Here is a 288358-nt window from a genome sequence, read left to right on the forward strand (position 1 = left end):
CTTCTTGTTTTGCAGCAGAGGAAGTTGAAGCTGCGCCACTCTTGAAGTTTCGAAAGGAACGAAAATTGGTCTGTTAGGTCCTTGATTTGTTGGACCTATCCTGGGGAAGGGCGTGGCCTTTTCCTCCAGTAATATCAGAAATGATCTCCTTCAATCAAGGCCCGAATAGGGTCTGCCCTTTGAAGGGGATGTTAAGAAGCTTTTGAAGTAACGTCAGCTGACCAGGATTTAAGCCATAGCGCCCTACACGCCTGAATGGCAAAACCTGAATTCTTATCCGTTAGCTTTGTTAAATGAAAAACGACATCAGAAATAAATGAATTGGCTAACTTAAGAGTTTTAAGCCTGTCTAGGATATCATCCAACGGGGTCTCCACCTGTAGAGCCTCTTCAAGAGACTTGAACCAGAAAGCCGCTGCAGCAGTGACTGGGGCAATGCATGCAAGAGGCTGGAGAATAAAACCTTGATGTATAAAGATTTTCTTAAGGAAACCCTCTAGTTTTTTATCCATTGGATCTAGGAAAGCACAACTGTCCTCGACGGGAATAATTGTACGTTTAGCTAGGGTAGAGACTGCTCCCTCCACCTTAGGGACCGTCTGCCACAAGTCCCGTGTAGCGGCATCTATGGGAAACATATTTTTAAAGGCAGGAGGGGGAGAGAACGGTACACCTGGTCTATCCCATTCCTTCATAATAATTTCTGAAAACCTCTTAGGGATTGGAAAAACATCAGTGTAAACAGGCACAGCAAAGTATTTGTCCATTTTACACAACTTCTCTGGGACTACAATGGTGTCACAGTCATCCAGAGTCGCTAAAACCTCCCTGAGCAACACGCGGATGTGTTCAAGTTTAAATTTAAATGCTGTCATTTCAGAGTCAGACTGAAGTAACGCCTTCCCTGAATCAGAACTGTCACCCACAGATAGAAGCTCTCCTGCTTCTGCTTCTGTACATTGTGAGGGTATATCAGACATAGCTACTAAAGCGTCAGAAAGCGCTGTATTTATTCTAGCCCCAGAGCTGTCTCGCTTTCCTTGTAACCCTGGCAGTTTGGACAATAACTCTGTGAGAGTATGATTCATAACTGCCGCCATGTCCTGTAAAGTAAACGCATTTGACTCTCCAGATGTACTTGGCGTACTTGGCGTCACCTGAGCGGGAGTTATAGGTTCTGACACATGGGGAGAGTTAGATGGCATAATCTCCCTTTTGTCAGTCTGAGAAACCTCTGGTGATAAATCTTTAAAAGCCATAATATGGTCTTTATAACTTATAGAAAGGTCAATGCATTTGGTACACATTCTAATAGGGGGTTCCACAATGGCTTCTAAACATAATGAACAAGGAGTTTCTTCTATGTCAGACATGTTTAACAGACTAGTAATGAGACCAGCAAGCTTGGAAAACACTTTAATAAATGTGAAAAGCAATTAAACAAAAACGGTACTGTACCTTTAAGAGAAAAAAAACTATCATATAAACTGCAAATCAGTGTTAAAAAGCAGTAAACTCTACAAAATGTTTACAGTGTGTACAAGAGACTAAAGCAGCATTGCACCCACTTGCAAATGGATGGATTAACCCCTTAGGCCCCAAAACGGATTAGAAAAATGGTAGCACCGTTAAAAAACAGTCAAACACACTGCCACAGCTCAACTGTGGCTCCTACCTCCCTTAAACTACGATTTTTGCAGGAAAGAACCCCTCTATAGTGGTCCTAGATGCCAGAGGACTCCTTTAGGGAAGCTGGTTGTCTCAGTCTGTATAACAACTGCGCATAAAGTGCGCGAAAATAGGCCCCTCCCACCATGCACTCACAGTCAGAGGGCCATAAAAAACTACTCCTAGGAGTAAAATAACAGCCATGTGGAAAACTAGGCCCCAAATAAAGATTTATCACCCTCAGAGAAAAAACGTTTTTTCTGTTAAGTAATGCAAACGTTTTAACACTAAGTACTATGAGGGTTAACATAAAAATTACCCTTATCTTGTAAGAATGATCCCAGTCGCTGTTAAATCACTGTATCAGGCTTACCTCAAATATATCAGGCACTGTCAGCATTTTCTAGACCTTATCATCTCTCTAGAAAAAAATATACTGAACATACCTCAAATCAGGTGATTTGCCAACTGTCCCCCCAACTGAGGTTTTCTTTCCATACTCTTCAGTTATGTGTGAGAACAGGAATGGACCTTAGTTACAAACCGCTAAGATCATAAACCTCCAGGCAGATTCTTCTTCCAATTTCTGCCTGAGAGTGAAAACAGTACAACGCCGGTACTGTTTAAAAATAACAAACTTTTGATTGAAGATAAAATTACACTAAGTCACCACATATCTCTTGATATTTCCTTTCTTGTCGAGAGCTTGCAAGAGAATGACTGGGGGTGGCAGTTAGGGGAGGAGCTATATAGACAGCTCTGCTGTGGGTGTCCTCTTGCAACTTCCTGTTGGGAAGAAAAATATCCTACAAGTAATGGATGAACCCATGGACTGGATACACCTTTACAAGATAAATATTACTTTTTAAAGTGCAAAAGCTGTAGACTTTGATTTTCTTCAATAAAATTTTTTAAAATAAAAAAAACATGTTGGATACATGTTAGATATATTTCACATACCATCAGACTCCAAGGGAGCCTCTTCCTCCTCCGTCCCACATGTTACATCAATCTCTGTAAAACATAACATGTTGTGTACACGTTAAGATCAGAAATTATAAGATATGTTACTGTTGCTCAAAGACACACATCAATGTTGCATTAAAGATATACACAGCCAAAGTTATGATTTACATCTTTTTGATGGAGCATACAAATAACATTAGATTTGTTCTTCTCAATGATTCATATTTTCAATTTATTGTCTGTATTATTTTAGAAATCACAAAAGCAGAGTACATGGAACATTTAAGAGTTCTCATGTGTGTATCACTTGATGATTGTTGTCAAAATTGAAAATCAAAACAAACATATGCTATCCATCTTCTGAAGAACAAAGGTGTAGACTAAGAAGCTTTGAGATCTTAATCTTTCAATATTAAAATAAAATTGATATATAATCAGAGGATTAAATTATATGTTTGATTCAAATGTAATGTACGGCATTGCAATTTGAAATACATGTTCTCAATAAATGTAAATCTTTGTATTGTTGTGTTTCATGTCACTTTAACTGCTTTACGATGCTAGGAGATGCATTCGGAAAATAGGGATGTGTTATATATTATATGTTACCTATAGCTATGGTGTCCATCTTTACCATTTCAAAGGTACACATGAGAAATACATATGTCATTGATGTTTTCAGATATGTTTATATTTTTAAAAAATAACAATAATGACATGTATTGATCAAACGTGTCACTTATTCAAGTTTAGATATGGTCAGCCTATCTATGACCATATCTCGCTGCATAATTAAATATAAACATTAATAAGAGAAACATTCATCATCTCAAATATGCGCATTACACGCAGTGATAGATTTGGTTACACTACTACAATCGGATATAAGTGAAATTGTAATCCATGTGCTGTCAACATTCAAATATTCTTTTTTAACAAATATTCGATGTCCATGTCCATGTAAGAATGAAATAAACGCATTCAAAATGCATATACATTACTTAAAGGGACACTGAACCCGAATTTGTTCATTTGTAATTCGGAAAGAGCATGCAATTTTAATCCACTTTCTAATTTACTCCTATTATCAATTTATCTTCGTTCTCTTGCTATCTTTTTTCAAAAATTAAGGCTTCTAACCATTATTTTGGTTTCAGTACTCTAGACATCACTTTTTTATTGGTGGATGAATTTATCCACCAATCAGCAAGGACAACCCAGGTTGGTCAAGAAAAATGGGACGGCATATAAACGTATATTTTTGCATTGCAAATAAATATACCAAGAGAATGAAGAAAATTTGATCATAGGAGTACATTTTACATTTGATTGCAATTTCATGCTCAATATGAATCACAGAATAAAGTTTTTGGGTACAGTGTCCCTTTAACAATTGTGCTCAGCATCACTTAAAGGGACATTAAATTAAACATATATATATATATATATATATATATATATATATATATATGTATATTTTTTTTTTTTTTAAATTGATTCCTATGCTAAGCATAATCTTGAAAAGATAAACCTTGATGAAAAGTATATCAAGAAAATGATTCACATACAATTGGAGATGTAAATATTAAAGTATTTTACAATTATATAATATTTATGAATCAGGAAAGACCATTATTTGGTTTCAGGTCCCTTTAAGGATTACTGAGAAAAAAGAGAAATAATGGATAAACCAGAGCACTCTTTCATATCAATAAATCAGTATATTGAACAGTGAGGTAATATGCAGTGGGTATAAAATAAAACTTAACATTTAATTATATTGATTAAAAGGTAGTAATAACTACCAGTGTACCACCAAGAGTGCTCTAGTTTATCCATTATTTCTCTTTTTTCTCAGATTACTTACACGGATAATGAGCACCCCCCACATAATTTATAGTGATCAAGCAAATTTATGAGTATATGGGTAAGATTACCTAATTATATATCATGTATTAGATGTGAATTACTTTGGGGTCAGACATATACTATATGCAATTCCCTCCCTACCTTATTACCCTTTAAGGATTAACCACATAAACTAGAGATTTCAAGCAATGACATGAATAAAGAGGACAAAGAATAGTGGAATGACATGTATTTTATTATTATGTCATAATAAGATAACGTTGACCAAAAACATGTTGTAACATTGGAAACATTGGAGCCATTTGACAAGGTAAAAGAGTGCATCACAGTCCTTGGAGGGAGTTGACAAGGGCCAACAAAGGCCAGCATAGCCCCATTGGAGCCATTTGACAAGGTAAAAGAGTGCATCACAGTCCTTGGAGGAAGTTGACAAGGGCCAACACAGCCCCATTGGAGCCATTTGACAAGGTAAAAGAGTGCATCACAGTCCTTGAAGGGAGTTGACAAGGGCTAACAAAGGCCAGCATAGCCCCATTGGAGCCATTTGACAAGGTAAAAGAGTGCATCACAGTCCTTGGAGGAAGTTGACAAGGGCCAACACAGCCCCATTGGAGCCATTTGACAAGGTAAAAGAGTGCATCACAGTCCTTGAAGGGAGTTGACAAGGGCTAACAAAGGCCAGCATAGCCCCATTGGAGCCATTTGACAAGGTAAAACAGTGCATCACAGTCCTTGGAGGGAGTTGACAAGGGCCAACACAGCCCCATTGGAGCCATTTGACAAGGTAAAAGAGTGCATCACAGTCCTTGGAGGGAGTTGACAAGGGCTAACAAAGGCCAGCATAGCCCCATTGGAGCCATTTGACAAGGTAAAAGAGTGCATCACAGTCCTTAGAGGGAGTAGACAAGGGCCAACACAATCCCATTGGAGCCATTTGACAAGGTAAAAGAGTGCATCACAGTCCTTGGAGGGAGTTGACAAGGGTCAACAAAGGCCAGCATAGCCCCATTGGAGCCATTTGACAAGGTAAAAGAGTGAATCACAGTCCTTGGAGGGAGTTGACAAGGGCCAACACAGCCCCATTGGAGCCATTTGACAAGGTAAGAGTGCATCACAGTCCTTGGAGGGAGTTGACAAGGGCCAACACAGCCCCATTGGAGCCATTTGACAAGGTAAAAGAGTGCATCACAGTCCTTAGAGGGAGTTGACAAGGGCCAACAAAGGCCAGCATAGCCCCATTGGAGCCATTTGACAAGGTAAAAGAGTGCATCACAGTCCTTGGAGGGAGTTGACAAGGGTCAACAAAGGCCAGCATAGCCCCATTGGAGCCATTTGACAAGGTAAAAGAGTGCATCACAGTCCTTGGAGGGAGTTGACAAGGGCCAACACAGCCCCATTGGAGCCATTTGACAAGGTAAAAGAGTGCATCACAATCCTTAGAAGGAGTTGACAAGGGTCAACAAAGGCCAGCATAGCCCCATTGGAGCCATTTGACAAGGTACAAGAGTGCATCACAGTCCTTAGAGGGAGTTGACAAGGGTCAACAAAGGCCAGCATAGCCCCATTGGAGCCATTTGACAAGGTAAAAGAGTGCATCACAGTCCTTGGAGGGAGTTGACAAGGGCCAACACAGCCCCATTGGAGCCATTTGACAAGGTAAAAGAGTGCATTGCAGTCCTTGGAGGGAGTTGACAAGGGCCAACAAAGGCCAGCATAGCCCCATTGGAGCCATTTGACAAGGTAAAAGAGTGCATCACAGTCCTTGGAGGGAGTTGAAAAGGGCCAACACAGCCCCATTGGAGCCATTTGACAAGGTAAAAGAGTGCATCACAGTCCTTGGAGGGAGTTGACAAGGGCCAACAAAGGCCAGCATAGCCCCATTGGAGCCATTTGACAAGGTAAAACAGTGCATCACAGTCCTTGGAGGGAGTTGACAAGGGCAAACAAAGGCCAGCATAGCCCCATTGGAGCCATTTGACAAGGTAAAAGAGTGCATCACAGTCCTTGGAGGGAGTTGACATAGGCCAACACAGCCCGATTGGAGCCATTTGACAAGGTAAAAGAGTGCATCACAGTCCTTTGAGGGAGATGACAAGGGCCAACAAAGGCCAGCATAGCCCCATTTGAGCCATTTGACAAGGTAAAAGAGTGCATCACAGTCCTTAGAGGGAGTTGACAAGGGCCAACACAGCCCCATTGGAGCCATTTGACAAGGTAAAAGATTGCATCACAGTCCTTGGAGGGAGTTGACAAGGGCCAACACAGCCCCATTGGAGCCATTTGACAAGGTAAAAGAGTGCATTACAGTCCTTGGAGGGAGTTGACAAGGGCCAACAAAGGCCAGCATAGCCCCATTGAAGCCATTTGACAAGGTAAAAGAGTGCATCACATTCCTTGGAGGGAGTTGACAAGGGCCAACACAGCCCCATTGGAGCCATTTGAAAAGGTAAAAGAGTGCATCACAGTCCTTGGAGGGAGTTGACAAGGGCCAACACAGCCCCATTGGAGCCATTTGAAAAGGTAAAAGAGTGCATCACAGTCCTTAGAGGGAGTTGACAAGGGTCAACAAAGGCCAGCATAGCCCCATTGGAGCCATTTGACAAGGTAAAAGAGTGCATCACAGTCCTTGGAGGGAGTTGACAAGGGCCAACACAGCCCCATTGGAGCCATTTGACAAGGTAAAAGAGTGCATCACAGTCCTTGGAGGGAGTTGACAAGGGCTAACAAAGGCCAGCATAGCCCCATTGGAGCCATTTGACAAGGTAAAAGAGTGCATCACAGTCCTTAGAGGGAGTTGACAAGGGTCAACAAAGGCCAGCATAGCCCCATTGGAGCCATTTGACAAGGTAAAACAGTGCATCACAGTCCTTGGAGGGAGTTGACAAGGGCCAACACAGCCCCATTGGAGCCATTTGACAAGGTAAAAGAGTGCATCACAGTCCTTGGAGGGAGTTGACAAGGGCTAACAAAGGCCAGCATAGCCCCATTGGAGCCATTTGACAAGGTAAAAGAGTGCATCACAGTCCTTAGAGGGAGTAGACAAGGGCCAACACAATCCCATTGGAGCCATTTGACAAGGTAAAACAGTGCATCACAGTCCTTGGAGGGAGTTGACAAGGGTCAACAAAGGCCAGCATAGCCCCATTGGAGCCATTTGACAAGGTAAAAGAGTGAATCACAGTCCTTGGAGGGAGTTGACAAGGGCCAACACAGCCCCATTGGAGCCATTTGACAAGGTAAGAGTGCATCACAGTCCTTGGAGGGAGTTGAGAAGGGCCAACAGAGCCCCATTGGAGCCATTTGACAAGGTAAAAGAGTGCATCACAGTCCTTAGAGGGAGTTGACAAGGGCCAACAAAGGCCAGCATAGCCCCATTGGAGCCATTTGACAAGGTAAAAGAGTGCATCACAGTCCTTGGAGGGAGTTGACAAGGGTCAACAAAGGCCAGCATAGCCCCATTGGAGCCATTTGACAAGGTAAAAGAGTGCATCACAGTCCTTGGAGGGAGTTGCCAAGGGCCAACACAGCCCCATTGGAGCCATTTGACAAGGTAAAAGAGTGCATCACAATCCTTAGAAGGAGTTGACAAGGGTCAACAAAGGCCAGCATAGCCCCATTGGAGCCATTTGACAAGGTACAAGAGTGCATCACAGTCCTTAGAGGGAGTTGACAAGGGTCAACAAAGGCCAGCATAGCCCCATTGGAGCCATTTGACAAGGTAAAAGAGTGCATCACAGTCCTTGGAGGGAGTTGACAAGGGCCAACACAGCCCCATTGGAGCCATTTGACAAGGTAAAAGAGTGCATTGCAGTCCTTGGAGGGAGTTGACAAGGGCCAACAAAGGCCAGCATAGCCCCATTGGAGCCATTTGACAAGGTAAAAGAGTGCATCACAGTCCTTGGAGGGAGTTGAAAAGGGCCAACACAGCCCCATTGGAGCCATTTGACAAGGTAAAAGAGTGCATCACAGTCCTTGGAGGGAGTTGACAAGGGCCAACAAAGGCCAGCATAGCCCCATTGGAGCCATTTGACAAGGTAAAACAGTGCATCACAGTCCTTGGAGGGAGTTGACAAGGGCAAACAAAGGCCAGCATAGCCCCATTGGAGCCATTTGACAAGGTAAAAGAGTGCATCACAGTCCTTGGAGGGAGTTGACATAGGCCAACACAGCCCGATTGGAGCCATTTGACAAGGTAAAAGAGTGCATCACAGTCCTTTGAGGGAGATGACAAGGGCCAACAAAGGCCAGCATAGCCCCATTTGAGCCATTTGACAAGGTAAAAGAGTGCATCACAGTCCTTAGAGGGAGTTGACAAGGGCCAACACAGCCCCATTGGAGCCATTTGACAAGGTAAAAGATTGCATCACAGTCCTTGGAGGGAGTTGACAAGGGCCAACACAGCCCCATTGGAGCCATTTGACAAGGTAAAAGAGTGCATTACAGTCCTTGGAGGGAGTTGACAAGGGCCAACAAAGGCCAGCATAGCCCCATTGAAGCCATTTGACAAGGTAAAAGAGTGCATCACATTCCTTGGAGGGAGTTGACAAGGGCCAACACAGCCCCATTGGAGCCATTTGAAAAGGTAAAAGAGTGCATCACAGTCCTTGGAGGGAGTTGACAAGGGCCAACACAGCCCCATTGGAGCCATTTGACAAGGTAAAAGAGTGCATCACAGTCCTTGGAGGGAGTTGACAAGGGCCAACAAAGGCCAGCATAGCCCCATTGGAGCCATTTGACAAGGTAAAAGAGTGCATCACAGTCCTTGGAGGGAGTTGACAAGGGCCAACACAGCCCCATTGGAGCCATTTGACAAGGTAAAAGAGTGCATCACAGTCCTTGGAGGAAGTTGACAAGGGCCAACACTGCCCCATTGGAGCCATTTGACAAGGTAAAAGAGTACATCACATTCCTTGGAGGGAGATGACAAGGGCCAACAAAGGCCAGCATAGCCCCATTGGAGCCATTTGACAAGGTAAAAGAGTGCATCACAGTCCTTGGAGGGAGTTGACAAGGGCCAACACAGCCCGATTGGAGCCATTTGACAAGGTAAAAGAGTGCATCACAGTCCTTGGAGGGAGTTGCCAAGGGCCAACAAAGGCCAGCATAGCCCCATTTGACAAGGTAAAAGAGTGCATCACAGTCCTTGGAGGGAGTTGACAAGGGCTAACAAAGGCCAGCATAGCCCCATTGGAGCCATTTGACAAGGTAAAAGAGTGCATCACAGTCCTTGGAGGGAGTTGACAAGGGCCAACACAGCCCGATTGGAGCCATTTGACAAGGTAAAAGAGTGCATCACAGTCCTTAGAGGGAGTTGACAAGGGTCAACAAAGGCCAGCATAGCCCCATTGGAGCCATTTGACAAGGTAAAAGAGTGCATCACAGTCCTTGGAGGGAGTTGACAAGGGCCAACACAGCCCCATTGGAGCCATTTGACAAGGTAAAAGAGTGCATTACAGTCCTTGGAGGGAGTTGACAAGGGCTAACAAAGGCCAGCATAGCCCCATTGGAGCCATTTGACAAGGTAAAAGAGTGCATCACAGTCCTTGGAGGGAGTTGACAAGGGTCAACAAAGGCCAGCATAGCCCCATTGGAGCCATTTGACAAGGTAAAAGAGTGCATCACAGTCCTTAGAGGGAGTTGACAAGGGTCAACAAAGGCCAGCATAGCCCCATTGGAGCCATTTGACAAGGTAAAAGAGTGCATCACAGTCCTTGGAGGGAGTTGACAAGGGCCAACACAGCCCCATTGGAGCCATTTGACAAGGTAAAAGAGTGCATCACAGTCCTTGGAGGGAGTTGACAAGGGCTAACAAAGGCCAGCATAGCCCCATTGGAGCCATTTGACAAGGTAAAAGAGTGCATCACAGTCCTTGGAGGGAGTAGACAAGGGCCAACACAGTCCCATTGGAGCCATTTGACAAGGTAAAACAGTGCATCACAGTCCTTGGAGGGAGTTGACAAGGGTCAACAAAGGCCAGCATAGCCCCATTGGAGCCATTTGACAAGGTAAAAGAGTGAATCACAGTCCTTGGAGGGAGTTGACAAGGGCCAACACAGCCCCATTGGAGCCATTTGACAAGGTAAAAGAGTGCATCACAGTCCTTGGAGGGAGTTGACAAGGGCCAACACAGCCCCATTGGAGCCATTTGACAAGGTAAAAGAGTGCATCACAGTCCTTAGAGGGAGTTGACAAGGGCCAACAAAGGCCAGCATAGCCCCATTGGAGCCATTTGACAAGGTAAAAGAGTGCATCACAGTCCTTGGAGGGAGTTGACAAGGGTCAACAAAGGCCAGCATAGCCCCATTGGAGCCATTTGACAAGGTAAAAGAGTGCATCACAGTCCTTGGAGGGAGTTGACAAGGGCCAACACAGCCCCATTGGAGCCATTTGACAAGGTAAAAGAGTGCATCACAATCCTTAGAAGGAGTTGACAAGGGTCAACAAAGGCCAGCATAGCCCCATTGGAGCCATTTGACAAGGTAAAAGAGTGCATCACAGTCCTTAGAGGGAGTTGACAAGGGTCAACAAAGGCCAGCATAGCCCCATTGGAGCCATTTGACAAGGTAAAAGAGTGCATCACAGTCCTTGGAGGGAGTTGACAAGGGCCAACACAGCCCCATTGGAGCCATTTGACAAGGTAAAAGAGTGCATTGCAGTCCTTGGAGGGAGTTGACAAGGGCCAACAAAGGCCAGCATAGCCCCATTGGAGCCATTTGACAAGGTAAAAGAGTGCATCACAGTCCTTGGAGGGAGTTGACAAGGGCCAACACAGCCCCATTGGAGCCATTTGACAAGGTAAAAGAGTGCATCACAGTCCTTGGAGGGAGTTGACAAGGGCCAACAAAGGCCAGCATAGCCCCATTGCAGCCATTTGACAAGGTAAAACAGTGCATCACAGTCCTTGGAGGGAGTTGACAAGGGCAAACAAAGGCCAGCATAGCCCCATTGGAGCCATTTGACAAGGTAAAAGAGTGCATCACAGTCCTTGGAGGGAGTTGACAAGGGCCAACAAAGGCCAGCATAGCCCCATTTGACAAGGTAAAAGAGTGCATCACAGTCCTTGGAGGGAGTTGACAAGGGCCAACACAGCCCGATTGGAGCCATTTGACAAGGTAAAAGAGTGCATCACAGTCCTTTGAGGGAGATGACAAGGGCCAACAAAGGCCAGCATAGCCCCATTTGAGCCATTTGACAAGGTAAAAGAGTGCATCACAGTCCTTAGAGGGAGTTGACAAGGGCCAACACAGCCCCATTGGAGCCATTTGACAAGGTAAAAGATTGCATCACAGTCCTTGGAGGGAGTTGACAAGGGTCAACAAAGGCCAGCATAGCCCCATTGGAGCCATTTGACAAGGTAAAAGAGTGAATCACAGTCCTTGGAGGGAGTTGACAAGGGCCAACACAGCCCCATTGGAGCCATTTGACAAGGTAAAAGAGTGCATCACAGTCCTTGGAGGGAGTTGACAAGGGCCAACACAGCCCCATTGGAGCCATTTGACAAGGTAAAAGAGTGCATCACAGTCCTTAGAGGGAGTTGACAAGGGCCAACAAAGGCCAGCATAGCCCCATTGGAGCCATTTGACAAGGTAAAAGAGTGCATCACAGTCCTTGGAGGGAGTTGACAAGGGTCAACAAAGGCCAGCATAGCCCCATTGGAGCCATTTGACAAGGTAAAAGAGTGCATCACAGTCCTTGGAGGGAGTTGACAAGGGCCAACACAGCCCCATTGGAGCCATTTGACAAGGTAAAAGAGTGCATCACAATCCTTAGAAGGAGTTGACAAGGGTCAACAAAGGCCAGCATAGCCCCATTGGAGCCATTTGACAAGGTAAAAGAGTGCATCACAGTCCTTAGAGGGAGTTGACAAGGGTCAACAAAGGCCAGCATAGCCCCATTGGAGCCATTTGACAAGGTAAAAGAGTGCATCACAGTCCTTGGAGGGAGTTGACAAGGGCCAACACAGCCCCAATGGAGCCATTTGACAAGGTAAAAGAGTGCATTGCAGTCCTTGGAGGGAGTTGACAAGGGCCAACAAAGGCCAGCATAGCCCCATTGGAGCCATTTGACAAGGTAAAAGAGTGCATCACAGTCCTTGGAGGGAGTTGACAAGGGCCAACACAGCCCCATTGGAGCCATTTGACAAGGTAAAAGAGTGCATCACAGTCCTTGGAGGGAGTTGACAAGGGCCAACAAAGGCCAGCATAGCCCCATTGCAGCCATTTGACAAGGTAAAACAGTGCATCACAGTCCTTGGAGGGAGTTGACAAGGGCAAAAAAAGGCCAGCATAGCCCCATTGGAGCCATTTGACAAGGTAAAAGAGTGCATCACAGTCCTTGGAGGGAGTTGACAAGGGCCAACAAAGGCCAGCATAGCCCCATTTGACAAGGTAAAAGAGTGCATCACAGTCCTTGGAGGGAGTTGACAAGGGCCAACACAGCCCGATTGGAGCCATTTGACAAGGTAAAAGAGTGCATCACAGTCCTTTGAGGGAGATGACAAGGGCCAACAAAGGCCAGCATAGCCCCATTTGAGCCATTTGACAAGGTAAAAGAGTGCATCACAGTCCTTAGAGGGAGTTGACAAGGGCCAACACAGCCCCATTGGAGCCATTTGACAAGGTAAAAGATTGCATCACAGTCCTTGGAGGGAGTTGACAAGGGCCAACACAGCCCCATTGGAGCCATTTGACAAGGTAAAAGAGTGCATTACAGTCCTTGGAGGGAGTTGACAAGGGCCAACAAAGGCCAGCATAGCCCCATTGAAGCCATTTGACAAGGTAAAAGAGTGCATCACATTCCTTGGAGGGAGTTGACAAGGGCCAACACAGCCCCATTGGAGCCATTTGAAAAGGTAAAAGAGTGCATCACAGTCCTTGGAGGGAGTTGACAAGGGCCAACACAGCCCAATTGGAGCCATTTGACAAGGTAAAAGAGTGCATCACAGTCCTTGGAGGGAGTTGACAAGGGCCAACAAAGGCCAGCATAGCCCCATTGGAGCCATTTGACAAGGTAAAAGAGTGCATCACAGTCCTTGGAGGGAGTTGACAAGGGCCAACAAAGGCCAGCATAGCCCCATTTGAGCCATTTGACAAGGTAAAAGAGTGCATCACAGTCCTTGGAGGGAGTTGACAAGGGCCAACACAGCCCCATTGGAGCCATTTGACAAGGTAAAAGAGTGCATCACAGTCCTTGGAGGAAGTTGACAAGGGCCAACACTGCCCCATTGGAGCCATTTGACAAGGTAAAAGAGTACATCACATTCCTTGGAGGGAGTTGACAAGGGCCAACAAAGGCCAGCATAGCCCCATTGGAGCCATTTGACAAGGTAAAAGAGTGCATCACAGTCCTTGGAGGGAGTTGACAAGGGCCAACACAGCCCGATTGGAGCCATTTGACAAGGTAAAAGAGTGCATCACAGTCCTTGGAGGGAGTTGACAAGGGCCAACAAAGGCCAGCATAGCCCCATTTGACAAGGTAAAAGAGTGCATCACAGTCCTTGGAGGGAGTTGACAAGGGCCAACACAGCCCCATTGGAGCCATTTGACAAGGTAAAAGAGTGCATCACAGTCCTTGGAGGGAGTTGACAAGGGCAAACACAGCCCCATTGGAGCCATTTGACAAGGTAAAAGAGTGCATCACAGTCCTTGGAGGGAGTTGACAAGGGCCAACAAAGGCCAGCATAGCCCCATTGGAGCCATTTGACAAGGTACAAGAGTGCATCACAGTCCTTGGAGAGAGTTGGTAAGGGCCAACACAGTCCCATTGGAGCCATTTGACAAGGTAAAAGAGTGCATCACAGTCCTTGGAGGGAGTTGACAAGGGCAAACACAGCCCCATTGGAGCCATTTGACAAGGTAAAAGAGTGCATCACAGTCCTTGGAGGGAGTTGACAAGGGCCAACAAAGGCCAGCATAGCCCCATTGGAGCCATTTGACAAAGTAAAAGAGTGTATCACAGTCCTTGAAGGGAGTTCACAAGGGCCAACAAAGGCCAGCATAGCCCCATTGGAGCCATTTGACAAGGTAAAAGAGTGCAACAGGCACAACAATAAACAAAAAAGGCCAAATGGCAACAGTAAAAACAAAACAGCAACATGTGGACGGAAGATTCTTATCTGCGCCCTTGGAGCATCTCCAGATCCTCCACTTATTGGGCATCCCCTTCATCGTCCTGTGCATGTCCAGCTCCAGATTCAAGCGTTGACTCTACACGCATTATAGGTTGTAGAGTCAAACGCTGAACCTGTAGCTGGGTATGCATGGTGTCGTTCATCCTTCCCAGGACCATTGCGTTCCTCAACACGGCCTGCTCTATGCGTGCTAGAGCTTCTAGCATGAGCCATGTTGAGTCACAGCCTAAAATAAAGAAAATTAAAAATATTAATGATAATTACACAACATAATAAAAATTGAGCAAAGATACATTGTTATCATAAAGACAAATCATTCTTTAAATTAATTTGTCGAAATTGATTATTTACACATTAAATATGTTATTCAGACATAAACCATTAAAGGGACAGTTTACTCAAACATGTTCTCCCCTTTAATTGGTTTTCAATGATCCACTTTTACAGCTTGAGTGTATAAAATCTTGTAAAAGGATTTCCATTGTACTTACATTGGCAATTTAAATAGTTTAGTTATACTGTGGTGTCCACACCTATCCTTAAACATTTTGGCCTTGAGGCCAAGCTGTGTAAACATAGCAACCAGAAGAAATTACATTCCCACTGGGTTATACAAGAGATAATGTATGAAAAATGTTAAAGAAATTGTTGGATCCAAGTAGTGGTGATTGGTATATGTAGCGATATCAAATTAAAGGGACACTGAACCAAAAATATTTTCTTTTGTGATTCAGACAGAGCATGACATTTAAATCAACTTTTTAATTTACTCCTATTCTTAAAATGTTATCATTCTCTTGCTATCTTTATTTTAAATGCAAGAATGTAAGTTTATATGGCAGGCCATTTTTGGTGATCAACCTTGGTTGTCCCTGCTGATTGATGGATAAATTCATCCAACAATAAAAAAATTATGTCCAGAGTTCAGAATATTTTTACAAATTATATGCATTTCTTTTTTTAAATAAAGATAGCAAGAGAACGAAGAAGAATTGATAAGAGGAGTAAATTATAAATTTGCTTAACATTGCATGCTCTATTTGAATCACAATAGAAACAATTTGCCTTCAGTGTACCTTTAAATATCTTATAATTTTGATTTTGAATGATACTTACAGCTGTGCCTGGGAAGGACAATCCGACACCCAGGACAATGAAGGCTGAGACAGGGGGAAGGGATGGGATTGGGCTGGGGAGGGATGGGCTGCCGCTCTGGGGTAGCCCGTACAGCTGGGGAGTGGTGAGTTGGGGGCTGGGCAGGTGGGGTAGCTGTACTGGCCAAAAGACGGGGAGAGCGGTCGAAGGGGGGGTAAGGGGCGTTTTTTGGGAGGGACAGGACAGGCAAAATGGGAAGGGCCGGGGGCGTCTTGGGCCTGTGGAGGGGCTTGGGCAGGGGCCTGGGAAGGGGCAGGGGCCTGGTAAGAGGCAGGGGCCTGGTAAGAGGCAGGGACCTGTGAAGGGGCAGGAGACTGGGCAGGGGCTGGAAAATGATGCTCAGAAGTGGAGGGTCCATCTGAAATATATAATAAAAATATATTAACATCTCATACATCATGAAATCAAATCAAGGCATTTTAACTTGATTATGTTTTCAATATACTTAGAAGTGTGTTTGAATTTCTAAACAATGATGACATAAGGATATGGTATGCATATAGGCACTCAGATGAATAGCAATGACTGTCTGTAAAATTTGAAAATGATTATTGTGGTTTGGCCTGGAATATGCATGTGACATCATGATGGCATGAATTACAAATCAGACAAAAATGAAAGAATAATCAAAGCATATGTTCATGCTGCATGATATAGAAAGGGGGCAGTAGTGTATTCTAAAAGAAAAAGAATATTACTTTTTAAAGTGCAAAAGCTGTAGACTTTGATTTTCTTCAATAAAATGTTTTAAAATAAAAAAACATGTTGGATACATGTTAGATATATTTCACATACCATCAGGCTCCAAGGGAGCCTCTTCCTCCTCCGTCCCACATGTTACATCAATCTCTGTAAAACATAACATGTTGTGTACACGTTAAGATCAGAAATTATAAGATATGTTACTGTTGCTCAAAGACACACATCAATGTTGCATTAAAGATATACACAGCCAAAGTTATGATTTACATCTTTTTGATGGAGCATACAAATGACATTAGATTTGTTCTTCTCAATGATTCATATTTTCAATTTATTGTCTGTATTATTTTTGAAATCACAAAAGCAGAGTACATGGAACATTTAAGAGTTCTCATGTGTGTATCACTTGATGATTGTTGTCAAAATTGAAAATCAAAACAAACATATGCTATCCATCTTCTGAAGAACAAAGGTGTAGACTAAGAAGCTTTGAGGTCTTAATCTTTCAATATTAAAATAAAATTGATATATAATCAGAGGAGTAAATTATATGTTTGATTCAAATGTAATGCTTCATCAGAATCATGATCATAATATTGATTACCAATACACCTTCAATGACATATAAATGAGTCAATGGACTTACCAGAAGACTGCAAAGGCAGCTCAGTGTCGGTGCTGGATCCCTCTGGGCTCCCCACAACAAATATCTCTATGAATGATATAGATATATATTAGTGAACACAGTTTGGACATCACTAAATCACATCTGTATCGATTTATAAGAATAATCAACTTAGAAATGTAAAGAATAGAGCAGTAATCTGAAGAATAAATGCATGAGTGAATCAAGGGGATTATGAATAAAAAGATGTATTTAACATATCTTTAATTTCTGACTATATTAGACATCAAATTCATCTCATATGATTCTATTGCATATCTAAATATACCCATTGATCAATGTTCTTCAAAGAATACACACAAACAACATTTGGAATAACAACTGTCGACAAATCTAAACAAAGCCATGTGGCACATCTATCCATTTGTGCAATGTACAGTAATCTTGTTTAGGACACAAGACATATTTATCACAATACCAAACAGAAGTTATTTTTCAAAATATGTAATCATGGTGCTGTTAGAGTATGCTTATATCTATAAAGTAAGTCCAACAGTGAATATGTGAATTATATATCAATATTGTTTCATCCAAAGAATGTAAGGATGAATTAATCTATTGTTTATTAAAGGGACACTGACATAAATTTTTACAATCAGTGATTTCACTTTTCAAATTGTTAAAAATAATTTTACATTGATTCCTATTATAATATTTATTTGGCAACATTTTAATCTTAACCTTTTAACGCCGTTATGCCGTTCCATTCCGTCATAATTACACTGGGCTTTAGAGCCGTTATGACGGAATAGAACGGCATAACGGTTTTCAGCTCCTGTGCCCCCTCCGTTATTTTCTTTGTTGTGGATCCGGTTGGGGGATGTGCCTAGCACCTCTGGCACTCCCCCAGGATCCAATCAGCATGGAGGGGGTGTATCGATTGTCCCCTGTAACACTGTAGCAGCCAATGAGTGGAATCATTGGCTGTTACAAGTGTATCCGCTTCCTCTCTGCTCTCAGTGCGATCTGAGAGAGAGAGGAAGACAGTTTAGTGTTGGTGTGTGCTGCAGAAAGCGGAGAGGGAGAAAAAATATAGTTACAAACAATATATATATTTTTTTTGCTGCTGATCACAGAGCTGCTACTGTGATCAGCCTAATATAACTTGCTTAGCCTGTTAGGGCTTTGATCAGTGTTGATCAAAAGCGTTGGGGGTTTATTTGTGGGGGTTACAAATATATATATATATTGTTTTTGCTGCTGATCACTGAGCTGCTACTGTGATCAGCCTAATATCACAGTGATCAGCCTGTCAGGGCTTTGATCAGTGCCCAAAAGTTTATTTGTGGGGATCTTTAGTTATTATTAACCCCTTCCCTGCTGTTCCCAATCACTACCCTTCCCAGTTCCTTTTTTTTTTTAGTTTATAAAAAAAAATAAAAAAAAAAATATATATATAAAGAAAAAAATCATAATTTAAAAAAAAAAAAAAAATAGGGAATAGGGTGGGTGGGAATAGGTGGGTGGTAATTGGGAGGTGGTAATTGGGGTGGTTTAGTGGGATTTGGGGGAAGGTGAAGTGGTAATTGGTGGTGGTGAAGTGGTAATTTGTACTGAAAAAAATCCCTTATGGTACGCTATTCAGCAGAAGAGGCTTATGCCATTCTTGCCGCAGATTCAGGGAGTGAAACCCTCTCTGCTCTGTCTGACAGCGCAACCCTTACGGCATCAGATATAGAGCCCCTGAGTGATACATCTGATGCTGGTGCTCCCTGCCCCCCACCTAAAAGGAGGCGTCGCACAAATGACCAAAATTGGATACCCCCAAATTTCACTGCCCCAGAAATGCCAGAATTTACTGAGACTCCTGGCATAACAAGTGATGTTCCAGTATGTGAGCCAATAAACTATATGTCACTGATTCTGACAGATGCTATGTTTGAGCATATAGTTGCTCAAACAAATTTATATGCCAGCCAGTATCTGTCCAAAAATCCCCAATCTCTGTATGTCAGAAAAAATACCTGGCATCCCACTGACATACCAGAGATTAAAAAGTTTTGGGCCCTGACATTAATAATGGGGATTGTGAAGAAACCCAGCATTCGTTCATACTGGAGCCAGAACCCCATCCTGGCTACCCCTCTTTTTCCAGGGGTTATGAAGAGGGACAGATATGAACAATTGCTGCGGTTTCTCCATTTTAATGATAATACCAAGTGCCCCCCCAAAAATGACCCCCTGCATGACAGGTTATATAAACTAAGGCCCCTGATAAGCCACCTGTCCCAAAAATTTAAAGAAGTTTACATACCTGAGCAGGACATTTGCATTGATGAGTCCCTCATGAAATTTAAGGGGAGATTGCTTTTCAAGCAATATATACCATCCAAGAGGTCCCGCTATGGGGTAAAATTTTATAAGCTCTGTGAATGCAGTACTGGGTATACCTGGGCATTTCGCATCTACCAGGGAAAGGATAGCCACTTGGATCCACCTGGCTGCCCAGATTCAGTTGGCACAAGTGGGAAAATTGTGTGGGATCTCCTACTACCCCTGCTAAATAAAGGGTACCATTTGTGGCTCGATAATTTTTACACCAGCACAGAGCTATTAAAATTTTTGTTTTATTTTGAAACCGTGGCCTGTGGCACAACAAGAAAAAATCGCAAAGGTTTCCCCCAGAAGCTGACATATGGAAAAAAAAGTAGGGGCACAACGTCAGCTTTACGCCACAATGAGCTACTGGCCCTTCGGTACACTGATAAAAAAGATGTGTACATGCTCTCCACAATGCACAATGAAGCTACAGTGCCAGTGTCTGTGAAGGGAAGATCTGCACAGATCCGAAAGCCAAAGTGCATTGTGGAGTACAACAAAAACATGGGGGGGGGGGTAGATTTAGCTGACCGGTGCCTGCAGCCATATCTAATTCAAAGAAAAACTAGAACTTGGTACAAAAAAGTAGCATTTTATATTATGCAGATCGCAGTATATAATGCATATGTGCTGTACAAAAAAACAGGCACAGGGAAAACTTATACTTTTTGGAATTTGTGTTAAATGTAACATCTGATATTTTGTTTAACCAGACCCCTAATCCTCCCACTGTTCAATCTGAAAATGTTGAGCGACTCTGTGGCAGGCATTTTCCCACTAGGATCCCCCCCACTGCCTGCAAATTAACACCCCAGAAAAGATGCAGAGTCTGCTATAAAAAAGGAGGGAGGAGGGATTCTAGTTACCATTGCCCTGACTGCCCCTCTCAACCTGGCCTCTGTATCACTGATTGCTTTCGAATATATCACACAGAGTTAAACTTTTAATTTGAAAGCAATCTGTATGTGTTCCTAATTTATTTTATTATTCTGTATTCCTAACTTCATAAATCCCCTGACCTTGTCCTGTCCCTTTATATGTTAAGCCCATCCACTCTAAGGCCATTATAAGTTATACAAAACAACTAAAATACTCCTTTTAGAATATCCTGAGTTATCTACTTTTGCAAATGGTATGTCATGAGGGGGGTAATTTTCATTCCTGGGCTGCCATACTGTCTCAAAGGCAACATAGGGCCAGAAAATCAATGTGCCAAATTTCTATGCAGACCCTATATTGGGCCCTGTAACTTCCTAAAACCACATAAAACCTGTGCATAGGGGGTATTGTTGCACTCATGGGAGATCACTGAACACAGATATGGGTGTATTATAGCAGTAAAAAATATAATGATGTTGATCTAAATAGAAAACATGCAAAGTCTGTGTGAAAAAAACAAATAAAAAAATATGACCACTAAATTTGACCAGGTTTTGTGACTAAGTGGCTACAAAAAAAGGCTAAACATAGTCCTTTTTTAATACCCTGGGTTGTCTACTTTTGCAAATGGTATGCCATGGTGGGGTAATTTTCATTCCTGCGCTGCCATACTGTCTCAAAGGCAACAAAGGTCCATAAAATCAATGTGCCCAATTTCCATGCAAATTGGCAGACCCTATATTGGGCGCTGTAACTTCCTAAAACCACATAAAACCTGTACATAGGGGGTATTGTTGTACTCATGGGACATCGCTGAACACAAAGATGGGTGTATTATAGCAGTAAAACATAAAAGGATGATATAAACAGCAAAAAGGCAGTGTTTTTGTGATAAACTAAAACTGAAATATGAACATTACCTTTGGCCAGATGTTGTGACTAAGTGGCTACAAACAAAGACTAAACATAGTCCTTTTTCAATACCCTGGGTTGTCTACTTTTATAAATGGTATGCCACGATGGGGTAATTTTCATTCCTGGGCTGCTATAATGTCTCAAAGAGGACAAAGGCCCATAAAATGAATGTGCCAATTTTCTATGTAAATGGGCAGATCCCATATTTGGCCCTGTAACATCTGTAAACCCCATAAAACCTGTACATGGGGGGTACTGTTTTACTTTTAGGACATTGACAAACACAAATATGTGTGTTTTATAGCAGCAAAACATAAAAGGTTGATGACAGAAACAGCCAAAGGGCAGTGTTTGTGCAAAAACGCATACAAAAAAAAGGAGCACTACATTTGGCCAGGTGTTGTGACTTAGGGTCTTCACAAAAAGATGTGACATGGGCCTTTTGGAATACCCTAGGGTGTCTTCTTTTGAAAATGGTATGCCATGATGGGGTAATTTTCATTCCTGGGCTGCTATAATGTCTCAAAGAGGACATGGCACAGAAAATTAAGGTGCCAAATTTCCATGCATAAAAACTGAAATGGGCAGACCCCATATTTGGCCCTGTAACTTCTGTAAACCCCATAAAACCTGTACATGGGGGGTACTGTTTTACTCGTAGGACCTTGACAAACACTAATATGTGTGTTTTATAGCAGCAAAACATAAAAGGTTGATGACAGAGACAGCCAAAGTGCAGTGTTTGTGCAAAAAACGCATGCAAAAAAAATGACCATTACATTTGGCCAGGTGTTGTGACTAAGGGGCTTCACAAAAATATGTGACATGGGCCTTTTGGAATACCCTAGGGTGTCTTCTTTTGAAAATGGTATGCCATGATGGGGTAATTTTCATTCCTGGGCTGCTATAATGTCTCAAAGAGGACATAGGCACAGAAAATTAAGGTGCCAAATTTCCATGCATAAAAACTGAAATGGGCAGACCCCATATTTGGCCCTGTAACTTCTGTAAACCCCATAAAACCTGTACATGGGGGGTACTGTTTTACTCGTAGGACCTTGACAAACACTAATATGTGTGTTTTATAGCAGCAAAACATAAAAGGTTGATGACAGAGACAGCCAAAGTGCAGTGTTTGTGCAAAAAAAATCACCATTGCATTTGGCCAGGTGTTGTGACTAAGGGGCTTCACAAAAATATGTGACATGGGCCTTTTGAAATACCCTAGGGTGTCTTCTTTTGAAAATGGTATGCCATGATGGGGTAATTTTCATTCCTGGGCTGCTATAATGTCTCAAAGAGGACATAGGCACAGAAAATTAAGGTGCCAAATTTCCATGCATAAAAACTGAAATGGGCAGACCCCATATTTGGCCCTGTAACTTCTGTAAACCCCATAAAACCTGTACATGGGGGGTACTGTTTTACTCGTAGGACCTTGACAAACACTAATATGTGTGTTTTATAGCAGCAAAACATAAAAGGTTGATGACAGAGACAGCCAAAGTGCAGTGTTTGTGCAAAAAACGCATGCAAAAAAAATCACCATTACATTTGGCCAGGTGTTGTGACTAAGGGGCTTCACAAAAAGATGTGACATGGGCCTTTTGGAATACCCTAGGGTGTCTTCTTTTGAAAATGGTATGCCATGATGGGGTAATTTTCATTCCTGGGCTGCTAGAAAATTAAGGTGCCAAATTTCCATGCATAAAAACTGAAATGGGCAGACCCCATATTTGGCCCTGTAACTTCTGTAAACCCCATAAAACCTGTACATGGGGGGTACTGTTTTACTCGTAGGACCTTGACAAACACTAATATGTGTGTTTTATAGCAGCAAAACATAAAAGGTTGATGACAGAGACAGCCAAAGTGCAGTGTTTGTGCAAAAAACGCATGCAAAAAAAATCACCATTACATTTGGCCAGGTGTTGTGACTAAGGGGCTTCACAAAAAGATGTGACATGGGCCTTTTGGAATACCCTAGGGTGTCTTCTTTTGAAAATGGTATGCCATGATGGGGTAATTTTCATTCCTGGGCTGCTATAATGTCTCAAAGTGGACATAGGCACAGAAAATTAAGGTGCCAAATTTCCATGCATAAAAACTGAAACGGGCAGACCCCATATTTGGCCCTGTAACTTCTGTAAACCCCATAAAACCTGTACATGGGGGGTACTGTTTTACTCGTAGGACCTTGACAAACACTAATATGTGTGTTTTATAGCAGTAAAACATAAAAGCTTGATGACAGAAACAGCCAAAGTGCAGTGTTTGTGAAAAAAACGCATTAAAAATAAATGAGCACTACATTTGGCCAGATGTTATGCCTAAGGGGCTTCACAAAAAGATGTGAAATGGCCCTTTTGGAATACCCTAGGGTGTCTTCTTTTGAAAATGGTATGCCATGATGGGGTAATTTTCATTCCTGGGCTGCTATAATGTCTCAAAGAGGACATAGGCACAGAAAATTAAGGTGCCAAATTTCCATGCATAAAGACTGAAATGGGCAGACCCCATATTTGGCCCAGTAACTCCTGTAAACCCCGTGAAACCTGTACATGGGGGGTACTGTTGTACTCGTAGGACATTGACAAACACAAATATGTGTGTTTTATAGCAGTAAAACATAAAAGCTTGATGACAGAAACAGCCAAAGTGCAGTGTTTGTGTAAAAAACGCATACAACAAAAATGACCACTACATTTGGCCAGGTGTTGTGACTAAGGGGCTTCACAAAAAGACGTGACATGGCCCTTTTGGAATACCCTAGGGTGTCTACTTTTGTAAATGGTATGCCATGATGGGGTCATTTTCATTCCTGGGCTGCTATAATGTATGAAAGGCAACTTAAGCCCAGAAAATGAATATGCCAGATTTCTATGTAAATGGGTAGGCCGTATGTTGGGCCTTGTAAATTCCAGAAAACTCAGAAAACCTGTACATGGGGGGTATCGTTATACTCATGGGACATCGCTTAACACAAGTATGGGTGTTTTATTGCAGTAACATATATCAGGATGATTATATTCACAATAAAATCATTTGGAAAGCTTCAAATTTCTTAATTTCTCACACTTACTTTGATTTTTTTTATATAAAATTATAGTTGAGAAATAAATCTTTTATGCCAAAAGAAAGCCCTATCTGTCCTCTAAAAAACAATATATAATTAGTGTGGGTGCACTTAATGTGAAAGGGGTAAATTATGGCTGAAAAGACATATAGCTGAAATTCAAGGTTTTGTTTACGTTCAGAACTTGAACAATTGCCTATGTCATGAAAGGGTTAAAGGCAGCTAAGCAATTATTGTTATCAATAAATATTGGTCGTTGAAGGTATCCACCAATCAGCAAGAACAACCCAGGTTGGTCAACAAAAATGGACCTGCAGATAAATTTACATTCTTGCTTTTCAAATACATTTATCAAGATAATATTGAAAATATGATTCTAGGAGTCAATTAAAAAGTTGATTAATATTGCATGCTCTATCTGAATGACAACAGTAATAATTTTTGCTCAGTGTCCCTTTAATATAAAAAGATATTGATTTGACAATGTCGCTGTTTATGAATTCTCGAGTCCATATGTTGATGTAATGAATGGGATGGAGCATGCAATTACAATCTAATATGTTATTTAAGGATATCCTCAAGATTATTTAATTATACTCTCCTAAAGGGACTTGAAGCTCCAAATGTGTAATTGGATAATTTTTGCATTAAAATCAAGCATGTGATTTGTTAATAATTGATAATAGACTTATTTTGGACTTGTTTGCTTCATTGTGTTATCATCTTTTTGGAAGGGAGCAACTATGTACTACTGTTATCTGGACACATGATTTGAACATCTGAAAATAGGCCAATTTCATCATAAAAAAACAGCCGGTTAGGGACTTCCGGTAGGCGGCTCAACAAGATGGCCACAGCTTCACAACTCTCCGTGTTTGAAATCTGCTTATGAATGCAGAGTGGCAAAATCTTCAGCCATCCACTCCTCCCTTGGCAATCATTGTGCCCGGGAAACCTACAGGATCAGGGTATTTCAACTCCTGGCCTCCGAGAAGGCACTAAAAAGTTAAACTTCGCCTTTAAGCCAGCAGACGTACCTGCCTCGCTTAACAAGATGGCGCATATCACTGAAGCCCTAACTGATATCTTTGCACCTCTACTGGACTCCCTGACGGCAAATATAGGGGCACTTCTCTATGAAATGAGAGGGCTTTGTATACAGGATCATGGTAAAGTAATATCACCCATCTGTTCAATGGAACCGCGCCAGATCTCACTTACTGACCGGGAGGCGGACACCCTGGAGACGGGCACTATAACACTGGTGCAGGAACCGCACATCTCTAATCTTTTACTCCGGAGGCAGTGCCTGACTATGTTGGAGCCCAGAGGAATACATAACATGTCCACTTACCAGTCACTGACTTGCCCAAAGTTTACTCCTAACAGGAAACAACAGATCACAGGATTTCCGGCACTCAGTGGACATACGGGCGGTAACGGCTGTATAATCAGTGCTCCAAATCAGCCCCGGGACTGCTCTCATGCAGTACACTTACCACTGAGCCCAGTTGACAGGGCCGAACAATGTCTTGGTCAGGGGGAACGGAACAGTGTAGCAACCACCGAGACTATAGACACAGATGGCGACATAGAGACCTCTGCTGCACAGCGTAATGGACAAGCTACAATTCTATGTGACTTACCGCAGGATACCTCCTTCATGCTGGTCCAGAAGTTAGACTCAAGATGGGACGGTTGCCCTTTGGGAGCATTGATATATGATTCACTACGGGACGCTGCCGCACTGCAAACCTTGCAACCAGTTTCAAGATGGGGCAGCTGCTCTCTGGGAGTGCTGCTGTCCTTGGGCCTCGTTGTGCAGCAGTTTCCCCCTACACCGCAAAAAAGCTGCTATCTTCCAGGTCAGCGATATCAGGCAACATCACGGGCTGGAGTCGGGTAGTCTGTTTGCTATTTGTGTCCCACCTAACCGTGTACCAGACCATCCCTAATGAGCTGACTCCCTCGCTCAGTCCCCCATGCCACTAATCTCGAGGGAAGCCTGTCGGGCAATACAATCCATTAGTAGCAGCGTGTATCCATGCTAACTAGCTTAGATTTACTTATGAACTAACTGACATGTATGGATCATTCCACCTTGTAAATATTTCTGTTGGGCTGCAGATGTCACAACGTGTGTTATACTATAGAAAGGCAAATCTGGGTTGTTGTTGTATGTGTGAATTGTTGTAGAATTGTTGTTTTACTTCTGCTCCCTAATTGACAATATATGAAATGCTGTACTCATTGCGGGTTGAATTAGCCAACCTAAATATATCCCTGTAGCTTAGGGACTCTCCCATATTTAGTTGAAATAATTTTTATTGAGAGCATTACAACATAAGATAAAGAAAAACAGACATTACAACTGTACAAGCCACTACCGGCTCACCCGTCAGTGGGTGTTACAAATCAGTAAATCTTGTTGGCATATACAAAAATCCCCTCTTTCAGGCAGACCAACAGTGGCCAGACCTAATGCACCCTTTCTTTATTTTTGAAGAAAAAAACCCCCCAAAAAGAAATATATAAAACAAAAAAGGAAACAGTAGTGGATAACAACAATAACAAATCAGATCACTGTGTACTCAACTCCCCCCTCCTCTCCTGTGACTCCTAAACCATGTCATAAGCTTAAATATGTAATTATCTCCAAATCCATCCCCTTCCTGAAGTTCAATGAGGATCACCACTAGATCCCCTCATAATCCAGTAGAACCAAAGCTTACTGAAAGTTTCTATCTTGTTTTGTAGGTGGGCTGCTGTCTCGTGCATGGCATACACATTTGAGATTTTATTAATGATCTCTGACCAATCTGGGACCCCCACCTTCCAGTGTTTGGCGATTGAGGTCCTAACTATTGTGAAGATAATTCTAAAAAAGGTATTGATGTGAGAGTTATAGTTCTTGTTTCTAATATTTAGTAGTGCCTGCGGGGCAGTGACTTCAATGTGGTCCCCTAGCAAGTTGGATAAGAGATTTGAAGTCTGCCTCCAGATAACTTGAACTTTGTGGCACTCCCACCACATATGTATGTAGGTTCCCTTAATTTTACACCCTCTAAAACAGAAGTTGGAGCCCCCCTTGGTAGAGTGCGCTAGTCTCTCAGGTGTCAGGTACCATCGGAACACCGACTTAAGGCTATTCTCCCTAAGGTCTGCACTCAACAAACCTTTACTTACTTCATATGTTATACTATACCAATCTTCTCCTGTAAGCTCAATACCCAAGTCTCTTTCCCATCTGCTAACTATGGGTGGCATACTCTTAATGTTAGCTGATTGAATAGCTTGATACATATGTGAGATGGCTTGTTTGGGCCTAGTAATTGCGCTACATTGCCTCCCAAGTGTAGTTGGCTGGTTCTCCCTTCCCTTAAGGGTATACGAACGGATAACAGCAGAGATCTGCAAGTATATGAACCAGTGTAGGGGGTAGGGATTAATCTTTTCCTGTAGTTGTATGAATGTGAGTATAGAGCCTCTCTGCAAAAAATCTGCTACCCTGTATAGGCCTTTGTTCTCCCATTTGTCTATGTGAATGTGGCAATCTCCTGAAAGTAAATATTTTAGTGGTCTTATGAGAGTATGTTCTGGAATTAACTTATGTGTATACATTGATTTGTTCCACTGTTTATGAGAGATCAAAAGTGCTTGTGGTTTAAAGGGACAGTCTACACCAGAATTTTTATTGTTTTAAAATATAGATAATCCCTTTATTACCCATTTCCCAGTTTTGCATAACTAACACAGTTATAATAATATACTTTTAACCTCTGTGATTATCTTGTATCTATGCCTCTGCAAACTGCCCCTTTTTCAGTTCTTTTGACAGACTTGCAGTCTAGCCAATCAGTGCCTGCTCCCAGATAACTTCTCGTGAACGAGCACAGTGTTATCTATATGAAATACGTGAACTAACACCCTCTAGTGGTGAAAAACTGTTAAAATGCAATCTGAAAGAGGTGGGCTTCAAGGTCTAAGAAATTAGCATATGAACCTCCTAGGTTAAGCTTTCAACTAAGAATACCAATAGAACAAAGCAAAATTGGTGATAAAAGTAAATTGGAAAATTGTTTAAAATGACATGCCCTATCTGAATTATGAAAGTTTATTTTGGCCTAGACTGTCCCTTTAAAGCCCCCTGGGGCCTTCCATATCTCCCTCTTCCAAAGTGCATCATCTGGGGAGCTCAGTCCCCCCATGGATGTTTCCAAAGTTGGCCAAACAATATCGCAACCTCGTCTCCCTAATGTAGAGGTCTGAGTTAACCTAGCCGCCTGATAGTAATCCCATAGGTTTGGCAAGCCTATTCCCCCCAGTTGCCTATGTCTTGTGAGTAGAAGACCAGATATTCTCGCATGTTTTCCTCCCCTCAGATAAGTAATTAGTTTAGACTGAATAGTATCTAAGTCAGCTTTGGGGACCTCGATCGGTAGTGTTCTAAAAAGATATAGGAGTCTAGGTAGAATATTCATTTTAACCGAGGAAAGTCTCCCATACCATGAGAAGCCATATTGTTGCCATTTCGCAATGTCATGTTTTATGATTTTGTATAACTGAAGATAGTTAGCCTGGTAAAGCTTACTAAAGTCTGGTGTCAATTTAACTCCTAAATACTTCACGTGGTCATATACCCACGCAAAGTCGAAGTTGACCACAATTAGTTTGATAGTGGGCTTAGGTAGTTCAATGGGAAGGGCTTCGCATTTTTCAATGTTAATTTTATAACCTGAGATGGTTGAAAATTTGTCCAGGATGTTGTAGACAATGGGCAGGTAAGTCAGTGGCCTAGTCAATGTCAAAAGGACATCGTCCGCAAATAATGTTATTTTATAGGACTTACCCCCTATCTCTAGACCTTTAATCTCTTCCTCTCCTCGAATATACTCCGCTAGGGGTTCTATGCAAATTGCAAAGAGCAGGGAGGATAATGGACACCCTTGCCGAGTGCCGTTAAGGATATTAAAAGTGCAAGATTGATGACCAATCGCTCTAACAAATGCAGTGGGGGTGGAATATAATGTGGTGATTGCCGAAAGAAAAGGTCCCCTAAAACCCATCTCCTCCATAACCTCTAACATATACCTCCAGTCCACCCTGTCGAATGCCTTCTCTGCGTCCAGGGAAAGAAGCAGAGAAGGCACCCCATGACTTTTAAGGTAGTCTATCACCGACACCATCCTTCTTATGTTGTCCGGGGCTTCCCTGTCTTTAATAAAGCCGACCTAATCTGGGTGGATTATACTGGGGAGAATGTGTTTTAGTCTGTTAGCCATGATTTTGGTAACTATTTTGATATCCTGGTTTATGAGGGAAATTGGTCTATAGCTGGCGCATTGCTTTGGTTCTTTTCCTGGCTTTGGGATGACCACTATTTTGGCTTGAAGTAGGTCTTTAGATAGTACCTCGCCTTCTAGAACATGATTTGCAAATTGTGTAAGATGTGGGGTTAGCATGCCTGCAAACATCTTGTAATATTCGCCCGGAAGACCGTCAGGTCCAGGAGCCTTTCCTGACTTAAGGTCCTTAATGGCCTGTGCCACCTCTATCGTGGTAATTTTGGAGTTTAGCAAGTCTCTATCCGAGTCTGTAATTTTCCTCAGATTTGCCTTAGAGAGAAAATCCCCAAGTAAACCTTTGGTGGAGGCGTTGTGAGACACTTTGTTCCCATCATATAGTTCTTGATAAAAGGAAGCAAAGGCATCTACAATTTCTTGAGGATGACTTGTCTCGTCACCATCTCTTTTACATATCGAGGGGATTGAAATGGCCGAATAATTGTCTCTAATCTTTTTGGCTAAATATTTTTCTGGCTTGTTGGCATATAAGAAGTACTGAGTTTTCATTCTATGGGCATATTTTATCGATTGACTATTGAGAATCTCATTAAGCTGCTGTCTTTTTTGGTCTAATTGTCTTAAGATGGGGGTGCTCAGGGTTTGTTTATGTTTCTTCTCCAACATCTCAATATCTCTAGTCAATCCCTCCGCTACCTTCTGTGTTCTCTTTTTGAGCATCGCTTTCTCTTTTATTAACAAGCCCCTAACTACTGTTTTGTGAGCAGCCCATACAGAGACCGGACTATCTGTGGTGCCCTGATTGAAAGTCCAATATTCTTCCATAGCCCGCGTCAGTTTATTCTTTGTCTGTGTATTTTGAAGGCAAGATGGGTCAAATGTCCAGGTCTGTATTCTGCTAGAGTTATGTATACCTTGGAGCGTCATCTGTGTGATAGAGTGATCTGACCATGTACACGGGTGTATTTTGGCTGATAGTAAAAGTGGATATAGAATTTGACTTATCATAATATAATCTAGTTTAGAGTAGCTAGTGTGTGCAGCGGAGAAATATGTCGTATCTGCTGTAACCCCGTATAGAGATTTCCACGTGTCAACCAGAGTATGTGGGGACAATGAGTTTGAGACAGCTTTAGCCACTGCTCGCATGCGGGCCAGTTTTTTGGAGGGGCGTGGTTGTTGCGTGTAGATGAGTGCCTGAAGGTCAACGTTAAAGTCCCCCGCTAAAATTATCCTAATTTGTGACCAGCATGTTAGTAAACGCGTGATCTCCTTGAAGAACACGTCCTGCTTTTCGTTTGGGGCATAGATATTGCAGAACAGGATCTCTACTCCCTGTAATTGGCCCAGTACTAATAAATATCTACCATCTTTGTCTGCTATCGTGTTAGTATGTGTAAAGTGTAGTGAGGAGTGCAGCAGTATTGATACTCCTCTTTTTTTCTCCCCAGCAGTGGAGTGAAAGCTTTGTTGGAAACCTCTAGACCAGTATTTGGGGATTTGTGGTTTGGTGAGGTGGGTTTCCTGTAAAAAAATGAAATTTGCCTGGAGGTTCCTATAGTGGTTAAAAGCTGTGCGCCTTTTAATATCCGTGTTTAGCCCTCTCACATTGTGCGAGACTAAATTAATTGTCGGGAGAGCCATAAATATGTGTGTGGGATTTTCGTGCAATGATCCCTAAGAAACCCCATAAACTATATATAGCTAGGGAGGATTGTTGGTGAGACATGGAGAGGAGCCCGCAGGCAGCCCAGGATCTGGATGTACTTTGGTATAGAAATGTCACAGTAGAGATATCATTTCCACAGCATCTATTATTTACAAAAAAACAATTTGGCAGCAAACATAATAAAAACCTGTATTGAACAATAAGAACAGTTCGATTACCTGAGTGTCCTGGCACATTCATATGTCTAACATAAAAAAAAGGGGGAATGTGCAGTATTTCTAAAATTAGCATGTTTAGAACAATTAGTAAATGAGCTAAAATAGTATAAGCATTTCTGAAATGGTCATATAATCAAATCCCATCCCACGCTAGGTGAACATACAGCAACTCAAAACATTACCAGTATTACCTAGTGGATCAGTTCATGTTTTAACTTTTTTCTTTTTTGATACTTTGGTCCACCTGGCTTTTCTCACCGGATTCTGCTGCTCTTTACTCGTAGAGTGCTGTGGAATTACAGAGTCCTCCGGTAAAACTGGTAAATCAATGTTGAGATATTGGCATAGCTCCGGGATGTCTTGCGCAGATCTAATAGTGAACAGCTTGTGGTTGTGGGAAATATGTAGGGCAAAAGGATATCCCCATCTATATGGGATATTTTGCTTCCTCAGCATGGATGTAAGAGGGCGTAAAGCAAACCTTCTCTGAAGAGTGCGGATACATAGGTCCTGAAAAAACTGAATAACCTGTCCCTGGTATTTAAAAGGTTGATGTCTTCTAGACGCTGACATGATAGTTTCTCTGTCCGGGAAACGGAGCATTTTAACAATGACATCTCGGGGTGGAAGGCCCTCTTTTGGTTTTGGTTTCAGGGCCCTGTGTGCTCTTTCCATAGCAAAGTCTGAATCTCCTTCTTCACCTGTAATAGCTTTAAACAGGCGTGTCAGATATGAGTGTAAATCTGAGGTTTCCACACTCTCCGGTATCCCCTTGAGTCTAATGTTGTTCCTCCTATTTCTGTTTTCTAGATCCTCCATCTTATCCTGGAGGTCTAGAATTTGTTGCTGGTGAGATGCAATAAACTCAGAGTTAGTTGCCATGCCTTCAGCTATAGACTCTTGATCATTCTCTACCGCCTCCACTCTATCCCCTAGCTCAGACAGATCTTGTTTTATCTCAGCTAGACTGCCTGTAACAGAGGAGTGCAGATTGTCAATTTTATTCATTAGTTTTTCTAGGCCTGAGGCCATATCTTCTTTAGAGACCAATGTGTGAAATTCAGCTTTTGTTAAACTTGTAGTCCTTCCAGAGGGGTCTGATGTATTTAAAGCGTTAGCCTGGCTCCCTTCCTCCTCCTCCTCAGCTGGTTCTGTTACTGTTAGTCCCTTTGCTGGCTTGAGGTATTGGTCTAATGCCGTTGATTTCTGATTTCTATCTGGTTTATTGGGTTTCCTGGCGGCCATGTTAGATAAGCACCAGTCCAAGACTCAGCAGATTTGCAAGAACTTTCACAAAGAAACCCAAAATGAGGTCTTGTCAGCAAATGATTCCAAAGTGTCCCAGAGGAAATGTGAGGCTTTTAAAAGTCCCGCGCACTGGATGTAAAGGTGCTCAGTGACCCTATTGTCTTGCTTGTTCTATTCCTTTCCCACCTCTCAGATGTCAGTGGGTATCACACCAATGTTATAGACCTATTAGGGCATCACTGTTCATTTATTATGCCATAAAATAAAGCAAATATGCCAGTTAAAATCTCTCCTGACTTCGCCCAGTATTTCCCTCTGTTACTATGCAGTGTGTATGCTGCGCAGCCTGTATTGCTTTTGTCTGTTAGGCAAGTTTTCATGGGACACTACTACTCCTGATGGTGGAGCCTATTTAACCGGGTAGGTCTAAGAATTTAATGAGAGCGTATGACCTCTGTATACCTCCTCCGGTTGAGCTGGCCGTAATGTGGAAGCCGCGGCAAGCGCGGTAATTGCGTTGCTATATTCCCGTTGCCGGGTTATGCCGCGTCACTCACCCCGTATCTTCTGGTCTCTTTTTGGGGATACCTCCCTCTTGTCTTCTATCCTCCTGCTTCTGCACTGCTCGGGTAAGTCTGTAGCTGATGTGATAGCGGGCCGGTCACAAGAGCAGTCTCTGACAGTGTTAGCTCCGGTGCGTGGCAGGCTGTAGACTGTGTTAGGCCTCAGAAGCAAAACCACTGTTGCTTTTAGCTTTACCGTAGCAAATGTTCTCCGGTGGGATAGCTTCACCTTAGATGCCGCTCGACATAAGCTTATGCAGGAGTGTAGAGCTGAATAAACATGCTATTATAGTGACAGTCTTTAATTACTGCACGGAGCTACCAAGTTAAGCTGCCATCTTAGAGCTTGGCTAGACTCCCGACTCTCCCATATTTAGAGGTAATGCAGTAGAAAATGGCGGTTTAGTCTCAAGAAGGCATATTGCCCTGTGAAGTGCCTAATATGAATAACCCATACATGCTCTGGTTACCCCCAGAAATCTGTTCTCATACATGACGCGACAGGTGCAATCCACCTTTAGTGTAATTTTAGCCTTGCACTTATCTTCTAGCAAAAGCACATTTGGGATAACAATGTGAATATAGCCAATATTACCTCCCTCAGACACAGCCGGAAAACTAAAGCACCCCTGAAAAATAAGTAAAAATTAAAAAACCCATTCAAATACTCAGTTATATAAACTATACATCTCTAAGTGGGTGGGGGCTCACATGTGTCATATCATACAGTTATATCTTCTCCTTTACAGGTTGGCACACCGTCTATTGAGGATAACAATTTGCATGTAACAGTTAAAGATCACTCTTAATGTAAATTAGTCTTGCCTTATCCTCTGGCTAAACTGTATTTGAGCTGACAATGTGAATACCACCATTCAAATCTGGGTATGATATGTGTTGTTGTCATATGTGTGATTTGTTGTAGAATTGTTGTTTTAGTTATGCTCCCTAATTGACAATACATGAAATGCCGTACCCATTGTGGGCTGAATTAGCCAACCTAAATATATCCCTGTGGTTTAGGGACTCTCCCATATTTATATGTAATGCAGTAGAAATGGCTGTTTAGTCTCAAGAAGGCACATTGCCCTGTGAAGTGCCTAATATGAATAACCCATATATGCTCTGGTTATCCCCAGAAGTGTGTTCTCATACATGACGTGACAGGCGCAATCCACCTCTAGTGTAATACTAGCCTTGCACTTATCTTCTAGCAAAAGCACATTTGAGACGACAATGTGAGTATAGCCAATGTTACCTCCCTTAGACATAGCCAGGAACCTAAAGCATCCCTGAAAAATCAGTAAAAATTTAAAAACCCGTTCAAATACTCAGTTATATAAATTATTTATCTCTAAGTGGGTGGCGGCCCACATATGTCATACCATACAGTTATATCTTCTCATTTAAATGTTGGCCCACTGTCTATTGTGGATAACAACTTACATGTGTCAGTTGCGGATCACTCCCAATGCAAATTAGTCTTGCTTTGTCCTCTAGCTAAACTGTATTTGAGCTGACAATGTGAATATCACCAATATTGCTTTCCTCAGACAGATCGAGGAACCTAAAACACTCCTGGGAAAACTCACTCGGACATTAAAGTATATGAATAATATCATTCTAAACGGGATGCAGCCTTTGCATATCATGTCCTACAGTTATATTTTCTTATTTAAATGCTGGCACATGGTTTCTTAAGGGTGAGCTATTAGATAAATAACCGAGCTCTTATTATAGCTATCCCATATAAATGCCTGGGCTGCCTCCAGTAGTGTGATACATATTGTAAACCACTTGCAGCACAATATATTTGCGATGACCGCAATTCACCCTTATTGTAATATAATCTTGCCCTTATCCTCTAGCAAAATCATACTTAAGATGACTATTAGACAGGAAAACTTACTTATGGAATCTGGCATGCCTCTTTAGGAGGTCTATCATTACGTGGGTTTTGGCGGATCCTGTGCTAAATCAAATGCATAAGCTTGTTTGTTTTACTTTGTTTAGCTTACACTACGGAGTAACTTATTCATAATCAACTCACCTATATACATACAAAGGAGATGGCTCACCTGTCAAGTCATAAGGTCAATTGGGGTTATGTTTAGAATATGTATTTAGTTTAGTTAAGTTGTTTTGATTGTTTTTTTTTTAATGTTTAGAGGGTTGGGGGGGGGGGTTCGGGGTTTAGTTGGGGATGAAAATGTAAAATGAGGGAGCTGAACATATGTACATAACAAGCCTGTAAATTGTTGTAGGTATCCTGGATATCTGTCATGTACCGATCTCTTGTATTTCTGCTATGTCCTGCACAATGTTACCTCTAAGTAGATTATATGTCATGATAATGTCTGGAACTGTTGATTGATGTATCCATGTGTTGGCTCTCAATAAAAAGAATTAAAAAAAAAAAACAAAAAAAAAAACCAGCCGGTTAATCCCAGTAATGCATTGCTTAACCTAAACCGACCTAGATATGATTTTAGAATAACGATAACAATAGACTGAAGCAATTTAGCTAATCAAATGTTTATAAAAATCTGGAAAATCACGTGTCTAAATCCTTAAATGTACAATTTAGTTGTCATGTCCCTTAAATGACTCGAAAATATAAAAAACTAAATTTATGCTTACCTGATAAATTTATTTCTCTTGTGGTGTATCCAGTCCACGGGTTCATCCATTACTTGTGGGATATTCTCCTTCCCAACAGGAATCTGCAAGAGGACACCCACAGCAGAGCTGTCTATATAGCTCCTCCCCTAACTGCCACCCCCAGTCATTCGACCGAAGACAAGCAAGAAAAAAAGGAGAAACTATAGGGTGCAGTGGTGACTGTAGTTTAAAAATAAAAAACACCTGCCTTAAAATGACAGGGCGGGCCGTGGACTGGATACACCACAAGAGAAATAAATTTATCAGGTAAGCATATATTTTGTTTTCTCTTGTAAAGGTGTATCCAGTCCACGGGTTCATCCATTACTTGTGGGATACCAATACCAAAGCTTTAGGACACGGATGAAGGGAGGGACAAGGCAGGAATTTAAATGGAAGGCACCACTGCCTGTAAGAACTTTCTCCCAAAAATAGCCTCCGAAGAAGCAAAAGTATCACATTTATAGAATTTAGAAAAGGTATGAAGCAAAGACCAAGTCGCCGCCTTACAAATCTGTTCAACAGAGGCCTCATGTTTAAAAGCCCATGTGGAAGCTACTGCTCTAGTAGAATGAGCTGTAATTCTTTCAGGAGGCTGCTGGCCAGCAGCCTCATAAGCTAAGCGAATTATGCTTCTTAGCCAAAAGGAAAGAGAAGCTGGCGAAGCCTTTTGGCCTCTCCTCTGTCCAGAGTAGACAACAAACAAAGCAGATGTTTGATGAAAATCTTTCGTAGCTTGTAAATAAAACTTTAAAGCACGAACCACATCAAGATTGTGTAATAGACGTTCCTTCTTTGAAAAAGGATTAAGACATAGGGAAGGAACAACAATCTCCTGATTGAAATTCTTATTAGATACCACCTTAGGCAGAAACCCAGGTTTGGTACGTAACACTACCTTATCTGTATGGAAAATCAGATAAGGGGAATCACACTGTAAAGCAGATAACTCCGAAACTCTTCGAGCCGAGGAGATGGCTACTAAAAATAGAACTTTCCAAGATAAAAGTTTAATATCTATGGAATGCAAAGGTTCAAACTGAACCCCTTGAAGAACTCTAAGAACTAAATTTAAACTCCATGGCGGAGCAACAGGTTTAAACACAGGCTTGATTCTAACTAAAGCCTGACAAAACGCCTGAACGTCTGGAACCTCAGCCAGACGTTTGTGCAAAAGAATAGACAGAGCAGAAATCTGTCCCTTTAAGGAACTAGCTGACAATCCCTTCTCCAATCCTTCTTGGAGAAAAGATAATATCCTAGGAATCCTGACCTTACTCCATGAGTAACCCTTGGATTCACACCAATGAAGATATTTACACCATATCTTATGATAGATTTTCCTGGTGACAGGCTTTCGAGCCTGAATTAAGGTATCAATGACTGATTCGGAAAAACCACACTTTGATAGAATCAAGCGTTCAATCTCCAAGCAGTCAGACGCAGAGAAATTAGATTTGGATGTTTGAAGGAACCTTGAAGTAGAAGGTCCTGCTTTAGCGGCAGAGTCCATGGTGGAAAGGATGACATGTCCACCAGATCTGCATACTAAGTCCTGCGTGGCCACGCAGGGGCTATCAAGATCACCGAAGCTCTCTCCTGCTTGATCTTGGCAATCAGACGAGGGAGCAGAGGAAACGGTGGAAACACATAAGCCAGGCTGAAGGACCAGGGCGCTGCTAGAGCATCTATCAGCGCTGCCTTGGGATCCCTGGACCTGGACCCGTAACAAGGAAGCTTGGCGTTCTGAGGAGACGCCATGAGATCCAGTTCTGGTTTGCCCCAAAGTTGGATCAACTGGGCAAATACCTCCGGATGGAGCTCCCACTCCCCCGGATGAAAAGTCTGCCGACTTAGAAAATCCGCCTCCCAGTTCTCTACTCCTGGGATATGGATAGCTGAGAGATGGCAAGAGTGAACCTCTGCCCATAGAATTATCTTTGAAACCTCCAACATTGCCAGGGGGCTCCTTGTTCCCCCCTGATGGTTGATATAGGCTACAGTCGTGATGTTGTCCGACTGAAATCTGATGAACCTGACCGCAGCTAGCTGAGGCCAAGCCTGAAGAGCATTGAATATCGCTCTTAGTTCCAGAATGTTTATCGGAAGGAGGGCCTCCTCCTGAGTCCACAAACCCTGAGCCTTCAGGGAGTTCCAGACTGCACCCCAGCCCAGAAGGCTGGCATCTGTCATTACTATAGTCCAATCTGGCCTGCGGAAGGTCATACATTTGGACAGATGGACCCGAGATAGCCACCAGAGAAGAGAATCCCTGGTCTCTTGATCCAGATTTAGTAGAGGGGACAAATCTGTGAAATCCCCATTCCACTGATTGAGCATGCAAAGTTGGAGTGGTCTGAGATGTAGGCGGGCAAACGGAACTATGTCCATTGCTGCTGCCATTAATCCGATTACCTCCATAAACTGAGCCACTGACGGACGAGAAATGGAATAAAGAGCACGGCAGGAATTTAGAAGTTTTGACAACCTGACCTCTGTCAGATAAATCTTCATTTCTACTGAATCTATCAGAGTTCCTAGGAAGGAAACTCTTGTGAGAGGTGAGAGAGAACTCTTTCCTTCGTTCACCTTCCACCCGTGAGACCTTAGAAATGCCAGAACAATGTCCGTATGGGACCTGGCGATATGAAAAGTTGATGCCTGTATCAGGATGTCGTCTAGGTAAGGGGCTACTGCTATACCCCGCGGTCTTAGAACTGCCAGAAGGGACCCTAGAACCTTCATAAAGATCCTTGGTGCCGTGGCTAACCCGAAGGGAAGAGCCACAAACTGGTAATGCCTGTCTAGGAAGGCGAACCTGAGAAACTGATGATGATCCCTGTGTATCGGAATATGTAGATAAGCATCCTTTAAATCCACGGTACTCATATATTGACCCTCCTGGATCATAGGTAGGATGGTTCGAATAGTCTCCATCCTGAAGGATGGGACCCTAAGAAATTTGTTTAGGATCTTGAGATCCAAGATTGGTCTGAAAGTTCCCTCTTTCTTGGGAACTATAAACAGATTTGAATAGAAGCCCTGCCCCTGTTCCTCCTTTGGAACTGGTTGGATCACTCCCATAACTAGTAGGTCTTGAACGCAATGTAAGAATGCCTCTCTCTTTATCTGGTTTGCAGATAATTGTGAGAGATGAAATCTCCCCTTTGGAGATGAAGCTTTGAAATCCAGAAGATATCCCTGGGAAACAATCTCCAGAGCCCAGGGATCCTGGACGTCTCTTGCCCAAGCCTGGGCGAAGAGAGAAAGTCTGCCCCCCACTAGATCCGGTCCCGGATCGGGGGCTACTCCTTCATGCTGTCTTAGAGGCAGCAGCAGGCTTTTTGGCCTGTTTCCCCTTGTTCCAAGCCTGGTTAGGTCTCCAGACCGGCTTGGACTGGGCAAAATTTCCATCTTGTTTTGTAGAAGAGAAAGATGAAGCTGGCCACTCTTGAAGTTTCGAAAGGAACGAAAATTTGTCTGTTTGGTCCTTAACTTGTTGGACCTATCTTGGGGAAGGGCGTGGCCTTTTCCTCCAGTAATATCAGAAATGATCTCCTTCAGTCCAGGCCCAAATAGGGTCTGCCCTTTGAAGGGGATCTTGAGAAGTTTAGACTTTGAAGTGACATCAGCTGACCAGGATTTAAGCCATAGCGCCCTACGTGCCTGAATGGCAAAACCTGAATTTTTAGCCGTTAGCTTGGTTAAATGAAAAACGGCGTCAGAAATAAATGAATTGGCTAACTTAAGAACTTTAAGCCTGTCAAGGATATCATCCAACGGGGTCTCTACCTGTAAAGCCTCCTCCAGAGACTCGAACCAGAAAGCCGCTGCAGCAGTGACTGGGGCAACGCATGCAAGAGGCTGGAGAATAAAACCTTGTTGTATAAAGATTTTCTTAAGGAAACCCTCTAATGTCTTATCCATAGGATCTAGGAAAGCACAACTGTCCTCGACAGGAATAGTTGTACGCTTAGCTAGGGTAGAGACTGCTCCCTCCACCTTAGGAACCGTCTGCCACAAGTCCCGTGTAGCGGCATCTATAGGAAACATTTTCTTAAAAGCAGGAGGGGGAGAGAACGGCACACCTGGTCTATCCCATTCCTTAGTAATAATTTCTGAAAACCTCTTAGGGATTGGAAAAACATCAGTGTAAACAGGCACTGCAAAGTATTTGTCCATTTTACACAATTTCTCTGGGACTACAATGGTGTCACAGTCATCCAGAGTCGCTAAAACCTCCCTGAGCAACACGCGGAGGTGTTCAAGCTAAAATTTAAATACTGTCATTTCAGAATCAGACTGAAGTAACGCCTTCCATGAATAAGAGAAGTCACCCACAGATAGAAGCTCTCCTGCTTCAACTTCTGCACATTGTGAGGGTATATCAGACATAGCTACTAAAGCGTCAGAGAGCTCTGTATTTGTTCTAGCCCCAGAGCTGTCCCGCTTTCCTTGTAACCCTGGCAGTTTGGACAATACCTCTGTGAGGGTATGATTCATAACTGCCGCCATGTCTTGTAAAGTAAACGCATTAGACGCGCTAGATGTACTTGGCGTCCCTTGAGCGGGAGTTATAGGTTCTGACACGTGGGGAGAGCTAGATGGCATAACCTCCCTTTTGTCAGTCTCAGAAACCTCAGGTGATAAATCTTTAAAAGCCATAATATGGTCTTTATAACTTATAGAAAGGTCAGTGCATTTGGTACACATTCTAAGAGGGGGTTCCACAATGGCTTCTAAACATAATGAACAAGGAGTTTCCTCTATGTCAGACATGTTTAACAGACTAGTAATGAGACCAGCAAGCTTGGAAAACACTTTAATAAATGTGAAAAAAGCAATAATAAAAAACGGTACTGTGCCTTTAAGAGAAAGAAACTACCACATAAACTGCAAAACAGTGAAAAAAAGTAGTAAACTCTACGAAATTTTTACAGTGTGTATAAGGGACTAAAGCAGCATTGCACCCACTTGCAAATGGATGATTAACCCCTCAGGCCCAAAAACGAATTAGAAAAACATTAAACCTGTTAACAAACAGTCAAACACACTGCCACAGCTCTGCTGTGGCTCCTACCTGCCCTTAAAAACGATTTTTGCAGGAACAAAACCCTCTATAGAGGTCCTATAAGCCAGAGGACTCCTTCAGGGAAGCTGGATGTCTCAGACTGAAAATGAAAATAGGCCCCTCCCACCATGCACTCAAAGTCAGAGGGCCTTAAAAAAGTACTCCTAGGAGTAATCTAACAAGTCATGTGGAAACTAGGCCCCAAATAAACATTTATCACCCTCAGAGAAAAAATGTTTTTATTTATAAATCATGCAAACGTTTTTACACTAAGTAATATAGGTATTAACATGAATATTATCCCTTTTTGCAAGCATGGTCCCAGTTGTTGTTAAATCACTGTATCAGGCTTACCTTAAATATACCAGGCACTGTCAGCATTTTCTAGACCTTATCATCTCTCTAGAAAAAAATATACTGAACATACCTCAAAGCAGGCAATCTGCAGACCGTCCCCCCAACTGAAGTTTTCTTTCCATACTCTTGAGTTATGTGTGAGAACAGCAATGGACCTTAGTTACAAACCGCTAAGATCATCAAACCTCCAGGCAGAAGTCTTCTTCCAATTTCTGCCTGAGAGTAAAAACAGTACAACGCCGGTACCGTTTAAAAATAACAAACTTTTGATTGAAGGTAAAAACTAGACAAAGTCACCACATCTCTCTTGATACTTCCTTTCTTGTCGAGAGCTGCAAGAGAATGACGGGGGTGGCAGTTAGGGGAGGAGTTATATAGACAGCTCTGCTGTGGGTGTCCTCTTGCAGCTTCCTGTTGGGAAGGAGAATATCCCACAAGTAATGGATGAACCCGTGGACTGGATACACCTTTACAAGAGAAATATGTAATGTATATTTTAAAAATCGAAACATATGCAAAAATGTGTGAATGTGGTCAAAATGTATCCCAATAATATCAAGCAATACACAGGGGAAGAATATAAATTGGCCATTAAAATAATCTTACAGTAAAATTAAAATATCAAGAATAGAAGGGATATCTTCAAATAGTCCAAATTTTAGATTTGTATTACAATGTAATCCAAAATTTGTTTTTTGATTCTTAATTTAAAATATTAAAAAAATAGAATTTGAGGATCCATATAAATATCGATCAATGTGGATGTATTATGTAATGTTCTGTCCATGTTTCTAAGACAAATGTCAATTAAAATGAGACATACCATACTGTGACAAGTCCTGGCTTGAGGTTTCAGCACCAACATCCAGATCTGTAAAATATTAAATGAGGATTGGATATCATTAATACAAATCAGGCCATGTTGAAAACCTTTTCTTTTTTTAAAAATCAGTGACAAACTAATAATCGTTTTTTATTCACATGAGTTCATTGTTTCCTCAATTAATGTCATCAAAAATATATCCTGTACTCTTATTTTCAATCTGTTATGTTGTTGACTGTAGCTTTAATTCATTTGTTGTGTTCTTTCATTCTCATCAATTGATGGACATAGTTCATTGTTTATTTTGATTTTGCTAGTATATTTTTTTGAATGTAGAAGATTGAAAATAAGGATACTGTATTCTTCACATATATAATAATTAACATATACATTTGACCAACATGTGTAAAGCGATGCCAGTTACAGCAAACACATGTTCACGTGTGTGCGCAATTCTATTTTTCGTGATCATTGTGCAATGATTCCAAGCAGAATTACGCATCCGTGATTTGACCAACATGTGTAAAGCGATGCCAGTTACAGCAAACACATGTTCACGTGTGTGCGCAATTCTATTTTTCGTGATCATTGCGCAATGATTCCAAGCGGAATTACGCATCCGTGATTTGACCAACATGTGTAAAGCGATGCCAGTTACAGCAAACACATGTTCACGTGTGTGCGCAATTCTATTTTTCGTGATCATTGCGCAATGATTCCAAGAGGAATTACTCAACCGTGATTTGACCAACATGTGTAAAGCGATGCCAGTTACAGCAAACACATGTTCACGTGTGTGCGCAATTCTATTTTTCGTGATCATTGCGCAATGATTCCAAGCGGAAATACGCATCCGTAAATCTAAATTAATTTTGATAGAGTAGTGTGATGAGTATCATTTCATAAAGACTTCAAATATATTTGCAATTGGGTGTACGGTCTTAGGATTCGATAGTTAATGTATGAAATGGCGGATGATAGTGATTTCACGAATGCGCAATTCCCTATTCGCTCTGTGACGCATATTCTGTAGAGCGCAAGAAACATCATTCCTATTTCAAGTGTGACTAATCTAAATTCAGATATCTAAACATCATATGTAGCGTATGTTGTGAGATCTATATAGGTTGAATATCTGACTATATACACATTTCTTAAAAGTCTAATCAAATATTAATATATTATATGAAGTTGGATAGTTACCTGGTTCAGATTCTCTCTCCGCTCCTCCCAGGCCACCGGACGGAGAAGCAGCTGCACTGGCCCCCGGGTCAGGACTTTCAGATCCAGCAGCTGGGAGGGAAGAAGAGGCCGAGGATGGAGAGGATCGAAATCTGCTGGGGACCTGGAGACTGAGGAGCTCGCATAAAGTCACCTCATAAGGGAGTAGGTAGAGTTTCCACGGGGGCTTATTTTTTTTTCCACCTCTTTTACGGGCTTGTACCCACTCCCTTATGAGGTCGACTTTTTTGTGCAATCGCAACCTCATATCTCCGAATCTCCGCATGATCTGATCCTGGCTCCTCTGGACGCCCAACACCAATTGAACCGCATTGGTGATAGCCGCCCAGAGGGCCTTCTTAACATGCGCATCTGTCGACCTCCTCTTGTTCCCAAACAGTTGTAGATAAAAGTCCTGGACGGCGTGGACCAGTGCAGCACTCTCCTGCTTGGTGAACCTGGGAGGTGTCATGCCTGCTGGGTTGTCGGATAATAATATAATAATAATAATATATATATTGTACGCCTGCAGGCATTAGAGAACTGACAAAGATGGCAACGTGTAATGAACTTTTATATGGTGAAGTAAACATGAGATGCACCATGGGACATGGTATCTGTACATCTGATTGGATAAAACTTTGAAATATTGTTATAATGTCTGTGAGACCATCCTGACTCAAGTTGTGTTTGTGTGATGAACTCTGATTGGCAGTTCCTTAATGTTTCATATCTTAGTTACTTCCATACACATACCTCCTGGGGGTGCTGTTACTAAATTTTTTCATGTAGACTTATTTGTAACTCATGTCATGGGGCTGTTATGCGAATGTGTGACGCAGATTTAATATACGTGATCCATTGAATATTAATGTTTAAATTTTTAAAAATAAAATACTGTCACATTATTAAATGTTGTAGACATTTCTATGTTTAATATCGTTCTGTTTCTTTAACCCCTTAATGACCACAATGTACCCTGTATGTCACTGGTCGTTAAGGATTTTTTCAGGACATAATAGCATTAGTATAGCAAGAACACGCTATTAATGCACTCCCTCCAGCAGGCTTTGTGGAATAGAGCAGTCTCAACGCTGGTGGCAAGACTGCGCTATAAAACAATCAAGTCCCAAAAAAAGGCCAGTGACATACAGGGTACGTCGCTGGTCCTTAAGGGGTTAATACAAATACGTTTTAGTAATACCAATTTTACATTGTATGTATTTATTGTTCATTAAATCAATTTTGTGACTTATTGGGAAGTATTGACATTGCTCTATTAAATGTATTTATAATGCACATCGATTGTGTGCTATTGCGTGACATTAGACTAGAATATTTAAAGATGTGAATCTCGTGTTGCCAGATACGTTTCCCACGCGACATTTCTGAAATGCGTAATTTCTGGTTCTAATGTCCGTAACTTGGATAATCCGTTTTTTAAATGTTAAAATACACGTTTGTTTCTTATTAGTAAATAAACCTCGAGCTTGTATTTGTCTGAACTGCTCACATATGTTATTGTGCAATGGCGTCTTTATTTGTAAAGAGACATTACACAAAAATATTTTTAAAAAATGATCCTGATAAAAAATACATTTTTAGACTTTTAAATGTAACTCCATTTATCTTTTTATTTATATATCCTTAACAGAAGAAATTGCAATGCACATGTTTGAGCAAATCACACAAGGCATCTCTGTGCATCCACCAATCTTCATCTACTGAGCATATCTAGATATGTTTTGAAAGCAAATAACCATAATTTTTTTTTTAAATAGATGATAGGATTAAATGTTAATGTTTTAAATTAGATTTCTTAACATATTCCAGAACTAAAAGCTTTTTAATTTTCCGTCCCCTTCATGAGCTGATATGCAATCTTGATCAAAAACAATTCTCTGTAAACCTTGAAAATATGTATTGTTGGCCAGCAACAATTAAAGGGACATTAAACACAAATATTTTCTTTAATGATTAAAGTAGAGAAGACAATTTTAAACTAGATTAAAATTGACTTCTATTATCTATTTTGCATCATTCTTTAGATATCCTTTATTGAATAAATAGCAATCCACATGGGGGAGCCAGTCACACAAGGCATATATGTGCAACAATCAATCAGCAACTATTGAGCCTATCTAGCTATGCTTTTCACGAAAAGTATGTCAAGAGAATTAAGATAATGACATAATCGAAGTAATTGGAGATTTAAAATAAAAGGCATACTCTTTAAATCACAAAATAAGAAATTAGTGTTTCATGTCCCTTTAAGTAGATATTTAAAAATAATGCTTTGATGATCATAAACCGAGGCACCTCCCTTTCTCAAACTTCTGGATTGTTTGACCCACTGTGAATGAAAGATGTTCTAATGGGTGTATTTAGCCAGCTTAACCTTAAAGGGACATTAAGCTATATGTTTGTCATAATTTCGAGGGATAATAGAATATTCAAACAACATTATAATTTATTTTTGTCTACCATTATCTTTTTAATTTTTCAAATCTTGGCTTAAAAACATAGCTATATGGGCACTTTTTATGATGATTGTTGTTTGCACATAGATGCCTTATATCATTATCTAAGCCATGTGCACTGATATTTCTAAAACAAAGGATATTTAAAATTAATCAAATTAAATACTAATAATCCATTTAAATGATGTTTCAATAACATTTGTTATGTCTATAATTCACTAAATGATATTTTTAAAAATGTCCCTTTAAGTACAAAAACATTTGGAATATGTTGATTTAAAGGGACACTGAGCCCAAATTTGATAATTTTGGAATCAGATAGAGCATGACATTTTAATCAACTCTCAAATTTTCTAAGATTATGAAATTTTGTTAATTATCTTTATAGATATTTTAGAAATGCAAGATTGTAAGTTTAGATTCCGGCCCATTTTTGGTGAGCAACCTAGGTTGTCCTTGCTGATTGTTTGCTAAATTCATCTACCTATCAAAAAATTATCTCAAGATTTATGAAAGACCAAAATATTAAATGCCTTATCTTTCTCATAAAGATAGCAAGAGAAAGAAGAAATATTGATAATATGAGTCAATTCCAAAGTTGATTAAAATTTCCTGCTCTATGGAAATCACGAAAGAAAATAAAATGGGTTCAGTGTCCCTTTAACATTGTATAAAGAAACTAAAGGGGAATGAAAATACATATAGATATGTGATATCTATACAATAGGTAACATGAATTCTTTAAAAATATATATATTACGAGCTAGCTATAGTTAAATGAGCCTTCAAAATGACTCCCCTAGAACAGAAAAGTCATCGATATGGCATACAATAACTAGCTTGGTCTAAATATGAAATAATATTTTACATTTCATAACAATTTTAAACATTAAAAAATAAGCCCCCCCCCAAAATTGGGATACCTAAGGAAGATACATGAGATTATCCAATAAAAAAAAAAAGAATTTTTAAAAAATATGGTCACTTTGATGTAAGTTAACCACTTTCCTTTCTTAAAAATTAAAGAATGAAGTTGTTCTGTCTAATTTAGACTACATATCCTCGTCAGAAACATTTTTACATTTTCACATCTATAAATTACACAATAAAATCAATGGATTTAAATCCAAAATTATTTTAAAAAGATACTTGACTTTAGCATTATCTGAATAAGCCGTTTTTATATTATTAATTCAATACATGAAAGTTTTTAGATCAGGCATGTGCTTGTCAAATAGACTAACAGTCATGGTAGTATTTCTTTTTTTTAATTGTCAGATTAGATGGATAGCTTTCTAATAATATTTTTTTATAAAATAAACTAAAAAATAAACAAAAATAAAAGATAGCTTCTAAAAATTTTTTTTTATTGACAATAAAATAAATTCAAAAATAAAATAGGGTAATTCATCACAGATAAAACTCTGAAAAAAATAAAAAAATATAAACATCAGTTATTTCATTAACACATGTCTTTAAAAATTCACTCCAAGAAATAACATTTCATCTTGTGTCTATGCTCCAACATTTCTATTTGTTAAACAATAGATATTTTTTTTTTTGGAACCCCAAAAAAATATCCATTATTTAAAATTGCATTATATTGTCTCATCAATATTACATTTAAATATCAGCATTTTAAAATATAATATTAAAAAATGCATATACCATCTTCAAAATAAATTTATATAGTATGCTGAACATAAATGTAATATTTGATGTCCCTTCTAATAATATACCTCTATATCAACTCTAAAATGTATTCCTTTGTCTGATTGGTCAGAATGTGATTCCTCTGTAGCACAAAGTAGGGGTAATGTATGTAAACTTAAAATATTGTAATCGAGGACATGTAACTATTCCTAATTCAAAACATTCTTCCTCCTGTGATTCTTAACTAGCATGCATTGTGCAAACCAACCTGGATTATGCATGGTCTTTGAAAGTCAATTATCTTGAAAATAACAGTTTATCTTCATTAGGTGTCTTATTCATCATTTTCAAATGAGAGGATTGTGAAATACCATCTAAAATAAAAAAAAAACATCTAAGTGTCTCCAATAGGATGCATCCACAGCCTTAGTCCATCAAATTGTTTCCACTTACCATGTGAACGTGTCTTTGTATTGTTTTCAAGGTCAGCACATTTGAAAGACAATGCCAAACATCATCACATTGGTATTCTTCACTTTCAATCTTGGAATCTTCACTTTCAATCTTGGATTCTTCACTTTCAATCTTGGATTCTTCACTTTCAATCTTGGATTCTTCACTTTCAATCTTGGATTCTTCACTTTCAGTCTGGGATTCTTAACTTTCAGTCTTGAATTCTTCACTTTCAGTCTTTAGATGAAGTCATCTCCCTAATGGCAGAGAAAGTAAAAAACAAACAATTAATACAAGTGTGTTAATTATTTCTTCACACCTCTCCCACCCCCCATTTCAGAAACAATTTCTGTCACTAGCTTACTAAGTGTGTGTAGCATCTTGTGTTATGTTCTATCAATCAAGTGTGAAGATGAGTCATATTGAGCAGACCTAACCTCTGTGTGACTTTGAACCACAGTCTTGCTAGAGGATCCCTTTCTGAGTATCCCAAATTCAAGTTATGTGTAAACTGAATACTAGTTTGGATAATGTATGCCATATGATGTCTGTTTGTGCCAAATTCCTGCCAGCCACAGTCCATACATTATTTATACTTACCAGCTGATGTTGTCTTTAAAAACCAGGTGGCAAAGTCGTTACAGGACCCAATGACCAGAGCATCACCTATAGTAATAAATTCAAAAACTTTATAATCATTTGATGAACAATCCTAACATATTTGCACAATTCTCTACTTGTCATTTCCCTATAATTCAGATATTGGCAATACTTCTATCTAACTTCTATTATTTACCGTCTGAAGTGGCGGTTGATGATGTCTGCTCTGACATTAAGTCCCTCGTCCCGGAATGGCCCCTGTAGAACAGGGTCGTCCTCCTCATCTTCGAGGAGGCGTCGGGGCGCCTGGACGGCCTGCAGCATCCCAGCCCGCTGTGCAATATTATGCAGGATGCTGCAGGCTGTAACGATCTTAGCCACCTTACTAGGGCTGTATTGGAGGGCTCCTCCCGACCTGTCAAGGAATCGGAGTCTCATTTTGAGGAGCCCAAACATCCTCTCGACTACAGCCCTAGTCCGCTTGTGCGCCCTATTGTAGCGCTCCTGGGCCTCATCAGTGGGGTTACGCAACGGCGTAATGAGCCAAGGCCGGCTCATGTAACCAGAATCACCTATAAATTATGAACATAACAAAATGACAAATATTAATATTTTATTTATAATTATTATATTAAAATACTTTTCAGTTGTGTACACGAAAATCCCCTAAACTAAACATTTTCATAACCAAAAATAATATGTTTAAATCGCATTCTCTATCTGCCCATTTAAGGTAAAACATGCCACATATGCGTATTTCGCATAAACCAGACCTTTGCTAAACTAAAAACAAAATGGTTAAATTGCATTTTCTATCTGTCCATTTAAGCTAAGACATGCTCCATATCTGTTTGGAGCTAAAACTAGACATTTGCAGAAAGAGACAATTACATGGTTAAAGCGCATTCTCTATCTGTCCATTCAAGCTAAGACATGCTACATATCCGTTTAAAAGTAAAACTAGACATTTGTGGAAAGAGACAATTAAATGGTTACATTGCATTCTCTATCTGTCCATTCAAGCTAAGACATGCTCCATATCTGTTTTGAGCTAAAACTAGACATTTGCAGAAAGAGACAATTACATGGTTAAAGCGCATTCTCTATCTGCCCATAAGACATGCTCCATATCTGTTTGGAGCTAAAACTAGACATTTGCGGAAAGAGACAATTACATGGTTAAATTGCATTCTCTATCTGACCATTTAAGCTAGGACATGCTCCATATCTGTTTGGAGCTAAAACTAGACATTTGCGGAAAGAGACAATTACATGGTTAAATTGCATTCTCTATCTGCCCATTTAAGCTAGGACATGCTACATATGCATATTTTGCATAAACCAGACATTTGCTAAAAGAGAAAGAAATGGTTGAATTGCATCCTAGAGCTGCCCATTTAAGCTAAGACATGCTCCATATCTGTTTTGAGCTAAAACTAGACATTTTGGAAAATTCAATTAAATGGTTAAATTGCATCCTATAGCTGCACATTACACTAACAACAGTTTAAGACTACAGTGGATATTATGTAACTAATTAACCATGTCGTGCACAAGTACTCACCAACGAGATACCCAGGGGGAAACTCTCTTTCCTCAAACGGCCGAAACAGGGACGACTGTCTAAGGATGCGGGCATCATGACAAGCCCCGCAAAAATTAGCACACACATGCATAATCCGCATCCATGCGTCACAAACATACTGCACGTTGAGGCTATGGAAATGTTTGCGATTTCGGAAGGGCAAGTCATCGGCTGGAGCACGCAGCGCAATGTGGGTGCAATCTATTGCTCCCAAGACATTGGGCAATTCAGCGATAGCAAAGAATTCCCTCTTCAGGCGCCTCCAATCACCATCATTCTGAGGGAATCCTATGTAACGCTTACTTACACGTACCATGGCGTCCAGAAAGTGATTAAACACCACCGAGAATGTACCTTGAGACAGGACATGCATGTACATCTCTCCAGATTGAAAACTCCCGGAGGCCAGGACGTATATACAACTTAGCATCTTAGTGATGCCAGGGACAGCAGTCCTTATTCGTATACGTGGTTCCAGATGAGGTCTAAGAACATCGTAAAGGCCAATGAGCTGTTCGCGATTGAGCCTATACTTGTCAAAAACCTCAAAGTCACTCATGTTTTCCAAGGTGGGTCTCACCCTGTATACACGAGGACCTCTAACCAAACGAGCCCTTTGTCTCACTTGGAGCCGCCGAGCACGCCTGATTCTCTGAATCTCTACTTGTGCAGCAGCACCAGCAGCAGCATCTATCAAATTGTTATCCATATTTGCCAAGCTTAGCAGCACAAAGACAAACAGCAGAGCAAACAACACAAGGAGTAACAAGGTATGCAAAAACACAGAAGCGAATTGATACAATGTCGATCACAAGGGACGCTTTGGCCATGTTGTTTGGGGGATTTATAGTGCAATTAGTCCAATGGTAGTGAGTTCGTAATGATTGCTGATTGTATACACTTGTTTGTATGTGAGCGGCGCGAATGCTTTCAAAGTGAGCGTTTTTTTAGGTGTTTGCTGAAATTTTATTTTCCCCCAATGAATCGCAATGTGAAAGTGTAAAATATCACACATACAGTGCATCTTCGTAATGTTTGTTCATATGCGTAATAAATACTTAATAAACGCGATCTTATAGTAAAAAGCACACGTCCAGGCTAACATGAATGAAAGTGCATACTTGTGTATAATGGCATAGAATGTGATCGATCAATGTTGCTGCAATATTGTTTGTAAACGATAAATTAACAGCTGCCATCTGTAGTATTGTATATATAAGTGATTGGCGAGATGTCAATATTGTACGCGTCCCTTTAAAAATCGCAATAATAATTTTGAACTTCCGGATGTCATCTGTAGTATTGTATATATAAGTGATTGGCAAGATGTCAATATTGTACGCGTCCCATTAAAATCGCACTAATAATTCCGAACTTCCGGCTGTCATCTGTAGTATTGTATATATAAGTGATTAGCGAGATATCAATATTGTACGCGTCCCATTAAAATCGCAATAATACTGAAGATCTTCCGGCTGACATCTATAATATTGTATATATAAGTGATTTGCGAGCTGACAATATTTAGTACGCATCCCTTTAAAATCGCCATAATAATGATGTTCAAACTGTCGTTTACGTATATGTTGTATTGTAGTATTGAGTGCTAAAGTTCTGAAAGGGGCGGTACAGTAATGTGTATGGTTGAAGCTTCTAATGACGTCATCATATTATCAACCTGCCTGTGTAGTTATGAAATCCTCATTGTGTTGTTGTATTTTACTACATTGTTATTGTGTGCTGATTAAAATATAGATGTGTGCTTTGTGGTTGCGTGATGCATGTTATGTACATTTACGTATATATTGTGATTGTCTCCCACATATGCTGACTTCTATAAAGCAGTCTAGCATTGTTGTTCCTTCCCAAAAAGTGACAGCTGTAATCTGTTCTAATGATGTTCTTATTGTACGTAATTCCTAATGGTATATTGTGAGTGAATCGTGATGTTAAAGGGACAGTAAAATCCCTATTTTATGATTCGTGATTCATAGAGAGAATGTAATGTGTTTTTCCCCCATCATATGAATGCACATGTATGAGTGAATGCTAAAAGTAATGTATGTGCATCCATTAATGATCATATGTTAATCCGATGTAGATATGTGTTGATGCAAGCATATGAGTTGAATAAATGAAATGCTATAATCGAGGTAAATGAGAGGTGTTTCCAAAAGTCTACTGTTTGTGAATCTTGAAATGTTCCAATTATTTTTCTGTCCGTTTAAATGTGTTGTAATTATTCAAAAAGTTTGTTATTAGTGATGGTAATTTGTAGTTTATGTAATGTGAATGTCTCAAACTATTTGATGTTGTTGTGAATTTCACATAAGTAAAAGCCATAAGTCCATAGGGAAATAGCCATTTCTTGATGTATTTCTCATAGCTGGACTAACGCAGGAAAACATGAGTTAATTTAAGAATTGTAACGCTGGTATTTAGAGTTGTCTACGCTTTTTGCGTGCGTTAGGTAAATCAGTCTGTCGCGTGCACGAGCACGTCTTCCCCATAGAAGTCAATGGAGGCTAAAAATGTGTGTGTAAATAAAATCCAAGACTGGTTTTGATCGTAAAGTGAGTGATGTCATGGTCTTGTGGGAAAAAGTAGCTAAATTGTATTTATTTCATAATCAAAATGTTATTTGTGTATTTAATGTGGTGTATATTGTTTGTATGTATCAATTAGTGTATGTATGTGATAATATTATTATTTAGATGTAGCTATATGAGTGTCTATTCCCGTCTGTCAATGTAAGTCAATGGAAAATGGTTTTCTGTTGCTTTTTTTTCAAACACCCGAGATCTCGTAACTTTGATCCTTTCTATTTTGCCATGAAAAGATTAAAAATGAAAAATAAATATAGTGTAGTGTTTGTATGAGTGTAATTGTACTTTGTGTAATATTTTTTTTAGATTCATGGATGTTTATTTTGTCGTTAGATGTTAACTACTGGGTCTGAGCTGTCGGTAATGATTTCAGCGTTAAACAATTTTGTAGTCGCGTTAAGGAAACTAAATACCAGCGGACGAGAAAAAGCAGCGTTAGGAGCCCTTAACGCTGGTTTTTAACCCTAACGCAAAACTCTAAATCTAGGCATTAGTTATTTATTTTGGACAGACTTGCATTTAGCCAATCAGTGCCCTCTCTCTTGTAAATCCACGGGCGTGGTCACAATGTTATCTGAATGGCACACATGAACTTATGCCCTCTAGCTGTTAAAAAGTGCAAAATGCATTGAAATAATCTTAGCACTTCAAGGATTTTGATAACAGCATATGAGCAAAAATCGGTTTAGCTTTAAACAAAGAATACCAAGAGAACAAACACAATTTTATGTTACAAGTGAACTTGAAATTTGTTAATTATCAATTGCATTCCCTATCTAATTCATGAAGGTTTAATTCTGAATAAACTGTCTCTTTAACATAAGAGGCACACTTCAAAGTATAAGAAAATAACATGTGAGCCTACCTAGGATTATAATAATATTAATGATAGCAACATAAAGACAAAGATATTTTAAATTAAATTCTTTTTGAAGTAAAATATAGAAATAAAACTAAGGATTTGAATAAAACATAAATTATGCTTACCTGATAATTTATTTTTCTTCCGTTGGAAAGAGTCCACAGCTGCATTCATTACTTTTGGGAAAATAAGAACCTGGCCACCAGGACCCCAGCCAAAGTCTTAAATACTCCTCCCACTTCCCTTATCCCCCCAGTCATTCTGCTGAGGAACAAGGAACAGTAGAAGAAATATCAGGGTGAAAAAACAAAAAAGGTGCCAGAAGAATAAAAAGACACCCCTCATTTAAGAAAAAACGGGTGGGGAGTTGTTGGCTCTTTCCAACGGAAGAAAAGGAAATTATCAGGTAAGCATAATTTATGTTTTTCTTCCTAACTGGAAAGAGTCCATAGCTGCATTCATTACTTTTGGGAAAACAATACCCAAGCTAAAGAGGACACTGAATGTGAAAACGGGAGGGTACATTAGGTGACCAATTCTGAGGGCACCAGGCCTGAAACCACTACCCAACAACAACCCCACTTCGTCCAAAGCCGGGAAAACAGGAAGTAAAAAGGCCCCAAGGACACTGACCAGCAGATAGCCCAGAAGCCTAGCTAGAGACCGCAAACAGACTCAGCCGAGCAAACAGTTCTCCAAGAGACACCATCGCCCAACAGACAGTACCCAACCACACAACCCCTACTAGCAAGGGGAACCCTGGCCGACAACTCCAAAAGGGACAAGGCAAGGAAGAACAGAAGGAAACCGTAAGGTTATCCAAAATCCATAAAGGAATACTTCCGAAACAAACAGAGCCCCAAGGTCTAGGACCGGACAGGAGAACAGAGAAGAATATCTCTAAACATTGTGTGACGGTACAGTTAGCTAGCTAGCTAGCACGCCACAAAGCACAAACAGTTGCAGCTGACAGAAAGGAACAACCTCACTTACCCGGCAGCAAGCCAACCGTCGAACCAGCTGAGAACGAGGACAAAGCATCCAAACTCAGAACACTGAAGGTTCAGGTAAACTCACATATAACAGACCCAGAGGATAACACCAGGGTCAAGAACACGCAGTCATCCAAGATGACACCTAGAAAAATACTCGCTAGAAGCGAAGAGAGGCTAATAAGCCCTTGGTTGATAAACCTCCACGACAGAGGGTACACTCTTAGGCAACAAAACCGCCTGACCCCCACAGAGGTCTCAATGAGAGAAACCTCAACGAGGAACCACATGCACCCCTTAGGAAGCTATAGAGCTCAGCCCTAAGGCTGAAACAAGCGAAGCTACCTGTTCGGGCAACCCCAGAACCTCAACAGGGCCCGCTGCGCTCAATGTAAAAACAGCTCACCAAACCTACTAAAAGCCGGGCCAGCCCAAGCATGGGCAGGTCTGAAACCGGGATAGAAAAACCCCGCACCAGCTCAACCCAATGAGCGGAATAAAATGGCATAGCCAAGATAATGGTACCCGGAAAGCTGAACACCACATAAAAACAGTCGACAGACCGTAGACCTGGAGGACCCAGTCAATCAGAACAGATTCCAGGTGGAACAGACCAACCCAGAGAGAGAGCTCTCTGTATAGGTTACCCCACTGTCCCAACCTCCTGAGAAAGTAGAACCCTAAACAGGAACTATACTCCCGCAAGAGGAGACAAGCCTCCCATAGAAAAGGGGACCATAAGGAGAGAGCACCTTCCCACTGTATACCAGTCCACAGACGGAACCGAGAACCAAATCCAAACTTGTGCTTTGGAAGACTAGCAGACACCAGAAGCACACATCAGATCAGAAAGCAGGAGCTTTGACTGGGTTCAAACCCACCACCCACTGCTTCAGAAGTGGGGAAACTATCATATCCCTTAATGCAAGTTGAAGAAATCCCCAAAAACAATAGCTTGCTGGCACCCATACAAGTGCCATAGCAGCAGAAACTACCGGTAACAGGCAAGAGCCAATAGGGAAAGGCAGCAAGCCAAAGGGAAACCCAACCTTAAGCAGATGAGCATGGGCTAAAAGTTAACAACCATCACCTGAAGGTGGATTTTAACTCTGGATCTTCTGCTTGCAAACCCAGTGAGCTAGCCACTATGTTAGAACATAGCATCCCAAGTTTCCTGTAACTGGGGAATCCCAGACCCGTCCTAGATCCCAAAAGGACAAGAAGCCCAAAGCCCAAAGGACGAGAAGACCCCCTTGTAAGAACCAAACGCTCCAAAGAGCTAATGGAACAAGCCGAGCAAGGACACGAGAGCCCCTAGGCGATCAGTAACAAGGGGATAACTCGAGGACAAGACACTAGCAAAAGGCAAGTCTCCACCTCACCTCCAGAACCGGAGGAACAAAATAAGAAGGACGAGGAGCCTAAGGAGACCACAATGTCCAATGTCCCAACAAAGAAGCAACTCCCAACGGGGACCAGGTTCCCTAAGGAACCAGAGGGACGAATTATCCTGAAAAGTCTCAGAAGAGAACCTCATCAGGAACCAGTCCTAGGACAGTACCTGAGCATTAGAAGGCCGAAATCGCCCAAAACTGCAGTAAGGAGACACTAGGCCCCCAAACCTCAAATGAGTGGAAAGAAAACTCTAGCCCCCAAGAAACGGAAAGAAGAGAGTGACGCAGTGGAACTCCGCCGACCCGTTCACCAGGTTTAAGGCTGAATAAGCACTGACATAATCCTTCCTGCCATATGGACCCAACATCCTCATTATAAAATGCTTAGCTGAGTTTGTAAAAACAAACAAAAATAATTCAAATAATAAGAGAACACTCAGCACCCCATCAGACCAGCCAGGCAGAACAGGCGCCACATGTTAGAGAAGCCTCAAGACAGACGATCTGAATCCCAGCAGGACCAGCCGCAGCCGGGGTCATAACTGTCAAGTTGCCTAAAACCTCCCTCAGAGGGGATGGCAGAACAGACAAACAAAGGACTAACGTGTCCCTAAACAGACTTCCATAGAAGTAACCAGATAGAATCGATCCCAGAAGTTCCCGAAGGAAAACACATAATCGAAAATAAAATATATCCTAACCAGATAAAAAGAAAATATAAGGCAACCCATAGGTTAATGCCCAGGAAGAATCAGGCATACCCGCAGGACCAACCAAACGGAACCCCGATCTCCCAACAAAAACTGGGAAAGATCTCAATAATTAGACAATCAGGAGATTACTTCATCCCCTCAAGTCTAGTGAAGTGAGCCATTCGAAGTAGAAGATAGCGGATTCCTGTATCCATTCAGGATAGGATCATCCAATAACTGGAAAACATGTCTAAGCAAAACGCATAGGCGCGCAATTCTGTATCGAAAGGCACAACACTCAGGGACAGCCACACCTGCAGGGAACTGTATAGACCTCCAGAGGCGGATGGCTCAGGAGACCCTTGGTTCCCCGAGCCCGAGGAACCAGGCGCTCTAAGATGGCATAATGGACATAACTGAGAGACCTGAGCCAACGGGGCCAAGATGCATTCTTCACAGGATGAAGAATCCGAATCTGAATTTAGAACAGTTTCAGCATCAGAATCCTCCATAACTGGATAGATATATCAGAAAAAATGACTATATAATAAAATCGAATGGCACCTGACACCCACAATAGCTGGGGCACTCACCACCTCCTATGACCAAAATTTCTTCGTCGCCACGCAGTCAGGAATGCGGGAATGGAAAACCGAATGTAAGCGAGCCCGGTCACAAGGTGAATCGTATAGTTTAAAAAGCGCACCCAACCATAAGGTCACGTCACTTCCAGGGCCCCTATGTTCCAACCATAAGCCCAAACTCTACACATCAGCAGGTTGAATCACATAACAAACATGATTAAACCCCCCCGTTCACTAATCCCCCTCAGGAGATACTAACCCTCGATTCCAAGATCTTAAAAAGGTGTCTCACTGAGACCAATATCTTAATAGTAAATTCCGCCAGAGAGCTCCCCAGGAAACACAATGATTACACTACATTGAAGAAGCAAAATGAAACAATCTTACCGGAATCTATGCCGTGGAACAGGAACACGGCCCTTCAAGTGTGACGGATAGTAGCATCACCTCCGACATGGACTTGAGATAAGAAAGCAGGCAGCGAAGCAAAGTTCGTCAATGCTGATTGCTGATGGAGCTGTTAACATGAGTTGGGATGGTTTCGCAGAAAGACTCTTCCTGCATCTCCAGACTCTAACATTGCAGTTGTATTTGTTTGTAATCCCCCATGGTTCTTGCACCCACTCCTGTCTGTGGTTAATTGCCTATGACTCTGGTGATGGCACATCTTTTTGTGAGTGCTATTTAGCATCCAGGGCTGGCATGTTGCTGGGTCATGGGATGTGTACCTGGTCCGGTTTTGGAGTGCAGTCCCCTTTCCGTGTTTTGTATGTTGCTGGGTGATTACAAATACCTGTGCACCCCTCCCTTGTTCCCAGTTTGTCTGGCTTTGAGAGCCTGCATTGTGTGGCTGTGTTAGGGACTCAGGTGTTGGAAAGGACCTCAAAGTGGTGCCTGAGCTTATCCCATTTGGCCAGATGCGGTGACTATCCTTTCCATTTTAAATCTTAGCTGTGAGCTAGCTGATGAGTGCTGGGTTTCCTTTATGTCTAACTTTCATCCAGGCTCTCACTGAGAGACTGACAGGACTACTGAAAACTCCCGTCCCATTCTATTGGCTTTTCCGATCAGCCAATAGAATGCGAGCTCAATCTGATTGGCTGATTGGATCAGCCAATCGGATTGAACTTGAATCTGATTGGCTGATTGAATCAGCCAATCAGATTTTTCCTACATTAATTCCGATTGGCTGATAGAATCCTATCAGCCAATCGGAATTCGAGGGACGCCATCTTGGATGACGTCACTTAAAGGAATATTCATTCGGCGAGTAGGCGTCCGTAAAGAAGGATGGATCCGCGTCGGCTGCTTTGAAGATGGCTCCGCTCCGCTTCGGATGGATGAAGATTGAAGACGCCGCCTGGATGGAGACTTCGGCCCGGCTGGGTGAACACGACTCAAGGTAGGGAGATCTTCAGGGGGGTAGTATTAGGCTTATTTAAGGGGGGTTTGGGTGAGTTTTAATGTTGGGGGGGGGTTGTATTTTTTTTTTACAGGCAAAAGAGCCGATTACTTTGGGGCATGCCCCGCAAAAAGCCCTTTTAAGGGCTGGTAAAAGAGCTGGTTACTTTGTAATGTAGTATAGGGAAGGGACTTATTTTTTATTTTTATTTATTTTATTAGGGGGCTTAGATTAGGTGTAATTAGTTTAAAATTCTTGTAATCTTTTTTTATTTTCTGTAATTTAGTGTTTCTATTTTTATGTAATTTAGTTAGTTTATTTAATTGTAGCTACTTGTAGTTAATTAATTTAATTTATTTAATGATAGTGTAGTGTTAGGTTTAATAAATATATTATAGATGGTGACGGTGTAGGGGGGGCAGATTAGGGGTTAATAAGTTTAATATAGGTGGCGGAGGGGTCCGGGAGCGGCAGTTTAGGGGTTAAACAATTTATTTAGTTGCGGCGGGGTACGGGATCGGCAGGATAGGAGTTAATAAATTTATTATAGGTGGCGGCGGTATAGGAGGGCAGGATAGGGGTTAATAGGTATTATGTAGGTGGCGGCGAGGTCCGGGAGCGGCAGTTTAGGGGTTAACATATTTAATATAGGTGGTGGTGGTGTAGGGGGGGCAGATTAGGGGTGTTTAGACTCGGGGTACATGTTAGGTGTAGACAACTCCCATAGGAATCAATGGGATGTCGGGCAGCAGCGAACATGAACTTTCGCTATGGTCAGACTCCCATTGATTCCTATGGGATCCGCCGCCTCCAGGGTACGCTGGGCCGGAAAAGTGCCGAGCGTACCTGCTAGTCATTTGATAACTTCCAAAAGTAGTCAGATTGTGCCGAACTTGCGTTCGGAACATCTGGAGTGACGTAAGAATCGATCTGTGTTGGACTGAGTCCGGCACTATATTCTACTTTTGCCAGGCAGTAGGGCTTGATAACTTAGTCGAATCAGCCTCGCCACAAATACGCTGCGGAATTCCAGCGTATTTGAGGTTGACGGCTTGATAACTAGAGGCCATAGAATTCCATTGTAAGCAAATACTGAATTTACTCATATTCTTCATTATCTTGCACCTTGCATTTATTTTGGATTCAGCACCTGGGTAGCGCTTGACAATTTTTGGCTACATTTAGACAACAATCAGAAATTGGTACACAGGTGCTTAAAAAAAAAAATGTGCCAGCTCCTATGGCTAAATTATTTTTATCATTAAGATTGGAAGAAAATCAATAAATAATGATGATAGGAGTAAGTTATATATTAGATGATAGTGTAGTGTTAGTAAATTTGGAATAGACTTTATTTAGAGGGACACTCTCAAATATTGATATTGTATTTTTATAAAGATACCAAATATCTTTATTACCCATTACACTGTTTTGCAGAAAAAATACTGTGATTTAAATAAAGGTTTTCCCTCTAGGATTATCTTATATGGAAGCATATTCTAACAGCACCACAATAACAATGTTTTAAATATATCTTATGTCTTGCATTGTGATCAATATGTGCTGTGTCAGCAACAACATAACTGTACATTGCACAAAGTTATATAGATGTACCACACATATTATCATCCTATAGTTGTCACCATTTGTTATTCAAAGTGTTAATCGGCTGTCTGTATTGATTTTGAAACAGGGAGAAATGTATATTTAGAAAATTTCGATTGATGAATATGATAAAAATCTGATGTATAATATTTTTTAATTGTTACAATTGTGAAAGACATATTTCTTTTTCCACTCACCTTAATGAACTCATAAATTTAATTTTCATATCAGTGGTATAGTTTTTACATTTATATATATTTTATTTAGACTTGTTTAATATAAATTGTTATTTTCATGCAAACTATATATTTTTAAAGCATATGTACAAATTGTGTTACATAATTTATATTTATATCATTAATAGTTGAAGTTACTTTGACAATAGTCAATCCAGCACCATTCCAACCATGCGTCAGCAGGATGATGGTAAGTCCATTTTCTCGTTCATACATCATAAAAGGGATTATTACCAAAATATTTGAGGATCATGATTATGATCAAGCATTCAATTTGAATAAACTTTATAATGTACTCCTCTAATTATATATATTGTTTTAGTAGTTTAATAGTAAAATATTAAAGCTTATGAGTGTACATTTTTGTGCTTCAGAATATCGATAGCACATAATGATTGCAGGCTTGTTGGAAGTTTGCCAGTATAAAAATAAAAAGTTTTTTTTCTTTTAAATTGTGTATTTTCTGCAGTGTAGGATTCCCCCTTACCACCCAACCTCCCTGAACCCTCCCCCAACTAACTATTTGCCAACATTTTGGGTACTGGCAGCTGTCTGCCAGTACCCACTTTGCAATAAAATGTGGCTTAATTAAAATTTATTCTCACTTTTACTGTAGTGTAGCTGCCCCACTCAATACCCTACCCCCTCCCAGATCCCTTTCCTCACATTATTTCCCCCTCCCTCTCCCCCCCTCCTCTCCAGCCTCCCTCTCGCACCACTTCATATGTGCTTATATGGCCAGATCGTGGGTGCGCAAGTGATTCCACACTGCTATCCGGAACTTCGCCAGCGATGGGCAACCCACCCTCCTCCCTGCAATAGCTCCCACCCACCAACAATCGGCACCATCGCTGGCCGATGCAGAGAGGGCCACAGAGTGGCTCTCTCTGCATCAGTGTGCAAAAAAAAGGTATTGCAGTGATGCCTCAATATCGAGGCATCACGGCAATACCTTGAAAGCGGCTGGAAGCAATCAGGATTGCTTCCACCGCTTGAAACCCCTGAAGACGTACATGGTACGTCATTGGTCTTTAACGTCCGTTTTTTTGTACGACATACACTGTACGTCGTTGGACGTTAAGGGGTCAACAAATTTTTAAATATATTAGGTAACCTTTCTACAATAAACAGAAATGGACAATAATATTTCAATGTTTTAATATAAAAAAAATAATAATAATAATATATATACATTTATATTTATTATTATAATTCAGTACAATGCATTTTATGCAGCTAGGGGGACTATCCTAAACCAGACAAGGACTTTTGGTAGGCTCTTGCACTTTTGATGTTAAAGGGACAGTCTAGGCCAAAAACTTTCATGATTCAGATACAGCATGTAATTTTAAACAATTTTCCAATTTACTTTTATCACCAATTTTGCTTTGTTCTCTTGGTATTCTTAGTTGAAAGCTTAACCTAGGAGGTTCATATGCTAATTTCTTAGACCTTGAAGCCCACCTCTTTTCAGATTGCATTTTAACAGTTTTTCACCACTAGAGGGTGTTAGTTCACGTATTTCTTATAGATAACACTGTGCTCGTGCACGTGAAGTTATCTGGGAGCAGGCACTGATTGGCTAGACTGCAAGTCTGTCAAAAGAACTGAAAAAAGGGGCAGTTTGCAGAGGCTTAGATACAAGATAATCACAGAGGTTAAAAGTATATTATAACTGTGTTGGTTATGCAAAACTGGGAAATGGGTAATAAAGGGATTATCTATCTTTTAAAACAATAAAAATTCTGGTGTAGAGTGTCCCTTTAATATAGGGGTTTACCCTGTGCAAAGCATGAGAATGCTTTCTCTCCCATATGAATTCTCTGATGCGCTATACGTTGTAACTTCCAAGCAAAACTTTTCCCATATTCAAAACACAGAAATCCTCTCTCCTGTATGACTATTTTGATGAGAAACAAAATTTCCTTTGTTGGTAAAACATTTTCCACATTCAGAACACGAAAATGCTTTGTCTCCTGTATGAATTTTTTTATGTCTAATAAGAGTTGATTTTTCAGTAACTTGCCACATTCAGAACATGAAAATGCTTTCTCTCCTGTGTGAATTTTCTGATGGCCAATATGATTTGATTTCTCAGTAAAACACTTCCCATATTCAAAACATGAAAAACAAATTATGCTTACCAGATAATTTAATTTCCTTCTGTATAAGGAGAATCCACAGCTTCATTCCTTACTGTTGGGAAATACTGAACCTGGTAAATACCTCCCCCACTTCCCCTATCCCCCAGTCATTCTGCAAAGGGAATAAGGAACAGTAGGAGAAATATCAGGGTATAAAAGGTGTCAGAAGAAAAAAGACATAATTTAGGGAGCCGTCCATCGGAGAAACACAGGTGGGAGCCGTGGACTCTCCTTATACAGAAGGACATGAAATTATCTGGTAAGCATAATTTATGTTTTCCTTCTTAATATAAGGAGAGTCCACAGCTTCATTCCTTACTGTTGGGAAACTTATACCCAAGCTCTAGAGGACACTGAATGATAGCGAGAGGGATAAAAGAGAGGCGGACCCTAATCGGAGGGCACCACATCCTGCAAAACCCTTTTCCCCGAAGGCTGCTTCAGCAGAAGCAAAAACATCAAACTTGTAAAATTGAGAAAAAGTATGTAAGGAGGACCAAGTAGCTGCCTTACAAATCTGATCAATAGAGGCCTCGTTCTTAAAGGCCCAAGAGAAAGCCATTGCTCTAGTAGAATGAGATGTAATTCTCTGAGGAGGTCTATGTCCCGCTGTTTCATAAACTAGGCGGATAAGACTCCTCAATCAAAAAGATAAGGAAGTCGAAGAGACCTATTGACCCTTACGCTTCCCAGAATATGCCACAAACAAGGTAGAAGTTTGTCTAAAATCTTTAGTAGCTTGAGGATAAACCTTCACGGAACGAACCACGCCCAAATTATGAAGTAGACGTTCCTTCGAAGAAGGATTAGGACACAAAGAAAGGACCACAATCTCTTGATTGATGTTGCAGTCCGACATGACTTTAGGGCAAAATCCTAACTTGGTACGTAGGACAGCCTTATCTGAATGGAACACCAGATAAGGAGGCTCCAATTGCAAGGCGGCATTCTCAGATACTCTGCGCACTGAAGCAATAGCCAATAGAAAGAGAACTTTCCAGGACAACAGTTTAATATCAATATCATGCATAGGCTCATATCTGGCCTTTTATAATATAGGATGCTGGCGATACTTATAATGCAAGGAATGGCTCTAGAGACTGGTGATTTATTGCACTCTCTAATTTCTGCAAAACTTTAAGAACCAGATTCAGACTCCAAGAGGGAGCCGAAGATCTGAACACAGGTCTGATCCTAATCAGAGCTTTAACAAAAGACTGAACATCTGGAAGCTCAGAGAGCCTCTTGTGCAGTAACACAGACAAGGCCAAAATCTGTCCCCTCAGGGAACTGGCCGAAAGACCCTTCTCCAGACTATCCTGGAGAAACTACAGAATCCTGGCAACCTTAACCTTATGCCAAGGAAATATACACTCTTCACACCAGAATAAATAGGTTCTCCACACCTTATGATAGATGCGACAAGTAACCGGCTTACGAGATTGGATGAGAGTATCAATATCTCTCTCAGAAAAACCTCTCTTGGCTAGGAATAAGCATTCAATCTCCACACAGTCAGCCTCAGAGAATCTAGATTTTGATGAACAAAAACGACCTTGTTACAGCAGATCCCTGCGACAAGGTAACTTCCATGGAGGAGAAGATGACATCTTTACTAGGTCTGCGAACCAAGTCCTTTGAGGCCACGATGGAGCAATCAGTATTACTGATGCCTGCTCCTGCTTGATGCGGGCTACTACCCGAGGAAGGAGTGGTAATGGCAGAAAAAGGTAAATTAGATAGAACCTCCAAGGCACCACTAATGCATCTATTAGCTCCGCCTGAGGATCCCTGAACCTCGACCCATATATGGGTAGCTTGGTATTGAGATGGGACGCCATGAGATCTATCTCTGGCATCCCCCACACGTTGCATATCTCTGCAAACAATTCTGGATGGAGAGACCATTCCACTGGATGAAAGGATTGTCTGCTGAAAAAATCCGCTTCCCAGTTGTCCACACACGGAATGTGGATCGCTGACAGCCGTGGGCCTCCGTCCACTCCAGAATCTGATACTTCCTTCATCGCTAGGAAGCTTCTCTTTCCCCCCTGATGGTTGATGTAAACCACCAAGGTTATATTGTCTGATTGGAATCTGATAAAGCAGGACGAACCCAGAAGAGGCCAAGCCTTCAGAGCATTGTAGATTGCTCGAAGTTCCAAAATGTTGCTCAGGAGGGAGTGTTCCACCTGAGACCACAGGCCCTGTGCCTTTTCAGCACCCCAAACAGCTCTACATCCTGAGAGGCTCGCGTCCGTAGTCACAATCTCCCAGGATGGTCTAAGAAAGGGATGTCCCTCGGGACAGATGATCTGGACAGAGCCATCAAGAGAGCGATTCTCTCGACAGGTTGTCGAGGGAAATCTGTTAAAACAGATCCGAATGATCCCCATTCCACTGCCTCAGCATGCACAGCTGTAGCAGTCTGAGACAGAACCTAACAAAAGGAATTATGTCCATGCTGGACACCAGGAGACCAATTACCTCTCATACACTGAGCCACAGATGGTCTTTAGGAGGTCCGGAGGGCAAGACATGCTGAAGCTAGGTTGCATTGTCCCTGGTCATTTAGAAATATCCTCATGGATATTGAATCTATTAAAGTACCCAGGAATTTCACCCTGGTGCTTGGAATGAGAGAACTCTTCTCTAAGTTTATCTTCCATTCATGTGATCAAAGAAGAGAGAGAAAAAATACTGAATGGTCCTTTGCTAGACGAAAGGATGGAGCTTTAACCAGAATGTCATCCAAGTAGGGAGATACTGCTATACCTTGGGTTCTGGCGACAGCCAGGAGAGCTCCCAGAACCTTAGTAAAGATTCTTGGGGCTGTAGCTAGACCAAACGGAAGTGCAATGAACTGTAAGTTCTGATCCAGGAACGCAAACCTTAGGAACTGGAAGTGGTCCCTGTGGATTGGAACGTGAAGGTAGGCATCCTTCAGATCTATAGTGGTCATGAACTGTCCTTCCTGAACTAGAGAAAGAATGGACTTTATTGTCTCCATCTTGAACGAGGGGACATTTAGAAACTTGTTTAAGCACTTTAGGTCCAGAATAGGGCGGAAAGTTCCCTCCTTCTTTAGGACCACACACAGGTTTGAGTAGTATCGCAAACCTCTTTCTGCGATAGGAATCGGGACAATGACCCCTGAGGAAGACAGATACTGCACACACCCCAGAAAGGCTTCCCTCTTTTCTGGTTTTAAAGACAGGCTTGAGAGGAGAAATCTGCCCTGGGGTGGATGAGATTTGAAAACTATCTTGTACACCTGAGCTATGACCTGCAGGACCTACGGATCCTGCAAATCCCTGGACCAAGTGTCTGAAAATAGTGACAGTCTGCCTTCTACATGATCCAGCTTTGTATCGGGGGCGGCCCCTTCATGTCAACTTGTTCTCAGCGGGCTTCTTGCTCTGCTTGGATTTATTCCATGATTGAGCCGGCTTCCAAGTGTTCTTGGTTTGCTTGGGTTTAGAGAAGGCCTGCTGATGTTGGGACTTTTCAGAACGAAAGGAACAAAAATGAGATCCTTGTCCCTTAGATTTGTTCTTTTTATCCTGCGGTAGGAAGGCACCCTTGCCCCCTGTAACCGTTGAAATAATGGAGTCCAGGCCTAGACCAAATAAAATGTTTCCCTTAAAGGGGAGGGAAAGTAGTCTAGACTTAGAAGTCATGTCCCCCGAACAGGACTTCAGTCAGAGTGCCAGACGTGTCTGCACTGAGAAACCAGAGATTTTAGCATTTAGGCGAATAATCTGTATGTTTGCATCACAAATAAAAGAATTAGCAATTCTCAAAGCCTTAATTCTTACTTGTATAACGTCGAGGGGACCCTCCACCTCGATCAATTCCGCTAAGGAGTCGCACCAGTAGGCCGCTGCTCCGGCAACCGAAGCAATAGCCTCTGCTGGTTGAAATAAATATCCCTATGCTGAAACATTTTGCTGAGAAAAGTTTCCATCTTCTTATACATCGGCTCTCTGAAAGACGAGCTATCCTCTCAAGTGAGATAGTAGTATGCTTAGCTAACGTGGAGGTAGCACCATTCACCTTAGGGATAGAACCCCACAACTCCAGCTGAGAGTCCGGGAATCATTTTTTTAAGGCAGACAAAGGTGAAAAGGAAGATCCAATTCTATTCTATTCGTTTTAAATAATATTCACCATCTTTATAAGTACAGGAAAAGTTAGCGGTGCTACCCTGTCCTCGTAAACTCTGTCTAATAGGGATCAAAGGTTCATCAGGCAACTTGGCCTCTGGAACCTCTAATGTCGAAAGAACCTCCTTCAGAAGAAAACTTAAGTGTTCCATTTTAAATCTAAAGGCTGGCTCCTCTGCAGCCGGAGACCTAGAGGTAGCAGACCCCAATCCAGAAATTTCACCCTCTGAAGACTCAGATTGTTACCCATCCTGGGATACTTGAAAAGCAGACAAATCAAGTAAATTGATGGATGTCCCCTGGACAGAAGAGCTATGTTTAACCTTTTACTTGCGCTTAGAAGGGTGAGGTAGAGCACTAAGGGCCTCAGACACCGCCGTCTTTAACTGTGCAATAAAGTCTGATGGTAAAAGGCTCCCTTCAGATAGAGGAGCAGGTGTGCTACGGGAAGCTGCATGTGACAATGGAGAGGATTGATGGGTATGCACCTCACAGGATGGCGTGTCCTCAGAGGTGAACGGCTCAGTCATACTAAAGGGGTCAACCTTCTTAGTCATAATAACCTTGTTGATGCATATGGAACATAGTTGAGAGGGTGGACACACCAAGGCCTCCTCACAATATAGACAGGTATTACTATTGGGAATAGAGGTAGTACCCTCAAGCATATCAGTATCCTCTATAGCTTACGCTAACAACAGTAGGATACAAATAAAATAAATTGAATTTCTCACAAAAATGGCACTTATATACCCACAATGACTGGGGCACTCACCACCTCTTAGACCCAGGCAACCAGAGAAGATGCGACCTCTCCAACAGCTAGCTCGGTCAGGAAAGAGAAAACAAAAGTGTGACCACACCGGTCACGTGGTGCGCAAGGCAGGACTGCTCTTGCTATGAGAAAAAGTGCGCCCAAGATACAAGTTGCGCAGTATTCAAAGTGAAAGTAAAAAAGAAAATTTATGCTTACCTGATAAATATATTTATTTTTTGACACGATAAGTCCATGGATCATCTAATTACTATTGGGAATATCACTCCTGCCCAGCAGGAGGCGGCAAAGAGCACCACAGCAAAGCTGTTAAATATTGTCTCCCTTCCTTCCCACCCCAGTCATTCGACCGAAGTAAAGGAGAGAAAGGAAGCAACAAGGTGCAGAGGTGTCTGAAGTTTATAACAAACCAACAACCTGTCTATAGAACAGGGTGGGCCGTGGACTCATTGTGTCAAAAAAGAAATACATTTATCAGGTAAGCATATATTTTCTTGTCTTTTTAATGACATGATGAGTCAACGGATTATCTAATTACTATTGGAAATCAATACCCAAGCTAGAGTACACAGATGATAAGGGAGGGACAAGACAGGGAACCTAAACGGAAGGCGCCACTGCTTGAAGAACCTTTCTCTCAAAAGCGGCCTCAGCCGAGGCAAAAGTGTCAAATTTGTAGAATTTTGAAAAAGTGTGAAGAGAGGACCAAGTTGCAGCCTTGCAAATCTGTTCCACAGAAGCTTCATTTATGAATGCCCATGAGGAAGACACAGCCATCAAGCTGTCTACACAAAAGAGCCCAAACTCCACTGAGCCTTTGAATGTGTCCCTTATAATAAAGTGCCTTCTTATTCTGAGTTTCTTACCCCCAGAAAATAAAGTAAGCACTTACCTCCTCATCTGCCCGACAGCAAGGCAGCTCCCAGGTTTGAGAGGTCTTCTCCCTCCCATGGACCTGTGAAAAGAGAGAACTTACTGAGTAATTTTACTCAGGCTTTCAGGGTTAGGGCAGCATCAGTATATGGGAGGCGCAGTGAGAATTATGTCCCACAAGTTCCCATTGCTCTAAAGCCACCACTGCTCTACTGAAGAGACTGATATGGACTATGGCTACACCCTAGGACAAAGTAGCATAATCTTGTACTACTTTAAAAATAATGAACTCTTGATTGAAGATTATTTTCTAACTTTACCAATTCCTTGCTCTAATGTAGGCAAAGAGAATGACTGGGTAGGGAGGTGACATTTAACAGCTTTGCTGTGATGCTCTTTGCCGCCTCCTGCTGGGCAAGAGTGATATTCCCAATAGTAATTAGATGATCCGTGGACTCATCGTGTCATTAAAAACAAACCTGTATGTTTTGTTACCACATAACAGTCTATGAGCCCTAAAAATTTTATCTCATGCATAAAGCAGCATAAAATCAAAGTATCACATTTAATTAATCGCCACTGTTCAATAACCTCCCTCAGGAGATATTAACCAATGATTCTTTAAAAATAAAAGGAGTCACACTGTGGCCCTGGCTTCAGCCATTTCAACATAAGTAAAAATTGAAACGATCTTACCAGAATCCGTGCTGTGGAACAGAAACAGAGCCTCTCAAGTGTGACAGTCTTGTAGCATCACTCCTGACATGGACTTGAGTGAAGAAAGCAGACAGTGAAATGTGTCAACACTGGTTGCTTAAGGAGCTGTTAGCAGGCAATCTGGATGGGTTTGCAGAAAGACTCCCCCTGCATTTCCAGACTCTAACTTTCATCAATGCTCTCACTGAGAGGCTGACAAGACTACTTAAAACTCAAGTTACATAACAAAAGGCATATAGCTCGCCTGAGAAACTTCAAAATCTTCTGATATTTCTCTGCCATCTTCCTGTGATGAAAGACAAATAATGACTGGGGGATAGGGGAAGTGGGAGAGGTATTTAAGTCTTTGGCTGGGGTGTCTTTGCCTTCTCCTGGTGGCCAGGTTCAATATTTCCCAACAGTAAGGAATGAAGCCGTAGACTCTTAAGAAGGAAATGCTTTCTCTCCTGTATGGAATTTCTGATGTGTAGTAAGATTTGATTTCCAAGCAAAACATTTCCCACATTCAGAACATGTAAATGGTTTCTCTCTTGTGTGAATATTCTGATGTGTAATAAGAGTTGATTTCTCAGTAAAACACTTCTCACACTCAGAACACGAAAAAGCTTTCTCTCCTGTGTGAGTTTTCTGATGGCCTATAAGATGCGATTTCTGAATAAAACACTTCCCACATTCAGAACATGAAAATGCTTTCTCTCCTGTGTGAATTTTCTGATGGCCAATAAGATGTGGTTTCTGAGTAAAACACTTCCCACATTCAGAACATGAAAAAGCTTTCTGTCCTAAATGAATTTTCTGATGGCAAATAAGATTTGATTTCAGAGCAAAACATTTACCACATTCAGAACATGAAAATGCTTTCTCTCCTGTGTGAATTTTCTGATGGCCAATAAGATATGGTTTCTGAGTAAAACACTTCCCACATTCAGAACATGAAAAAGCTTTCTGTCCTGAATGAATTTTCTGATGGCTAATAAGATTTGATTTCAGAGCAAAATATTTACCACATTCAGAACATGAAAAAGCTTTCTCTCCTGTATGAATTTTCTGATGGCCAATAAGAGAGGATTTCCAAGTAAAACATTTCCCGCATTCAGAACATGAAAAAGCTTTCTCTCCTGAATGAATTTTCTGATGGCCAATAAGACTTGATTTCAGAGCAAAATATTTCCCACATTCAGAACATGAAAAAGCTTTCTCTCCTGTATGAATTTTCTGATGATCACTAAGAGATGTTTTCCGAGTAAAACATTTCCCACATTCCAAACATGAAAATTGTTTCTCTCCTGTATGAATTTTCTGATGTCTAGTAAGAGTAGATTTCTCAATAAAACATTTCCCACATTCAGAACATGAAAATACTTTCTCTCCTGTATGAATTTTCTGATGTGTAGTAAGATTTGATTTCCATGCAAAATTTTTCCCACATTCAGAACATGAAAATGCTTTCTCTCCTGCATGATTTTCTTGATGTCTTAAAAGAATTGATTTACCGGAAAAATTCCCAGACTCAGAATGTAAATTTCCCACGTTGCTTCTTTGATTTTGAAGATGACTGAAACAAGTATCTGTATTTTCACCATGGCTAAGATTAGGATTAATGCATTTTGTAAATGTACCTATTGATAAGAAATACAATGGTATTAATATTAGTTACTAAAGACATAATTATATTTTGAGGACATTTTAACTGTTATTAGTGTGTAACCCAAGAGTAAGGGGCAGGCTGTGATCCCTACATTTTTCCCTAGTTTCATGGTAATGCTTAAAGGGACATGATTTTTTTTTAAATTATTATTCAGATAAAGAATACAAGTTTAAAAAAAGTTTTAAATTCACTTCTATCAAATTTGCTTAATTGTTATTGTCTGATGAAGAGATACCTAGGTAGGTAGCGTGCACATGTCTGAAGCACTAGATGATAGGAAATATTACTGCCAACTAGTGCTCTTGCTAATGTATAAAATTGTTGCAAACCTGCAGCCATATAGTGCTGCAGACAAGTGCACACTCCTGAGCTAAAATACCTACTTTTCAACAAAAGATAACAAAAAACAAAGACAATATGATAAGATGTAAATTGGAAAGTTGTTCAAAATTGTATGTTCTATTTGAATAGTAAAAGAAAAACATAATTTATGTAAGAACTTACCTGATAAATTAATTTCTTTCATATTAGCAAGAGTCCATGAGCTAGTGACGTATGGGATATACATTCCTACCAGGAGGGGCAACGTTTCCCAAACCTCAAAATGCCTATAAATACACCCCTCACCACACCCACAAATCAGTTTAACGTATAGCCAAGAAGTGGGGTGATAAGAAAAAAGTGCGAAAGCATAAAAAATAAGGAATTGGAATAATTGTGCTTTATACAAAAAAATCATAACCACCACAAAAGGGTGGGCCTCATGGACTCTTGCTAATATGAAAGAAATGAATTTATCAGGTAAGTTCTTACATAAATTATGTTTTCTTTCATGTAATTAGCAAGAGTCCATGAGCTAGTGACGTATGGGATAATGACTACCCAAGATGTGGATCTTCCACGCAAGAGTCACTAGAGAGGGAGGGATAAAATAAAGACAGCCAATTCCGCTGAAAATAATCCACACCCAAAATAAAGTTTAAATCTTATAATGAAAAAAACTGAAATTATAAGCAGAAGAATCAAACTGAAACAGCTGCCTGAAGTACTTTTCTACCAAAAACTGCTTCAGAAGAAGAAAACACATCAAAATGGTAGAATTTAGTAAAAGTATGCAAAGAAGACCAAGTGGCTGCTTTGCAAATCTGATCAACTGAAGCTTTATTCCTATACGCCCAGGAAGTAGAAACTGACCTAGTAGAATGAGCTGTAATCCTTTGAGGCGGAGTTTTACCCGACTCAACATAGGCATGATGAAACAAAGATTTTAACCAAGATGCCAAAGAAATGACAGAAGCCTTCTGACCTTTCCTGGAACCGGAAAAGATAACAAATAGACTAGAAGTCTTTCGGAAATCCTTAGTAGCTTCAACATAATATTTCAAAGCTCTAACTACATCCAAAGAATGCAACGAGTTTTCCTTAGAATTCTTAGGATTAGGACACAATGAAGGAACCACAATTCTCTACTAATGTTGTTAGAATTCACAACCTTAGGTAAAAATTGAAAAGAAGTTCGCAACACCGCCTTATCCTGATGAAAAATCAGAAAAGGAGACTCACAAGAAAGAGCAGATAATTCAGAAACTCTTCTTGGCAGAAGAGATGGCCAAAAGAAACAAAACTTTCCAAGAAAGTAATTTAATGTCTAGCGAATGCATAGGTTCAAACGGAGGAGCTTGAAGAGCCCCCAGAACCAAATTCAAACTCCAAGGAGGAGAGATTGACTTAATAACAGGTTTTATACGAGCCAAAGCTTGTACAAAACAATGAATATCAGGAAGACTAGCAATCTTTCTGTGAAAAAAAGAACAGAAAGAGCAGAGATTTGACCTTTCAAGGAACTTGCAGACAAACCTTATCCAAACCATCCTGAAGAAACTGTAAAATTCTAGGAATTCTAAAAGAATGCCAAGAAAAAAGATGAGAAAAACACCAAGAAATGAAAATCTTCCAGACTCGATAATATATCTTCCTAGATACAGTTTTACGAGCCTGTAACATAGTATTAATCACAGAGTCAGAGAAACCTCTATGATTGAGAATCAAGCATTCAATCTCCATACCTTCAAATTGAAGGATTTGAGAACCTGATGGAAAAAAGGACCTTGCGATAGAAGGTCTGGTCTTAACGGAAGAGTCCACGGTTGGCAAGTGGCCATCCGGACAAGATCCGCATACCAAAACCTGTGAGGCCATGCTGGAGCCACCAGCAGAATAAAAGAACGTTCCTTAGAATCTTGGAAAAAAGAACTATAGGCGGAAAGATATAAGCAGGATGATACTTCCAAGGAAGTGACAATGCATCCACTACTTCCGCCTGAGGATCCCTGGATCTGGACAGATACCTGGGAAGCTTCTTGTTTAGATGAGAAGCCATCAGATCTATTTCTGGAAGTCCCCATATTTGAACAATCTGAAGAAATACCTCTGGGTGAAGAAACCATTCGCCCGGATGTAGTGTTTGGCGACTGAGATAATCCGCTTCCCAATTGTCTATACCTGGGATATGAACCGCAGAAATTAGACAGGAGCTGGATTCCGCCCATACAAGTATTCGAGAGACTTCTTTCATAGCCAGAGGACTGTGAGTTCCTCCTTGATGATTGACATATGCCACGGTTGTGGCATCGTCCGTCTAGAAACAAATGAACGACTCTCTCTTTAGAAGAGGCCACGACTGAAGAGCTTTGAAAATTGCACGGAGTTCCAAAAATGTTGATTGGTAATCTCACCTCCTGAGATTCCCAAACCCCTTGTGCTGTCAGAAACCCCATACAGCTCCCCAACCTGTCAGATTTGCATCTGTTGAGATCACAGTCTAGGTTGGAGGAACAAAAAGAAGCCCCCTGAACTAAACGATGGTGATCTGTCCACCACGTCAGAGAGTGTCGAACAATCAGTTTTAAAGATATTAATTGAGATATCTTTGTATAATCCCTGCACCACTGGTTCAGCATACAGAGCTGAAGAGGTCGCATGTGAAAACGAGCAAAGGGAATCGCATCCAATGCAGCAGTCATAAGACCTAGAATTTCCATGCATAAGGCTACCGAAGGGAATGATTGAGACTGAAGGTTTCGATAAGCTGAAACCAATTTCAGACGCCTCTTGTCCGTCAGAGACAGAATCAAGAACACTGAATCCATCAGGAAACCTAAAAAGGTTACCCTTGTCTGAGGAATCAAACAAACTTTTTGGTAAATTGATCCTCCAACCATGTTCTTGAAGAAACAATACTTATAAAAGACTGAAAAGGTTCTTTCTAGAGAAAATGAGCAAAGGGAATTGAATCCAATGCTGTGGCCATAAGACCTAAAACTTCTATGCATATATAGCAACTGAAGGAAATAATAGAGACTAAAGGTACCGATAGACGGAACCCAATAACATTATCCCTTGTCTGATAGAGACAAGGACAGTGACACAAACTATCTGGAAAGCTAAAAAAGGTGACCCTTGTGTGAGGGATCAAGAGCTTTAGAAAAGAAGATCCTCTAACTATGTCCTGAAGAGTAAGTGAATCATATGAGATTCCGCATCCTCAGAAAATAATCTGAATGAAAACAGAAAAATGAAAATATGCATTTATTGTATCTAATGAAAACAAATAATGCTATCAAAGACCATAAAAAGGCAAAATAGTTTGAATAAAACTCCAAAACCCGGTTCCTCAAAAGAAACTGGAAGAAATACCCCAGAAGATTCCAGGTCTGAGCAGCGCTTGAACCCCATGGGTGCCCAGCCATGCTTCAACAGTAACCAAAATATATAGGACAGAAACACAGTTAAAGAAAGTGTTAGCCTTGCTGGAATAAAATCAAAGAAATTTTGGACAAAATAAATTTCAAAGAAGCCTTAACCTGCCCCTTACCAGCCAAGCTGGAATACGGCACGTACATCGCAAAATTAGGGAGCTGATTTCGAACTCCAATTATAGACATGTTACTTGGGAAAGAACTCAGGAATTCGTTCCTTAATAAGAACAACCAAACTAGTATAAGCTTAAAGTTTTAGTCTTAGAACTCAACCTTGAAGCCCAGAGTAACAGTTAAGAATTGAATCCAATTATAAAACAAATAATTGATTATCTTAGAACAAAGGAAATATGGATTTTTTTAATTTTTTTATTTAAAAATCACAAAATTCTTCTAGCTAAAAAAGCTAAAGACATAGATTAACCCTCATTTGCGAAAATATTCAATAAAATGAAGACACAAATGAAATTATTAGCATGATAGTCCGGTTTAAAGGACCAGCCAATACAGTGGACTTGCATAATCAATAAATGCAAAACAACAAGACAAATGCAACAGCACCTAGTCTAGTAAATGTTGTCCCTTTAACAATGCTAAAATAAATCATAATCTGATACTTGATCTTAAAGTAAACAGAGAAAATGAAGCAATTGCAATATCCAAATAAATCACAGGACCAAGAAAAGTACCTGAAACTAAATAATTTTCCATAAATAAGATACAACTATCTAAAGGAAAATAAATACTATTTTGCTATAGAAACAATAGCATAATTAGTAGAATTAGAGATAGCCCCAATAAATTGGAGAACCCTCCAAATTGAATTTAACTGCTGGCAAAGAATATAGTTTAAAACCTTTGAAGAAGGAATAAAAGAAAATTCTCAGCCTATTCCATTCCCTAGTATAGGGAATTGGAAAGAAAACCTCTAAAGAAATAAATAGGCAGAAATAATGTCAGCTAGTCTTAAAGAACTAGTTACCTTAATATCCAAAATAATCAACACCTTTTCAACAAAGAACAAATGTACTTTAATAATTGAAAAATAATAAAAAAGTAGATTTGTTAGTGTCAATATCTGATGAAGAAAATTTCTGAAAAAAACATCAGAGAAGGATAAATCAGTATGTTGTTGGTCATTTGAAACTTCAATAATTAAAAAAGAAGTGAAAAAGACCTAAAAATTTTATTAGAAGGCACGAAGTCAGACAAAGCCTTTAACATAGAATCAGAAAAATATTTCTTATAAGTCTTCTAAATATTTCTTGTAAGAAAAGAAAATATATAAAGCATAAATACTATGGATTCCGCATGTAAAAGTATAACATAATATCTTATTACAAACCATAGCTAAAGATAAACATTTATAACATTTAAAATAAATGAACTTAGCTTTGGTAGAACTGAAACTCAGTTAAGCGTTTTTCCAAAAGTGGCTTCTGATTCAGAGTCCATTTGAGACATCTTGCAATATGTAATAGAAAAACAACATATAAAGCAAAATTGATCAAATTCCTTAAATGACAGTTTCAGGAATGGGAAAAAAATGCCAATGAACAAGCTTCTAGCAACCAGAAGCAATAAATAATGAGACTTAAATATTGTGGAGACAACAATGACGCTAGAATTTTTTAGCGCCAAAAAAGCCGCCCACATTATTTGGTGCCTAAATGCTTTTGGCGCCACATCCGGTAACGCCGACATTTTTTGGCGCAAAAACGTCAAAAAAATGACGCAACTTCCGGCGACACGTATGACGCCGGAAATGACAAGAAATTTTTTGCGCCAAGAAAGTCCGCGCCAAGAATGACGCAATAAAATGAAGCATTTTCAGCCCCCGCGAGCCTAACAGCCCACAGGAAAAAAAGTCAAATTTTAAGGTAAGAAAAAATTATTTATTCATATGCATTATCCCAAATATGAAACTGACTGTCTGAAAATAAGGAACGTTGAACATCCTGAATCAAGGCAAATAAATGTTTAAACACATATATTTAGAACTTTATATAAAAGTGCCCAACCATAGCTTAGAGTGTCACAGAAAATAAGACTTACTTACCCCAGGACACTCATCTACATGTAGTAGAAAGCCAAACCAGTACTGAAACGAGAATCAGTAGAGGTAATGGTATATATAAGAGTATATCGTCGATCTGAAAAGGGAGGTAAGAGATGAATCTCTACGACTCATAACAGAGAACCTATGAAATAGACCCCGTAGAAGGAGATCATTGAATTCAAATAGGCAATACTCCCTTCACATCCCTCTGACATTCACTGCACGCTGAGAGGAAAACCGGGCTCCAACCTGCTGCGGAGTGCATATCAACGTAGAATCTAGCACAAACTTACTTCACCACCTCCACAGGAGGCAAAGTTTGTAAAACTGATTTGTGGGTGTGGTGAGGGGTGTATTTATAGGCATTTTGAGGTTTGGGAAACTTTGCCCCTCCTGGTAGGAATGTATATCCCATACGTCACTAGCTCATGGACTCTTGCTAATTACATGAAAGAAATGTTTGTTTTATGTCCCTTTAAGGGCAGCTTAGTAGACATTAAATACTATTTTTTATTTATTTTTTAGCAAACATGAAAAAAAAATCATGTAACAATTATATTTTCAGATCTCAGATCCAAATCATGCACAGATATAGCAAAAAAAGAATCACTTAAACAAAATCTCTAACAGAACACAATCCTAATATTAGCACAAAAAAAAATCAACAAATGCTATATAGCAAACTTTCCATTTGCAACTACCTTAGTTTTACTACGTGTTTAAAATATTATCTGTTTTGTTTTGTTTATTTAAAACCATTAAATAGCTACCCCAACATAACAAAAAAAGGTTTTCAAGTCTATTTAAAGTATAATTTATCACATATATTTTACTATCTATTGACATAGAATTTTCTTAAACTACAAAAGATTTCTTTTATCTATCGAAAAATTTAAATATGTTTATCTTGTTTATAAAATAGATTTATAGACATGTTTACCAAATTTTAGACTTAAAAAAAAATTATTTTCTGTAATGTTAACATCATAACACAATATCGACTTCAAAAAGTACTACAATTTAGACTAAAATTGAAAACTATTTGAAAAATACAAGCTATAAGCCAAGATTACAAGTGGAGCACTAATTATAGTGCGGGGTGCAATAATAACCCCAACCACAAGTCCCCAGCGAATGGAAAGAATGGGGGAAACTCACCCACCCCAACAGAGTTTGGGGTGCCAACTCAATCCGCTCCTCCAATATAAAGGCCCTCCCAAGATGAACCCCTAGGACTTGGTACAGAGAAAAGTGCAAATAGATCCTTGGCACAACTCTTTGACAGTCTCGACATGGAGAATTCAATTTCCAACAGGTAGAACAGAGCAAGCCACAGAGCAGCAGCCTGCTGTCCCTTACAGAAATAAAGCCACTTGTTTCAACCTCCTGCACACAGGACAGGACAACAACCCTCCAGAGAGAGGAAACCCCACCTATTAAGGAAGACAAACTACCCTCTCAAAGGGGAGGGCACAGAGAAAGAACAGCGCACATGCCCACAAGACATGAAAAGCCATAGTCTGATGAAGTCAAGGACCGAATGAAAAATCATCCAGACACCAATGTTGATCCAACAAAGAAAAAACTCTGCATGAAAGGAAGCACACTCCGTCTGAAGGACAAGGCAGGCCTTAAAGTTCATAACCAGAACCTGAAGGTGGACTTGAACCCTGGCCTTTCTGCTTGCAAGCCCATGAGCTAGCCACTATGCCATAACATAGATTCACTGAGAAACTGGATCGCCACAAACCAGTCTGCAGGATCATAAATCTCCAGACATCCAAGAAGGATCAGAGACAAGAACCCTGGACCCAGAATTGTCTTAAAACGAACGACACCCCCAGGGAATACAAGATACCCCGTCTGAAGAAAACAGACCTCACAGGGGATGATAACCGGCCTAACCCAGAGAACGGGTAAAAGACACTCGTAATTCCCAGCCCAAAGGCAAGAGAACACCCCTAGTGTGAAGCCCTCGGCACCCTAACTGGACCAGCCAGGCAGAACAGGCGCTACATGTCTGAAATAGGCCTCAAAGACAGAAGGATTTGTACCCAGTAAAGACCAGCCTGAAACCAAGGGCCCCAGCACTGTCAAGGCCACGTAGAGTCACCCCCTAAGAGGGAGAGATAAACAACAGACAAACATAGAACTCAACACGTCCTCACTCTTAAACAAACTTTTGTGGGAAGTAAACAGTGCAACCACAAAATTGCGAGTATCGCTTCCAGAGAAGAATGTTCCCACAGGAAATAATATTGCAAACATGAGCTGTAAATCAAATAAAATCCATCCTAACCAGATTTAAAATAAAGAAAGAAAAGGCAACCCATAGGTTATCCTCCAGGAAGAAACGGAAACACCCGCAGGACCAGCTCAACAGGAATCCTAGTAATCCAAGCTCAGAACTGGAAAAGGATACTCAAATAACAAAGACTATAAGAAGATTGCTTCATCCCCTTATGTCTAATCATGCAAGCCATTCGAAGAGGAAGACTGAGAAGTCGCAGACCCATTAAGAGTGGGATCCTCCAGCAACACCAAAACGTGCCTCAGTAGAACACGAAGGCGCGCCAGTCTATAACAAAAGGAACAACATACCTCCGTCAGTACAAATGATGACACTGACCCCGAAGGTTGACACCCTGAAGCCTCAGGGGCAGTCGCTCCCCTGGAAGGCTGAATTGGACCAGGCGATTCCACGCCTGACGAGCCACGGTTAACGGAACATGGACAATATCGTAAGTACACTCCCGGGAGGTGCAGATGCACCAGCGCCAAAGATATGGCCATGCGGAACTGTGTCGTAACCTCTGGTGGGAACAACCCTCTTTCCAGAGAAGGATAAGCAGCGCTAGGGTTACCTGCATGTGTAGTAAGAGTTGGTGGTAGGGAACTCGCCTCGCGAGAAACAGAATCCCCAGAGGCGGATGGCTCAGCAAGCCCCAGATTCCCGATCCCGAGGAACGGAGCACTCTAAAACGGCATTCGGACCATAACTGATGGGCATGTATCCCCCGGGCCAATTCATATTCTTCTCAAGAAGTAGAATCTAAATCAGAGACGTCCATCTCCAAAAAATCAGAACTGGGATATTAAATAAAAAATGGACACTAAATACATGCCACTTTAGGTTATAGAAGCTGTTTTTTCTGATTTGTTATCTGTTATTTTTTTTATTTTATTTTTTTATTTTTAGAACCAGCTTTATTAAACGTAGAAAAGAGTCAGAAATACAGCAATAAAGTCACATAGCATAACACTGTCTGATTGTATAAATATTACACCGTATAACAATAGGGAATATTAAACATAAACACAATGAGGTGCACATGTTTATCTACAGTGACTGACTTGTCCAAATCAGGAGAGCAAGCAAGATTGAACAAATGCATTTCCAAATGATAATGAAAACGAAGAGGAGAGAAAAATAACCCCCCCTCCGGAGCAGTAAAGCATGGTATCAACAGATTTTTCATTTTTACAAAGATAAAGAAGTATATAAAGGATAGATTTAAGTTGAAGAGAGAAGAAGGAGGGAAAGAGGAGAAGGAGTCATACAATGGGAAAGGGAAGGGAAAACCCCCCCCCCAAAAAAACCAAGGGTTTGAACGATAATTGGGGCAGGTGAATCCTTATATTAAGGTGCCCTTCCACACTGCCAGCATCATATCATGGGACGCCAATTGGTTGATTTTAAAGTAGTGCAACCTCTCTAGGTTTAGTAAGTCGTCCACTGAGGCGTACCACTCCTCCAGGGAGGGGATCTGTTTGGACTTCCAATTACGAGGGATCAGCCTCTTAGCTCCCGTGATCATAATCAAGAGGAGGGCTCTAGCAAAGTCATTCCCGATTTTAGGAATCTGCAACAAGAGTAGAGTCTCTGGGGCATCAGGTATCAGAGTATGCACTTTGTGTGACATTATCTTAAGAACTGCCGACCAAAAGTCTCTCAATAATGGGCAGGACCACCAGATATGCACAAGAGAGCCAAGCTCTCCACAACCCCTCCAGCAGTAGGGGCTCGCCGAGGGAAAGTACCTGTGCAGTCTCGCCGGGGTATGGTACCACCTGGTTAATAATTTCAGGTGTATTTCCTGTACTATAGCCGAAACTGACGAACGCCTCGTCAGGGCAAACGACCTCAGCCACTCGTCCTCTTCAATAGTGCAGTCGAGGTCCTTACACCAAGATAATGTAAAGGAGGGGAGCTGGACATCTGGGGGGATGAGTAAGAGTTTGTAAATTTTAGATATTAGCCGCCTAGAGGGTGTAATGTTAGTGCACAGTTGTTCAAATGGTGTAAGGTCTCTGTTAAACCTATCTTTGTGTTTATGATGCATGAGGAAATGCGCTAGCTGATGATAACGCATCCACGATGAAAAAAGAGAGCTGAAATGTTCCGACATGTCTAGTTGTGTGCGCAGTCTGCCCTCGTGTATAGCGGAGCGTAAGATACCATCGCGTAAGGGGTAGAATGTGCTCAACCGAGTACCCAAAATGTGATATGGAATATCAGGGTTTTCAATTATAGGGATCATGGGGGAGTGGACTGAGGAGACGTGGGTGGAGGTAGCCAACAACCTATCCCATTCCTGAAGAGCTGTCTGTGTTAAGTGGTATTTCTGTATGAGGGTAGGACGCTTTGGAGGCGGAATCCAAGCAAGGGTTCCAATGTTATGTCGTTTAAAAATATAACCATCAAGGCGCACCCATTGCTTTTGCGTGTCATTTCGCGACCACTCAACCACCCTCTGCAATAGAATTGCTCTCCTGTACAGTGAAAGATCTGGAAATCCCAGCCCTCCCCTCTCACGAGGAAGATATAAGGTCTTTCGGGGCACTCATGGCTTCACTCCGGACCAAATAAACTGCTCAAGAGATCGTTGCAACTGGGAAAGATAGTCACCCGGCAGGGCGATAGGCACAGTCTGTAAGATATACAAAATGCGTGGTAGGATGTTCATTTTAATCAAGCTAATCTTCCCTAGTCATGTTAGCATTTTGTTCTTCCAGGAGGATAAATCTGAAATAATATCCCTTCTCAGGGGCAAATAGTTGTGTTTAAATAGGTCCACTGGGTTTGCAGTCAAATAGACACCCAAGTATTTTAATCTGGAGGCGGCTATAGGTATGCAGTACTTCTGGGCTATTTCTTGGATAAGTTCTGGTGGAGAGTTAATATTCAACAGCTCTGATTTGGATAAGTTGAGATGAAAGTCAGAAAGCTCACCATATTGTCGTAACTCACCTAGTAACTCTGGGATCGATGTATCAATGTTGGTGAGGGTGTAGAGGATATCATCCGCGTAGAGCGCTTGTTTAAATTCTTTTTCTTCTACCTGCACCCCACTGATCTTAGGGTTCTCTCTAACCCTCTGGGCCAGTGCTTCAATAGAAAGAGCAAAGAGAAGCGGGGAAAGCGGGCAGCCCTGTCTAGTGCCATTCGTAATAAAAAAGGTCTCAGATAAGGTGTTATTTATCCGGATCCTAGCATTCGGTGCAGAATATAATGCAAAAGTCATGTTAATATATGGGTCGCCAAAGTTCATCCTCTTCATGACCCGACGGAGAAACAGCCAGTTCACCCGATCAAAAGCTTTCTCCGCGTCAGTCGAGAGCAGGGCCATAGGCCCACCCCCGACCCGCACATGAGAGATCAGCTGAAGCACCTTACTGGTATTGTCCCGTGCCTCCCTACCAGGGACAAAACCCACCTGATCAGACGAGATCAAGGAAGGGAGGAGTCTATTTAACCACTTTGCAAGCACCTTTGCATAAGCTTTCATATCTGAGTTTAACAATGAGATTGGGCGGAAATTAGCTGGAGAAGTGGGGGGTTTGCCCTGTTTAGGGATGACAGTGATGTATGCCTCTAAAGACGTAGTAGGGAGTGTGGGATATGTGATCAAATTGTTAAATAGTAGAAGCATGGAAGGGCCCAGAGTGTCAAAGAAAGCCCGATAGTATTTGGGAGTAAACCCATCAGGGCCGGGGCACTTCCCACCCGGAAGATCTGCCAGGGCCTGGGCCAGCTCTTCTAAAGTAATGGGAGCGTCAAGAGACTCCCTGTCGTCAGCGGTAAGCTGAGGGATAGCAAGAGAGGATAGATATTCGTCAATCATATTTTGTTTTTCTAGCACAGTGAATTCTTGGGATCTATCTTCACGCGACTGTGAGATATTATAGAGATTAGTATAGTATGTATGGAAGGAGTCTGCTATTTGTCTAGTTCCTTTCACTGCAGTGCCGTCCTCTCTCTGCAACATATAGATATGGGACTTAATTTGCTGTCTACGGATGTTTCTGGCTAAGAGTTTACCAGGCTTATTGCCCCCTTCATAATATTGTTGTTTTGTCTTAAACAGCTTATGATGCAGCGTCTCAAGTTGGTGCTGAGAGAGAAGCGATCTGGCCTCAGATAATGACTTGCCCACAGCCCCATTCGAGGGGTCCTGTTTGTGTATGTTTTCAAGTTCGGTCACTTTTTGTAAGAGTTGCAAGTGTTTTAACCTCTGCTGTTTCAACAAATGAGCCTTATGTTTGAGGAACTCACCTCGAACAACACACTTGAGTGCTCCCCAAAAATTGGTGATAGAAGTATGTGCAGGGTCGTTGTGTGTCATGTAGTCTGTTAGTGATTTTTGTATCCTGTCTGTCTAATAGGTGATCGTCCAACTTCCAAATATAAGACGTTGGAGGCAGGTCTGGCCATTGGATATTACAAATTATAGGGGCATGATCTGACCATGTAATAGTGTCTATTTTAGAGCTAACGGTCATGTCTAATCCCGTCGAATCAAATAGGAAGTAGTCTATACGTGAGTATTTGTTGTGTGGAGGGGAGTAGTACGTGTAGTCTCTCCCTGACGGATGAAGGGTTCTCCACACATCGTGTAGTTGGAGATGTGCAATAGTTGTCCTGACTGACTTAATTATTTTAGAAGGGATACTCGCTGAGCCATTGGATGTGTCCATACACACATCCAGAGGTATGTTGAGATCCCCTGCCAAGAACAGTGGGCCTTTAGAATAGTCCAGAATTACCTTCGAGACTTTGGACATGAAACGATGCTGGTCAGCATTTGGGCAGTAGACTGTAACCAGTGTGATAGGGTGGTCGTACAGTGTGCCAGAAATCAACAAAAACCTACCCTCGGGGTCTCTTTCAACATGTAAAATTTGCAGTGGGACCGAATGATGAATCATAATGCCCACTCCACATTTCTTGGAAGGGCCTGGAGCAAAGAGGGCCACAGGATATTGTTTATTCTGCCATTTTGGTTCCTTTCCCTTACGGAAATGAGTTTCTTGGAAAAAGAGGACATGACTGTGATGTTTTTGCAGTTCACGTAAAGCTATTGACCTCTTTCCTGGGTCATTCAAACCCTTGGCATTAATAGAGACAAAAGTAAGCCCATGAGAGCCAAACTTACCACCCGAGCGGGCCATAAGGAAGGAAAAAAAAAAAAAAAAAAAAAAAAGGGGGGGGGGAAAGAGAAGAGAATTTAAAGGGGAAGAAAAAGAAGAAGGGGAAGAGTAGGAAAAGACGCTGTGTAAAGACTCAGCGAGGGCAAAGAAGGGATACCTCAGCCAAGACTAAGAGGAAAGGAAGAAGTAATACTGAATAGAAATTAGACAAACAGTAAGCGAAATAGAGAACGAGGAAACGAGAGAAACAGGGGAAGTAATCCCTAGGTCAGAGCACTTTTTAAAATATAATAGTAAGTTTCAGGAGAGTAGCACAAGAGGCAATCCCTCCTGAGTCTGTAGAGATGATGGCTTAGGAGGGGGGGGGGGGCAAGGGGTGGGGGGGGAAGGGGAGGAGGAGAGGAGAAGAAAGGGGGGGGGGGAAGAGGGTGAGAAAGAGGAAGGGAAGAAAGCATTCAAAAGCTCTCTACAGCTGGCCACACATTAACAAGTTCAAACTAAAACAATAACATTGCATCAATAGGTGAATAACACTTTTCTGTAAGCATCAGTATAGGAATGCAACCATTGCACCGATGTGACCAGTTCCAAAGTAGCATAGCAGATAGCATTTCAGTATCTAAGGGTATGTTGATGATAAGCCTTGACAGAACTTTAGAACTAAAACAACAACGTTACAACCAAGGTAGCAACAAACACATCTGACTCAGACACAATGAGTGATACATTATCTGGAGACAGAACTAAAGGATGGAAGGTCGCAAAAGGATACAAGGGAAGGAGGAAGGGGGGGGGGAGAGAGAAGGAGGGGGGGGGGGGGGGAGGGAGGAAAGAGAGGAGGGGGGGGGAAAGAGGAAGGGAAGAAAGCATTCAAAAGTTCTTTGGAGCTGGTTATATATAACAAAAGTTAAACTAAAACAATAACATTGCATCCATACGTACACAACACGTATCGGTAAACATCAGAATAGGAATGTAAACATTGCACCATAGTGGCCAGTTCCAAAACAGCACAACAGGTGGCATTTAAGTAACTAAAGGTTTGTGAGCGAAAATCCCTGATAGAGCTATTAAAACTGAAAAAAAAACATTACAATCAAGGATACGTCTAACATATCTAACTTCAGGCACAATGAGTGAAACATTATCTGGAGACGAAACCAGAAGATAGTCACAAAAAGATACAGGGGTAGGAGGAAGAAGGAAGGGGGAGGGGAGGGAGAGAAGAAAGAGGAGGAGGGAGAAAGAAAAGAAGGAGAGGGAACATTCAAAAACTCATAACTGATCACACTAAAAAAAAAAAAAAAAAAAAAATTAAATTAGAACATTAACATTGCATACCTAGGTATACCATACCTATCTATAAACATTAGTATAAAAATGTAAGCATTGCAACATAGTGATCGCTTCCAAAATAGCACAGCAGGTTGTATTTCAGCATTTGAAAGTATGTGAAAAATAATCCATTCCAAAATTTAAAAACTAAAACAACAATATTGCAACCATGGTTACACAAAACATATCTGTAAGTGTAGAAAACAGGAGTGTGAGTGCATTGAAAAGCTTCAATTAGGGAAAAGGGAGGAGGGAGGATAAGGGAAGGGAGAGGAGGGGGGGGAAGAGGAGGGAAAGGAGAGGAGGGGGGGGGAGAGGAGGGAAGGGAGAGAAGAGAAGGGGGAAGGGGGAGGGGAAGAGAGAGAAGGAGAGGAAGGAAAAGGAATGGAGGGAGAGGAAAGGGGAAAAGGAGGGGGGGGGAGAGGGGAGAAAGGAAGGGGGGGGGAGGAAGGGGGAGGGGCATAGGGGGAAGGGGGGGGAGAGGGTGAGGGGGGGGAGGGAGGGAAGAGGAGAGGAAGGGGGGAAAGGGGGTTGGAGAGGGAGCATATCAACACTTCAAACCCATAACAAATTGGTATCTCTGGCACTATGACAAAAGACCCTGTAGTAACGAAGCAAAGTTAGCAATCAATAGGGTAGATACAAAGAGAGGTAATAGTTCCATAAGATGCTGTGTTAGCATAAGGAGCCACTAATGAGTACACTTTGCATGAGTTGGTAAAGGGAGGGGAAAGGGGAGGTGTGGAAACAATACATGAGAAGACTTGTGCATATCTAATCTAATGTGGAGCAAATAAACCGGACTCAAACATCATGAGTGATACATTATCTGGAGGTGAAGCCAGGCGATGGAGAGTCCCCAAAGGATACGAATGTTCGTATAAGTAACAGTCAGGAAGGGCCTCAGCAGGCGTTTAAACAGCGAGAAGGTGTAAATTCTGCAGGAGGCAAGGGAGTAAGAGTTGTAGCGTTGAAAAGCTAATGTGGAGCTTCATCATCGATGGTCAGAGTAGCAAAGAAGGCCTGGGCATCCGAACCAGGGCGGAAGATAGCCGTCTTGTTATGCCAGGAGGCAATAATGGAGACAGGGAATCCCCACCTATATGGAACTTTATGCGCTCTCAATCTCTCTGTGATCTGAGATAAGTCTCTCCTCTTCGAGAGAGTGGTTGGTGAGAGGTCAGAGAAAATCTGTAGTGTTTCACCTGCATGTTGTACTGGTTGTATGCTGTGTGCACACCGAAGAATTTCTTCCTTTTCTTTAAAATTCAAGAAACTGACAATTATGTCCCTGGGAGGCGCCTTAGGAGGTGGCTTTACTCTAAGCGCTCTATGTGCCCGCTCTAGTAAAATCTCAGGAGAGGCCGGGGTGTCTTTAAGGGTGCGAAACAGGCTCTGCAGATAGCCTTCAATCGCTGGGGGGTGAATAGTTTCAGATACACCTCTGATTCTCAAATTGTTGCGACGGCCCCTGTTGTCAAGATCTTCTATCTTGTCAGACATCAGCTGAATGGTGTCTGATTGCCTCTGCATCTCAGTTTGCATTTGTAACATAGAGCTTGAAATCTCAGTGTGTTTTGTTTCGGATTGGGTAACTCTATTATCCAGAGAGTCAATGTCCCTTTTCAGTTCATGAAACAAATTTCTCATTTCTTTATCAGCGTTTTTAATGTCCTCTTTGGAGGATAGAAGCTGTAAATCCTCTTTAGTGATGGATTGCGAAGCAAGCAGTTCAGTATTTTGCAAAATAGGTGGGGAAGCATTTTGGCTGTCCTCCATGCTGCTAGAAAGCTCTATATTAGGGTGGTCAATGTGTTTCAAGTATCTACTAAGTGTGCGCACAGGGAGATCTTTGTCAGCCTTAGATTGCCTTTTACAAGGCATAGTTTCACTACCAGCGTGGGTGTAGAAAAGTGCAGAACCAAAGCAGGGCTTTTGTAGAATATTGAAATGTCCCACGTGGAGGGGAAATAAATATTCAGGTGAAAGGCACTACCTAATGAGATGCCACAGAAACAGATAGTCCACAGAGCCAGATAGTTACCAGTTAAAGAAGTTTATAACCCCAATGAGTTGTTTAAGTAAAGCAGCCCATTAACTTTCATGGATACGGCCCTTTGTGAGAGGCTGCAGCACTGTGTCGCAGTTGGATTTTACTTTGGCCTTCTACTGTACATCTAGCACACGCCTCACAGATGGAGGTCAAACCGATTCACAAAGGGCACCGTTATAGGTCAGCAATCTCTAGCCGCAGTCTCACACTACTAATATGCAGCGGGGCCCAGGGACCGTTATAAAAAGCTGACCGCGGTGTTAGGTAAGGCTGCCTGCAATCTGTTATGGCCGGTGCTGTGATCAAGCGTGTGTGCGGTGTAATTTACCTCGTTGGTTGCGGTCCACTAATGCCACTCGACAAGTTATCTCCTCCTCGCAAAAGTTTTCAGGTCAGATTGTTCAAGCGCCTCAACGCTGTACGCAGGGTTTCAGGCCTCGTCGGGAGCTCCGGTCAGATGCGTCACACTTGTAACTTTGGATTAAGAGGGTGCAAAGTGTTCCGGTTTTCGCACAAAAAACCTTTCAATGTCTAGAGAAAGTGTTCCCACAATAAAACAAGGGGATTAGGGGAAGGGAAAGCCATAATTTATGAAATGCGCTGCCTTGGGATTTAGGAGCTCGCTCAGAAGACAGCCATTCGCCTGCGTGGCTTAGCTCCGCCCCCGTTATCTGTTATTTTTATGTAATACTGCATACAAATACCCTGTATTTTCTGGATATATATCCCTTTAAAGGGATACTGAACCCAATTTTTTTTCTTTCATAATTCATATAGAGCATGCATTTTTAAGCAATGTTCTAATTTACACCTATTATCAAATTTTCTTCGTTCTCTTGGTATCTTTATTTGAAAAAGCAGGAATGTAAGTTTAGGAGCCGGCCCATCTTTGGTTCAGCACCCTGGATAGTGCTTGCGGATTGGTGGCTGTATTCAGTTTAGTTTTTGCAAAAAAACTAAATTTATGCTTACCTGATAAATGTATTTCTTTCTTGACCCGATGAGTCCACGGATCACCTAATTACTATTGGGAATATCACTCCTGCCCAGCAGGAGGCGGCAAAGAGCAAAACAGCAAAGCTGTTAAATATCACCTCTGTTCCTTCCCACCCCAGTCATTCAACCGAAGAAAAAGGAAAGAAAGGAAGCAACAAGGTGCAGAGTTGTCTGAAGTTTATAACAAACCAACAACCTGTCTATAGAATACATAATACAACAAAAACCTGTCTGAATAAACAGGGTGGGCCGTGGACTCATTGTGTCAAGAAATAAATAAATTTATCAGGTAAGCATGAATTTAGTTTTCTTTCTAATGATACGATGAGTCCACGGATCATCTAATTACTATTGGGAATAAATACCCAAGCTAGAGGACACAGATGATACAGGAGGGACAAGACAGGTAACCTAAACCGAAGGCACCACTGCTTGAAGACTTGAAGACTCCAGGGAGGAGTAACCGGTTTAAACAGAGGCCTGATTCTGACCAAGGCCTAACAGAACGATTGCACGTTTGGAACATCCACCAGACGTTTATGTAACGAAATAGACAAGGCAGATATCTGACCTTTCAAGGAACTGGCCGATAAACTTCTCCAAACCTTTTTGGAGAAAGGCTAGAAGTCTAGGAATTTGAACTCTACTCCAAGAGTAGCCTCTGGATTCACACCAATACAGATATTTACGCCGTATCTTGTAGTAAACCTTCCTGGTAACAGGCTTATGAGCCTGAATCATGGTCTCAATGACAGACTCAAAAAATCCCTGCTTAGATAAGATTAAGCGTTCAATCTCCAAGCAGTCAGTTTCAGAGAAACAAGATTTGGATGAAGGAAGGGCCCTTGAAGAAAAAGGTCTTTCCTACGTGGAAGTCTCCAAGGTGGGAGAGATTACATCTTCACTAAGTCTGCATACCAGATCCTGCGAGGCCACGCCGGTGCAATGAGGATCACCGGCACCTTCTCCTGTTTGATTCGAGCAATGACCCGAGGAAGGAGAGCGAACGGAGGAAATAGGTATGCTAGACTGAAATGAATATTATCAGGACCCACTGCCTTTGTAACATTTATTTTTGATAATGCTAACAAAACCTCATCCTCTGTAAAAAGATTACTGTTAAGCTTGTTTCTATTTTGCGTAGCATCCCTTAATGTAGACATTGTATCTTCACAATCTTTAGTGAAAACAGAACAGAAGTAATCATTGAGACAGTCTGCAATCTGCTTATCTCCTATTATTCTACCATCAACTGATTTCAATTTTACTATTCCTACCTTATTTTTTCTTCTTTCACTGATATATCTAAAGTGGTGTTCCTCAGGGGTCAGTTCTGGGGCCTGTTTTGTGGTGTTCCTCAGGGGTCAGTTCTGGGGCCTGTTTTGTTTAACATATTTATCTGCGATATCAGCAAAGGGCTACAGGGGAAAGTATGTCTCTTTGCAGATGATACAAAAATTTGCAACAGAGTGGATGTTCCAGGGGGGGTAGACAAAATGAGAAGTGATATACAACAATTGGAGGATTGGACAAACGACTGGGATCTAAAGTTTAACACAGCAAAGTGTAAAATAATGCATTTAGGGAAGAAAAATCCAAATGTTAATTACAGACTCAATGACACTTTACTGACTGTTACAGACGAGGAACAGGACTTGGGAATTATTATTTCAGATGATTTAAAACTTAGTAAACAATGTAGTAATGCAGCGAGTAAGGCTAGCAGAATGCTTGGATGTATTGGTGTAGGTATTTGCAGCAGAAATAGTAAGGTTCTTATGCCACTTTATAGATCATTAGTTAGGCCTCATCTTGAGTATTGTGTGCAGTTCTGGAGACCATATCTTCAGAAGGATATTAACAAACTTGAATCTGTGCAAAGGAGGGCTACCAAAATGGTACATGGTCTAAAAAATAAAACTTACCAGGATAGGCTCAATGACCTAAATATGTATAGCTTAGAGGAGAGAAGGGAAAGAGGTGATATGATAGCAACTTTCAAGTACATTAAAGGGTTTAGTAAAACTGAGGCTGTGGGTATTTTACATAAAATAGAAAATTCAAGAACAAGGGGTCATGAGCTCAAGCTAAAGGGTAGTAGATTCAGGAGTAATTTGAGGAAGCACTTCTTTGCCGAAAGAGTGATTGATTTATGGAATAAACTTCCTCAAGAGGTAGTAGCAACAAACACTGTGGGGGACTTTAAAAATGCATGGGACAAGCATAGGGCTATCCTACGAACTAGATAAGTTTATACTGTTAGGTAAGGTCGGGCAGACTTGCTGGGCCTATGGCTCTTATCTGTCGTCAATATCTATGTTTCTATGAAATTCCAAGGGACCGCTAGAGCATCTATCAGTACAGCCTGAGGATCCCTTGAGCTCGACCCATACCTCGGGAGCTTGGCATTGTGATGAGACGCCATGAGGTCCAGTTCCGGCTGTCCCCATTTGAGAATCAAGCTGGAAAACACATCCGGATGGAGTTCCCACTCCCCCGGGTGAAAAGTCCGTCTGCTCAGAAAATCTGCCTCCCAATTGTCCTCCTGGAATATGGATAGCAGATAGACAGCTGTTGTGGGTCTCTGCCCACTAAATAATCTTGGCTACCTCTGTCATGGCTAAGGAACTCCGAGTTCCCCCCTGATGATGGATGTAAGCCACTGAAGTTATGTTATTCGACTGGAACCTGACAAACCGGGCTGAAGCTAATTGAGGCCAGACCAGAAGAGCATTGAAGATTGCTCTCACTTCCAGAATGTTTATAGGTAGAACTGACTGCTGCCGAGTCCAAGTCCCCTGAGCCTTTAGAGAGTCCCAGACTGCTCCCCATCCTAACAGGCTGGCACCCGTTCTCACAATCACCCATTTGGGTTTGCGGAAGCAGGTTCCCTGGGAGAGATGGTCCTGAGACATCCACCAAAGAAGAGAATCCCTTGTCTCCTGATCCAGATGTAATCGCGGAGACAGGTCTGTATAATCTCCGTTCCACTACTTGAGCATGTATAACTGCAGAAGTCTGAGGTGGAAACGGGCAAACGGAATAATGTCTATGACAGCTACCATCGGACCGATTACCTCCATACATTAAGCCACTGATGGCCGAGGAGAGGACTGAAGCACCAGACAAGAGTTGAAGACCCTTGATCTTCTAACTTCTGTCAGAAATATTTTCATCGATAGAAAATCTATTATGGTTCCCAAGAACACTACCCTTGTAGTCGGAATTAAGGAACTCTTTCCCAAATTAACCTTCCATCAGTGAGAGCGAAGGAAGGATAACAACATCTCTGTGTGGGAGTTCGCTTATTGAAAGGATGGTGCCTGAACCAGAATGTGGTCCAGATAAGGAGCCACTGCAATGCCCCGCAACTAGAGCATCGCCAACAGGGATCCCAGGACTTAAGAAAATATTCTGGAAGCTGTGGCAAGGCCGAATGGAAGAGTCACAAACTGGAAGTGTTTGTCTAAAAATGCAAACCTCAGAAACTTGTGATGATCCCTGTGGATGGCAACATGCAGGTATGGGTCCTTTAAATCTACTGTTGCCAAAAATTGACCCTCTTGAACCAAGGGAAGAATGGAACGAATAGTTCCCATCTTGAAGGACGGTACTCTGAGGAACACGTTTAGACTCTTGGGATCTAGAATTGGTCTGAAAGTTCACTCTTTTTTGGGAACCACGAACAGATTGGAGAAATATCCCAGACCCTGCTCCAGCATTGGAACAGGAACAATCACTCCCAGTTCGGAAAGGTCTTGAACACAGCGTAAGAACGCCTCTCTTTTTATCTGGTTTACAGATAATCTTGAGAGCAGAAACCTGCTCCTGGGAGGAAAAAATTAGAATTCTAGTTTGTATCCCAGGAACACGATGTCCACTGCCCAGGGATCCTGAACATCCTGAACCCAAGCCTGTGCGAAAAAGGAAAGTCTGCCCCCCACAAGATCCGGTCCTGGATTGGGGCAGACCCTCCATGCTGACTTTGAGTCATTAGCAGGATTCTTGGATTGTTTTCCTTATTCCAAGATTGGTTGAGTCTCCAGGAAGGTTTGGACTGAACCTGTTTTGTAGAGGGAGAGTAAGGTTTACCCTTGAAGTTTCGAAAAGAACGAAAATTACTCTGATGTCCCTTCTGCTTAGATTTCTTATCCTGAGGGAGGAAATTACCCTTTCCTCCTGTAATGTCAGAAATAATCTCAGCCAAAGCTGGGCCAAACAAGGTCTTACCCTTCGAGACAGAATGGCAAAACTAGAAATCTTTGCTCCCCATTTGATAACTTGAAGGGAAGCATCAGAAATGAAAGAATTGGTCAATTTAAGGGCCCTGATCCTGTCCTGGATCTCTTCAAGGGGAGTGTCTGTTTGAATGGAATCAGACAACGCATCAAACCAGTATGCCGCTGAGCTAGAAATGGTAGTAATACACACCGCAGGTTGCCATTGTAAACCCAGGTGAACATACATTTTCTTAAGAAAACCCTCCAGTTTCTTATCCATAGGGTCCTTAAAAGAACAGCTACCCTCTATGGGAATAGTAGTTCTCTTAGCTAAAAGTGGAAATTGCCCCTTCTACCAGGCGGACCGTTTTCCAGAATGGAAGGTACATCATAATACTTGTTAAGTTTACTAGACTTTTGTAGGGTTGACAATGACAGTAGAGTCAGAGTCGTCCAGAGGTGTTCTAGCTTAAACCTGAAGGATACAATTTCAGCATCAGAGGAAGGAATTACACTATCAGAATCTGAGATTTCACCCTCAGATGCTACCAAAGAATCCTCCTCATCAGATCTATGAGAGGAAACATTCGGAATAGTTACGGCCGAGTCAGATACCTTACGCACTGATTCTTTAGACTTCCTCTTGCGCTTTCCCTGTAGCATGGGAAAAACAGACAACGCATCAGAAACTGCAGAAGACATGAGGGAAGCAATGTCCTGCAAGGAGACCCCAGCCGGAGTTTGAGAGGAATCGCAGGGCACTGAATTAATGGATACTAAAATTTGGGACACCTGAGGAGAATAATGCATCCGTCTTAGACAATATAGGCTCAAAAAATCTATCCTTAAGATTTAATGTTCTCTCAACACATGAAGAACAAAAAGGAATTGGTGGTTTAATATTAGCATTTAAACATAAAGGACATCTGTAATCTGTAACAGAGTCTTGAGTCCATCTTAACAGAGTAAAAATAAATAATTAAATAATGAAATTATGAACAATTTAAATAAAGAAAAAAACTTTACTGTTTCTTTAAATTTTAAAACGAAACTGCTTTATTTTTGATGCAATGCAAAAACAAAAAATGTAACTGCTTTATTTTACAAAGATATTGACAAATAAAAGCGTCTTAATAACACTTCAAACAGTCTCTACACCTCAGCAATAGCTTTGCTGAGGTGCCTACCTTGCAGGAAAACGATATATATATATTTTTCTTAAATCCTGACTCCAGATTGGAGCTGTTTAAGGAATAACAGGCTAGCAAATAACCTTTAATTCTGAAAAAAACGTTAAAATGCAGATATCTCTCCTCCATATACAGGAAGTGAGAGAATAACAAGTGCGCATTTTAGATAACTTTTACCGCCACACAAGCCCCACCCATCGTGGGTGTGTCAAAAATAATGTCTCAGCAGACATCTTTAATGAAAATAACGATAACAAAACACCAAATTGAGCCAAGTACTCCTCAAGTCCCCAGTGCCTGCAATACTGCCATACATAATCCCCTTAACACTAGGAGTAATGTATTAAATATCCCTGTCAGGGAAATAGTAAAGTGCCATGTTTTTTCCTTAAAGCAGCTTAAGAAAATAAATTAGGGGCGGAGCCAGCAGCAAGCATGAACGGTCGCACATCTTCAGAGCTCAAGAACTAACTGCTCTAAAATCGACCTAATATATGATCTTGCTATGCAATAAGCCTTATTGTGTTAGAGGATTACATGTTTGACTCCAAACCAGCATTTGGTGACCATTAATAGCTGTTGCATACGTTTCGGAGTTTGGCTGAGACCGGAGAATTATTTTTTCACAACAGAGACGGCAGCCATCTTGTCACCTTTGCGGGTCAGTAATCATTATGGAAAATGCCCAGCAGTTTTTAGCTGAACTAAACAAACTCCTAACCTCACACCATCTAAAATTCGTTACAGCTTTAAACAGAGCTCTTGGCTACATAGAAGACACCGGAACTTCAGCAGAAGTCTATTTAAGCCCAACAAACACAAGCACAGTTAGCGGGGTCATGAGCTCAAGCTAAAGGGTAGTAGATTCAGGAGTAATTTGAGGAAGCACTTCTTTGCCGAAAGAGTGATTGATTTATGGAATAAACTTCCTCAAGAGGTAGTAGCAACAAACACTGTGGGGGACTTTAAAAATGCATGGGACAAGCATAGGGCTATCCTACGAACTAGATAAGTTTATACTGTTAGGTAAGGTCGGGCAGACTTGCTGGGCCTATGGCTCTTATCTGTCGTCAATATCTATGTTTCTATGAAATTCCAAGGGACCGCTAGAGCATCTATCAGTACAGCCTGAGGATCCCTTGAGCTCGACCCATACCTCGGGAGCTTGGCATTGTGATGAGACGCCATGAGGTCCAGTTCCGGCTGTCCCCATTTGAGAATCAAGCTGGAAAACACATCCAGATGGAGTTCCCACTCCCCCGGGTGAAAAGTCCGTCTGCTCAGAAAATCTGCCTCCCAATTGTCCTCCTGGAATATGGATAGCAGATAGACAGCTGTTGTGGGTCTCTGCCCACTAAATAATCTTGGCTACCTCTGTCATGGCTAAGGAACTCCGAGTTCCCCCCTGATGATGGATGTAAGCCACTGAAGTTATGTTATTCGACTGGAACCTGACAAACCGGGCTGAAGCTAATTGAGGCCAGACCAGAAGAGCATTGAAGATTGCTCTCACTTCCAGAATGTTTATAGGTAGAACTGACTGCTGCCGAGTCCAAGTCCCCTGAGCCTTTAGAGAGTCCCAGACTGCTCCCCATCCTAACAGGCTGGCACCCGTTCTCACAATCACCCATTTGGGTCTGCGGAAGCAGGTTCCCTGGGAGAGATGGTCCTGAGACATCCACCAAAGAAGAGAATCCCTTGTCTCCTGATCCAGATGTAATCGCGGAGACAGGTCTGTATAATCTCCGTTCCACTACTTGAGCATGTATAACTGCAGAAGTCTGAGGTGGAAACGGGCAAACGGAATAATGTCTATGACAGCTACCATCGGACCGATTACCTCCATACATTAAGCCACTGATGGCCGAGGAGAGGACTGAAGCACCAGACAAGAGTTGAAGACCCTTGATCTTCTAACTTCTGTCAGAAATATTTTCATCGATAGAAAATCTATTATGGTTCCCAAGAACACTACCCTTGTTGTCGGAATTAAGGAACTCTTTCCCAAATTAACCTTCCATCAGTGAGAGCGAAGGAAGGATAACAACATCTCTGTGTGGGAGTTCGCTTATTGAAAGGATGGTGCCTGAACCAGAATGTGGTCCAGATAAGGAGCCACTGCAATGCCCCGCAACTAGAGCATCGCCAACAGGGATCCCAGGACTTAAGAAAATATTCTGGAAGCTGTGGCAAGGCCGAATGGAAGAGTCACAAACTGGAAGTGTTTGTCTAAAAATGCAAACCTCAGAAACTTGTGATGATCCCTGTGGATGGCAACATGCAGGTATGGGTCCTTTAAATCTACTGTTGCCAAAAATTGACCCTCTTGAACCAAGGGAAGAATGGAACGAATAGTTCCCATCTTGAAGGACGGTACTCTGAGGAACACGTTTAGACTCTTGGGATCTAGAATTGGTCTGAAAGTTCACTCTTTTTTGGGAACCACGAACAGATTGGAGAAATATCCCAGACCCTGCTCCAGCATTGGAACAGGAACAATCACTCCCAGTTCGGAAAGGTCTTGAACACAGCGTAAGAACGCCTCTCTTTTTATCTGGTTTACAGATAATCTTGAGAGCAGAAACCTGCTCCTGGGAGGAAAAAATTAGAATTCTAGTTTGTATCCCAGGAACACGATGTCCACTGCCCAGGGATCCTGAACATCCTGAACCCAAGCCTGTGCGAAAAAGGAAAGTCTGCCCCCCACAAGATCCGGTCCTGGATTGGGGCAGACCCTCCATGCTGACTTTGAGTCATTAGCAGGATTCTTGGATTGTTTTCCTTATTCCAAGATTGGTTGAGTCTCCAGGAAGGTTTGGACTGAACCTGTTTTGTAGAGGGAGAGTAAGGTTTACCCTTGAAGTTTCGAAAAGAACGAAAATTACTCTGATGTCCCTTCTGCTTAGATTTCTTATCCTGAGGGAGGAAATTACCCTTTCCTCCTGTAATGTCAGAAATAATCTCAGCCAAAGCTGGGCCAAACAAGGTCTTACCCTTCGAGACAGAATGGCAAAACTAGAAATCTTTGCTCCCCATTTGATAACTTGAAGGGAAGCATCAGAAATGAAAGAATTGGTCAATTTAAGGGCCCTGATCCTGTCCTGGATCTCTTCAAGGGGAGTGTCTGTTTGAATGGAATCAGACAACGCATCAAACCAGTATGCCGCTGAGCTAGAAATGGTAGTAATACACACCGCAGGTTGCCATTGTAAACCCAGGTGAACATACATTTTCTTAAGAAAACCCTCCAGTTTCTTATCCATAGGGTCCTTAAAAGAACAGCTACCCTCTATGGGAATAGTAGTTCTCTTAGCTAAAAGTGGAAATTGCCCCTTCTACCAGGCGGACCGTTTTCCAGAATGGAAGGTACATCATAATACTTGTTAAGTTTACTAGACTTTTGTAGGGTTGACAATGACAGTAGAGTCAGAGTCGTCCAGAGGTGTTCTAGCTTAAACCTGAAGGATACAATTTCAGCATCAGAGGAAGGAATTACACTATCAGAATCTGAGATTTCACCCTCAGATGCTACCAAAGAATCCTCCTCATCAGATCTATGAGAGGAAACATTCGGAATAGTTACGGCCGAGTCAGATACCTTACGCACTGATTCTTTAGACTTCCTCTTGCGCTTTCCCTGTAGCATGGGAAAAACAGACAACGCATCAGAAACTGCAGAAGACATGAGGGAAGCAATGTCCTGCAAGGAGACCCCAGCCGGAGTTTGAGAGGAATCGCAGGGCACTGAATTAATGGATACTAAAATTTGGGACACCTGAGGAGAATAATGCATCCGTCTTAGACAATATAGGCTCAAAAAATCTATCCTTAAGATTTAATGTTCTCTCAACACATGAAGAACAAAAAGGAATTGGTGGTTTAATATTAGCATTTAAACATAAAGGACATCTGTAATCTGTAACAGAGTCTTGAGTCCATCTTAACAGAGTAAAAATAAATAATTAAATAATGAAATTATGAACAATTTAAATAAAGAAAAAAACTTTACTGTTTCTTTAAATTTTAAAACGAAACTGCTTTATTTTTGATGCAATGCAAAAACAAAAAATGTAACTGCTTTATTTTACAAAGATATTGACAAATAAAAGCGTCTTAATAACACTTCAAACAGTCTCTACACCTCAGCAATAGCTTTGCTGAGGTGCCTACCTTGCAGGAAAACGATATATATATATTTTTCTTAAATCCTGACTCCAGATTGGAGCTGTTTAAGGAATAACAGGCTAGCAAATAACCTTTAATTCTGAAAAAAAACGTTAAAATGCAGATATCTCTCCTCCATATACAGGAAGTGAGAGAATAACAAGTGCGCATTTTAGATAACTTTTACCGCCACACAAGCCCCACCCATCGTGGGTGTGTCAAAAATAATGTCTCAGCAGACATCTTTAATGAAAATAACGATAACAAAACACCAAATTGAGCCAAGTACTCCTCAAGTCCCCAGTGCCTGCAATACTGCCATACATAATCCCCTTAACACTAGGAGTAATGTATTAAATATCCCTGTCAGGGAAATAGTAAAGTGCCATGTTTTTTCCTTAAAGCAGCTTAAGAAAATAAATTAGGGGCGGAGCCAGCAGCAAGCATGAACGGTCGCACATCTTCAGAGCTCAAGAACTGCTCTAAAATCGACCTAATATATGATCTTGCTATGCAATAAGCCTTATTGTGTTAGAGGATTACATGTTTGACTCCAAACCAGCATTTGGTGACCATTAATAGCTGTTGCATACGTTTCGGAGTTTGGCTGAGACCGGAGAATTATTTTTTCACAACAGAGACGGCAGCCATCTTGTCACCTTTGCGGGTCAGTAATCATTATGGAAAATGCCCAGCAGTTTTTAGCTGAACTAAACAAACTCCTAACCTCACACCATCTAAAATTCGTTACAGCTTTAAACAGAGCTCTTGGCTACATAGAAGACACCGGAACTTCAGCAGAAGTCTATTTAAGCCCAACAAACACAAGCACAGTTAGCGGGAAAGCTCAGGGACTTCTGTTTCCACCACTCACTTTTGATATGGCAATAGCTAAGGAGGAGCGATACCAAAAAGTTAAAGTGATCATAGAAGAGCTCCTTCTAACGAGCGCTACTACTAAGAACCTAACCAGAGAGTATTTCACCCACAGAGTTAATCTAGGAGGGTTCGGAGATAAAGCTTCCCAGTTGCCCCCAGAGCTGTTAAATGCTATGGGGTGGATCGCTGCTAACTTAGAAAGAGCAAAAATCTTATCTTCTACCCTGGTGGCGACAAGAGGATTATCTACAGTTCTTTGGGGACATTAGAGCTGGGGTAGGATAAACCAAACATGGAGACATAGCAGAACATTATGTTCACATACCCACTACCGGCTCTTTTCTCTCAAGGAGGCATGGAATTGGGGTGACAAACTGGTGATAATCCACTTATGACATTTACGATCATCTCATATGCCCCTGATGATAGCGTTCAAGCTTGAAACATAGAGGATTCTAAACTTGACCTGAACTAATATTGTTTCTAGTAGCCCCTCATATGGGGTTTAATTTTCTCCTTTTTACCCCCTACTATGTGATGGAGGATCATATCGTTTGTGCTTTAGTACTACACATATGTGAAATTGCTGACCTCTTATCCTAGTTGAAAAGTTACTTTACTTGCTATACTACATGCAAAAAGTTTGCCGTGTAATGTGCATTGTTATATTAATCCTATATGTTGGTTCTAATGGCCATGTAGGTGTTAATTTTCTTTTGTGGTGTTGCCCCTAATTAATAGGATACATATTATCTTTAGTTCTGAATAATATACTCATTTTACTGTTGTAGCTCCCCTGTGAGATATCATTAATATAGTTTTGATGGCTGACCTAGAATTATACATGCAATCCTATTCTTGTGCATCCTACTTAAAACAATCATTTATAACTATATTAGCACTGTTCACTACTTAAGTTTGTTCTACACATTACGATGTTTGTGATGGGTCAATTTGCATACATGCTCTGTGTTTTATATAGTTTTAGCTGTCTTGAATAATGTTCTATGGCTGTGTAGACAGTCTGCCTTGTTAAGCTCCATAGACCTCAATTATTTGAGCCATTTACATAAAAATATACCACATTGCGGAATTTAGACTTAAATTTATATCTTTTGTTGGAAGATGTAATTACTATTTTCTACCACCGGAGGGGAGTAGAGGTTCAATTATACTCCATACACACTATATGTTTGTACACGTTTGGCTTAGCTTACTATATTACTTGGGTCTGCTCCAAGATTCCCAGTTATACATTTATCGTGCTGCTCTCCACAGAAACATCTTCCACTTCTATATATGCAGGTCACAACTAGGTATTTATATATTTTTCTCTACTGCCTCCTGCTGACTAAAGCTAATGTTAAAAGAAGGACCTTGATGACTGTCACTGTTTATATTATACATACTAATCTGAGTTTTGTGCTTTGAGTGTACTTATAGGCTTAGTGGATATATGTTGGTAAGGCATATTGCTGTCTATTGTATGTATGGTTATCCAAATGTTCTCACTATATACAACATCAAGAATCTAGTTTAATCTGTGTTATGTTATTATCATTGTTATAGGCCACTACATTTAAAGATAAGAACTTGCACTATTCAGCTTCCCTGTTTGAGAAAGCAGATATGGGTTGAGCACTGAGACCTCTGTTGCGGTGACTGGCTGGCCAGTCACCGATACAGTTTAATGTTACCCAGAAGCCTTTATTTAGACTTGGATCCAGGGTCCCTGATGTTTAAGACATATCTGATTGTACCTAGGTTTGCTAGCAGAGTCCCCCTGCCTTAATGTCAAGGAAGATATCCGTTGTTGTTTGTTCTAAGCTTAATATTTATATACATATATATACTCCTTTAACAATACTCAGAGGATTGCCGGGACATTTATGCACATATCTTTTTTAATTGTGTCTTATAGACAAGAACTATCTAAACAGGGTTCTGTAGTATTGTTTCAATTTACTCACATCGTGCCTTTAATCTAGCCTAAGTACTAGTCTTAAAGAATGGCTATTTATTTCTCAAATGCTTTAAAGATGCCTACCTCCATGTATCTCTCTTAGTATAAAATGTCACATTAATTACCTTTCTACACTGGCTCCTTGTATGTAGGATACAATCATGAGTATGCTGATTGACAGTGCTGTACCAGATTCAAAGAGTATTCCAGCCACCAAATTTTCTTAAAAGACATTTCACATAGGGTCCCAAACAAACAGTTACAACGTTTCAAGCCGCACAAGGCTCTTAATCATGTACATACATGATTAAGAGCCTGGTGTGGCTTGAAATGTTGTAACTGTTTGTTTGGGACCCTATGTGAAATAAAGGTCTTTTAAGAAAACTTGGTGGCTGGAATACTCTTTGAATCTGGATTGACTGGGACCTGGCAAGTCCATTTTTGTTTCGCGCCACACAGAAAAAAGCAAAGGTGTGCTGTTTCTTCAAAATCATTTGTGGATCATGACAGTGCTGTACCCACAGCTATCCTAAACATTTCTAATTAGTGTTTACATGTAAGTGACCCGTCTTTTAAACATCCTTATTATTGCCTAGCACAACTTACCTGGGGGTAAGAGTACTGTCATCTGCTTGCACAAGTTCTGACCTGTTTGCAGAACAATTATTTTTATTTTATAGTAAGCCAAGGAACTCATTTTTAATTTTCTGTCTGTTGAGACTTATTGACCCATAACAGAGGCGTTGCCAGCGGCCGAGGCGACGCTCTAAGACTTATTATGCCCAACTGTACATTTATTTTAAAACAACCCTCTAACTTTGTTCCTTTTCACATATTGAAGTTGATCCATCGCCATTATATCACCTATATAGATGTTGTCTACATTAAGCACTAATGTAACACTTATGATGCTTGGTTAAAAGTTTTTGAGCTACTATCCTCCCCCACATCCATTAAAATAATGCGCTGTGTATTTTTAGCAAGCACATTTGAACAACCACCTCCCCCCCCACCACCACATAATGGGCCTCCTAGATCAGGAGGACTGCTTGCGCGGTTTATCTCGCCTATACCGCAACCCTTATTACTTTTAACAGTAATTCTTACTTTCTATCATAGTGCTGACCTCATTTTTTTCACCTACCTTAGCAAGAATGGTCAGCATAACTTACTCAATATTATAAGTAAGCCGGATCTACATACTATACCCAAACACCAGGCATGTCTTAATAGCGCTTAATTATTTTGGTTGGATATTAGGTCCTTCTTGAATATTTTGTTTCTTAATATGGATTTCCCCAGAGACCTCTGCCACGTGCTATATATTTGATCCAGGCTCTACAGTCACTATTTAAATAATTCATTTGTTAGTTTCCAAGAGTGACCCTTTTTGTTGTTTCCCCTAAAACTTCCCCTCTACTGTCTAGTATATATACCTGGTGGTCCAAAACAGGCCACAGTTTGTAATCCGGGGAATCTATATTTGACTTTTAGTTAAAAAAATGTTTAAGGGGAAACAATCTCACACATAATTAAAAACTGAGGTTTGTCGGTGTTCAATATTGCCATATATGCAATATTATAGTATGATAACATTATACCAAGGAATATCTTAACTCCAGTTTATATATATGTAATAACAATCTTGTTAATTGCCATTTTCTGTTTCACTTTGGCTTTTCATAAGGCAATACTGTTTTTGATTTTCAACCTCAATAAAAATTATAGTAAAAAAAATATAAAAAAAATAAATTAGCACGTACCTCAATAATCCGCCTGGCAGCAAGGCAGCTCACTAGGTGTGAGAGGTCCTTTCCCTCACATGGACCTGTGGAAAATAATAAGGGCAGCAACTTTTAATTTAAATATGAGGGAGGCGCAGTGAGAATTATGTCCCACAAGTTCCCTTTGCTTGAAAGCCACCAATGCTCTGCTGAAGAGACTGAAATGGACTACAGCTACACCCTGGAGTAAAAACAGCACATACTTGTACTGCAAATAAAATAATAAAATCTTGATTGAAGAATCTTTCCAGACACCTAACTTTACCACTTCCTTACACTAACGTAGGCAAAAAGAATGACTGGGGTGGGAAGGAAGGAAGGTGATATTTAACAGCTTTGCTGTGGTGCTCTTTGTCGCCTCCTGCTGGGCAGGAGTGATATTCCCAATAGTAATTAGAGGATCCGTGGACTCATCGTGTCATTAGAAAGAAAATAAATATTGAAGATTTGCCCTGTATATGTGCTCTTAAAGGTTGAGCCTAAACTCTTACGTTAAAGAGTGTGGCAATTTCTCACACCACATTTAACGTTTCTCTTGGTATTCAGCCAACCTTTAGATTTTTTTTCTTACTCATTACCATGCTGGGATATAATCTAATCATTCTTTTCACCACAAATTTTACACTTATTTAACTCTGAGGTCAGAGCCTGATCATTAGATAAAATTCTCAAATTAGATTTAAGAACTTTATATATGTCGTCAAAAAAACAGAATTTATGCTTACCTGATAAATTACTTTCTCTTACGGTGTATCCAGTCCACGGATTCATCCTTACTTGTGGGACATTCTCAATCCCTACAGGAAGTGGCAAAGAGAGCACACAGCAGAGCTGTCCATATAGCTCCCCTCAGGCTCCGCCCCCCCCCCCCCCAGTCATTCAACTGACGGTTAGGAGAAAAACAGAATTAATGTTTACCTGATAAATTTCTTTCTCCAACGGTGTGTCCGGTCCACGGCTTCATCCTTACTTGTGGGAATATTCTCTCCCCCAACAGGAAATGGCAAAGAGAGCACAGCAAAAAATGCCCATATAGCCCCCCCTCTGGCTCCGCCCCCCAGTCATTCGACCGATGGTTAGGAGAAAAAGGAGAAACTATAGGGTGCCGTGGTGACTGTAGTGTATAAAGAAAGAAATTCATCAAACCTGATTAAAAACCAGGACCGGACACACCGTTGGAGAAAGAAATTTATCAGGTAAACATAAATTCTGTTTTCTCCAACATAGGTGTGTCCGGTCCACGGCTTCATCCTTACTTGTGGGAACCAATACCAAAGCTTTAGGACACGGATGAAGGGAGGGAGCAAACCAGGTTACCTAAACGGAAGGCACCACGGCTTGCAGAACCTTTCTCCCAAAAATAGCCTCCAAAGAAGCATAAGTATTGAATTTGTATAATTTGGCAACAGTATGCAGAGAAGACCAAGTCGCTGCCTTACAGATCTGATCCACAGAAGCCTCGTTCTTGAAAGCCCAAGTGAAAGCCACAGCTCTAGTAGAATGTGCTGCAATTCGTTCAGGAGGCTGCCGTCCGGCAGTCTCATAAGCCAATCGGATGATGCTTTTCAGCCAAAAAGAAAGAGAGGTAGCAGTAGCTTTCTGCCCTCTCCTCTTACCAGAATACACAACAAACAAAGATGAAGTCTGTCTGAAATCCTTTGTTGCTTCTAAATAGAACTTTAACGCCCGGACCACATCTAGATTGTGTAACAAGCGTTCCTTCTTTGAAACTTGATTCGGACACAGAGAAGGAACAACAATTTCCTGGTTGATATTCCTGTTGGAAACAACCTTTGGAAGAAAACCAGGCTTGGTACGTAAAACTACCTTATCTGTATGGAATACCAGATAGGGAGAAGAAGAAATAGCAACCAAAAACAGAACTTTCCAAGATAGTAACTTAATATCTATGGAATGCATGGGTTCAAACGGAACCCCCTGAAGAACTGAAAGAACTAAATTTAGACTCCAAGGAGGAGTCATGGGTCTGTAAACAGGCTTGATTCTAACTAACGCCTGTACAAACGCCTGTACATCTGGCACTGCTGCCAGACGTTTGTGTAGCAAAACAGACAGAGCAGATATCTGTCCTTTTAAGGAACTAGCTGACAAACCTTTATCCAGACCTTCTTGGAGAAAGGAAAGTATCCTAGGGATTTTAATTCTACTCCAAGGGAACCCCTTGGATTCGAACCAACAGATATATTTTTGCCATATCTTATGGTAAATCTTCCTAGTTACAGGTTTTCTGGCTTGAACCAGAGTATCTATGACTGAATCTGAAAACCCACGCTTAGATAGAATCAAGCGTTCAATTTCCAAGCAGTCAGTTGGAGAGAGACTAGATTTGGATGTTCGAACGGACCTTGTACCAGAAGATCCTGTCTCAAAGGTAGCTTCCATGGTGGAGCCGATGACATATTCACCAGGTCTGCATACCAAGTCCTGCGTGGCCACGCAGGGGCTATTAGGATCACCGAGGCCTGCTCCTGTTTGATCCTGGCTACAAGCCTGGGAAGGAGAGGAAACGGTGGGAACACATAAGCTAGGTTGAACGACCAAGGCGCCACTAATGCGTCCACCAGTGTCGCCTTGGGGTCCCTGGATCCGTATCGAGGAACCTTGGCGTTCTGGCGAGACGCCATCAAGTCCATATCTGGAATGCCCCATAGTTGGGTTAACTGGGCAAAAACCTCCGGGTGGAGTTCCCACTCCCCCGGATGAAAAGTCTGGCGACTCAGATAATCCGCCTCCCAGTTGTCCACACCTGGGATGTGAATTGCAGATAGGTGGCAGGAGTGATCCTCCGCCCATTTGATGATCTTGGATACCTCTCTCATCGCTAAGGAACTCTTTGTTCCCCCCTGATGATTGATGTACGCTACAGTCGTCATGTTGTCCGACTGAAACCTTATGAATTTGGCCTTTGCTAGGAGAGGCCACGCCAGGAGCGCATTGAATATCGCTCTCAGTTCTAAAATGTTTATCGGGAGAAGAGACTCTTCTCGAGACCATAGACCTTGAGCTTTCAGAGATTCCCAGACCGCACCCCAGCCTAAGAGACTGGCGTCGGTCGTGACAATGACCCATTCTGGTCTGCGGAAACTCATTCCCTGAGACAGGTGATCGTGAGACAACCACCAGCGGAGAGAATCCCTGGTTACCTGGTCTACTTGAATCTGGGGAGACAAGTCTGCATAGTGCCCGTTCCACTGATTGAGCATGCACAGTTGTAATGGTCTTAGATGAATTCGAGCAAAAGGAACTATGTCCATTGCTGCAACCAGCAATCCTACTACTTCCATGCACTGAGCTATGGAAGGCTGAGGAATAGAGTGAAGAACTTGACAAGCGTTTAGAAGCTTTAACTTTCTGACCTCTGTCAGGAAAATCTTAATTTCTAAAGAATCTATGATTGTTCCCAAAAAGGGAACTCTTGTTGACGGGGACAGGGAACTCTTTTCTACGTTCACCTTCCACCCGTGAGACCTGAGAAAGGCTAGAACGATGTCTGTATGAGCCTTTGTTTTCGAAAGAGACAACGCTTGGATTAGAATGTCGTCTAGATAAGGTGCTACAGCAATGCCCCTCGGTCTTAGAACCGCTAGAAGGGACCCTAGCACCTTCGTGAAAATTCTGGGAGCAGTGGCTAAACCGAATGGAAGAGCCACAAACTGGTAATGTTTGTCCAAAAAGGTGAACCTCAGGAACTGATGATGATCTTTGTGGATAGGAATATGCAGGTACGCATCCTTTAAGTCCACGGTAGTCATATATTGACCTTCCTGGATTGTTGGTAAGATTGTCCGAATGGTTTCCATTTTGAATGATGGAACTCTGAGGAATTTGTTTAGGATTTTTAGATCCAGAATTGGCCTGAAAGTTCCCTCTTTTTTGGGAACTACAAACAGATTCGAGTAAAAACCCAGACCTTGTTCCACTGTTGGAACTGGGTTTATCACTCCCATTTTTAATAGGTCTCCTACGCAATGTAAGAATGCCTGTCTCTTCATCTGGTCTGAAGACAAGCGAGACATGTGGAACCTTCCCCTTGGAGGGAGTTCCTTGAACTCTAAAAAGATACCCCTGAGAGACTATTTCTAGAGCCCATTGATCCGGAACGTCTCTTGCCCAAGCCTGAGCGAAGAGAGAAAGTCTGCCCCCCACGAGATCCGGTCCCGGATCGGCGGCTACTCCTTCATGCTGTCTTGGTAGCAGCAGCAGGCTTCTTGGCCTGTTTACCCTTATTCCAGCCTTGCCATGGTTTCCATGCTGGTTTAGGCTGGGAAGAGTTGCCTTCTTGTCTGGAGGCCGCAGAGTTAATTCAGCACTGAAATAAACCTTCCTGAGTCCGTTTTTTGAAGCCACAAGACCCCTCACATGAAGCTGCATGTACTGCCATGGAAGTAAACTGCGCAATTGAGGCGCGAAAACGGGGCCTCCTTCCTCTGCCTACCAGAGTGCAGGGGCCTTTCTGAGAGAAATAGTAGTCTAACTAAATGCCAGGCGAATAAAAATGTTCCCAAAAGTGCTTTAACATAATCAAAAACACTGCCAAACACGAAATAAATCAATCGATTTAGCCCACAATACTGTCAACCAGTATAGAGCCCAATAATAAGCCATAATCTGTTATAAGTCTAAGAGAATGGCTTACTTACCCCATAAGGGAAAATTGACAGTCTTCTAGCATTAACATGTCGTTAGAAATATGACTGATCATACCTGTAGCAGATAGGCCTACAAACTGTTCCCCCCAACTGAAGTTCTCTGGTTTCAACAGTCCTGCGTGGGAACAGCAACCGATTTTAGTTACTACTGCTAAAATCATACTCCTCTTTTAACAGAAATCTTCTTCATTTTCTGTTGTAGAGTAAATAGTACAAACCAGCACTATTTTAAAATAACAAACTCTTGATAGAAGAAATAAAAAACTACAACTAACATCACATACTCTTTACCATCCCCGTGGAGATGCTACTTGTTCAGAGCGGCAAAGAGAATGACTGGGGGGCGGAGCCAGAGGGGGGGCTATATGGGCATTTCTTGCTGTGCTCTCTTTGCCATTTCCTGTTGGGGAAGAGAATATTCCCACAAGTAAGGATGAAGCCGTGGACCGGACACACCTATGTTGGAGAAAAGAGGAAACCATAGGGTGCAGTGGTGACTGTAGTTTTACAAAATTAAATTTGAACCTGACTTAATTGCCATGGCGGGCCGTGGACAGGATACACCGTAAGAGAAAGTAATTTATCAGGTAAGCATAAATTCTGTTTTCTCTTACATGGTGTATCCAGTCCACGGATTCATCCTTACTTGTGGGATACCAATACCAAAGCTTTAGGACACGGATGAAGGGAGGGAACAAGTCAGGTAACCTAATCGGAAGGCACCACTGCTTGCAAAACCTTTCTCCCAAAAATAGCCTCCTAAGAAGCAAAAGTATCGAAATTTTAAAATTTGGCAAATGTATGCAGTGAAGACCAAGTCGCTGCCTTACAAATCTGTTCAACAGAAGCCTCATTCTTGAAAGCCCATGTGGAAGCCACAGCTCTAGTGGAATGAGCTGTAATTCGTTCAGGAGGCTGCTGTCCAGCAGTCTCATAAGCCAATCGGATGATGCTTTTCAGCCAGAAGGAAAGAGAGGTAGCAGTCGCTTTCTGACCTCTCCTCTTACCAGAATAGACAACAAACAAAGATGATGTTTGTCTGAAATCTTTAGTTGCCTTTAAATAGAATTTTAAAGCACGAACCACATCAAGATTGTGTAACAGACGTTCCTTCCTAGAAACTGGATTAGGGCACAGAGAAGGAACAATAATTTCCTGGTTAATATTCTTATTAGAAACCACTTTTGGAAGGAAACCAGGTTTGGTACGCAAAACAACCTTATCTGCATGGAACACCAGATAGGGTGAATTACACTGCAAAGCAGACAATTCAGAAACTCTTCGAGCAGAAGAAATAGTTACCTAAAACAAAACTTTCCAAGATAATAACTTAATATCTATGGAATGCAAAGGTTCAAACGGAACCCCTTGAAGAACTGAAAGAACTAAATTTAGACTCCATGGAGGAGCTACAGGTTTGTAGACAGGCTTGATTCTAACTAGGGCCTGTGCAAAGCCTGAACGTCTGGTACAGCTGCCAGACGCTTGTGTAACAGGATAGACAGAGCAGATATCTGTCCCTTTAAGGAACTAGCTGACAAACCTTTCTCCAATCCTTCTTGGAGAAAAGACAATATCCTTGGAATCCTAACCTTACTCCACGAGTAACCCTTGGATTCGCACCAACAAAGATATTTCCGCCATATCTTATGGTAAATTTTCCTGGTGACAGGCTTTCTGGCCTGGATCAGAGTATCTATAACTGATTCAGAGAAACCACGCTTAGCTAGAATTAAGCGTTCAATCTCCAAGCAGTCAGTTGCAGAGAAACTAGATTTGGATGCTTGAATTGACCTTGAATTAGAAGATCCTGCCTCAAAGGCAGTTTCAATGGTGGAGCCGATGACATGTCCACTAGGTCTGCATACCAAGTACTGCGTGGCCACGCAGGCGCTATCAGAATTACCGAAGCCTTCTCCTGTTTGATTCTGGCTACTAGCCGAGGGAGAAGAGGAAATGGTGGAAAGACATAAGCTAGACTGAATGACCAAGGCGCTACTAAAGCATCTATCAATGCCGCCTTGGGATCCCTGGATCTGGATCCGTAAAGGGGAAGTTTGTTGTTCTGACGGGACGCCATCAGATCCAATTCTGGAATGCCCCATAGCTGGGTCAGCTGAGCAAAAACCTCCGGATGGAGTTCCCACTCCCCCGGATGGAAAGTCTGACGACTCAGAAAAACATAATTTATGCTTACCTGATAAATTTATTTCTCTTGTAGTGTATTCAGTCCACGGGTCATCCATTACTTATGGGATATTCTCCTTCCCAACAGGAAGTTGCAAGAGGATCACCCAAGCAGAGCTGCTATATAGCTCCTCCCCTCACATGTCATATCCAGTCATTCGACTGAAACAAGACAAGAAAGGAGAAACCATAGGGTGCAGTGGTGACTGGAGTTTTAATTAAAATTTAGATCTGCCTCAAAAAGACAGGGCGGGCCGTGGACTGAATACACTACAAGAGAAATAAATTTATCAGGTAAGCATAACTTATGTTTTCTCTTGTTAAGTGTATTCAGTCCACGGGTCATCCATTACTTATGGGATACCAATACCAAAGCTAAAGTACACGGATGATGGGAGGGACAAGGCAGGAACCACTGCCTGTAGAACCTTTCTCCCAAAAACAGCCTCCGAAGAAGCAAAAGTGTCAAATTTGTAAAATTTTGAAAAGGTATGAAGCGAAGACCAAGTCGCAGCCTGGCAAATCTGTTCAACAGAGGCCTCATTTTTAAAGGCCCAGGTGGAAGCCACAGCTCTAGTGGAATGCGCTGTAATTCTTTCAGGAGGCTGCTGTCCAGCAGTCTCATAGGCTAAACGTATTATGCTCCGAAGCCAAAAGGAGAGAGAGGTAGCCGAAGCTTTTTGACCTCTCCTCTGACCAGAATAAACGACAAACAGGGAAGAAGTTTGACGAAAATCTTTAGTTGCCTGTAAATAGAACTTCAGGGCACGGACTACGTCCAGATTATGCAAAAGTCGTTCCTTCTTTGAAGAAGGGTTAGGACACAATGATGGAACAACAATCTCTTGATTGATATTCCTGTTAGAAACTACCTTAGGTAAGAACCCAGGTTTAGTACGCAGAACTACCTTGTCTGAATGGAAAATCAGATAAGGAGAATCACAATGTAAGGCAGATAACTCAGAGACTCTTCGAGCCGTGGAAATAGCCATCAAAAACAGAACTTTCCAAGATAACAGCTTAATATCAATGGAATGAAGGGGTTCAAACGGAACACCTTGAAGAACTTTAAGAACTAAGTTTAAGCTCCACGGCGGAGCAACAGTCTTAAACACAGGCTTAATCCTAGCCAAAGCCTGACAAAAAGCCTGAACGTCTGGAACTTCTGCCAGACGTTTGTGTAAAAGAATAGACAGAGCAGAAATCTGTCCCTTTAACGAACTAGCAGATAAGCCTTTTTCTAAACCATCTTGTAGAAAAGACAATATCCTAGGAATCCTAACCTTACTCCATGAGTAACTCTTGGATTCGCACCAATATAAATATTTACGCCATATCTTATGGTAAATTTTTTCTTGTAACAGGTTTCCAAGCCTGTATTAAGGTAACAATAACCGACTCCGAGAAGCCATGCTTTGATAGAATCAAGCGTTCAATCTCCATGCAGTCAGCCTCAGAGAAATTAGATTTGGATGGTTGAAAGGACCCTGAATTAGAAGGTCCTGCCTGTGAGGTAATGACCATGGTAGACAGGACGACATGTCCACTAGGTCTGCATACCAGGTCCTGCGTGTCCACACAGGCGCTATCAGAATCACCAATGCTCTCTCCTGTTTGATCTTGGCAATCAGTCGAGGTAGTAGCGGAAATGGTGGAAACACATAAGCCATGTTGAAAACCCAAGGGGCTGCTAGAGCATCTATCTGGATCCGTAACAAGGAAGTTTGGCGTTCTGGCGAGACGCAATGAGATCCAGTTCTGGTTTGCCCCAACGATGAATCAGTTGAGCGAAGACCTCCGGATGAAGTTCCCACTTCCCCGGATGAAAAGTCTGGCGACTTAGAAAGTCCGCCTCCCAGTTCTCCATGCCTGGGATATAGATAGCTGACAGGTGGCAAGAGTGAGACTCTGCCCAGCGAATTATCTTTGAGACTTCCAACATCGCTAGGGAACTCCTGGTTCCCCCTTGATGGTTGATGTAAGCCACAGTCGTGATGTTGTCCGACTGAAATCTGATGAACCTCAGTGTTGCTAACTGAGGCCAAGCTAAAAGAGAATTGAATATTGCTCTTAACTCCAGAATATTTATTGGGAGGAGTTTCTCCTCCTGAGTCCACAATCCCTGAGCCTTCAGGGAGTTCCAGACTGCACCCCAACCTAGAAGGCTGGCATCTGTTGTTACAATCGTCCAATCTGGCCTGCGAAAGGTCATCCCTTTGGACAGATGGAGCCGAGAAAGCCACCAGAGAAGAGAATCTCTGGTCTCTTGATTCAGATTTACTAGAGGGGACAAATCTGAGTAATCCCCATTCCACTGACTTAGCATGCATAATTGCAGCGGTCTGAGATGCAGGCGCGCAATTGGTACTATGTCCATTGCCGCTACCATTAAGCCGATTACTTCCATGCACTGAGCTACTGACGGGTGTGGAATGGAATGAAGGGCACGGCAAGCATTTAGAAGTTTTGATAACCTGGACTCCATCAGGTAAATTTTCATCTCTATAGAATCTATAAGAGTCCCTAGGAAGGGAACCCTTGTGAGTGGTAATAGAGAACTCTTTTCCACGTTCACCTTCCACCCATGCTACCTCAGAAATGCCAGAACTATCTCTGTATGAGACTTGGCAGTTTGAAAACTTGACGCTTGTATCAGAATGTCGTCTAGGTACGAAGCCACCGCTATGCCTCGCGGTCTTAGCACCGCCAGAAGTGAGCCCAGAACCTTTGTAAAAATTCTCGGTGCCATAGCTAACCCGAAGGGAAGAGCTACAAACTGGTAATGCCTGTCTAAAAAGGCAAATCTTAGGTACCGATAATGATCTTTGTGAATCGGTATGTGAAGGTAGGCATCCTTTAAGTCCACTGTGGTCATATACTGACCTTCTTGGATCATGGGTAGGATGGTTCGAATAGTTTCCATTTTGAATGATGGAACTCTTAGGAATTTGTTTAAGATTTTTAGGTCCAAGATTGGTCTGAAGGTTCCCTCTTTCTTGGGAACCACAAACAGATTTGAGTAAAATCCTTGCCCTTGTTCCGTCCGTGGAACTGGGTGGATCGTCCCATTACTAAGAGGTCTTGTACACAGCGTAGAAATGCCTCTTTCTTTATTTGGTTTGCTGATAACCTTGAAAGATGAAATCTCCCTTGTGGAGGAGAAGCTTTGAAGTCCAGAAGATATCCCTGAGATATGATCTCCAACGCCCAGGGATCCTGGACATCTCTTGCCCAAGCCTGGGCGAAGAGAGAAAGTCTGCCCCCCACTAGATCCGTTTCCGGATAGGGGGCCCTCTCTTCATGCTGTCTTAGGGGCAGAAGTAGGTTTTCTGGCCTGCTTGCCCTTGTTCCAGGACTGGTTAGCTTTCCAGCCCTGTCTATAACGAGCAACAGTTCCTTCCTGTTTTGGAGTTGATGCTGCTCCTGCCTTAAAGTTACGAAAGGCACGAAAATTAGACTGTTTGGCCTTTGATTTGGCCCTGTCCTGAGGAAGAGTATGACCCTTACCTCCAGTAATGTCAGCAATAATTTCTTTTAAGCCGGGCCAGAATAGGGTCTGCTCTTTGAAAGGAATATTAAGCAATTTAGATTTAGAAGTCACGTCAGCTGACCAGGATTTAAGCCATAGCGCTCTGCGCGCCTGGATGGCGAATCCGGAGTTCTTAGCCGTTAGTTTGGTTAAATGTACAACGGCATCAGAAACAAATGCGTTAGCTAGCTTAAGTGCTTTAAGCTTGTCCATAATCTCATCCAATGGAGCTGTGCGAATGGCCTCTTCCAGAGACTCAAACCAGAATGCCGCAGCAGCAGTGACAGGCGCAATGCATGCAAGGGGCTGTAAGATAAAACCTTGTTGAACAAACATTTTCTTAAGGTAACCTTCTAATTTTTTTATCCATTGGATCCGAAAAAGCACAACTATCCTCCACCGGGATAGTGGTACGCTTAGCTAAAGTAGAAACTGCTCCCTCCACCTTAGGGACCGTCTGCCATAAGTCTCGTGTGGTGGCGTCAATTGGAAACATTTTCCTAAATATCGGAGGAGGGGAAAAGGGCACACCGGGTCTATCCCACTCCTTGCTAATAATCTCTGTAAGCCTTTTAGGTATAGGAAAAACGTCAGTACACACCGGCACCGCATAGTATCTATCCAGCCTACATAATTTCTCTGGAATTGCAACTGTGTTACAATCATTCAGAGCCGCTAATACCTCCCCTAGCAATACACGGAGGTTCTCAAGCTTAAATTTAAAATTAGAAATCTCTGAATCCGGTCTCCCTGGATCAGATCCGTCACCCACAGAATGAAGCTCTCCGTCCTCATGTTCTGCAAATTGTGACGCAGTATCGGACATGGCTCTCACATCATCAGCGTGCTCTGTCCTTAACCCAGAGCTATCGCGCTTGCCTCTTAATTCTGGCAATTTAGATAATACCTCTGTCATAACGGTAGCCATGTCTTGCAAAGTGATTTGTATGGGCCTCTCTGATGTACTTGGCGCCACAATATCACGCGCCTCCTGAGCGGGAGGCGAAGGTACTGACACGTGAGGAGAGTTAGTCGGCATAACTTCCCCCCTCGTTGTCTGGTGATAATTTCTTTACAGATAAAGACTGACTTTTATTTAAAGTGACATCAATACATTTAGTACACATATTTCTATGGGGCCCCACATTGGCCTTCAAACATAGTGAACAAACAGATTCATCTGTGTCAGACATGTTTTAAACAGACTAGCAATGAGACTAGCAAGCTTGGAAAATACTTTCAAATAAATTTACAAGCAATATAAAAAACGCTACTGCGCCTTTAAGAAACACAAAAAAAAACTGTCACAGTTGAAATAACAATGAACCAAATCAGTTATAGCAACCAAATTTTCACAGTAAATGTATTAAGTTAGCAAGGTTTTTGCACCCACTAGCAAATGGATGATTAACCCCTTAATACCCAAAACGGATAGTCAATTTAACAATTAACGTTTTTATCACAGTCAAACACACTGTCACAGGTCTGCTGTGACTGATTACCTCCCTCAAAATGAATTTTGAAGACCCCTGAGCTCTCTAGAGACGTCCTGGATCAAGGAGGAAGAAGCAGGAAGACTGTGACTGAATTTTAACTGCGCAAAAAAAGCGCTAAAATAGGCCCCTCCCACTCATATTACAACAGTGGGAAACCTCAGTTAACTGTTTCTATGCAGAAATATACGTCAGCCATGTGGAAAAAATCATGCCCCAATAAGTTTTATCACCAAAGTACCTCACAAAAAAAACGATTAACATGCCAGTAAACGTTTTTAAACATCCATTTTAAAGGTTATGTAGTGTTATTAATAAGCCTGCTACCAGTCGCTTCTACTGCAGTTAAGGCTCATACATTACTTCAGTATTAACAGCATTTTCTTAGTCAAATTCCATTCCTTAGAAAATTACTTTACTGCACATACATTCATCAGCCTGATACCAGTCGCTACTACTGCATTTAAGGCTGTACTTACATTAGATCGGTATCAGCAGTATTTTCTTAGTCAATTCCATTCCTTAGAAAAATATTTTACTGCACATACCTCATTTGCAGGGGACCCCGCATGCTATTCCCTTTCTGAAGTTACCCCACTCCTCAGAATGTGCGAGAACAGCCAGTGGATCTTAGTTACTTCTGCTAAGATCATAGAAAACGCAGGCAGATTCTTCTTCTAAATACTGCCTGAGAGAAAAACAGCACACTCCGGTGCCATTTAAAATAACAAACCTTTGATTGAAGAAATAATTAAGTATAAAAACTCCACACTCCTCTCACGACCTTCCTACTATGTTGAGAGTTGCAAGAGAATGACTGGGTATGACATGTGAGGGGAGGAGCTATATAGCAGCTCTGCTTGGGTGATCCTCTTGCAACTTCCTGTTGGGAAGGAGAATATCCCATAAGTAATGGATGACCCGTGGACTGAATACACTTAACAAGAGAAATCCGCCTCCCAGTTGTCTACTCCTGGGATGTGAATTGCAGATAGATGGCAGGAGTGATCCTCCGCCCATTTGATGATCTTGGTTACTTCCTGCATCGCTAGGGAACTCTTTGTTCCTCCCTGATGATTGATGTACGCTACAGTCGTGATGTTGTCCGACTGAAATCTGATGAATTTGGCCTCCGCTAGTTGAGGCCATGTCTGGAGCGTATTGAATATCGCTCTCAGTTCCAAAATGTTTAAATCGGGAGAAGAGATTCTTCCCGAGACCATAGACCCTGAGCTTTCAGGGAGTCCCAGACCGCACCCCAGCCTAACAGACTGGCATCGGTCGTGACAATGATCCACTCCAGTCTGCGGAAACTCATTCCCTGAGACAACCACCAGAGAAGAGAGTCTCTGGTTTTCTGGTCCATTTGTATTTGAGGAGACAAATCTGCATAATCCCCATTCCACTGTTTGAGCATGCACAGTTGAAGTGGTCTTAGATGAATTCTGGCAAAAGGGACTACGTCCATTGCCGCAACCATTAAACCGATTACGTCCATGCACTGAGCCACAGAAGGCCGAGGAATGGAATGAAAAACTCTGCAAGTATTCAAAAGTGTTGACCTCCTGACCTCTGTCAGAAAGATTTTCATTTCTACCGAGTCTATTAGTGTTCCCAGGAAGGGAACCCTTGTGAGCGGGGACAGAGAACTTTTTTCGACGTTCACCTTCCACCCGTGAGACCTTAGAAAGGCCAAAACAATGTCCGTATGAGCCTTGGCTCTGTGGAAAGACGACGCCTGAATTAAGATGTCGTCTAGGTAAAGAGCTACTGCGATGCCCCGTGGTCTTAGAACCGCTAGAAGGGACCCTAGCACCTTTGTGAAAATTCTGGGAGCGGTGGCCAACCCGAAAGGAAGGGCCACGAACTGGTAATGCGTGTCCAGAAAGGCGAACCTTAGGAACTGATGATGATCTTTGTGGATAGGAATATGTAGGTACGCATCCTTTAGATCCACGGGAGTCATATATTGACCTTCCTGGATCATCGGCAAGATTGTCCGAATGGTTTCCATTTTGAAAGATGGAACTCTGAGGAATTTGTTTAGAATTTTTAGATCCAGGATTGGCCTGAAAGTTCCCTCCTTTTTGGGAACTACAAACAGGTTTGAGTAAAATCCCAGTCCTTGTTCTGCCATTGGAACTGGTTGAATCACTCCCATCTTTAGAAGATCTTCTACACAGCGTAAGAACGCCTGTTTCTTTGTCTGGTCTGAAGACAAACGAGAAATGTGGAACCTTCCCCTTGGGGGAGAGTCCTTGAATTCGAGAAGATACCCCTGAGCCACAATTTCTAATGCCCAGGGATCTGGAACATCTCTTGCCCAAGCCTGAGCAAAGAGAGAAAGTCTGCCCCCTACTAGATCCAGTCCCGGATCGGGGGCTACCCCTTCATGCTGTCTTGGTAGCAGGCTTAGGCTTCTTGGCCTGTTTACCCCTTATTCCAGCCCTGCAAGGGTTTCCAGGTTGCTTTGGGCTGTGAAGCGTTACCCTCTTGCTTTGTGGCAGCAGAGGTTGAAGCAGGTCCGCTCCTGAAGTTGCGAAAGGAGTGAAAATTAGCCTTGTTTTTGGCCTTAAACGGTCTATCCTGCGGGAGGGCATGGCCCTTCCCCCCAGTGATATCCGCGATAATTTCTTTCAACTCGGGACCAAAAAGGGTCTTTCCCTTGAAAGGAATATTAAGTAATTTTGTTTTGGACGACACGTCAGCCGACCATGATTTGAGCCAAAACGCTCTCCGCGCCATAATGGCAAAACCAGAATTTTTCGCCGCTAACTTAGCTAATTGTAAAGCAGCATCTGTGATAAAAGAATTCGCCAGCTTTAGAGCATGAATTCTATCCATGACTTCGTCATATGAAGTCTCCCTCTGGAGCGACTCCTCCAGCGCCTCAAACCAAAAAGCCGCTGTAGTAGTTACAGGAATAATGCAGGCAATTGGCTGAAGAAGGAAACCTTGCTGAACAAACATTTTCTTCAGCAAACCTTCCAATTTTTTATCCATAGGATCTTTAAAAGCACAACTGTCTTCTATTGGAATAGTGGTACGCTTAGCAAGTGTTGAAACTGCTCCCTCTACCATAGGGACCGTCTGCCACGCGTCCCGCCTGGGGTCATTTATGGGGAACATTTTCTTAAAGATAGGAGGGGGGACAAAAGGTACACCTGGTCTCTCCACTCCCTAGTCACAATATCCGCCACCCTCTTCGGGATCGGAAACGCATCAGTGTATACAGGGACCTCTAAAAACCTGTCCATTTTACACAATTTTTCTGGGACCACCATGGGGGCACAATCATCCAGCGTTGCTAAAACCTCCTTAAGCAGGACGCGGAGGTGTTCCAGCTTAAATTTAAACGCTAAGGAATCTGAATCTGCCCGCTGAGAAACTTTTCCTGTGTCAGAAATTTCTCCTTCGGACAGACCATCCCTCACTGCCACTTCAGAGTGTTGTGAGGGTACAACAGATAAATCATCCAAAGCTTCTGATTGCTCATCTTCTGTTCTTAAAACTGAGCTATCACGCTTTTTTGGAAAAACTGGCAGTTTGGATAGAAATGCCAAAAGGGAATTATCCATGACTGCTGCTAATTGTTGTAATGTAATAGGGCACAATGCGCTAGAGGGTACTAGGCAACGCTTGCCTCGGGGCGTAACTGGTGTCGACACATGGGGAGAGGAAGGAGGACTATCCTCATTACCTTCCGTCAAAGAATCATCTCCATTTCTTTCATGTAATTAGCAAGAGTCCATGAGCTAGTGACGTATGGGATATACATTCCTACCAGGAGGGGCAAAGTTTCCCAAACCTTAAAATGCAACATGTAGATGAGTGTCCTGGGGTAAGTAAGTAAGCTTACTTTTCTGTGACACTCTAAGCTATGGTTACGGCACTTTTTTATAAAGTTCTAAATATATGTATTCAAACATTTTATTTGTCTTGACTCAGGATGTTCAACATTCCTTATTTCAGACAGTCAGTTTCATATTTGGGATAATGCATTTGAATCAATCATTTTTTCTTACCTTAAAAAATTTGACTTTTTCCCTGTGGGCTGTTAGGCTCGCGGGGGCTGAAAATGCTTCATTTTATTGCGTCATTCTTGGCGCGGATTTTTTTGGCGCAAATTTTTTTTTCTGTTTCCGGCGTCATACGTGTCGCCGGAAGTTGCGTCATTTTTTGACGTTTTTTTGCGTCAAAAGTGTCGGCGTTCCGGATGTGGCGTCATTTTTGGAGCCAAAAGCATTTAGGCGCCAAATAATGTGGGCGTCTTATTTGGCGCTAAAAAATATGGGCGTCATTTTTTTTCTCCACATTATTTAAGTCTCATTATTTATTGCTTCTGGTTGCTAGAAGCTTGTTCACTGGCATTTTTTTCCCATTCCTGAAACTGTCATTTAAGGAATTTGATCAATTTTGCTTTATATGTTGTTTTTTCTATTACATATTGCAAGATGTTCCACGTTGCAACTGAGTCAGAAGATACTTCAGGAAAATCGCTGCCCGGTGCTGGAGCTACCAAGCTAAGTATCTGCTATAAACTTTTGGTATCTGTTTCTCCAGCTGTTGTTTGTATTGCATGTCATGACAACTTATTAATGCAGATAAAATTTCCTTTAGTACTGTTACATTACCTGTTGCTGTTCCGTCAACATCTAATTTTCAGAGTGTTCCTGATAACATAAGAGATTTTATTTTTTAAATCCATTAAGAAGGCTATGTCTGTTATTTCTCCTTCTAGTATACATAAAAGTCTTTTAAAACTTCTCTTTTTTCAGATGAATTTTTAAATGAACATCATCATTCTGATACTGATAATGGTTCTTCTGGTTCAGAGGTTTCTGTCTCAGAGGTTGATGCTGATAAATCTTTGTATTTGTTCAAGATGGAATTTATTCGTTCTTTACTTAAAGAAGTATTAATTGCATTAGAAATAGAGGATTCTGGTTCTCTTGATTCTAAATCTAAACGTTTAAATAAGGTTTTTAAAATCTCCTGTAGTTATTCCAGAAGTGTTTTCTCTCCCTGATGCTATTTCTGAAGTAATTTCCAGGGAATGGAATAATTTGGGTAATTCATTTACCATTATATCCTTTGCCATCTGACAGATTAGAGTTTTTTGGGACAAAATCCCTAAGGTTAATGGGGCTGTCTCTACTCCTGCTCAACGTACTATACGGCAGATAGTACTTCATTTAAGGATCCTTTAGATAGGAAAATTGAATCCTTTCTAAGAAAAGCTTACTTATGTTCAGGTAATCTTCTTAGACCTGCTATATTTTTAGCGGATGTTGCTGCAGCTTCAACTTTTTGGTTAGAAGCTTTAGCGCAACAAGTAACAGATCATAATTTTATAGCATTATTATTATTCTATAACATGCTAATAATTTTATTTGTGATACCATCTTTTGATATCATTAGAGTTGATGTCAGGTATATGTCTCTAGCTATTTTAGCTAGAAGAGCTTTATGGCTTAAAACTTGGAATGCTGATATGTCTTCTAAGTCAACTTTGCTTTCCCTTTCTTTCCAGGGTAATAAATTATTCAGTTCTCAGTTGGATTCTATTATCTCAACTGTTACTGGAGGGAAGGGAACTTTTTTACCAAAGGATAAAAAATCTAAGGTAAATTTAGGTCTAATAATCGTTTTCGTTCCTTTCCTCACAACAAGGAACAAAAAGCCTGATCCTTCATCCTCAGGAGCGGTATCAGTTTGGAAACCATTTCCAGTTTGGAATATATCCAAGCCTTATAGAAACCTAAAGCCAGCTCCTAAGTACTCATGAAGGTGCGGCCCTCATTCCAGCTCAGCTGGTATGGGGCAGATTATGTTTTCTTCAAAGAAATTTGGATCAATTCCGTTCACAATCTCTGGTTTCAGAACATTGTTTCAGAAAGGTACAGAATTGGCTTCAAGTTAAGGCCTCCTGCAAAGAGATTTTTTTTTTTTTTTTTTTTCCCCGTGTCCCAGTAAACACAGCAAAGGCTCAGCATTTCTGAAATGTGTTTCAGATCTAGAGTTGACTGGAGTAATTATGCCAGTTCCAGTTCTGGAACAGGGGCTAGGGTTTTATTCTATCTCTTCATTGTACCAAAGAAGGTCAATTCCTTCAGACCAGTTCCGGATCTATCAATATTGAATCGTTATGTAAGGATACCAACATTCAAGATGGTAACTGTAGGACTATCCTGCCTTTTGTTTAGCAAGGGCATTATATGTCTACAATAGATTTACCGGATGCATATCTGCATATTCCGATTCATCCAGATCACTTTTAGTTTCTGAGATTCTCTTTTGACAAGCATTACCAGTTTTGTGGCTCTACCGTTTGGCCTAGCATCAGCTCCAAGAATTTTTTCTAAGGTTCTCAGTGCCCTTCTGTCTGTAATCAGAAAACAGGGTTTTGGTGTTTCCTTATTTGGACGATATCTTGGTACTTGCTCAGTCTTCACATTTTCGCAGAATCTCATACGAATCGACTTGTGTTGTTTCTTCAAGATCATGGTTGGAGGATCAATTTACCAAAAAGTTAATTGATTCCTCAGACAAGGGTAACCTTTTTAGGTTTCCAGATAGATTCAGTGTCTATGACTCTGTCCTTGTCAGACAAGAGAAGTTTAACATTGATATCAGCTTGTCAAAACCTTCAGTCACAATCATTCCCTTTGGTAGCCTTATGCATGGAAATTTTAGGTCTTAGGACTGCCGCATCGGATGCGATCTCCTTTGCTCGTTTTCACATGCGACCTCTTCAGCTCTGTATGCTGAACCAATGGTGCAGGGATTACACAAAGATATCTTAATTAATATCTTTAAACCGATTATACGACACTCTCTGACGTGGTGGACAGATCACCATCGTTTAGTTCAGGGGGCTTCTTTGTTCTTCCGACCTGGACTATAATCTCAACAGATGCAAGTATTACAGGTTGGGGAGCTGTGTGGGGGTCTCTGACGGCACAAGGGGTTTGGGAATCTCAGGAGGTGAGATTACCGATCAATATTTGGAACTCTTCAGTCTTGGCCTCTTCTGAAGAGAGAGTTGTTCATTTGTTTTCAGATAGACAATGTCACAACTGTGGCATACATCAATCATCAAGGAGGGACTCACAGTCCTCTGGCTATGAAAGAAGTATATCGAATTTTGGTTTGGGCGGAATCCAGCTCTGTCTAATCTCTGCGGTTCATATCCCAGGTATAGACAATTGGGAAGCGGATTATCTCAGTCGCCAAACGTTGCATCCGGGCGAATGGTCTCTTCACCCAGAGGTATTTCTTCAGATTGTTCAAATGTGGGAACTCCCAGAAATAGATCTGATGGCTTCTCATCTAAGCAAGAAACTTCCCTGGTATCTGTCCAGATCCTGGGATCCTCGGGCGGAGGTAGTGGATGCATTATCACTTCCTTGGAAGTATCATCCTGCCTATATCTTTCCGCCTCTAGTTCTTCTTCCAAAAGTATTCTCCAAGATTCTACAGGAATGCTCGTTTGTCCTGATGGTAGCTCCAGCATGGCCTCACAGGTTTGGTATGCGGATCTTGTCCGGATGGCCTCTTGCCAGCTGTGGACTCTTCCGTTAAGACCAGACTTTCTGTCGCAAGGTCCTTTCTTCCATCAGGATCTCAAATCCTTAAATTTTAAGGTATGGAGTTTGAACGCTTGATCCTTGGTCAAAGAGGTTTCTCTGACTCTGTGATTAATACTATGTGACAGGCTCGTAAATCTGTATCTAGAGAGATATATTATAGAGTCTGGAAGACTTATATTTCTTAGTGTCTTTCTCTTCATTTTTCTTGGCATTCTTTTTGAATACCGAGAATTTTTCAGTTTCTTCAGGATGGTTTAGATAACGGTTTGTCCGCAAGTTCCTTGAATGGACAAATCTCTGCTCTTTCTGTTCTTTTTCACAGAAAGTTTGCTAATCTTCCTGATATTCATTGTTTTGTACAAGCTTTGGTTCGTATAAAACCTGTCTTTAAGTCAATTTCTCCTCCTTGGAGTTTGAATTTGGTTCTGGGGGCTTTTCAAGCTCCTCCTTTTGAACCCATGTATTCTTTGGTCATTAAATTACTTTCTTGGAAAGTTTTGTTTCTTTTGGCCATCTCTTCTACCTGAAGAGTCTCTGAATTATCTGCTCTTTCTTGTGAGTCTCCTTTTCTGATTTTTCATCAGGATAAGGCGGTGCTGCAAACTTCTTTTGAATTTTTTACCTAAGGTTGTGAATTCTAACAACATTAGTAGAGAAATTGTGGTTCCTTCATTGTGTCCTAATCCTATGAATTCTAAGGAGAAATCATTGCATTTTTGGATGCTGTTAGAGCTTTGTATTATTATGTTGAAGCTACTAAGTCTTTCCGAAAGACTTCTAGTCTATTTGTCATCTTTTCCGGTTCTAGAAAAGGCCAGAAAGCTTCTGCCATTTCTTTGGCATCTTGGTTGAAATCTTTATTTCATCATGCCTATGTCGAGTCGGGTAAAATTCCGCCTCGGATTACAGCTCATTCTACTAGGTCAGTTTCTACTTCCTGGGCGTTTAGGAATGAAGCTTCGGTTGATCAGATTTGCAAGCAGCAACTTGGTCCCTCTTTGCATACTTTTACTAAATTCTACCATTTTGATGTGTTTTCTTCTTCTGAAGCAGTTTTTGGTAGAAAAGTACTTCAGGCAGTGGTTTCAGTTTGAATCTTCTGTTTATGTTTTTCATTAAACTTTATTTTGGGTGTGGATTATTTTCAGCAGGAATTGGCTGTCTTTATTTTATCCCTCCCTCTCTAGTGACTCTTGCGTGGAAAGATCCACATCTTGGGTAGTCATTATCCCATACGTCACTAGCTCATGGACTCTTGCTAATTACATGAAAGAAAACATAATTTATGTAAGAACTTACCTGATAAATTCATTTCTTTCATATTAGCAAGAGTCCATGAGGCCCGCCCTTTTTTGTGGTGGTTATGATTTTTTTGTATAAAGCACAATTATTCCAATTCCTTATTTTATATGCTTTCGCACTTTTTTCTTATCACCCCACTTCTTGGCTATTCGTTAAACTGAATTGTGGGTGTGGTGAGGGGTGTATTTATAGGCATTTTAAGGTTTTGGGAAACTTTGCCCCTCCTGGTAGGAATGTATATCCCATACGTCACTAGCTCATGGACTCTTGCTAATATGAAAGAAATGAATTTATCAGGTAAGTTCTTACATAAATTATGTTTTTTAAGTGTCACTGCATGGTCATTAAAATGTTTAGATACCTTAGCACACTTTAAACACAAATGCAATGGGGGTACCGCCATGGCTTTTAAACACATAGAACAAGGTCTATCTGTAGGCTCAGACATGTTAGAAAGACTTAGATAGCACTCAAATACAAAAAAATACACTTTTTGAAAAAACGTTACTGTGCCTACCTTCCTTGGGGATTAGTTTTGGAACGAAAATAAGCCTCCCTGTAGTCCCTCCTGCAAATCTCTGGGACTCTACATGTGAAGCTGCATGAAGCTGTCTTGCAAAAGAACTGCGCAACTGAGGCACGAAAATTAGGCCCCCTCCCTCTTCACTCCGGAGTTGTGGGGCCTTCCTAAGCCAAATTAGGTGTCTAAAATTATGCCAGGCGTAAAAAAATCCCTAAAAAGTGTTCCAAACATAATAAACACTTGTGCAAAGGTCAGATTATAGTAAAAAATAATCGATTTTCCCCATAACAGTGTCCACCAGTGATTTAAGCCCTTTTAACTAAGCCATTCTTCTATACTGAGTCTCAGAATATGGCTTACCTTCCCACATGGGGATTTCTGTCAGTCTTCTAGCATTACCAAGTCTTGTTAGAAAAAAAGTGACTGAGCATACCTTAAGCAGTTAAGCCTGCAAACTGTTCCCCCCCAACTGAAGTTCTCTGGTACTCAACAGTCCTGTGTGGGAACAGCAATGGATTTTAGTTACAACATGCTAAAATCTTTTTCCTCTCAGCAGAAATCTTCATCACTTTCTGCCTCAGAGTAAATAGTACAAACCAGCACTATTTTAAAATAACAAACTCTTGATTGAAGAAATAAAAACTACAAATCTAACACCACATACTCTTTACCCTCCCGTGGAGATGCTACTTGTTAAGAGCGGCAAAGAGAATGACTGGGGGGGGGGGGAGCCTGAGGGAAGCTCTCTTTGCCACTTCCTGTAGGGATTGAGAATATCCCACAAGTAAGGATGAATCCGTGGACTGGATACACCATGTAAGAGAAATGAAGTATATTGTGCAGAAAAAATGATAGAATACAGGGTAAAAGAATGCATAGATACTTTCATTAGTGTCAGCATGTCCTTCCTGACTTTCCAAAAATTGCCTTTTTTTTTTTTTTAACTTGATCATAAGTAGCCCATAATTCACTCGAAGAGTACCCCCTTAAATTAGCCTCTGGATAAATTCTTCAGCTTGTTTATCAAATACTTCATCTGATTAAGTATTAAGTCTGATACGTAATAACTGACTTTTGGGTATAGATTGTATCAAATGTTTAGGGTGACATGAACTGGCATGTAGAATGGTATTGCCACCTATAGATTTCCTGAATGTACTCGATCTAATCGTGTTACTGGTGAGCTCTCCTTCCAAAGTAAGATCTAAAAAAAAAAAAAATGTATCTCTTTTTCAGACATTAGACCTGTAACTCTTAATTAATATCGTTAGAATCAAAGTGAATGTCAAGTTAACATGACATCCTCACGGCATTGTAAAGACTTTTAAAAAACAGAATTTATGTTTACCTGATAAATTACTTTCTCCAACGGTGTGTCCGGTCCACGGCGTCATCCTTACTTGTGGGATATTCTCTTCCCCAACAGGAAATGGCAAAGAGCCCAGCAAAGCTGGTCACATGATCCCTCCTAGGCTCCGCCTTCCCCAGTCATTCGACCAACGTAAAGGAGGAATATTTGCATAGGAGAAACCATATGATACCGTGGTGACTGTAGTTAAAGAAAATAAATTATCAGACCTGATTAAAAAACCAGGGCGGGCCGTGGACCGGACACACCGTTGGAGAAAGTAATTTATCAGGTAAACATAAATTCTGTTTTCTCCAACATAGGTGTGTCCGGTCCACGACGTCATCCTTACTTGTGGGAACCAATACCAAAGCTTTAGGACACGGATGAAGGGAGGGAGCAAATCAGGTCACCTAGATGGAAGGCACCATGGCTTGCAAAACCTTTCTCACAAAAATAGCCTCAGAAGAAGCAAAAGTATCAAACTTGTAAAATTTAGTAAAAGTGTGCAGTGAAGACCAAGTCGCTGCCTTACATATCTGATCAACAGAAGCCTCGTTCTTGAAGGCACATGTGGAAGCCACAGCCCTAGTGGAATGAGCTGTGATTCTTTCAGGAGGCTGCCGTCCGGCAGTCTCGTAAGCCAATCTGATGATGCTTTTAATCCAAAAAGAGAGAGAGGTAGAAGTTGCTTTTTGACCTCTCCTTTTACCAGAATAAACAACAAACAAGGAAGATGTTTGTCTAAAATCCTTTGTAGCATCTAAATAGAATTTTAGAGCACGAACAACATTCAAATTGTGTAACAAACGTTCCTTCTTTGAAACTGGATTCGGACACAAAGAAGGCACGACTATCTCCTGGTTAATGTTTTTGTTAGAAACAACTTTCGGAAGAAAACCAGGTTTAGTACGTAAAACCACCTTATCTGCATGGAACACCAGATAAGGAGGAGAACACTGCAGAGCAGATAATTCTGAAACTCTTCTAGCAGAAGAAATTGCAACCAAAAACAAAACTTTCCAAGATAATAACTTAATATCAACGGAATGTAAGGGTTCAAACGGAACCCCCTGAAGAACTGAAAGAACTAAATTGAGACTCCAAGGAGGAGTCAAAGGTTTGTAAACAGGCTTGATTCTAACCAGAGCCTGAACAAAGGCTTGAACATCTGGCACAGCTGCCAGTTTTTTGTGAAGTAACACAGACAAGGCAGAAATCTGTCCCTTCAAGGAACTAGCAGATAATCCTTTCTCCAAACCTTCTTGAAGGAAGGATAGAATCTTAGGAATTTTTACCTTGTCCCAAGGGAATCCTTTAGATTCACACCAACAGATATATTTTTTCCATATTTTGTGGTAAATTTTTCTAGTTACAGGCTTTCTGGCCTGAACAAGAGTATCAATGACAGAATCTGAGAACCCTCGCTTTGATAAGATCAAGCGTTCAATCTCCAAGCAGTCAGTTGGAGTGAGACCAGATTCGGATGTTCGAACGGACCTTGAACAAGAAGGTCTCGTCTCAAAGGTAGCTTCCATGGTGGAGCCGATGACATATTCACCAGGTCTGCATACCAAGTCCTGCGTGGCCACGCAGGAGCTATCAAGATCACCGATGCTCTCTCCTGATTGATCCTGGCTACCAGCCTGGGGATGAGAGGAAACGGCGGGAATACATAAGCTAGTTTGAAGGTCCAAGGTGCTACTAGTGCATCTACTAGAGTCGCCTTGGGATCCCTGGATATGGACCCGTAGCAAGGAACCTTGAAGTTCTGACGAGAGGCCATCAGATCCATGTCTGGAATGCCCCACAATTGAGTGATTTGGGCAAAGATTTCCGGATGGAGTTCCCACTCCCCCGGATGAAATGTCTGACGACTCAGAAAATCCGCTTCCCAATTTTCCACTCCTGGGATGTGGATTGCAGACAAGTGGCAGGAGTGAGTCTCCGCCCATTGAATGATTTTGGTCACTTCTTCCATCGCCAGGGAACTCCTTGTTCCCCCCTGATGGTTGATGTACGCAACAGTCGTCATGTTGTCTGATTTAAACCGTATGAACTTGGCCTTTGCTAGCTGAGGCCAAGCCTTGAGAGCATTGAGTATCGCTCTCAGTTCCAGAATATTTATCGGTAGAAGAGATTCTTCCCGAGACCAAAGACCCTGAGCTTTCAGGGGTCCCCAGACCGCGCCCCAGCCCACCAGACTGGCGTCGGTCGTGACAATGACCCACTCTGGTCTGCGGAAGCTCATCCCCTGTGACAGGTTGTCCAGGGACAGCCACCAACGGAGTGAATCTCTGGTCCTCTGATTTACTTGTATCGTCGGAGACAAGTCTGTATAGTCCCCATTCCACTGACTGAGCATGCACAGTTGTAATGGTCTTAGATGAATGCGCGCAAAAGGAACTATGTCCATTGCCGCTGCCATCAAACCTATTACTTCCATGCACTGCGCTATGGAAGGAAGAGGAACAGAATGAAGTATTTGACAAGAGTTCAGAAGTTTTGATTTTCTGGCCTCTGTCAGAAAAATCCTCATTTCTAAGGAGTCTATTATTGTTCCCAAGAAGGGAACCCTTGTTGACGGAGACAGAGAACTTTTTTCTACGTTCACTTTCCACCCGTGAGATCTGAGAAAGGCCAGGACAATGTCCGTGTGAGCCTTTGCTTGAGGAAGGGACGACGCTTGAATCAGAATGTCGTCCAAGTAAGGTACTACTGCAATGCCCCTTGGTCTTAGCACCGCTAGAAGGGACCCTAGTACCTTTGTGAAAATCCTTGGAGCAGTGGCTAATCCGAACGGAAGTGCCACAAACTGGTAATGCTTGTCCAGGAATGCGAACCTTAGGAACCGATGATGTTCCTTGTGGATAGGAATATGTAGATACGCATCCTTTAAATCCACCGTGGTCATGAATTGACCTTCCTGGATGGAAGGAAGAATAGTTCGAATGGTTTCCATTTTGAACGATGGAACCTTGAGAAACTTGTTTAGGATCTTGAGATCTAAGATTGGTCTGAATGTTCCCTCTTTTTTGGGAACTACGAACAGATTGGAGTAGAACCCCATCCCTTGTTCTCCTAATGGAACAGGATGAATCACTCCCATTTTTAACAGGTCTTCTACACAATGTAAGAATGCCTGTTTTTTTATGTGGTCTGAAGACAATTGAGACCTGTGGAACCTCCCCCTTGGGGGAAGCCCCTTGAATTCCAGAAGATAACCTTGGGAAACTATTTCTAGCGCCCAAGGATCCAGAACATCTCTTGCCCAAGCCTGAGCGAAGAGAGAGAGTCTGCCCCCCACCAGATCCGGTCCCGGATCGGGGGCCAACATCTCATGCTGTCTTGGTAGCAGTGGCAGGTTTCTTGGCCTGCTTTCCTTTGTTCCAGCCTTGCATTGGTCTCCAGGCTGGCTTGGCTTGAGAAGTATTACCCTCTTGCTTAGAGGACGTAGCACTTGGGGCTGGTCCGTTTCTGCGAAAGGGACGAAAATTAGGTTTATTTTTGGCCTTGAAAGACCTATCCTGAGGAAGGGCGTGGCCCTTGCCCCCAGTGATATCAGAGATAATCTCTTTCAAGTCAGGGCCAAACAGCGTTTTCCCCTTGAAAGGAATGTTAAGCAATTTGTTCTTGGAAGACGCATCCGCTGACCAAGATTTTAACCAAAGCGCTCTGCGCGCCACAATAGCAAAACCAGAATTTTTCGCCGCTAACCTAGCCAATTGCAAAGTGGCGTCTAGGGTGAAAGAATTAGCCAATTTGAGAGCACGAATTCTGTCCATAATCTCCTCATAAGAAGAAGAATTATTATTGATCGCCTTTTCTAGCTCATCGAACCAGAAACACGCGGCTGTAGGCAAAGAGAATGACTGGGGAAGGCGGAGCCTAGGAGGGATCATGTGACCAGCTTTGCTGGGCTCTTTGCCATTTCCTGTTGGGGAAGAGAATATCCCACAAGTAAGGATGACGCCGTGGACCGGACACACCTATGTTGGAGAAATTAGCATCAGTTTAATTCATGAAATTTTTAAAATTGTTTTATTTTCTTAAATTTCTACCTTTTTTACTGCACCGCCAATAAGCGCAGCTCACCCATCCGCTATACCATCTAATTGATTGACAGATGACAATTCTTCAAAGATTCCTTGAAAAAGCTCTTTTGCGAAACGTACGTCGGATACATTGTTTCTTGTTCTTTGGCGTCCTTCCAAGAATCTGCACACCAGTAAGGAGAGCAACATATGCTGGACTCTTAAGGGGGAGGTTGTGTGGTTAAGTTTCTGCACTCCTTACCACGGTCTCTAGTATTGTGTATAAGCTCAATGTGAGCAATTACTTGATTGTATTGCCGATCCTATTGTATGTGGTGGTCTCTGCAGCTCTTGTGGCGCTTTTTATACTTATATTTTAAATAAATCCTTTTTATTCATAAATCCTGTTCAAGCAACTGTTTACCCAACAGTATAACATTGGGTGTGCGCATAAACCTGAGCTTGGCTATAGCTCCATCTCATGTGAGTAAGCAATTGTACACACATATTCTGCATTTGAAAAGGTTACAGAGTTACGCTATGTGGCATTTTTTTCTTTCTTTTCATATGAGGATCAAAAGAAAATAGAAGCGTGAAGATTTTGGAAGAACACACATATCCTTATATGAACTTTTATAAGTATTTAGTTTTCAGTAAAGTACACTTTATAAATCACTTTTTGTTCACTACTTTATCACATCTATTTCACATTTTTTGGCTTTGTGATATTATGGTATTTGTTATCAATTCTTCAAAGAACTAATCCTTATTTAATGACGTTTATGCAAAGGGACTGAATGCCCCGGGGGGAAAACAAGGATTAGTTGTTTGAAGAATCGTCATCTTTCAATCAATTAGACAGAATGGCGGGCAGGAGAGCTGTGCTTATCGGTGGTGCAGTAAAAAGGTAGAAATTTAAGAAAATAAAACAATAATTTTAAAAGTCTATACAATGAAGTGAGGGTGTCATGTTAACTTGACATTCACATTAAAGGGCCACTGTAAGTAAATATTTTCTATGCCTGTTACTAACTAACTACCCCAAATACGCTTTTTATCAATAGCATTTCATTAACATATCTCTACCGTATATCAGAAATCTTGCCTGCAAATTTAATTGTTTTCCAAACCCACTCCGTGGGTATCCTTTGCTCTGTACCAATCCGTTTACAATACCTAGGTTTCAAAATGGCGCTTTAAACACAAAGTTATTGGTTTAAATATTTTGAACATGCAGTGCTGAAAATAGTGGGCAGGATAACGTGACATCATCGGCGAATAAAAGATATAACTTTTAGAACGTTATGAAACTTCGTTTTGGAGAAAATATAGGTCAGTAGGTTTTAATTCATGTTTATTAACTTTAATATGTTAGTTGTTTAGCTTAAAAATTATAACAGAAAGTAATCCTTTAACCCTTTCGTGACAGGGTTAAAGTGCCTACATCGGAACAACTGTTCCGATGTAGACAAATTGAAACTACGCGATCGTGCATACGATCGCGAGATTTCAATTATTGGATCGCATCTGGGGGGCGTCCCTACAATCCTAGGAACGCCCTCCAGACCGCGATTAAATCCCTGAAGCACAGAAGGCTTCAGGACAGCCGTTAGTTATGACGTTCCATTCCGTCATAACGGCTTTAAAGCCCAGTCTAATTATGACGGAATGGAACGGCATAACGGCTTTAAAAGGTTAAGGAAGCTTAAAAACATCTTATTGTCTACTATGAAGATAAGGTTATCTATATAGTGTAGATATATCTTAATATGTTCAGCAAATCTATAATTAAACTGATTAGTATTATATAGGTGGAGGATTTCCCACCAACCAACAAATATATTCGCAAAAGATAGTGCAAATCTGCACCCATGGCTGTGCCACAGCACTGAACATAGACATCACTGTCAAACAGAAAATAGTTGTGTGTTAATCTTTTGAAGATCATGAGCAGAGTTAAATGGTTAGAGAATTATAGATTAATTACAGTGGATACAGCGTCTCCCACACCATTTGGGGTTACAGCCCTTTCATTTTTTCTTAAATAGAAAAACTGCTAATTCTGATCATGAGAATGAGTACATACTGTATGTAGGCTTGTGGAGCTCCTATTAACACACAACTATTTTCTGTTTCTAAATCATGAAAGAAAAGGTTTGGGTTTTATGTCCCTGTAATTGAACTTCTAAACCATCACAGAGTTTCTAAACTATAATATATTATTTCAAAAGAGATTAGTTATGTTAACATGTGTAGCTAGTCGGGAAGAATGTAACAGTGATATTACAGACATGTCAGATATATTAAGGGATTTAATAAAGTTCAGACAAAAATATTTTTTCTTTCTTTATTAATTTAGACTTGGATTTCAGTCCTGCATAAATTATACCACAATCACCTACAAATAACAGGGCATTTTCATCTGTGTGTTTTACTGGAAAGAGATAATGGCTCTAAAAAGTCTCCCTTTCCTGTAATAAAAACCTCCCTGTGCTTAGTGGGGCAGATAATCTTTATCTCTCAGATACATCACACACGTGCACTCACCTGTACTGTTATTGACACTGATTTCCTGCTTCACAGCTTCCAAGTGATTAGTCTGCTCAGCATTAACTGTGACTTCAGTCTTAACATCACCTGCATAGATCATATAAATATGGTCACAGTTTAGCTTTTTTGCACTGCTCAAGGAAGTTGTAAAATTAGACACACACACTAGCGCCCTGTGTCCCTTAGATACATCACACATATACTCACCTGTACCCTGCATCCCTCAGACACATCACACACGTGCACTCACTAGTGCCCTGCATCACTTACACTTACCTGTGCCCTGCGTTCTTTAGACATTTTACACACGTACACTCACCTGTGACCTGCATCCTTAGAAACATCATACACGTACACCCACCTGTGCCCTGCATCATTTACACATCACATACACTCACCTGTGCCCTGCATCCCTTACACATCACACACATACACTGACCTGTGCCCTGCATCCCTTACACATCACACATACCACTCACCTGTGCCCTGCATCCTTACACATCACACATACACTCACCTGTGCCCTGCATCCCTTAGACATCACACACATACACTCACCTGTGCCCTGCGTCCCTTAGACATCACACACATACACTCACCTGTGCCCTGCGTCCCTTAGACATCACACACATACACTCACCTGTGCCCTGCGTCCCTTAGACATCACACACATACACTCACCTGTGCCCTGCGTCCCTTAGACATCACACACATACACTCACCTGTGCCCTGCGTCCCTTAGACATCACACACATACACTCACCTGTGCCCTGCGTCCCATAGACACATCACATGCATACACTCACCTGTACTGATATTGTCACCAATTTCCTGCTTCAAAGCTTCCAGGTCATTAGTCTGTTTAGCATTAAGTGTGACTTTAGTCTTAACATCACCTGCAAAGATCATATAAATATGTTCTTTAGGTTTTGAGCACTGCACAAGGAAACTGTAATACCTGAATGCAACACACATACACTCACCTGTACCCTGCATCCCTCAAACACATCACACACGTACACTCACCTGTACCCTGCATCCCTCAAACACATCACACACTTACACTCACCTGTACCCTGCATCCCTCAAACACATCACACACGTACACTCACCTGTACCCTGCATCCCTCAAACACATCACACACGTACACTCACCTGTACCCTGCATCCCTCAAACACATCACACACGTACACTCACCTGTACCCTGCATCCCTCAAACACATCACACACGTACACTCACCTGTACCCTGCAACCCTCAGACATGTGACACACGTACACTCACCTGTACCCTGCAACCCTCAGACATGTAACACACGTACACTCACCTGTACCCTGCAACCCTCAGACATGTCACACACGTACACTCACCTGTACCCTGCATCCCTCAAACACATCACACACGTACACTCACCTGTGCCCTGAAACCCTCAAACACATCACACATGTACACCTACCTGTGCCCTGTATCCCTCAGACACATCACACACATACACTCACCTGTGCCCTGTATCCCTCAGACACATCACACATGTACACTCACCTGTGCCCTGTATCCCTCAGACACATCACACACGTACACTCACCTGTGCCCTGTATCCCTCAGACACATCACACACATACACTCACCTGTGCCCTGTATCCCTCAGGCACATCACACACCTACACTCACCTGTGCCCTGTATCCCTCAGACACATCAGACATGTACGCTCACCTGTACCCTGTATCCCTCAGACACATCACACATGTACACTCACCTGTGATCTGCTTTCCTCAGACATGTCACACAAATACACTTACATTTGCCATGCATCCCTCAGATAGGTGATACACATACACTTTTCTGTGCCCTAATTTGCTCAGACACATCACTAATATACATTTGCTTGTGCCCCTTAGATACATAAAAAACGCTTGGACCCTGCATCCCTCAGGCACATTACACACACACACACACACACTCACCTGTGCCCCATATCCATGAGACACAAGTATAGCACAACCATTAACGCTATCCTTAGTCTGATGCTGTGCACAATCATCATCAGTGACAAGAAATTGTCAGATAGATTCAGAGAGCATGCAATTATAAACAACCTTCCATTTTACTTTTATTATATAATTTGTTTTTTTCTCTTCGTATACTTTGATACCTATAGAATTAAGAAAATTAGATATCAGAGGGGGGCGGGTCAAGCTCTGCATCTGAGAAGTTGCATTTTACAGCAGCTCCGGATCTGTGCCGACAATATATTCATCTCTAACCGCTCAATGCAGCTCAAGTTACCCCAAGAAAGAGGAAGATACTCTAGGGAGGTGAAATAGATAATCCCGACTTAGGAAGCAATCTAAGTGAAGGAGACCGTCATCCACTACCCCGGCAAAAGCATTGCAGAGACCATTAGGGAGTGGCCATCTTCTCATTCACGTGGCGCTCTAGCTATAAACAGGAGACTGCTTTTATGAGTTCTGGGGAAACAGGTTCTCGGAAATGCAGGGAAGCCCAGAGTTTCCCTTCGGGGGTATACTTACCTCATGCACGTTGTGGAACAGATACCTTGTGCCATCTCTGCACAGCTTGACCAGACCGCAGTGATAAATCAGCGGTATGCCCGCAACGGAACAGAGCAAGACACGACCGAGTTGAAGACCCTACATCACTGCCAGGGAGTCCTCAGGTTTGGTGACTACATGATATACCTACAAAAAATTTCGATAGGACTCCCAAAGACCCAGCCAAGAGAGCTAGTAAACTTTATGTTTTATATTGCAAATTTTCATTATGGAGGAAATCTCTTCATTGCTTCACGGACTAATTTCAGAGCTTGAGGACTCAATGTTGTAAAAGATCCATTATGCACTAAACAATACTGATCCAGTGGACAGGTACTCTGGTATTGCCAAACCGATGATAGTAACTGAGGACAAGCCTATGTTGCCTTGCAGCGCTATGTTGTGCTCTCTGGGCCAAATTCTTGACACAGATTATACCACGGCTTCTACTAAAGCTTACTATAGTTCAGAGGATATCACTTTATTTTTAAGTACTTGCATTATGGGGGATGTGGCCGAACCCCCGAAGTGAGGCGTGTACTCTTTGCACGAGCAGAGGGATAGTGTTAATGGAACTGATATTACAGTGGCGAGCAAAATGCATACAGAGCTAAAGCAGATAGTTTATACCCATGCCGAATCACTTGGATGGGGATCAGCAGGGCGATGACTGGATCATTTTTGGGTTCTGTGTTGGCACGGAGGTGATCCACCTATATCGCCTCCAATTTTCTGCCTTCGGAATGTGCAGAGTGGGATCGGTGCTACATTGAGACTTACTCTACACACGCCAAAGGAGCCATGAGGAGTCCCTTTGGACAGGACACTTATATTCAATGGCCTGTTAAGATGGCGAGAGGGAATTGGCTAGATAACAAATTATGCTTACCAGATAATTTAATTTCCTTCTGTACAAGGAGAGTCCACGGCTTCATTCCTTACTGTTGGGAAACTTATACCCAAGATCTAGAGGACACTGAATGAAAACAGTAGGGACAAAAAGACCCTAATCTGAGGGCACCACAGCCTGCAAAACCTTTCTCCCGAAGGCTACTTCAGCTGAAGCAAAAACATCAAACTTGTAAAATTGTGTGTAAGGAGGACCAAGTTGCCGCCTTACAAATCTGATCCATAGAAGCCTCGTTCTTAAAGTGAATGTAAATTTTGATGCTAAAGTGCCCGGTTTTTAAAAATTTGATTAAAAACAGGGGCACTCTAATTCATCAAAATTTACATATCACTTGTGTTGTGAAAAAATACTTACCTTTTAAACTTGACAGCAGCTCCAGCTTCCTCGTCTTCGCAAGCGATTTCTGACTTCAGAAACGATGCATAGGTCATCCTCCAATCACGGCTTCCCCCCGGGGGAATCAGTGTCTGTTTCAACTCTGTGATTGAAGGAAGCCGGATTCCTCATTTTAGACCGAGGAAGAGGCTTTGCGACTGGTGGAGGAAGCTGGATCGTCTGTCAAGATTAAAAGGTAAGTATTTTTTCACAAAACAAGTGAAATGTAAATTTTGATTAAAGTGCCCCTGTTTTTAATCAAATTTTTAAAGCCGGGCACTTTAGCATCAAAATTTACATTCACTTTAAAGGCCCAAGAGGAAGCCACTGCTCTAGTAGAATGAACCGTAATTCTCTGAGGAGGTCTATGTCCCGGCTGTCTTATAGGCTAAGTGGATAAGACTCCTCAACCAAAAGGATAAGGAAGTCGAAGAGACCTCCTGGCCCTTACGCTTCCTAGAATATGCCACAAATAGTGAAGAAGCTTGTCTAAAATCCTTAGTAGCATGAAGATAAAAGTTCAAAGCACGAACCACGTTCAAATCATGAAGTAAACGTTCCTTCGAAGAGGAAAGATTAGGACACAAAGAAGGGACCACAATATCATGATTGATGCTGCGGTCTGACACGACTTTAGGGAGAAACCCTAACTTAGTACGTAGGACAGCCTTATCCGAATGGAACACCAGATAAGGAGGCTCACATTGCAAGGCGGCAATCTCAGATACTCTGTGTGCCGAAGCAATAGCCAGTAGAAAGAGAACATTCCAGGACAACAACTTAATATCAATTTCATGCATAGGCTCAAACGGAGCCCGTTGCAAAACCTTAAGAACCAGAATCAGACTCCAAGGGGAAGCCGAAGATCTGAACACAGGTCTGATCCTAATCAGAGCCTTAACAAAAGGCTGAACATCTGGAAGCTCAGAGAGCCTCTTGTGCAGTAAAACAGACAAGACCAAAATCTGTGCCCTCAGAACTGGCCGAAAGACCCTTCTCCAGACCATCCTGAATAAACATCAGAATCCTGGCAAACTTAACTTTATGCCAAGTAAATCCACGCTCTTCACACCAGAATAAGTAGGTTCTCCACACCTTATGATAGATGTGATGAGTAACCGGCTTACGAGCTTGAATAAAAGTATCAATAACTCTCAGAAAACCCTCTCTTGGCTACGACTAAGCGTTCAATCTCCACGCAGTCAACCTCAGAGAATCTAGATTTTGATGAACAAAAGAAGCTTGTTCCAGTAGATCACTGCGACAAGGTAACATCCATGGAGGAGAAGATGACATCCTCACTAGGTCCGTGAACCACGTCCTTCGCGGCCACAATGGAGTATTACTGACGCTTGCTCCTGCTTTTTGCGGGCCACTACCCAAGGAAGGAGTGGAAAAGGCGGAAAAAGGTAGATTAGATTGAACCTCCAAGGCATCGCTAATGCATCTATTAGCTCCGCCTGAGGATCCCTGGAACTCGACCCATATCTGGGTAGTTTGGTATTGAGATGAGATGCCATGAGATATTTCTCCGGCATCCCCCACCTGAAGCATATCTCCACAAACACTTCGGGATGGAGAGACCATTCCCCCGGAAAGGATTGTCTGCTGAAAAAGTCCGCTTCCCAGTTGTCCACACCCGGAATGTGGATCACTGACAGCTGTGCTTCCCCGCCCTCTCAAAAATCCAAAATACTTCTCTCATCATTAGGGAGATTGTCGTTCCCCCCTGATAGCTGATGTAAGCCTCCATGGTTATATTGTCTGATTGGAATCGGATAAACCGTGCCGAACCCAGAAGAGGCCAAGCCTTCAGAGCATTGTAGATTGCTTGAAGTTCCAAAATGTTGATCGGGAGGAAGCTTTCCTCCTGCGACCACAGGCCCTGTGCCTTCTTGGCACCCCAAACAGCTCCCCATCCAGAGAGGCTCGCGTCCGTAGTCACAATCTCCCAGGATGGTCTGAGAAAGGATGTCCCTTTGGGACAGATGATCTGGACAGAGCCGCCAAGAGAGCGATTCTCTCGACCGGTTGTTCAGGGAAATCTGTTGAGACAGGTCCGAATGATTGCCGTTCCACTGCCTCAGCATGGTCGGTTAACAATATCCTCATGGATACTGAATCTATTATAGTGCCCAGTAATTCTACCCTGGTTCTTGGGATGAGAGAACTCTTCTCTAAGTTTATCTTCCATCCATGTGATCGAAGAAGAGAAACCGAATGGTCCTCTGCTAGACGAAAGGATGGCGCTTGAATCAGAATGTCGTCCAAGTAGGGAGCTACTGCTATATCTTGGGTTCTGGTGACAGCCAGGAGAGCTCTCAGAACCTTTGTGAAGATTATTGGGGCCGTAGCTAGACCAAACGGAAGCGCAATGAACTGGAAGTGCTGATCCAGGAATGCAAACCTTAGGAACTGGAAGTGGTCCCTGTGGATTGGAACGTGAAGGTAGGCATCCTTCAGATCTATAGTGGTCATGAACTGTCCTTCCTGAACTAGAGGAAGAATGGACCTTATTGTCTCCATCTTGAAAGAGGGGACATTTAGAAACTTGTTTAAGCACTTCAGGTCCAGAATTGGGCAGAAAGTTCCCTCCTTCTTTGGGACGACAAACAGGTTTGAGTAGTATCCCAAACCTCTTTCTGCGATAGGAACCGGGACAATGACCCCTAAGGAGGACAGATCCCGCTCGCACCCCAGAGGTTTCCCTGAGGCGAAATCTACCCTTGGGTGGTTGAGATTTGAAACCTATCTTGTATCCCTGGACCAAGCATCTGAAAACAGTAACAGTCTGCCCCCTACACAATCCAGATTTGAATTGGGGGCCGCCCCTTCATGCCGACTTGTTCTTGGCAGGCTTCTTGTTCTGCTTGGATTTATTCCAGGATTGATCTGGCTTCCAAGTGCTCTTGGTTTGCTCGGGCTTGGAGGAGGACTGCTGACGTTAGATACTTGTCCCTTAGATTTGTTCTTTTTATCCTGTGGTAAGAAGGCACCCTTGCCCCCAATAACCGTGGCAATAATTGAGTCCAGGCTTGGACCAACTAAAATGAGTGAAAGAAGTCTAGACTTAGAAGTCATGTCCGCAGACCAGGACTTCAGCCAGAGCGCCCTACGCATCTGCACTGAGAAACCAGAGATTTTAGCATTTATGCGAATGATCTGCCTGTTTGCATCAGATATAAAAGAATTAGCAATCCCCAAAGCCTTAATTCTTTCCTGGATAACGTCAAGGGGACCCTCCACTTCGATCAATCCCACTAAGGAGTTGCACCAGTAAGCCGCAGCTCCAGCAACCAAGGCACCTTAGGGATGGAACCCCACAACTGTAGTTGAGAGTCCAGGAACAATTATTTAAAGGCAGACGAAGGAGAAAAGGAAGATCCAATTTTATCCCATTCATTTTTAATAATATTTGCCATTTTTACAGGTACAGAAAAAGTTAGCAGCGCTACCCTGTTCTCGCACACTCTGTCTAACTTAGGGATCAAAGGTTCATCAGGCAACTTGGTCTCTGGAACCTCTAATGTAGACAGAACCTCCTTTAGAAGAAAATATAAGTGTTCAATTTTAAATCTAATGGCTGGCTCTTCCGCAGCCGGAGGCCTAGAGGTAGCAGACTCAGATCCAGAAATTTCACCCACTGAAGACTCAGAGTGTGACCCATCCTGGGATACCTGAGAAGCAGACAAATCAAGTAAATCACTAGATGTCCCATGGACCGGAGAGCTATGTTTAATCTTCGCTTGCACTTAGCAGGGCGAGGTAAAGCACTAAGGGCCTCAGACACCGCCGTCTTTAACTGCGCGGTAAAGTCTAATGGTAAAAGGCACCCTTCAGGCGGAGGATCAGGCGTGCTACGGGAAGCTGCATGAGACAATGGAGATGATTGATGGATACGCACCTCACGGGACAGCAAGTCCTCAGAGGTGGACGGCTCAGTTGTACTAAAGGGGTTAACCTTCTTAGACAAAATAACCTTGTTGATATATATGGAATATAGTTCAGAGGGCGGGCACACCAAGGCCTCCTCACAATAAAGACAGGTATTACTATTAGGAATAGAGGGAGTACCCTCAAGCATATCAGGATCCTCCATAGCATGCGCTAACAACAGTAGGATACAAATAAATTCTATAAAAATAAAAGGAGTCACACATTGTGACCCTGTCTTCAGCAATTTCAACATAAGTAAAAAATTAAAAGATCTTACCAGAATTCGTTCTGTGGAACAGAAATACTTCTCAAGTGTGACAGTCTTGTAGCATCGCTCCTGACATGGACTTGAGTGAAGAAAGCAGACAGTGAAAATCGTCAACACTGGTTGCTTAGGGAGCTGTTAGCAGGCAGTCTGGATGGGTTCGCAGAAAGACTCTCCCTGCATCTCCAGAATCTAACTTTCGTCAATGCTCTCACTGAGAGGCTGACAAAGACTACTTAAAACTCCAGTTCCATAACGAAAGGCATATATCCTTCCTGAGGAACAACTCCGAAATCTTCTGACACTTCTCTGCCATCCTCCTGTGAAGAAAAGAAAAAAAAAATGACTGGGGGATAGGGGAAGTGGGAGAGGTATTTAAACCTTTGGCTGGGGTGTCTTTGCTTCCTCCTGGTGGCCAGGTTCAGTATTTCCCCAACAATAAGGAATGAAGCCGTGGACTCTCCGTGCATTAAGAAGGAAATGAGGCAGATTGCAGTCCTAATCTGTCAATTTATTAATGATGGAACTAAGGGTATTAATGTTAGATTTTGCATCAGATATCATTAAGGGACTACCACTATGCCAGATCTTATTCAGGAGTTAATGCTTTTTGATATTTAATAGCCAAAACGTGAAACATAGAGGATTGTTGATTATGCTCTATATGAAGGTTTACTAGCCTGAATTAATAGAATATATTAAAATGCAATCTGTAGCAATTCTTATAACTGATATATAGTTTGACAGAAAATAGTCTGTATTGAGTCAGTGATATTGCAGCATAGAATAGTCTTATCACTAATTATATTATTCAGAAAATTGTTTTCAATTTTTCTACTAATTGTAACATTACTTGTTATGTCAGACTTTCACTATGGCTTATTGTAGCAGACTCCAGTACAACCGCATAATTATTACTACAAGACTGTAATCATTTTTCAGTATATCAGTCATAAGACGTAATTGTGCCTGAGACCCTTGGCCATAGACTATGTCTCATTTATCTTTAGTTCTCATAGAATATAAAACTCTCATCACATTTCCTATGATAGTGGATAAAAACTCCATCTCCCACTTAACCTCCATAGACCCACTGTGATCTAGATGAGGCATCTAATTGCTGAGTCGAAAAGCTACACACCTCTTATTAAGGCTACTAAGTTATATTTTTAATCGTTGACTCCCTACTACTTATTTCAAGATACAGGAGGTATGTTATATCTATATCTTTATTTCTGCCAAAGAAATTCCCCTTAGTACTAGATTCTATTTTGTCTCATTGCCCCTCTACTATTATGACTCCCTCCCTCTTACCATTAGTATTCGCCCAAGATATTGTTTACTCAGTAATCAAAGGAAAATATATCCTATATCCTACCACCATAAATTATCAAATTATATATTCTACTTTAGAAGCAAATGCTTACATTAATTTTATCAGGGGATATGATGTCATAAGATGGATATGCAGAGTAACGACTTGAACCGTTGCTGAAGCCCGGATGCTGAGGTGTTATATAACAGAGCAGTAGAACTTGTATTCTCACTCCAGTTTACTTAGACATTATAGCATATACCCCTCAACAAACACACGAGACAATCAGTTTGCTCATTATATGTCATTAATAAGTTCAATTCACAAGGTTCATACTACATACTCTTGTATTCACTTCTACATTACTTGCTACCCTTACATACAGTATATACCATAGTATACTTCTTTCTTATCAATAATGCCCGCTTACCCCTCAATACTGAACATAATGGGGTTGATTTCTGAAGCAGCGGATGCTGCTTCCGATCCACTCCGCTTCAGGTCCGCCTGAAGCGGAAGTTAAGAAGCAGTGGTCCTATGACCGCTACTCCTTAACTCGTCGGGTTGATTGACACCCCCTGCTAGCGGACACAAATCTGCAGCGGGCGGTATTGCACCAGCAGTTCACAAGAATTGCTGGTGCAATGATAAATCCCGACAGCGTATTTATCGATGTGCGGCGGACATGATAGGGATGATATCAGATCATGTCCATCCGCACAATAATAAATTCACCCCTATGTGTGCATTCATTTATCTCAGTTATGTATTAGCGGGTCTTTGTCAAGCAAAGTAAACTATGAGTGCGTTTGATACCCTACAAAACCAGAAAATTGTGATTCACTATGTGCGACCACAAAATGTCATACTCACTATATGTCTATCCTGACTTCTTGTTCTTGGTAGTTTTATGGAAATACTGTCTCTATATAATCTGTATAGACATGTATGCTATGTATACCTATTTTGAATCTCAATAAATATTTTCACCGAGATTACGAGTTTTGCGTTAACAGGGGTGCGTTGCTAACGAGCATTTTTTTTTCACCGCTCACTTAAGACAACGCTGGTATTACAGGTTTTTTTAAACCCGGCATTATCCGCAAAAAGGTGAGCGTAGAGCAAAATTTAGCTTCACATCTCACCTCAATACCAGCGTTGCTTACGGTAGCGGTGAGCAGGTAAAACGTGCTTGTGCACGATTTCCCCATAGGAATCAATGGGGCAGAATCGGCTGGAAAAAAACCTAACACCTGCAAAAAAGTAGCGTTCAGCTTCTAACGCAGCCCCATTGATTCCTATGGGGAAATAAAAGTTATGTCTACACCTAACACCCTAACATGAACCCCGAGTCTAAACACCCCTAATATTACACTTATTAACTCCTAATCTGCCGCCCCCGACATCGCCGACACCTGCATAATATTATTAACCCCTAATCTGCCGCTCCGGACACCGCTGCCACCTACATTATCCCTATGAACCCCTAATCTGCTGCCCCCAACATCGCTGAACCCTACATTATATTTATTAACCCCTAATCTGCCAGCCCCAATGTCACCGCAACCTACCTACAATTATTAACCCCTAATCTGCCGCCCCCATCACCGCCGCTACTATATTAAATGTATTAACCCCTAAACGATTAAATTCAATAAACTAAAGTACAAAAAACAAACACTAAATTACAGAAAATAAAAAAATAATTACAAGAATTTTAAACTAATTACACCTAATCCAATTCCCCTAATAAAATAAAAAAGCCCCCCAAAAATATAAAATTCCCTGCCCTATACTAAATTACAAATAGCCCTTAAAAGGGCTTTTTGTGGGGCACTGCCCCAAAGTAATCAGCTCTTTTACCTGTAAAAAATACCCCCCCCCCCAACATTAAAACCCACCACCCACACACCCAACCCTACTCTAAAACCCACCCAATCCCCCCTTAATAAAATCTAACACTACCCCCTTGAAGATCCCCCTACCTTGAGCCGTCTTCACCCAGCCGGGCACAAGTGGTTCTCCAGAGGGGCAGAAGTCTTCATCCGATCCGGGCAGAAGAGGACCTCCAGACGGGCAGAAGTCTTCATCCAGGCGGCAACTTCTATCTTCATCCATCCGGGGCAGGTCCATCTTGAAGCCACCCGACGCGGAGCATCCTCTTCTTCCGAAGACTCCCGACGAATGAAGGTTCCTTTAAATGACGTCATCCAAGATGGCGTCCCTTCAATTCCGATTGGCTGATAGAATTCTATCAGCCAATCGGAATTAAGGTAGAAAAATTCCCATTGGCTGATGCAATCAGCCAATAGGATTGAGCTGGCATTCTATTGGCTGATTGGAACAGCCAATAGAACGCAAGCTCAATCCTATTGGCTAATTGAATCAGCCAATAGGATTAAAGTTCAATCCTATTGGCTGATCCAATCAGCCAATAGGATTTTTCCTACCTTAATTCCGATTGGCTGATAGAATCTTATCAGCCAATCGGAATTCAAGGGACGCCATCTTGGATGACGTCATTTAAAGGAACCTTCATTCGTCGGGAGTCGTCAAAGGAAAAGGATGCTCCGCGTCGGCTGGCTTCAATATGGACCCGCTCCGCTCCGGATGGATGGAGATAGAAGATGCTGCCTGGATGAAGACTTCTGCCCATCTGGAGGTCCTCTTCTGCCCGGATCGGATGAAGACTTCTGCCCCTCTGGAGGACCACTTGTGCCCGGCTGGGTGAAGACGTCTCACAGTAGGGTGATCTTCAAGGGGGTAGTGTTAGGTTTTATTAAGGAGGGATTGGGTGGGTTTTAGAGTGGGGTTGGGTGTGTGGGTGGTGTTTTTTATTTTTATTTATTTATTGAAGAAAGTATACATACATTGGATAATAACAGACACCGAATTTATTGTCTTTTTTTTTTTTACAGGTAAAAGAGCGGATTACTTTGGGGCAATGCCCCGCAAAAACAGAATTTATGTTTACCTGATAAATTACTTTCTCCAACGGTGTGTCCGGTCCACGGCGTCATCCTTACTTGTGGGATATTCTCTTCCCCAACAGGAAATGGCAAAGAGCCCAGCAAAGCTGGTCACATGATCCCTCCTAGGCTCCGCCTACCCCAGTCATTCGACCGACGTTAAGGAGGAATATTTGCATAGGAGAAACCATATGGTACCGTGGTGACTGTAGTTAAAGAAAATAAATTATCAGACCTGATTAAAAAAACCAGGGCGGGCCGTGGACCGGACACACCGTTGGAGAAAGTAATTTATCAGGTAAACATAAATTCTGTTTTCTCCAACATAGGTGTGTCCGGTCCACGGCGTCATCCTTACTTGTGGGAACCAATACCAAAGCTTTAGGACACGGATGAAGGGAGGGAGCAAATCAGGTCACCTAAATGGAAGGCACCACGGCTTGCAAAACCTTTCTCCCAAAAATAGCCTCAGAAGAAGCAAAAGTATCAAACTTGTAAAATTTGGTAAAAGTGTGCAGTGAAGACCAAGTCGCTGCCCTACATATCTGATCAACAGAAGCCTCGTTCTTGAAGGCCCATGTGGAAGCCACAGCCCTAGTGGAATGAGCTGTGATTCTTTCGGGAGGCTGCCGTCCGGCAGTCTCGTAAGCCAATCTGATGATGCTTTTAATCCAAAAAGAGAGAGAGGTAGAAGTTGCTTTTTGACCTCTCCTTTTACCGGAATAAACAACAAACAAGGAAGATGTTTGTCTAAAATCCTTTGTAGCATCTAAATAGAATTTTAGAGCGCGAACAACATCCAAATTGTGCAACAAACGTTCCTTCTTCGAAACTGGTTTCGGACACAGAGAAGGTACGATAATCTCCTGGTTAATGTTTTTGTTAGAAACAACTTTTGGAAGAAAACCAGGTTTAGTACGTAAAACCACCTTATCTGCATGGAACACCAGATAAGGAGGAGAACACTGCAGAGCAGATAATTCTGAAACTCTTCTAGCAGAAGAAATTGCAACTAAAAACAAAACTTTCCAAGATAATAACTTAATATCAACGGAATGCAAGGGTTCAAACGGAACCCCCTGAAGAACTAAATTGAGACTCCAAGGAGGAGTCAAAGGTTTGTAAACAGGCTTAATTCTAACCAGAGCCTGAACAAAAGCTTGAACATCTGGCACAGCGGCCAGCTTTTTGTGAAGTAACACAGACAAGGCAGAAATCTGTCCCTTCAGGGAACTTGCAGATAAACCTTTTTCCAATCCTTCTTGAAGGAAGGATAGAATCCTAGGAATCTTAACCTTGTCCCAAGGGAATCCTTTAGATTCACACCAACAGATATATTTTTTCCAAATTTTGTGGTAAATCTTTCTAGTTACAGGCTTTCTGGCCTGAACAAGATCTGAGAACCCTCGCTTCGATAAGATCAAGCGTTCAATCTCCAAGCAGTCAGCTGGAGTGAAACCAGATTCGGATGTTCGAACGGACCCTGAACAAGAAGGTCTCGTCTCAAAGGTAGCTTCCAAGGTGGAGCCGATGACATATTCACCAGATCTGCATACCAAGTCCTGCGTGGCCACGCAGGAGCTATCAAGATCACCGACGCCCTCTCCTGATTGATCCTGGCTACCAGCCTGGGGATGAGAGGAAACGGCGGGAACACATAAGCTAGTTTGAAGGTCCAAGGTGCTACTAGTGCATCCACTAGAGCCGCCTTGGGATCCCTGGATCTGGACCCGTAGCAAGGAACTTTGAAGTTCTGACGAGAGGCCATCAGATCCATGTCTGGAATGCCCCACAGCTGAGTGACTTGGGCAAAGATTTCCGGATGGAGTTCCCACTCCCCCGGATGCAATGTCTGACGACTCAGAAAATCCGCTTCCCAATTTTCCACTCCTGGGATGTGGATAGCAGACAGGTGGCAGGAGTGAAACTCCGCCCATAGAATGATTTTGGTCACTTCTTCCATCGCCAGGGAACTCCTTGTTCCCCCCTGATGGTTGATGTACGCAACAGTTGTCATGTTGTCTGATTGAAACCGTATGAACTTGGCCCTCGCTAGCTGAGGCCAAGCCTTGAGAGCATTGAATATCGCTCTCAGTTCCAGAATATTTATCGGTAGAAGAGATTCTTCCCGAGACCAAAGACCCTGAGCTTTCAGGGATCCCCAGACCGCGCCCCAGCCCATCAGACTGGCGTCGGTCGTGACAATGACCCACTCTGGTCTGCGGAATGTCATCCCTCGTGACAGGTTGTCCAGGGACAGCCACCAACGGAGTGAGTCTCTGGTCCTCTGATTTACTTGTATCTTTGGAGACAAGTCTGTATAGTCCCCATTCCACTGACTGAGCATGCACAGTTGTAATGGTCTTAGATGAATGCGTGCAAAAGGAACTATGTCCATTGCCGCTACCATCAACCCGATCACTTCCATGCACTGAGCTATGGAAGGAAGAGGAACGGAATGAAGTATCCGACAAGAGTCTAGAAGTTTTGTTTTTCTGGCCTCTGTCAGAAAAATCCTCATTTCTAAGGAGTCTATTATGGTTCCCAAGAAGGGAACCCTTGTTGACGGAGATAGAGAACTCAATCAGAATGTCGTCCAAGTAAGGTACTACAGCAATGCCCCTTGGTCTTAGCACAGCTAGAAGGGACCCTAGTACCTTTGTGAAAATCCTTGGAGCAGTGGCTAATCCGAAAGGAAGCGCCACGAACTGGTAATGTTTGTCCAGGAATGCGAACCTCAGGAACCGATGATGTTCCTTGTGGATAGGAATATGTAGATACGCATCCTTTAAATCCACCGTGGTCATGAATTGACCTTCCTGGATGGAAGGAAGAATTGTTCGAATGGTTTCCATCTTGAACGATGGAACCTTGAGAAACTTGTTTAAGATCTTGAGATCTAAGATTGGTCTGAACGTTCCCTCTTTCTTGGGAACTATAAACAGATTGGAGTAGAACCCCATCCCTTGTTCTCTTAATGGAACAGGATGAATCACTCCCATTTTTAACAGGTCTTCTACACAATGTAAGAATGCCTGTCTTTTTATGTGGTCTGAAGACAACTGAGACCTGTGGAACCTCCCCCTTGGGGGAAGTCCCTTGAATTCCAGAAGATAACCTTGGGAGACTATTTCTAGCGCCCAAGGATCCAGAACATCTCTTGCCCAAGCCTGAGCGAAGAGAGAGAGTCTGCCCCCCACCAGATCCGGTCCCGGATCGGGGGCCAACATTTCATGCTGTCTTGGTAGCAGTGGCAGGTTTCTTGGCCTGCTTTCCCTTGTTCCAGCCTTGCATTGGTCTCCAAGCTGGCTTGGCTTGAGAAGAATTACCCTCTTGCTTAGAGGACGTAGCACCTTGGGCTGGTCCGTTTCTACGAAAGGGACGAAAATTAGGTTTATTTTTTGCCTTGAAAGGCCGATCCTGAGGAAGGGCGTGGCCCTTACCCCCAGTGATATCAGAGATAATCTCTTTCAAGTCAGGGCCAAACAGCGTTTTCCCCTTGAAAGGAATGTTAAGTAGCTTGTTCTTGGAAGACGCATCAGCCGACCAAGATTTCAACCAAAGCGCTCTGCGCGCCACAATAGCAAACCCAGAATTCTTAGCCGCTAACCTAGCCAATTGCAAAGTGGCGTTAATTTGAGAGCATTGATTCTGTCCATAATCTCCTCAAAAGGAGGAGAATCACTATCGACCGCCTTTATCAGCTCATCGAACCAGAAACATGCGGCTGTAGCGACAGGGACAATGCATGAAATTGGTTGTAGAAGGTAACCCTGCTGAACAAACATCTTTTTAAGCAAACCTTCTAATTTTTTATCCATAGGATCTTTGAAAGCACAACTATCCTCTATGGGTATAGTGGTGCGTTTGTTTAAAGTGGAAACCGCTCCCTCGACCTTGGGGACTGTCTGCCATAAGTCCTTTCTGGGGTCGACCATAGGAAACAATTTTTTAAATATGGGGGGAGGGACGAAAGGAATACCGGGCCTTTCCCATTCTTTATTAACAATGTCCGCCACCCGCTTGGGTATAGGAAAAGCTTCTGGGAGCCCCGGCACCTCTAGGAACTTGTCCATTTTACATAGTTTCTCTGGGATGACCAACTTGTCACAATCATCCAGAGTGGATAATACCTCCTTAAGCAGAATGCGGAGATGTTCCAACTTAAATTTAAATGCAATCACATCAGGTTCAGCTTGTTGAGAAATGTTCCCTGAATCAGTAATTTCTCCCTCAGACAAAACCTCCCTGGCCCCATCAGACTGGGTTAGGGGCCCTTCAGAAATATTATTATCAGCGTCGTCATGCTCTTCAGTATCTAAAACAGAGCAGTCGCGCTTACGCTGATAAGTGTTCATTTTGGCTAAAATGTTTTTGACAGAATTATCCATTACAGCCGTTAATTGTTGCATAGTAAGGAGTATTGGCGCGCTAGATGTACTAGGGGCCTCCTGAGTGGGCAAGACTCGTGTAGACGAAGGAGGGAATGATGCAGTACCATGCTTACTCCCCTCACTTGAGGAATCATCTTGGGCATCATTGTCATTGTCACATAAATCACATTTATTTAAATGAATAGGAATTCTGGCTTCCCCACATTCAGAACACAGTCTATCTGGTAGTTCAGACATGTTAAACAGGCATAAACTTGATAACAAAGTACAAAAAACGTTTTAAAATAAAACCGTTACTGTCACTTTAAATTTTAAACTGAACACACTTTATTACTGCAATTGCGAAAAAACATGAAGGAATTGTTCAAAATTCACCAAATTTTCACCACAGTGTCTTAAAGCCTTAAAAGTATTGCACACCAAATTTGGAAGCTTTAACCCTTAAAATAACGGAACCGGAGCCGTTTTGAACTTTAACCCCTTTACCGTCCCTGGTATCTGCTTTGCTGAGACCCAACCAAGCCCCAAGGGGAATACGATACCAAATGACGCCTTCAGAAAGTCTTTTCTAAGTATCAGAGCTCCTCTCACATGCGACTGCATGCCATGCCTCTCAAAAACAAGTGCGCAACACCGGCGCGAAAATGAGGCTCTGCCTATGCTTTGGGAAAGCCCCTAAAGAATAAGGTGTCTAAAACAGTGCCTGCCGATATTATTATATCAAAATACCCAGATAAAATGATTCCTCAAGGCTAAATATGTGTTAATAATCAATCGATTTAGCCCAGAAAAAGTCTACAGTCTTAATAAGCCCTTTTTGAAGCCCTTATTTACGATCGTAATAAACATGGCTTACCGGATCCCATAGGGAAAATGACAGCTTCCAGCATTACATCGTCTTGTTAGAATGTGTCATACCTCAAGCAGCAAGAGACTGCTCACTGTTCCCCCAACTGAAGTTAATTGCTCTCAACAGTCCTGTGTGGAACAGCCATGGATTTTAGTGACGGTTGCTAAAATCATTTTCCTCATACAAACAGAAATCTTCATCTCTTTTCTGTTTCTGAGTAAATAGTACATACCAGCACTATTTCAAAATAACAAACTCTTGATTGAATAATAAAAACTACAGTTAAACACTAAAAAACTCTAAGCCATCTCCGTGGAGATGTTGCCTGTACAACGGCAAAGAGAATGACTGGGGTAGGCGGAGCCTAGGAGGGATCATGTGACCAGCTTTGCTGGGCTCTTTGCCATTTCCTGTTGGGGAAGAGAATATCCCACAAGTAAGGATGACGCCGTGGACCGGACACACCTATGTTGGAGAAAAGCCCATTTAAGGGCTATTTGTAATTTAGTATAGGGTAGGGAATTTTATTATTTTGGGGGGCTTTTTTATTTTATTAGGGGGATTAGATTAGGTGTACTTAGTTTAAAATTATTGTAATTATTTTTTTATTTTCTGTAATTTAGTGTTTTTTTTTTGTACTTTAGTTTATTTAATTTAATTGTAGTTAGTTTAGGTAATTAATTTAATGAAAGTGTAGTGTTAGGTGTAATTGTAATTTAGGTTAGTGTGACGGACCCTTCTGTCAGTACTGAAGGAGTTAACTGTGTTCCACTTTAAGAAGCTATTGTGTACTGTCATTAAAGTTAGTGATAAACAGTCCATCGTTTAATCACCCTCAGAGAGCAGACGCTAGGTGATAAGACAAGCCAAATGTGTTTAAGTTGTTATCTGCCTAAGTAAAGTATGTGATTCTATTGTGGTCTGTCCAAGGGTGTGGGCCCTATAAATACTAGGCATCTAGCCTTTAATAAATGTCATTCTGTTTTAAACCTGATGTGGAGCCTGGTCTCATGTTTGAGAGGAAAAACTGGCTGGGTTGTGAGTTGCTTATTACCTATGCAGGACATTGTTCATCTGGTGTTAACCCTTGGTATCCTGTTGGTACCGTAACAATTGGTGGCAAGCGACGGAATGAACCTTATCGCCCAGAAGAGCAACTACACAAGCCAGTAACCTCAGGAAGAGGGGGATTATTACAATACTGACAAAGATGGAAAGAGTACCAGGGACCGTAGGAACCAATGGGCTCAGCATATCAGACAGAACCCCCGAAGAAGCAAGTTTTGACCGGGCTGTCAAAATAAGACTGGCACATTATGGCCCCAACCCATCTGCGGAAATTATCGACCGGGTCATAGCAGCTGTGGAAGCCAACCTACTTCGCCAAAGCGGCGCTGCAGCAAACCCAGTGGAAAAGAGAAAAGTAAATTTTGCAGCTTTTGAAAACTTCCTGGAAACAGAAGGAGAGATTGATGGGTACCCTGCGGATTTTGAGAGGCAATGTGCACTACACAAGGTACCCGCAGAGGACTGGGTCACGATATTATCCGGAAAATTATCCGGCCGGGCCAGTGAGGCTTTTCGGGCCATTCCAGATGAGGAAGTCGGGGATTATAATACTGTAAAAGAGACTCTGCTCTCCAGGTATGCGGTTACACCGGAGGCATACCGGAGGCGGTTCAGAGACACTGTTAAATTAGCTGGAGATTCCTACCTTGAGTGGGCATGTAAGGTGCACCACACAGCAGCTCACTGGATAGCGGGGTGCCAAGCCGTATCTGGGGAAGAGGTGCTGCAGCTATTCCTGTTGGAACATTGCTTCGACAAGTTACCCGCAGGAGTTCGAGAGTGGGTTCAGGACCGTAAACCCTCCACCCTGCATGAAGCGGCTCACTTGGCGGATGAGTATACGGATGCCCGCAAACTGGACACTGCTACCACTAAGCCCCCTGCTAGAGTGGAGTACAGACCCCCAGTCACCCCAGCAGCTGCCAGTTACCAACCCCCGGCGCACCGCTATACCACACGGCCTCTGGCAACGAACTACCCTCAGAGAGCCTGGTTCAATTCGCGGGGCTACTCACAACCGATTCGATGCTTTGGATGTAAGCAACTAGGGCACAAAAGACCAGAGTGTCCCCTAAATGCAGCGAACCAAGCACAGTCCTGGAGAAGACCTGCCGGCGGAATCACACGTAACCCTCAGCCTGCGGCCCGCTACGTAGAGGCGCAAGAATGCTTAGGCATCCTACATGAGGCAGACCTTGTGCAAGCTGCCCACCGGGATAACCGGCAACTGGTTAAAGTGATTGGGAAGGAGGTCAGTGGTCTACGGGATACTGGTGCTACCATGACCTTGCTTCGAAAGAACTTGGTGTCTGAGAAACAGCACACTGGAGACACTGTGGCTGTGAGGGTAGCAGGGGGCACTGTGTTCTGCCTACCTGTTGCCAGGGTACATTTGGATTGGGGAGTGGGCGCTAGACCTGTGAATGTGGGGGTCATGAAGGATTTACCCGCTGATGTTCTCCTTGGAAATAACTTGGCCCCCCTTGTTTCTGCCTATGCTCCCATGGGTCCCGCTGATGTTAACCCTGTGACTACCCGTGCTCAGATCCGTGCAGCAGAGACTGACCCCCCTGCTGCTAAGCCCCAGGACGCTGAGCTCAGTAAATCTCTATCCGCTATTGATACGTGGAAGTCCCGTTACAATGCGCTGATGAAGGAGAAGAGGAGCGCAGAGGAAAAAGCGCGTTTAGAACGTGAATCTCTGCTAGACAAGCTGCACCGACAGACTGCAGAAAACACCAGCTTGAGAGTGGAACATGAAACCTTAAAGACAAACTTAGTGACACTGGAGGAGAAGCTGACGCTGGCTCATAGTGAGTTGCAGCAACTCAAGGGCACCCTATGTCAGTATGAAGGGATTGTGGATACCTATAAAGAGCAGGTACAGAAAACTCGTAAAGAAGCTGATGGGATTTTGAAGGACTGTTTAGCCCTAGTCTGGGCACTGAGGAAGTTGAACCCTTGTTTGTATGGACAGGAATTCTCTCTCATAACGGAAATACAGATGGATTGTCCTGGCAAACTGACATGCCTACCACCTCCTAGTCCGGTCATCCCCAGGTTGACCCGCCAAAGGGTCAAGCCGGGTCTGCCGGACTGTTCCACAAGGGGGGAGCTATGTGACGGACCCTTCTGTCAGTACTGAAGGAGTTAACTGTGTTCCACTTTAAGAAGCTATTGTGTACTGTCATTAAAGTTAGTGATAAACAGTCCATTGTTTAATCACCCTCAGAGAGCAGACGCTAGGTGATAAGACAAGCCAAATGTGTTTAAGTTGTTATCTGCCTAAGTAAAGTATGTGATTCTATTGTGGTCTGTCCAAGGGTGTGGGCCCTCCATCTAATGTACAACATTCTTTTCAACCCCCCCCCCCCCATCTGGGGTCAGACCTGTATAAATACTAGGCATCTAGCCTTTAATAAATGTCATTCTGTTTTAAACCTGATGTGGAGCCTGGTCTCATGTTTGAGAGGAAAAACTGGCTGGGTTGTGAGTTGCTGATTCCCTATGCAGGACATTGTTCATCTGGTGTTAACCCTTGGTATCCTGTTGGTACCGTAACAGTTAGGATTTATTTTACAGGTATATTTGTCTTTATTTTAACTAGGTAGTTATTATATAGTTAATAACTATTTAATAACTATTGTACCTAGTTAAAATAAATACAAAGTTGCCTGTAAAATAAATATAAACCCTAAGATAGATACAAATGTAACTATTAGTTATATTGTAGCTAGCTTAAGGTTTATTTTACAGGTAAGTATTTAGTTTTAAATAGGATTTATTTAATTTTATTTTGTTTTATTTAAATTATTTTTGTTAGGGGGGGTTAAGGTTAGGGTTAGACTTAGGTTTAGGGGTTAATACATTTAATATAGTTGCGGCAACGTTGGGGGTGGCAGATTAGGGCTTAATAAATGTAGGTAGGTGGCGATGTTAGGGACGGCAGATTAGGGGTTAATAAAATTTAAATAGTGTTTGCGAGGCGGAGTGCGGCGGTTTAGGGGTTAATATATTTATTAAAGTGGCAGCGATGTCCGGTCGGCAGATTAGGGGTTAAAAACTTTATTTAAGTGTTTCTGATGTGGGGGCTCGGTTTAGGGGTTAATAGGTAGTTTATGGGTGTTAGTGTACTTTTTAGCACTTTAGTTAAGAGTTTTATGCTACGGCGTTAGCCCATAAAACTCTTAACTACTGACTTTTAAATGCGGTAGGAGTTTTGACAGGAGAGGGTCTACCGCTCACTTCTTCCAAGACTCGTAATACCGGCGTTAGGCAAGTCCCATTGAAAAGATAGGATACGCAATTTTACGTAAGGGGATTTGCGGTAAGCTCGAGTCGCGGAAGAAAAGTGAGCGGTACACCTGTACCTATCAGACTCGTAATACCAGCGGGCGTTAAAAATCAGCGTTGGGACCTCTCAATGCTGCTTTTTAAGGCTAACGCAAGACTCGGAATCTAGCCGATTGTTTTTAAAAATTAAAAAAAAAAAAATTATATCAGAAGTCAATTGGAAGAAGGATTAAAATTGAATCCTCTCTCTGAATTATGAAAGAAAAATTTGGGATTTCATGTCCCGTTAAAGAGGGCGACATTTATTAAGTGCACCCTATACTTTGAATGGATAGCGCAGGGTGCTACTATCGATCATATTACATTGGTGAGTTAAGTGTTAAATTTGAGTGCATTATAAAATAGCACTGGAAAAAATTGTGCTTTTGGAGACCTAAAGTAAAACTGTTAAAGGGACATAAAAGGAAAACATTGCTTTCATGATTCAGACAGAGTGTGCAATTTTAAACAACTTTCCAACTGACTTCTGTTACGAAGAGAATGAAACAAATGTTATATTTTGTTGAAGGAGCAGCAACGCACTACTGGGAGCTAGCTGAACATATAGGGGGAGCAAATGACAAGAGGCATATATGTGCAGGCATCAAACATCAGCTAGCTAGTAGTGCATTGCTGCCCCTGAGCCTACCTAGGTATATGTTTTCAACAAAGGATACCAAGAGAACACAGAAAATTAGATAATAGAAGTAAATTGGAAAGTTGTTTTAAACTGTATTCTCTATCTGAATTACAAAAAATTATCTTTGACTTTACTGTCCCATTAACGCCTGAATATATGTATAAGAAAACAAATATATAATATATTAACCCCTTAACCCCTTGAGTGCTAATGACGGCTCAGAGCCGTCATTAGCACTCAACTACCTTTTATGCAATCTGTGGGCCCCCAACAGCTCCTACCCCGGAGCATAGTGACAGGCATCGCCGGGGCTTCCCCGTTATGTGTGGTGACGTCACGCGCAATGACGTCACCGCTCAACTTTATTTAAAATTGTTAATACAAAAGTATAGGGAAAGGGGGCATGCTGCTTAGAAACCTGTATCTCAGGGATCTAAGCAGCTACAGACCCCCAAGACCTACCATTGGAAAGGTAATCGCCTAACCTTTCCAATGGTATAAAAAGTAAATAAAAAAAATAAAAAAGTAAAATAAAACAGTAAAAAAAAATGTTTTATGAAAATAGTAAAAAACAAAAAATATTAAATTAAGCTTAGCACTCAAAGAGTTAAGGACCACAGCACTTGTGCTGTGTTTGTGATTAGCTGTAATTTTCCTCTTACTCATTTACTGTACTCACACAGATTATAGACCGTTTTTCTCGCCATTAAATGGACTTTCTAAAGATACCATTATTTTCATCATATCTTATAATTAACTAACTATAAAAATTCTTTTATAAAATGTGAGGAAAAAATGGAAAACACACACTTTTTCTAACTTTGACCCCCAAAATCTGTTACAAATCTACAATCACAAAAAAACACCCATGCTAAATAGTTTCTAAATTTTGCCGAGTTTAGAAATACCCAATGTTAACATGTTATTTGCTTTTTTTGCAAGTTAAAGGGCAATAAGTACAAGTAGCACTTTGCTATTTCCAAACCACTTTTTTTCAAAATTAGCAATAGTTACATTGGAACACTGATATCTGTCAGGAATCCCCGAATATCCCTTGACATTTATATATTTTTTTTTTAGAAGACAACCCAAAGAATTGATCTAGGTCCATTTTGGTATATTTCATGCCACCATTTCACCGTCAAATGCGATCAAATAAAAAAAAATCGTTCACTTTTCACAAATTTTTTCGCAAACTTTAGGTTTCTCACTGAAATTATTTACAAACAGCTTGTGCAATTATGGCACAAATGGTTGTAAATGCTTCTCTGGGATCCCCTTTGTTCAAAAATAGCAGACATATATGGCTTTGGCGTTGTTTTTTGGTAATTAGAAGGCTGCTAAATGCCACTGCGCACCACAAATGTATAATGCCCAGCAGTGAAGGGGTTAATTAGGGAGCATGTAGGGAGCTTGTAGGGTCAATTTTAGCTTTAGTGTAGTGTAGTAGACATCCCCAAGTATTGATCTAGGCCCATTTTGGTATATTTCATGCCACCATTTCACTGCCAAATGCGATCAAATAAGAAAAAAGAAAATTTATGCTTACCTGATAAATTTGTTTCTTTTTTGACACGATGAGTACACGGATTTCATCCTTACTTGTGGGATATTCACCTCCTGGTCAGCAGGAGGAGGCAAAGAGCACCACAGCAGAGCTGCTATATATAGCTCCTCCCCTCCCTCCCACTCCAGTCATTCAACCGAAGTTAGGAAGAGAAAGGAAAAGCCAAGGTGCAGAGGTGTCTGAAGTTTACAAAAAATAATAACCTGTCACAGAGAACAGGGCGGGCCATGGACTCATCTTGTCTAAAAAGAAACAAATTTATCAGGTAAGCATACATTTTCTTTTCTTTTTAAAGACACAATGAGTCCACGGATTTCATCCTTACTTGTGGGATACAATACCAAAGCTAGCGTACACGGATGATAAGGGAGGGACAAGACAGGGAACCGAAACGGAAGGCACCACTGCTTGAAGAACCTTTCTCCCAAAAACAGCCTCAAAATATAGAAAAAGTATGAAGAGAGGACCAAGTTGCAGCCTTGCAAATTTGTTCTACAGAAGCTTCATTTTCGAATGCCCATGAGGAAGCAACAGTCCTAGTGGAAGGAGCCGTAACTCTTTCAGGAGGCTGCTGTCCAGCAGTCTCATATGCAAAATGGATGATACTCTTCAGCCAAAAAGAAAGAGAAGTAGCCATAGCTTTCTGACCCTCACGTTCTCCATTGAAAATGACAAACAAAGAAGACGACTGACGAAAGTCCTTAGTCGCTTGTAAACAAAATTTCAAAGCAAGGACCACGTCCAAATTGTGCAAAAGACGTTCCTTTTGAGCAGAAGGATTAGGACACAGGGAAGGAACAACAATCTCTTGATTAGTGTTCCTGCTTGAAACAACCTTAGGAAGGAACCCTAGGTTAGCACGTAAAACTACCTTATCTGAATGAAAAACAGAATTTATGTTTACCTGATAAATTACTTTCTCCAACGGTGTGTCCGGTCCACGGCGTCATCCTTACTTGTGGGATATTCTCTTCCCCAACAGGAAATGGCAAAGAGCCCAGCAAAGCTGGTCACATGATCCCTCCTAGGCTCCGCCTTCCCCAGTCATTCGACCGACGTAAAGGAGGAATATTTGCATAGGAGAAATCATATGATACCGTGGTGACTGTAGTTAAAGAAAATAAATTATCAGACCTGATTAAAAAACCAGGGCGGGCCGTGGACCGGACACACCGTTGGAGAAAGTAATTTATCAGGTAAACATAAATTCTGTTTTCTCCAACATAGGTGTGTCCGGTCCACGGCGTCATCCTTACTTGTGGGAACCAATACCAAAGCTTTAGGACACGGATGAAGGGAGGGAGCAAATCAGGTCACCTAGATGGAAGGCACCACGGCTTGCAAAACCTTTCTCCCAAAAATAGCCTCAGAAGAAGCAAAAGTATCAAATTTGTAAAATTTAGTAAAAGTGTGCAGTGAAGACCAAGTCGCTGCCTTACATATCTGATCAACAGAAGCCTCGTTCTTGAAGGCCCATGTGGAAGCCACAGCCCTAGTGGAATGAGCTGTGATTCTTTCAGGAGGCTGCCGTCCGGCAGTCTCGTAAGCCAATCTGATGATGCTTTTAATCCAAAAAGAGAGAGAGGTAGAAGTTGCTTTTTGACCTCTCCTTTTACCAGAATAAACAACAAACAAGGAAGATGTTTGTCTAAAATCCTTTGTAGCATCTAAATAGAATTTTAGAGCACGAACTACATCCAAATTGTGCAACAAACGTTCCTTCTTTGAAACTGGATTCGGACACAAAGAAGGCACGACTATCTCCTGGTTAATGTTTTTGTTAGAAACAACTTTCGGAAGAAAACCAGGTTTAGTACGCAAAACCACCTTATCTGCATGGAACACCAGATAAGGAGGAGAACACTGCAGAGCAGATAATTCTGAAACTCTTCTAGCAGAAGAAATTGCAACCAAAAACAAACTTTCCAAGATAATAACTTAATATCAACGGAATGTAAGGGTTCAAACGGAACCCCCTGAAGAACTGAAAGAACTAAATTGAGACTCCAAGGAGGAGTCAAAGGTTTGTAAACAGGCTTGATTCTAACCAGAGCCTGAACAAAGGCTTGAACATCTGGCACAGCTGCCAGCTTTTTGTGAAGTAACACAGACAAGGCAGAAATCTGTCCCTTCAAAGAACTTGCAGATAATCCTTTCTCCAAACCTTCTTGAAGAAAGGATAGAATCTTAGGAATTTTTACCTTGTCCCAAGGGAATCCTTTAGATTCACACCAACAGATATATTTTTTCCATATTTTGTGGTAGATTTTTCTAGTTACAGGCTTTCTGGCCTGAACAAGAGTATTAATGACAGAATCTGAGAACCCTCGCTTTGATAAGATCAAGCGTTCAATCTCCAAGCAGTCAGTTGGAGTGAGACCAGATTCGGATGTTCGAACGGACCTTGAACAAGGTCTCGTCTCAAAGATAGCTTCCATGGTGGAGCCGATGACATATTCACCAGGTCTGCATACCAAGTCCTGCGTGGCCACGCAGGAGCTATCAAGATCACCGATGCCCTCTCCTGATTGATCCTGGCTACCAGCCTGGGGATGAGAGGAAACGGCGGGAATACATAAGCTAGTTTGAAGGTCCAAGGTGCTACTAGTGCATCTACTAGAGTCGCCTTGGGATCCCTGGATCTGGACCCGTAGCAAGGAACCTTGAAGTTCTGACGAGAGGCCATCAGATCCATGTCTGGAATGCCCCACAATTGAGTAATTTGGGCAAAGATTTCCGGATGGAGTTCCCACTCCCCCGGATGAAATGTCTGACGACTCAGAAAATCCGCTTCCCAATTTTCCACTCCTGGGATGTGGATTGCAGACAAGTGGCAGGAGTGAGTCTCCGCCCATTGAATGATTTTGGTCACTTCTTCCATCGCCAGGGAACTCCTTGTTCCCCCCTGATGGTTGATGTACGCAACAGTCGTCATGTTGTCTGATTGAAACCGTATGAACTTGGCCTTTGCTAGCTGAGGCCAAGCCTTGAGAGCATTGAATATCGCTCTCAGTTCCAGAATATTTATCGGGAGAAGATATTCTTCCCGAGACCAAAGACCCTGAGCTTTCAGGGGTCCCCAGACCGCGCCCCAGCCCACCAGACTGGCGTCGGTCACCAACGGAGTGAATCTCTGGTCCTCTGATCTACTTGTATCGTCGGAGACAAGTCTGTATAGTCCCCATTCCACTGACTGAGCATGCACAGTTGTAATGGTCTTAGATGAATTTGCGCAAAAGGAACTATGTCCATTGCCGCTACCATCAAACCTATTACTTCCATGCACTGCGCTATGGAAGGAAGAGGAACAGAATGAAGTATTTGACAAGAGTGTAGAAGTTTTGATTTTCTGGCCTCTGTCAGAAAAATCCTCATTTCTAAGGAGTCTATTATTGTTCCCAAGAAGGGAACCCTTGTTGACGGAGATAGAGAACTTTTTTCTACGTTCACTTTCCACCCGTGAGATCTGAGAAAGGCCAGGACAATGTCCGTGTGAGCCTTTGCTTGTGGAAGGGACGACGCTTGAATCAGTATGTCGTCCAAGTAAGGTACTACTGCAATGCCCCTTGGTCTTAGCACCGCTAGAAGGGACCCTAGTACCTTTGTGAAAATTCTTGGAGCAGTGGCTAATCCGAATGGAAGTGCCACAAACTGGTAATGCTTGTCCAGAAATGCGAACCTTAGGAACCGATGATGTTCCTTGTGGATAGGAATATGTAGATACGCATCCTTTAAATCCACCGTGGTCATGAATTGACCTTCCTGGATGGAAGGAAGAATTGTTCGAATGGTTTCCATTTTGAACGATGGAACCTTGAGAAACTTGTTTAGGATCTTGAGATCTAAGATTGGTCTGAATGTACCCTCTTTTTTGGGAACTACGAACAGATTGGAGTAGAACCCCATCCCTTGTTCTCCTAATGGAACAGGATGAATCACTCCCATTTTTAACAGGTCTTCTACACAATGTAAGAATGCCTGTTTTTTTATGTGGTCTGAAGACAATTGAGACCTGTGGAACCTCCCCCTTGGGGGAAGCCCCTTGAATTCCAGAAGATAACCTTGGGAGACTATTTCTAGCGCCCAAGGATCCAGAACATCTCTTGCCCAAGCCTGAGCGAAGAGAGAGAGTCTGCCCCCCACCAGATCCGGTCCCGGATCGGGGGCCAACATCTCATGCTGTCTTGGTAGCAGTGGCAGGTTTCTTGGCCTGCTTACCTTTGTTCCAGCCTTGCATTGGCCTCCAGGCTGGCTTGGCTTGAGAAGTATTACCCTCTTGCTTAGAGGACGTAGCACTTGGGGCTGGTCCGTTTCTGCGAAAGGGACGAAAATTAGGTTTATTTTTGGCCTTGAAAGACCTATCCTGAGGAAGGGCGTGGCCCTTGCCCCCAGTGATATCAGAAATAATCTCTTTCAAGTCAGGGCCAAACAGCGTTTTCCCCTTGAAAGGAATGTTAAGCAATTTGTTCTTGGAAGACGCATCCGCTGACCAAGATTTTAGCCAAAGCGCTCTGCGCGCCACAATAGCAAACCCAGAATTTTTCGCCGCTAATCTAGCCAATTGCAAAGTGGCGTCTAGGGTGAAAGAGTTAGCCAATTTGAGAGCATGAATTCTGTCCAAAATCTCCTCATAAGAAGAATCTTTATTGAGCGCCTTTTCTAGTTCATCGAACCAGAAACACGCTGCTGTAGTGACAGGAACAATGCATGAAATTGGTTGTAGAAGGTAACCTTGCTGAACAAACATCTTTTTAAGCAAACCCTCTAATTTTTTATCCATAGGATCTTTGAAAGCACAACTATCTTCTATGGGTATAGTGGTGCGTTTGTTTAGAGTAGAAACCGCCCCCTCGACCTTGGGGACTGTCTGCCATAAGTCCTTTCTGGGGTCGACCATAGGAAACAATTTCTTAAATATAGGGGGAGGGACGAAAGGTATGCCGGGCCTTTCCCATTCTTTATTTACAATGTCCGCCACCCGCTTGGGTATAGGAAAAGCTTCGGGGGGCCCCGGGACCTCTAGGAACTTGTCCATTTTACATAATTTCTCTGGAATTACCAAATTCTCACAATCATCCAGAGTAGATAACACCTCCTTAAGCAGGGCGCGGAGATGTTCCAATTTAAATTTAAATGTAATCACATCAGGTTCAGCTTGTTGAGAAATTTTCCCTGAATCTGAAATTTCTCCCTCAGACAAAACCTCCCTGGCCCCCTCAGACTGGTGTAGGGGCACTTCAGAACCAATATCATCAGCGTCCTCATGCTCTTCAGTATTTTCTAAAAGAGAGCAGTCGCGCTTTCGCTGATAAGTGGGCATTTTGGCTAAAATGTTTTTGATAGAATTATCCATTACAGCCGTTAATTGTTGCATAGTAAGGAGTATTGGCGCACTAGATGTACTAGGGGCCTCCTGTGTGGGCAAGACTGGCGTAGACGAAGGAGGGGATGATGCAGTACCATGCTTACTCCCCTCACTTGAGGAATCATCTTGGGCATCATTTTCTCTAAATTTTGTGTCACATAAATCACATCTATTTAAATGAGAAGGAACCTTGGCTTCCCCACATACAGAACACAGTCTATCTGGTAGTTCAGACATGTTAAACAGGCATAAACTTGATAACAAAGCACAAAAAACGTTTTAAAATAAAACCGTTACTGTCACTTTAAATTTTAAACTGAACACACTTTATTACTGAAAATGTGCAAAAGTATGAAGGAATTGTTCAAAATTCACCAAAATTTCACCACAGTGTCTTAAAGCCTTAAAAGTATTGCACACCAAATTTGAAAGCTTTAACCCTTAAAATAACGGAACCGGAGCCGTTTTTATATTTAACCCCTTTACAGTCCCTGGTATCTGCTTTGCTGAGACCCAACCAAGCCCAAAGGGGAATACGATACCAAATGACGCCTTCAGAAAGTCTTTTCTATGTATCAGAGCTCCTCACACATGCATCTGCATGTCATGCTTCCCAAAAACAAGTGCGCAATAGAGGCGCGAAAATGAGGCTCTGCCTATGATTAGGGAAAGCCCCTAGAGAATAAGGTGTCCAATACAGTGCCTGCCGGTTTTTTTACATAATTCCCAAGAATAAAATAATTCCTCAAAGCTATGAAGTATAAAATATGCTTATATATCAATCGTTTTAGCCCAGAAAATGTCTACAGTCTTAAAAGCCCTTGTGAAGCCCTTTTTTTCTTTATGTAATAAAAATGGCTTACCGGATCCCATAGGGAAAATGACAGCTTCCAGCATTACATCGTCTTGTTAGAAATGTGTCATACCTCAAGCAGCAAAAGTCTGCTCACTGTTTCCCCCAACAGTCCTGTGTGGAAACAGCCATCGATTTTAGTAACGGTTGCTAAAATCATTTTCCTCTTACAAACAGAAATCTTCATCTCTTTTCTGTTTCAGAGTAAATAGTACATACCAGCACTATTTTAAAATAACAAACTCTTGATTGAAGAATAAAAACTACAGTTAAACACCAAAAAACTCTAAGCCATCTCCGTGGAGATGTTGCCTGTACAACGGCAAAGAGAATGACTGGGGAAGGCGGAGCCTAGGAGGGATCATGTGACCAGCTTTGCTGGGCTCTTTGCCATTTCCTGTTGGGGAAGAGAATATCCCACAAGTAAGGATGACGCCGTGGACCGGACACACCTATGTTGGAGAAAATAAGATAAGGAGAATTGTATTGTAATGCCGAAAGGTCAGACACTCTTCGAGCTGAAGAAATGGCAACAAAAAATACAATCTTCCAAGATAACAACTTAATATCTAAGGAATGCATAGGCTCAAACGGAACCCCTTGAAGAACTTTGAGAACTAAATTAATCCTCCATGGAGGAATAACTGGTTTGAACACAGGCCTGATCCTAACCAAGGCCTGATCAAATGATTGAACATCTGGAACAACAGCCAGACGTTTGTATAACAAAACAGATAAGGCCGAGATCTCTTAGAGAACTCGTGGATAAGCCCTTCTCCAAACCCTCTTGGAGAAAAGACAAAATTTTATGGTAAATCCTTCTAGTCACAGGCTTACGAGCCTGAATCATGGTTTTTTATGACCGAATCAGAAAAACCCTCGCTTGGATAAAATTAAGCGTGCAATCTCCAAGCAGTCAGCTGCAGAGGAACTAGATTTGGCTGAAGGAAGGGTCCCTGAATCAGAAGGTCCTTCCTTAACGGAAGTCTCCAAGACAGTAGAGATGCTACCTCCACCAGATTCGCATACCAATCCAGCGAGGCCAAGCATAAGTTATCAGAATCACTGAAGCCCTCTCCTGTTTGATTTGAGCAATTACCCGAAGAAAAAAGAGCAAACGGAGAAAATAGGTATGCTAGCCTGAAAATCCAATGGACCGCCAAGCATCTATCAGTTCCGCCTGGGGACCCCTGGAACTCGAACCGTATCTCGGAATCTTGGCATTGAGACGTGACGCCATGAGATCCAAATCTGGGTGACCCCACTTGAAAACTAAGCTTGAGAACACTTTCAGATGGAGTTCCCACTCCCTCGGATAAGAAGTCTGCCTGTTCAGGAAATCTGCTTCCAAATTGTCCACCCCTGGGATGTGGATCCCCGATAGGTAACAAGAGTGCACTTCTGCCCACTGGATTATTTTGGTTACCTCTGTCATCGCTAAGGAGCTCCTTGTTCCTCCACTGAAGATATGTTGTCCAACTGGAACGTGATAAACTGGACCGTGGCTAGCTGAGGCCAGGCCAGAAGAGCATTTTAGATCGCTCTCAGCTAAAGAATGTTTATAGAAAGAACAGACTCTGAGTGCAAACTCCCTGAACCTTCAGGGAGCCCCAGACTGCTCCCCACCCCAGAAGGCTGGTGTCTGTTGTCACAAACACCCAAGATGGTCTGCAAAAGCAGGTTCCCTGGGAGATATAATCCAGAGACAACCACCATTTAAAGAGAATCCCTTGTCTCCTGCTACAGTAGTATTCGAGGAGACAAACCTGTATAATCTCCGTTCCATTGCTTGAGCATGCTCAACTACAAAAGCCTAAGGTGGAACCGAGCAAACGGGATGAGGTCCATTGCCGCCACCATCAGCCCGATAACCTCCATGCACTGAACCCCTGAAGGCCTAGGAGTGGACTGAAGGACTAGACAAGTATCGATAATCATTTATTTCCTGACCTCTGTCAGAAAAATCTTCATTGAGATGGAATCTATTACGGTTCCCATGAAAGTTACCCTTGTGCTTGGGACTAAGGAACACTTTTCCAAATTTACCTTCCACCCATGAGATTGCGGGAAGGATAACACCATGTTTGTGTGAAATCTTGCTTGCTGTAAGGATGGCGCCTGGACTAGGATGTCATCCAGATAGGACGCCACTGCAATGCTTCTAACAGCGATCCCAGAACCTTTGTGAAAACTCTGAGAGTTGGGGCAAACCAAAAGGAAGAGTCACGGACTGGAAACATTAGTCCAGAAGACCAACCTTAGAACTTGAGACAATTCTTGAAAATGTCACATGAAGATACGTGTCCTTTAAATCCACTGTTGTCATAAATTGACCTTCTTGGATCAAGGGAAGAAGAGAACGAAAGGTTTCCAACTTGAAGGACGGTACACTAAGAAATTTGTTTAGACTCCTGAGATCTAAAAAAGTGGTCTGAAGGTTCCCTCTTTTTTAGGAACCACAACCCGATTGGGATAAAAAACCCAGACCCTGTATTGGTACTGGAACAATCACTCCCAGGTCTGAGAGGTCTCCTACGCAGAGTTAGAACACCTCTCCTTTTAGTCTGATCTTCAGATAATCTTGAAAGCAGAAACCTGCCTCTGTGATGAAAATTTGAACTCTAACTTGTATCCCTGGGTACTACAAGATCCGGTCCCGGATCGTTGGCATGACCTTCATGCTGTGTTTGATTCAACAGCAGGCTATTTGGATTTTTTTTTTTTCAAATTTCAAAAGACATTATTTCCATCAAGCCAGGTCCCAACAAGGCCTACCCCTTGTAATGAAGCACCAAAAGATTAGACTTAGAGCATATATCCGTAGAACAAGGCTCTAACCAAAAGGCTCTATGAGCTGGAACAGAGAAACCTATGCTCCTAGTTTGTTTGAAATAAAAGAGTTACCCAACTTTGAAAGCTTTTATCCTGTCCTGGATTTTATCCAGGGGAGTTTCTAACTTAGTAGCATCAGACAACGCATCAAACCAATATTCCGTCGTACTAGTGACGGTAGCAAAATGCACAGCTGGTTGCCATTGTAAACCCTGATGTACATCCCATTTCTAATTCTTGTCCATAGAGCTAAGTTGACAACTCATTTCCCCCTAGGGAATGTTCATCCAGCCTCCTTAGCCGAGTCGGTTATGGGAAAACGTTTCGTAAAAATAGGGAATGAATCTATTCCTTATAATTTACTGGACGCACTAGTAAGATTACACCGGAAATGTCTTTACTGGACGTACTATGTTGGGACCGCCCAGGATAGTTAAGACCTCCTAAAGTAACAAATCCATCTGAATCTGAGAATTTGCTCTCAGATAATCCCAAGAATCTTCCTCCTTCAGTAACTACTGAAATAGTTCCACTAGAAATGTTTTCTACCTCGTGGAAAAAAACATATAATGCATCATAACTCCGAATGGAGTGAAGGAAGCACAGGACACTGCATGTGGGCCATAAAATATTGTGGGACACTATAGGAGGAAATTTGTGGCATAACTTGACCATTGTCAGACTCCTAAACAGCAATCGCCTTAGAAGGAGTAGGTTCAGAAAAGAGAAAAAAGAAATTAAGGAAATTTACACATAATTTTTTTTTACTGTCTCTTTAAATCCTAAATGTAACTCTTCATTTTTGTGTGCTTTTGTTGCATCCTAAGTCACAAGGGATGAATTAACAAATAAACAGCTGAAATTCTTTTAATAAAATTTATACATAAAAAAACATAATTTATGTAAGAACTTACCTGATAAATTCATTTCTTTCATATTAGCAAGAGTCCATGAGCTAGTGACGTATGGGATATACATTCCTACCAGGAGGGGCAAAGTTTCCCAAACCTCAAAATGCCTAAAAATACACCACTCACCACACCCACAAATCAGTTTAACGAATAGCCAAGAAGTGGGGTGATAAGAAAAAGTGTGAAAGCATAAAAAATAAGGAATTGGAATAGTTGTGCTTTATACAAAAAAAACATAATCACCACAAAAAAAGGGTGGGTCTCATGGACTCTTGCTAATATGAAAGAAATGAATCAGGTAAGTTCTTACATAAATTATGTTTTCTTTCATGTAATTAGCAAGAGTCCATGAGCTAGTGACGTATGGGATAATAAATACCCAAGATGTGGAACTTCCACGCAAGAGTCACTAGAGAGGGAGGGATAAAATAAAGACAGCCAATTCCGCTGAAAAATAATCCACACCCCAAAACAAAGTTTAAATCTTATAATGAAAAAAACTGAAATTATAAGCAGAAGAATCAAACTGAAACAGCTGCCTGAAGTACTTTTCCACCAAAAACTGCTTCAGAAAATACATCAAAATGGTAGAATTTAGTAAAAGTATGCAAAGAAGACCAAGTTGCTGCTGTGCAAATCTGATCAACCGAAGCTTCATTCCTAAACGCCCAGGAAGTAGAAACTGACCTAGTAGAATGAGCTGTAATCCTTTGAGGCGGAGTTCTACCCGACTCAACATAAGCATGATGAATCAAAGACTTTAACCAAGACGCCAAAGAAATGGCAGAGGCCTTCTGACCTTTCCTAGAACCAGAAAAGATAACAAATAGACTAGAAGTCTTTCGGAAATCTTTAGTAGCTTCAACATAATATTTCAAAGCTCTTACCACATCCAAAGAATGTAACAATCTTTCCTTAGATTTCTTAGGATTAGGACACAATGAAGGAACCACAATCTCTCTACTAATGTTGTTAGAATTCACAACCTTAGGTAAAAATTTAAATGAAGTCCGCAACACTGCCTTATCCTGATAAAAAATCAGAAAAGGAGATTCACAAGAAAGAGCAGATAACTCAGAAACTCTTCTAGCAGAAGAGATGGCCAAAAGAAACAAAACTTTCTAAGAAAGTAATTTAATATCCAGAGAATGCATAGGTTCAAAAGGAGGAGCTTGTAGAGCTCCCAGAACCAAATTTAAACTCCAAGGAGAAGAAATTGACTTAATGACAGGTTTGATACGAACCAAAGCCTGTACAAAACAATGAATATCAGGAAGATTAGCAATCTTTCTGTGAAACAGCACAGAAAGAGCAGACATTTGTCCTTTCAAGGAACTTGCAGACAAACCTTTATCCAGACCATCCTGAAGAAACTGTAAAATTCTAGGAAATCTAAAAGAATGCCAGGAAAATTGATGAGAAGAACACCAAGAAATGTAAGTCTCCCAGACTCGATAATATATCTTCCTAGACACAGATTTACGAGCCTGTAACATAGTATTAATTACGGAGTCAGAGAAACCTCTATGACTGAGAATCAAGCGTTCAATCTCCATACCTTCAAATTTAATGATTTGAGATCCTGATGGAAAAATGGGCCTTGAGATAGAAGGTCTGGTCTTAACGGAAGAGTCCAAGGTTGGCAAAAAGCCATCCGAACAAGATCCGCATACCAAAACCTGTGAGGCCATGCTGGAGCCACCAGCAGTACAAACGAACGCTCCTTTAGAATCTTGGAAATCACTCTTGGAAGAAGAACTAGAGGCGGAAAGATATAGGCAGGATGATACTTCCAAGGAAGCGACAATGCATCCATTGCCTCCGCCTGAGGATCCCTGGATCTGGACATATACCTGGGAAGTTTCTTGTTTAGATGAGAAGCCATCAGATCTATTTCTGGAAGACCCCAGATTTGAACAATCTGAAGAAATACCTCTGGGTGAAGAGACCATTCGCCCGGATGTAACGACTGAGATAATCCGCTTCCCAATTGTCTATACCTGGGATGTGAACCGCAGAAATTAGACAGGAGCTGGATTCCGCCCATACAAGTATCCGAGATACTTCTTTCATAGCCAGAGGACTGTGAGTCCCCCCTTGATGATTGACATATGCCACGGTTGTGACATTGTCCGTCTGAAAACAAATGAACGATTCTCTCTTCAGAAGAGGCCACGTGAGATTCCCAAACCCCCTGCGCTGTCAGAGACCCCCATACAGCTCCCCAACCTGTCAGACTCGCATCTGTTGAGATCACAGTCCAGGTTGGAAGAACAAAAGAAGCCCCTTGAACTAAACGATGGTGATCTGTCCACCATGTCAGAGAGTGTCGTACAATCGGATTTAAAGATATTAACTGTGATATCTTTGTATAATCCCTGCACCACTGGTTCAGCATACAGAGCTGAAGAGGTCGCATGTGAAAACGAGCAAAGGGGATCGCGTCCGATGCAGCAGTCATAAGACCTAGAATTTCCATGCATAAGGCTACCGAAGGGAATGATTGAAACTGAAGGTTTCGACAAGCTGAAATTAATTTCAGATGTCTCTTGTCCGTCAGAGACAAAGTCATGGACACTGAATCTATCTGGAAACCTAAAAAGGTTACCCTTGTCGGAGGAATCAATGAACTCTTTGGTAAATTGATCCTCCAACCATGTTCTTGAAGAAACGACACAAGTCGATTCGTATGAGATTCTGCTAAATGTGAAGACTGATCAAGTACCAAGATATCGTCCAAATAAGGAAATACCACAATACCCTGTTCTCTGATTACAGATAGAAGGGCACCGAGAACCTTTGAAAAAATCCTTGGAGCCGTTGCTAGACCGAACGGCAGAGCCACAAATTGGTAATGCTTGTCTAGAAAAGAGAATCTCAGAAACTGAAAGTGATCTGGATGAATCGGAATATGCAGATATGCATCCTGCAAATCTATTGTGGACATATAATGCCCTTGCTGAACAAAAGGCAGAATAGTCCTTATAGTTACCATTTTGAATGTTGGTATCCTTACATAACGATTCAATATTTTTAAATCCAGAACTGGTCTGAAGGAATTCTCCTTCTTTGGTACAATGAATAGATTTGAGTAAAACCCCAGACCCTGTTCCAGAACTGGAACAGGCACAATTACTCCAGCCAACTCTAGATCTGAAACACATTTCAGAAACGCCTGAGCCTTCACTGGATTTATTGGAATGCGAGAAAGAAAAAATCTTCTTGCAGGTGGCCTTACCTTGAAACCTATTCTGTACCCTTGTGAAACAATGTTCTGAATCCAAAGACTGTGAATCGAATTGATCCAAATTTCTTTGAAAAATCGTAATCTGCCCCCTACCAGCTGCGCTGGAATGAGGGCCGCACCTTCATGTGGACTTGGGAGCTGGCTTTGGCTTTCTAAAAGGCTTGGATTTATTCCAGACTGGAGACGGTTTCCAAACAGAAACCGTTCCTTTAGGGGAAGGATCAGGCTTTTGTTCCTTATTCTGACGAAAGGAACGAAAACGATTAGCAGCCCTATATTTACCTTTAGATTTTTTATCCTGAGGTAAAAAAGTTCCTTTCCCCCCCAGTAACAGTTGAAATAATAGAATCCAACTGGGAACCAAACAATTTATTACCTTGGAAAGAAAGGGAAAGCAAAGTTGACTTAGAAGACATATCAGCATTCCAAGTTTTAAGCCATAAAGCTCTTCTAGCTAAAATAGCTAAAGACATATACCTGACATCAACTCTAATGATATCAAAGATGGCATCACAAATAAAGTTATTAGCATGTTGAAGAAGCTTAACAATGCTATGAGTATTATGATCTGACACTTGTTGTGCCAAAGCCTCCAACCAAAAAGTGGAAGCTGCAGCAACATCAGCCAAAGAAATAGCAGGCCTAAGAAGATTACCTGAACATAAATAAGCTTTCCTTAGAAAGGATTCAATCTTCCTATCTAAAGGATCCTTAAAGGAAGTACTATCTGCCGTAGGAATAGTAGTACGCTTAGCAAGAGTAGAGATAGCCCCATCAACTTTAGGGATTTTGTCCCAAAACTCTAGTCTGTCAGATGGCACAGGATACAATTTCTTAAATCTTTTAGAAGGAGTAAAAGAAATACCCAGATTATTCCATTCCCTAGAAATTACTTCAGAAATAGCATCAGGGACAGGAAAAACCTCCGGAATAACTATAGGAGGTTTAAAAAACCGAATTTAAACGCTTAGTAGATTTAGTATCAAGAGGACTAGAATCCTCCATTTCTAATGCGATTAAAACTTCTTTAAGTAAAGAACGAATAAATTCCATTTTAAATAAATTTGAAGATTTATCAGTGTCAATATCTGAGACTGAATCCTCTGAACCAGAAAAATCCTCATCAGAAACAGACAAATCAGAATGATGATGTTCATTTAAAAATTCATCTGAGAAATGAGAAGTTTTAAAAGACCTTTTACGCTTACTGGAAGGAGGAATAACAGACATAGCCTTCCTAATAGATTTAGAAACAAAATCTCTTATATTAACAGGAACATCCTGAGTATTAGATGTTGATGGAACAGCAACAGGTAATGGAATATTACTAATGGAAATTTTAACTGCATTAGCAAGTTTATCATGACATTCATCACAAACTACAGCCGGAGGAACAGTTACCACAAGTTTACAACAAATGCACTTAACTTTGGTAGAACCAGCATCAGGCAGCATTTTTCCAGAAGTAGCTTCTGATCCAGGGTCAATCTGAGACATCTTGCAATATGTAAGAGAAAAAACAACATATAAAGCAAAATCTATCAAATTCCTTAAATGACAGTTTCAGGAATGGGAAAAAAATGCCAATGAACAAGCCTCTAGTAACCAGAAGCAAAAGAAAAAAGAGACTTAAATAATAGGAAAAAAAGGTGGAGACAATAATGACGCCCACATTTTTTTAGCGCCAAAAAAGACGCCCACATTATTGGCGCCTAAATGCTAAAAAATCAACAGAGGCAGAAAAAATATGCGCAACAAAGAGAAACTGTGAAATACAAAAGGAACAAGAGCGCACAGCCCAATCTAAGAGTAAAAGTCTTTAAAAGATAAAAGCGCATAAACAATAATAAACATACAGGATAAAAACAATTAGATGCAGTGTGTGATTATATCACCGTAATGAGACTCCCCCACAGTTAAGGTGTATGCAGAGCTGCCGGAAACACTGGGATCTTTAGTTAGTCAGTCCGCTGTTCCTCAAGCCAAATGCATGAAATCCATTCGTGTTGCAGCCGGTCAGCTGTTCTGAAAGTCTTAACGGGGGTGAGTACAGATGCCTCAATGCGTTTCCTCTGGTCTCCACCAGACTTTTTCAAGAGGTTAGTTTACATCACAGCCTAATGTGATGTCTTTTAAAGTGTCTGTTCACAGGTAACCGGTATCAATCTCAGTTGTGGATAGGTGGGTCAAAATGTCCATCACAGACCTGACAGCTAAATTAGAAACTGAGACACACCTATGATTCTCCTTTCTAGAATTAACCGTGTGGGCAAATTATTCTGAAAGGTCATTACCTGATATTCTATACAACAAAATCAATTAATATGAGAAAGTAAATCACAACAATGGTCATACAAAAACCTTACAAGACTAAATAAAATATATATGTGTATATACATAAGAAGACCTATATAAAAATTGTATCTATAAGTCTCTAATTCTGAAACATAGAGAAATATAGTGGAACTCTAAGAAAAAAAGTGTCTATATGTGTATGTTATGAAGTGCCCTCTCTCCCTGTGGGGATGAAAGGACACAAGAACTGTTAGATATAGAAAATGCATAAAAAGAATAAAATGAACCCTATGCCACACTAAAAATAGCACAAATAGAGGAAAAACTGTAAAAAGGTGCATCCTAAAACTAAGGCGTATTTAACCTATGTAATGGAAGAATCTTTAAACAAGTTATAGAAATTAGCATAAGCAAATCTATTCATGCATACTCATATTGGAAACTAACTAAAAACAAGTTTGTAACCCGCTATCCCGCTGAGATCGCGGGTACAGCGTTAAACGGGCAGATCAGCTTGGTTTCTATCATCTTTTGAATTACCGCTCCTACTTGGGACCTTTTCAAACATACTAAGGCCAGGTACTATCACACATTGGGAGCGTGTTGTCTTTGTGCTTTGTTACACAGTGCACGGATCACTGTGGACTCCATATCTCAGCTGAACATTGAAACAAATCGAATTACCACGCTCAGAGTTATACTAATACTAACATTGTTTGCTTTTTTGCTTACTGCATATTGCATTGCACTTTTTATATGTGTGTATATATATATATATATATATATATATATATATATATATATATATATATATATATATATATATATATATATATATATATATATATATATATATATATATATATATATATATATATACATATACTCATTTAACTATTCTGGCATATTTTTCAGAATTTACATATTTAAGTAAGTGTGCCAGTCACTTAGGAAGCGCTTATGTTTTTTAAACTTCTTTTCTAGTGCAACAAAGAGAAACCCTTCTCGGATAAATAGCACTGTGAAAACAAAGCCATTGAAATAAAAGGCTGTATGTTCCAGCAGAAACACAATAAACCTCCCGGTCGTCTGGTGTAACAATTAAAAGCTGTTAGGAAAACTGTAAAGCGGCATTAAACCTTCCATAGTCGGCTGATACACTAATAGTAAGCCGTGGAGAATAAAAAGTACTGAGTTTTTCTCTCCCCTCAGACTTTGACAAACAGGGCAGCAAACCATGTATGGGAGGCGCAGTGAGAATTATGTCCCACAAGTTCCCATTGCTTTAAAGCCACCAAAAGCTCTACTGTAGAGACTTAAATGGACTACGGCTACACCCTACAACAAAGTAGCACTCTCTGGCACTACTTTAAAAATAATAAACTCTTGATTGAAGAATCTAAAACTAACACCTCACTTTACCTCTACCTATCACTAACGTAGGCAAAAAGAATGACTGGTGTGGGAGCTAGGGGAGGAGCTATATATAGCAGCTCTACTCTGGTGCTCTTTGCCTCCTCCTGCTGACCAGGAGGTGAATATCCCACAAGTAAGGATGAAATCAGTGGACTCATCGTATCTTTAAAAAGAAAACCTAAAATTTTTCACAATTTTAGGTTTCTCACTGAAATTATTTACAAACAGCTTGTGCAATTATGGCACAAATGGTTGTAAATGCTTCTCTGGGATCCCCTTTGTTCAGAAATAGCAGACATATATGGCTTTGACGTTGCTTTTTGGTAATTAGAAGGCCGCTAAATGCCGTTGCGCACCACACGTGTATTATGCCCAGCAGTGAAGGGGTTAATTAGGGAGCTTGTAGGGTTATTTTTAGCTTTAGTGTAGTGTAGTAGACAACCCAAAGTATTGATCTAGGCCCATGTTGGTATATTTCATGCCACCATTTCACCGCCAAATACAATCAAATAAAAAAAAAAGTTCACTTTTCACAATTTTTTTTTTACAAACTTTAGGTTTCTCACTGAAATTATTTACAAACAGCTTGTGCAATTATGCCACAAATGGTTGTAAATGCTTCTCTGTGATCCCCTTTGTTCAGAAATAGCAGACATATATGGCTTTGGCGTTGCTTTTTGGTAATTAGAAGGCCACTAAATGCTGCTGCGCACCACACATGTATTATGCCCAGCAGTGAAGGGGTTAATTAGGTAGCTTGTAGGGAGCTTGCAGGGTTAATTTTAGCTTTAGTGTAGAGATCAGCCTCCCACCTGACACATCCCACCCCCTGATCCCTCCCAAACAGCTCTCTTCCCTCCCCCACCCTACAATTGTCCCTGCCATCTTAAGTACTGGCAGACTAATAAAAGTTGTTTTTTGTGTGTTTAAAAAAACAAAACAAAAAAAAACATATTCTGCTGTGTAGGATCACCCCTTAGCCACCAACCTCCCTGATCCCCCCCCAAACAGCTCTCTAACCCTACACCTCTACCTTATTGTGCACCATCTTGGGTACTAGAAGCTGTCTGAAAGTACCCAGTTTGCCTTAAAATTATGTTTTGTTAAGTTTTTTTTTTAAATGTTCTGTAGTGTAGCTGCCCCCCTCAATATTCAACCCCCCACCCCCTCCCAGATCCCTTAGCTAATAATTACCACCCTCCCCAGTCCTTTCTCCCACCGTCGTATGCACTAATTGAAATGTGCGTTCCCACCCGCTCCCGCCCCTGTGCACGCGCCCCCGCCCCCCTCTTACTCCTTCCACCCATCGACGGACACCCACCCGCCTCCAACATCGGCTCCCAACGATCATGGCCACAGAGTGGCTCTCTCTGCATCGGATGGCTAAAATACGTTATTGCAGGATGCCTCAATATCGAGGAATCACTGCAATAACATGAAAGCGGCTGAAAGCGATCAGGATCGCTTCCACCGCTTTCAATCACCAACGACGTACAGGGTACGTCCTTGGTCGTTAAGGAACTTTTTTGTAGGATGTACCCTGTACGTCGTTGGTCCTTAAGGGGTTAAAATAAAGTATTTCACTCATAGTTATATATATATTTTTTTTAATAAATAAATGCTCTAACAGTGATTTAAAGGGATATGGTCTATGATCAAGTGCTGGACTGGGAGGGACACAAAGGTGTATATGTGTGTGTTTCTATTTATAAGTGTATAAATATACAAAAGTTATGCAGAAAGGGACTCAGCGATCCGACCTCCAGATGTTAGCGCCAGAGGCTTTGGCCCTTCTGATAACATTTTACTTTCAACTTGTAATACGAGTACAAGAATAGAAGCTCTATAGATATAACCTGAGCGGAGTTAGCTCTCAGTAGTGCTTATATTTTTGTGCTTCATTTATAACCTAGCCCTTAGTTATTCATACATGAGCTGCTCACTGACTTGTGTCTGCTGTGTAACCATCTGAGAAAATATAACTGTTATTTATATGAGGCAAAATGTCACAGAATATTCCCTTTACTTAACCCCTTAATGACAGACGTAATCTGTAGGTCCGTGGTCGTTATGGGTTTAACTAACGCAGCTTTGCCGACAGCGGGGAAGCTGTGCTAGGACTGCAGGTCTCACTTCTGGAGGCATACAGATAGTGTGGTCTTACCGACATTGGTAAGACCTGTGCAATAACCGATGGATGTTTAAGGGTTAAGTGTTTAATATTGCTAATTACCTGTAGCCGTATTTATAGGAACTTCATCCTCCTCAGTCTTCACGTAATCACACACATAGGGTTTTCCACCGTTCTCAACCGCGGAGCCATCTAAAGGTGTCACATCCATTTGGCCTGTACAATAAGAATATAGATGCATAGGTGTAAGTCGTTTGTAGTGCTCGTGGGATTTATCAATTTCACGCTCATTCTATATAAATAAAAGTTAAGTGATGACCCAAAAATTACTATGTGCACACAAGAGCTTTATTTAGTAGACTATCGCTCTTACAATGCACACTTCACTGTAACTCACTTACCTCACACACAATATATGTGCACACTCACCTGTAACCCACGTACCTCAGATACAATATATGTACACACTCACCTGTAGCCCATGCACCTCACACACGATATATGTGCACTCACCTGTAACCCATGTACATCACAAACAATATATGTGCACCTCCAAAGCAGAACATGCTGTGATCTGAGATGTCATTGCAGAAAATGCTGAATTTCTGCAAAACAGGACATATGCAGGAACTGAGCACTCTTGCTTTGCAGTGCTGCTCCACATCAGGCTGTTTAAATAGCACTTTGCTCTGGCTGCACAATGTAACGGTTAACACAGCGCACTGATTTGCTACTGTTTCTCAGGGAATTTATAAACCCCGCCCCCTAGCCTTTCCCGGTCTGCAAAGCTGTGACTCCTGAATGTGACATTGTTGTGAGCAATGAACCTTTATATTTATACCCTCTGAGGAATCATTTTTTGTGAAACGTACGTCAGAGGTCCTCTGGGATAAGCTTTGTCTTTCCCTTTTTTAATTTGCTCACCCTCGTTGTTCTGACAATTGCAGCAGCATAATATTATACTTGTTAAAATTAATTGTAATTTAGCCCTCGGATTGTAAGGGCTTAGTATATATATATATATATATATATATATATATATATATATATATATATATATATATATATATATATATATATATATATATATATATATACACAAAACACGGGGGTGGGGTCAGCACTCTCAGGCCGGACCGGGTACACATCCTATGACCCTGCAACATGCACAGCCCTGGGTGCAAACCAGCACTCTCAGGAAGCTGCACTGTTACCAGAGCCACAAGCAGTTAACCCCAGTCAGGCCTGGGTGCAAGGCCCAAACAGGGAAAATTACAAAAAAATATTTTAATATAAACACACAGAAAAAGTCCAGCACTCACTCACAAGCTCTCAACTAAGATAAAAAGCAGCAATGGAAGAATTAGTTACCGCATCTGGCCAAATGGGAAAAGCCCAGGTACCTCGTCAAGGTTTCTTCCAATAAACCTGGGTCCCTAACCAGCCACACAATGCAGGCTCACAATCAAACAACTGTGAAAAAAAGCAACTGTGAAAAAATGGAGGGTGCACAGGCTTATGTAATTTCCCCAAACATATACAAAACACGGGGGTGGGGTCAGCACTCTCAGGCCGGACCGGGTACACATCCTATGACCCTGCAGCATGCACAGCCCTGGGTGCAAACCAGCACTCTCAGGAAGCTGCACTGTTACCAGAGCCACAAGCAGTTAACCCCAGTCAGGCCTGGGTGCAAGGCCCAAACAGGGAAAATTACAAAAAAATATTTTAATATAAACACACAGAAAAAGTCCAGCACTCACTCACAAGCTCTCAACTAAGATAAAAAGCAGCAATGGAAGAATTAGTTACCGCATCTGGCCAAATGGGAAAAGCCCAGGTACCTCGTCAAGGTTTCTTCCAATAAACCTGGGTCCCTAACCAGCCACACAATGCAGGCTCACAATCAAACAACTGTGAAAAAAAGCAACTGTGAAAAAATGGAGGGTGCACAGGCTTATGTAATTTCCCCAAACATATACAAAACACGGGGGTGGGGTCAGCACTCTCAGGCCGGACCGGGTACACATCCTATGACCCTGCAACATGCACAGCCCTGGGTGCAAACCAGCACTCTCAGGAAGCTGCACTGTTACCAGAGCCACAAGCAGTTAACCCCAGTCAGGCCTGGGTGCAAGGCCCAAACAGGGAAAATTACAAAAAAATATTTTAATATAAACACACAGAAAAAGTCCAGCACTCACTCACAAGCTCTCAACTAAGATAAAAAGCAGCAATGGAAGAATTAGTTACCGCATCTGGCCAAATGGGAAAAGCCCAGGTACCTCGTCAAGGTTTCTTCCAATAAACCTGGGTCCCTAACCAGCCACACAATGCAGGCTCACAATCAAACAACTGTGAAAAAAAGCAACTGTGAAAAAATGGAGGGTGCACAGGCTTATGTAATTTCCCCAAACATATACAAAACACGGGGGTGGGGTCAGCACTCTCAGGCCGGACCGGGTACACATCCTATGACCCTGCAACATGCACAGCCCTGGGTGCAAACCAGCACTCTCAGGAAGCTGCACTGTTACCAGAGCCACAAGCAGTTAACCCCAGTCAGGCCTGGGTGCAAGGCCCAAACAGGGAAAATTACAAAAAAATATTTTAATATAAACACACAGAAAAAGTCCAGCACTCACTCACAAGCTCTCAACTAAGATAAAAAGCAGCAATGGAAGAATTAGTTACCGCATCTGGCCAAATGGGAAAAGCCCAGGTACCTCGTCAAGGTTTCTTCCAATAAACCTGGGTCCCTAACCAGCCACACAATGCAGGCTCACAATCAAACAACTGTGAAAAAAAGCAACTGTGAAAAAATGGAGGGTGCACAGGCTTATGTAATTTCCCCAAACATATACAAAACACGGGGGTGGGGTCAGCACTCTCAGGCCGGACCGGGTACACATCCTATGACCCTGCAACATGCACAGCCCTGGGTGCAAACCAGCACTCTCAGGAAGCTGCACTGTTACCAGAGCCACAAGCAGTTAACCCCAGTCAGGCCTGGGTGCAAGGCCCAAACAGGGAAAATTACAAAAAAATATTTTAATATAAACACACAGAAAAAGTCCAGCACTCACTCACAAGCTCTCAACTAAGATAAAAAGCAGCAATGGAAGAATTAGTTACCGCATCTGGCCAAATGGGAAAAGCCCAGGTACCTCGTCAAGGTTTCTTCCAATAAACCTGGGTCCCTAACCAGCCACACAATGCAGGCTCACAATCAAACAACTGTGAAAAAAAGCAACTGTGAAAAAATGGAGGGTGCACAGGCTTATGTAATTTCCCCAAACATATACAAAACACGGGGGTGGGGTCAGCACTCTCAGGCCGGACCGGGTACACATCCTATGACCCTGCAACATGCACAGCCCTGGGTGCAAACCAGCACTCTCAGGAAGCTGCACTGTTACCAGAGCCACAAGCAGTTAACCCCAGTCAGGCCTGGGTGCAAGGCCCAAACAGGGAAAATTACAAAAAAATATTTTAATATAAACACACAGAAAAAGTCCAGCACTCACTCACAAGCTCTCAACTAAGATAAAAAGCAGCAATGGAAGAATTAGTTACCGCATCTGGCCAAATGGGAAAAGCCCAGGTACCTCGTCAAGGTTTCTTCCAATAAACCTGGGTCCCTAACCAGCCACACAATGCAGGCTCACAATCAAACAACTGTGAAAAAAAGCAACTGTGAAAAAATGGAGGGTGCACAGGCTTATGTAATTTCCCCAAACATATACAAAACACGGGGGTGGGGTCAGCACTCTCAGGCCGGACCGGGTACACATCCTATGACCCTGCAACATGCACAGCCCTGGGTGCAAACCAGCACTCTCAGGAAGCTGCACTGTTACCAGAGCCACAAGCAGTTAACCCCAGTCAGGCCTGGGTGCAAGGCCCAAACAGGGAAAATTACAAAAAAATATTTTAATATAAACACACAGAAAAAGTCCAGCACTCACTCACAAGCTCTCAACTAAGATAAAAAGCAGCAATGGAAGAATTAGTTACCGCATCTGGCCAAATGGGAAAAGCCCAGGTACCTCGTCAAGGTTTCTTCCAATAAACCTGGGTCCCTAACCAGCCACACAATGCAGGCTCACAATCAAACAACTGTGAAAAAAAGCAACTGTGAAAAAATGGAGGGTGCACAGGCTTATGTAATTTCCCCAAACATATACAAAACACGGGGGTGGGGTCAGCACTCTCAGGCCGGACCGGGTACACATCCTATGACCCTGCAACATGCACAGCCCTGGGTGCAAACCAGCACTCTCAGGAAGCTGCACTGTTACCAGAGCCACAAGCAGTTAACCCCAGTCAGGCCTGGGTGCAAGGCCCAAACAGGGAAAATTACAAAAAAATATTTTAATATAAACACACAGAAAAAGTCCAGCACTCACTCACAAGCTCTCAACTAAGATAAAAAGCAGCAATGGAAGAATTAGTTACCGCATCTGGCCAAATGGGAAAAGCCCAGGTACCTCGTCAAGGTTTCTTCCAATAAACCTGGGTCCCTAACCAGCCACACAATGCAGGCTCACAATCAAACAACTGTGAAAAAAAGCAACTGTGAAAAAATGGAGGGTGCACAGGCTTATGTAATTTCCCCAAACATATACAAAACACGGGGGTGGGGTCAGCACTCTCAGGCCGGACCGGGTACACATCCTATGACCCTGCAACATGCACAGCCCTGGGTGCAAACCAGCACTCTCAGGAAGCTGCACTGTTACCAGAGCCACAAGCAGTTAACCCCAGTCAGGCCTGGGTGCAAGGCCCAAACAGGGAAAATTACAAAAAAATATTTTAATATAAACACACAGAAAAAGTCCAGCACTCACTCACAAGCTCTCAACTAAGATAAAAAGCAGCAATGGAAGAATTAGTTACCGCATCTGGCCAAATGGGAAAAGCCCAGGTACCTCGTCAAGGTTTCTTCCAATAAACCTGGGTCCCTAACCAGCCACACAATGCAGGCTCACAATCAAACAACTGTGAAAAAAAGCAACTGTGAAAAAATGGAGGGTGCACAGGCTTATGTAATTTCCCCAAACATATACAAAACACGGGGGTGGGGTCAGCACTCTCAGGCCGGACCGGGTACACATCCTATGACCCTGCAACATGCACAGCCCTGGGTGCAAACCAGCACTCTCAGGAAGCTGCACTGTTACCAGAGCCACAAGCAGTTAACCCCAGTCAGGCCTGGGTGCAAGGCCCAAACAGGGAAAATTACAAAAAAATATTTTAATATAAACACACAGAAAAAGTCCAGCACTCACTCACAAGCTCTCAACTAAGATAAAAAGCAGCAATGGAAGAATTAGTTACCGCATCTGGCCAAATGGGAAAAGCCCAGGTACCTCGTCAAGGTTTCTTCCAATAAACCTGGGTCCCTAACCAGCCACACAATGCAGGCTCACAATCAAACAACTGTGAAAAAAAGCAACTGTGAAAAAATGGAGGGTGCACAGGCTTATGTAATTTCCCCAAACATATACAAAACACGGGGGTGGGGTCAGCACTCTCAGGCCGGACCGGGTACACATCCTATGACCCTGCAACATGCACAGCCCTGGGTGCAAACCAGCACTCTCAGGAAGCTGCACTGTTACCAGAGCCACAAGCAGTTAACCCCAGTCAGGCCTGGGTGCAAGGCCCAAACAGGGAAAATTACAAAAAAATATTTTAATATAAACACACAGAAAAAGTCCAGCACTCACTCACAAGCTCTCAACTAAGATAAAAAGCAGCAATGGAAGAATTAGTTACCGCATCTGGCCAAATGGGAAAAGCCCAGGTACCTCGTCAAGGTTTCTTCCAATAAACCTGGGTCCCTAACCAGCCACACAATGCAGGCTCACAATCAAACAACTGTGAAAAAAAGCAACTGTGAAAAAATGGAGGGTGCACAGGCTTATGTAATTTCCCCAAACATATACAAAACACGGGGGTGGGGTCAGCACTCTCAGGCCGGACCGGGTACACATCCTATGACCCTGCAACATGCACAGCCCTGGGTGCAAACCAGCACTCTCAGGAAGCTGCACTGTTACCAGAGCCACAAGCAGTTAACCCCAGTCAGGCCTGGGTGCAAGGCCCAAACAGGGAAAATTACAAAAAAATATTTTAATATAAACACACAGAAAAAGTCCAGCACTCACTCACAAGCTCTCAACTAAGATAAAAAGCAGCAATGGAAGAATTAGTTACCGCATCTGGCCAAATGGGAAAAGCCCAGGTACCTCGTCAAGGTTTCTTCCAATAAACCTGGGTCCCTAACCAGCCACACAATGCAGGCTCACAATCAAACAACTGTGAAAAAAAGCAACTGTGAAAAAATGGAGGGTGCACAGGCTTATGTAATTTCCCCAAACATATACAAAACACGGGGGTGGGGTCAGCACTCTCAGGCCGGACCGGGTACACATCCTATGACCCTGCAACATGCACAGCCCTGGGTGCAAACCAGCACTCTCAGGAAGCTGCACTGTTACCAGAGCCACAAGCAGTTAACCCCAGTCAGGCCTGGGTGCAAGGCCCAAACAGGGAAAATTACAAAAAAATATTTTAATATAAACACACAGAAAAAGTCCAGCACTCACTCACAAGCTCTCAACTAAGATAAAAAGCAGCAATGGAAGAATTAGTTACCGCATCTGGCCAAATGGGAAAAGCCCAGGTACCTCGTCAAGGTTTCTTCCAATAAACCTGGGTCCCTAACCAGCCACACAATGCAGGCTCACAATCAAACAACTGTGAAAAAAAGCAACTGTGAAAAAATGGAGGGTGCACAGGCTTATGTAATTTCCCCAAACATATACAAAACACGGGGGTGGGGTCAGCACTCTCAGGCCGGACCGGGTACACATCCTATGACCCTGCAACATGCACAGCCCTGGGTGCAAACCAGCACTCTCAGGAAGCTGCACTGTTACCAGAGCCACAAGCAGTTAACCCCAGTCAGGCCTGGGTGCAAGGCCCAAACAGGGAAAATTACAAAAAAATATTTTAATATAAACACACAGAAAAAGTCCAGCACTCACTCACAAGCTCTCAACTAAGATAAAAAGCAGCAATGGAAGAATTAGTTACCGCATCTGGCCAAATGGGAAAAGCCCAGGTACCTCGTCAAGGTTTCTTCCAATAAACCTGGGTCCCTAACCAGCCACACAATGCAGGCTCACAATCAAACAACTGTGAAAAAAAGCAACTGTGAAAAAATGGAGGGTGCACAGGCTTATGTAATTTCCCCAAACATATACAAAACACGGGGGTGGGGTCAGCACTCTCAGGCCGGACCGGGTACACATCCTATGACCCTGCAACATGCACAGCCCTGGGTGCAAACCAGCACTCTCAGGAAGCTGCACTGTTACCAGAGCCACAAGCAGTTAACCCCAGTCAGGCCTGGGTGCAAGGCCCAAACAGGGAAAATTACAAAAAAATATTTTAATATAAACACACAGAAAAAGTCCAGCACTCACTCACAAGCTCTCAACTAAGATAAAAAGCAGCAATGGAAGAATTAGTTACCGCATCTGGCCAAATGGGAAAAGCCCAGGTACCTCGTCAAGGTTTCTTCCAATAAACCTGGGTCCCTAACCAGCCACACAATGCAGGCTCACAATCAAACAACTGTGAAAAAAAGCAACTGTGAAAAAATGGAGGGTGCACAGGCTTATGTAATTTCCCCAAACATATACAAAACACGGGGGTGGGGTCAGCACTCTCAGGCCGGACCGGGTACACATCCTATGACCCTGCAACATGCACAGCCCTGGGTGCAAACCAGCACTCTCAGGAAGCTGCACTGTTACCAGAGCCACAAGCAGTTAACCCCAGTCAGGCCTGGGTGCAAGGCCCAAACAGGGAAAATTACAAAAAAATATTTTAATATAAACACACAGAAAAAGTCCAGCACTCACTCACAAGCTCTCAACTAAGATAAAAAGCAGCAATGGAAGAATTAGTTACCGCATCTGGCCAAATGGGAAAAGCCCAGGTACCTCGTCAAGGTTTCTTCCAATAAACCTGGGTCCCTAACCAGCCACACAATGCAGGCTCACAATCAAACAACTGTGAAAAAAAGCAACTGTGAAAAAATGGAGGGTGCACAGGCTTATGTAATTTCCCCAAACATATACAAAACACGGGGGTGGGGTCAGCACTCTCAGGCCGGACCGGGTACACATCCTATGACCCTGCAACATGCACAGCCCTGGGTGCAAACCAGCACTCTCAGGAAGCTGCACTGTTACCAGAGCCACAAGCAGTTAACCCCAGTCAGGCCTGGGTGCAAGGCCCAAACAGGGAAAATTACAAAAAAATATTTTAATATAAACACACAGAAAAAGTCCAGCACTCACTCACAAGCTCTCAACTAAGATAAAAAGCAGCAATGGAAGAATTAGTTACCGCATCTGGCCAAATGGGAAAAGCCCAGGTACCTCGTCAAGGTTTCTTCCAATAAACCTGGGTCCCTAACCAGCCACACAATGCAGGCTCACAATCAAACAACTGTGAAAAAAAGCAACTGTGAAAAAATGGAGGGTGCACAGGCTTATGTAATTTCCCCAAACATATACAAAACACGGGGGTGGGGTCAGCACTCTCAGGCCGGACCGGGTACACATCCTATGACCCTGCAACATGCACAGCCCTGGGTGCAAACCAGCACTCTCAGGAAGCTGCACTGTTACCAGAGCCACAAGCAGTTAACCCCAGTCAGGCCTGGGTGCAAGGCCCAAACAGGGAAAATTACAAAAAAATATTTTAATATAAACACACAGAAAAAGTCCAGCACTCACTCACAAGCTCTCAACTAAGATAAAAAGCAGCAATGGAAGAATTAGTTACCGCATCTGGCCAAATGGGAAAAGCCCAGGTACCTCGTCAAGGTTTCTTCCAATAAACCTGGGTCCCTAACCAGCCACACAATGCAGGCTCACAATCAAACAACTGTGAAAAAAAGCAACTGTGAAAAAATGGAGGGTGCACAGGCTTATGTAATTTCCCCAAACATATACAAAACACGGGGGTGGGGTCAGCACTCTCAGGCCGGACCGGGTACACATCCTATGACCCTGCAACATGCACAGCCCTGGGTGCAAACCAGCACTCTCAGGAAGCTGCACTGTTACCAGAGCCACAGGCAGTTAACCCCAGTCAGGCCTGGGTGCAAGGCCCAAACAGGGAAAATTACAAAAAAATATTTTAATATAAACACACAGAAAAAGTCCAGCACTCACTCACAAGCTCTCAACTAAGATAAAAAGCAGCAATGGAAGAATTAGTTACCGCATCTGGCCAAATGGGAAAAGCCCAGGTACCTCGTCAAGGTTTCTTCCAATAAACCTGGGTCCCTAACCAGCCACACAATGCAGGCTCACAATCAAACAACTGTGAAAAAAAGCAACTGTGAAAAAATGGAGGGTGCACAGGCTTATGTAATTTCCCCAAACATATACAAAACACGGGGGTGGGGTCAGCACTCTCAGGCCGGACCGGGTACACATCCTATGACCCTGCAACATGCACAGCCCTGGGTGCAAACCAGCACTCTCAGGAAGCTGCACTGTTACCAGAGCCACAAGCAGTTAACCCCAGTCAGGCCTGGGTGCAAGGCCCAAACAGGGAAAATTACAAAAAAATATTTTAATATAAACACACAGAAAAAGTCCAGCACTCACTCACAAGCTCTCAACTAAGATAAAAAGCAGCAATGGAAGAATTAGTTACCGCATCTGGCCAAATGGGAAAAGCCCAGGTACCTCGTCAAGGTTTCTTCCAATAAACCTGGGTCCCTAACCAGCCACACAATGCAGGCTCACAATCAAACAACTGTGAAAAAAAGCAACTGTGAAAAAATGGAGGGTGCACAGGCTTATGTAATTTCCCCAAACATATACAAAACACGGGGGTGGGGTCAGCACTCTCAGGCCGGACCGGGTACACATCCTATGACCCTGCAACATGCACAGCCCTGGGTGCAAACCAGCACTCTCAGGAAGCTGCACTGTTACCAGAGCCACAAGCAGTTAACCCCAGTCAGGCCTGGGTGCAAGGCCCAAACAGGGAAAATTACAAAAAAATATTTTAATATAAACACACAGAAAAAGTCCAGCACTCACTCACAAGCTCTCAACTAAGATAAAAAGCAGCAATGGAAGAATTAGTTACCGCATCTGGCCAAATGGGAAAAGCCCAGGTACCTCGTCAAGGTTTCTTCCAATAAACCTGGGTCCCTAACCAGCCACACAATGCAGGCTCACAATCAAACAACTGTGAAAAAAAGCAACTGTGAAAAAATGGAGGGTGCACAGGCTTATGTAATTTCCCCAAACATATACAAAACACGGGGGTGGGGTCAGCACTCTCAGGCCGGACCGGGTACACATCCTATGACCCTGCAACATGCACAGCCCTGGGTGCAAACCAGCACTCTCAGGAAGCTGCACTGTTACCAGAGCCACAAGCAGTTAACCCCAGTCAGGCCTGGGTGCAAGGCCCAAACAGGGAAAATTACAAAAAAATATTTTAATATAAACACACAGAAAAAGTCCAGCACTCACTCACAAGCTCTCAACTAAGATAAAAAGCAGCAATGGAAGAATTAGTTACCGCATCTGGCCAAATGGGAAAAGCCCAGGTACCTCGTCAAGGTTTCTTCCAATAAACCTGGGTGACCCCACCCCCGTGTTTTGTATATGTTTGGGGAAATTACATAAGCCTGTGCACCCTCCATTTTTTCACAGTTGCTTTTTTTCACAGTTGTTTGATTGTGAGCCTGCATTGTGTGGCTGGTTAGGGACCCAGGTTTATTGGAAGAAACCTTGACGAGGTACCTGGGCTTTTCCCATTTGGCCAGATGCGGTAACTAATTCTTCCATTGCTGCTTTTTATCTTAGTTGAGAGCTTGTGAGTGAGTGCTGGACTTTTTCTGTGTGTTTATATTAAAATATTTTTTTGTAATTTTCCCTGTTTGGGCCTTGCACCCAGGCCTGACTGGGGTTAACTGCTTGTGGCTCTGGTAACAGTGCAGCTTCCTGAGAGTGCTGGTTTGCACCCAGGGCTGTGCATGTTGCAGGGTCATAGGATGTGTACCCGGTCCGGCCTGAGAGTGCTGACCCCACCCCCGTGTTTTGTATATGTTTGGGGAAATTACATAAGCCTGTGCACCCTCCATTTTTTCACAGTTGCTTTTTTTCACAGTTGTTTGATTGTGAGCCTGCATTGTGTGGCTGGTTAGGGACCCAGGTTTATTGGAAGAAACCTTGACGAGGTACCTGGGCTTTTCCCATTTGGCCAGATGCGGTAACTAATTCTTCCATTGCTGCTTTTTATCTTAGTTGAGAGCTTGTGAGTGAGTGCTGGACTTTTTCTGTGTGTTTATATATATATATATATATATATATATATATATATATATATATACTTATGCTGCCAGATATCTTAAACATTTGAATCTAGATTAATTTAGAACTTCAGTTCAACCTGGGTGTAGTGTTTTTAATTCTCAGCCTTCGCTCATGTATGTGTGGTTAATATATTATTTACTTAATAAACTTTAGTGTATGAATGTTTTGCTATATAAGAAAATTCTTTAAAAAAAATATATATTTTTTTGATTACGAATGGGCTCAGTTGGCCAATTTTCTCTCTCACAGATTTGAGTTATCTATCCACATTTGTAAGTCTATTTACAATTACTTGTTAGTTATACTTTGTTCTTTAATCTGTGGCAGGAAGTTTTTGTAGTTAGGAGATAATAATACTCAAATTTGGCTATCTGCCTTTAACTACTGACCTCCTTTTTATACTATACTCTGCCCTACCCCCACTCACACTTATTCTACAATATACATGCACACTCACCTGTAACCCATGTACCTCACACACAATATATGCGCACTCTCACCTGTAACCAACGTACCTCACAGACAAAATATATGTGCACACTCACCTTTAACTCACATACCTCTCACACAATACATGTGCACACTCAACTGTAACCCACGTACCTCACACATACAATATACAGTATCTCACAAAAGTGAGTACACTCCACACATTTTTGTAAATATTTTATTATATCTTTTCATGTGACAACACTGAAGAAATGACACTTTGCTACAATGTAAAGTAGTGAGTGTAAAGCCTGTATAACAGTGTAAATTTGATGTCTCCTCAAAATAACTCAACACACCGCCATTAATGTCTAAACCGTTGGCAACAAAAGTGAGTACACCCCTAAGTGGAAATGTCCAAATTGGGCAAAAAGTGTTAGTATTTTGTGTGGCCACCATTATTTTCCAGCACTGCCTTAACCCTCTTGGGCATGGAGTTCACAAGACCGCACAGGTTGCCACTAGAGTCCTCTTCCACTCCTCCATGACATCACGTAGCTGGTGGATGTTAGATACCTTGCACTCCCCCACCTTCCTTTTGAGGATGCCCCACAGATACTCAATAGGGTTTAGGACTGGAGACATGCTTGGCCAGTCCATCACTTTTACCCTCAGCTTCTTTAGCAAGGCAGTGGTCGTCTTGGAGGTGTGTTTGGGGTCGTTATCATGTTGGAATACTGCCCTGAGGCCCAGTCTCCGAAGGGAGGGGATCATGCTCTGCTTCAGTATGTCATAGTACATGTTGGCATTCATGGTTCCCTCAATGAACTGTAGCTCCCCAGTGCCAGCAACACTCATGCAGGCCCAGACAATGACACTCCCAACACCATGCTTGACTGTAGGCAAGACACACTTGTCTTTGTACTCCTCAACTGGTTGCCGCCACACATGCTTATCACCATCTGAACCAAATAAGTTTATCTTGATCTCATCGGACCACAGGACATGGTTCCAGTAATCCATCTTCTTAATCTGCTTGTCGTCAGCAAACTGTTTGCAGGATTTCTTGTGCATCATCTTTAGAAGAGGCTTCCTTCTGGATGACATCTATTTCCCAAAGACAACATCTGGATATGACACTGAGCATGTGCACTCAAATTCTTTAGTCGACCATGGCGAGGCCTGTTCTGAGTGGAACATTTCCTGTGAAACCGCTGTATGGTCTTGCCCACCGTGATGCAGCTCAGTTTCAGGGTCTTGGCAATCTTATAGCCTAGGCCATCTTTATGTAGAGCAACAATTCTTTTTTTCAGATCCTCAGAGTTCTTTGCCATGAGGTGCCATGTTGAACTTCCAAAGACCAGTATGTGAGAGTGTGAGAGCAATAACACCAAATTTAACACACCTGCCCCACATTTAAACCTGAGACCTTGTAACACTAACAAGTCACATGACACCGGGGAGGGAAAATGTCTAATAGGGCCCAAAAGTGTACTCACTTTTGTTGCCAACGGTTTAGACATTAATGGCTGTGTGAGTTATTTTGAGGGGACAGCAAATTTACATTGTTATACAGGCTGTAGACTCACTACTTTACATTGTAGCAAAGTGTAATTTCTTCAATGTTGTCACATGAAAAATATATAATAAAATATTTACAAAAAGTAACCCTTGTACCTCTAACTTTACCATAAAAAAACCCTTTATTTCCCAGACAGACAATAGCACCAAATTCACACATTCTGCTCCTTTTCTTTTTTATAGTGATCCTCTATATACCAGTATACAAAATACAACATGAACTAAACAAGGGTTAAACTTGTGTTGTCCGCGCTTATAAACCAGACAGTAAACTACAAGAGAGAGCAGTAAGTAACTGTGTGCACAGCCCCGGCAGACTCTCACGTATTACTACTCACCGGCAGGGAGGGAGAGCAGTAAGTAACTGTGTGCACAGCCCCGGCAGACTCTCACGTATTACTACTCACCGGCAGGGAGGGAGAGCAGTAAGTAACTGTGTGCACAGCCCCGGCAGACTCTCACGTATTACTACTCACCGGCAGGGAGGGACAGCAGTAAGTAACTGTGTGCACAGCCCCGGCAGACTCTCACGTATTAATACTCACCGTCAGGGAGGGACCAATGTATTTCAGTCTGATGACTATTCATGTCATCTGTCTCATCCTCTTCCTTCACATTTAATAGCCCAGTGCCCGCGTTTTCCTCTAGACGCCCTGTAATTACAGCAGGAAGTTACCTGATAGAGCACAGTATAGGGTGTAACATAAACTTATATAACAGACGGTAAACTACAAGGGAGAGCAGTAAGTAACTGTGTGCACAGCCCCGGCAGACTCTCACGTATTACTACTCACCGGCAGGGAGGGAGAGCAGTAAGAAACTGTGTGCACAGCCCCGGCAGACTCTCACGTATTACTACTCACCGGCAGGGAGGGAGCAATGTATTTCAGTCTGATGACTATTCATGTCATCTGTCTCATCCTCTTCCTTCACATTTAATAGCCCAGTGCCCGGGTTTTCCTCTAGACGCCCTGTAATTACAGCAGGAAGTTACCCGATAGAGCACAGTACAGGGTGTAACATAAACTTATATAACAGAAATTTGTACTTTATGATTTAGTTTATTACACAATTAGTGAAAACCTAATCATTTAGCTACTAGTAACACACACAAATAAATAAATCAGGAGTGTGTTTGTGTCTGGAGCACTATATGGCAGCAGTTTTACAAGAATGTTATCCATTTGCAAGAGCACTAGATGGCAGCACTATTTCCTGCTCCAGACACCTACCTAGGTATCTCTTCAACAAAGAATATCATAAGAACAAAACAAATTTAAAAATATAAATAAACTGGAAACTTTTTTTAAAAAACAGAATTTATGCTTACCTGATAAATTACTTTCTCCAACGGTGTGTCCGGTCCACGGCGTCATCCTTACTTGTGGGATATTCTCTTCCCCAACAGGAAATGGCAAAGAGCCCAGCAAAGCTGGTCATATGATCCCTCCTAGGCTCCGCCTACCCCAGTCATTCGACCGACGTACAGGAGGAAATATGCAGAGAAACCATATGATACCGTGGTGACTGTAGTTAGAGAAAATAATTCATCAGACCTGATTAAAAAAACCAGGGCGGGCCGTGGACCGGACACACCGTTGGAGAAAGTAATTTATCAGGTAAGCATAAATTCTGTTTTCTCCAACATAGGTGTGTCCGGTCCACGGCGTCATCCTTACTTGTGGGAACCAATACCAAAGCTTTAAGACACAGATGAAGGGAGGGAGCAAATCAGGTCACCTAAATGGAAGGCACCACGGCTTGCAAAACCTTTCTCCCAAAAATAGCCTCTGAAGAAGCAAAAGTATCAAATTTGTAAAATTTGGCAAAAGTGTGCAGTGAAGACCAAGTCGCTGCCTTACATATCTGGTCAACAGAAGCCTCGTTCTTGAAGGCCCATGTGGAAGCCACAGCCCTAGTGGAGTGAGCTGTGATTCTTTCAGGAGGCTGCCGTCCGGCAGTCTCATAAGCCAAACGGATAATGCTTTTAAGCCAAAAAGAAAGAGAGGTAGAAGTTGCTTTTTGACCTCTCCTTTTACCAGAATAAACAACAAACAAAGAAGAAGTTTGTCTGAAATCTTTAGTGGCCTCTAAATAGAATTTTAGAGCACGGACTACGTCCAAATTGTGTAACAAACGTTCCTTCTTTGAAACTGGATTCGGGCACAAAGAAGGTACAACTATCTCCTGGTTAATATTCTTGTTGGAAACAACTTTCGGAAGAAAACCAGGCTTAGTACGCAAAACCACCTTATCTGCATGGAACACCAGATAGGGCGGAGAACACTGCAGAGCAGATAACTCAGAAACTCTTCTAGCAGAAGAAATTGCAACCAAAAACAAAACTTTCCAAGATAATAACTTAATATCTACGGAATGTAAGGGTTCAAACGGAACCCCTTGAAGAACTGAAAGAACTAGATTAAGACTCCAGGGAGGAGTCAAAGGTCTGTAAACAGGCTTGATTCTAACCAGAGCCTGAACAAACGCTTGAACGTCTGGCACAGCTGCCAGCCTTTTGTGAAGTAAAACAGATAACGCAGAAATCTGTCCCTTCAGAGAACTTGCAGATAATCCCTTCTCCAAACCCTCTTGTAGAAAGGATAAAATCCTAGGAATTTTTATCTTGTTCCATGGGAATCCTTTAGATTCACACCAATAGATATATTTTTTCCATATCTTATGGTAAATTTTTCTAGTTACAGGCTTTCTAGCCTGAATCAGAGTATCTATTACAGAATCTGAAAACCCACGCTTTGATAAAATCAAGCGTTCAATCTCCAAGCAGTCAGTTGGAGAGAAACCAGATTCGGATGTTCGAATGGACCTTGAACAAGAAGGTCCTGTCTCAAAGGTAGCTTCCATGGTGGAGCCGATGACATATTCACCAGGTCTGCATACCAAGTCCTGCGTGGCCACGCAGGAGCTATCAAGATCACCGAAGCCCTCTCCTGGTTGATCCTGGCTACCAGCCTGGGAATGAGAGGAAACGGTGGGAAAACATAAGCTAGGTTGAAGGTCCAAGGTGCTACTAGTGCATCTACTAGAGTCGCCTTGGGATCCCTGGATCTGGACCCGTAACAAGGAACCTTGAAGTTCTGGCGAGACGCCATCAGATCCATGTCTGGAATGCCCCATAATTGAGTTATTTGGGCAAAGATTTCCGGGTGGAGTTCCCACTCCCCCGGATGGAATGTCTGACGACTCAGAAAATCCGCTTCCCAATTTTCCACTCCTGGGATGTGGATTGCAGACAAGTGGCAGGAGTGATCCTCCTCCCATTGAATTATCTTGGTCACTTCCTCCATCGCCAGGGAACTCCTTGTTCCCCCCTGATGGTTGATATAAGCAACTGTCGTCATGTTGTCTGATTGAAACCTTATGAATTTGGCCTTTGCTAGATGAGGCCAAGCTTTGAGAGCATTGAATATCGCTCTCAGTTCCAGAATGTTTATCGGGAGAAGAGATTCTTCCCGAGACCATAGACCCTGAGCTTTCAGGGGTTCCCAGACCGCGCCCCAGCCCACCAGACTGGCGTTGGTCGTGACAATGACCCACTCTGGTCTGCGGAAGCTCATTCCCTGTGACAGATTGTCCAGGATTAGCCACCAACGGAGTGAATCTCTGGTCCTTTGATCTACTTGAATCGTCGGAGACAAGTCTGTATAATCCCCATTCCACTGTCTGAGCATGCACAGTTGTAATGGTCTTAGATGAATTCGTGCAAAAGGAACTATGTCCATTGCTGCAACCATCAATCCTATTACTTCCATGCACTGCGCTATGGAAGGACGAAGAACAGAATGAAGAACTTGACAAGAGCTTAGAAGTTTTGATTTTCTGACCTCTGTCAGAAAAAACAGAATTTATGTTTACCTGATAAATTACTTTCTCAAACGGTGTGTCCGGTCCACGGCGTCATCCTTACTTGTGGGATATTCTCTTCCCCAACAGGAAATGGCAAAGAGCCCAGCAAAGCTGGTCACATGATCCCTCCTAGGCTCCGCCTTCCCCAGTCATTCGACCGACGTAAAGGAGGAATATTTGCATAGGAGAAACCATATGATACCGTGGTGACTGTAGTTAGAGAAAATAAATCATCAGACCTGATTAAAAAACCGCCCTGGTAAGGATGACGCCGTGGACCGGACACACCGTTGGAGAAAGTAATTTATCAGGTAAACATAAATTCTGTTTTCTCCAACATAGGTGTGTCCGGTCCACGGCGTCATCCTTACTTGTGGGAACCAATACCAAAGCTTTAGGACACGGATGATGGGAGGGAGCAAATCAGGTCACATAGATGGAAGGCACCACGGCTTGCAAAACCTTTCTCCCAAAAATAGCCTCAGAAGAAGCAAAAGTATCAAATTTGTAAAATTTGGTAAAAGTGTGCAGTGAAGACCAAGTCGCTGCCTTACATATCTGATCAACAGAAGCCTCGTTCTTGAAGGCCCATGTGGAAGCCACAGCCCTAGTGGAATGAGCTGTGATTCTTTCAGGAGGCTGCCGTCCGGCAGTCTCATAAGCCAATCTGATGATGCTTTTAAGCCAAAAAGAGAGAGAGGTAGAAGTTGCTTTTTGACCTCTCCTTTTACCAGAATAAACAACAAACAAGGAAGATGTTTGTCTGAAATCCTTTGTAGCCTCTAAATAGAATTTTAGAGCACGAACTACATCCAAATTGTGCAACAAACGTTCCTTCTTTGAAACTGGATTCGGACACAAAGAAGGCACGACTATCTCCTGGTTAATATTTTTGTTAGAAACAACTTTCGGAAGAAAACCAGGTTTAGTACGCAAAACCACCTTATCTGCATGGAACACCAGATAAGGAGGAGAACACTGCAGAGCAGATAACTCTGAAACTCTTCTAGCAGAAGAAATTGCAACCAAAAACAAAACTTTCCAAGATAATAACTTGATATCAACGGAATGTAGGGGTTCAAACGGAACCCCCTGCAGAACTGAAAGAACTAAATTAAGACTCCAAGGAGGAGTCAAAGGTTTGTAAACAGGCTTGATTCTAACCAGAGCCTGAACAAAAGCTTGAACATCTGGCACAGCCGCCAGCTTTTTGTGAAGTAAAACAGATAAAGCAGAAATCTGTCCCTTCAAAGAACTTGCAGATAATCCTTTCTCCAAACCTTCTTGAAGAAAGGATAGAATCTTAGGAATTTTTATCTTGTTCCATGGGAATCCTTTAGATTCACACCAACAGATATATTTTTTCCATATTTTATGGTAGATTTTTCTAGTTACAGGCTTTCTGGCCTGAAAAAGAGTATCAATGACAGAATCTGAGAACCCTCGCTTTGATAAAATCAAGCGTTCAATCTCCAAGCAGTCAGTTGGAGTGAGGCCAGATTCGGATGTTCGAACGGACCTTGAACAAGAAGGTCCTGTCTCAAAGGTAGCTTCCATGGTGGAGCCGATGACATATTCACCAGGTCTGCATACCAAGTCCTGCGTGGCCACGCAGGAGCTATCAAGATCACCGATACCCTCTCCTGTTTGATCCTGGCTACCAGCCTGGGAATGAGAGGAAACGGTGGGAACACATAAGCTAGGTTGAAGCTCCAAGGTGCTACTAGTGTATCCACTAGAGTCGCCTTGGGATCCCTGGATCTGGACCCATAGCAAGGAACCTTGAAGTTCTGACGAGACGCCATCAGATCCATGTCTGGAATGCCCCACAATTGAATTATTTGGGCAAAGATTTCCGGATGGAGTTCCCACTCCCCCGGATGAAATGTCTGACGACTCAGAAAATCCGCTTCCCAATTTTCCACTCCTGGGATGTGGATTGCAGACAAGTGGCAGGAGTGAGTCTCCGCCCATTGAATTATTTTGGTCACTTCTTCCATCGCCAAGGAACTCCTTGTTCCCCCCTGATGGTTGATATACGCAACAGTCGTCATGTTGTCTGATTGAAACCGTATGAATTTGGCCTTTGCTAGCTGAGGCCAAGCCTTGGGAGCATTGAATATCGCTCTTAGTTCCAGAATATTTATCGGGAGAAGAGATTCTTCCCGAGACCAAAGACCCTGAGCTTTCAGGGGTTCCCAGACCGCGCCCCAGCCCACCAGACTGGCGTCGGTCGTGACAATGACCCACTCTGGTCTGCGGAAGCTCATCCCTTGTGACAGGTTGTCCAGGGTCAGCCACCAACGGAGTGAATCTCTGGTCCTCTGATCTACTTGTATCGTCGGAGACAAGTCTGTATAATCCCCATTCCACTGACTGAGCATGCACAGTTGTAATGGTATTAGATGAATTCGCGCAAAAGGAACTATGTCCATTGCCGCGACCATCAAACCTATTACTTCCATGCACTGCGCTATGGAAGGAAGAAGAACAGAATGAAGTACTTGACAAGCGCTTAGAAGTTTTGATTTTCTGGCTTCTGTCATTTCTAAGGAGTCTATTATTGTTCCCAAGAAGGGAACTCTTGTTGACGGAGATAGAGAACTTTTTTCTACGTTCACTTTCCACCCGTGAGATCTGAGAAAGGCCAGGACAATGTCCGTATGAGCCTTTGCTTGAGGTAGAGAGGACGCTTGAATCAGTATGTCGTCCAAGTAAGGTACTACTGCAATGCCCCTTGGTCTTAGCACCGCTAGAAGGGACCCTAGTACCTTTGTGAAAATTCTTGGAGCAGTGGCTAATCCGAATGGAAGTGCCACAAACTGGTAATGCTTGTCCAGAAAGGCGAACCTTAGGAACCGATGATGTTCCTTGTGGATAGGAATATGTAGATACGCATCCTTTAAATCCACCGTGGTCATGAATTGACCTTCCTGGATGGTAGGAAGAATTGTCCGAATGGTTTCCATTTTGAACGATGGAACCTTGAGAAATTTGTTTAGGATCTTGAGATCTAAGATTGGTCTGAATGTTCCCTCTTTTTTGGGAACTATGAACAGATTGGAGTAGAATCCCATCCCTTGTTCTCCTAATGGAACAGGATGAATCACTCCCATTTTTAACAGGTCTTCTACACAATGTAAGAATGCCTGTCTTTTTATGTGGTCTGAAGACAATTGAGACCTGTGGAACCTCCCCCTTGGGGGTAGCTCCTTGAATTCCAGAAGATAACCTTGGGAGACTATTTCTAGCGCCCAAGGATCTAGAACATCTCTTGCCCAAGCCTGAGCGAAGAGAGAAAGTCTGCCCCCCACCAGATCCGGTCCCGGATCGAGGGCCAACATCTCATGCTGTCTTGGTAGCAGTGGCAGGTTTCTTGGCCTGCTTACCTTTGTTCCAGCCTTGCATTGGCCTCCAGGCTGGCTTGGTTTGAGAAGTATTACCCTCTTGCTTAGAGGATGTAGAACTTGGGGCTGGTCCGTTTCTGCGAAAGGGACGAAAATTTGGTTTATTTTTAGCCTTGAAAGACCTATCCTGAGGAAGGGCGTGGCCCTTACCCCCAGTGATATCTGAAATAATCTCTTTCAAGTCAGGGCCAAACAGCGTTTTCCCCTTGAAAGGTATGTTAAGCAATTTGTTCTTGGAAGACGCATCCGCTGACCAAGATTTTAGCCAAAGCGCTCTGCGCGCCACAATAGCAAACCCCGAATTTTTCGCCGCTAATCTAGCCAATTGCAAAGTGGCGTCTAAAGTAAAAGAATTAGCCAATTTAAGAGCATGAATTCTGTCCATAATCTCCTCATAAGAAGAATCTTTATTGAGCGACTTTTCTAGTTCATCGAACCAGAAACACGCTGCTGTAGTGACAGGAACAATGCATGAAATTGGTTGTAGAAGGTAACCTTGCTGAACAAACATCTTTTTAAGCAAACCCTCTAATTTTTTATCCATAGGATCTTTGAAAGCACAACTATCTTCTATAGGGATAGTAGTGCGTTTGTTTAGAGTAGAAACCGCCCCCTCGACCTTGGGGACTGTCTGCCATAAGTCCTTTCTGGGGTCGACCATAGGAAACAATTTCTTAAATATAGGGGGAGGGGCAAAAGGTATGCCGGGCCTTTCCCATTCTTTGTTTACAATGTCCGCCACCCGCTTGGGTATAGGAAAAGCTTCGGGGGGCCCCGGGACCTCTAGGAACTTGTCCATCTTACATAATTTCTCTGGAATGACCAAATTGTCACAATCATCCAGAGTAGATAACACCTCCTTAAGCAGAGCGCGGAGATGTTCCAATTTAAATTTGAATGTAATCACATCAGGTTCAGCTTGTTGAGAAATTTTCCCTGAATCTGAAATTTCTCCCTCAGACAAAACCTCCCTGGCCCCCTCAGACTGGTGTAGGGGCATTTCAGAACCATTATCATCAGCGTCCTCATGCTCTTCGGTATTTTCTAAAACAGAGCAGTCGCGCTTTCGCTGATAAGTGGGCATTTTGGCTAAAATGTTTTTGATAGAATTATCCATTACAGCCGTTAATTGTTGCATAGTAAGGAGTATTGGCGCACTAGATGTACTAGGGGCCTCCTGTGTGGGCAAGACTGGCGTAGACGAAGGAGGGGATGATGCAGTACCATGCTTACTCCCCTCACTTGAGGAATCATCTTGGGCATCATTTTCTCTAAATTTTGTGTCACATACATCACATCTATTTAAATGAGAAGGAACCTTGGCTTCCTCACACACAGAACATAGTCTATCTGATAGTTCAGACATGTTAAACAGGCAAAAACTTGATAACAAAGTACAAAAAACGTTTTAAAATAAAACCGTTACTGTCACTTTAAATTTTAAACTGAACACACTTTATTACTGAAAATGTGAAAAAGTATGAAGGAATTGTTCAAAATTCACCAAAATTTCACCACAGTGTCTTAAAGCCTTAAAAGTATTGCACACCAAATTTGAAAGCTTTAACTCTTAAAATAACGGAACCGGAGCCGTTTTTATATTTAACCCCTATACAGTCCCTGGTATCTGCTTTGCTGAGACCCAACCAAGCTCAGAGGGGAATACGATACCAAATGACGCCTTCAGTAAGCTTTTTCTATGTATCTGAGCTCCTCACACATGCATCTGCATGCCTTGCTTCCCAAAAACAACTGCGCAATAGAGGCGCGAAAATGAGGCTCTGCCTATGATTAGAGAAGGCCCCCAGTGAAAAAGGTGTCCAATACAGTGCCTGCCGGTTATTTAACATAATTCCCAAGAATAAAATAACTCCTCAAAGCTATAAACTATTAAAAATGCTTATAAATCAATCGTTTTAGCCCAGAAAAATGTCTACCAGTCTTTAAGCCCTTGTGAAGCCCTTTATTCTTATTTAATAAAAATGGCTTACCGGATCCCATAGGGAAAATGACAGCTTCCAGCATTACCAAGTCTTGTTAGAAATGTGTCATACCTCAAGCAGCAAAAGTCTGCTCACTGTTTCCCCCAACTGAAGTTAATTCCTCTCAACAGTCCTGTGTGGAAACAGCCATCGATTTTAGTAACGGTTGCTAAAATCATTTTCCTCTTACAAACAGAAATCTTCATCTCTTTTCTGTTTCAGAGTAAATAGTACATACCAGCACTATTTTAAAATAACAAACTCTTGATTGAAGAATAAAAACTACATTTAAACACCAAAAAACTCTAAGCCATCTCCGTGGAGATGTTGCCTGTACAACGGCAAAGAGAATGACTGGGGAAGGCGGAGCCTAGGAGGGATCATGTGACCAGCTTTGCTGGGCTCTTTGCCATTTCCTGTTGGGGAAGAGAATATCCCACAAGTAAGGATGACGCCGTGGACCGGACACACCTATGTTGGAGAAATTCTCATTTCTAAGGAGTCTATTATTGTTCCCAAGAAGGGAACTCTTGTTGACGGGGAAAGAGAACTTTTTTCTATGTTTACTTTCCATCCGTGAGATCTGAGAAAGGCTAGGACGATGTCCGTATGAGCCTTTGCCTTTGACAGAGACGACGCTTGAATCAGGATGTCGTCCAAGTACGGTACTACTGCAATGCCCCTTGGTCTTAGAACCGCTAGAAGGGACCCTAGTACCTTTGTGAAAATTCTCGGAGCAGTGGCTAACCCGAATGGAAGTGCCACAAACTGGTAATGCTTGTCCAGAAAAGCGAACCTTAGGAACTGATGATGTTCCTTGTGGATGGGAATATGGAGGTACGCATCCTTTAAATCCACCGTAGTCATGAATTGACCTTCCTGGATGGTAGGAAGGATCGTTCGAATGGTTTCCATTTTGAACGATGGGACCCTGAGAAATTTGTTTAGGATCTTGAGATCTAGAATTGGTCTGAACGTTCCCTCTTTTTTGGGAACTATGAACAGGTTGGAGTAAAACCCCATCCCTTGTTCTCTTATTGGAACTGGATGAATTACTCCCATCCTTAACAGGTCTTCTACACAATGTAAGAATGCCTGTCTTTTTATTTGGTCTGAAGACAATTGAGACCTGTGGAACCTTCCCCTTGGGGGTAGTTCCTTGAATTCCAGGAGATAACCTTGAGAAACTATTTCTAGCGCCCAAGGATCCTGAACATCTCTTGCCCAAGCCTGAGCGAAGAGAGAGAGTCTGCCCCCCACCAGATCCGGTCCCGGATCGGGGGCCAACATCTCATGCTGTCTTAGTAGCAGTAGCAGGCTTCTTGGCCTGCTTACCTTTGTTCCAGCCTTGCATCGGTCTCCAGGCTGGCTTGGTTTGAGAAGAATTACCCTCTTGCTTAGAGGATGTAGAATTTGAGGCTGGTCCGTTTCTGCGAAAGGGACAAAAATTTGTTTTATTTTTAGCCTTAAAAGACCCATCCTGAGGAAGGGCGTGGCCCTTTCCCCCAGTGATGTCTGAAATAATCTCTTTCAAGTCAGGGCCAAACAGCGTTTTCCCCTTGAAAGGGATGTTAAGCAATTTGTTCTTGGAGGACACATCCGCTGACCAAGACTTTAGCCAAAGCGCTCTGCGCGCCACAATAGCAAAACCTGAATTTTTCGCCGCTAATCTAGCTAATTGCAAAGTGGCGTCTAAGGTAAAAGAGTTAGCCAATTTAAGTGCTTGAACTCTGTCCATAACCTCCTCATAAGAAGATGCTTTATTGAGCGACTTTTCTAGTTCTTCGAACCAGAAACACGCTGCTGTAGTGACAGGAACAATGCATGAAATTGGTTGTAGAAGGTAACCTTGCTAAACAAACATCTTTTTAAGCAAACCCTCTAATTTTTTATCCATAGGATCTTTGAAAGCACAACTATCTTCTATAGGGATAGTGGTGCGTTTGTTTAGAGTAGAAACCGCCCCCTCGACCTTGGGGACTGTCTGCCATAAGTCCTTCCTGGGGTCGACCATAGGAAATAATTTCTTAAATATAGGGGGAGGGACAAAAAGGTATGCCGGGCCTTTCCCATTCTTTATTTACAATGTCCGCCACCCGCTTGGGTATAGGAAAAGCTTCGGGGGCACCGGGACCTCTAGGAACTTGTCCATCTTACATAATTTCTCTGGAATGACCAAATTGTCACAATCATCCAGAGTAGATAACACCTCCTTAAGCAGAGCGCGGAGATGTTCCAATTTAAATTTGAATGTAATAACGTCAGGTTCAGCTTGTTGAGAAATTTTTCCTGAATCTGAAATTTCTCCCTCAGACAAAACCTCCCTGGCCCCTTCAGACTGGTGTAAGGGCATGTCAGAACCATTATCATCAGCGTCCTCATGCTCTTCAGTATCTAAAACAGAGCAGTCGCGCTTTCGCTGATAAGTGGGCATTTTGGCTAAAATGTTTTTAATAGAATTATCCATTACAGCCGTTAATTGTTGCATAGTAAGGAGGATTGGCGCACTAGATGAACTAGGGACCTCCTGAGTGGGCAAGACTGGTGTAGACATAGAAGGAGATGATGCAGTACCATGCTTACTCCCTTCACTTAAGGAATCATTTTGGGCAACATTATTATCAGTGGCATCATTGTCCCTACTTTGTTTGTCACATTCATCACATATATTTAAATGGAGAGGAACCTTGGCTTCCGAACATACAGAACATCGTCTATCTGATGGTTCAGACATGTTAATAGGCATAAACTTGATAACAAAGCACAAAAAACGTTTTAAAATAAAACCGTTACTGTCACTTTAAATTTTAAACTGAACACACTTTATTACTGAAAATGTGCAAAAGTATGAAGGAATTGTTCAAAATTCACCAAAATTTCACCACAGTGTCTTAAAGCCTTAAAAGTATTGCACACCAAATTTGAAAGCTTTAACTCTTAAAATAACGGAACCGGAGCCGTTTTTACATTTAACCCCTATACAGTCCCTGGTATCTGCTTTGCTGAGACCCAACCAAGCCCAGAGGGGAATACGATACCAAATGACGCCTTCAATAAGCTTTTTCAGTGGATCTGAGCTCCTCACACATGCATCTGCATGCCTTGCTTCTCAAAAACAACTGCGCATTAGTGGCGCGAAAATGAGGCTCTGCCTATGACTAGAAAAGGCCCCCAGTGAAAAAGGTGTCCAATACAGTGCCTGCCGTTTTTTTAAGTGAATTCCCAAGATTAAAATAACTCTTCAAAGTTATAAACCATTAAATATGCTTATAAAGTAATCGTTTTAGCCCAGAAAAATGTCTACCAGTCTTTAAAGCCCTTGTGAAGCCCTTTATTCTTATATTTAAAACTAAGAAAATGGCTTACCGGATCCCATAGGGAAAATGACAGCTTCCAGCATTACCAAGTCTTGTTAGAAATGTGTCATACCTCAAGCAGCAAAAGTCTGCTCACTGTTTCCCCCAACTGAAGTTAATTAATCTCAACAGTCCTGTGTGGAAACAGACATCGATTTTAGTAACGGTTGCTAAAATCATTTTCCTCTTACAAACAGAAATCTTCATCTCTTTTCTGTTTCAGAGTAAATAGTACATACCAGCACTATTTTAAAATAACAAACTCTTGATTGAAGAATAAAAACTACATTTAAACACCAAAAAACTCTTAGCCATCTCCGTGGAGATGTTGCCTGTGCAACGGCAAAGAGAATGACTGGGGTAGGCGGAGCCTAGGAGGGATCATATGACCAGCTTTGCTGGGCTCTTTGCCATTTCCTGTTGGGGAAGAGAATATCCCACAAGTAAGGATGACGCCGTGGACCGGACACACCTATGTTGGAGAAATTGTATTATCTGAATTACAAAAGAAAAATGTTGGGTTTAACATCCCTCTAAAGGTTAATAGGAACCAGCATCTTGGATAAGTGTAATTATTTTGTATGTAACTCCTTGATCTCACACTCTCTGGTAAATGACTTTACATGAGAGAGTCTATACCAGCGCACTGTGAGGTTTTACATGACTGATAGAATAAAAGCTACACAAATAAACCTAAAGGAAGAGCTTGGTGTCTGTTTTACTTTTGTATCTGTACACAACTAACAGTTGTGGTTTGTGATATACACAATACAGGGCTAAGCAGGAGATCCTAATAGAGGTGTCAGCATGCAGTAAACCCGGGAAGCTGGATAGCTAATAACACTGTATGAGAATTAGTCTAAATTTAGTGCCATTTAAAAAGGAGGAAAGGCTGTCTCAGAACTCCATAAAACTGGCAAACAGGAAGCAGCGTGTTGTGCGCAGCAGAGAGATCAGACAGACAAGCAGGATACTAGTGACAGGAAGTACCTTTTAGACACCATAACAATATTAGCAGCACCTCCAGCGCTGCACATACTTCTGCCCCAGCTACACACTGAAGAAATGCACCATATTGTATATAATACGTTTATGTAACCAGCGGTAACAGAATATTAGCTGCCTCAGTGCCGTACATACTTCTGCCCCCAGGTACACACTGAAGAGCTGCACCATATTGTATATAATACATTTATGTAACCAGCGGTAACAGAATATTAGATGCCTCAGCGCCGCACATACTTCTGCCCCCAGCTACGCACTGAAGAAATGCACCATATTGTATATAATACGTTTATGTAACCAGCGGTAACAGAATATTAGCTGCCTCAGCGCCGCACATACTTCTGCCCCCAGCTACACACTGAAGAGCTGCACCATATTGTATATAATACGTTTATGTAACCAGCGGTAACAGAATATTAGCTGCCTCAGTGCTGCACACAGTGACGTTGTCTGTAGCCGCACACAGCTAGGGTATGCTCAGAAGAGTGCATGTGCTCTAAGAGTGCATAGAGCACACTCCTCAGACTACTTCAGTATACTCTCATGATAAACATTGCTGCCATATATAAAGTTTGCTCCTGTGCCTACCTCAGTATGCTCTCATGACAAGCACTGCTACCATATATAAAGCTTGTTCCTCAGCCTACCTCAGTATGCTCGTGACGAACACTGCTACAATATATAAATCACTCTCCTGAGTCTACCTCAATATGCTCTTGTGACAAGCACTGCTGCCATAAATTCAGCACGCTCCTGTGTCTACCTCAGTACGCTCTCATGACAAACACTGCTGCTATATATACAGCACACTCCTGTGCCTACCTCAGTATGCTCTCATGACAAACACTGCTGCTATATATATATATACACAGCACACTCCTGTACCTACCTCAGTATGCTCTCATGACAAGCACTGCTGCTATATATACTGCACACTCCTGTGCCTACCTCAGTATGCTCTCATGACAAGCACTGCTGCTATATATACTGCACACTCCTGTGCCTACCTCAGTATGCTCTCATGACAAGCACTGCTGCTATATATACAGCACACTCCTGTGCCTACCTCAGTATGCTCTCATGACAAGCACTACTCTCATATATACAGCACACTCCTGTACCTACCTCAGAATGCTCTCATGACAAACACTGCTGCTATATATACAGCACACTCCTGTACCTACCTCAGTATGCTCTCATGACAAGCACTGCTGCCATATATACAGCACACTATATAACCTGGAGATTTACATTTTTGCAGCCGATGCCTTGCTCTATATTATTCATGTGGCTTTTTATACAAGTTATTTAACTATTACACTGTGTATAAAACCTCACACACTGTATTATGTGATAACCTGAAGCGCACAAACTGCTGTATTAAAAAACAAAGCTACAGCATTCAGCACCTGTAAAAAAGGTGAAATATGAGTAAAGCTCTAAAGAGAGCTGCAAGCAGAGGAGTAAAAACAATAATATGGTGAGTATTGACCGTTGTGCTGTAGTTGTGCCCAGCGGTTTAATGTCCCTTTAATGCTATAACAGTATAAAACCAATTGTATCCCAAATATTTAAACATCAAACAAGTACCCTTGCTATATTAAAAAGGGTTAAAGAGGCCCTCTTATGGGCAGTGAAAAAAAAAAACGCAGTAAAGGTAATAAAGTGTATGTAGTCTAATCTTGAAAAAGATTTGTGTGCATACGAATAGTAGGTGTGATCTGTTGTTTGACCGTAAAGAGCTTCCCATGTATCTATTACATTGTGTGCTTCCAACGAGTTTCTTACAGATTTTGACATAGAATTATGTCTGTGTTGTTTGTGAGATTATTACCTTCCTGGAAGCCCAACCAGACCTGGAATAAGGAATAAGGGAAAACAATCTAAAAAGCCTTCAGCCGATTCCAAGTCAGCATGAAGGGTTGGCCCCCAATCCGGGAGCGGATCTTGTAGGGGCAGACTTTCTCTTTTCTCTCAGGCTTGGATAAGAGATGTTCCGGATCCCTGAGCGGTAGACATTGTCTCCCAGGGATACAAAATAGACATCAAATTTTTTCCTCCCAGAGGCAGGTTTCTTCTCTCCAGAATATCTGTAGACCAGATAAAAAGAGAGGCGTTCTTACATTGTGTCAAGGACCTTGCAGCCCTGGGGGTAATAGTTCCAGTTCACTTTCAGGAAAGGGGTCTAGGATTCTACTCTAATCTGTCAACCAATCCTAGATCTAAAATGTTTAAACAGGTTTCTCAAAGTTTCATCCTTCAAAATGGAGACTATATGCTCCATTCTTCCCTTGGTACAGGAAGGTCAGTTCATGACAACCTAAAGGATGCATACCTTCATGTTCACATTCACAGGGATTATCACAAGTTTCTGAGATTCGCCTTTCTGGACAATTACTTCCAGTTCGTAGCTATTCCATTCGGTCTTGCCACAGCCCCCAGAATTTTTTAAAAGGTTCTGGGGGCTCTTTTAGCTGTGCTTCGATCTCGGGGCATTGCAGTGTCTCCTTATCTGGAGGATATTCTGGTTCAGGTGCCATCTTTTCAACAAGCAGAATCTCATACGGAGATCTTGTTGTCTTTTTTTCGATCCCACGGATGGAAAGTGAATCAGAAAAAAAAAGTTCTCTGGTTCCAGCTACAAGGGTCGTATTTTTGGTAACCATAATAGACTCCTTGTTAATGAAGATTTTTCTGACGGAGGTCAGAAAGAAAAAGATTTTCGACTCTTGTCTTGCCCTTCAGTCTTCTCCACGGCCGTCAGTGGCTCAATGTATAGCGGTAATAAGTCTGATAGTGGCTTCCATGGACATCATCCCGTTTGCTTGGTATCAGCTCAAACATTTGCAGTTATGCATGCTCAGAAAATAGAACAGAGACTATATGAATCTGTCTCCTCGTATAGCCCTAGATCAGGCATCAATCTTCCGTGGTGGCTTTCTCAGGACCATCTTTACCAGGGTACTTGCTTCCGCAGACCCTCCTAGGTGATTGTGACCACGGATGCCAGCCTACTAGGTTGGGGAGCAGTATGGGGCTCGTTGAATGCTCAGGTCTTATGGACTCGGGAGGAGTCAGCCCTGCTCATAAACATCTTGGAGCTGAGAGCAATTTTCAATGCTCTTCTAGCCTGGCCTCAGTTAGCCTTAGCCCGGTTTATCAGATTCCAGTTGGACAACATAACCTCAGTGGCCTATATCAACCACCAGGGAGGAACTCAGAGTTCCTTGGCCATGATAGAGGTGGCCCAAATTATTCAGTGGGCAGAGACCCACAACTGCTGTCTTTCTGCGATCTACATCCCAGGTGTGGACAATTGGGAAGCCGATTTTCTGAGCAGACAGACTTTTCATCCCGGGGAGTGGGAACTTCATCCGGATGCATTTTCCAGCTTGACCATCAAGTGGGGGCAGCCGTAATTAAATCTCATGGCTTCCCGTCAGAATGCCAAACTTCCGAAATATGGCTGGAGATCAAGAGATCTGCAGGCATTTCTGATAGATGCTCTGGCAGTTCCTTGGAATTTCAGTCTAGCATACCTGTTTCCTCCGTTCGCTCTCCTTCCAAGAGTCATTGCTCGAATCAAGCAGGAAAGATCGTCTGATTCTCATAGCCCCTGTGTAGCCTCGCAGGATTTGGTTTGCAGACCTAGTGGAAATGTCATCCTTTCCACCTTGGAGACTCCCTCTGAGGAAGGACCTTCTATTTCAGTGTCCCTTCCTTCATCCAAATCTAATTTTTCTGAAGCTGACTGCTTGGAGATTGAACGCTTAGTTTTATCGAAGTCGGTCATTGAGACCTTGATTCAGGCTCGTAAGCAGGATCTACCATAAGATCTGGCGTAAATACTTGTATTGGTGTGAATCCAAAGGTTACTCTTGGAGTAGAGTAAGGATTCCTATGATTTTGTCCTTTCTCCAGGATGGTCTGGAGAAGGGTTTGTCGGCTAGTACTCTAAAGGGTCAGATTTCGGGGTTGTCTATGTTGTTATATAAATGCTTGGCAGATGTGCCAGACGTGCAATATTTTTGTCAGGCCTTGGTCAGGATTCGGCCTGTCTTTAAATCTGTTACTCCTCCATGGAGTCTTAACCTTGTTCTTAAAGTTTGCATACTCCGTTTGAGTCTATGCATTCTTTAGATATTAAGTTGTTAACTTGGAAAGTTTTGTTTCTTGTTGCTATTTCTTCTGCTCAGAGAGTTTCTGAGCTCTCTGCTTTACAGTGTGATTCCCCTTATCTTATATTCCATTCTGATAAGGTGGTTCTGCATACTAAGTTTGGTTTCCTGCCCAAGGTTGCTTCGGTCAAGAATATTAATTAGGAAATTGTTGTACCATCTTTGTGTCCTAATCCTTCTTCTCACAAAGAACGTTTGTTACATAATCTGGATGTTCTGGGTGCGCTAAAATTTTATTTGAAAGCAACTAAGGACTTTCTTCAGTCTTCTGCATTGTTTGTTTGTTTTTCTGGGAAACAGAAGGGTCAGAAAGCTACGGCTACTTCTCTTTCCCTTTGGCTGAGAAGCTTTATTCGCTTGGCATATGAGACTGCTGGACAGCAACCTCTTGAGAAAATCACAGCTCATTCCACAAGGGCTGTTTCTTCTTCCTGGGCTTTCAAAAATGAAGCTTCTGTGGAGCAGATTTGCAAGGCTGCAACTTGGTCATTTTTGCACGCTTTTTCCAAATTCTATAAATTCGATACTTTTGCCTCGGCTTAGGCTTCTTTTGGGAGAAAGGTTCTTCAAGCAGTGGTGCCTTCTGTATAGGTTATCTGACTTGTCCCTCCCTTATCATCTGTGTCCTTTAGATTGGGAATAGATTCCCAACAGTAATTATAGATGGTCCGTGGACTCACCGTGTCATTAGAAAGAAAACAAAAAATGTATGCTTAACTGATAAATTTCTTTCTTTCTTGACACGGTGAGTCCACGGCCCGCCCTGTATTTTCACACAGTTTCTTTTTTATATAAACCTCAGATACCTCTGCACCTTATGTTACTTCCTTTCTCTCCTTTCCCTTTGGTCGAATGACTGGGGATTATGGGTAAGGGAATGATATTTAACAGCTTTATTGTGGTGATCTTTGCCTCCTCCTGCTGGCCAGGAGTGATATTCCCAACAGCAATTTTAGATGATCCGTGGACTCACAGTGTCAAGAAATAAATACATTTATCAGGTAAGCATACATTTTTTTTATTTTTATTTTTTTGCTCTGTGCAAAGATCATGTCCCCGACAGACAAGATTACCCCATGTCCTGTACTATCCATCTTTAATCTGAGTAATTCAGTTCAAACCTTGTTGTACCTCACACAAGACAACGTCTCAATTATTAGATAGTCAATATCCTGAGAAGAAAAGGTTAGTTAGGGATGTATTTCTCATACTTATCTGCCATATGGTCTACATGAGATTCCTCTAGAAAAATATCTTGATGGTTAAATTTTTGTCTGATTTTTAGGTTGTTTCCTGGTGACTGTAGTCCAATTTGAACTTCTATTGGAGCAATCTCCTTGTAGGTTATGTTGTCCTTTGGGCTCTTGTGTATCTTTAAGAATTTACGGAGTTTCTAGCTTTAGATAGGAGCATATTTCCGGAATGTCCTGCTTGTTCTTGATTGTTAGTACTTTTCCTTCAAGGGAGATATGTAGAGCAAATAGGAATCCCCAGCGATAATTAATCTGGCGTTTCCTTAATATTATGGTCAGAGGTCTTAATGAGCCTCTCCTCTGTAGAGTTCTCATACAGAGATCTTAGTAAAACTGCACCACTGAACCCTGAAATGTGAATGTTGGGTTCTTCCTTGCTGCCTGTAGAATAGCTTCTTTTTCTGGGAAGCAAAGTAGTTTGGAGATGACATCTCTCGGCGGGTTGTCCCCCTTGGAGCTTTTATCTCTCCCAAAGAGCAAGATTAAATATAGTAAGTTCTGGACTTAACCCTAGGGGAATTCGTTCTATTGATTGCACCCTGTATAGACAGAAACCGCTAACCCTGTACGTCATCGGCTAAACTGAGCGCTGGAAGCAATCAAGATCACTTCCAGTCGCTCTAACAGTATAGCAGCGATACCTCAGCATCCTGCAATACTGTTCCCGACTGTCGGGACCGGATTGATCACTTCCCCACGAGTGATCACTTCCGGTTTCGCTCCACGTGGAGCCTGGCAGTCTAGCAGAGCATCGGAAACGATCAGACAGGCTTCCGATGCTCTGCTTGTGTGCTAAGTGCCTCGGTGGGTCGAGGCACTTAGTTAGTATTAAAATATATATATATTTTTTTAAAATAAATCATTCTTTTAATATATAAAATAAAAGCCCCATATAGCCCTCCTCCCCCACGAGGTTTCCAAGATGGCGATGCCCAGTGCATCATGGGGCCTCTGGGGGTGTCCCTAGCCTGCCTCATCATAGGGTCAAGCTAGGGTCACCCAATCTGAGTCTTCCACACAAAAAAATTATAATAAAATATCCCATTTGTCTGATCATGTCAATTTTTGTAAATATTGACTCTGATCGAGAGAGAGAGCAAGAAAGATCAGAGAGCGAGCAGAGAGCGCAAGAGAGAGCGAGAGACCTGTGTTTAGGAGAGATTTATTTCATTTTTTTGTTAAAAATGGAGAGACCCAAAAGCTCTTTTCAGAGCCATCCTTGCATCAGTCAGATGCCCCTACGTCTGACTCAGACCCCAATTTTGACACTGCCATATGCTCAGAAACATCATTAGATGCAGTCTCAACTGATAGTGATGTATTTGTGGCTGCTAGCCCCCCTGCCAGAAGGAGGCGTGTTGCTGCCATTGCCGCCGAAAAGTGGGTAACAGATTTGCAGAGGCTTATACACCTGGAAGGAACATATGCGTTGATGAATCCCTGATGAAGAACAAGGGAAGGCTGGTATTCAAGCAGTAGATTCCCCAAACGCTCCAGGTATGGGGTAAATGTGCATAAGCTCTGTGAGAGCGAGACTGGGTATACTCAGGCCTTCCGGGTGTATGAGGGAAAGGACAGCCACCTTGACCCTCAGGTTGCCCAGAACATATGGGAACCACTGGGACCTGATATTACCCCTAATGAACAAAGGGTATCACTTGTACTTAGACAATTTTTATACAAGTGTCCTTTTGTTCCAGCTACTGTACTGCTTTTATACAGTAGCTTGCGGTACAATTAAAAAGAACCACACAGGTTTCCCAGGACAACTTGCACGCACCCAACTACGAAGGGGGGAGACCTCAGCTCTGCGCCAAGAGGAGCTGTTGGCACTGAAGCACAGAGACAAGAAGGATGTATACCTTCTTACCACCATCCACACAAAGAGGATGGTGGCGGTCTCTGTACGTGGCAGAGTTGAGATCATAAGGAAGCCAGTGTGCATCAAGTCTTATAACCGGCATATGGGTGAGGTTGATCTGGCAGACCAGCTGCTGCAGCCCTACCTAATTATGCGGAAGACAAGGGCCTGGTACAAAAAGGTTGCAATTTACCTAATGCAGATTGCAACCCACAATGCTTTTTTGTTGTTACAGTTTCAGCTCCAGATCATTTCGGGGATTTGTACCAAGCTGCTCCTGCTCCAGAACGGTGATGGGAGAGGGAAGAGTTCGGGCTTCCCATTTTATTTTTAAAATCCCCCCTACTGCCGCAAAGCAGAAACAAAAAAAACTGTCTGTACCAAGAGGGGGCAGAGAAGGGACACCATATATCACTGTCCTGATTCCCCTGGACAGCCTGGATGGACTCTGCATTGGGGACTGCTCTTAAAAAATAAAAATAAATAATTTGCTGTTATTCTTTTTTTGGTTATGTTTACTGTTAGATGGTTTTTTACTTTTACTGTACCAGATTTTTACATTTTTATAAGTTCTAAAATTGGGGCTGTTTTTTTTTTACCAAAACCCCTGTCAAACCTGGGGGGCATAGGTGTACTCAGGGTGCCTTGCAGAAAGCAACCTGGAGTGTTTTTTTTTTTTTTTTGCAATAACTTACAACAGTCTCTCCTAAATCATAGTCAAAAAGCAAAGTGTGTGTAAAAATGAAAATTAAAAATTACCATCATACACTTTCTCCAATTTTTTTGGTTAAAACGGTTGCATCAAAGTTTTGCGGTAACAGGGGTGCATTGCTAACGAGCATTTTTTTTTTCACCGCTCACTTAAGACAACGCTGGTATTACGGGTTTTTACAAACCCGGCGTTAGCCGCAAAAAGGTGAGTGTAGAGCAAAATTTAGCTCCACATCTCACCTCAATACCAGCGTTGCTTACGGTAGCGGTGAGATGGCTAAACGTGCTTGTGCACGATTTCCCCATAGGAATCAATGGGGGAGAGCCGGCTGAAAAAAAAACCTAACACCTGCAAAAAAAGCAGCGTTCAGCTTCTAACGCAGCCCCATTGATGCCTATGGGGAAACAAAAGTTATGTCTACACCTAACACCCTAACATGAACCCTGAGTTTAAACACCCCTAATCCGCCGCCCCCGACATCGCTGACACCTGCATTATATTATTAACCCCTAATCTGCCGCTCCGGACACAGCCGCCACCTACATTATCCCTATGAACCCCCAATCTGCTGCCCCCAACATCACCGACACCTACTTTATATTCATTAACCCCTAATCTGCCGCCCTCAATGTCGCCGCAACCTACCTACAATTATTAACCCCTAATCTGACGCCCCCATCGTCGCCGCTACTATATTAAATTTATTAACTCCTAAACCTAAGTCTAAACCTAAGTCTAACACCCCCCTTAAACTTAAATATAATTTAAATAAAACAAAATAAAATTACTACAATTAAATAAATTAATCCTATTTAAAACTAAATACTTACCTTTAAAATAAACCCTAAGATAGCTACAATATAACTAATAGTTACATTGTATCTATCTTAGGGTTTATTTTTATTTTACAGGCAACTTTGTATTTAACTAAGTACAATAGTTAATAGTTATTAACTATTTAATAACTACCTAGTAAAATAAAGACAAATATACCTGTAAAATAAATCCTAACCTAAATTACAATTACACCTAACACTACACTATAATTAAATTAATTACCTAAACTAACTACAATTAAATACAATTAAATAAAATAAACTAAAGTACAAAAATAAAACAGTAAATTACAGAAAATAAAAAATAATTACAAGAATTTTAAACTAATTACACCTAATCTAATCCCCCTAATAACATAAAAAAGCCCCCCAAAATAATAAAAATCCCTACCCTATACTAAATTACAAATAGCCCTTAAAAGGGCTTTTTGCGGGGCATTGCCCCAAAGTAATTAGCTCTTTTATCTGTAAAAATAAAATACAATACCCCCCCAACATTAAAACCCACCACCCACCCCTACTCTAAAACCAACCCAATCCCCCCTTAATAAAACCTAACACTAACCCCTTGAAGATCACCCGACCTTGACCTGTCTTCACCCAGCCGGGCAAAAGTGGTCCTCCAGACGGGCAGAAGTCTTCATCCAGGCGGCATCTTCAATCTTCATCCATCCGGAGTGGAGCGGGTACATCTTGAAGCCAGCCGACACGGAGCATCCTCTTCTTCCGACGACTCCCGATGAATGAAGGTTCCTTTAAATGACGTCATCCAAGATGGCGTCCCTTGAATTCCGATTGGCTGATAGGATTCTATCAGCCAATCGGAATTAAGGTAGGAAAAATCCTATTGGAAGAATCCAGTCGGAAAAATCCCGTCGGAAGAAGAGGATGCTCCACTTCGGCTGGCTTCAAGATGGACCCGCACCGGATGGATGAAGATAGAAGATGCCGTCTGGATGAAGACTTCTGCCTGGATCGGATGAAGACTTCTGCCCCTCTGGAGGACCACTTTTGCCCGGCTGGGTGAAGACGGTTCAAGGTAGGGTGATCTTCAAGGGGTTAGTGTTAGGTTTTATTAAGGGGGGATTGGGTGGGTTTTAGAGTAGGGTTGGGTGTGTGGGTGGTGGGTTTTAATGTTGGGGGGGTATTGTATTTATTTTTTTACAGGTAAAAGAGCTGATTACTTTGGGGCAATGCCCTGCAAAAAGCCCTTTTAAGGGCTATTTTTAATTTAGTATAGGGTAGGGATTTTTATTATTTTTTTTTTTTTTTATGTTATTAGGGGGATTAGATTAGGTGTAATTAGTTTAAAATTCTTGTAATTATTTTTTTATTTTCTCTAATTTAGTGGGGGTTTTTTGTACTTTAGTTTATTTAATTTAATTGTAGTTAGTTTAGGTAATTAATTTAATTATAGTGTAGTGTTAGGTGTAATTGTAATTTAGGTTAGGATTTATTTTACAGGTAAATGTGTCTTTATGTTAACTAGGTAGTTATTAAATAGTTAATAACTATTTAATAACTATTGTACCTAGTTAAAATAAATACAAAGTTGCCTGTAAAATAAATATAAACCCTAAGATAGATACAAATGTAACTATTAGTTATATTGTAGCTAGCTTAGGGTTTATTTTACAGGTAAGTATTTAGTTTTAAAAAGGATTAATTTATTTAATTGTAGTAATTTTATTTCGTTTTATTTAAATTATATTTAAGTTAGGGGGGTGTTAGACTTAGGTTTAGGGTTTAATAAATTTAATATGGTAGCAGCGACGTTGGGGCGGCAGATTAGGGGTTAATAAATGTAGGTAGGTGTCGGCGATGTTAGGGACAGCAGATTAGGGGTTAATAAAAATGTAACTAGTGGTTGCAAGGCGGGAGTGCGGCGGTTTAGGGGTTAATATATTAAAGTGGCGGCGATGTCCGGTCGGCAGATTAGGGGTTACAAATTTTAATCAAGTGTTTGCGATGTGGGGGGGGGGGGGCTCGGTTTAGGGGTTAATAGGTAGTTTATGGGTGTTAGTGTACCTTTTAGCACTTTAGTTAAGAGCTTTATGTTACCGCGTTAGCCCATAAAACTCTTAACTACTGACTTTTAAATGCGGTAGAAGTCTTGACAGGAGAGGGTCTACCGTTCACTTCTTCCAAGACTCGTAATACCGGCGTTAGGCAAGTCTCATTAAAAAGATAGGATCCGCAATTTACGTAAGGGGATTTGCGGTAAGCTCGATTCACGGAAGAAAAGTGAGCGGTACACCTGTACCTGCCAAACTCGAAATACCAGCGGGTGTTAAAAAGCAGCGTTGGGACCTCTTAACGCTGCTTTTTAAGGCTAACGCAAGCCTCGTAATCTCGCCAAATGTGTGTGTAAAAATGAAAAATTACCACCACACACTTTCTCCATTTTTTGGCTAAAACAGTTGCATCAAAAGGCATCAAAACACCCCATATACAATACCTTGGGGTCTCAACTTCTGAAATATATGCACGTTCATGTCAAGCAAATAAATTGGGGTATGTAAAAAAGCCTCCAAAAAGAAAATAGTCAAAGAAGATATGTTAAATTTGAAAAAAAATCACAAACATGTCAGAAGTTTGGCATTGTAAACCTCAACCAACCCAACAAACCTATGCATAGGTGGTATCACTGTACTTAGGAGATGTTGTTGAACACATATTTGGGTGTTCTTTGACAGTAACACATAACAGGACCTGAGAATCCATGTCTAAAGTACAATTTGTGTGAAAAATAACACAAAAACAATGACTGCCCAAAAGGTTTGACAAAGACTGGTGGTTGAATTAGTGCATGGAAAGTGATAAAATACCAGCATTTGAAATACCCTAGGGTGTCTACTTTTAAATAATATATGGTTTGATGGGGGTAAATTACATTGGCCAGCTTCAGAAATGACCCAAATAGGACATGGGTACATGATGACAGATGTGAAAATTCCAAGTTAAAAAACTGGAAAGCGCCCCCTAAAAAATAATAATTTATGCTTACCTGATAAATGTATTTCTTTCTTGACATGAGGAGTCCACAGATCATCTAATTTCTATTGGGAATATCACTCCTGCCCAGCAGGAGGCGGCAAAGAGCACGACAGCAAAGCTGTTAAATATCACCTCCCTTCCCTCCAACCCCAGTCATTCGACTGAAGTAAAGGAGAGAAAGGAAGCAACAAGGTGCAGAGGTGTCTGAAGTTTATAAAATACCAACAACCTGTCCAAAGAACAGGGCGGGCCGTGGACTTATTGTGTCAAGAAATAAATAAATTTATCAGGTAAACATAAATTTTGCGTTCTTTCTAATGACACGATGAGTCCACGGATCATCTAATTACTATTGGGAATCAATACCCAAGCTAGGGTACACAGATGATAAGGGAGGGACAAGACAAGGAACCTAAACGGAAGGCACCACTGCTTGTAGAACCTTTCTCCCAAAAGAGGCCTCAGCCTTGGCAAAAGTGTCAAACTTATAGAATTTTGAAAAAAGTGTGAAGAGAGGATCAAGTTGCAGTCTTGCAAATTTGTTCCACAGAAGCTTCATTTTGAATGCCCAGGAAGAGGAAACAGCCCTTGTAGAATGAGCCATAACTCTCTCAGGAGGCTGCTGTCCAGCAATTTCATAGGCAAAGTGAATGATACTCTTCAGCCACAAAGAAGGAGAAGTAGCCATAGCTTTCTACCCCTTACGTTTCCCAGAGAATGCCACAGAGCAGAAGACTGACGAAAATCCTTAGTCGCCTGTAAATAGAATTTTAATGCACGCACCACATCCAGATTGTGCAAAAGCCATTCCTTTTGAGAAGAAGGATTAGGACACAAGGAAAGAATAACAAATCTCCTGATTAATGTTCCGGTCTAAAACTACTTTAGGGAGAAACCCTAACTTAGTACGCAAAACCAACTTATCCGAATGAAAAATAAGGTAAGGAGACTAATACTGTAATGCCGAGAGCTCTGACACTCTGCGAGCAGATGAAATAGCAACAAGAAGCAAAACTTTCCAAGATAACAACTTAATATCTAAGGAATGCATAGGCTCAAATGGAGCCACTTAAAGAACCTTAAGAACTAAATTAAGACTCCAGGGAGGAGTAACTGGCTTGAATACAGACCTGATCCTGACCAAGGCCTGACAAAACGATTGCACGTCTGGTACGTCCGCCAGACGTTTATGTAACAAAATAGACAAGGCAGATATTTGACCCTTTAGGGAACTTTCCTGATAAACCCTTCTCCAAACCTTCTTGGAGAAAGGACAGAATTCTAGGAATCCTAACTCTACTCCAAGAGTAGCCCTTGGATTCAACACCAATATAGATATTTACGCCATATCTTATGGTAAATCTTTCTAGTCACAGGTTTACGAGCCTGAATCATAGTCTCATTGACCGATTCCAAAAATCCACACTTGGATAAAATTAAGCTTTCAATCTCCAAGCAGTCAGCTTCAGAGAAACTAGATTTGGATGAAGGAAGAGTCCTCAATGGAAGTCTCCAAGGTGGAAGAGATGACATGTCCACCAGGTCTGCATACCAAATCCTGCAAGGCCACGTCGGTACAATGAGGATCACTGACGCCCTCTCCTGCTTGATTCGAGCAGTAACCCGAGGTAGAAGAGCGAACGGGGGAAATAAGTATGCGAGACTGAAATTCCAAGGTACCGACAGAGCGTCTATCAGTACAGCCTGAGGGTCCCTTGACCTCGACCCGTACCTCGGAAGCTTGGCATTCTGCCGAGATGCCATGAGATCCAATTCTGGCTGACCCCATTTGAGAATCAGGCTGGAAAACACTTCCGGATGGAGCTCCCACTCCCCCGGGTGAAAGGTCTGCCTGCTCAGGAAGTCCACCTCCCAGTTGTCCACTACTGGGATGTGGATCGCCGACAGACAGAAATTGTGGGTCTCCGCCCACTGAATGATCTTGGCTACCTCTGTCATGGCCAAGGAACTCCGAGTTCCTCCCTGATGGTTGATGTAAGCCACTGAAGTTATATTGTCCGACTGGAACCTGATGAACCCGGGCCGAGGCTAACTGAGCCCTGGCTAGAAGAGCATTGAAGATTGCTCTCAGCTCCAGAATGTTTATGGATAGAACAGACTCCGACCGAGTCCATGTTCCCTGAGCCTTTAGAGAGCCCCGGACTGATGCCCATACCAGAAGGCTGGCATCTGTGGTCACAATCACCCAAGAGGGTATGCAAAAGCAGGTTCCCTGGGAGAGATGATTCTGAGACAACCACCAAAGAAGAGAATACCTTGTCTTCTGCTCCAACTTTAATCGTGGAGACAGATCCGCATAATCTGACTGAGCATGCTTAACTGCAGAGGTCTGAGGTGGAAACGGGTGAACGGGATGATGTCCATTGCCGCTACCATCAGACCGATTACCTCCATGCACTGAGCCACTGATGGCCGAGGAGAGGACTGAAGCACTAGGCAAGAATAAAAAATCTTTGATTTCCTGACTTCTGTCAGAAAAATTCTCATTGATAGGGAATCTATTATGGTTCCCAAGAAAATTACTCTTTTATTTGGATCTAAGGAGCTCTTTTCCAAATTTACCTTCCATCCGTGAGATTGCAGGAAACACAACATTTCTATGTGGGATCTTGCTTGTTGAAAGGATGGTGCATGCATGAACCAGAATGTCGTCCAGATAAGGCTCCACTGCAATGCCCCACAATTGGAGCACTGCCAACAGGTATCCCAGAACCTTTGAGAAAATTCTGGGAGCTGTGGCAAGGCCGAATGGAAGAGCCACAAACTGGAAGTGTTTGTCTAGAAATGCAAACCTTAGAAACTTGTGATGGTCCCTATGGATAGGAACATGCAGGTACGCGTCCTTTAAATCGACCGTTGTCATAAATTGACCTTCTTGGACCAAAGGAAGAATGGAACAAATAGTTTCCATCTTGAAGGACGGCACTCTGAGGAATTTGTTTAGACTCTTGAGATCTAAAATTGGTCTGAAGGTTCCCACCTTTTTTGGGAACCACGAACAGATTGGAATAGAACCCCAGACCCCGTTCCTGCATTGGAACAGGAATTATCACTCCCAGGTCTGAGAGGTCCCAAATACAGTGTAAGAACGCCTCTCTTTTTGTCTGGTCTACAGATAATCTTGAGAGCAGAAACCTGCCCCTGAGAGGAAAGGTCTTGAACTCTAGTTTGTATCCCTATGACACGATGTCCACCGCCCAAGGATCCTGAACATCTCAAACCCAAGCCTGAGTGAAGAAGGAAAGTCTGCCCCCCACAAGATCCGGTCCCCGATTGGGGGGCAGGCCCTTCATACTGCTTTTGATTCAATAGCAGGCTTTTTGGATTGTTTTCCCTTGTTCTAAGACTGAATGGGCCTCCAGGAAGGCTTGGACTGCTCCTGCTTGGAAGAGGGAGAGGAAGGCTTTCCCTTGAAATTTCGAAAGGAACGAAAATTACTCTGACGTCCCTTTTGTTTATTTCTCTTATCCTGAGGGAGGAAATGGCCCTTTCCTCCTGTAATGTCAGAAATTATTTCCGTCAAGCCCGGCCCAAACAAACAAGGTCTTTCCCTTGTAAGGAATCGCCAGAAGTTTAGACTTAGATGACACATCCGCAGACCAAGATTTTAAACATAAAGCTCTTCAGGCCAGTACGGCAAAACCAGAAATCTTAGCTCCCAACTTAATAACCTGAAGGGAAGCATCAATGATAAAGGAGTTGGCCAACTTAAGGGCCTTTATCTAATCTTGGATTTCTTTGAGGGGAGTGTCTGTCCGAATAGAATCAGACAACGCATCAAACCAGTATGCTGCCGCACTAGTGACAGTAGCAATACAAACCAAAAGGTTGCCATTGTAAACCCTGGTGTACATACATTTTCTTGAGCAACCCCTCTAACTTCTTATCCATAGGATCTTTAAAGGAACAACTATCCTCTATAGGAATAGTTGTTCTCTTGGCTTGCGTGGAAATTGCCCCTACCACTTTGGGTACCGTCTGCCAAGACTCCTTGATAGAGTCTGTTATAGGAAACATCTGTTTAAATATAGGGGATGGAGAAAAAGGGAAACCCGGTCTCTCCCATTCCTTAGCAATAATCTCTGTAGTCCTATCTGGTACAGGAAATACCTCCACAATGGAGGGCACGTCAAAGTACTTGTTTAGTTTACTAGACTTCTTAGGATTGACTACTACGGTAGTGTTGGAGTCGTCCAGGGTAGCTAAAACCTCCTTAAGTAACAAACGGAGGTGTTCAAGCTTAAACCTGAAAGAAACAACTTCAGTATCAGTAAAAGGTATTACACTGTGAGTCTGAGATTTCACCCTCATATGCTACCGAAGTATCTTGCTCTTCAGGTTTCTGGGAAGAAACCTTCGGAATAACCACTACTGTGTCAGCAACCTTATTCACAGATGGATTACATTTCCTCTTGCGCTTTCCCTGCAGCATGGGAAAAGCAGACAACGCATCAGATACCGCTGAGGACATAAGGGAAGTGATGTCTTGCAAGGTAACTCCAGGTGGAGTAATAGAGGAAGCACAGGGCACTGGCTGTATGGACGCTACATTTTGGGACATATGAGGAGAAAGCTGCGGCATATCTTGAACATTGTCAGAAGACTCCTGAACAGTATCCGCCTTAGACAATGTTGGCTCAGGAAAAATTCTATCCCTGTAATGTAAAGTTCTCTCAATACATGAGGAACAGAAAGGGATTGGTGGTTCTACATAAGCATCAAAACATAAAGAACATATAACATCTTGCAAGGTTTCTTGGTCCATCTTTATTCACCAATAAACAGACAAAATTGATATTTTTATTTAGAAAATAGCCCCCCCAAAAAAATCGTTACTCTCTCTTTAAATTTTATACGAAAAAATAACTGCTTTATTTTTCTGTCATTTGAAATAAACAATGGCCCCCAAAATAACACCTCAGACAACTCTACACCTCAGCTTAGTCCTGCTGAGGTGCTTACCTGCCTGCCTAGTAACAAAGTATGTGACTTCTAGTTGATCCGGACTCAAATGTTTTAACAATTACAGTCCGTTGACGCAGCCGATTTCTAATGCGGAACACAGGAAGTGACACAGGGCCAGTAAAAAAAGGCACGCAATAGGAACTGCCGCCGAATCTAACTCTGCCCATCGTGGGCGTAACCACATGAAACTCCCGATCGGCTAAATGTATTATCACAGCCGTCGGGAGTAAAGTTAAAAAAAAAAAACATACACCACCATCACTGAGCCAGATTCTCCTTGTCCCCAGTGCCTGCTCTACTGACCTTAATAAACATTCCCCTATCATAGGTGAATGTGACTTGTCCCCAAATTTTTAAATGTGAAAGTGGTATCTTTTTCTCTGTATGTGTATTGCAGAAAAAAATTAAAGTTAGCACTTACCTTAAGACTTCTGCCAGGCAGCATGGCAGCTCATTAGGTTTGAGAGGCCAGTTCTCTCACATGGACCTGTGGATAGAAACAAAGACTGAGTAACCTTACTCAGGCTTGCATGGTTAGGGCAGCATTAATATATGGGAGGCGCAGTGAGAATTATGTCCCACAAGTTCCCATTGCTTTAAAGCCACCCCTGCTCTACTAAAGAGACTGATATGGACTACGGCTACACCCTAGAACAAAACAGCACAATCTTGCACTGCTGAAAAATAATAAAATCTTGCTTGAAGAATCTTTCCTAACACCTAACTTTACCACTTCCTTGCTCTAACGTAGGCAAAGAGAATGACTGGGAGGGGAGGTGATATTTAACAGCTTTGCTGTGGTGCTCTTTAACACCTCCTGCTGGGCAAATTAGATGATCCGTGGACTCATTGTGTCATTAGAAATAAATAAGGCCTTTTAGCCCCATGAGAACCCAACAAAACTATTCATGGGTGGTATCACTGTACTCAGGAGATGTTGTTAAACACATATTGAGGTGTTTGTTTTTTTGCAGTAACACATAACAGGAACTAATAATCCATGCCTAAAGTACAACGTGTGTGAAAAATAACACAAAATAATGACTACCCAAAAGTTTGACAAAGACTGGTGGTTAAATTAGTGCATAGAAAGTATTAAAAATACCAGCATTTGAAATACCCTAGGGTGTCTACTTTTCAAAAATATATGGTTTGATGGGGGTAAATTACATTGGCCCGCTTCAGAAATTATCCAAATAGGACATGGGTGCATGATGACAGATGTTAAAATTCCACGTTGAAAAACTGGAATGTGCCCCCTAAAAATAAAGCCTTTTAGCCCCTAGAGAACCCAACACACCTATACATGGGTGGTATCGCTGTACTCACGGAAGATGTTGCTGAACACATAGTGGGGTGTTATTTGGCAGTAGCCATTTAAGATTCTCAGTAAAGGTATTCTTAAATTGCTATTTTGTCAAAAAAATCACCATTTTTTTTTTCTTCTTTCAAACTTTGGCATAGATTGGTGGTAAAATGGTTGCATGAAAAGAGTAAAAAAAACACCTTAAGTTGTCTTCTTTTTAAAAATATATACATGTGAAGGGTTATTAAGGAATTCCGGACAGACATCAGTGTTCCAATGTAACTATCGCTAATTTTGAAGAAAAAAAAATGCTTTTGAAATAGCAAAGTGCTAATTGTACTTATTACCCTATAACTTGCAAAAAAAGCAAAGAACATGTAAACATTGGGTATTTCTAAACTCAAGACAAAATTTAAAAACTATTTAGCATGGGTGTTTTTTGGTAGTTGTAGAAGTGTAACAGATTTTGGGGGTCAAAGTTAGAAAAAGTGTGTTTTTTTCCATTTTTTCCTCATATTTTATATAAAAAAAATTATAGCAAATTATAAGATATGATGAAAATAATCGTATCTTTAGAAAGTCCATTTAATGGTGAGAAAAACGGTATATAATATGTGTGGGTACAGTAAATGAGTAAGAAGAAAATTACAGCTAAACAGAAACACTGCAGAAATGTAATGGTCCCAAACGGTCAGAAAATGGATAAGTGATGTCGTCCTTAAGGGGTTAAAGAGCTTTTTTTTTTTCTCTTGTGTTAGAATCCTTTGGCCAGATCCTGGGCATTTAGTGATCTGCGTGATATAGCGTATGTGCTGGAATGCAGATGGCCTTGTATACTCAGGGTGTTGCTGCTGACTGGTTAAGTCCGTTATATTTTTAGGGCTTAATAACTTTCCGTAGGAGCTGTGTCTCTTAATTCAATTGCAGTTTCATACCTCCATTCCGCTTTCGTCTCCCTGTCAGAATTGATGCGATCGCTAAGTTTTCTCTGCTCCTCGTGGTTAGGCAAGATGGCTGCGCCTCATGAGTACTCAGAGCTCTACCTTCTCTCGTATGAATGCGTGTCGCTTCGGTGATACATTTTCCTGTTGTACCGGGAACCTCTGCTGACAGGGAGCTTCTGTAGCTCAAAATGCACATGTGTTTACTTTTTTATTGGAAATTATCCCTTTGTTATTATCGCTACACAGAGCTCTTCAATTATGTGGCCTTTTCCAGTCAGTCTCCGCCCCCCTTTTATTTTCTTTAATGGTCCACTAACAGCCAAAGCAGAGATATATCCCCAGGCCTGCAGCAATGATCTGTGCCCTTGGGTGATAAAATGAAATACTAATCTCTTGCTATGCTTCACTATCTCAGTTCAGCCCCTATACATTGTTGGCATCCGCATGGCTGCTTTTACGTAACATGACAGAAAGAGGGACACTGTGTTCTTAGTTGCATGATTTGCTAACTCGAAAAAAAGATCTTCCAATCAGTCCAAGACTGCAAAAAAATGTCCTGTTCCTTTAATAAAAAAAAAAAAAAGAAGATCTATTGACTACAGGCCACCTCCTATTTCTTGACAAGACAACAATTTGCTACAACCAGCTAAGTGCCTCAGTTTGAAGCTTTGTTAACACAAAATATCAGAAATTATGCAATGCAGTATATATACATAAATACTGACTTCAGCTTTCTGCTTTAAATGTTGAAAAAGTGCTGAAGAAGAAACTCGAAGTCTCTTTGCGTTGGATTATTACATCTCTTCATAGTTTTCGTAATCAAGTGTGCATTATGTAGCGTAGTGAATGCAGCCTAAAAACATGCTTTAAATAGATATTGCTAAAGAATAAATAGCAGAACAAAGATTTATAAAGAATATGTTGATACAGGCGGAATTAACCCTTTTTCTACTGAGCAGTGCAATGCTTGAATTAAAAAAAAAATATTATTTTCTCTAAGACTTGCCTAACCAATCTTGTTATTTTGTTTTCAGAAGAAATGTGCTGTTAATAAATGGCAAAATAAAGAGTTAAAGAATATGTTGATACAGGTGGCATTAAAGGGACATTCCAGCCAAACCTGGAATTCACATAGGTGCATTTCAGTTTTGAATAGAAGCATTTTTGCAATATACATGTATAAGAAAAAATGCTTCTAGTAAAAACTATAGCTGTATTTAAGTATGCTCCATGCACCAGCAAGTGGCCCAGAGATGTAAAGCAAAGATATACCCCCAGGCCTGCAGCAGATAAAGCGGATACCGCCACTACCTGAAGCGCGACAGCGCCTGTTTGTCCTCTCATTTTTTTTTTATTTCCCAGGGCTGGGTTTGTGTGCACCTCACGCTTCTTTTTAAGTTGACCGCGATTAAACACTTGCTGTACACGGTACAGCTGTTTCTCTGTATGTGTTATGAAAAAGAAAGGGGTACTTATGGCACTACTTAAAATGAGAGTGAGGAACGCCTATAGCTGGTAGTATAATTCTGCTTAGCAATATTGTGAAGTGCAGATAAAATTATGTAGCAGGCCGGGGTGCTGTGTACAGAGTTACCAAAAAATGGGGAAAAACAGTACAAGGCTGATAATTGTACCTTTATATAGCACTCTCATACCTCTGAGGCTATTAAATTAGAGAGCATTTGTATAGTAATGATCGGCAGAGATATGCCTAATTAAAATATAACCTTTATTAGGATATTAAAATAAAATTATCAACTCACACACATACAACTTAAAAACGCAGAGGAGTAGGTCAGGTTGTAAATGTTTTAATACTTATGGGAGGGTGGAAGCAACATTTCACATGTTATTGGTGGTGCACTGAGGGGAGGGGCAGATGTAGGTCTTTATATTGTTTCAATGTTCACTATTTTATTGTCTGAGGAAGGAGTGAAAGCCTCGAAACGTCACACAGTAAAGCTTTTTGAAACTTAAATATTCAGAGAGTGCCTTTTCTTATATATATATATATATATATATATATATATATATATATATATATATATATATATATATATATATATATATATATATATATTCTCCATTGAAGTCTATGGGGGGATTACATTAATGCAGTTGAGATATTATGAAGTCCTATAGTTAGCACTTCAGGTTTTGCTTCTGCACAAACTTTTAACTTTCAACTTGTAATACGAGTGCCACCCAACACACGCAAAAAACTTAATTCTAATAAAGTTTACGCTCTAGTGAAAGCGCTAAATATTGTGCCACTTGTATTCTGGCCAAAGTTGCCTACTCAAAACTTCCTCTACAACATAGTAACGATTCTGCCTGTCTAGAAGCTAAAATCGCAAGCTTACTGTAGGAGTCCACCCTATCCATTCCAACAACCATGATTACTATAGCTTAGTGTAGGGTCCTGCCCAATCCCTCCCACCACCCACAGTCACCATAGCTTAGTGTAGGGGTCAACCCCATCCCTCACACAAATACTATAGCTTAGTGTAGAAGACTGCCCCATGCCTCCAACCACCCACTATCACAATAGCTTAGTGTAGGGGACCACCCCGTCCCTACCACCACTCACAATTACTATAGCTTAGTGTAGAAGTCTGCCCCATCCCTCACCCCACCCACAGCCTCATTTAATGCCTATCCCCCTAAAAGTTATTTTTACATGTTTTTTTCCACCCACCAACAAGTGTAGGCGCTCACCCTATCCCTCCCAACAACCACGATCACCGCCCACCCGCTCTGATCACACCCCTCCACTAACATCAGTATTTGAAACAGGCGATGACATTGCTTGTATCAGATCTGCCTTCATATAGTAATGAAACATCACCAGTGTCTCCTTACTATATGCAAGCAGATGCCTTCTGCCCCTCCCCTGGTTGCTGATAGTGGGATTGCAACTTGCGCCTTAGTGATGGACGTAGGTACTACGTCAACACAGTATGCTGGGTAAAGTACTGTGTGATGTAGTACCGCTGCCCATTTGGCACAAGGGTTTTTTCGCTAGATATAACAGTCTGTGATTAGTTTATGCCACCTCATACATTATTTTATTATAGCATACATGTGTTTTGTTATGTATTTATTATAGCCTTAACACTTTACTTCAGGTCTCCAAGCATGTTAAATTTTTCATGCTTGAGAGCAACACATAACGCATTATTTGTAATATAAGCGATGATAGCATATCCTGCATTATCCATTGAAAGCTTAGGGTGTGCTAAAAAAATTTCCATGTTAAGATTCTCTGGTAAATCTTTTTTACCATTCACTTCTAAAACTAGCTTGTATGCTATTCTTAGCGCAGTGTCACAATATGAAAACTGTACCCTGTGCTATCAATAGCGTTCCACTTGTGATAAAGCCCATAGTAAGTAATTCATTACTCACCATCGGTAATTGGAAAGCTGCCCACATACGGCTCCTCTCTGTTCTCAATCTGTGTAACAAGTAAAGGTTTCTCAAGAACATATCCTGTAAGGACATAAATCACAGGTTATGTGAGAAACCAACCACTATATGGTGCCAAAAAAAAAAAAAAAAATTCATTAGCTGGTTACTCAGTAAAAAGAAGATTCACAGGTCCTGCTGCTGAGAATTATTTTAACTTCATCACAAAAAGATGATATTTTTATAGAATTCTTTTTTTTTTCTTCAATTGTAAAGTATATTGTAAGAATTCTTCTAAAAACATCTGATATGCACTGCAGTCTATTGTATGTGTCTGTAAACCAAGTATACAAATAAATATATTTGATAGAACCCATTTTGATTTTCTTATCCTCAGATTTCAATAACTCCTATTTTAATGTGAGAGTGATGTATTAAAAATATATATTTTTAAATCATTAGTATTGTGCTCTGTGTGTGTTATTAGGGGATAGGGGCCATGTTAACCATCTACTATTGATAGGGACACAAGAGACTTCTCTTCACTGGAACATCAGATAAAAGTAATTAGTACACACACCTGCATATTATAAGGTCTCTGTTAGAGCCTCTGCCCCCCATATAATATATCCCATAATGTATAGTGCTGCTGGTTTCCATGGATAAATCTATCACAGTGACATGAGACCCTTCACTGGATATATGGGTTATACGTCCCTCTGAGTTGTGACAGTAGCCAGATACTGAGCCCCACTAGAGCTGCTGCTTCCCGCACCCAGAACTATGATGACTCTAGGCACTCACTGTGTGTTATGACATCACACACACATGTATGACAGGATCGCTATGGGCCAGTAGCACAGTGTGTGATGTATAAATGGTGGTGGGATCTCAGCTAAATGACCAAGCAGGGAGCAGTGCAAGGGAAAGGTACACAGGTTGTATAATCACATGTATGATTTTATTAATTAAAGGGACATGAAACACAACTTTTTTATGTTTCAGAAATACAATTTTAAATAACTCCAGTTTACTTATTTTATCTAATTTGCTTCATTCTATTTGTGTCCTTTGTTGAAGGAATAGTTAAGCACTACTGGGAGCTAGCTGAAATCCAATGACACGAGGAATATATGTACAGCCACCAATCAGCAGCTTCTGAGCTTACCTAGGTATATTTTTCAACAAATGATAACACATTGAATGAAACAAATTAGATAATAAAAATAAATTGGAAAGTTATTTAAAATTGCATGCTCTCTATGAATTATAAAAGGAAAAATGGTTTAACATCAGCCCAGATTATGTGTCACTTGTATGTGTTTTCCTCTTTGTCCCATTACCTGTAGAGTTATATAAATTATTACCTAGAGACGTGAGGGTCTGGTAATTCTCCATCATCACATCCTTATAAAGCTCTTTTTGTTCTTCAGTTAAACAGCCCCACTCCTCCTCCGAGAAATAAACTGCAACTTCATCAAACTCCATTTGTTCCTTAAAATAAAAAATTAAACCAAACCATAAAAACAGGATTTAAAATCATAAACTATAAACCACACAGAGCAAACTAACTGTGACAATAACCATGAACAAACCAAGAGCTAGGCCAGTGACTATGAACAGCACATATGGGGCTAGATTACAAGTGGCACACTATTTATCACTCTCATTCGTGCATTAACTCAAGTTGAGAGTAAAAAGTTTTTGCACGAGCGCTAAGCCAATGAGAAAAAAAAAGAGAAAAAAAAAAGAGAAAAAAAAAAAAGAGAAAAAAAAAAGAGAAAAAAAAAAGAGAAAAAAAAAAGAGAAAAAAAAAAAGAGAAAAAAAAAAGAGAAAAAAAAAAAAAGAGAAAAAAAAAAAAGAGAAAAAAAAAAGAGAAAAAAAAAAGAGAAAAAAAAAAGAGAAAAAAAAAGAGAAAAAAAAGAGAAAAAAAAGAGAAAAAAAGAAAAAGAGAAAGAGAAAAAAAAGAGAAAAAAAAGAGAAAAAAAGAAAAAGAAAAAAAAGAGAAAAAAACAGAAAGAGAAAAAAAGAGAAAAAAGAGAGAGTGAGAGTGTGAGAGTGAGAGAGTGAGAGAGTGAGAGAGTGAGAGTGAGAGAGAGAGAGATCATCCTCACCTCCCCAGTCATTATGTAGATATCAGAGGTTTGGTTCTGCTCTATCCACTTCTTGATGGTCATACGTGAATCAGCCCAATACTCCATGGTCTCTTATTGACGTGCATAACACTGAGTAACAGGTACTCACCTTGTCACAGTAACACTAACCTAGACCTAGAGATGATGTAAATGTTAAAGTGAATGTAAATTTTGATGCTAAAGTGCCCGGTTTTTAAAAATTCAATTAAAAACAGGGGCACTTTAATTCATCAAAAACATAATTTATGTAAGAACTTACCTGATAAATTCATTTCATATTGGCAAGAGTCCATGATCTAGTGACATATGGGATATACAATCCTACCAGGTGGGGCAAAGTTTCCCAAACCTCAAAATGCCTATAAATACACCCCTCACCACACCCACAATTCAGTTTAACGAATAGCCAAGCAGTGGGGTGATAAAGAAAGGAGTAGAAAGCATCAACAAAGGAAATTTGGAAATAATTGTGCTTTATACAAAAAATCATAACCACCATAAAAAGGGTGGGCCTCATGGACTCTTGCCAATATGAAAGAAATGAATTTATCAGGTAAGTTCTTACATAAATTATGTTTTCTTTCATGTAATTGGCAAGAGTCCATGAGCTAGTGACATATGGGATATCAATACCCAAGATGTGGATCTTCCACTCAAGAGTCACTAGAGAGGGAGGGAATAAAAATAAAAACAGCCATATTCCGCTGAAAAAATTAATCCACAACCCAAAAAAAACAGAATTTATGTTTACCTGATAAATTACTTTCTCCAACGGTGTGTCCGGTCCACGGCGTCATCCTTACTTGTGGGATATTCTCTTCCCCAACAGGAAATGGCAAAGAGCCCAGCAAAGCTGGTCACATGATCCCTCCTAGGCTCCGCCTACCCCAGTCATTCGACCGACGTTAAGGAGGAATATTTGCATAGGAGAAACCATATGGTACCGTGGTGACTGTAGTTAAAGAAAATAAATTATCGGACCTGATTAAAAAAACCAGGGCGGGCCATGGACCGGACACACCGTTGGAGAAAGTAATTTATCAGGTAAACATAAATTCTGTTTTCTCCAACATAGGTGTGTCCGGTCCACGGCGTCATCCTTACTTGTGGGAACCAATACCAAAGCTTTAGGACACGGATGAAGGGAGGGAGCAAATCAGGTCACCTAAATGGAAGGCACCACGGCTTGCAAAACCTTTCTCCCAAAAATAGCCTCAGAAGAAGCAAAAGTATCAAACTTGTAAAATTTGGTAAAAGTGTGCAGTGAAGACCAAGTCGCTGCCCTACATATCTGATCAACAGAAGCCTCGTTCTTGAAGGCCCATGTGGAAGCCACAGCCCTAGTGGAATGAGCTGTGATTCTTTCGGGAGGCTGCCGTCCGGCAGTCTCGTAAGCCAATCTGATGATGCTTTTAATCCAAAAAGAGAGAGAGGTAGAAGTTGCTTTTTGACCTCTCCTTTACCGGAATAAACAACAAACAAGGAAGATGTTTGTCTAAAATCCTTTGTAGCATCTAAATAGAATTTTAGAGCGCGAACAACATCCAAATTGTGCAACAGACGTTCCTTCTTTGAAACTGGTTTCGGACACAGAGAAGGTACGATAATCTCCTGGTTAATGTTTTTGTTAGAAACAACTTTTGGAAGAAAACCAGGTTTAGTACGTAAAACCACCTTATCTGCATGAAACACCAGATAAGGAGGAGAACACTGCAGAGCAGATAATTCTGAAACTCTTCTGGCAGAAGAAATTGCAACTAAAAACAAAACTTTCCAAGATAATAACTTAATATCAACGGAATGCAAGGGTTCAAACGGAACCCCCTGAAGAACTGAAAGAACTAAATTGAGACTCCAAGGAGGAGTCAAAGGTTTGTAAACAGGCTTAATTCTAACCAGAGCCTGAACAAAGGCTTGAACATCTGGCACAGCAGCCAGTTTTTTGTGAAGTAACACCGACAAGGCAGAAATCTGTCCCTTCAGGGAACTTGCAGATAAACCCTTTTCCAATCCTTCTTGAAGGAAGGATAGAATCCTAGGAATCTTAACCTTGTCCCAAGGGAATCCTTTAGATTCACACCAACAGATATATTTTTTCCAAATTTTGTGGTAAATCTTTCTAGTTACAGGCTTTCTGGCCTGAACAAGAGTATCGATAACAGAATCTGAGAACCCTCGCTTCGATAAAATCAAGCGTTCAATCTCCAAGCAGTCAGCTGGAGTGAAACCAGATTCGGATGTTCGAACGGACCCTGAACAAGAAGGTCTCGTCTCAAAGGTAGCTTCCAAGGTGGAGCCGATGACATATTCACCAGATCTGCATACCAAGTCCTGCGTGGCCACGCAGGAGCTATCACGATCACCGACGCCCTCTCCTGATTGATCCTGGCTACCAGCCTGGGGATGAGAGGAAACGGCGGGAACACATAAGCTAGTTTGAAGGTCCAAGGTGCTACTAGTGCATCCACTAGAGCCGCCTTGGGATCCCTGGATCTGGACCCGTAGCAAGGAACCTTGAAGTTCTGACGAGAGGCCATCAGATCCATGTCTGGAATGCCCCACAGCTGAGTGACTTGGGCAAAGATTTCCGGATGGAGTTCCCACTCCCCCGGATGCAATGTCTGACGACTCAGAAAGTCCGCTTCCCAATTTTCCACTCCTGGGATGTGGATAGCAGACAGGTGGCAGGAGTGAGACTCCGCCCATAGAATGATTTTGGTCACTTCTTCCATCGCTAGGGAACTCCTTGTTCCCCCCTGATGGTTGATGTACGCAACAGTTGTCATGTTGTCTGATTGAAACCGTATGAACTTGGTCCTCGCTAGCTGAGGCCAAGCCTTGAGAGCATTGAATATCGCTCTCAGTTCCAGAATGTTTATCGGTAGAAGAGATTCTTCCCGAGACCAAAGACCCTGAGCTTTCAGGGATCCCCAGACCGCGCCCCAGCCCATCAGACTGGCGTCGGTCGTGACAATGACCCACTCTGGTCTGCGGAATGTCATCCCTTGTGACAGGTTGTCCAGGGACAGCCACCAACGGAGTGAATCTCTGGTCCTCTGATTTACTTGTATCTTTGGAGACAAGTCTGTATAGTCCCCATTCCACTGACTGAGCATGCACAGTTGTAATGGTCTTAGATGAATGCGCGCAAAAGGAACTATGTCCATTGCCGCTACCATCAACCCGATCACTTCCATGCACTGAGCTATGGAAGGAAGAGGAACGGAATGAAGTATCCGACAAGAGTCTAGAAGTTTTGTTTTTCTGGCCTCTGTCAGAAAAATCCTCATTTCTAAGGAGTCTATTATTGTTCCCAAGAAGGGAACCCTTGTTGACGGGGATAGAGAACTCTTTTCCACGTTCACTTTCCATCCGTGAGATCTGAGAAAGGCCAGGACAATGTCCGTGTGAGCCTTTGCTTGAAGAAGGGACGACGCTTGAATCAGAATGTCGTCCAAGTAAGGTACTACAGCAATGCCCCTTGGTCTTAGCACAGCTAGAAGGGACCCTAGTACCTTTGTGAAAATCCTTGGAGCAGTGGCCAATCCGAAAGGAAGCGCCACGAACTGGTAATGTTTGTCCAGGAATGCGAACCTTAGGAACTGATGATGTTCCTTGTGGATAGGAATATGTAGATACGCATCCTTTAAATCCACTGTGGTCATGAATTGACCTTCCTGGATGGAAGGAAGAATAGTTCGAATGGTTTCCATCTTGAACGATGGAACCTTGAGAAACTTGTTTAAGATCTTGAGATCTAAGATTGGTCTGAACGTTCCCTCTTTTTTGGGAACTATGAACAGATTGGAGTAGAACCCCATCCCTTGTTCTCTTAATGGAACAGGATGAATCACTCCCATTTTTAACAGGTCTTCTACACAATGTAAGAATGCCTGTCTTTTTATGTGGTCTGAAGACAACTGAGACCTGTGGAACCTCCCCCTTGGGGGAAGTCCCTTGAATTCCAGAAGATAACCTTGGGAGACTATTTCTAGCGCCCAAGGATCCAGAACATCTCTTGCCCAAGCCTGAGCGAAGAGAGAAAGTCTGCCCCCCACCAGATCCGGTCCCGGATCGGGGGCCAACATTTCATGCTGTCTTGGTAGCAGTGGCAGGTTTCTTGGCCTGCTTTCCCTTGTTCCAGCCTTGCATTGGTCTCCAAGCTGGCTTGGCTTGAGAAGTATTACCCTCTTGCTTAGAGGACGTAGCACCTTGGGCTGGTCCGTTTCTACGAAAGGGACGAAAATTAGGTTTATTTTTGGCCTTGAAAGGCCGATCCTGAGGAAGGGCGTGGCCCTTACCCCCAGTGATATCAGAGATAATCTCTTTCAAGTCAGGGCCAAACAGCGTTTTCCCCTTGAAAGGAATGTTAAGTAGCTTGTTCTTGGAAGACGCATCAGCCGACCAAGATTTCAACCAAAGCGCTCTGCGCGCCACAATAGCAAACCCAGAATTCTTAGCCGCTAACCTAGCCAATTGCAAAGTGGCGTCTAGGGTGAAAGAATTAGCCAATTTGAGAGCATTGATTCTGTCCATAATCTCCTCCAAAGGAGGAGAATCACTATCGACCGCCTTTATCAGATCATCAAACCAGAAACATGCGGCTGTAGCGACAGGGACAATGCATGAAATAGGTTGTAGAAGGTAACCTTGCTGAACAAACATCTTTTTAAGCAAACCTTCTAATTTTTTATCCATAGGATCTTTGAAAGCACAACTATCCTCTATGGGTATAGTGGTGCGTTTGTTTAAAGTGGAAACCGCTCCCTCGACCTTGGGGACTGTCTGCCATAAGTCCTTTCTGGGGTCGACCATAGGAAACAATTTTTTAAATATGGGGGGAGGGACGAAAGGAATACCGGGCCTTTCCCATTCTTTATTAACAATGTCCGCCACCCGCTTGGGTATAGGAAAAGCTTCTGGGAGCCCCGGCACCTCTAGGAACTTGTCCATTTTACAGTTTCTCTGGGATGACCAACTTGTCACAATCATCCAGAGTGGATAATACCTCCTTAAGCAGAATGCGGAGATGTTCCAACTTAAATTTAAATGCAATCACATCAGGTTCAGCCTGTTGAGAAATGTTCCCTGAATCAGTAATTTCTCCCTCAGACAAAACCTCCCTGGCCCCATCAGACTGGGTTAGGGGCCCTTCAGAAATATTATTATCAGCGTCGTCATGCTCTTCAGTATCTAAAACAGAGCAGCCGCGCTTACGCTGATAAGTGTTCATTTTGGCTAAAATGTTTTTGACAGAATTATCCATTACAGCCGTTAATTGTTGCATAGTAAGGAGTATTGGCGCGCTAGATGTACTAGGGGCCTCCTGAGTGGGCAAGACTCGTGTAGACGAAGGAGGGAATGATGCAGTACCATGCTTACTCCCCTCACTTGAGGAATCATCTTGGGCATCATTGTCATTTTCACATAAATCACATTTATCTAAATGAATAGGAATTCTGGCTTCCCCACATTCAGAACACAGTCTATCTGGTAGTTCAGACATGTTAAACAGGCATAAACTTGATAACAAAGTACAAAAAACGTTTTAAAATAAAACCGTTACTGTCACTTTAAATTTTAAACTGAACACACTTTATTACTGCAATTGCGAAAAAACATGAAGGAATTGTTCAAAATTCACCAAATTTTCACCACAGTGTCTTAAAGCCTTAAAAGTATTGCACACCAAATTTGGAAGCTTTAACCCATAAAATAACGGAACCGGAGCCGTTTTGAACTTTAACCCCTTTACAGTCCCTGGTATCTGCTTTGCTGAGACCCAACCAAGCCCAAAGGGGAATACGATACCAAATGACGCCTTCAGAAAGTCCTTTCTAAGTATCAGAGCTCCTCTCACATGCGACTGCATGCCATGCCTCTCAAAAACAAGTGCGCAACACCGGCGCGAAAATGAGGCTCTGCTTATGCTTTGGGAAAGCCCCTAAAGAATAAGGTGTCTAATACAGTGCCTGCCGATATCAGTATATCAAAATACCCAGATAAAATGATTCCTCAAGGCTAAATATATGTTAATAATGAATCGATTTAGCCCAAATAAAGTCTACAGTCTTAATAAGCCCTTGTGAAGCCCTTATTTACGATCGTAATAAACATGGCTTACCGGATCCCATAGGGAAAATGACAGCTTCCAGCATTACATCGTCTTGTTAGAATGTGTCATACCTCAAGCAGCAAGAGACTGCACACTGTTCCCCCAACTGAAGTTAATTGCTCTCAACAGTCCTGTGTGGAACAGCCATGGATTTTAGTGACGGTTGCTAAAATCATTTTCCTCATACAAACAGAAATCTTCATCTCTTTTCTGTTTCTGAGTAAATAGTACATACCAGCACTATTTCAAAATAACAAACTCTTGATTGAATAATAAAAACTACAGTTAAACACTAAAAAACTCTAAGCCATCTCCGTGGAGATGTTGCCTGTACAACGGCAAAGAGAATGACTGGGGTAGGCGGAGCCTAGGAGGGATCATGTGACCAGCTTTGCTGGGCTCTTTGCCATTTCCTGTTGGGGAAGAGAATATCCCACAAGTAAGGATGACGCCGTGGACCGGACACACCTATGTTGGAGAAAGTTTATTTACATTTTGAAAGAAAAAAAAACTTAAATCAAAAAGCAGAAGAATCATACTGAAACAGCTGTCTGAAGAACTTTTCTACTAAAAACTGCTTCTGAAGAAGCAAATACATCAAAACGGTAGAATTTAGTAAATGTATGCAAAGAGGACCAAGTTGCTGCTTTGCAAACCTGATCAACTGAAGCTTCAATCTTAAAAGCCCACGAAGTGGAGACCGATCTAGTAGAATGAGCTGTAATTCTCTGAGGTGGGGCCTGACCCGACTCCAAATAAGCTTGATGAATCAAAAGATCAAAAGATTCAACCAAGAAGCCAAGGAAATAGCAGAAGCCTTCTGACCTTTCCTAGGACCAGAAAATAAAACAAATAGACTGGAAGTCTTCCTGAAATCTTTAGTAGCTTCCACATAATATTTCAAAGCTCTTACCACATCCAAAGAATGTAAGGATCTTTCCAAAGAATTCTTATATTAGGACATAAGGAAGGGACAACAATTTCTCTACTAATGTTGTTAGAATTCACAACCTTAGGTAAAAATTGAAAAGAAGTCCGCAAAACTGCCTTATCCTGATGAAAAATCAGAAAAGGAGATTCACAAGAAAGAGCAGATAGCTCAGAAACTCTTCTAGCAGAAGAGATAGCCAAAAGGAACAACACTTTCCAAGAAAGTAGTTTAATGTCCAAAGAATGCATAGGCTCAAATGGAGGAGCCTGTAAAGCCTTCAGAACCAAATTAAGACTCCAAGGAGGAGAAATTGATTTAATGACAGGCTTAATACAAACTAAAGCTTGTACAAAACAGTAAATATCAGGAAGTATAGCAATCTTTCTGTGAAATAAAACAGAAAGAGCGGAGATTTGACCTTTCAAGGAAGTTGCAGACAAACCCTTATCCAAACCATCCTGAAGGAACTGTAAAATTCTAGGAATTCTAAAAGAATGCCAGGAGAATTTATGAGAAGAACACCATGAAATGTAAGTCTTCCAAACTCTATAATAAATCTTTCTAGAGACAGATTTACGAGCTTGTAACATAATATTAATCACTGAGTCAGAGAAACCTCTATGACTTAGAACTAAGCGTTCAATTTCCATACCTTCACATTTAATGATTTGAGATCCTGATGGAAAAACGGACCTTGAGATAGTAGGTCCGGCCGTAACGGAAGTGGCCAAGGCGGGCAACTGGACATCCGAACCAGATCCTCATACCAAAACCTGTGTGGCCATGCTGGAGCCACCAGCAACACAAAAGACTGTTCCATGATGATTTTGGAGATCACTCTTGGAAGGAGAACTACAGGCGGGAAGATGTAAGCAGGATGATAACACCAAGGAAGTGTCAGTGCATTCACTGCTTCCGCCTGAAGATCCCTGGACCTGGACAGGTATCTGGGAAGTTTCTTGTTTAGATGAGAGGCCATGAGATCTATCTCTGGAAGACCCCACATCTGAACAATCTGAGAAAACACATCTGGATGGAGAGACCACTCCCCTGGATGTAAAGTCTGACGGCTGAGATAATCCACCTCCCATTTGTCTACACCTGGGATATGCACCACAGATATTAGACAGGAGCTGGATTCCGCCCAAGCAAGTATCCAAGATACTTCTTTCCTTGCTTGGGGACTGTGAGTCCCACCCTGATGATTGACATATGCCACAGATGTGATATTGTCTGTCTGAAAGCAAATGAACGGTTCTCTCTTCAACAGAGGCCAAAACTGAAGAGCTCTGAGAATTGCGCGGAGTTCTAAAATATTGATTGGTAATCTCGCCTCTTGAGATTTCCAAACCCCTTGTGCTGTCAGAGATCCCCAACCTGAAAGACTCGCATCTGTTGAGATCACAGACCAGGTTGGCCGAACAAAGGAAGCCCCTTGAACCAAACAATGGTGATCTATCCACCATGTCAGAGATTGTCGTACATTGGGATTCAAGGATATTAATTGTGATATCTTTATATAATCCCTGCACCATTGATTCAGCATGCAAAGCTGTAGAGGTCTCATGTGAAAACGAGCAAAGGGGATCGCGTCCGATGCTGCAGTCATGAGACCTAAAACTTCCATGCACATAGCCACTGAAGGGAATGACTGAGACTGAAGGTGCCGGCATGCTGCGACCAATTTTAAACGTCTCTTGTCTGTTAGAGACAGAGTCATGGACACTGAATCTATCTGGAAGCCTAAAAAGGTGACCCTTGTCTGAGGAATCAAGAAACTATTTGGTAAATTGATCCTCCAACCATGTTTCCGAAGAAACAACACTAGTTGATTCATGTGAGATTCTGCAGTATGTAAAGACTGAGCTAGTACCAAGATATAGTCCAAATAAGGAAACACCGCAATACCCTGTAATCTGATTACAGATAGTAGGGCACCCAGAACCTCACAAATAAAATTATTAGCATGTTGCAGTAAGCGAGTAATGCTAGATATGTCAGGATCCAAATCTTGTTGCACTAAATTCTCCAACCAAAAAGTTGAGGCAGCCGCAACATCAGCCAAAGAAATAGCAGGTCTGAGAAGATGACCTGAATATAAATAGGCCTTCCTTAGATAGGATTCAAGCTTCCTATCTAAAGGATCCTTAAAGGAACTACTATCTTCCATAGGAATAGTGGTACGTTTAGCAAGAGTAGAAATAGCCCCATCAACTTTGGGGATTTTTTCCCAGAACTCTATATATTTTGCTGGTAAAGGATACAATTTTTTAAACCTTGAAGAAGGAATAAAAGAAGTACCTGGCTTATTCCATTCCCTAGAAATCATATCAGAAATAGCCACAGGAATAGGAAAAACCCCTGGGGAAACCACAGGAGGTTTAAAAACAGCATTTAAACGTTTATTATACTGAACGTCAATAGGACTGGTTACCTCAATATCCAAAGTAATTAACACTTCTTTTAATAAAGAACGCATATACTCTATTTTAAATAAATAAGTAGATTTGTCAGTGTCAATGTCTGAGGAAGGATCTTCTGAATCAGATAGATCCTCATCAGAAGAGGATAAATTATTATGTTGCTGGTCATTTTAAATTTCATCAGCTAAATGAGAAGTTTTAAAAGACCTTTTACGTTAATTAGAAGGTGGAAATGCAGACAAAGCCTTCAGAATAGAATCAGATATAAATTCTTTAAAACGTACAGGTATATCATGTACATTAGAAGTTGAAGGAACTGCAACTGGCAATGTACTATTTACTGATGGAAACACTATCTGCATGTAAAAGTTTATCATGACAACTATTACAAATGACATTTGGTGGAATAATGTCTACACTTTTACAACAAATGCACTTAGATTTAGTAGAACCGATGTCAGGCAGCAATGTTCCAGCAGAAACTTCTGAGGCAGGATCAGATTGGGACATCTTGCTCAATGTAAGAGAAAAAACAACATATAAAGCAAAATTATCTATTTCCTTATATGACAGTTTCAGGAATGGGAAAAAATGCAAAAGCATAGGCCTCTGATAGAGAAAAAAGCAAGAGGCAAACATCAATGGGGTATTGAAATAATGCAAAAAAATTTGGCGCCAAGTATGACTCACAACGTAACGTAAAATTTTTGGGCGCCAAAAATAACCGGAAATGACACACTAGCGTCACTAATGACGCCGCCGTGTGAAAGGTCTCGGCGTCACGTATGACGCCGGAAATGACGAAGATGCGTCATAAACATCTTTTCCGCGCCAAAAAAAAATTTGCGCCAAGAATGACGCAATAAAGTTTAGCATTTGAAGCACCCGCGGGCCTAATACCCGCAATAGCAAGAAAGTAGTCAATTTAAAAAAAAATGACTAAACCCCAGGTAAGAAATTCATTTCTTAAAATGTTTAAATTCCCCAAATATGAAACTGACAGTCTGCTGAAGGAAATACATGAACCTGACTCATGGCAAATATAAGTACAATACAGATATTTAGAACTTTATATAAATGCATAAAGTGCCAAACCATAGCTGAGGTGTCTTAAGAAATAAAAAACATACTTACCAAAAGACACCCATCCACATATAGCAGATAGCCAAACCAGTACTAAAACAGTTATTAGTAGAGGTAATGGTAAATTGAGAGTATATTGTCGATCTGAAAAGAGAGGTAGGAGATGAATCTCTATGACCGATAACAGAGAACCCATGAAAAAGACCCCCGTTAGAGAATTCATCGTATTCAATAGGTGATACTCCCTTCACGTCCCTCTGACATTCGCTGTACTCTGAGAGGAATCGGGCTTCAACAATGCTGAGAAGCGCATATCAACGTAGAAATCTTAGCACAAACTTACTTCCCCACCTCCATAGGAGGCAAAGTTTGTAAAACTGAATTGTGGGTGTGGTGAGGGGTATATTTATAGGCATTTTGAGGTTTGGGAAACTTTGCCCCTCCTGGTAGGATTGTATATCCCATATGTCACTAGCTCATGGACTCTTGCCAAATACATGAAAGAAATTTACATTTCACTCGTGTTGTGAAAAAAAAAAAAAAAAAATTACCTTTTAATCTTGACAGCAGATCCAGCTTCCTCCACCCATCGCAAAGCCTCTTCCTGGGTCTAAAATGAGGAATCCTGCTTCCTCCAATCACGGCATTGAATCAGACACTGATTCCCCCAGGGGGGAAACCGTGATTGGAGGATGACCCATCCATCATTTCTGACATCAGAAATGGCTTGTGACGACAGGAGGAAGCTGGAGCAGCTGTCAAGTTTAAAAAGGTAGGTTTTTTTTCTCAACAGGAATGAAATGTAAATTTTGATGAATTAAAGTGCCCCTGTTTTTAATCAAATTTTTAAAAACCGGGCACTTTAGCATCAAAATTTACATTCACTTTAAATATAAATGTACAGATCTGTGTCTACATCACACAAACTTCATTCAAGTTAACCCTTTCGTGACAGGGTTAAAGTGCCTACATCGGAACAACTGTTCCGATGTAGACAAATTGAAACTACGCGATCGTGCATACGATCGCGAGATTTCAATTATTGGATCGCATCTGGGGGGCGTCCCTACAATCCTAGGAACGCCCTCCAGACCGCGATTAAATCCCTGAAGCACAGAAGGCTTCAGGACAGCCGTTAGTTATGACGTTCCATTCCGTCATAACGGCTTTAAAGCCCAGTCTAATTATGACGGAATGGAACGGCATAACGGCTTTAAAAGGTTAATTACTACATCTTTGGTTAGATACTTAGGCATTTTCAAAGTGATAAAAATGCGTTACCATATTATTTGTTTTACTTAAAGCTTTTACACACACACCATATCACCAGTGCATTATACAGATATATAATAGTATGTACTAGTTCCCTCTGAGATGCACACAACATATCCCCAGTACATTTTACACAGATATATAATATTATGGAGTTCAGTCTGATACATACAAACCATATCCCCAGTACATTATAAACAGATATATAGTACTTCCCTCTGAGACACACACACACACACACCATATCCCCAGTACACTATACACAGATATAAAATATTATGTTGTAGTTCCTTCTGAGACACACACACTATCCCCAGTGCATTATACACAGATATATAATATTATGTAATAGTTACTTGGAGAGACACAAACCATATCCCCAGTACATTATACACAGATATATAATATTATGTAGTAGTTCCCTCTGAGACACACGTGCCATATCCCCAGTTATACACAACACAAATATATAATATTATGGAGTATTTCAATCTGAGACACACATGCCATATCCCCAGTAAATTATACACAGATATATAATATTATGGAGTAGTTACTCTGAGACACACACACTATATCCCTGGTACATTATATACAGATATATAATATTATGGAGTATTTCCCTCTGAGACACACACACCATATCCCCAATACATTATACACAGATATATAATATTATGGAGTAATTCCCTCTGAGACACACACACCATATCCCCAATACATTATACACAGATATATAATAATATGTAACTCCAATCCCACAAAAGACAGCGCAATCTGTGAAGGCAAACAGATAGACTCCAATAGTGCAATATTGTATGTAAAAAAACAGCACTTTATTGACAAACACTTTAGCCAGAATACTCACAATATGCGAGATAAAAACATGCACAAAAAGGTATCTTTGTGTAGCGATATAGCCCGGTGATTGTGTGGTCAAAGGAAGCTTGGGAGAAAAGCAGCAGATTTTCCGGTCGGCGTGTGACGTCAACACCCGACAAACAGCTGATCGATGTTTTCCCTTAGTCCCAATACACACAGGCTTGCCGAGCTTGCAGAGCTTGTTGCCTCAACGCGTTTCTCGCCCCCTACTGGGCGCTTTCTCAAGAGGAATAGTGATCTACCGGACTGTCTCTTCCTTGTTAATTTATATCCAGTGCAACAGCACCATCTATCTAAAGAATCAATTATTGCACTTAATATTGGAATAATATTAGATGAAGATTTGTAACCACTCAATATATTATCCTATTCTAATATCCAAAACAGTTAGTAGTCTAAATTTTTTTAAAAGTAATAATTTAACATGAGTAGACATATATTCTTATATACACAAGATTAATAAATACATGATTAGTTGGGTCCTAAAAACAGTATATTATACTTATTACTAACTTAATTAAAAAAAAAAATTTTTAAAAATACATTTTTTTAAAAATAAATACATAATACATTAATATAAAAAAATATTCTTTTATATCCATTTTCAATTCTAAAAATTAAATTAAATTGCTTGAAAACCTTTATTATTATTAATAATATTATTAATTGTTCACTAATGTTACAATTTAAGTTATGTATGCTGCCACATCTAAGTCGACATTTAGACCCCTAGGCGCAAGAGTTCCCAATTTGTATATCCAGAATGTCTCTCTGCGCCTAAGGGCCAAAAGTCTGTCACCACCCCTGGAACTTGGTTTAATCATTTCTATGCCCATCACAGTAAGGCATTTCGGATCACAAGCATGTTTTTGAGAGTAGTGAATTGGTACACTATGTTTTAAGATAGGCTTCTTTATATTATAAATATGTTCACTAAATCTCTTGGATAGGCATCTCTTCGTACGACCTACATATTTCAATCCACAGCTACACTCTAAAAGATATACTACATAAGAGGTTTTACACGTAATAAATTGTTTGACTGTATATTCCTGTCCTGATGTTGATGTGAAAGCTGATCTTTCTTTATTAATACATTTACACATGGGGCACCTAGCTTTGTGACATCTATAGGTACCTTTTAAATTTAAAAAATTGATATTATGCTTGACTGGTTTTAGTTCCTTCAACTTACTTGGGGCCAGTATGTTTTTCAAATTAGTATTTTTTCTATATACAACATTTGGCTTTGTATCTAATTCATTTTTTATCAGAGGGTCCCCTTTTAGAATAGGCCAAAATGTATTAAGTATTTTTTTAACATTCATAATACCTTCTCCATATGTAGTAATAAATTTAACTGTTTGTGTATTTGATTTTAAAGCTATTTCTTTTTGTTTGTTTAATAAGCATTCTCTATCTATCTGATCCACTTCATTCATAATATGTGTTAAATGATCTCTATTATGTGATTTGCATATCAATTTTTCTTTTAAAATTTCTGCCTCACTATTATAATCATCTATTTTCGAACAATTTCTTTTTATCCTAACAAATTGACTTTTGGGGATATTTTTAACCCATTTTTTATAATGGCCACTAGTGGCGTGTAATAGACTATTGCTGTCTACCGATTTTCTATAATTTTTGGTGTATATATTATTGTCCTCTATAAACACCAATAGGTCCAAAAATTCAATTTTCTGCTGTTGGATATTGCCCACAAACTTTACATTAAAATCATTGGTGTTAATAAATTCAATAAAATTGATTGCTTCAGTTTCAGGGCCCTCCCAAATAATAAAAACATCATCTATAAAACGTCTATAAAAAATTAAATTGTTTTTGAAATGGCTGTCTTTCCAAATAAAATTCTCTTCAAAAAGACCCATAAATAAATTGGCATACGATGGGGCAAATTTCGTCCCCATCGCCGTGCCACATATTTGGTGAAAAAAATCCTTCTCAAAAACAAAATAATTATGTTCTAAAACAAATTTAATACAATATTCTAAAAATCGTATTTGATTGTCTGGAAACATCCCCTTTTCCTTTAAAAAATGAGAACAAGCTTTAATTCCAACATTATGTTGGATAATTGTATACAGTGAGGTTACATCACAAGTGATGAACCTCATCTGACTGTTCCATTTGATATTTTGAAGTTCATGTATTAGGTGTACCCCATCTTTTAAGTAAGATTTTAATTTCACAACAAGGGGTTGAAGGAAGTAATCAATATAACTCGACAGATTTGCTGTCAATGAGTCGATACCCGAAATAATGGGTCTTCCTGGTGGGTTTGAGATCGACTTGTGTATTTTTGGCAAGTGATACATGATTGCCAGTTTGGGATGTTCATTATATAGGAATTTATACTCATCTTTAGTTAGAATATTCTCTTCCATCCCTACATTCAACATATTTTTTAACTCATGTAAAAAGATCTTAGTTGGATCACCTTTTAATTTAATATAAGTAGATGAATCCCTTAATAATCTCAATGCCTCATTTATATACACTTCTCTGTCTTGAATTACTATGCCTCCACCTTTATCCGCTTGGCGAATAGTAATATTATTATTATTAGTTAAAGAATTCAACGCTTTTCTTTCAAAGGTGTTGAGATTATCTTTAAAATCAATATTAGCAGGTAATGTTTCTAATTCTTTTTCAACCAAATTCTTAAAACTTTTAATATATTCTCCCTGTGCACTGATCGGATAAAAGGTAGATTTGACTTTCTTGTTACTATGTATATAGATATCATTTAATGTATATGAGTCATCATCATCTAGTAGAGAATTCATATTTTCCAGAGCTTCAAGATCATCAATTTGTAATACACTCTTCTGTCTATTCCCTGATTGTTTTTCATTGGAAGCAAAAAACCTTTTTAAAGTTAGATTTCTAATAAATCTTTGGAAATCTATAAACACTTGAAATTTATCTAAATTCTTTTTAGGGGCAAAGGATAGACCTTTACTCAATAGTGCCAGGCTTCCACTATCAATTACATATGATGATAAATTGTAAATGCTTGCCTCATTTTTCTCTCTTATTGAATTCTTGCACTTTTGTAATTGCTTTCTCTTCCCTGATCTGCATCCTCTCTTTCGCTGAATCTTCTTTTCCGTTGATTGTACCCCTCCACTGGCATTTGTGGTTCCCTCTCTATTCTCCAGTTCTGATTCCACCTCTGGTTCCTGTCTTCCCTCTCTATTGAGTGGGGTTTCCATCTCGTTTGTCTCCATGGAGATTCTAAAAAATTAGGTTCAGAAGCTCTACAATGATCATTCTCAAAAGAATTTCTTGATAATGATTGGTCAGAAGGAACCTTCGGTCTAGCTCCTTCAATTCTTGGATCTCTCTCTCTAATTTCTAATACTTCATACCTATTTGTATGATTGTAATTTGAATGTTCTTTATGTTTATTTTCTCTTTCAAATCTATCATAATAATAGTCATCTTTACTCTTTTTTGTTTCAATAAATTTTCTATTATTAGAATTAAAGTTATTAATACCTTTACTTTTATTATAAGGTTGCGGTTGATAATGGGCTTCTACATCATTCTTGTTGGTACTTAAACTATTATTGGATTTTGGATCTTTCTTATCGTTATTGTTATTACTTTCAATAGCATAATATTGATTAACTTTCCTATTATAGAAAGTTCTAGGCTTCCAATTGTATTTCTGTTCATTCTTGTAGTCTAACTTATCTCTTCTTAATTTATTTGATTTACTTATACTTAATTCCTTTGTTAGTTTTTCAACACCTTTAATAATGTTATCATAAAGTTTTTTATATTCTTCATTTGTTAAGAAACTATTAACTTTAGTTTCAATTTTTTCAATCGCAATCTGAGTTGTTTCTAATCTTCCTTCCCTGTATTTGATTAATAACTTAATTAATGGGGGCGGAGCTGGCCGCTGCTAAGATGGCAGCATAACTCCAGAGCTCCGTAAGCCAACAAACATAAAAATGTAAATAGAGCATATAAGCATACACTTCTATCAGCTGAAATCAACAGGCAACAACTGTGGGACACTGGCTCACATCGGAGCTTCTTGGAAATACAAGGCTTAAGGGCTGGGAGAATAGCAGGTCACCGGCACTCCAGTGTACTGTGCGGTGCTGACTTTGGAGGTATCCGGAGAGAGGAGCAGTCCCCAGCAGCAGAGAGCATCCTAATACCGCCGGTATTCAACTCTGAGTATCGGAGGGGCTAGAGGCTGAACCGGACACATCGGGTGAGAAATAAAAGCGCCGCGAAAACGGGCGGCCCGCCACCAACTTAGTGGCGCATTTACAGTTTGCCGGAACAGTGTATTGCTGAGGGGGGTAAACGAAAGCCTCACCACAGGACTCAGACAAACTAACTAAAGGGGGTAGAAGCCTCAATCGCATCTAATAACCACTGTGATCAGGGCAATAGAAGTGGTCTCCTTGCATAAATACTTAGAGGGGATAGAGACGGAGACAAGGCCTAAAAGTTGTGACGCAGCTAGAATAAGGCAATTGCATGTAGAGAGATCACAGTGACAGGAGCTGCACAGCAGACGCCACATAAACAGTAACAGCAATAGAACAAAATAAGAAAAAAGGGGGCTATTGCACCTCCCAAGTACATTCGCAAAAGAATCACATATAATACCCTAGAGTGAGAAGTGAAACCTCTGGGAATAAGCCCACAATCTGGTGATACACTCTAGCACCAGTTACAGATACATCTGGGGCAGGGGCATATTACCAAACAACAGCTTGGAGGTATAGGGCAAGTTATATTATATCATTTTGTAGAGACATTTATACAAACAACAACAAACTGTACGTTAACCCATTTGCAAAGACAAGGCCTAAAATGACGTCTAAGAGGCTACTGAAACCAATGAAAGCCGCAAAACACACGCATATAAAGAGCCCTAGCGTGGAATCTTTCTTTAACTCTGCAAGCCAGCACTCTACCTCTACTGTACACGAACAAGATGAGGAACTGCAGCCCATCTCACCATCGCCTAACAGACCCCAGAAAGCCCCAGATACCCTTACACAGATCCCATCCTCTGTACTTTCATCTCTGGCCTCTAAGCAAGACATAGCGGAGATAGTAAGGACATGTATGAGAGAAGAGATGGCGGAACTTAAACAAGAAATACATACTATTGGGTTTAGGGTTGACACCCTGGAAGATTATACAAACAATATCCAGGAAGAAGTAAATCAAATACAAGAAACCACCACTACACAAGCAGATCTGATAGAGGTTCTTCACGACAAAATAGAAGACCTAGAAAACAGAGGACGTAGAAAAAATCTTCGCATCAGAGGTATACCCGAGTCGGTATTACCGAAGGATCTACCTACCTACCTCCCAGCACTATTTGCCCACTTGAGAGGTGAAACGTCAACCAGGGAAATAAATTGGGACAGAGCACACAGGGCCCTAAGGCCCAGACCACCAGATAAAGCCCCGCCTAGAGACATAATAATAAAGTTTAAGCAGTTTATGGAAAAAGAGGAACTCCTCAACCTGTCCCGCAGAAACCAGCCTGTTAAAATTCAGGGGCACAGTTCTCCAATTTTATACGGATCTATCGCAACGCACACTGCAAAGACGGAAGGAGTTGGCACCATTAACAGCCCTGTTGCGGAGCAAGAAGATATTATATAGATGGGGCTTCCCTTTCCACCTATATGTCCTCCATGGAAATAGAAAACTTTCCTGCACTAAGATCTCGGAGATACCAGATTTCTGTGCTGCTTTAGATCTGGATCCCCCTACCGACCCAGAGAACGAAGATTTACAACCACAGCCACAACGTAAAAAACGGCCTAAGGAAAGTAGCAAGGGGCAAACAGACTCTTACACCACTGAGACCAACCCATCTACAAGAACCCAGCCACCACAAACAAAGAGAATAGCCCAAACTCCAAGGGCTCACGTAACAGAAGAAGGATAAAGGCGCCGGTATACGTCCAGATGGGTAAAACTATATATATATAGACTTTAGACTTTAACTGGCGACGAACTCTCTAGTTCAGCTATTAGTTACAATAGGAGAGGACTATCTCGCCTACTCCTAACAGTTATAGATTTCAACATTAAAATTATGTTCTATTTAATCTTGCACTGTTGGTTCCAGGACCATGTTTAATAACAATGTATGCTGTTCATGATATTTTCATACTGTTGGTTTACACCTCTACGATTAATAACAGTTGACTATAAGATCTAGTACTAGATATATAAGTAATACAATAGGCCTTTATATAACATCTTTCAGTAAAGTGTTGATTGCATCTACTTTATTTTTGCAATACACACAGAACGAGAGAGGTTACAATTACTGTGTTATTGTTTTATTGTTTTATTTTCATTTTTGAAGTTGTTCTTTCTTCTTATTTTTGGTGTCATCTTTTTGTTTTTGTTTTTCTCCTTCTCTTTTTTTTGCTGTTCTTTGATTCTAACTTGTAGAATAACTGCTGCGCCGCTGCTTACACTCAGAACATAAAACTACTCCCAAGGGCCACAACACAAACAGCTACCCTAGCACAACCCACAATTAGAGATGGATAAAATGAGTAAACCGATTACCATAATATCTCAAAATGCAAAGGGCTTAAATTCCCCACAGAAGAGATCAATAGCACTATTAGATCTGTACAGAAAGAAAGGGGACATTGTTTTTCTCCAAGAGACCCATTTTAGAAAAAAGAGTGAACCTAGATACTTTGGGTCACGCTATTCCCAACACTTTCATAGCTCTGCAGAAACTAAGAAATGTGGAGTTAGTATTCTGATACATAAAGATATCCCCTTCAAGCACATTCAGACCACCTCGGACAATGAGGGTAGGTTTCTAGGGGTCTTCGGGCTTCTATTCGGCAGCCCAGTGACTCTGATAAATATATATGCACCAAACGTACGCCAACTCCCATTCCTCAAAAAGATCTTCAATAAAATAATAGATTTCTCCAGGGGGGTTACCTTCATAGGTGGGGATCTTAATACCACAATAGACCCACATATTGATAGTTCACACAAAATATACAGACCCACGACACAGGCGACTAGATACTTAGGGAAACTGATGAGAGACTATAACTTATATGATGTATGGAGGTTTGTAAATCCCTCTAAAAAAGACTATACTTTCTTCTCACTACCACATCACACCTACAGTCGAATAGACTACATTTTGACTAACCAAGCAGGCCTAACGACTATATGTCACTCAAAGATCTCTCACACGACATGGTCAGACCACTCTGCGGTGATTACACGACTTAAATGGCCAAATACACCAACCCAACCCTTCACTTGGAAACTAGATGATTCCCTACTAAATATTCCCCTATACGCCGAGAAATTTACTAGTTCATTAAAAGAGTACTTCACAATAAACAACCGGGAAGATAGCAATCCATTCATGGTGTGGGAAGCACATAAATGTTATATGAGGGGCGAATTCATCAAATTTAAATCGCACATGAAGAAAACATCCAGACAACACTATAATGACCTCACAAACACATTGTCTAACGTAGAATATAAACATAAACAGGATCCACAAAACGTACAGGTACTAGGGGAACTACAAAAAGCTAGAGATGCCCTGAAAGACCTATTAAATAAAGAACACAACCTAATGACATTAAAAATTAAGCAGAGATATCACTATGAAAGCAATAGGAGTGGGAAATTACTGGCGAGGGCACTAAAACTCAAAAAATATAAAACATATATTCATGACATCAATACACCCAATAAACAAAAGGTAAAAACTACACCAGATATTTTAGCCCAATTCGAATCCTATTACTCGAAATTATACAATATTGACAGGGAGGAAACACATAATACTACACTACCTGATATGCTATCCTATTTAGAGAATTGTAAACTTCCCCAATTATCAGCAGAGCAAAAAGAGGATTTAGAAAACCCAATATCATCAGGAGAGATAATATCAGCCATCAAAAGTTTAAACATGGGAAAGAGTCCAGGCCCAGATGGCTACACAGCACAGTATTATAAAACATTCTCCCCGATTCTACTACCCCACCTGCAGAAGATTTTTAATCAAATATCCAAGGATACCACATTCCCACCTAATATGCTAGAAGCACATATTACGGTACTCCCTAAACCTGGGAAACCAGCGACCTACCCATCAAATTATAGGCCTATATCACTACTAAATGTAGACATAAAAATATTTGCGAAGGTGTTAGCCGCAAGATTAAACAGATTCCTACCTGGCTTGGTGCACTTAAACCAAGCTGGGTTCGTCCCGCGCCGCGAAGCAAGGGATAATACGGTGAAAACTATAGATCTCATGGACTATGTTCATAGAGAGAAGATACCTGCGATTTTCCTAGGGATTGACGCTGAGAAAGCCTTTGATAGGCTGAATTGGGCATTTCTACAGCAAACCCTCATTAAATTTGGAATAGGGCCACACATGCTTAATAAGATTCTTGCATTATATGATAATCCCACAGCTAAGGTTAGATTAAATGACTCCCTATCAAACAGCATAAATATTAGAAACGGCACCAGGCAGGGATGTCCACTATCCCCCTTACTATTTGTGTTAGCTATGGAGGTTTTGGCCTCCAAAATACGCCAGAACCCTGCAATAGAGGGCCTTAAGATCCAAAATGTGGACTACAAACTGTCGCTCTATGCAGACGACATCTTATTGACGTTGACCAATCCGCTATCATCTTTAAAAGCATTACAATTGGAATTTGATCTATTTAGCTCCCATTCCTATTTCAAAATTAACAGAACTAAATCAGAGGTATTAGGAGTGGCAGTATCTGATACACTCCTTCAACATATTAGCAGCCAATTGCACTTCTCTATCCAAAAACATTCCCTAACATACCTGGGTACGCAAATAGCAAGAACAAAGGAGGAACTTTATACATTAAACTACGAGAAACTGCTAAAAGAACTACAAGTAGAGATTAATAGATGGAAAACTAAATGCCTGTCCTTGCTAGGTAGGATACAGGCCTTTAAGATGTCATTCTTACCAAGAATACTATATATCTTTCAAACGGTACCCATCACATTACCCAAAACATACTTGAATAGGCTCCAGGCTAATGTAAACTCATTTGTCTGGCAGAGCAAAATGCCGAGAGTTTCAAAGAAAATTTTATACAGGGATAGATATACAGGAGGCCTGGGAGTTCCCAACCTTCTTTATTACAAACAGGCGACCATGCTAACCAGAATTATAGATTGGTGTAAACATTCAGACAATAAGGAATGGGTAAAGTTAGAACACAATCTGACCGATGTGGCCAGCCTAGGGAGCCAGTGTTGGCTCAATAAATCGCGTAGGAGACTTTGTAGTTCACCTCCAACCATAGTAGCAGAAACCTTTGATGTATGGGACACAATATTAAAAAATAAAAAAGACATTTCATCTATCCCAGGCCCATTAACTCCTCTACTGGCAAACACTGACTCCCCATTAGGACACTACAAAATAAAGGAAGAAACCACGAACATTCACTGTTGTGTACCGACATATACTTGCTTAGATAAAGGTAAACTCTTGACTAGAAAAGAAATGACGGACAGAAATATTTTTGTAGGTCAGAACTGGTATGAATACTTCCAACTGTCACATTATATTAACCACAACAGGGAGAAAAGAGACCTAATAAGGCCATTAACCACATTCGAATCAATATGCTACTCCACAGGCACATCGAAAAAAGGGTTATGCCAGTCATACAAGTTATTAGTGACAATGCACTCCACCCAACTACCCACATACACTAAGGTATGGGAGAGAGAATTGCAAGAGTCCTTAACACCAAACGAGTGGCAGACAATTTTTCAGCAAATGGGGAAAGCCCCATCTTCCATGAATGCCACAGAGACCAATCTGAAAGTACTCATCAGATGGTACTTAACTCCCAAAAGGTTGTCTAGAATTTACCCAAGTGCTAACACTCAATGTTGGAGGGCATGTGGGCAAGAGGGAAATATGTCCCACATATGGTGGAACTGTCCCTTTATAAAAACATATTGGATCAACTTGCACTCAGAGATAGAAAAGGTAATAGCTATTCATTTAGAATGCAGCCCGTTTGTACTCTTATTAAATAAGACACCTAAAATAAAATGCAAACTGAGAGCGATGCTACTATATATTATGTTAAATTGTGCTAGACAACTGATACCTAGACTTTGGAAACAGACAAAGGTTCCCAGTGTACAAGACTGGAGAGAACAGGTCAGTAGAGTACTATCATTGGAAAAATATCACTATCAGCACAGTAATCGCATTGATGACTTTCACTCTATGGTGTTTTTATGGGAAGAGTATCTAGGGTCAATTTAGGCACCTCACGGAAGCAAGATCACCCCAGACACTTATCGCACAATTGGGGTAGAGAAGCATGAAACTGAAGGGGATTTGCGGCGCAGCAGCAGCAGCATTTACTTTGGTATGATCGAGTTTTGATGACACACTTAACCCGTTTAGAGTTTTATCAATGAAACCTGAATCAGCAGGTGAGATCCTAAAAAAAAAATATATATTGTTGTAATTGGGATAGGGGAATCACATGACCTTGTAAGATAAGCGAACTGTAAAGAGCGGTCTTTGAAGAATGTAATATTTGCACTGTAATGTTGATTTTCTTTTTCTCATTCCTGTTAACATGTTTAAGAAACCAATAAAAATTTATAAATAAAAAAAAAAAAAAAAAAAAAAAAAATAACTTAATTAATTTGAAGGAGCAATCATCTAGAGCTGCCTCCCACTCTGTCATAAACTCCACCTCATCTAAAGCAAAGGCTGGCTTTTTTAATAACCTTAACCCTCTAGGAATAATTTTATGCTTGATATAATTTTCTAATAATATTATGTCCTGCCAATCCTTAGCATCCAAAATTAATAACTTTTCATATTCCCTTAGGGTATCCTGTGGGTTCTCATCACATGCACCCTCCATAGTGTCAACTTCTAATAAATCAAAGGATCTTCTCCTATTTGTTCTGAAATTCAAACTACTCATAATTGCCAAGTGGTTAGTGCAGCTGATCTAAAACAATTACTACTAGCACACAAACCACCAAAAACAATCAGCGCAACAGTCACTCAGCAAATATATGAATATGTGTATGGGAGATATTAACTAAAGATATATATAGCAATAGAATGGACACAGCACTAAAATAGCACAAAAAATGGCAATAAATATGGATCTAAATATTACTTAATAAAGGTGTTATATCGGTAGCGAATAGTCCAAAATAATAAAAGTCCAAAACAGGTTATAAACTCAAATTGAGAACAGTCTTACTAATACTGAAAGATGGTGTCTGGAGAATTCTTTTTGAAAACGCAGTTGCAGCTGCTTGAAAAACACTGCTTGTCCTGCAGCTGATACACAGTAACTCCAATCCCACAAAAGACAGCGCAATCTGTGAAGGCAAACAGATAGACTCCAATAGTGCAATATTGTATGTAAAAAAACAGCACTTTATTGACAAACACTTTAGCCAGAATACTCACAATATGCGAGATAATAATATAGACAATAGACAATAATATATACACCAAAAATTATAGAAAATCGGTAGACAGCAATAGTCTATTACACGCCACTAGTGGCCATTATAAAAAATGGGTTAAAAATATCCCCAAAAGTCAATTTGTTAGGATAAAAAGAAATTGTTCGAAAATAGATGATTATAATAGTGAGGCAGAAATTTTAAAAGAAAAATTGATATGCAAATCACATAATAGAGATCATTTAACACATATTATGAATGAAGTGGATCAGATAGATAGAGAATGCTTATTAAACAAACAAAAAGAAATAGCTTTAAAATCAAATACACAAACAGTTAAATTTATTACTACATATGGAGAAGGTATTATAAATGTTAAAAAAATACTTAATAAATTTTGGCCTATTCTAAAAGGGGACCCTCTGATAAAAAATGAATTAGATACAAAGCCAAATGTTGTATATAGAAAAAATACTAATTTGAAAAACATACTGGCCCCAAGTAAGTTGAAGGAACTAAAACCAGTCAAGCATAATATCAATTTTTTAAATTTAAAAGGTACCTATAGATGTCACAAAGCTAGGTGCCCCATGTGTAAATGTATTAATAAAGAAAGATCAGCTTTCACATCAACATCAGGACAGGAATATACAGTCAAACAATTTATTACGTGTAAAACCTCTTATGTAGTATATCTTTTAGAGTGTAGCTGTGGATTGAAATATGTAGGTCGTACGAAGAGATGCCTATCCAAGAGATTTAGTGAACATATTTATAATATAAAGAAGCCTATCTTAAAACATAGTGTACCAATTCACTACTCTCAAAAACATGCTTGTGATCCGAAATGCCTTACTGTGATGGGCATAGAAATGATTAAACCAAGTTCCAGGGGTGGTGACAGACTTTTGGCCCTTAGGCGCAGAGAGACATTCTGGATATACAAATTGGGAACTCTTGCGCCTAGGGGTCTAAATGTCGACTTAGATGTGGCAGCATACATAACTTAAATTGTAACATTAGTGAACAATTAATAATATTATTAATAATAATAAAGGTTTTCAAGCAATTTAATTTAATTTTTAGAATTGAAAATGGATATAAAAGAATAATTTTTTATATTAATGTATTATGTATTTATTTTTAAAAAAATGTATTTTTAAAATTTTTTTTTTTTTAATTAAGTTAGTAATAAGTATAATATACTGTTTTTAGGACCCAACTAATCATGTATTTATTAATCTTGTGTATATAAGAATATATGTCTACTCATGTTAAATTATTACTTTTAAAAAAATTTAGACTACTAACTGTTTTGGATATTAGAATAGGATAATATATTGAGTGGTTACAAATCTTCATCTAATATTATTCCAATATTAAGTGCAATAATTGATTCTTTAGATAGATGGTGCTGTTGCACTGGATATAAATTAACAAGGAAGAGACAGTCCGGTAGATCACTATTCCTCTTGAGAAAGCGCCCAGTAGGGGGCGAGAAACGCGTTGAGGCAACAAGCTCTGCAAGCTCGGCAAGCCTGTGTGTATTGGGACTAAGGGAAAACATCGATCAGCTGTTTGTCGGGTGTTGACGTCACACGCCGACCGGAAAATCTGCTGCTTTTCTCCCAAGCTTCCTTTGACCACACAATCACCGGGCTATATCGCTACACAAAGATACCTTTTTGTGCATGTTTTTATCTCGCATATTGTGAGTATTCTGGCTAAAGTGTTTGTCAATAAAGTGCTGTTTTTTTACATACAATATTGCACTATTGGAGTCTATCTGTTTGCCTTCACAGATTGCGCTGTCTTTTGTGGGATTGGAGTTACTGTGTATCAGCTGCAGGACAAGCAGTGTTTTTCAAGCAGCTGCAACTGCGTTTTCAAAAAGAATTCTCCAGACACCATCTTTCAGTATTAGTAAGACTGTTCTCAATTTGAGTTTATAACCTGTTTTGGACTTTTATTATTTTGGACTATTCGCTACCGATATAACACCTTTATTAAGTAATATTTAGATCCATATTTATTGCCATTTTTTGTGCTATTTTAGTGCTGTGTCCATTCTATTGCTATATATATCTTTAGTTAATATCTCCCATACACATATTCATATATTTGCTGAGTGACTGTTGCGCTGATTGTTTTTGGTGGTTTGTGTGCTAGTAGTAATTGTTTTAGATCAGCTGCACTAACCACTTGGCAATTATGAGTAGTTTGAATTTCAGAACAAATAGGAGAAGATCCTTTGATTTATTAGAAGTTGACACTATGGAGGGTGCATGTGATGAGAACCCACAGGATACCCTAAGGGAATATGAAAAGTTATTAATTTTGGATGCTAAGGATTGGCAGGACATAATATTATTAGAAAATTATATCAAGCATAAAATTATTCCTAGAGGGTTAAGATTATTAAAAAAGCCAGCCTTTGCTTTAGATGAGGTGGAGTTTATGACAGAGTGGGAGGCAGCTCTAGATGATTGCTCCTTCAAATTAATTAAGTTATTAATCAAATACAGGGAAGGAAGATTAGAAACAACTCAGATTGCGATTGAAAAAATTGAAACTAAAGTTAATAGTTTCTTAACAAATGAAGAATATAAAAAACTTTATGATAACATTATTAAAGGTGTTGAAAAACTAACAAAGGAATTAAGTATAAGTAAATCAAATAAATTAAGAAGAGATAAGTTAGACTACAAGAATGAACAGAAATACAATTGGAAGCCTAGAACTTTCTATAATAGGAAAGTTAATCAATATTATGCTATTGAAAGTAATAACAATAACGATAAGAAAGATCCAAAATCCAATAATAGTTTAAGTACCAACAAGAATGATGTAGAAGCCCATTATCAACCGCAACCTTATAATAAAAGTAAAGGTATTAATAACTTTAATTCTAATAATAGAAAATTTATTGAAACAAAAAAGAGTAAAGATGACTATTATTATGATAGATTTGAAAGAGAAAATAAACATAAAGAACATTCAAATTACAATCATACAAATAGGTATGAAGTATTAGAAATTAGAGAGAGAGATCCAAGAATTGAAGGAGCTAGACCGAAGGTTCCTTCTGACCAATCATTATCAAGAAATTCTTTTGAGAATGATCATTGTAGAGCTTCTGAACCTAATTTTTTAGAATCTCCATGGAGACAAACGAGATGGAAACCCCACTCAATAGAGAGGGAAGACAGGAACCAGAGGTGGAATCAGAACTGGAGAATAGAGAGGGAACCACAAATGCCAGTGGAGGGGTACAATCAACGGAAAAGAAGATTCAGCGAAAGAGAGGATGCAGATCAGGGAAGAGAAAGCAATTACAAAAGTGCAAGAATTCAATAAGAGAGAAAAATGAGGCAAGCATTTACAATTTATCATCATATGTAATTGATAGTGGAAGCCTGGCACTATTGAGTAAAGGTCTATCCTTTGCCCCTAAAAAGAATTTAGATAAATTTCAAGTGTTTATAGATTTCCAAAGATTTATTAGAAATCTAACTTTAAAAAGGTTTTTTGCTTCCAATGAAAAACAATCAGGGAATAGACAGAAGAGTGTATTACAAATTGATGATCTTGAAGCTCTGGAAAATATGAATTCTCTACTAGATGATGATGACTCATATACATTAAATGATATCTATATACATAGTAACAAGAAAGTCAAATCTACCTTTTATCCGATCAGTGCACAGGGAGAATATATTAAAAGTTTTAAGAATTTGGTTGAAAAAGAATTAGAAACATTACCTGCTAATATTGATTTTAAAGATAATCTCAACACCTTTGAAAGAAAAGCGTTGAATTCTTTAACTAATAATAATAATATTACTATTCGCCAAGCGGATAAAGGTGGAGGCATAGTAATTCAAGACAGAGAAGTGTATATAAATGAGGCATTGAGATTATTAAGGGATTCATCTACTTATATTAAATTAAAAGGTGATCCAACTAAGATCTTTTTACATGAGTTAAAAAATATGTTGAATGTAGGGATGGAAGAGAATATTCTAACTAAAGATGAGTATAAATTCCTATATAATGAACATCCCAAACTGGCAATCATGTATCACTTGCCAAAAATACACAAGTCGATCTCAAACCCACCAGGAAGACCCATTATTTCGGGTATCGACTCATTGACAGCAAATCTGTCGAGTTATATTGATTACTTCCTTCAACCCCTTGTTGTGAAATTAAAATCTTACTTAAAAGATGGGGTACACCTAATACATGAACTTCAAAATATCAAATGGAACAGTCAGATGAGGTTCATCACTTGTGATGTAACCTCACTGTATACAATTATCCAACATAATGTTGGAATTAAAGCTTGTTCTCATTTTTTAAAGGAAAAGGGGATGTTTCCAGACAATCAAATACGATTTTTAGAATATTGTATTAAATTTGTTTTAGAACATAATTATTTTGTTTTTGAGAAGGATTTTTTTCACCAAATATGTGGCACGGCGATGGGGACGAAATTTGCCCCATCGTATGCCAATTTATTTATGGGTCTTTTTGAAGAGAATTTTATTTGGAAAGACAGCCATTTCAAAAACAATTTAATTTTTTATAGACGTTTTATAGATGATGTTTTTATTATTTGGGAGGGCCCTGAAACTGAAGCAATCAATTTTATTGAATTTATTAACACCAATGATTTTAATGTAAAGTTTGTGGGCAATATCCAACAGCAGAAAATTGAATTTTTGGACCTATTGGTGTTTATAGAGGACAATAATATATACACCAAAAATTATAGAAAATCGGTAGACAGCAATAGTCTATTACACGCCACTAGTGGCCATTATAAAAAATGGGTTAAAAATATCCCCAAAAGTCAATTTGTTAGGATAAAAAGAAATTGTTCGAAAATAGATGATTATAATAGTGAGGCAGAAATTTTAAAAGAAAAATTGATATGCAAATCACATAATAGAGATCATTTAACACATATTATGAATGAAGTGGATCAGATAGATAGAGAATGCTTATTAAACAAACAAAAAGAAATAGCTTTAAAATCAAATACACAAACAGTTAAATTTATTACTACATATGGAGAAGGTATTATGAATGTTAAAAAAATACTTAATAAATTTTGGCCTATTCTAAAAGGGGACCCTCTGATAAAAAATGAATTAGATACAAAGCCAAATGTTGTATATAGAAAAAATACTAATTTGAAAAACATACTGGCCCCAAGTAAGTTGAAGGAACTAAAACCAGTCAAGCATAATATCAATTTTTTAAATTTAAAAGGTACCTATAGATGTCACAAAGCTAGGTGCCCCATGTGTAAATGTATTAATAAAGAAAGATCAGCTTTCACATCAACATCAGGACAGGAATATACAGTCAAACAATTTATTACGTGTAAAACCTCTTATGTAGTATATCTTTTAGAGTGTAGCTGTGGATTGAAATATGTAGGTCGTACGAAGAGATGCCTATCCAAGAGATTTAGTGAACATATTTATAATATAAAGAAGCCTATCTTAAAACATAGTGTACCAATTCACTACTCTCAAAAACATGCTTGTGATCCGAAATGCCTTACTGTGATGGGCATAGAAATGATTAAACCAAGTTCCAGGGGTGGTGACAGACTTTTGGCCCTTAGGCGCAGAGAGACATTCTGGATATACAAATTGGGAACTCTTGCGCCTAGGGGTCTAAATGTCGACTTAGATGTGGCAGCATACATAACTTAAATTGTAACATTAGTGAACAATTAATAATATTATTAATAATAATAAAGGTTTTCAAGCAATTTAATTTAATTTTTAGAATTGAAAATGGATATAAAAGAATAATTTTTTATATTAATGTATTATGTATTTATTTTTAAAAAAATGTATTTTTTAAAAAAAAATTTTTTAATTAAGTTAGTAATAAGTATAATATACTGTTTTTAGGACCCAACTAATCATGTATTTATTAATCTTGTGTATATAAGAATATATGTCTACTCATGTTAAATTATTACTTTTAAAAAAATTTAGAGTACTAACTGTTTTGGATATTAGAATAGGATAATATATTGAGTGGTTACAAATCTTCATCTAATATTATTCCAATATTAAGTGCAATAATTGATTCTTTAGATAGATGGTGCTGTTGCACTGGATATAAATTAACAAGGAAGAGACAGTCCGGTAGATCACTATTCCTCTTGAGAAAGCGCCCAGTAGGGGGCGAGAAACGCGTTGAGGCAACAAGCTCTGCAAGCTCGGCAAGCCTGTGTGTATTGGGACTAAGGGAAAACATCGATCAGCTGTTTGTCGGGTGTTGACGTCACACGCCGACCGGAAAATCTGCTGCTTTTCTCCCAAGCTTCCTTTGACCACACAATCACCGGGCTATATCGCTACACAAAGATACCTTTTTGTGCATGTTTTTATCTCGCATATTGTGAGTATTCTGGCTAAAGTGTTTGTCAATAAAGTGCTGTTTTTTTACATACAATATTGCACTATTGGAGTCTATCTGTTTGCCTTCACAGATTGCGCTGTCTTTTGTGGGATTGGAGTTACTGTGTATCAGCTGCAGGACAAGCAGTGTTTTTCAAGCAGCTGCAACTGCGTTTTCAAAAAGAATTCTCCAGACACCATCTTTCAGTATTAGTAAGACTGTTCTCAATTTGAGTTTATAACCTGTTTTGGACTTTTATTATTTTGGACTATTCGCTACCGATATAACACCTTTATTAAGTAATATTTAGATCCATATTTATTGCCATTTTTTGTGCTATTTTAGTGCTGTGTCCATTCTATTGCTATATATATCTTTAGTTAATATCTCCCATACACATATTCATATATTTGCTGAGTGACTGTTGCGCTGATTGTTTTTGGTGGTTTGTGTGCATATAATAATATGTAGTAGTTCCCTCTGAGACACACATGCCATATCCCCAGTACATTATACACAACACAAATAATAATAATATTATAGAGTATTTCAATCTGAGACTAGGGTAGCCACCCACCCCGGTTTCACCGGGACAGTCCCGGTCTGAGGCTCTGTGTCCCGTGTCCCGGAACTAGCCTCAAATGCCCCGGGCTAAGCGCTCCCCTGGCGCAGCAGTGAGCAGACTTACAAAACATTAGCTGGCCAGAGGAGCGCTAAGCCAGGGGGTACAGGAGCGAGCAGCATGTGATAGGAATCGGATTCCTCTGTTAGCAGCATGAGAACTTAGTCTATTTGCAAACTTTTTCTTTTCAGTCTGCTCTACAAAACGGGTAGGGAGGGAGTCTGCAGGAGAAAGTGAGGAGATTGTTGTGGGAGGGGGGAGGAGGGTTGAGGCGGGAGTCGTCACATCCGGTGCCTACAGCTTAGAGCGGCAGAGCCAGAGAGACAGGCAGGTGTTGGTGCAGTGGACTGGCCGCGCGGCTGTCTGCCTGCCTAAAGTAACATGGCCAGTTGTTACCTTCATGGTTCCCTTCCACCACCTCCCGTTGACTGTAGGTCCTGTGCAGAGTGCAGCAGCCTTCCTAAGCCAACAAGTGCAGAGCAGCCACAGAGAAACTGTGAGTAATACTTGGCTGTGTCTGCTGTTTTTTCAAATTGATATGGGGCTTAATTAAATTGTGGGGACTTAATTATGTTTAAATATAATATATAAAATATATATATATATATATATATATATATATAATATAAATATATATATATGATATATAGAGATATATATAATATATATATATATATATATATATATATATATATGATATATAGAGATATATATATAATATATATATGAAATATATGATATATATAATATATATATATATATATAATATATAGTATATATGATATATTTTATATATATATATATATATATATATATATATATATATATATATATATATATATATATTTCCTAATGAATTTGAGGCTGCGAGAAGCCACGCCCCAAGCCACACCCTCTCCACGCCCACTTAAAAAAAGTGTCCAGGAATGTGTCCAGGAATTTTCTGCGCAAAAGGTGGCAACCCTATCTGAGACACATGCCATATCTCCAGTAAATTATACACAGATATATAATATTATGGAGTAGTTACTCTGAGACACACACTATATCCCTAGTACATTATATACAGATATATAATATTATGGAGTATTTCCCTCTGAGACACACACAACATATCCCCAATACATTATACACAGATATATAATATTATGTAGTAGTTCCCTCTGAGACACACATGCCATATTCCCAGTACATTATACGCAGCTATATATTATGGAGTAGTTACCTCTAATACAAACACACACCATATCTCCAGTACGTTATACTTATAGAATATTATGGAGTAGTTCTCTGATACATATACACCACATCGCAAGTACATTATACACAGTTTTATAATATTATATTATGGAGTAATTCCCTCTGAGACAGACACAATAACCCAAGTACATTATATACAGATATATACAACTACACAGAGCCTCTTCACCAGTACCTTACATACATAAGCTATTATAGAGTTATTATTAAAAAAAAAAAGACACTGTTTATAGCAACCTTTGTAAATCCACTAATTTGAGGTGAGACGACAAGTTAGTCGTTAGTTCTGCTGCTGCTGCTGGCCTGCTGCAAGACCGGTGATGTCACAGAAGTCACATGGCTGGCTGCAGCGATCAAATGGTAGAGATGTATTTTAGTCTCTTGCCCAGTTATTTCCGTTTTGCACTATTTGATCTCTTCAGTCATGTGACTGTGGTGACATCAAAGGTCTAATAGCTAGATGGGAACTAGCTGCTATTATCTCAACTCGTAACGTAACAGCTTCAGGTGTGTATCTATTAACAGAGACACTTTTGTACTATTGTGTTATATATGTATATACTGTACGAAGGTTGCTGCTTGTGTGTACTGGAGAAGATACGGTATATATTACTGAGGCAACCTCTCTATAATAGTATGTATCTATATATGAAGTACAGGGGAGGGTCAGGGTGCTGTGTGTGAGAGACAGAAATACATCTGCATATAGGGTACTGGGGAGAGGGCTCTATGTGTGTGAAACAGGGGGCACATCTCTATAATATTAATCTTTTTACAAGGTACTGGGGATGGGTCTGTGTTTGAGGCCGAGGGAACCTCTCTATAATAATATTATATATTTGTATACTGTATAAGGTACTGGGGAGAAGTCTGTGTGTGAGTGTGAAGCAGAGGGAACTTCTATATAATATTATACATCTGTATATAGGGTACAAGGGAGAGGGTTGTGTGTCTGAGACAGAGGGAACCTCTCTATAATATTATACATCTGTATATAGGGTACAAGGGAGAGGGCTGTGTGTCTGATACAGAGGGAACCTCTCTATATTATTATACATCTGTATATAGGGTACAAGGGAGAGGGCTATGTGTCTGAGACAGAGGGAACCTCTCTATAATATTATACATCTGTATATAGGGTACAAGGGAGAGGGCTATGTGTCTGAGACAGAGGGAACCTCTCTATAATATTATACATCTGTATATAGGGTACTAGGGAGAGGGCTGTGTGTCTGATACAGAGGGAACCTCTCTATATTATTATACATCTGTATATAGGGTACAAGGGAGAGGGCTGTGTCTGAGACAGAGGGAACCTCTCTTTAATATTATACATCTGTATATAGGATACTAGGGAGAGGGCTGTGTCTGAGACAGAGGGAACCTCTCTTTAATATTATACATCTGTATATAGGATACTAGGGAGAGGGCTGTGTCTGAGACAGAGGGAACCTCTCTTTAATATTATACATCTGTATATAGGATACTAGGGAGAGGGCTGTGTCTGAGACAGAGGGAACCTCTCTTTAATATTATACATCTGTATATAGGATACTAGGGAGAGGGCTGTGTCTGAGACAGAGGGAACCTTTCTATAATATTATACATCTGGATACTAGGGAGAGGGCTGTGTGTCTGAGACAGAGGGTACCTCTCTATAATATTATACATCTGTATATTAGGGAGAGGGCTGTGTGTCTGAGACAGAGGGAACCTCTCTATAATATTATACATCTGTATATAGGATACTAGGGAGAGGGCTGTGTCTGAGACAGAGGGAACCTCTCTATAATATTATACATCTGTATATAGGGTACAAGGGAGAGGGCTATGTGTCTGAGACAGAGGGAACCTCTCTATATTATTATACATCTGTATATAGTGTACAAGGGAAAGGACTATGTGTCTGAGACAGAGGGAACCTCTCTATATTAATATACATCTGTATATAGGGTACTAGGGAGAGGGCTGTGTGTCTGAGACAGAGGGAACCTCTCTATATTATTATACATCTGTATATAGGGTACAAGGGAGAGGGCTATGTGTCTGAGACAGAGGGAACCTCTCTATATTATTATACATCTGTATATAGGGTACAAGGGAGAGGGCTATGTGTCTGAGACAGAGGGAACCTCTCTATAATATTATACATCTGTATATAGGGTACAAGGGAGAGGGCTATGTGTCTGAGACAGAGGGAACCTCTCTATAATATTATACATCTGTATATAGGGTACTAGGGAGAGGGCTGTGTGTCTGATACAGAGGGAACCTCTCTATATTATTATACATCTGTATATAGGGTACAAGGGAGAGGGCTATGTGTCTGAGACAGAGGGAACCTCTCTTTAATATTATACATCTGTATATAGGATACTAGGGAGAGGGCTGTGTCTGAGACAGAGGGAACCTCTCTATAATATTATACATCTGTATATAGGATACTAGGGAGAGGGCTGTGTCTGAGACAGAGGGAACCTCTCTTTAATATTATACATCTGTATATAGGATACTAGGGAGAGGGCTGTGTCTGAGACAGAGGGAACCTCTCTTTAATATTATACATCTGTATATAGGATACTAGGGAGAGGGCTGTGTCTGAGACAGAGGGAACCTCTCTATAATATTATACATCTGTATATAGGATACAAGGGAGAGGGCTGTGTCTGAGACAGAGGGAACCTCTCTTTAATATTATACATCTGTATATAGGATACTAGGGAGAGGGCTGTGTCTGAGACAGAGGGAACCTTTCTATAATATTATACATCTGGATACTAGGGAGAGGGCTGTGTGTCTGAGACAGAGGGTACCTCTCTATAATATTATACATCTGTATATTAGGGAGAGGGCTGTGTGTCTGAGACAGAGGGAACCTCTCTATAATATTATACATCTGTATATAGGATACTAGGGAGAGGGCTGTGTCTGAGACAGAGGGAACCTCTCTATAATATTATACATCTGTATATTAGGGAGAGGGCTGTGTGTCTGAGACAGAGGGAACCTCTCTATAATATTATACATCTGTATATAGGGTACAAGGGAGAGGGCTATGTGTCTGAGACAGAGGGAACCTCTCTATATTATTATACATCTGTATATAGTGTACAAGGGAAAGGACTATGTGTCTGAGACAGAGGGAACCTCTCTATATTAATATACATCTGTATATAGGGTACTAGGGAGAGGGCTGTGTGTCTGAGACAGAGGGAACCTCTCTATATTATTATACATCTGTATATAGGGTACAAGGGAGAGGGCTATGTGTCTGAGACAGAGGGAACCTCTCTATATTATTATACATCTGTATATAGGGTACAAGGGAGAGGGCTATGTGTCTGAGACAGAGGGAACCTCTCTATAATATTATACATCTGTATATAGGGTACTAGGGAGAGGGCTGTGTGTCTGATACAGAGGGAACCTCTCTATATTATTATACATCTGTATATAGGGTACTAGGGAGAGGGCTATGTGTCTGAGACAGAGGGAACCTCTCTTTAATATTATACATCTGTATATAGGATACTAGGGAGAGGGCTGTGTCTGAGACAGAGGGAACCTCTCTATAATATTATACATCTGTATATAGGATACTAGGTAGAGGGCTGTGTCTGAGACAGAGGGAACCTCTCTTTAATATTATACATCTGTATATAGGATACTAGGGAGAGGGCTGTGTCTGAGACAGAGGGAACCTCTCTTTAATATTATACATCTGTATATAGGATACTAGGGAGAGGGCTGTGTCTGAGACAGAGGGAACCTCTCTTTAATATTATACATCTGTATATAGGATACTAGGGAGAGGGCTGTGTCTGAGACAGAGGGAACCTCTCTTTAATATTATGCATCTGTATATAGGATACTAGGGAGAGGGCTGTGTCTGAGACAGAGGGAACCTTTCTATAATATTATACATCTGGATACTAGGGAGAGGGCTGTGTGTCTGAGACAGAGGGTACCTCTCTATAATATTATACATCTGTATATTAGGGAGAGGGCTGTGTGTCTGAGACAGAGGGAACCTCTCTATAATATTATACATCTGTATATAGGATACTAGGGAGAGGGCTGTGTCTGAGACAGAGGGAACCTCTCTATAATATTATACATCTGTATATTAGGGAGAGGGCTGTGTGTCTGAGACAGAGGGAACCTCTCTATAATATTATACATCTGTATATAGGATACTAGGGAGAGGGCTGTGTCTGAGACAGAGGGAACCTTTCTATAATATTATACATCTGGATACTAGGGAGAGGGCTGTGTGTCTGAGACAGAGGGTACCTCTCTATAATATTATACATCTGTATATTAGGGAGAGGGCTGTGTGTCTGAGACAGAGGGAACCTCTCTATAATATTATACATCTGTATATAGGATACTAGGGAGAGGGCTGTGTCTGAGACAGAGGGAACCTCTCTATAATATTATACATCTGTATATTAGGGAGAGGGCTGTGTGTCTGAGACAGAGGGAACCTCTCTATAATATTATACATCTGTATATAGGGTACAAGGGAGAGGGCTATGTGTCTGAGACAGAGGGAACCTCTCTATATTAATATACATCTGTATATAGGGTACTAGGGAGAGGGCTGTGTGTCTGAGACAGAGGGAACCTCTCTATATTATTATACATCTATATATAGGGTACAAGGGAGAGGGCTATGTGTCTGAGACAGAGGGAACCTCTCTATAATATTATACATCTGTGTATAGGATACTAGGGAGAGGGCTGTGTCTGAGACAGAGGGAACCTCTCTATAATATTATACATCTGTATATAGGGTACAAGGGAGAGGGCTATGTGTCTGAGACAGAGGGAACCTCTCTATATTATTATACATCTGTATATAGGGTACAAGGGAGAGGGCTATGTGTCTGAGACAGAGGGAACCTCTCTATAATATTATACATCTGTATATAGGGTACTAGGGAGAGGGCTGTGTCTGAGACAGAGGGAACCTCTATAATATTATACATCTGTATATAACATACTGGGGAGGGTCTGTTTGTTTGTGAGGCAGAGAGAACCTCTCTATAATATTATACATCTGTATATAACATACTGGGGAGGGTCTGTTTGTTTGTGAGGCAGAGAGAACCTCTCTATAATATTATACATCTGTATATAACATACTGGGGAGGGTCTGTTTGTTTGTGAGGCAGAGAGAACCTCTCTATAATATTATACATCTGTATATAACATACTGGGGAGGGTCTGTTTGTGTGTGAGGCAGAGAGAATCTCTCTATAATATTATACATCTGTATATAACATACTGGGGAGGGTCTGTTTGTGTGTGAGGCAGAGAGAACCTCTCTATAATATTATACATCTGTATATAACATACTGGGGAGGGTCTGTTTGTGTGTGAGGCAGAGAGAACCTCTCTATAATATTATACATCTGTATATAACATACTGGGGAGGGTCTGTTTGTGTGTGAGGCAGAGAGAACCTCTCTATAATATTATACATCTGTATATAACATACTGGGGAGGGGTCTGTGTGTGTGAGGCAGAGAGAACCTCTCTATAATATTATACATCTGTATATAACATACTGGGGAGGGGTCCTGATTCAGATAGAGCATGAGATTTTAAGCACCTTTCTAATTTACTCCTATTATCAAATTTTCTTTGTTCTCGTGCTATCTTGATTTGAAAAAGCAGTACTGTAAGCTTTAGAGCCAGACCATTTTTTGTTCAGCACCTGGGTAGCACTTGCTGATTTGTGGCTAAATGTAGCAAACCAATCAGCAAGCTCTACCAAGGTGCTAAACTAAAAATGGGCCGGCTCCTAACCTTTTATTACTGCTTTTTCAAATCAAGATAACATGAGAACAAAGAAAAATTGATAATAGGAGTAAATTAGAAAGTTGCTTAAAATTGCATGCTCTGTCTGAATCATGAAAGAACAAATGTGGGGTTAGTATCCCTTTAAAGTGATTGTAAACTCTCCCCGTTATAAAATGAGATTCGGAATGTTAGTGATATCTTAGAAGGAGTTTAATTTATCAGTTGAAATGAAGATGCGCTTTAACTTACTTTTAATATAGGTATTTGTACAAAAAAGGCAATTAGAGTTGCATAAAGGACAGATTGCCAGTGCTACTGCTAAAGTATATATTAGACGGTTAAAAACTCTAGACTTACAAAAAGCCCCTTCTATTGCGGGGGCTTGGATTACAATTACGCTGACTGCTGGATTATCGAAATCGCTATTATAGCATAAATTCAGATTGAGTAAGCATTTAAAAAGGGAGGTACTATATACTCAGTATATCATTGTAATCAAAGCCCCCGCTATGGAAGGGGCTTTTTGTGAGTCTAGCGTTTTCAACTGTCTAATATATACTTTAGCAGTAGCACTGTATGTTATTTGGGAGACATTATATGTTATAAAGAGGTGATATCGCTAGTAGTAACTTTTAAACGGAAACTGAACCCAAATTTTTTCTTTCATGGTTCAGATAGAGCATGAAATTTTAAGCAACTTTCTAATTTACTCCTATATCAATTTTTCTTCATTCTCTTGCTATCTTTATTTTAAAAGCAGGAATGTAAATCTTAGCAGCCAGCCCATTTTAGGTTCAGCACCATGGATAGCGCTTGCTTATTGGAGGCTTACATTTACCCACCAATAAGCAAGCATAACCCAGGTTCTCAACCAAAAAATGGTCCGGCTCCTATGTATCACGTTCCTGCTTTTTAAATAAAGATAGCAAGAGAACGAAGAAAAATTGATAATAGGATTAAATTAGAAAGTTGCTTAAAATTGCATTCTCTGTCTGAATCATGAAAGAAAAAATTTGGGTTCAGTTTCCCTTTAAGGATTGGTTACAAAATGTATCATGGATATTACTATTGCTGCAATACCTAGCAGGTGTACTTTGTGTGATCAGAACACACAATACCTTATGTGAGGCGGATAATTAACACTGCTTCGTATGATTAGAACAAATAATACCTTATAAGAGGTTGATATCGACACTGCCATTATACCCCCAGTTATCCTTGATACGAATACTCATTATACTCACTGTCATTATCTTATTAACATACTGAGTTTAAGCTACTTTTAGCTGTCTGTGTGTACAGTCTTTATTTATTTTTCCCAATAAAGTTATCTTGTATGAATGTTTGAGATTTTAAAATAATTTTTCTTTTTTTTAAAAAACTTCACCTTAATGATAATATACTCTTAGAGTCTGGCAATCTGTCCTTTATGCAACTGTAATTGCATTTTTTGTACATATACTTGTATATTATTGCCCAATACTCAAATTCAATGTTAAGCGAATATAAGCATTATTATAAAACCACTTGAATTTTGAAATAAACCGATTTAAAGGTAAAATTATCCCTCACTTTTTCCACCAAACTGTACTTTTAATATAGATATGAAATTCAAATACCCGCCGCCCACTTCAAAATTCAATTTTTCTGTGAGCTAACGGTCTGCATTGTTGTACAATCTGCGTTCTACCTACAACAAAAGGTGCCCAAAGGTGAGCGCTTTTCTATTTTGCTTTGTACATCTCCACTCCTATGTGATTTTTGAACTTATGGTTATTTTTCAGTTCGTAAAAAAACATTTGAGTAAATGCAGGATATGTGTTTTTTTTTAGTACTATTGTGTTTGTCAATTTAAAATGTAAAGTTTAATGAAAAAGTGCCCGTTTTTTAAAAATACTATTAAAAGCAGGGGCACTTTCATTCATTAAAGGGCCACTGTAAGTAAATATTTTCTATGCCTGTTACTAACTAACTACCCCAAATACGCTTTTTATCAATAGCATTTCATTAACATATCTCTACCGTATATCAGAAATCTTGTCTGCAAATTTAATTGTTTTCCAAACCCACTCCGTGGGTATCCTTTGCTCTGTACCAATCCGTTTACAATACCTAGGTTTCAAAATGGCGCTTTAAACACAAAGTTATTGGTTTAAGTATTTTGAACACTCAGTGCTGAAAATAGTGGGCAGGATAACGTGACATCATCGGCGAATAAAAGATATAACTTTTAGAACGTTATGAAACTTCGTTTTGGAGAAAATATAGGTCAGTAGGTTTTAATTAATGTTTATTAACTTTAATATGTTAGTTGTTTAGCTTAAAAATTATAACAGAAAGTAATCCTTTAAACTTTACATTTAAACATCTTTTTAAAAATACTCACCTTTTTCTTGATGAAAACAGACCAGCGATCTTCCGCCCGCAGCTCATGTTATACTTAGCACAGCGTTGACGAATCAGACTTTCTCCAATCATTGCGTGCACTTCAAAGCGTCCAGCTCGTGAGGCCATACAACGATTATAGGAAGCCGGATTTGTTATTGATATGCTAATTACAGCAGGAGCTGCGGGCGGAGGATCGCCGGTCTGCTTTCATCAAGAAAAAGGGTGAGTATTTTTAAAAAGACTCTTAGATTTCAACTTATTTCTGTACACTGTTCTATACTCTTTGCAAAGAATTGTTGTGGACCTGTTCATATCCTTTTACCAGGTAAACAGGGAATAGGGTAACCCCCTGCATTATCTGATATTGTCTGTTCATTTCATATGTTGGTAAAGAAATATAATTTATGTACAAGGTGATTTATTTTGCCATCTTTTTCTTGATAGATAGCGAGAAATTCTACTTTGAAGTTTCTTATACCCAGCTGTTTCTTAAGGACTATTTATTTAGTCTTTAGGTAGAAGGTGATCAAGTTTTGAATTGTCTTGAGATGTGATCTTAGAAGAGCAGTCGCAGTGTCTTGGTCTTTTGAGATAAAGATTTTACTTTGAGGGATTTCTTTAACAGTAGTTTGAGGTATCATTATACATTTGTTTCCTTTTTAGGCTTGATATGTGCCAATCTGCTGTTGCTTAATGTTGATTTTACAATTTTGTTTAACCTGTAATCTTATGTTTGTATTTTTTCCCACCCATTTTTTTTTTGTTTGTTTGTTTTTTTTGTTTAAATGTTTTTTTATTATTCTTGAGGCATCAATAGATATAACATTTCCACATAGGAAGATATAATTTTATGAACAATATCAACTTAAAAGTTAAACATAAGCCTTGTTAATATATAGGGCTCCATGTACTAAGCGGCGGGCGGACAGCTTCTTAACTCGTGAACCTGTCCGCCCGCCTTTGCTACACACGGGCAGCAGATCTGTTGATCCCCTTGCATGTATGTATATCATTGCACACTCATTGGAGTGTGTAATGCCCGCCCCTTCATTCGCACGACTGAAGGGGCTGTCAATCACCGAGAGCAAGCTCTCTGATTTTTGCCTCGCCACCTCAGAGGATGACCGCTGCTTCTTACATTGCGGGAAGCAGGCTCACATATGCGAACCTGCCCTGCAAGGGCTCCGGAACAGCTTTTGCTGCTTCGTACATGGAGCCCATAGAGTCCACAGTTAGTGTCATGATGGTGTTGCATAAGACTTCATGAATAAAAAACATCTTTGGGGAGCCATCTTGTACTCCTGAAGAATTTAGAGCTATGATACAATAATGTAACAAAAACAGCAACAGAAATTAAATGAAAACAAAGTGTAAGGACGTTTTATAGGAAAATTAAGGGCTAAAGGAAAAGAAGACCGGGGAAGGTGAGGAGAAGAAAAGAAAAAGAAATGCACATGTGTGTACTTGTAGCAGGGAAACGAGAACAGGGGGCGCCACATGGCCTAATATCACCAAACAGTATAGAGATATAATAGTAACTATTGCCAAGTGTGCACTTACATTGTTGCACCAAATAGTAAAGGTACAAAAGAGCAGGCCGGATTCTCAAGGTCATCTAGCAGACCTAACTCCCGCAGTCAGCCAACATGGTTGGAAGATGTCTTCAAGTAGACTTGCTCCAAAGATGGGGACGATTGCAACAGGTGATGCCAAATGAATATAGTAAGTTGTAAGATTAAACTTACATTTGTTGAAATAGTGGTTAGAAAGAAGCAACAAGTTTCTTTGCTATGTGAGCTGTTTCATCAGGCTTGTCATGCGTATGCATGTACACAGTTATATCTACACATGTACATGAGCAATACGTTACTCCCAAAGGCGAAGCCCCTAACCCCCTCCTCCACAATTTTAAGGCCGCATTGTCCAAATATCTGCACTCAGTGACGCACCTGGTCTAAAGAACTCCACCTTCATTGATTTCATGTAATTTAGAGTCTCCATATTTTGTGTGAAATGTGATGGGGATTGGAATAGCCAGTTTTTAGCAATTGCTGAGTTAGCAGCTGTTAAAAAGATAATACTGAACTGGAGTTTAGGTGGAGGCAGGCGAGGGAGATAAACATGGAATAAAATAGTCTGAGGTGACCATGGAAGGTCTATGTCCCTAAGTGATAAAGTGTGGAGTACCAGCCTCCAAAAATTATGGAGGCTGGGGCACTCCAACCACACATGGAGGTGCGTGCCCTTGAAACCAAATTTTCTCCAGAAAAATCCAGAGTGTGAAGGGGATATTTGTGATATTTGAAATGGAGTGTAGTGCCAACTAAGAATATTTTTTTTTAAGTGGAGCTCAAAAGCTGTGACGCACCTTAAAGGGACACTGAACCCGATTTTTTTTTTTCTTTTGTGATTCAGATAGATCATGCAACTTTATAATTTACTCCTATTATTATTATTATTATTCTTTATTTATAAAGCGCCAACAGATTCTGCAGCGCTGCCCATGGGTACAAGGATATCAGTACAATGGAGAAACAATACGATAAAAGACAAAATTTTACAGACAAAATACAGGGGGAATTGAGGGCCCTATTCCCATGGGAACTTACAATCTAGATGGGTAGGAGGATGGGAAACAGGAGGTGGGGACTGCAAAGGTGAGAATTATATTAGTGAGGAGATAGAGGGCAACTGTTAGTTAAGTGAAGTTAGTTTGTTAATAAGTCGGGTGATAAGCTTCCCTGAACAGAAAGGTCTTTAGGGAACGTTTAAAGGAGGAGAGGTTAAGGGCAAGTCTGACAGCACGAGGAAGTGCGTTCCAGAGGGTTGGTGCCGCACGAGAGAAGTCCTGTAGTCTAGCATGAGAGGAAGTGATGGTAGAGGACGCAAGAAGCAGGTCATTGTTTGATATTAGGGGGTGGGCAGGAGTATATTTTTTGATAAGTGAGGACAGGTAGGGTGGAGCAGCATTGGTGAGGGCTTTGTAGGTCAGGGTGAGAATTTTGAATTTAACTCTGTTGTGAATGGGGAGCCAGTGAAGGGACTCACAGAGAGGTGCAGCAGAAACAGAGCGTCGAGAGAGGTGGATTAGCCTGGCAGATGCATTTAGGATGGATTGGAGGGGAGAGAGGCGGGAGAGAGGCGGGAAAGAGGGAGGCCGGTTAGTAAGTTGTTATAGTAGTCAAGTCGGGAAATTACCAGGGAGTGGATTAGCTGTTAATTAGTTTCAGCACTTAGAAACGGACGATTTTTTGAGATATTGCATAGGTGGTTGCGGCAGGATGAAGAGAGTAATTGGATGTGGGGAATGAAGGACAGATTTGAGTCAAGCGTGACTCCGAGGCAGCGGACTTGGGGTGATAGGGAGATAGTGGTGCCGCCAACAGTGATAGAAAAATTAGAGACTGGAGTAGAGTTAGAGGAGGGAATTAGAAGTAGTTCTGTCTTGAGATAAATTGATACTTTCCACGAGTACTACAAACAACTTATGCATATGCATGTCTATTCTTATTGTACAGGCCGTATGGATGTGACACCTTCAGATGGCTCAGAGTTTGAGCACAGAGGAGAACCGTATGTGTGTGATCACGTGAAGACTGAGGAAGATGAAATTCCTATAAATACGGCTACAGGTGATTAGCATTTATTAACACATAAACCCGCCAATTTACCCTGTACATAAGCAGTGGTTGACATACTTTATTTATAAAGCGCCAACAGATTGCGCAGCGCTGTCCATAGGTAACAAAGATAAAAGTACAATATAAGACACAAGACAAAATCTAGATGGGTAGGAGGGTGAGAAACAGGAGGTGGGGACTGCAAAGGTGAGAATGGTGTTAGTGTGAAGTTAGATGAGGGCAACTATTAGGCAAGTGGAATTCATTTGTTACTGATTTGGTGATATGCTTCCCTGAACAAAAAGGTCTTTAGGGAGCGTTTAAAGGAGGAAAGGTTGGGGGAAAGTCTGTCGGTGCTGCACGAGAGAAGTCCTGTAGTCTAGCATGGGAGGAGGTGATGGTAGAAGATGCATGGAGTATATCATTGTTGGATCTTAGGGGGTGGGCTGGAGTATATTTATTTATGAGTGAGGATAGATGGGGGGGCTGCACATGTTGATTTTTAGGTGGTAAGAGGCCATACAGGAAAAAATGCCAGATAAGCAGTTGCTGATGTGGGAAAGGACAGAAGGAGAGAGTGCAGGGGTGGATAGGTAGATCTGAGTATCATCAGTATAGAGGTGATAGTTGAAGCCATAGCTACTGATAAGTTTAACTTTCCAATTTTAGCAGTAGCACTTCACTAATGTGGATAGATGCACTGGGGGAGATTCAAATGTAAAAATCCTTTTATTTTTTAATACAAAACATAAAACATTGAGGGTACAGCACACAGGCACTAACAGCTGACTCGTTTTATGCCCGCAGGCATTTCATCCGAGCTAAATGACAAACTTACACACATCTCTATTTGAATGCTAGAACCTGAACTTAATAGCCAGTCATATCACTTGAAAAACTATTATGTCATATCCTATATATATCCAGCAAACACCTATAATCTAACCTTGTCTTAAAATTACAACATGAAGTTTAACCAACTGCACTCGATACTTATATTTACCATTAATTAGAATCTGTTTCAAAGCCGTCCACAAATCTGATACACTTGTGGTACATTTAACGAAATCAAACTTGACGACGGTTCAAAACAGATTCCCATATATACATATTTAAATACATTTTAATACTATAATATTCAATATTGTTGCCATCAAAATTGAAATACTCCACTAAGAATAAACATTGGGTATATTTAACCAGAAATACCTATGTTTGAATACATACCATACATTATACAACAGAATGAAGAAATTCTTAAAGAGGTATTAACTCACAAATAGGATGTTTAAATATCACTGTGTAACTCCCCAGCAAAAAATTCCTTGCTTAGGACAAATATAGTTAATACTCCTATTGGCAAGAAAGCACAAACTCCAGGCACTCTCAACAACTACCATTCATAACCATATAAAAGATAAATGCAATCCATGTATTCGTAGATGCTGCCCGTGCCTGAAGGTCGTCCATACATACCCCTAAAGACATGTCATGTAGATAAATTTTCATAGCTCTCATCTAAACATATGATGTGATAATAATAATAAACAGTCATCATAACAGTATATCATCATTATTTAGTATTGTCAATGAACAATTTAACATCACTTATTTTATTTATTCCAAAGGGGTGTCCTGTTTTTAGGGTAAATATCCAAAATACCTCCTTTCTGCTCAAGGCTGAGAATCTATCTCCACCTCTACGACCCAAATTGATTTTATCTATGCCTTGAAAGCAAAAAAGAGGACCCTTGGACTCTCTGTGCATACCACAGTGTTTAGCTAAAGGAGTTTTGTGAACTTCTGCTTCTAAAGACAAAAGGTGTTCCCTAATTCTGTCCTTTAACATCCTTGAAGTCCATCCTACATACTGAAAATAACAAATATTGCATGTAATAAGATAGACTACATACGTTGAACTGCAATCTATATAATCATACATTTTATAACTTTCTCCTGTTTTAGTGGACTTAAAAACATCACCTGTTTTTACAAAATCACAACTTTTGCACGGCCTCCTTCCACATTTGTAAAACCTGATTTTTTGGATAGCCAATTTTTTACTCCTAACTTATCACCCTTATCACTGAAATGTTTCCTTTAGCTAAACACTGTGCTATGCACAGAGTCCAAGGGTCCTCTTTTTTTTTGCTTTCAAGGCATAGATAAAAATCAATTTGGGTCGTAGAGGTGGAGATAGATTCTCAGCCTTGAGCAGAAAGGAGGTATTCAAGCATAGGTATTTCTGGTTAAATATACCCAATGTTTATTCTTAGTGGAGTATTTCAATTTTGATGGCAACAATATTGAATATTATAGTATTAAAATGTATTTAAATATGTATATACGGGAATCTGTTTTGAACTGTCATCAAGTTTAATTTAGTTAAATGTACCACAAGTGTATCAGATTTGTTGACGGCTTTGAAACAGATTCTAATTAATGGTAAATATAAGTATCAAGTGCAGTTAGTTAAACTTCATGTTGTCATTTTAAGACAAGGTTAGATTATAGGTGTTTGCTGGATATATACAAGGATATGACGTAATAGTTTTTCAAGTGATATGACTGGCTATTAAGTTCAGGTTCTAGCATTCAAATAGAGATGTGTGTAAGTTTGTCATTTAGCTCTGATGAAATGCCTGCGGGCATGAAATGCGTCAGCTGTTAGTGCCTGTGTGCTGTACCCTCAGTGTTTTATGTTTTGTATTCAAAAATAAAAGGATTTTTAAATTTGAATCTCCCCCAGTGCATCTATCCGCATTAATGAAGTGCTACTGCTAAAATTGGAAAGTTTTGCTTGAATCTGTCAGTGGGCGTGGAGGAGAGCCCTAACCGCAGCTGCAATCACTCTAACAGCGTCAGTATACTTTGGCAGCCGTTAGCAAAGGGAAGAACGCCAACTTTGGAGCCCCCTCTTGGATCCTACCTGCATAGTAGGCCTCCGGTGAGACGTGAACGAGCACGGATGGAGGTGTGGATCCGGTAAGGAGTAAATTATACAACGGTGTGTGGTATTGTAAATAAGAAGTGTCTAACACTATTGGGGCTATTGTTTATACGTGAAGTTTTTCTCTTTAACTAACTTTGCATAAGGGATTGCATATAATATTCTGAAACTGGAGTGAACTATATCACATATACAATGGTTATCGGTGACAACTGATGAATTATTGAAGGAGTATACAGGAACTTTAGTTTTTTTATTCTCACGTTATGTTTGTTCCGACTTTTTGTGCACATACCGATAAGTTTAACCAATGAGGAAATATTGATAGAGAAGAGTAGAGGGCCCAGAACAGAGCCTTGAGGTACTCAAACAGGCAGAGGGAATGAAGAGGAGGAGTCGCTAGCAAATGAGACAGAATAGGACCTATTAGAGAGATAAGAGTGGATCCAGGAGAGGGCTGTGTCACAGAGGCCAAGGGAGCTGAGAGTCTGTAGGAGGAGGGGATGGTCAACAGTGTCAAAGGCAGCAGACAGGTAAAGTAAGATAAGTAGAGTAGTGGCCATTGTTTTTAGTAGAAAGAATATCATTAGTAACCTTGGTGAGGGCACTCACAGTTGAGTGTTAGGGACGGAAGCCAGATTGCAGGGGGTCAAGCAATGAGTTGGAGAACAGGAAGCGGGTTAGGCGATCGAAAAACTAGTTTTTTAAAGATGTTTGAAGCTAGCGGAAGCAGTGAAATGGGGCGGTAGTGTGCAGGAGAATTGAGGTTGAGTGAGGGTTTTTTGAGGATGGGGGTGACCTTTGCATGTTTAAAGGAAGATGGAAATTAACCGGTTGTAAGGGTTCAGTTGAATATCTGAGTAAGAGCTGGAGTGAGGGTAGAAGACGACAGAGAATGTATTAGATGTGAAGGGATAGGGTCAAGTGGGAAGAAATAACAAAGGTTTTCGTTATATTTGTATGCCTCCGGAAGTTATGCCTGCAATCCTAGCACGGCTTCACCACTGCCGGCGAAGCTGCGTTAGTTAATGACCACGGGTGTACAGGGTACGTCTGTCATTAAGTAAAGAGAATATTCTGTGATGGTGTCATTTTGTCTCATGTAAATAAATTATATTTTGTCAGATGGTTACACAGCAGACACAAGTCAGTGAGCAGCTCATGTATGAATAACTAAGGGCTAGATTACAAATGAAGCGAAAAACTATAATCAGTATTTAGTGCTATCTACGCTCAAGTTATATCTATAGTGCTCCTATTCTTATACTTGTATTACAATGTTATCGCAAGAGCCAAAGCCTCAGGTGCGCTAACATCTGTAGGTTGGATATTGTGACCTTGCTGAATCCCTTTCTGTATGGACTTCTGTATATTTATACACATATAAATAAATCGCATACATATACACCTTTATGTCCATTCCAGTCCAGCACCTGATCATAGACCATATCCCTTTAAATCACTGTTAGAACATTTATTTCAATTATAAACCTTATTTTTGTATGAAATACGTATAAGCATGAGTGAAATACTTTATTTTAATATATTATATATGTGTTTTGTTGTGCATATATTCAAGAGTTAATGGGACAGTGAAGTCAAAATTAAACTTTTGTGCTTCCTCTTTGTGTCCTTTGTTAAAAAGCATGCTTAGGTAGGTTCAATGGCAGCAATGACCTACTAGCTAGCTAATGTTTGTTGGCTGCACATATATGCCCCTTATCATTTTCTCACCAGATGTGTACAGCTAGCTCCCAGTAGTGCATTGCTGCTCCTTCAACAGAACATAACATTTGCTTCATTCTCTTGGTAACATAAGTAAATTGGAAAGTTGTTTAAAATAGAAATTCTCTGATTCATTAAACATTTTTCCAGTTGAATTTTGTTTTGCGTTCGAGTGTAACACTTAACTCGCCAATGTAAAAGGAGCGTTAGTAGCAAATCTTGCAATATCCTTTCAAAATATAGAGTCTGCGATCCTTTACTCTTCTCTACCACTAGGAGGAGGCAAAGATTCCCAAACACCAAAAGCTCTATAAAAGTCCTCCCACCTCAAACATACCTCAATCTTTACTTTGCTTCCGCTGGAGGTGGTTAAAGAATCGAGATGTGCATTTGATTCTTCAGAGACAGGGATTTTCAGTCTATATTGAGGCTCGGTTTCCCCTCAGACTACAGTGCTTGTCAGAGGGATATTTGTGTTTCTTATTTTACTTATGGGACATTTTTCATAAACCCTCAATAATTGGTTGCAGGGACTTGTCTTTTGCCTCCCCTTATGGATCTACAATATACTGCTATCCCATAACCTCTAATAAGTTTCAGTTCTGGTTTGGCTGTCTGTTGCTTGTTTTCTAGTGGACAAGTGTCTATTGAAAGTATTGTTGTATTAACACTCATTTAGGCACTTTTTATTGTGGTTTATATATTTTCTAATATATATGGCCAGAGGAATGTTCCTTTTCACTATTACCTTGCTGTTTTGCACGCGTCTGCCTTTTTGGCAATCTTAATTTTTTTGCCCGTCGGCTACTGGTTTGTGCACATCCGGATTGCATACATCTGGTTAACGCTTGTCGGGTAAGCTCACGTACCTTTTAGTCTTGCTATAGTTTGCCCGCTCGTCAGTTTACATACGTTGGGTTAGCGCATGTTCACTCAGTTATGCGCGCATCAGGCTTTGGAGCACAGAATCCCCTTTTTAGTTTTTTTCACACACTCAGAGGAGCGTGTTCTGTACCCGGTTTAATGTTAATTTCTCCTGCTTTGTTTTGCAGCTTCGGCTTAGCACGCATTGTACCTTTGACTCTAATTTGTAAACGTTTCTTAGGAGGGGGTAAGTGGTTTCCATTCCTCAAGAGCTTTATCAGGGGTTTTTAGTGTTTAGTGCATTACTTTGCCATATGCTATAATGGACGTGCTGGATTATGTCCCTAAATCTGCCCAAGAAACCCTTCTACCATTATTAGGTTTGCTTATTGTAATAGAACTGAAGTGACTTCTTCAGCTCATTTATGTGGCTCATGTTTAGATTTGATAATATAAACAGACCAATCTAATGCTGTTTCTATGGATACTAAGGCACCTACTGTTTGTTTGTAGTATCTCCTACCATGATTTTTTTTTTTTTTAATCAAGACTGCAGTTTCTGAAGCGTTGGCTGCTCTCCTCCCTTCAAACAAGTGTAAAAGGGCAATTCAGATTTTTTTACTTCTACAAGTGCTATGTGCCCCTAGACCAGGGATACTGTTTTGTCTTCAGATGGTGATGTATCCTCTGGGGATAAGGATTTTTTTTTCATCTGATGTTGAACCTGATATTTTTTCTTTTTTTGTTTAAAGTTGAACATATTCGTTCTCTTTTAAAAGAGGTCTTAATTACTTTAGGGGTTAAAAATCCTAAAGTTTCTGATGATAAGCCTTGTAACCGTTTAACCCTTTCACTTCTGGTACTTCCAGACAAAAACTTGCCCAAAATTCCAGAGCATTTTTGCTATCATTCCATTTAAACAGAGAGTTTTTTTATTTTTTTTTATTTACCTAATATATATATATATATATATATATATATATATATATATATATATATATATATATATATATATATATATATATATATATATATATATATATATATATATATATATATATAAGTAGGCAACCCAAGGTATTGATCTAGGCCCATTTTAGTATATTTCATGCCACCATTTCACCGCCAAATGCAATCAAATAAATAAAAAAAAAAAGGTACTTTTTTCACAAACTTATGGTTTCTCACAGAAATTATTTTCATACAAAATAACTACACTTTCCCAAGATGCTGGTTTATTTTTACCCCTCGCTGGTTCTTATTAACCTAAAGGGATATGAAACCCAATATTTTTTCTTTTTTAATTCAGAAAATACAAGTTAAAAAAAAAAAAAGTTTCCACTTTATTTCTATTTTCCTGCTTTGTTCCTATGATATTCTTTGTTAAAGAGATACCTAGGTAGGTGACTGGAGCACTATATGGCAGGAAATAGTGCTGCCATCTAGTGCTCTTGCAAATGGATAACATTCTAGTAAAACTGCTGCCATATAGTGCTCCTGACACAAACACACTCCTGATTTATTTATTTGTGTGTGATACTTTTAGCTAAATGATTAGGCTTTCACTAATTGTGTAATAAACTAAACCAGAACGTACAAACGTCTGTTATATAAGTTTATGTTACACCCTATACTGTGCTCTATCAGGTAACTTCCTGCTGTAATTACAGGGCGTCTAGAGGAAAACCCGGGCACTGGGCTATTAAATGTGAAGGAAGAGGATGAGACAGATGACATGAATAGTCATCAGACTGAAATACATTGCTCCCTCCCTGCCGGTGAGTAGTAATACGTGAGAGTCTGCCGGGGCTGTGCACACAGTTACTTACTGCTCTCCCTCCCTGCCGGTGAGTAGTAATACGTGAGAGTCTGCCGGGGCTGTGCACACAGTTACTTACTGCTCTCCCTCCCTGCCGGTGAGTAGTAATACGTGAGAGTCTGTCGGGGCTGTGCACACAGTTACTTACTGCTCTCCCTCCCTGCCGGTGAGTAGTAATACGTGAGAGTCTGCCGGGGCTGTGCACACAGTTACTTACTGCTCTCCCTCCCTGCCGGTGAGTAGTAATACGTGAGAGTCTGCCGGGGCTGTGCACACAGTTACTTACTGCTCTCCCTCCCTGCCGGTGAGTAGTAATACGTGAGAGTCTGCCGGGGCTGTGCACACAGTTACTTACTGCTCTCCCTCCCTGCCGGTGAGTAGTACTACGTGAGAGTCTGCCGGGGCTGTGCACACAGTTACTTACTGCTCTCCCTCCCTGCCGGTGAGTAGTAATACGTGAGAGTCTGCCGGGGCTGTGCACACAGTTACTTACTGCTCTCCCTTCCTGCCGGTGAGTAGTAATACGTGAGAGTCTGCCGGGGCTGTGCACACAGTTACTTACTGCTCTCCCTCCCTGCCGGTGAGTAGTAATACGTGAGAGTCTGCCGGGGCTGTGCACACAGTTACTTACTGCTCTCCCTCCCTGCCGGTGAGTAGTAATACGTGAGAGTCTGCTGGGGCTGTGCACACAGTTACTTACTGCTCTCCCTCCCTGCCGGTGAGTAGTAATACGTGAGAGTCTGCCGGGGCTGTGCACACAGTTACTTACTGCTCTCCCTCCCTGCCGGTGAGTAGTAATACGTGAGAGTCTGCCGGGGCTGTGCACACAGTTACTTACTGCTCTCCCTCCCTGCCGGTGAGTAGTAATACGTGAGAGTCTGCCGGGGCTGTGCACACAGTTATTTACTGCTCTCCCTCCCTGCCGGTGAGTAGTAATACGTGAGAGTCTGCCGGGGCTGTGCACACAGTTATTTACTGATCTCCCTCCCTGCCGGTGAGTAGTAATACGTGAGAGTCTGCAGGGTCTGTGCACACAGTTACTTACTGCTCTCCCTCCCTGCCGGTGAGTAGTAATACGTGAGAGTCTGCCGGGGCTGTGCACACAGTTACTTACTGCTCTCCCTCCCTGCCGGTGAGTAGTAATACGTGAGAGTCTGCCGGGGCTGTGCACACAGTTACTTACTGCTCTCCCTCCCTGCCGGTGAGTAGTGATACGTGAGAGTCTGCCGGGGCTGTGCACACAGTTACTTACTGCTCTCCCTCCCTGCCGGTGAGTAGTAATACGTGAGAGTCTGCCGGGGCTGTGCACACAGTTACTTACTGCTCTCCCTCCCTGCCGGTGAGTAGTAATACGTGAGAGTCTGCCGGGGCTGTGCACACAGTTACTTACTGCTCTCCCTTGTAGTTTACTGTCTGTTATATAAGTTTATGTTACACCCTGTACTGTGCACTATCAGGTAACTTCCTGCTGTAATTACAGGGCGTCTAGAGGAAAACCCGGGCACTGGGCTATTAAATGTGAAGGAAGAGGATGAGACAGATGACATGAATAGTCATCAGACTGAAATACATTGCTCCCTTCCTGCCGGTGAGTAGTGAGTAGTATTAATACCTGAGATATATAAACAAAAAGAAATTGTAGCTAAAGATATTAAATTTCCACGGGGGTGGGGGGGGTCTTGTAACAGAAAATGTCTCTGGACTAACCCCGATGGTTGTGTATAGGCATAGACAGTTACATTGTATTAGAACAACTCATCCCTAGATTGGGATGACCAAAGAAGAAATGCCTCTAAACACAAGAACTTGATTGTAGAAAAATGATCAAGGAGTGATTTTTAAAGTTTAACTTTTATTGATTCACAATTAAATAAAAAGACAGCTTAGAATAAGTGAATATCCTGGTAACTGCTAACACACAAGAATAAGTTAAAACCACTTCCACAATGGTATATATGAACAATAGCTTGTCTTTTATAAATCGTAGTGGTCACCAAGTAATTAAAATGCTTTTTGTGTATTAGAATAATTCCTATTTGTGCCCTGGGGAAAAAAAGTTGCCTATACCATCTGTGATGATGGTTATTATATACAACAGTTGTCAAATAAATTTAGTTTTGTTAACCCCTATATTGGTATTTATTGGTGGGTTAATCTTTATAGGTTATATCGCCTGATTACAACAAAAGTAATAATACTAGTTATCTAGTTGTCAGAAAATCCCCTGGTGCATAGGAATTAAATCTGGAAAGGCAATACTAACCCCATTATGCCAGCATGTAATTTAAGCATCTAACATGTACTGTTAAGTAAAGTATAAATCAGAGATAGTAGTTTAGTAATAACATAGAGCGATCATTGAAGTATTTCTAATAATCCGGTAGCACAATCCGCATACCGGCTGAAGTTTATGACTTGAACATCGCTACTAATATATCAGGCTGAGTAATACTACTACTGAGGTATGCTATTAAGTATAAGGTCAAGCGTTTTTTCCCCAAGATCTTAGTATACTGGGAGTAGCACAACTTGCTTGTCCAGATTAATTATTTTTAAGGATAAATACTTTAAGTATGTCTTAAAAATCAAATTAAAAAAGCATCTTAAAAATTACACTGTAAGTTAGACACCACTGCTTTTCAATAACCAGCATATAGTTTATGCATCTCACATAAACTGTTAGGTAAAGTATAAATCTGAAATAGTAGTATCAATAACTGGATATTAGTGATGAATATAGTCTAGCATTAGGTAAGAACATAGAGCGATTGAAATAACTGTATTTAAATGGTACCTAAGACTCTATAAATCTTAGTGTCTGTTTGCTATACTCTTTAGCAAAAGGCTAATATTACATTTAATAATCCCTTATGAATTATTATACCCACTATATAATATTAACACACAATCACTAGCTTAATTAAACTACTTGTAAGGTCATAAACTCACAAAGTCTTATTTCAGCTGTACAAAACTTTTATTACAATGAGGCTACATAAACAGCAATATGCAGATAAAATATAATTTACACATATGCATATCACGTTATAAATTCACAGCAGTGAACTATACATCAATATTACACTAATACATTTGCCAATTCTATATGAAAGTATGGTGTGCTGTAAGTATGTGTCAGCCAGAGGTACTTACTTCATGTTAGCTGGTTACCATCCCAAATATAAAAGAGACCAAAACCATGTGTGTTGATGGTTTTTATTGTGAATCTTTCAACCCTCCCACAATGATGATGTCACTCATATGCAACCCCCCTTGGTAATGTTAAGAGTATATGGTTTCATCTTTGCCATGCAGTTGGCGGAGGAAAAGGAGCATTTGGCTACACAAAAGGGTCTTTATGTAGCTCTTTACTTAGGCCAGCTGGTCATCCTTCTCAGATGGGGTCTGGTAATGTGATCTTTCTACATTCCAAAGTGACCCAGTATTAAATGAGGATTTAACCCCTTCCTGAATACACAGCTGAGTTCTTACAGTATATATACTCCGTTACTGGTTATCTGTTGGTTAATGAAATCCCATAGAATTTCCACAGTCGCTAATCTGACAGTTAGGACTCAAATGATTCTAATGGAGTTACTGATGAACACGTGTTTGTTGCTTGGCCAATCCGTCATAATGGTTTATCGTTACTATTGCGTTTTCACAGCGGATACTGATGTTATTGTATCAATCGGTTACAAAATAACCGCAAGCCTGCATCGTGATATCCATCTGTGTTATGAGAATGCGTTTGTTATATGACATAGGATGTAGGGCTATGCTTTACAATGTTTGTCTGTCCATAATTGTCAAGTTAGTTACAAGGAAAGAGAACTGAGGGTTCTAAAGTCACTAGCCTGTCGGGAGTGGTTTGCAGGATAATGAGGTAACCATAAATATCAGCAGAGAAGTGGATTCATAGTGACAATAATCTTATTTAGCTGAAGGAGAAACTAACCCTTATGAAACTGGTTAGTTGGTAAGTAAATTTAAAGAACCTACAAAATTTGCTTTAACATAATGTCGTAAAGAGCCATGATTCAATACCATGGCTGACAGGGCTAAAGCTGGATATATTGCTACGATTTTGAGTGATGATTTTAACAGTCTCTGTTACCCTGTATATGTGAAATAGCCTGATCTGTTATGTACTGGGAAATTTTTCTGCTGGAATGAAATTACGCCACTTGTAATGCGTTCCTACGTATTATAGTTGTGTGCATGTCCGAAATGATGTTAAACCTTTTGCAGGGTGTCGTGAGATGTGTGATCAACTGTGATGCGAAAATGAAAACGTATATATTATAATAAAAAACATTTGCCAGAGATGAGTGATGGTCCATATTGGCGAGAGAGTAGAAATATAAGTGACTGAACATTATTTTAAAAGAATATTAATATTGTGTCTAATAATGACATTTAATAGCTTTATAGTGCAAAAAAAATCTAATTGAGTGATACTTCTAAAGGATGAGAACATCCAAAATGACTTGTTACAAATTAAAAAAAATTGTGCTAGTGTACCACTGTGTGTATTTGTGTAGATACCACCAAGGTATGTCACCCATAAACAAAAAAGAATGGGATTAAAGGACCAGTCAGCACAGCACAAAACCAAAATAAATATACAGCCACATAGATGATTAAGTTTATAATGTATAGGCGCATTCAAAATAAAAACTTAGATAGTAAAATTATTATAAAACTCACTTTTCTCCAGTCTGTTTTACCAATTGTTCTGAGGCTTGACCACCTCCCACGCCTAGAGGAGGATGGGCTCACTGTGAGTGACAAGTTTTGTCTTCCAATCCAAGATCAGCCTGTTTGCATTTTTTACACATTCTGTGTGCATGTGAGCGTGCACGTGCCCCCTCACACGTGCATGTGACCACCACCCCCCCCCTCAGGTGTGCACTATTGTCTTTATAATTTACAAGCAGGCACAGCATGAAAGGGAGCAGCTCTGCTGAAGAGCTTTTAGAGCAGGAGTGTCCTTTGGAAGTGTCCTTTGTTGAAGAGCAGTAATGCCCTACTACTAAAATCCAATCTTCATCAGCAACCAAACAGTAGCTCTCTCCCAGTGCCTTACTGCTCTTCAACAAAGGAACCAAATAGAATAAGGCAAACGTGACAATACTTGAAAGTGTCCTTTGTTGAAGAGCAGTAATGCCCTACTACTAAAATCCAATCTTCATCAGCCACCAAACAGCAGCTCTCTCCCAGTGCCTTAATGCTCTTCAACAAAGGAACCAAAGAGAATAAGGCAACACTGACAAAACTTGAAAGTGTCCTTTGTTGAAGAGCAGTAATGACCTACTACTAAAAATGCCCTACTACTAAAATCCAATCTTTATCAGCCACCAAACAGCAGCTCTCTCCCAGTGCCTTACTGCTCTTCAACAAAGGAACAAAGAGAATAAGGCAACATTGACAAAACTTGAAAGTGACCTTTGTTGAAGAGCAGTAATGCCCTACTACTAAAATCCAATCTTTATCAGCCACCAAACAGCAGCTCTCTCCCAGTGCCTTACTGCTCTTCAGCAAAGGAACCAAAGAGAATAAGGCAACATTGACAAAACTTGAAAGTGACCTTTGTTGAAGAGCAGTAATGCCCTACTACTAAAATCCAATCTTTAGAAGCCACCAAACGGCAGCTCTCTCCCAGTGCCTTACTGCTCTTCAACAAAGGACCCAAAGAGAATAAGGCAACATTGACAAAACTTGAAAGTGTCCTTTGTTGAAGAGCAGTAATGACCTACTACTAAAAATGCCCTACTACTAAAATCCAATCTTTATCAGCCACCAAACAGCAGCTCTCTCCCAGTGCCTTACTGCTCTTCAACAAAGGAACAAAGAGAATAAGGCAAAATGGACAATACTTGAAAGTGTCCTTTGTTGAAGAGCAGTAATGCCCTACAACTAAAATCCAATCTTTATCAGCCAACAAACAGCAGCTCTCTCCCAGTGCCTTACTGCTCTTCAACAAAGGATGTGCAGTTACTTTGCATTATTATTAATTGCTATCATTTTAGTTTTATTTATTTTTTTATTAATTGCCTTGATTTAATTATTTATTTCTATTCCACATCTAAGTGTAATAGATCTAGAGCAGCACCAAACGGTGTGGACAGTGCACAAGCTTTTATGTGCACTGCTTCGCCAAAGAAGCATGGTCCTGATGTGCTAGTGATGTGTGACGTCACAACACTTCCGGTTTCACCACTTCCGGTTTCGGCACTTCCGGTTTTTGCCACTTCCGGTTTCGCATGCGCATTGAAAGGAAAATGCATATACGTATATGCATTTTCCATTTGTGAACTACATCCATGTGACCATGGAGGACAGGGAAATCAGCAAAAAGTTTAAAACAATCATTTATGGAGCCTGCTTGCAGTTAATTAAAAAGGTACAGCTCAACATAATTATATTTTTAGGCAGAATTGATTTGTAATGGAGCCCTGTATTGTTGACTGGTCCTTTAAGGTTAAAACATGACATTATGTCATTATTGGATTAATGCTGAATGTGTTGAGTTAGACCATTTTATTATGATATAATATGACAGACATGTCATAAATTACTGTAAAGGAAACTTGCTTATAAATATACAGAGAAATTATTGTAATCATTCATGCCGAATGGTTTAACACAGTTTAGTAGATGTATCCATCTACAATCCATGCGCAATAGAGTTTTCTCTATATCACCACCTCTAATTCCTAAATTAATCTGTTGTATCACTGAAAATTTGAGATATGAATCATTGCCGTTGTGTCTGTGCAAGAAATGTCTCGCAACACTTGTGATTGTTTTGCCTTTCTCAAATTATTTTTGAGCATTGCAAATGTTTCTACAATGCTCTTGGGTACGTATCCTTACTTGCCTGGTCGTCATCCCTACATAGAATAAATTACACGTGCATTTTAACACGTATATAACTCCAGAAGTTGAACAAGAGAAGTATGTAGGTAATATGAGTCCAATTATATTTATCCTTGATTGATTTCAGTTTTTAGGGTTATGTACAGGGCCATCTTTAATACTGACTGGACTCTGGGCAAACATTTTCTTGCCCCCCCCCCCCCCATGCAATTTCGCTCTGCACCCCAACATCCCAAAAAACAACTAAACCAATTTATGTTATAATTTTTAAAAAAAATTATTAGCCCAGCAGTGGATCATCCACTACTGGGCTAATCGTTTTAAAAAATGAAATAAATTGCAATATGTCAAACTGGACCTAAGCAGTACTAATATGTAAATAAATATATAAACACTGTGGATTAATTTAATATGCTTTTGAATGTGATTCTGGTGTGAGGTTAGCTGGTTAAAGAGATTTAGGGCAGCCAACAGGAGCAAAGCAAGGTAAAGACTGAGGAGGAAGCATGGAGGTGCAGACAAATATGTTTACTGACTGGAACAGCAGAATTACTATTGGAAGCTGTAAAATCTGAGACAGAGAGAAAAAAAAACTATAAAAATAAACCTTAACTTAATTTGTGAAGTATCAGCATGACACTATACATCAGCCACAGCAGCACATGTTACTTCTTTGCTAGGAACAAGTTCCCTCTCACCCTGCTCTAGACGATGCTGCATGGGGAGGGGCGTGTATGCACTCACTTATTCTTCCCACTGACACCTTTCTACAAAGCACTGTTCCCCGAACAAACTTCAGTTAGTTGATTTTAGGGCCACAGCAGAAAGAGTGGGGCTAAGGGGATAAACAGACTGGATGCTGTCTGTCCAAGGCTGCATGGATGCAGTGTGAGACGAGTCACACAGCCTCAAGACTGAAGAGAGCAGAACAGATGCTCAAATCTTCAGATGCCTGCCACTCCAGTTTTCTGCTGCATGCGCCTACAGTCAGCCCTACCCAGAAACAATGCCTACCACCAGAGCAGTTACCTGGTAACAGTGGTAACCCCAGCAGGACCTTTTCTGATGCAGTGGGATTGGCTGGATGCTGAGTTAGGGCTTAGCATTCAGTGCTGCACAGTGCACATCTAAAACACCACATGGCACTAGCTTGGCATGTCACATGACACCAGCACGGTCTGTCACAGTTTTCCACAAATAAATATAAGCAGAGAACGTTTGACTGTGACAGTATTAGGACTGACTGTGTGTGCCCCCCATGTCATATTACATCAGCAGTCTGGCATGAAACAAAAAAAAAACAAAAAATTTTTTAGGACTCTTGGCATAGTGACTCTTCACTAAGGTGTCCCTTAGATTTTTAGGACTCCTATAACCAATAGATACTCGAGAGCCGATTTGACTGGCTAAAAGTGGATCATTTTGTAAAATGTGCCAATTTCTGTTTAAAAAACCTCAGTTATTCTTTGCATTTGAGGATTATAGGTGGTGATCAGACGTATAGTGTTGTCTTGTGGTTTCGGTTTGGGTTGTAACAAGGTACTTTGTTCTGTTTTTAAAGCCTGGATGCGAGCTTTCTTTATTTCTCTGTTACTATACCAACATTCTATGAGTCTATTGGATAGATGAACAGACTCTTCTTTGAATTTCTGAGTGTCTGAGCAATTGGGTCTCAGGCGGATAAATTCCACTTTTGGGATAGCCTTCAGAGTATTATAAGTATGGGCACTGGTGTGGTGTAAGAGGGTGTTGGTGGCAGTATCTTTTCTGTACATGTTGGTAGATGCGGATCCATCAGACTCTCATTATTTTTAAATCTAGAAAGTGGATATAATTCTTGCTATATTCATAGGTCAGTTTGATGTTCAAGTCATTGTTATTGAGGGGCCATCAAAAAGTGCTAGTCCTAAAAAGTGTAGAGACCACTGAATATTTTTTGAATTTATTTGTGTCAAACCTGTACCTCATTCTGTAACCCTTCTTTATGAAGCTTTACTTTTTTCTTGAATAAATAAAAATATATTTACAAAAAAAAAAACTGAATCTGCTTATTTTTACTGATGAAGATAACGGTGATATAGTGAAAGTTGAGATAACAGATTAACTGGAAGCACCAGATGTGGAAACCAGTATCAGCTCATGTGAGTGTGCACGTGTGTTGTGTCTGAGGGACACAGGAGACAGGTGGGTGTGCACATATGTTGTGCCTAAGGCATGTAGGTCAAAGGTAAGTGTGCATGTATGTTGTGTCTATGGGATATGGGTTACACGTGAGTGTGCATGTGTGTCGTGTCTAAGGACTGAAGTTATCAGGTTGTGTGTGAGGTACGTGACTTGCAGGTGATTCTGCACATGTGTGGGGTATATGCGTTACAGGTGAGTGTGCACATATATTGTGTGTGTGTGAGGTACTTGTGTTACAGGTGAGTGTGCACATATATTGTGTGTGTGTGTGTGAGGTACATAGGTTACATGTAAGTGTGCATGTATCCTGTATGAGGCATGTGAGTTACAGGCAAGTGTGCGCATATATTGTGTGTGTGAGGTACTTGTGTTACAGGTGAGTGTGCACATATATTGTGTGTGTGAGGTACATAGGTTACATGTAAGTGTGCATTTATCCTGTATGAGGCATGTGAGTTACAGGCAAGTGTGCACATATATTGTGTGTGTGAGGTACTTGTGTTACAGGTGAGTGTGCACATATATTGTGTGTGTGTGTGAGGTACATAGATTACATGTAAGTGTGCATGTATCCTGTATGAGGCATGTGAGTTACAGGCAAGTGTGCACATATATTGTGTGTGTGA

At 41.2% G+C, this 288358-nt stretch overlaps 2 protein-coding genes across 2 annotated transcripts in view; one reads left to right on the forward strand and one right to left on the reverse strand.

The window, feature by feature from the left end:
* Positions 1–67872: 67872 nt before the first annotated feature.
* On the reverse strand, positions 67873–226988 carry LOC128657961 (gastrula zinc finger protein XlCGF57.1-like). The gene is made up of 9 exons (XM_053712388.1): positions 226902–226988; positions 226154–226280; positions 224787–224870; positions 189552–189659; positions 189234–189341; positions 175352–175465; positions 132831–132920; positions 132022–132111; positions 67873–70935 (listed from the first exon to the last, which is right to left on the reverse strand). Exons 1-9 carry the CDS (start codon positions 226986–226988, stop codon positions 69740–69742), a joined length of 2004 nt encoding a protein of 667 aa, XP_053568363.1. The 3' UTR covers positions 67873–69739.
* Positions 226989–259957: 32969 nt separating this feature from the next.
* Positions 259958–288358, forward strand: part of LOC128657962 (gastrula zinc finger protein XlCGF26.1-like) — a 127749-nt gene continuing 99348 nt past the window's right edge. Inside the window, exons 1-4 of the mRNA XM_053712389.1 lie at positions 259958–259999; positions 271207–271320; positions 278518–278625; positions 280147–280254. Of these exons, the coding sequence (XP_053568364.1) occupies positions 271212–271320; positions 278518–278625; positions 280147–280254 (325 nt within the window). The 5' untranslated portion in view covers positions 259958–259999; positions 271207–271211. The remainder of the gene's footprint in view (positions 260000–271206; positions 271321–278517; positions 278626–280146; positions 280255–288358) is intronic.

Source organism: Bombina bombina, chromosome 4 (genome assembly GCF_027579735.1).
Source record: "Bombina bombina isolate aBomBom1 chromosome 4, aBomBom1.pri, whole genome shotgun sequence".
Taxonomy (NCBI): Eukaryota; Metazoa; Chordata; class Amphibia; order Anura; family Bombinatoridae; genus Bombina; species Bombina bombina.

Excerpts from the sequence above, each read along its gene's own strand:
- LOC128657961 (XM_053712388.1), bottom strand. The coding sequence starts at position 226,988 with ATGGAGTATTGGGCTGATTCACGTATGACCATCAAGAAGTGGATAGAG. Across the intron at positions 224,871-226,153 it reads CCAGACCCTCACGTCTCTAG|GATATGTTCTTGAGAAACCT; the intron begins GTAATAATTTAT and ends ATGTCCTTACAG. Across the intron at positions 175,466-189,233 it reads ACATTGGTCCCTCCCTGACG|GCCAAATGGATGTGACACCT; the intron begins GTGAGTATTAAT and ends CTTATTGTACAG.